The 288,358-nt window shown below is 42.7% G+C and overlaps 1 protein-coding gene, 2 non-coding genes and 2 pseudogenes across 3 annotated transcripts; 4 read left to right on the top strand and 1 right to left on the bottom strand.

The window, feature by feature from the left end:
- The first annotated feature begins 23,320 nt into the window (after nt 1–23,320).
- LOC118574740 lies at nt 23,321–24,026 on the top strand (annotated as a pseudogene).
- Nucleotides 24,027–28,886: 4,860 nt separating this feature from the next.
- On the bottom strand, nt 28,887–30,376 carry LOC118574739 (annotated as a pseudogene).
- Nucleotides 30,377–116,203: 85,827 nt separating this feature from the next.
- Slc16a2 (solute carrier family 16 member 2) lies at nt 116,204–238,291 on the top strand. The gene is made up of 6 exons (XM_036175301.1): nt 116,204–116,829; nt 221,727–221,871; nt 225,544–225,994; nt 227,338–227,481; nt 233,814–234,042; nt 235,706–238,291. The coding sequence occupies exons 1-6, from the start codon at nt 116,388–116,390 to the stop codon at nt 235,924–235,926; spliced, it is 1,632 nt and encodes a 543-aa protein (XP_036031194.1). The 5' UTR covers nt 116,204–116,387; the 3' UTR covers nt 235,927–238,291.
- An 18,190-nt stretch (nt 238,292–256,481) lies between these two features.
- Trnak-cuu lies at nt 256,482–256,554 on the top strand. Its single transcript has one exon. It is a non-coding gene; the product is annotated as a tRNA-Lys (tRNA).
- A 5,648-nt stretch (nt 256,555–262,202) lies between these two features.
- Nucleotides 262,203–262,309, top strand: LOC118574958. The gene has a single exon (XR_004943821.1). It is a non-coding gene; the product is annotated as a U6 spliceosomal RNA (small nuclear RNA).
- The last annotated feature ends 26,049 nt before the right edge of the window (nt 262,310–288,358 follow it).

Raw genomic sequence — 288,358 nt, 5'->3', positions numbered from 1 at the left:
AAAAGTTGAGAGATTCTTCTGTTCCATATTAAAAGAGCCCTCTGGTGTTGGACAGAAAAAAACCAATATATATATTTTTATTTAAAACATGTTGATTATATGATAGGATGAAAGGTTAGATTACTGAACCTACTTTTAAAGAGCAACAACTTGTTTAAAAATGTTTTACATTGCTATGGATTTTAGTTTATTGATACAAAGTTAGAGTTGATTTTGTTATATATATACACACTCTTGTTTAAGGTATTATGTTTATGTAACTCATTTAAATTGTAATGGATAATTAAGAAATATAGATTAGTAATTAGTCTTCTATGATAATCAAACTTATAGTTATGTTAAGTTTTCTAGATATACATAGATATATTTCAGTTAGGTAGGTAATCTTCAAACACTTCAAAGACCTACAGAATATGGCATTTAAAATGTTTTAAGAACTAAAACTTTTCTGGACAATGAGATACATCTGCTCCTGACAGCACCAAATACGTCAAGGAAAATGATGGGCATTGAACACACTCTATATGGAATTTATCTTCTTCTTGGCAAAACTAGCCATTTGTGCAAGAAACTGTGCTTGCCTGGACTCCTTGACAAAATGTTGCATCAATTGGACATGCAGGACCCATAGGAAGGTGACCACTGAACTTTGCAAGATGGTCCTTCAGGTTCCTGCTTCGCAAAAGAAACTGCCAGACATTCTACAGGACACTGAGAAAAGTGACTAAGGGATTCTGAGCCTGTGGGCTGAAGACAGATGCCCCAACTTTACAGAGGAACTTTGGATGACTGTCCAGGCTGCCAGCTGTCTCTGTCTACTCTTGCAAGACTCCCGAAAGTTGCTTGCATCCTTCTCCCATTTCTCAGGTAATATTATATCCTTTTGAGGTCTTTGATATAGTTGAAGACCAGATAGTTATAATTTCCTTAGTTATGATAAAAGATAAGTTAGATATGAAACCTTAGATTCACAAATATAGGATAGGATATCTTCCTTAATTTTGCCAAATACAAGTAGACTAGATATTGTAACTGTAATTCTTGCTTGATAATTGTTTTATTATATGTAATTTTACTATGTGAAAGTTAAAGCCTTCCTTTTTGAAAAAAAAAAAGAAAAGCGGAAGTGCTGTGGATATTGCTCTGTATGCTGTGAATGTGTTGCTCTGATTGATTAATAAATAAAATGCTGATTGGCCAGTAGCCAGGCAGGAAGCCAGGCGGGACAAGCAGAAAAGAAAATTCTGGGAATAGGAAGGCTGAATCAGGAGACCCTGTCAGCTGCTGCAATGAGAAGCAAGATGTAAAGATACTGGTAAGCCATGAGCCACATGACAAAGTATAGATTTATAGAAATGGGTTAATTTAAGATGTAAGATCTAGCTAGCAAGAAGCCTGAGCCATTAGGCCATACAGTTTTAATTAATATAAACCTCTGTGTGTCTACTTGGGTCTGAGTGGCTGCGGGCCTTAGCAGGACTGGCAAAAACTCCAGCTACAGGGAATATTTTTATTGTAGATACAATGAAGTGTAAGGCATCTGGAAGAGTCCAAAGCAGAGAAAGAAAGCAGATTGAACAAGGCCAGCAAACTGGACATGGACAGGACTATTCATGAGAGAGGGGAGAATATCAGAGTATAGATAATAGAGACAACATAGTGAGAGAAGCGAGAGCAGACCAGAGAGATAAAAATAGCAAGGATAGCAGGGTTATAAGGAGAATGAGTACCTGGAGGGATGGCAGCCTGTGAGTTGGAGGGAATTTAGGATAGGGGAGGAGGTGAGAAGGGCTAGAATGCTACCATGGATTTTGAAATGTTTAATAGGTACTTGTGATACTGAAGGAGCCTGATGGACAGCGTGGGCTTTGATAAGCAGATAGCTGCCACAGGTAGCCATATGTCCCTTCTGCCAGAGGTAAGAGAAATTACTCCTTTTGGCAAATGGGAACTAGTTTCACAAGTTCCTGAGGAACTCTGGCTTTTATCAAACCATCAGAAATCCTCCTATTACCCATTTATGGATACTTGGACTGCCTTTTGGATTTTGGGGAATAGGAGTTTCTTTTGGACCTGACAATTAAATTTCAGGAGTTGTGTTGCAGGTATATCTACTGGGTTTGGAACCCCATGATCAGTTGTTTTTATATTTTGATGAGTTGTGGTTTTCTGCAATGGTCTTCATTTGCTCCAAAGAGGAGCTTTGCTGATGAGGAGTTAGAACTACACTTATCTGGGGATATAAAGATAATTATTTAGAATGTGGTTAGAAAGAATTGTGTTGGTCTAGTAATATGGCAGTAGTAGGTTCTCTTCTAACATCCATGACCACATTAGCCCTGGGCAGCTGGCTAGGCTTCCAGTACCAGATAAGATTTTCCTCCTGTTGAGTGGTTCTTGTGTACAATTAGACAACTGTTGAAGATGCCCATGTATGAGTGCCACTATTACACCCTTAGGGATACTTTGCCATGCTGATCATTGTTGTGGTTCATAGGCATCACAACTATGTAGGAACCTTGATTGCTTGCCCCACTTTGGAAGCTCTAATAATATCTTCTTGGGACCATGAAAGCTAGTCTTCAGGGAGGAGGCTTTCAGGTCAGATACAACTCAACTCTTCTGAGTCTTGCCTCTGAAATACCTACCTTCCTCAAAAGGGACTTATAATCAACCTCTGCGAGGCAAACAAGGGCAACTCATAGCTTCTTCTCCAGCACTATGTCTGCCTGTATGCTGCCATGTCCCACCATGATGATAATGGACTGAACCTCTGAACTATAAGCCAGTCCCAATTAAATGTTTTTCTTTATAAGAGTTGCTGTGGCCATGGTGTCTCTTCATAGCAATAGAAAGCTTAACTAAGACATGGCAGTAGCCTATATTATTTTGGGAGTCTCAGTGACTTCCTTAACCACAAATTGAAAAGGTTTCTCATTTTCTCATGCCTGCTTTTGTGTGTTTTGTTAGTCTATGGCTCTTAGAGGAAACATTGCTAGCCACGGTCGGAAATATGTATGATATGCAATTATATGTAATTTTAGGTAAATATATAATATGATTTTTATGGCTTTTTTCAGACATTAGCTGTTATTGTACTGCCTTCCCTATTTGTTCTGTTTTGATCTTCCTCCCTCTCTCAATTAATCACTTTACTGTTTTTCTTATTTTCCTCTTCAAATTAATTTACCCTGGTATTTCCCTCTCTATTCAAACTCCCTATGGTCCCTTTTTACTTTCTTGGCTTCTACAGTTACTACAGGTTGTATACTCACATCTGAAGGTTTGGAGTTGCAAACCACCAATGGGAGAGAACATAGGATGTTTGTCTTTCTGTGCCTGGGTTACCTCACTCTATATGATCTTTTCTAGTTCTACACCTTTGCCTACAAATTTCATGACTTACTTTTTTTTTACAGCTAAATAGTCTTTCATAGTGTATATATATGCACCATGTTTTCATTATCCATTATCAGTTGAGGGTTGTTTCCATTTCCTAGCTATTGCAACTAGCACAGAAATGAACATGGCTGAGCAAGTATCTGTGCAGTAAGATGTTGTAGGGAATCAGAGGAAGCTGTGAGTTGAGGGAAGTCTTGAGCAAACATGTATTTTGACATAGACACAGACTACTCATCTGTAGACCATATACAGAGATGAGCTAACCACTTACCCTTTGCTGTACCAAATAAACATGCTGAGGTTCTAGATTGTGGTGGTAGTGACAGCACCCCCTTGTAGGGGGTGAGGCAATTGTTTGATATCTAGGGTCACATGCCAGTGATGACATGACCTTTACTAATGCCACAGTAGTGGGGCAAATCATACATCACCCCTCTGAAGCTCTTTCATTGGCCAAAGTCTCTTGGTCTGTTGCTGGACACACATCTCTGGAGGGTATCCATATTGGTGTGGTGGTATTCTGGGGGAAAATGCAAACATACCCCTCACCCCCAGGTTATTAGGGGAGCACAGTGTTGCCATTGAAGGGTGATTGGATCACTCCAACATACCAAGGGCAATGGTGTCTCCTGAGGCATGTAAATAAGCATGTTGTCCACTTTGGACTTGTGTGACAGGGTTAACATAAGGTCCTTGGCCTGTAAGCACCTCAAGAGAAACAGCAATGTGCTGTGGATATCGCTCTGTATAAATAAAATTCTGATTGGCCAGTGGCCAGGCAGGAAGTATAGGTGGGACAAGAGAGAAGAGAATTCTGGGAAGTGAAAGACTGGATAGAGACACCGCCAGCTGCCGCCATGAGAAGCAACATGTAAAGACACTGGTAAGCCACAAGCCATGTGGCAAAGTATAGACTAACAGAAATGGGTTAATTTAAGATAGAAGTAGATAGCAAGAAGCCTGCCATGGCCATACAGTTTGTAAACAATGTAAGTCTCTGTGTGCTTACTTGGTTGGGTCTGAGCGTCTATGGGCCTGGCCAGTAAGAGAGATTTGTCCTGACTGGGCCAGGCAGGAAAACTCTAACTACAGCAATGTTATACTGTATATTAAAATGAGCCTGAGCCTTGGTCTGGTCATCATAGGCAGCTTGCCAGTTAAGGAAGACCATAGGCTCCAACACAGCCTTCATCAAATGGTACCAGTCATAAGCCTATAAATGCATTGCCTATTACTGTAGGACTTGCTCAAAATATGGCAAGTCAGGACCTGATTCATAAGCAGACTTACAGACCAAAGACAGATCTGCAAGAGTAAGTATCCATGGCTAGTTGGTCACATGAGGGCCCACATTAACTGGAAACACCATGGTGGGCATGTGTGGCACCATAGGTGGAATAGGCTGGGAGGTATGTGAAGCAGCTGGCTCAGCAGGCAGACATCCAGGCAAATCACTCCATGGATACTGCAGTGTGTGGGGGGGGGTAGCCACTGTAAGCATGGGGGGAGCAGAGAGAGGGACTGTGGTATAGGCTTGGGTGCTGCTGCAATCATTTCCTCTCTCTTTCCATTCCTTTTCTTTACGCCTATTTTCATCCTTCTCCTTGTCAGCAGAGGCAGAGAAACTATCAGTCATGGATGGAACAAAGGTGATAGATAAGATGGTGTTTCATTGTTCCTGGCTGTGCTTATTGTGGGCCTTAATGACCCTCTCAGTAGAGGATGACTTTAGGCCAGTGATTATAGCCAACAAAGTGGGCATAACAAACAATTGGAGGATTACTTTCAAGGCTACTTGCCTTTTTCTGGCCAGGAACAGAACTCTCATCCAAAGATCAGTTTCCCACATGTTCTCTGAAAAGATCTATGGAGCAAACACTCTTAACTACTGATCCATCTCTTCAGGCATCACAACCCATAAGCACATGCATACACACACACACACACATACACACACACATACACACACACACACACACACACACACACACACACACACATGCACACACAACTAAAAATAGTCAGACCATGGATCCATTTCCTGAGGGTCCAGCCCTTATATGGAAATGCTAGGTGAGCACAAAAAAAAGTATATGCCACCCTACCATACAGACAGACTCACAATCAAGACAAACAAAAAGAAATTGGGGGTCCCAGCACTTACCTGCTGAAGGGACAGAAAGCACACAATGTAGAGGGGCCTACTCACTGAAATACACCACTCAAGGGGGCTGCTCAACTGCTTTAATCAATGAGTAAAGGGAGAGAAACAGACCCTGTTCAAGTACCGAATGTCCCAGGGTTTGGCACCAGATGTGGCAAGGTCTTATGCTGTTGTTCCCTTTGAGAGGTGGGGGCAAGTAGGCACAGAGTCAACAACACAGACTCTGGGAGAATGTTGAAACAACAAGCTCAGTTTATTCAGGAAGAGCAAATCCTTATATATCCTCCACCTGACCCTGGGGGGGGGTGTCTGATGAATATGCATCTGCTGGTATGACATGGCTATCTCTCATTGGCCCAGGTTCTCCAGATCATGTCTCAGCTGCTGCTGCTAAGGCCCTTAGGTAGACCCAGGTTGGCTCTCAGAAAGTATCTTTTTACTGTTTGGGCTGGCTGGCCTTCAAAACTGTTAGGCATGAGTCATGCCATACTACACAACCCTTTTTTTATGGAAGAGGTCACAGGTACTTTGCAAAGGAGTTTCAATGTAGTCATGCCTTAAACTTTGTTGTGATTATTGTCATGAGGAAACTTTCCCCAATAATTGGCACCCAAATGTCTGGCATTTACATCCACATAAAACCTGAGAAAGCTTAGAAAAGGTTCTAAACACACAAAAATGGAGCCAAACATGGCTTCCTAGTCTTGTGTCTCTCATGCTGGCTGCAATACCAAGACACATCTCCTGGCAAATTCCTATAGGCTTGAGCTGCCAGCAGAGCCCTGCCAGTGTGCTGTGTGGAGAGTTTGGGGTTTTGCTTATACAGACAGAAAAGATTACAGATACACAGTAAAGACAGTTCCAAATGGAAAAAAAAACACTAAATGGGTTGCAATGTGTTTAAAAATGTACATAGGCTTGGGAGAGAGAAGAAAAAGGATATATACAGTCACAGATAAAAAAAAAGTTGAAAAAAAATAAAGTAAAACCCTTAAAAAGGAATAAAACAATAAAAATAAGCCATATAAAGATGGGAAATACATAGAGTCTGGATTCTATATGTTATTGTGTTGTCTTTAGAGTTTCTGATTGGTAATGAAGAAACAACAGCAGTTAAGACACATTGGATTATGAAAACTGCTAAATTAAAACAAACTACATATTTTAAAAATGTCTTGACTTCAAAATGGAAGTCAAAGATGTGGTATTTTGGAGAAGAGGTTGTGCTTTTATTTTCACAGGGAATGAGAGGCTATGAATTCATTCTGGGTTAAAGAAAATTAGGTTCGATGAGGGAAGACCCCCTGAAATCCTCTCAACAGAAAAAAAATAAACCTAAAAACAACTACAGGACAGTGACATGTATTTTACATGATCAAACATAAAACAAAACGTTATCTTTGACTTACGTACAAAGCAAAATCTATATTTGTATTAATACAGATATGTATGTTACCTTTAAAAGTTTATCTCTTTTCAGAGCAAAGGAACCAGACACCAATAAAAACAGATGTTCCAGGTGATCCAACATCCAAAATAGCTTCAAGGCTGCTGGCTGAGATGATCCAGCCTTACAGAATACTCCAGTTGGGACTTCATTATTATCCTGATTTTCTCAACATTCCCCCAGTGTAGATGTAACCGGCTTGTTAAATAAGAAACACAGAACCAATTGCAAAGTTAAAAACCACGAGGTCAGAGCAAGAGCGGAAAACCTTACCCTTCACTGCTTCTGCTGTCTTTCCTCTCCGAAAGAGACCTACTTCTGTGTGTCCTGTCTATTTATAGACTTTCTGTTCTGTTTTCTCATTGGTTGTAAACCCAGCCACATGACCTCCTCGTCACTGCCTGTTTGTACAGACCTCCAGGTCTTCTATGGTTGCTATTGAGATTAAAGGCGTGTGTTTGCCATGCTGGCTGTGTCCTTGAACACACAGAGATCTACCTAGCTCTGACTCCCAAGTGCTGGGATTAAAGGTGTGTACCACTACCACCCCAGCTTCTGCTCTGGCTTGCTCTGACCTCAAGGCAACTTTATTAACATACAAATAAAATCACATTTCAATACAAATAAAATATCACTGTACCCCAGAGATGACAACACCCCCAGACAACAGGAAGCAATCTAGAAAAAATAATGTTCACATTCCCAAGAGATGAGTTATGGATGTTTGTATCATTTAAGGGGGGGGGGGGTTGGTTACAAAGTGTTATAACAAAATAAATTAAGTTCAAAGATCTCTTTCTAAAAGAAAAAAGGAGAATATGATATAGAAATGATAGGGGAAAAGGGTAGATTATTGAATTTACTTTAATTCAAGAAACAACTATTAATCTCAAAATATCTTACATTGGTATGGACTTTGGTTTATGGATATAAATTTAAAGTTATTTTTGCTATACTATATGTATGTTTCTGCTCTTGTTTGGGGTATTGTGCTTAGGCAACTCATTTAAAAATATAATGTATAATTAAGAAATACAGATTAATAGTCATCTATAATAGTCAAATTTATAGTCATGTTAGGTACGTTTTCAAGGTCATACACAGATATATATTTAGATAGATATATTGTCTTCAAATACTTCAGCAACCTACAGAATATGGCATTTAATATGTTTAATAGCCTAAGGCTTTTCATGACAGTGAGACTCATCTGCTCCTCACAGCACCAATTTACTTCAAAAGAAGATGATGGGCATTGAAGAGCCTCTGTATGGAGCTTTCTTTATGTCAAAAGCTAGCTATTTAGGCAAAGAAATTTGCCTTCCCTCAATTGTTAACAGGATACTATCCACACTGGACCAGCAGAATGCAAAAAAAGTGACTGCCAAACTTTGCCAAGACAAGGAAGGACAGTCCTTCAAAATTCCCTGCTTCTCAGAAATATCTGTCAGATATACTAGCACTGTAGGCCGAAGATGAATGCCCCAATGTTACAGAAGAACTTTGGGTGACTGTCCAGGCAGCCAGATGTTCCTGTCATTAAGTAACATTATACCCTTCTGGGGTCTTTGTGGGATGTGGGGTGCCACAGAGGTTCCCTAGTAATACCTTATTCAAGGTCAGAAAGTCTGAGCTTGCTTTACCTAGTAGAGCTGCAATAATAGGATAATTTGGCCAAGGGCATGGTTACCAGGTGTTTTGAAGGGTCTACACTTGGCTGTACATTGTGCTTTAATCTTGAAAGGGGAGGTCTTTTGCCTTCCCCTTAGTAGTGTATAAAAAGCCCATTAGAATAAAAGTCTGGGTGACTGGGTATTGACCCAGGACCCTTCTGAAGCTTTCCTATGTCTCTGTCTTTCTTGTCTTTGTCTATATTTCTATCTAATACAAGAACCCTTTGGCAGGTCAGAGCTCTGACAGAGGGAGATAAAGACTAAATAATTAAACTTACAGTTTTCCTTAGTTATGCTAAAAAGTAAATTAGGTATAAAACTTTAGACTCACAAAGATAAGATAGATAACAGAGTATTTTTGTTATATATAGTTTTACTATGTTACAGTTAAAACCTTCCTTTTTAATTATACAAAAAAAGGGGAAATATTATGGAATAATCTTTTTGTACACTGTGAATATGTGTCTTTGCCAAGGCACCTTCTGACTGGTTTAATAAAAGAGCTGACTGGCCAGTAGGTGGGCAGGAGGTATAGGTGGAACAGCCAGACACACAGAATGCTGGGAAGAAGGTCAGAGTCTCAGGAATCACGAGCAGACAAAGAGAGAAGCAAGATGAACGTGCTATGTTGAAAAGAAGTACTGCCATGTGGCAGAGGGTAGATCAGAAATATGGTTCAGGGGCTGGAGAGATGGCTCAGAGGTTAAGAGCACTGGCTGCTCTCCCAGAGGACCCAGGTTCAATTCCCAGCACCCACGTGGCAGCTCACAACTGTTTCTAACTCCAGTTCCAGGGGATCTGACACCTTCACACCAATGTACATAAAATAAAGTTAAATGAATTATTTTTTAAAGACAAGACTAGCTTGGCAAGACAGGCTGAATGGAATCTGCCACTGCTTGCCCTCCCAAGCAATCCTACTAGAACTTAGAGCCCTCTCAATACAAGTGGCACTTGGCCCTTTCCACCATGTGTGGTTGGCCAAATGCAGAGATCAGTCACTGATGCAACACCTGAGTTCCAAGGAATAGCAAATGGGCCTCTGCCACCTGCAACATGAGCTAGAACAGAGAGTCCCCAGAGCTTAGGTTTTTTTTTTTTATGTTGGTTTGTTTTTTGTTTGTTTGTTTTCAATGGTCTCTTCATGGGGAAAATTAAAACACGCTCAACTTCCAGTACAGGAACAATTGCAACTAGGACATAAAGCACTTAAGTCGGTGCTGATTAAATTTACTGGGGTATTTGTCATACTGTCTGTTACACCCATGTTTATTGAATTCCACAAGGAAGGAGAGAGATAGCACTTATGGGTTCCCAAGTCTTTAATAAATCACTATATAAGCAGAGTTGCTGATCAATCAGAGCTGCAGGATGAACAGGGGCAGCCCCAAAGAGGGGCAGAAGCCAGGTTTATAAGCACAAAACCATAAACATACCTGTGCCAAGTTACATTTACACTTTTCACCAATCAGGAGTCAAAGACTAGGGTCTTTCCTTGTGTGCTCCATCACTGTCAACTGACAGTGTAAGCCTTTTAGTCCAACCAATCATATTGATTTGTTCTCTTTGTTGTTAGGAACAGCCATAATGTCTTAGAGAACTAAGGGGCATAATAGACTATTTCTATCATTTAAGGAGGAGGTTGTTCAGCTTTTGGAAGGTTCCAAGCGCCCCTAAAACCTGGGAACTTACTGAAAAAATGGAGTCTGAAGTGAGAATGGCAGTACTTAGGCTCCCTTCAAGTCTATGTAAGACAGTCTCATAGCCTGCTCAGCTAACCAATATTTAAATAAATGCTTAACTTTCAGGGTAAATAAATTAAAGGGAAAAAAATCAAAATTTTGAGTCATGTCAATTGGGTACATCTTTATCTATATACCTACTAAGAATTTGACTCTTTAAGTTGCTTTCTGGAGATTCTTGGCTAAATTCTGTAGAGGGTTATTAGGTTATTAAATGCTGCTGCTGCTAAAGCTCATAGAATTAATCCCTTACTTCTTTATCAATTACTTATCCTTTCTTCCTCTTCATCTCCTATTGGAATTATATATCAACAAGGTAATGGTACTATAGAAATTTATTCATGTCATAATTCTCCACAACAATCTATAACTCTTTATTTACAAGAAATTATAGACTTAATAATGACACGTCTTAAACAACTTGCTGATAAAGAGTCTACAGAAATTATTATACCATTAAATAAAATGCAGGTTGATGATTTGGTTCATACTGATAATAATTGGCAAGTTGCATTAGCATGTTACTAGGGATCTATAGATAATCACCATCCAAGATATTCCCCTTTAAGATTCTTTTTGAAGATACCCCATGGGTGTTACCTAAAATTACATCTAAATATCCTATAGATACTGTTTTTAATGCTTTTACAGATGGTACTTCAAAAGGACAAGGAGAATATGTTTCATATACTCTTATCTACTACAGCATACTGTATATATAACTTAGATTCAACTCTTGTTTAGAAAAACAGATAGATATATTACAACATACTGTATATGTAACTTAAATCCAATTCTTTTTTCCTTTTTAAAAAATATGTTTTATGTACATTGGTGTTTTGCCATAGGTGTCGCCATCAGGTCCCCTGGAACTGGAATTATAGACAGTTGTGAGCTGTCATGTGGGTGCTGGGAATCAAACCTGGGTCCTCTGGAAGAGCAATCAGTGCTCTTAACCGCTGAGCCATTTCTCCAGCCCATAATTAACTTTTTTGGGGGGGGGGGCTTCGAGGTAGGGTTTTTCAGTGTAGCTTTGTGCCTTTCCTGGAACTCTCTGTAGCCCAAGCTGACCTTGAACTCACAGAGATCTGCCTGGCTCTGCCTCCTGAGTGCTGGGATTAAAGGCGTGCGCCACCACTGCCTGGCCTAAATTCAACTCTTGTTTAAAAAATATACATTTTTTAAAAATAACAACCATGTGTCTTGCCTCCATCTTGGATGATGACTTCATCTGGATAAAAGCAACCATGTGGCTGGCAACTATCTTACTAATGTTAAAGCATACATGCCATGTATCTTCACCATCTTGATAAAGATGACCATGTGGTATAAATCAACTAACACAACACCTATAAAACTACTTAGTCCTACTGAGCCCTATGCTTATTATTGTATTTCCTTTTTAGATCCAAGAGGCAACAGCAGGTCTTCAAAATATTTTGGATTAGGATGGATTTTTGTATGATGATAAATTCCTAAGGTTACAAAGATATACTCAGGTTAACAAAAACTGAGTTAGAGATATATGTCTAACCACTTCTGCCCTTGCTAACTGTGTTAAACACCAGGTTTCTAGAAAATTTTAAATAAGAAACAACATACATTTGATAAATAAAATATGTTCGATAAATAAGCTCTATAAATCCCTAATGTCTATTCAGGCTAGCAGAAACTGACTTGAAGACATATGTCTAGTCCTTTTCTCTTTGTGACTGTATTTATGGTTTAAAGTTTTATTTTGATGCTTAGAGATATTCAGTTGAAATTTTTAAGGCTCAAACTAAACAGGGATAAAACTATAAAACCCCAGTCTTATAAAAGCTACTAACTTTGTTGCAAACTATTAAAGACAATTAAGACATGCAAGTTAATAGTCACCTTATAAAGGATATTACAAATCATATTCTTTAATGTGTTCAGAACTATACTTGTAGGCAGGCTAAGTAAGGCCTACTATAAATGCTGTCAAAGTTAAGCCTGAAACAAGTAACTAAAAACAAAGTTTATTTAAAATCAGATATACCTAATAGATGGTCCTCAAACTCCTCAGAGAGCTGCTGAATATGGCATTTAAAATGTTTAATGAGAAGGCTTCCGGTTATAAAAAGAAATGCAGAATCCTAGCAGCATTTCTCTGTCATTTTAATTGATACAGAGGCCATTTGGATTCTACTTCCTGCTCAAATTTATCCTTCTCAGACCTCTGGTAATTTTTTGTTTGTTTTGTTGTTTTGTTTTTGTTTTTTCGAGACAGGGTTTCTCTGTGTAGCTTTGCGCCTTTCCTGGAACTCGCTTGGTAGACCAGGCTGGCCTCAAACTCACAGAGATCCACCTGCCTCTGCCTCCCTAGTGCTGGGATTAAAGGCGTGCGCTGCCGCTGCCGCCGCTGCCAACCGGCGACCTCTGGTAATGTTGATGGCTAACTAAAGTTAGCTGCTATTTCAGTCTAACAACAGCAAGCACCCAGCTCCTCCCCCTCCAGCTGCAGCGGCCTGCTCAGTCCATTTCATATGTAAAAATCAGACTCACAGTTTACCTTGCTGGCAGACTTCATACTGAAAGAGATAAACTCACAAAGCAGGTTTCAATGTAATTTTAAAAATTCAATCCTATTGAAACATGACATGAACTTCAGACACCTCTGTCTATAGAGAACACAAACAGGAAGAGTCTGACTAAGAGGAAAGCCAAAAACAGCTCTGTTATGGGCAGGAGGATGCTGCAAAGAGTTGGTTCAATGATGGATGTTTTCTTTGCTGATGCATCCATCCAATGATATGCTTGCATTGCTACAAAATAAGAAATGTTATCTTATGCTTTACATCAAAAATGGATATTTTCTCATTTCAAGTACTGAGAGCCCAAACACCACCCAGAATACTTTGTATTTATGATTACTAAAACTTCATTTTTTTCCTTTCTTTTTTTTTTTTTTTTTTGGAGCTGAGGATCGAACCCGGAGCCTTGCGCTTGCCAGGTAAGTGCTTTACCACTGAGCTAAGTCCCCAACCCCCTAAAACTTCATTTTTAAAATTTGTATTTTTGTACAAACATAACAAAAATTTAAAAAATAACAGTAATGAGAAGGATTTTTAAAAAGTAGTAAATTGGAGTTTAAGAAAGTTTTAAAATTTTTTCTTCTAGATAATATAATCACCTAGGAATGCAACCATAATTATGTTTCTCAAATTCTCTTGGGGGCAAAAGGAATTTAACAAAAATGCAAACAGAGGAAATTAGATAATTTTCAAGTTTTCACCTAAAATTATTTTTGGTATAGTCTGAGAATCTGTTACATCAAACTGCCTATGAAATGTAATAAGAACCAGAACCTTCCAACAAGTTCTCCCTCCATGGAACTGCTCTGCTTTGATATTGCTCACATTGTTGTTTCATTTACAGTATCAGTAGAGTACACACTCATACTTGCATGGAAAAACCAAATTGTTTTCTCCTTCAGGATTTTCTGTGATTATTTCTCAGGTACTTCTGAATACCCTGTTATGGAATAAGAGAGTCTCAAGCTCAAAATTAAAATTGTCCTAAAATTTGAAGAGTCCCAAATCTTATAGCTTTAAGTTTAAATCTGCAAAAATTAATGATCATTGTTAATTAAATAGATTTTTAAAAATATTGACAGCAGCTTTATTTATAACAGTCAAAAGCTAGAATAACATCAGGGTACACCTTTAATCCTAGCACTCAGGAGGCAGAGGCAGGCAGTCTGAGTTTGAGGCTAGCCTGGTCTATATTGTGAGTTCTAGGACAGCCAGAGCTACATAGTGAGACCCTTCAATGGCTGTACCTTGTTTAAATCTTGTGTTCAGGCAAAATGAAAAGCATCTGGGTTTTTTCTTCTGTATATATGCAACTTCAAAAAAGATGTGTTCATTCAGAGAAGAGTTTTGGCCAGTTTACCTGCCCTGCAGGAGGCTACTCCAAGGCCCAAGGGAGGCCGGGACACTCGCAGAGGTGAAGTCTGGACGGCCTGCAGAGGGCTGCATGCACATGGGCCTGGCCTGTGGAGTGGTGCCTTCCAACTTGGCACAGCCAACCAAAATAATTAAATAGATTTTGTTTTGTTTGCTTTTTTCAGTTTTGTACCTTGGTCTGATAAATGATCAGATTCTGGCGAAGGGGAAGGTTAAAAGAGGCTCATGAAAGCCTATCCTCTATTAAAGGCATTATTTGACATAGTATTCCAAGCTTCTAGTGCATAATTAGAAATGAGTGAACATCAATTTGACATCTAAAATTATGGATGTCTGTAGCCGGATGCTTTTCTGTGTCCCAACCAGTCCCGCAGCCACCTATAAAATAATCACTCAGAGGCTTATATTAATTATAAATCTTTAGTCAATGGCTCAGGCTTATTACTAACTAGCTCTTACAACTTAAATTAACTCATTTTTATTGATCTTTGTATTCCATGTGACTGTGTCATTACCGGTCTGCTGGCATCTTGCTCCTTGGGTGATTCTGCCCTTCTCCTATATCTCTGCTTGGATTTCTTGACTTGCCATAGGCCAAAGCAGCTTTATTTATTAACCAATGGGAGCAACACATATTCACAGCATACAGAAAGACATCCCACATCATTTCCCCTTTCTGTCTAATCAAAAAGGAAGGTTTTAACTTTAACATAGTAAAATTATATATAACAGTTATCAAGCAAAAATTACAGTTACAATATTTAGTCTATTTGTATTTGGTAAAATTAAAGAAAATATTCTATCATCTATCTTATCATTGTGGGTCTGTCTAAAGTTTCATATTTAATTTATGTAAGTTATCTGTTATCATAACTAAGGGAAATTGCAACTATAACTAGTCTTCAACTCCATCAAAGACCCAGAAGGATGTAATATTTATTTGAGTAAACAAAAAGTGTATTGTTAACAACTTCCAAAATTCTAGAATTGACAGAGACAGCTGGCTGCCTGGACAGTCCCTCCAAGTTTTTCTGTAAAATTGGGGCATCCATCTTCAGCCTACAAAATCTGTCTGGCAGATTTCTCAGTGAAGCAGGAAATTTGAAGAACTCTCCTGCCTATTTTGGCAAAATTCCTCAGTCACTTTTTCCTGTGTCCTGTAGAATGTCTGCCAGACATTCTACATAAAGCAGGAACCCTGAAGGACTGTCCCACCTTCTTTTGGCAAGTTCAGCAGTCATTTTCTTGTGGATCCTACATGTCCAGTTTATACAGCATATTGTCAAGCAATCCAAGCAAGAGCAGTTTCTTGCCCAAATGGCTAGCCTTGCCACACTGAAAGCAAATTCCATAAAGAACTTCTTTGATGCCCATCCATCATCCTCTTGTAGTAATTGTTGCTGCCAGGAGCAGATATGTCTCACTGTCAAGAAAAGTCTTAAAAAGTTCTTAAAACATTTTAAATGCCATATTCTGTAGGTTTTTGAAGTGTTTGAAGATCACGTATCCATCTGAAATATATCTCTACATTTCTAGAAAACCTAACTGACATGACTATAAGTTTGACTATTATAGATGACTATTAATTTGTATTTCTTAACTATACATTTTTAAATGAGCTGCATAAACATAATACCTTAAACAAGAGTAGAGATATACATATAGTATAACAAAATTGACCTTAAATTTGTATCAATAAATCAAAACCCATACTAATGTAAAGTATTTTGAGATTAACAGTTGTTTTTTGGATGAAAGTAGATTCAATAATCTACCTATTTTTATTATCATAATAATCTACCCTTTCCCCCATCATTTATATATCATATTCGCCTTTCTTCTTTTTTTAAAAAAAGGATTTATTTATTTATTATGTATACAATGTTCTGCCTGCAACAGCAGAAGAGGGCACCAAATTTCATTATAGATGGTTGCAAGCCACCATGTGGTTGCTGGGAATTGAACTCAGGACCTCTGGAAGAGCAGCCAGTGCTCTTAACCTCTGAGCCATCTCTCCAGTCCCCACCTTTCTTCTTTAGAAAGAGATTGACTGTGACTATTAACCATTTATAACCAACCCCCTTTAAATGAAAATGAACATTCATAAACAATATTTTGGGGATTTGAGTGTAGTTTTCTACACTGCTTCCTGATGATTGGGGGAAGCTGGTACTCTTATGGGGATCCTAGGAAAATTTAGAATTATGGCTTTGCCATGCTAAGGATTGTTTTTGTTATGCCCAGATCATGGGGACCCCCAAAATACCACCATGAAGAACAAATCCCATATGTAAAATCAGAGTTTATTTTCAAGCTCTGGGCCTCGGTCTTTCTTTCAGTCCGACACAGTGGTGAGAGAGCAGAGAGCCCTGAGCTCAGGCAGGGTGGGATTTTTATCACAGCAGAGGTTGGTGGTGAGGGAATTTCCAGGGTTCAGGACCTTGATTGGGTGACCTTTGTCTAGGGGTATAGGAAATGTTTGGAATGTCAGGTATTTCCTCTTAGATGCAAGCTCCACTGGGTGGGGTCAGCTTATGGCTTTTCCTGGGTCAAGGTGTTACCTGCCAGAAGCTGTGTCTGGGCCTCAGATATTTCCCCTTAGATGCAGGTCCCACTGAGTGGGGTCAGCTTATGGCTTTTCCCGGGTCAAGGTGTTGCCTGCCAGAAGCTGTGTCTGGGCCTCTAAGCCTGTCGTGGCAGCTGTGTGGTCAAGCTGTTTTGGAGCCCCCTACATTTTTTATCCTTTAGGACCAATTGTCCAGATAAAAGATGAGACACAAACCAAACATTTAGTCACATCAGTGGGGGATATGTTTGTTGGACTAATCTAACTGATCAGTCCAAGTACAATAATATAGATTTCATATATTTAAGTACTCTTTAGAAAGTTCTGATAGTGGAAACTAGAGTTGTATGAAGATGAAAAAAGGAATACCGGATATATTGCTTACTAAAGTTGATATTATTGTACCTAGAATAGTGCTATCTGTTGGCAATGGTTTAGAAAATAACCTCTGACTTCATTTGGCACATGACAGTCAGCAAGAACAATCTTTTCTATCAGAGGAGACCTGTCTATTCTTGGGATCTTAAAAAGAAATCAATATGGCATATGGGTCACTCATATGCACTATGTACAAATAGCAGGGACAACATAGAATCTGCCTGAACCCATATTCATAGGGCTTTGCCTGATATTCCTGTCAATGGTATTTTCTATCACATTGTTTATGCTTTAAATGTACTCAAATCCCTTCTTTTTCTTTAAAGTTTTTATTTTATGTATATTAGTGTTTTACCTGCATGTGTATCTGTATGAGGGTGTCAGGTATCCTGGAACTGGAGTTACAGACAGCTTCAAGCTACCATGTAGCTGCTTGGAATTGAACCCAGGTCCTCTGGAAGAGCAGTCAGTGCTCTTAACTGCTGAGCCATTTCTCCAGCCCTAATATCCCTTATTGCAAAGCCATCTCTAATCATACCCTTCCCTCTGGTAAACAACTGCCTTTAGGATGGACCTTTTTTTGTGAAAATGTTACTTACACTGCCATTTCTGCAGATTATAAAGGTTTATGTGGCATAGGCTGAATTACACCTATTTTGCTCAGTAAATCTTTGCAATTGGTCAATAGAATTAAAAGAGCTCTCCATCAAAAATGTGGTGATTCTTTGCATCTACTGGATCTTATAATGGTTGCAGCCACAATGGCTTTTATGTTGCCTATTTCAGGAATGGTTACTGGAATATAAAGAGAGGTCTCAAAGATGGCCTGGATGGTTAGTAAAACACTACTATCACAGCAAAGATATTAGCAGAAATTAATCAAGAAATGGGCAAATTGAGGACCACAGTTTTACAAAATAGAGCTACTATAGATTGTTGCTCAAGCATAATCTTGGTTGTCGACAATTTCCTGGTATGTGTTGCTTCAGTGTGTCAGACTTTTCTCATGCATGATTTGCATAGAGAGACAGATAAAATCTCTCAAGTGGCCTTTGAGTGGCCATCATGGTTAATATGGCTTTCCCCTTTCCTTGGTCCTCTCTTAGCTATTCTTATAATTCTCTTTTGCTTGCCTATATTAATTAAACTAGCTATGGAGGCAATGCATTTCACCAGAGTCTCAAATGGGCAGATGTAGAAGGGCATGAAGTCCTTGTGTTACACTAGAGAAACCAGGAATTTTAAATGTGCAGGCTTTTCTCCTCAACAGTAGGGATTTACACATGTTTTCTACTCAGGAGGCCGAGAGTGGGTGTTCTTAATAGCCTGGTGATCTTTTCTTGTCTGCAGGACCAGGCTTCACCTAAATCTTCCAGACTATTATGTTTATTCCAGACTCCTGAGCATTGTTTATCAGTTGATAGAACCCATTTTTATGACAGAGGTTCCATGTAATTTATAAACAACTTTGCTATTATTCTTATCACAAACCCTTCCTCCCTATTCCCTTATCCTGAGCATTGTTTCCCAGTCAACAGAAACCTTTATTTTAGAAGATGTCACAGGTGCTTTGCAAAGGAGTTTCAACTTAGTCATACCTTAAACTCTGTTGTGACAACTGTCACGAGAAAACTTTTCCCCCCAAAGTTGTACTGTGCTTAAACATGCCAAAAATAAACTGCTTGGGGCCAGACTATAGAAATTTGAACCAGCACCAGAAAACTAAGTCATGCTGAATCAGATTTCCTTCTTGCCTCTCACAGGTCATTCCTCTGCTGGCAGCTGCATTTGCAGGAAACCCCCAAAAAAGGAGCTTTTGAAAAACCATGGAATTAAAGTAAAAAGCATTACAGCTAGGAAGCATGCCCTTGGTCTCCAGGGAGTGTGCACATGAGCAGCTCACGGGAGTGGAGCTCCGTGCCCTTTTGGGCCCTGCCTAGATATCCCAGCTATGTGGGAAAGCACAGGCTAGATTGTTTGCAGTTGCTTAAACTGCAAGTCTCAGAGACAGAGCCCAGTAACAGGGCTTATGGGAAAGGCTGCAGCAAAGCAAAGGCAGAAACAGTTGCACTTGCTCCTCTAGGAGTCTCCACAGCAGATGCCTGCAGCTGGTGGCTGGCCAGCAGGAGCATCTGGAGGCTGCTGATTGTCTCCTGGCTCTTAGAAGCAGCCAAAAGAAGCAAGTAGCCAGAAGGGAAAATATTGACAGCTTTGGGTGCTACCTGGCTTTTGAGCAATCTGACTTAAATAAACCAGCAACTTTACTGTTAAAACAAAACAGATCAAAGTTAAGCAAAAAACCAAACCTTGTCATTAACAGAAAATCCTTAACTAACATCCTTAACTGAACTTTGTCAGAGACTGAAAAAAAAATTTATACTCAGTGTTTGTGGCCTTACAAGGTATAGGAGACCTTACAGCTGACTCTGGGACCGGGAGGGTGTTTAGGAATCAACTGGATTTTTAAAATGCTAACAAAACTGATAAAGAGACACCTAGAAGTTCCTTTGAGTGGTTAAATTTACAAAATAATCCACATTCAAGATATTGCTCTCTCTGCAGCTCTTGAGGAAGTGATATGCAAAAAAAAAAAGAAAGAAAACAGGAAAATAAGAATGGTATCTGTTGTGCATGTATCTGCAGTATCAGGAAGGACAGGGCTCCTGCTTATACCTCTTGTGCATTGAAAAGCATTTGCATTCAGCACAAAGTTGCTCACAACACACTCATTCCTTACAACCCACAGGGACAAGATGTTATGGAGTTTGATTGCACTGAGAAAAGACCACAGACTCGATTCAAATTATAATCAAATGAATTTATTAATTCCTGCTAGCAGGCCAACAGTCTGAAAGCCAAATCAAAGGCATGTCATGCAGAAGCAGCTAGAGGAAGGGTTTTAAAGGTGGCCACAACAATGATCTCATTTGTGTGGAGTGTGTAGCTGAGTGGGAATCTGCTTTTACTCCCCTCAGCTGTGAGAAGCTGTCTCTGTCTCCCCCTATATCCAGTGATAAAGTTCTCTCAGTCTCTGGTACACAGTGATAAGCGTGTTTACAAAAGCTAGAGTAAGCGATTAACTATCTCATAGGAGTTTTGCAATTTGGGGGGGGAGGGGCAAAGAAACAGTTGCCAGGAGCTTATATTTTAGGAATTTAGAATGGGTGCTGTGGGGTGTGAGTGAAAATGGCCCCCATAGGCTCATAGGGAGTGGCATTATTTGAACGAATTAAGAGTTATGGCCTTATTGGAGTAGGACTGGTATGGCCTTGTTAGAGGAAGTATGCCACTGGGGATGGGCTCACTCTCTTCCTGCTGCCTGCAGATCCAGATGTAGAACTCTCAGCTCCTTCTCCAGCACCATGTCTGCCTGCATGCCACCATGCTTCCTACCATGATAACAATGAACTAAACCTCTAAACCTGAAAGTAAGCCCCAGTTAAATGCTCTCCTTTGTAAGAGTTGCCATGGTCATAGTGTCTCTACACAGCAATCAAAACCCTGACTGAAACAGATACCTAGCACAAAATGGAATTTTCCTTAGCCATCACATTCTCCACTGACTCTAGATCATATCAATCAAATCATTTATTCACGTTGAGGTACAAGTTGATATCAAGCCTGGTGGGCTAATATTTTAACAGAGTTGTTTTTTTACAAGATGGCATAACTATAGTTTAAATATTCCACTATATTCCCCAATGGCTCTAGGAGATTGGGTCAACTCTGAGGGATTTAATTTTAAGGCCCCTGATACCCATAGAGTTGGACCCTCATGAATGAACATTAAGATGCATAAAGAAGTGAGACAGAGAAAATAAACATCTATGTTACTCAGGTGAAGTAAGCTATTCAGTCAGACCCCGGTCTCCATCTTGAGTAGCCCTTTTTAAAAGCAAGTTTTGCAACTCTGGTTTTTAATAGGTGATGTGACACTGAAGGAGCCTGGAGGCCACCATAAGCTTTGATTTGCTAATAGACATCATAGATGGGCATTAGTCCCCTTTGCCAGAGAGAAGGGAAGCGGCTCCTGGTAGAAGGGAACTAGTTTCCTCTGGATTTAACATCAGCCTTGCCAGGCAGTGGTGGCGCACGCCTTTAATCCCAACACCTGGGAGGCAGAGGCAGGTGGATCTCTGTGAGTTCGAGGCCAGCCTGGTCTACAGAGTGAGTTCCAGGAGAGCTGCACAGGAAAAGCCTGTCTCAAAGAAAAACCCCTAGCCTTTTGTGGAGGATAAGAGGTGATATACTCTCTTTTGTAACTGCTTCTCAGCTGAAATTAGAATGCTGTTGTCAGGGCTCAGAAAGTCTGGGATGCTGATCAAAGGCCAGGATGGGGCAGAGTATAATCTTGTTCACTGCCCAAGTTTTGTTGAACCACTTGGGGCTGGAGCAGGCAGCTTCAGAGTAGCCTGGAATGTTGGCCCAAAGCACAGGCTCAAGTTGGTAGGAAATTCTGTCAGAAGCATCTGGTCTAAATTAGCTTTCAGTAAGTTCAGGGCTCATGGCCATTGTGGTGATTTGAATGGATGGCCCCCACAGGCCCATAGGGAGTAGCACTATTAGTAGGTGTGGCCTTGTTGGAGTAGGTGTGGTCATCTTGAAGGAAGTGTGTGCTGGGGATTGGGCTTTGAGGTTTCAGAAGCTCAAGCCAGGCTCACTGGCTCACTCTCTTCCCTTTGTCCACTGATCTGCAGAGCTCCCAACTACTTCTCCAGCACCATGTCTGCCTGTGTGCTACCATGTTTCTTGCCCTGATGATAATGGACTAAACCACTGAACTGTAAAATTAAATTTTTTTCTTTTGTAAGAGTTGCTATGGTCATGGTGCCTCTTTACAGCAATAAAAACTATAACTAAAACATGTTGGTACCAGAGACTGGGGTATTGTTGTGATAGGCCTGATCATGCTTTTCTTTGGAGTATTGTGGACTTTGGTACTTTGGATTAGTAAAGCAGTTGAATGCTTTAAGTGGGGATTAATGGGCCACACTAATAGGAGCATGGAAGACAGTGTTGCTGATGGTGATTTGAACTGTGGAGGCCTGACTCAAGAGGTTTCAGGGGAGAAAATATTAATTATGTGGTCTAGAGATCATTCTTGTGATGTTTTGGTAATGAACGTTTCTGCTTTCTTCCCTTTGCTAAAAGAAAATCTGCCTGAGGCTAAATTGAAGAGTTATGGATTAACAGCTTTGGCAGAGGACATTTGTAGCTGGAGAGTTTCTCTCAGGGTCCCACCAAGTCCCCGCAGTCCCACAGCCCACTTATAAAATAATCACTCAGGAGCGTGGCTGGCGTCCTCCGGTCCGACACGTGTGGTACACCATCTCCTCCAGGAACCTTTGCCTGCTGTAGCAAGTAGGCTCGCCTGCAGGTACCGGGGCCTCTGGTCGGCTGGGCCTCCCCTGCAGGCGGCATGATGGCGATGGCGATGGCGGAAGCGGCGGCAGGCGCCAGCAGAGAGGCCATGGCGAGCGCTGATAGCAGCGGAAGGTTCCTTCGGCCCGGCAGGCCGGAGTTTCTCCAACTACCGGCTGTTCGAGCCCCAGACCCTGGGCTTCAGCCCGAGCTGGTGGCTGATGAGCTTCTCTGGCATGAAGGGCTGAGGCTGCAAGGTCCCCCAGGAGACTCTGCTCAAACTCCTACCACCACACTATCGGGCATTATGAATTCATTTTGCTGACACACCACAGTGGCCACCCCACCGATGATAATCCAGGGGTTGACTACCGTCTGTCCACCAGTCACTTCAGTCCCTCCCTCCTCTGCAGCATCACGGAAGCCTTTGATCACATTCTCTCGTTCCTTTTCACTCATGCTCTGGCTGACACTGAGTAGCATCAACATGTTGTCGCACTTGGGGATGCCAATGGCGTAGAGGTCACTGAGCACATTGGCACAGGCTATGCACCCCATCATGTAGGGATCTTCCACCAGGGAGTAAAAGAAGTCGGTGGTCTGCACCAGCGACAGGCCGCCGTGCCTCAGGGGGATGACGCATGAGTCCATCCCAATGCTCAGCGAGGGGAGGGCTAAGCTGGAGCCCGTGCTGGTGTTGACCAAACCTTTGGGAACCCAGGTTGCCGCCAATGCCCACCAATGGCTGGATAACCCTGAGAAATGGAATAAAATCAAGATGGTGGTTTCCAGGGAGGAAGTAGAGTTGGCCTATCAGGAAGCTATGTTCAATGTGGCTACTCTAAACAGAACTGCTGCTGGGTTGATGCACACATTCAATGCCCACGCAGCCACAGATATCACAGGCTTTGACATTTTAGGACACTCTCAGAACCTCACAAAACAACAAAAAAATGAAGTGTCCTTTGTCATTCATAACCTGCCAATCATTGCCAAGATGGCCGCCATCAGCAAAACCAGTGGGTGCTTTGGCCTCCTTCAAGGAACATTAGCTGAAACCTCTGATTTGTCTGTCAAGAGAGCACGTGGCCCGCTTTTGTTCGGAAATCAAATCTTCCAAGTATGGAGAGGGTCACCAAGAGTGGATCATCGGAATTGTGGAGAAGGGGAACCGGACAGCCCGTATCATTGACAAGCCTCGCGTTATTGAAGTTTTACCTTAGGGAGCCACTCCTGCTGCTGCTGCTGCTGCTGCTGCTCCTGCTCCTGAAAATTCCAACGCCGCCGCTGAGCCTAGTTTATGAAATGGAATAGCAGAAGTTGTTGGGGACTCAGCCATTCCACACGCTCATGGACTGTTGCCCAGGATTGATTTTAAGACCTTTGCAAAGGCTCTGTGCATAGTGCCCCAGGTACCCTTGCTAGTTCCATCCAAAGCTGCCTGTGTGTACATCTAGGGCCATAAGTAACATTGGGGGAATGTGTGTTCATCTGTTGAGTGAGTGAGGAGCAGGAAGGCTTTTACCAAAGCAAGATGAGACTATTCCAGGTTGAGGGATTTTTTTCCTTTGCACTGAGTTGATTCTTTTCTGTACATGGAGTAATATTATTAAGATTACATACAGGCCAGGCTGTGGTGGCGCGCGCCTTTAATCCCAGCACTTGGAAGGCAGAGACAGGCGGATCTCTGTGAGTTCGAGGCCAGCCTGGTCTACAAAGCGAGTTCCAGGACAGGCTCCAAAGCTACAGAGAAACCCTGTCTCGAAAAACAAAAAACAAAACAAAACAAAAAAGATTACATACGGAAAAAGTAAACTGCAACATGAAAAGAAATTAGAGTTTGGACCAATATATTGATAAGTCTAAATTGTTAGAACTCTTACTGATTCATTGTCAAATTTGTTATTAATTTTTCTAAGAAACCACCTCTTTTCCTGTTGTGGACAAGAGTTGAGCAACTTGTCCAACTAGGAAAGGAAGACGCAGTCCCCTGCTTTGGTCTCTGTTAATGATGTCTCCTCCTCTAACTCCACTAAGGACTGGAAGAGACAGAGCAAGCCTCAGAGCCAGGTGCTGGTGGTCATTAATATACTAAATCGTATGCTGAGAATTCCTGGAGATTTAGTTAAAAAGAAAATTTCTTACATCTAAATAAATAAAAGGGACTTCATTGAAAAAAATCACTCAGAAGCTTATATTACTTATAAACTGTATGGCCATGGCAGGCTTCTTGCTATGTGTTCTTATATCTTAAATTAACCCATTTCTATAAATCTATACCTTGCCACGTGGCTCATGGCTTACCAGTATCTTACATCAAGCTTCTCCTCATGGCAACTGGCAGCATCTCCCTGCCTCAGCCTTCCAATTACCAGAATTCTCCTCCCTCTTTGTCTCACACTTCCTGCCTTGCTACTGGCCAATCAGCATTTTATTTATCAATCAATCATCCACAGCAGACATTTCCAAACAACTGTGTTGTGTGTGGCTATTAGTGGCCAGTATTATGCAGATCTATAATGAAAAAGAACAAGCAAGGAAAATACAAAATGTACAGTTGGAGGAGAAATGTTACACAGGAAGTGTAAACAGATTAAAGAAAAGCCTGATGTTAAGTGTAATAAAGGGAGTGGTGACCTCAGAGCAATACTCCCACCCAGTTAAGCTGCCAACTCATGAAAAGAAACATCTGGCAGATCTCTGAGTTCAAGGCCAGCCTGGCCTAAAGGTGGAGTTCCAGGACAGCTGCTTAGTTAGGGTTTTTATTCCTGTGAAGAGACATCATGACCATGAAACTTTTATAAGGAAAACATTTAATTGAGGGAGCTCAACTTACAGTTTCAGAGGTTAAGTCCATTATCATCATGGTGGGGAGCATGGTGGAATGCAGGCAGATGTGGTGCTAGAAGAATAGCTGAAAGTCCTACATTATGCAGGCAACAGGAAGTTGATTGAGACATTGGGCAGTAAGTGTCCTGAGCATAGGAAACCTCAAATACCACACTTCCTCCAACAAGACCATAGCCACTTCAACAAAGCTACACCTTCTAATAGTGCCACTCCCTCTGAGTTTATTGGGGCCAATTACATTCAAACCATCACATTCTACTCCTTGGCCCCCATAAGCTTGTAACAAGAAACCAGAACTACTAAAATGAAACCTTTACATTACTGGGACAGTCGATACTTGTTAGCTAGAGCTAAGAAATTGGCAGTGATTAAGAAGAGTCCAGCATTGTTGAGGTAAAATCTTTTGGGATGTGTTTTCTGAGAGCACAGAGAAGCTGTGTTCCAGAGGTGGCCACGGTTGTACTTTGTGCTGGCATCTAGACTTGGTAATGTGTAAGAGTCACCCATGTAGTACTGGTTTTGAAGGCATGAAAGGGGTCATGGAGATCAGCTGAGGCTTGGCACTGTCAAGGCCAGGAAATGCCATTGGTGAAGGTTCAGCCTTAGTAGCAGTTCAAAGGCCCAGGACTGGAGGGGTCATGCAAAGAAGTTGAGGTTTGGGACTATGAAGAGAGTCTGTAAGAGGCTATTGGTGAAAGTGCAGCCCAGTTGTAGCAAGGGACCTCAGCATTTTGGAGATGCCAATACCATAGGAAGATCACCAAGAACAGGAGCAACAATGGAGTGGAGACAGCTAAAGCCAGAGCCTAGAAGACAAGCTGTGTGTGCTGCAGAAAGCAGAGCTGGAGAAGTGACCTAAGCCCTTGGGGGGAGTCCAGAAAATTGTGAATGAATCCCAGATAGTTGGATATTGAGTTATTTGTACTGTTGGAGTTTGGTTTTACTTGGTTCAGATTGTGATGGTGCCCTGGTTCTTCCCTCTTAAAGAAGGCAATCCAGGCTTCAACTCCACAGCTTCACACAATGGCCTCTCTAGGTCTCCATTCAGGGACATCTCTGACACATGCCTGTCCTCAATGGCTTTCCTTGGTTGTAGAGGCAAATCCCATAGCCCCTTTCTTGTCAGTTTCATCATAAGTAAAAGGTACTATAATTTCTGCTGGGTCTGTTCTTGCTAATTGACAAAATCTCAATTTTCTTTTTAGAATCAACTCAGAGACCTTTTCCATGTAAGTTTTTAATTTTTTACTCTGTTTATGTTGTAAAAAGATCCATTCTATTCTGAGAAGTGGAAGGCTGAGGCAGAGAGACGCCGCCAGCTGCCTCCATGAGAAGATGTTAAGATACTGGTAAACCACAAGCCACGTGGCAACTTATAGATTAATAGAAATGGGTTAATTTAAGATATAAGAACAGCCAGCAAGAAGCCTGAGCCATTAGGCCAAACAATTTAAATTAAAAAAAAGATCCATTCTAAGATAATATCTTCCCCCTGCATTAATATTACTGTAGGAGAATGCTTAGAGGGCAAAATAACCACAATGCAATCAAGCTCTGGATCCAAATGATCCACATATGCATCCTGTAATTTCTTTCCCACAAAAGCCAATTCTCTCTCAGCTTCAGCTGACAATTCTTTTAGACTATTAAACTCCTTGTCACCTTTTGAGATTTTGAACAAATTACTCAGTTCGTCATTTTTTCTTGTCTTTTTTTTTTCAGAGCTGAGGACTGAACCCAGGGCCTTGTACTTGCTAGGCAAACGCTCTACCACTGAGCTAAAGCTCCAACCCCAAGTTCGTCATTTTTTACCCCAATAATGGGCCATAGATTGGAAATGTCTCCTAGCAATCTTTGAAAGTCATTAAGAGCCTGCAATCAATCTCTCCTAATTTGCACCTTTTAGGGTCTAATTTTTGTAGACTTATTTTATATCCTAAATAATTAATAGAATCTCCTCTTGGTATTTTTTCAGGAGCAATTTGTAATCCCAAAAAAGGCAAAAATTTCTTTACTTCTTCAAACATTCTTTCTGAAGTATCTACATTTGAATCAGCTAGTAAGATGTCATCCATTTAATGGTAAACTATAGATTGAGAAAATTATGTATCAGTTCTAATGGCTGTCATACAAAACATTGGCACAGGGTGGGCTATTTAACATTCCCTGTGGGAAATCTTCCATTGATATCTCTCTCTTTTTTTTGTCTCCTAATATCTTTATTCTTCCTCAGATAACTGAACAGTACAAAGTTGCCCTCTTTTACCTATTTTTCTTAAAAAATGATCTTTCTGCCGGGCAGTGGTGGCGCACGCCTGTAATCCCAGCACTCAGGAGGCAGAGGCAGGTGGATCTCTATGAGTTCGAGGCCAGCCTGGGCTACAAAGCGAGTTCCAGGACAGGCATCAAAACTACAGAGAAACCCTGTCTCAGAAAAAAACAAATCTTTCCACACATGGCTGCCCTTGGGGAGTTTCTTCCTGTTGGAAATTAAAGTTTCCCAAGATGCGTCCTTCCCATCCTTGGTTACACAATTCAGATAACTTGACAAGAAGAGAAGAATTCCACTGGGTTATTATCAACATGAACTTGACTATGTCTCCTATGAGGGAAAACACTGATTTTTTTTTCTTTTTAGAAACAGAAACCATCCACTTATCAATCCAAACTACGGACGGCATTGCATGACAACATTCATTGCATAAATTGAACACACAGAGTTACTACCTTGGGGTATAACAGATGGACACCTTACAACCTAGCTACAGGGTATACAAGTTCAACAACATGGGTATGGCAACTTCACTCTACACACACCCACCATTACTTCGGGAAAGTACTAGACACAGGTCCATGAGCTACCGGGAGTCTCAGCACAGTTAATCTAAGAGACAACAACACAGTCAAGAAAAAGGCAGCTGCGATATGTGTGGGCTAAAGCAGCCTACACTAAGTACCACAGGGGCTGGGGGACTCCGGGTCAGGGGGGATGGCCATCACGTCATCGCGCTGATCACAACCTAGGGAATGTCCATGCAATCCTAACAGTGGGTTGTTCTTGGGTGAGAAGGGCCAACAGTTATCACCTTGCTTCTTTGAGTATTTGACCAGAGAGGGATGGGGGTGGAATGGGGACAGTCAGGGAGTCTTGGGCTGCAGTTCCATCCATGTACATGGTGGTTTCTTCAGAAATCTGTGGCCCATCTGCATGAGTAGGAGGAACAGAGAAGTGACACCATCCCTCGGTGTCAGAATCATGCTGATTTCTCAAAATCAGGACTGTTAGTATTCTTGGAATCATTTTGGCAGCTGTTTCATGGAAATGTCCTCCAGGTAAGGACTTGGACCCTGGGCTTCTGGGAAAGCAGGAGCTACAACTCATCGGAGTGAATGACATGAAAGAGGGTGACATTATAGAGGGTCTGATGGCCGTTGTGCATATAGCACACGGTCCTGAGGGTTGTAGTCCATCATGGAGATGTGGGAATATTTGTTCTGGAAGGGGATGTCAATGTACTCGTAGGTCGAGGCATTGGTCTGGTAAGCACAGTGGAACTTGGTGTCCCCCAAGTAGCTGTTGGTGACATAGAGGGTCCCACAAATGATGAAGGCCTCATTGGCACTGCGCTTGGGGTAGCTGGTGTTCCATGTCTGCAGGATCAGCAGTAAGATAGGATCCAGCTTGCTGATGACAATGTTGCCAGCATTCTGGTTTGTGGCATAGATGGCCCAGAGCCCATTCTCGTCTTCTGTAAGATCGACGTCTGAGTGGCATCGTGGTACATCTTGTTGTAGCCAGCGTGGTCCAGGCTGCATATCTTCAGGATCATCTCTGTCTTTAGGTCAAACCTGATGATAGTATGAAATTTGTTAAAACAGATGGAGCCATTGTAGACCACTTGGCCTGTGCCTGACCAGGAGGAGTATGGGAGACAGTGCAAGGTAAAATTGTCCATGTTCATGAAGTCCACCATGGACTTGTACTCACGGACAAAGCAATTGCTGTGATAACCATCTATGTACCAAACCCTGTTATCACCTTCTGGGGCCAGTGGGTCTGTCATCCAGGACCTGAACCTTGAGCCAGAGGTCTTGACAGTCACCGGGTCACTTATGCCTGTCAGCTTCCCGCAGGCATGGAGCCTTTCTTAAAGATTGGACACTCTGCTCTGAAGTTCATCAGAGTCATAGGTGCCAATTTCCTCTTGCAGCTCGTTAAGCACTGACATCAGATTCTGGACCTCTTCCTTAAACTGCAATACCAATTTGGCATTGGCCTTGTACTCTTCCAACACAGGAATCAAAGGCCTAAGTTCATCCATTTTTGCTTTTATTGCTTTGAACTGCCTGGCCAGATGTTGCTTATGGCTCTCTTCCACCTGCTTGAACTTGGACTCCAGTCCTTTCATTTGATTCTCCATCTTCTTCACATACTGCAGGTCTCTCTGAGTCCACCTGTCCAAGACTTCTATGGATTGAGACATGTTTTGCACCTTCTCCAGTAGCTGCCTCAGCTGTTTTGTGTGGGCATCCCGTGAACACATGGTCTGTTGGGGGGTGACCACCATGTACATACACCTGCCCTCACTGTCCTGGGCAGAGCTGTACACTTGCCAGCTCTCCTCGGGGTTAGTGGGCAACAAGCCGCAGTTGCTTGTTGTGGTCCAGCGTCGTCGTCGTCCTCGTTGTCATCGTTGTCGTTGTCATCGTCGTCGTCCCTCCCCCTCCGCCCCGAGGGCAGGGCCTCCGACATCCAGTTGGTGATCATGGCCATGGTGCTTAGCATGACCTCAGTCTTCAACAGCGGCACCCACTTCGCGCCTTGAGTGGCCTCCTGCACCCGCTTCAGCGCTGGTTTCATTTGCCCCGGCAGCCTCAGGCGGTGGGCTCCACCATTCTGTGGGCCCTGGCTATCGCGGCGGCGTTAGGAGGTGATCGGTGGCTGGCCTATGCTGCCTGCCACATCCAGTGCACTCTGCTGCCACTGCCGAGAAGGGCCATTGCTATCTCTTAAAAGGCTGAGAATTATTATAAGTAGGAACCATGAAGGCAAATTTTTCTGTCTTTTTCTTGTAAAGGTATGGTGAAGAAACAGTCCTTTAAATCGACAACTATTAGAGGCTTTTAGGTAACAGAACAGAGAAGGCAAAGGAATTCCACACTGTAGAGAGCCCATTGGCTGAATCACTTTATTAACAGATCTTAGATTTGTTATCATTCTCCGTTTACCAGATTTCTTTTTAATAAGAAATACAGGAGAATTCCAAGGGCTGGTTGATTCTTTAATATGCTGAGCATTTAACTGCTCCTATACCAGCTGTTCTAAGGCCTGCAGTTTCTCTGATGTTAAAGGCCATTGCTCAACCCATACAACTTCGTTGGTCAACCATTTTAAAAGTGCCTTCGAAAGATCAGCAGCTATTGTGCCCTGTTCTTGTACAACCTAGATGGTAGGTGATTGTTTATAATATCTTCTAATATTTCTCTTAGAAACATGTGTTACTTTATGGTTTGTTCCTGAGAGTGAAGGAATGATAATCTGGGTATTCCATTGTTATAATAGATCATGGTCCCATAAATTCATAGCTATATTAGCCACATATGGCTTTAATTTTCCTCTCTGTCCTTCTGGCCCTATGCATTCGACCCATCTCATGATCTGTTTTACCTGAGATAAGGTTCCAATTCCTAACAGCTGAACATTTACCTCTTGAAGAGACCAATTTGGATGCCAAGATTCTGGTGCAATTATTGTTACATCCTTACCTGTGTCTACAAGACCTTCAAAGACAACATCATTTATTAGTATTTCTAATTTTAGTCATTGTTCATTTATAGAAGTTTGCCAAAGTATTCCCTTTATGGTGTCTCTTGAATTTTTTGTTTTCTCTTCTACAGCTGTTCTATCATCCAGAGCAGTATGGTTTCTTACAATAGACATTAGGTTCTTTAATTGCTCAGGGAAGGAGTTTAATCCATGATGACAGGAAATGACTGAACCAAATTTGACATGGGGGCCTGTGAGAGGACCCTCAAGGCATTTCCATATTGCAAAGGGTTACCTTGTCTATCCCTTGTTGATCTACATTCATTAGTCCAATGTCTGCCTTTGTCACACCTTCTGCATACTCCAGAAAGGAGGGGCATTCTGTTGGGATTATTCTTAGAAAAAAACAGTTTCTAGGAATGCCTTGTTTATAATACCTTTTTGAGTGAACTTGTTTACTGCAGTTGACACACCTGACACTTCGATTTTTCTTCAAACCAATGGAAATCACCTCTTCTATCCAAGCATTATCATGGCTATGAGGTTCAATATTGGCTGTATCTCAGATCCATTCCTCTAAGGATGATGATGAAAACGAAACAGCCCAAGAAAGGATACTATGTGCTTTAAACAGCTAAAATATAACTTTCTATTCAAGCTTATTGGATATAGTTTAAAATCTGTAAAGCAAAAATCCGCAAAGAAAACAAAAATAACCTGATGCCAACATTTCCTGAATTCCTGTAGATGTCTGGGTTTTTTTTCTAGTTTTCTGTTTAATGGCCTCTAGGTTGCAGCTATATTATTCTACAACATATATGATAGAGAACACTTATTATGATTTTCAGGTTGTCTGCCTCCATTTGCACACATACAAATTGGTTATAAAATAAATTCTTCTGTCTAAAATCTCTCAGTAATAATTCTAGATATTCTTGCTCAAGATAATCAGAGCTAGACTTGTTAAAGCTTAATATTCCTTCAAAAGAAGGAGATAGGCAGTGTCATCGGACCGTCACCTAAGCATCTAGTCACTCCTTCCAGCTGGTTATATGCAATTCAGCTCTAATTACATGAAGCCTCAAGGTTTTCTGGAGAAACTAGGGTATACAGGCTAAAAACTAAGAATGCAACAATGGAAAGGCTGTTATATAAAGGCTCCAGATATTGTCTAATATCCCCTTAGGGAAAAATTACAACAAATGGTAAATTTATTTGTTAGTATTATGTCTCATGTTATTTCAGCTTTTTAGAAAGGGATTTATATACAAATTAAGATGGCCTAATGTAATTAAAGATTAGCTCTTTGACTTCTCCCTCCTTGCTTGGTTCTTGTTTACAAAAATTGTTCCCTTGTGTAAGGTCATGGATATTCAAAACTCTTGCTAAAACATAAACTTTCTTTCTCTCAGACTATTGCAGTGGGGGGAGGGCAAGGGAAACTATAAAATTCAAAGCAAAAAAAAATTAGCTTAAAACTTGTAGCAAAAAGGTTAATAATTAAAATCTATATTAGGTAATTTTCATTTGCTATTGCATGCTAATATGTAACTTGAAATCATCCCTGGTTACTTCCTTTTTAAAGTAAGGAGACTATAACAGGTCCCCAAGATATTTTGGATTAGTATAGATTTTTATGTGATGATTTTTGTCCTGAAACTTTTAAATAAAAAACAGTATATGGATTTTTTGGGATGGTGTTTTTTGTTTGGTTTTGTTTTTGTTTTTTGAGACAGGGTTTCTCTGAGTAGCTTTGCACCTTTCCTGAAACTCACTCTGTAGACCAGGCTGGCCTTGAACTCACAGAAATCCCCCTGCCTCTGCCTCCTGAGTGCTGGAATTAAGAGCATGCACCACCACTGCCTGGCTAAAGTGGTGTATGTTTAATAAATAAAATATATTTGATAAATAAGGTTTATAAATTTCTAAAGTCTACTGAGATTAATAATAACTTAAAGATATATGTCTATCCTCTTTGTCTTTGCTAACTTCATTAAGCTTTAACTATTTGGATAAACTGAGTCATTTAAGAAACAATAATATTCTGTAATGGTGAACCATAAAAGAATAAAAAATTAGGGCTTTCAATCTTTCTATGGATTATATTTATGGTTTTATAAAAATTCCCAGTCTCTCCATGGGCTACATTTATGATTTAATATTTCATTTTGACACTAAGGGAGCTTCAATTCAAAAATTACAATTTTTAAGGCTAAAATGTAAGTGGGATAAAACTGTCAAGTCCTAATCTTATTAAAGCTGCTAGCTTCTTACAAACTATTAAGGATAATTAGGACATGCAAGTTAATGCTCAGTACTTTTATAAATCATCAAATTCTTTAATCTGCTCAAAACTATGCTTATAATCATGCTAAGTACAAATGTAATTCATTTTCAGAGACAAGCTTTATTTAGCCTTCTATATATGTTTTCAAGGGTAAGCCCCTAAAGCAAATATCTAAAAACAAGTAAAATTTGCTTAGTTCAGATATACTTAATAGATAATGATCCTCAAACTTGTCAGAGATCTTTGAATATATCATTCAAAATGTTTATTGGAAAAAGCTTACTATGACAGACAAACCCCTTCTTTTAGCAATGACCCAAGATCTCCAAAGAAGATGATGGGGCATGACACCTCCACCTAGATTATGGTAACTCTAACCACTGGACAAAACTTCCCCAAATGCCTCATCTGCTGCCAAACTGTGGACAAACAGGATCCTGTAGAATTGATTGCCCCACGTTACCTAGAGAAAGTAAGGTAAGTCCTCCAAGTTCCTCCTCCAAAGGAAAAGTCTCTCAGATCTTCTGGACCTGGAAGCTGAAGACTGATGCTTCCCTGGGACCTTTGCCCCAGTGAAGCCATCAACATCACAGGAACTTGATGGGGATGACCAATTAGGTAATGGGTAAGTCTCTTGTCATTTAACAGATACATAGGCCATTTGGATTATACTTCTTGTTATAATTTATCCTTTTCAGATCTCTGATGACATTGATGGCTAGACTAACCAACTTTGTCAGCTTGGAAGCAACAGGCAACCAGCTCCTTCCCCCAAGGATGCAACCAGTTTGTTAGTTCATTTCACATGTAAAAATCTTCCAGCATTCCAGACTGCTCCAAAGGTTCTTACACTAGCCTCAGATGGTTCAACAAAACCTGGACAGCAAATAAGATGTACCTGCCCCCTCCAGCATTCCAACTTCCCTGACCTGGCAAAACTGTCTTATTTCAGCTGAGAAGCAGTTTCAAAAGAGACTATGTCACCCTTTATCGTTAACACAAGGCTGAAATGTTAGGTTCAAAAAGAGCCAGTTCCTCTCTACCAAAGGAGCCACTTCCTTATCACTGTCAAAAGAAACAAATGGCTGTCTATGGTGCTTATTAGCCTACCAAAGTTGATGCTGGCTTCTAGGCTCCTTCAGTATTACAAATACTTGATAAAATCACAGGGTTACAAAAAAGGTTACTCAAGATGAGGGCTGGGATCTTATTGAATTCCTTAATTAAAATATGAACCTTTACCCTTACATAAACGTGAATCAGTGATTTGATTCATATGATCTAGAGCCAGTGGGGAATGTTATGGCTAAAGAAGCTCCATCTTTTCTTTCTTTGTTTTATTCATTTTTCTTTATTAAGAAAATTTCTACTCACTCCAATGCTATCCGCAGACCCTCCTCCTCCCTCCTCCCACCCCAGCCCTCTTTCCCAAGCCACCCCGCGTCTCCATATCCCCCAAATTGAGGTATCCCATGGGGAGTCAGCAGAGCCCAGCACACTGAGCCTAGGCAGGTCCAAGCTTCTTCCCACTGCCCCAAGACTGTGCAAGGTGTCACACCATAGGCACTGGATTCCAGAAGCCTGCCCACAGACCAGGGACAGATCCCGATCCCCCTGCCTGGGTGCCCCCCAAGAGTAATCTTATGTTAGGCATCCAGTTTGGTACCTACTAATCATTTGTCTCTGACTCCAATCCCTGGAAGATAGTTCCTAGTAACCCTTACGCAGTGACCCCTGCCCAAAAATGTACAGCCATGACTATCTACCTGTTATGATACTACTAACTGCTTTTTTTGCTTCTGTAACTTGCTTACGCAGATACCCAAAGATGGTTTTGAGTTGCCTTAATCACTTGGCAGAACAGAACAGTTTTTACTTGCTTGCATTGATATGGAAAGTTTTAGTGTGGTTTTCCCCCTTAAAAATCCTTCCTTATATCCCTCCTTCATGGCCATCTCAAATTTGGCTCAGAGATTGTTTGTTCTGCTAGCAGTTAATCAATAAATCTTTTAATTACAATTGGATTGAGTCTATGGTCTTTTCCCAGGGATAACAAACTCTATAATATTGGTAGCCAGATACTTTCCAAAAGCTGAATAATCTGTTTATTTTTGATGTTTTTTTCTTCTGATATTAGAAGGCCTCTTTGTTTATATATCTGTCCATGAACATGAGCCATTGCAGAGGCATACAGGCTATCTGTAAAAATGTTTACTTTCTTTCTGTCTTAGTTAAGGATTTGATTGCTGTGATAAAACACCATAACCAAAAGCACATTGGGGAGGAAAGGGTTTATTTGTCTTACTGCTGTGTTTTGAATAGGTATGCCCCCACCCATAGACTCATGTGCTTGAATGCTTGGCCCACAGGAAGTGGCACTATTAGGAGGTGTGGCCTTGTTGGAATAGGTGCAGCCTTGTTGGAGGAAATGTGTCATTGTGAGGGCGGGCTTTGAGGTCTCATATATGCTCAATCTATACTCAGTATAGTCTCTCCTTCTGCTGCCTGTGGATCAAGAAGCTCTCAGCTTCTTCTTCAGTACCATGTCTGCCGCATGATGTCATGTCCCACCATAGTGACAATAGACTAAACCTCTGAAACTGTAAGCCAGCCCCAATTAAATGTTTTCCTTCATAAGAGTTTCCATGGTCATGGTGTCTCTTCACAGCAATAGAAACCCTAACTAAGACATTTACACTTCCATATTGTTGTTCATCTTGAAGGAAGTCAGGACAGAAACTCAAACAGGACCAGAACCTGGAGGCAGGAGCTAATGCACAGGCCATGGAAGGGTGCTGCTTACTGCATTGTTTTCATGGCTTTGCTCAGTCTGCTTTCTTATAGAACCCAGGACCATCAGCCCATGGATGACACTAATTAAGAAAATACCTTACAGTGGGATCTTATGGAAGCATTTTCTCAATTAAGGTTCCTTCCTTTCAGATGACTCTAGCTTGTGTCAAGTTGACAAAAACTAGCTAGGGTACTTTCCTTTGGCCCATTTATTGCCTGAGTTAAGGCTATTATTTCTGATCTTCTGATCTCAGATATTCTCCTGGGTAGGCCTTGTGCCCAAATGACTTCTCATTGGCCTGTAACCACTGTTACCCTACATACTTGATTTCTTCTCTAATGAAATTGCTGCTTTTGGTGGAGAGCTTCATGTCTCTGTCAACAAAAGGAACATTCGTTAGGTCTGGTCAAGTACCTTGGATGATATCCAACATCTCTAGACAGTTGTGGACTGTGATGATATATTGTGTACCCTAATAAAATTTATCTGAAGATCAGAGAATCGAACAAGCCACTAGATTAAACATAGATGCCAGGCAGTGGTGGCACACACCTTTAATCCTACCACTCAGGAGGCAGAGATCTTTCTGGATCTCTGTGAGTTCAAAGCCACCTTAGACTCAGTCTAGGAGAGAAACAAAGCCAGGCAGTGGTGGCACACACCTTTAATCCCAATACTTGGGAGTCACACTCCTTTAATCTCAGCACTTGAGAGTTCATGCTTTTGCTTGGGAAGCACACATACCCTTAATCCCAGCACTAGAGAGGTTGAGACAGGAAGTGATACAGGCAAGGCAGAGAAAGGCATATAAGGCATGAAGAGGCAGGAACTAAAGGCTTTTATGGCCGAAGCCCTTTTGGCTGGGGCTCTTTCAGGCTGAGGAGTTGGTGAGGTAAGAGGTGGTGGCTGTGGCTTGCTCTGCTTCTCTGATCTTTCAGCTTTCACCCCAATATCTGGTTCCAGGTTTTTTACTAATAAGACCATTTAGCAATTTGTGTTACAGTGGACAGGTTCTTCAGGGTCTTCATATGGCAACAGAGGTGGTAGGGTTGATGGCCAAAGACGTATTGAAAGTCAGTCTGACTTTGTCTAGGAGAGCTTGATACTGAGCTAAAAGGGAATTTGACATCCACTGGTTAGTTGCATCCTTAAGAGGAATGTTTACTGCATGTGGGACTTTTATGGTCAGAGTTTGCCCCAATGTAAGCTTGTCTGCTTTCTTTACAAGGACTTAATAGCCACTATGGCCTACAAGCAGGATGGTCATCTAGAAGCCACTGAATCCAATCTTTTGGAGATATAGGCTACCATTGTTTTCCAAGGACCCAGGGTTTGAGTCAGGAATCCCTTGGCAGTGTCTTTTTTCATGGATATAAAGATGGCAGGGCTTAGTAATGTCAGGGAGAATTAAGCTTTTTAAAGCTTGTTCATGTTTCTCAGTTCATTCCATGGGGGTATTGCCTTCCACTAAATACAGAGGCCTAGTAATTTCAGCAAACCCAGATATCTGGATGTGACAATACCTAATCGTCCCCAAGAATTCTCTAACTTACTTCTTTGTGGTTGGGGTAGGGATTCTCATTATGGCTTCTTATACAGGTCTTTTACAATAGTATTTTTCTTTCCTTTAATTCATACCCCAAATAGGTGACCTGAGGTGTACAAATTTGGCCTTCCTTTTTGGAGCCCTGATAGCCTAATTGAGCCAGTGTCCTTAAGAGTCCTTGAACAGCCTCCAAACAGTTCTCCTTATCCTTGCCAGGCAGTAACAAATCATTCACAAAAAGTAAGGTAACTTTTGAGTACTCACTGTGGGAACTGTTTAAGTCTTGGTTAAGGACTTCATCAAAGTTGGTAGGGGAATTCTTGAACTCTTGAGGTAATCAAGTCCAGGTCAGTTGTCCCGGTATTCTCAGTTCAGGATTGTCCCATTCAAATGCAAAGATAAGCTGACTTAGTTTTGACAGAGGAATGGAGAAAAAGGCATCTTTTATATCCAGCACAGTATAGATGCTATTCTCAGGTGGCAGCATGCTGAACAGAGTTCAGAGATGGAAACAATTGGATGAATAATTTCTATTTTTCAACTCTCTTAAATCCTGTACAGGTTTATAGTCTCGGGTTCCTGGTTTTTGAACTGGTAATAAAAGAATATTCTGCCGGGCGGTGGTGTCAAACACCTTTAATCCCAGCACTCGGGAGGCAGAGGCAGGCAGATCTCTGTGAGTTCAAGGCCAGCCTGGTCTCCAAAGCGAGTTCCAGGAAAAGCGCAAAGCTACACAGAGAAACCCTGTCTCCAAAAACAAAAACAAAAACAAAAACAAAAACAAAAACAAAAACAAAATTCTAGGTTGACCTCCGTGGAGTGAGTATGTCTGTCTCAAGGAAACATCTGATGTGGATCCTATCCCTTCTTTGGCCTCTGAGATGATAGGGTACTATTTAATCTGTATGGGCATGCTCCCCGCCCAGGTCAGTTGTACTATGGCTGGAGGAACATGCTTGGCCAGGCCAGGAGTGTTATCTTCAGCCCAGACAGTAGGAATGTCTTTTATCAATTGTTCCTTTAGTTCACCTCTGGGTCTTAGGTAGGATCTAGGAGAAGAAGACATTCTTTGTTTAAGGGGCAGGTGAAGATCAGGACTGTGGCTAGGTTCCCTGTTGAAAGCTTGGGCATCTCCCCAAAACCTGAGAATGAGATAGTTGATTGCAGCTTATTCAGTAAGTCTCTCCCCAACAAGGGAAATGGACACTCAGGAATAACAAAGAATGAGTCATGGTAACAGTCTGTTTTATAATCCAATCTTTTTAACTTTTCCTGTTGCCCTTTGCATCTCATTTTTTAGCAAGTGTTCCCAGATATTTCTCTAACTCTGAAAATGAAGCTTCCATGTCTACCAAGAAAAGGTTACCATAGGTTCCTGGGGGCCTAATTTGAAAGAACCATGGCCCCTATTCTTCCAAAGTCAGAACTGGTTTGGGCTGAGGAACACCCACCTGTTTCCAATGGGGGTATTCATTTTCCCAGTGTCCCAATTCCTTGCAGTAAGCAAATTCATCTTTTTGAAGGGGCGTTCTCTCTTTGTTTTATGTGGCTTGCCCAGGACTGAAAGAGCCAGGAGTATGTAGTGCAGCCACCACGGCCCAATTTTCTTTCTTTATTAACAGATAGATCTTCTTTGCTGTCTCTACTGTCTGCTTGTTTTTCTTTTTTCTTTTTTCTTCTTTTTTCCTTTTTTCTTTTCTTTTTTTTTTTGTCCTGGCTCTCTTGGTAGTCCATAATTCTGAAAGCACATCTCTGTGCCTTGGAACTTCTTCAAGGATCTTGCCCCAAGGGAAACAGTGCTTCAGTCCCAGAGGTCCAGAGGAAAGGGTCCCCAAGGTGGGGTTGGGGGACTTATCTCACTGGGGCCTCCAGATGTTAATTCCATCAAACAAGAGTAAAGACCATTACCCAAATTAAAGCCAATTAAGCAAGCTTTATTGTTACTATACACAGGACTGCCTCTCTAAAGTGGGGTTTGAGAGAACAGTGTTGGCTTAACTTTTTAAGGCTCTTTTTATAGGAAAAAGGTGCAGACCGGGGATTTCCAGAGGAATTTGGTTAACATAAGGACTTGGCAAGTGATTTACAGAAGCAGAGAGAAGATAAGATTATTTGACAGAACATCTAGGCAGAACAACTCAAGATTCTTTGGCAGAAAATATTATTTTATCATGGTAGAGTTCAGGGTATAGTCAGGTTATGAGTCAAATCCCATAGGGTGTGGAACATGTCAAATTCCAGGAATAGGTTAGGGCCTGGTCAAACTTGAGTTTTACAGTCAATAGAAATGAACTTATTTTGACCTTGGAACAAGATGGCTTCTAATCTTAAGACGGAGTCAGGCTGGTTCATCAAGGGATCTTGGTGGGACCTCCAGAAATGTTACAGAGTTTGAATCTACTGGATAAAGACCACAGATTCTAGTCAAATTATAATTAAATAAATTTATTAACTACTGCTAACAGACCAACAGCCTTATAGAAGAGGCTAGAGCAGTGCTTCTCAATCTTCTTAATACTGTGACCTTTTAATATACTTCCTCAGGTTGTGGCAAAGCCCCCAATCAAAAAATTATTTTCATTGCTACTTCATAACTGTAATTTTGCTACTGTTATGAATTTTAATGTAAATATCTGTCTTTTCCAATGGTCTTAGGCTACCCCTGTGAAAGAGTTGAGAACTATTGACCTAGAAGAAGGGCTTTTAAAGGTAGATACCACAATTATCTCATTTGTATGGAATGTGTAGCTGAGTGAGAATCTGCTTTTACTCCCCTTGCTATAAGGAGCTCTCTCCCTGTATACAACAATTAAGGAGCTCTCTCCCTCTCTGGTACACAGTGACAAGTAGGTTTACAAAAACCAGAACAAGCACTCAATTATCTCATAGCAGTTTTGCAATTTTGGGGAGGGGAACAAGGAGTCAGAGTTGTCAGGCATCTATCTTTCAGGATTTTAGGATGGGTGCTTAGCACAAAATGGAATTTTCTTTAACTATAACAATGCTATTATAGAAAGATGTCTAAAAAATAATTAGAAAAGTTGAAGAATTCTCTACCCCTACTAATTTTCTAAACAAGGCCTTATTTACATTAAAATTTTAAATCTTGCAAGATGATCTCACTGCCAGAGAACAACACTGGTCACCAAAGGATGGGATTAAAACTCAAGATGCTATGGAAAGATGTGGAACAGCCACTTTGGGTGCAGTGAAGAGTGTGACTTCAGGTATAACGAGGCCTAAGATTATAAAATAACCCAGTGAATGTATTTCTGAGGTGTCTGACCATCATATCTGGTTGTCTTAGTTTGGGTTTTTATTGCTATAAAGAGAAATCATGAACACAGCAACTCTTATAAAGAAAACACTTAATTGGGGTGGTTTACTTACAGTTTCAGAGGTTCAGTACATTATCATCATGACAGGGATCACAGCTGCATGCAGGCAGACATGGTGATGGAGCTGAGCATGCTACATCTTGCAGGCAACAGGAAGTCAACTGTCCTTCACACTGAGGGAAACGAGCAAAAGATACCTCAAAGCCTGCCCCCACAGCCACAGTGACACACTTCCTCCAACAAGGCCACCTCCTAATAGTGTCACTCTCTTTGGGGGCCATTTTCTTTGAAACCACCACAGCAGTCATGAGAAATACTCAATTTATGTCCCCAGGTTACCACTTTTTAATCCAGTGGCTTGGTCACATTCTTCTATACCTGTTTATATTAATAAGTCCCTCCATTTGGGGAGTTAATCCTCTAACCACCCTGAGTCCCAGTAAGCTTCATTCAGCTATTCTGCCTGTCATTTATATAAGACTTAATACGTCACATGGATTACCAGCACATATGTGTGACAATAGGCCCTTAAAATGAGAGCTCATATAATTGGGAATCGACTGGGGTCTATCTCCTGGGAGCTTGCATTATAGAAATAATATGCCTTCCTAGTGAGAAATTCTGCTACACATAGAGATGAAGGAAGAACCCTTTAATAGCACTTTGTCAGCTCTTGGCTAATGTCCAAGGAAGAGCTTGCCACAACAGAAGATTTTATTAGCTTATATGCCCTTTAAGCTTATGTATTTTACATATGCTGTCATCTTTAGATATCTTTTTGGTCCTGGCCCCACATTACACTTCAAACAATTTAACAGAGACAGGAGACTGCAAGTCTGGATGCTTAGGCAGATAGAATTATGCAGCAAAGATACTACATATTTCCAGAATTATTTTAAGTAAGTACACTGGTGTTGTCATTTTTGGATAGTTGTTACCCAGGGTCATCTTGCTCACCTGGCAGAATTATGTTTTTCTGGATAAGAACATGATAAGCCAGTTGGTATTATCATCCTCAACAGGCTGTACCTATGTCAAAATACCCATTCACCCATGACTTCATTCACTCAGGGCTTCCTCTGTTCTCTACATCTCTCCTTTTTTACCCTTAGATGTTGAGGGTGGGTCTTTACCTAAACTACCCAGGAGTAGTTTGCTGCAATGTGTGACACCAGATTCTAAGAACAAAACTTTCCTTGAGGGTCTGAATGTTTATGAACACAAATGATCAGTTTGTGCAAAGACGACCAACTGTAGTTTCCTCTTTCTGGTTGTTATAGCCTGTGATCTTGCCTACAGAGGTCTCCTATGGATAACTCCTCCCCATGTGCTGTACCTAATAAACATGCTGAAGTTCCAGATTGCAGTGGTAGCTGTTAGAGAAGGCCACCTCATCCCAGTTTCACTGTGTACCTGTGTCTGCCCTTTCTTCATTCCCATGACACCCCTAGCCAGAGTTTTGGAATCCAGTACATGGCAGGATGTTGAATCCTTTAGGCATATGCTAAGGAGTAGTATAGCTGTATCATATAAAAGAATTATTTTTAGTTCTTTCAGAATTCTCTACTAATTTGATTGATCAGTTCCTTCTACAATCCTCCTCAAAACATGGTCAGATCTGTTATAGAAGTAGTCCATAATCTGGTGCCAATTTCTATCTTAATTAGGGTTTCTGTTGCTGTGACAAAACACCATGATCAAAAGCAACTTGAGGAAGAAAGGGTTTATTTCACTTACACTTCCACATCACAGTCCCTCACCAAAGGAAGCAAAAGCAAAAACTCAAAGTAGGAACCTGGAGACAAAAACTGATGCAGAGGCAATAGAGAAATTTGATTTACTGGAATGTCCAGCCTGCCTTCTTATAGCACCCAGTACTCCACTGCAGGGATAGCACTGCACAGAGTGATCTGGGTCCTCCCACATTAATTTTAAAAATGCATCACAGGCCTGTCCACAGGCTAAACTTATAGAGGACAGTTTTCAATTGAGGCTCCCTTGTAGGTAGAGGTTTTCTGTGTCCCAGCAGTCACTCCCAAATAACCACAAGAGACTTAATATAAATTATAAATGATCAGCCAATAGCTCAGGCTTATTACAAACTAGCTCTTACAACTTAAATTAACTCATTTCTAGTAATCTATGTATTGCCACATGGCTTGTGGCTTTACTTGTCCTCCAGCATATTTTGCTTCCTCTATGTCTGTTGGTGGCTCCACTGACTCCACCTTTATTTCTCCCAGCATTCTCAGTTTGGCTGTCCCACCTATACTTCCTGCCTGGCTACCAGTCAGTCAGTTCTTTATTAACCAATGGGATTAATATATATTCACAGTGTACAGAAAGATTATTCCATAGCATTTCCCCCTTTTTGTCTAATTAAAAGGAAGGTTTTAACCTTAACATAGTAAAACTATATGTAACAAAACAGTTATTAAGTAAGAATTATAGCTACAATATCCAGTCCATTTGTATTTAACAAATTTAGAGAAAATATTATTTGTTCTATCTTTCTGAGTCCAAAGTTTTGTACCTAATGTATTTTTTATCATAACTAAGGAAAACTATAACTATGTAGTTTTCAACTCCATCAAAGACCCCAGAAGGACATAATATTACCTGAATAAACAGAAAGTACAGTGTAAGCCACTTTCAAAACTATGGAAATGACAGAAACAGTTGGCCATCTGGACAGTCACCCAAGGTTCCTCTATAACATTGGGTGTATCCTTCTTCAGCTTATAGGCCTGGAATATTTGACAGACTGTTTTTGTGAAGCAAGGAATTTTGAAAGACTGTCCTATCTTGTCTTGGCTAAGTTTGGCAGTTGCTTTCTTTGTGTCCTGCTGGTCCAGTTTGGACAATATGCTGTCAGCAAGTAAGGCAAGGGCAGTTTCTTTCCCCACATGTCTAGCTTTTGGCATAAAGAAAACATAAAGAAAAATTTCATATGGAGTTTCTTCAATGCATATCATCTTCTCTGAGGTAAATTGGTGCTGTCAGGAGCATACATGTCTCATTGTCATAAAAAAAGAATCTTATGTTATTAAAACATCTTAAATGCCATATTCTGTAGATCTCTGAAGTGTCTGAAGATGACTTGTATATCTAAGATATATCTCTGATCTTGAAAACATGCCTAACATAACTACAAGTTTGATTGTAATGACTAACTACTAACTTTCATTTCTTTATATCCTAATTAGTTTATAATAGTAACTTTCAGGGACTAGTATTACATTGTTAAATGAACTGTATAGGTACAATAACTTGAACAAGATTAGAAATATATGTATAGTATTTTTTAACAAAATCAACTTCAAATTTGCATCAATATACATAATTGATATACAATATACAAAAATCCAATCCAATGTAAAATATTTAAAACAAGCAGTTGCCTTTTAAAAGTAGATTCAATGTTCTACCTTTTTATCTTATATCTATAACCTCCCCCTTTTTCTTTTCAGAGTAGATTCAATAATCTACTCTTTTATCCCATTATTTTTATCTCTTTTTTTTCAGAGTAGATTCAATAATCTACCTCTTATCTATAGCCTCTTTTTTCTGTTTCTTTTTTTTTTTTAAAAAAAATAAGAACCCTGAATCACCAAACACCCTAAGCAAAGACAATTACCCATAACCCATTGAACGACCAAAAAAAAAAAAACCCACCCCATCTCTTGAGAATGTGGGCATTGTGTTCTTAAAATTGCTTTTGGCTGATTGGGGGTGATGGCATCTTTAGGGGATCCTGAAAAGAAAATTTTGTGTTTAATTGTCAAGTCCTGGGAGAGGTAGCTGTATCATTTGTTGTTCAGTCTCTGCATAATGGTAAAGGCTTGTCTCAAGTCCTTGTTCGAGTAGTCTGTGAGGCTGGGTCATCTCAGCTAGCCATCTCCAAATTGTCCTGAGCAGTTTGTAGTCCAAAGCTGATCTTCGGGTGGTATTTGTCAGCTTAGTGGTATTATCATTGTCCTGATGGAATCATCATTGTGGGGCCCCATCATCTTTTTGGAGACTTCAAAGATCACATTGAGTCAGATTATTCCTTTTCTTGATATTTTTTTCCAGGGATTTCTCCCTTCTTCTTTGGATGCTTATTCATCCAAAGGTCTTTAAATTCTTCAAGATAGTTATTTTTATTTTCCTGAAAAGGCAAAAACAAAACTCTTCCCTAATTCTAACTTTGGGGAGTTTCTAAATCTAGTCTTTATCAATTTTGATTTATAGTTTCTCCTGATTTCTTTATTCTCTCTTCTACAGCTGTTCTATCATCCCAAGCAGTGGTTTTTTGTTTTGTTTTGTTTTGTTTTGTTTTACAATAGGCATTAGATTCTTTCATTGCTCTGGGACAGGGTTTCTTCCATGATGGCAGGAAAGGACTGATGGAATTTGCCATGGGGTTCTGTGAGAGGCCCCTTAAGGAGTTTCCTGATGGCAAAGGCAAAGGATTAACTTGTCTGTCACTTGTAGATTGACATTTGTTAGAACAATGTTTGCCTTTATCATATCTTCTGCATAGTCCAGAAGGGAGGGCCATTCTGTTGGGATTATTCCTTGAAAAAAAATTCTTTCTAGGAATGCCCTGTTTACAATCCCTTTATAGGTGACCTTGTTTACCACAACTGAAACACCTGACATTACAATTTTTCTTCAAACCTCTGGAAGTCACCTCTCCTATCTAAGCATCATCATGGTCATGAGATTTGATATTAATTGTATCTTGGATTTATTCCTCCAAGGGTGCTGATCTTGCCCTTAATGGCCTAGTTACCATTTTGCATTGTGCATTAGCATTTTCAAAAGCCAGAGATTCAATTATTATCTGTCTAGATTCTAAATTTGGTATCATTCTATTTACTGCTGAAGACAGCCTTTGTAAGAAATCAGTGAAAGTTTCCTTTGGGCCATGTATAACTTTTGTAAATGACTCAATTTTCTTTTCTCCTTCTTCAATTCTCTTCCAAGCATTCAAGGATGCCATTTGTCATAGAATTAGGGTGTGGTCATCATATAAAGATTGTCTTTGTATATCAGCATACTCACCTTCTCCAAGAAGTTGATCTTGGGAAATTTCCATACCTCCAGCCCTACATTATCGTTCAATTGTCTTAGCCTCGTCTTTCCACCAGATCCTCCATTGTAACTGTTGAACAGCTTCTAGGACAGCTGTAACCAAATCTTTACAGTCTTGAGGGATAATTTTATTGCAAGTTGACCATGAGTTTAACATCTGCTTTATAAAGAGATAATGCATGTCATGTGAGACTATAGCTTCCTTGAATCTCCTCAAATCTAACATTTTCACAAGAGTCCAATCAGCTCATACATAGCCTTGAGCATTTGGCAGTTCCTGTATGGTTACTGGATAGATTAAGGTTGGCTGTTTGAAAGCCTTAGGCTGTTTCTCTTTAATTGTACAATGCAATGCTTAGATTGGTTCACCTTTAAATTCCTTTGTCTGGGTCTGAATTTCTCTATGATCTGTTTTAACAGGTTTTTCTAAAACTTTTATCTTGGCACTCATATTAACCAACTTTTTCAAAGATAAAACAAAAAATATTTATAGCTGACATTATATCTATCCCATCAACATTAATTATCCTTTCATTTAATTGTTCCATTTCCAGATGGTCAATTGTATTATCAAACAGAGACCAAATTCCCTCTATTGTAAAAATGTTTCCCATTTTTTAATGTTGGGAAAAATTCTCTTTTAACTAATTTCTCCCTTTATAATATTTTAATTGACCCACCAAATATGCTGACAGTGAAAATTCAGATGTGAGGCTGACTGCTTCTCTGTAGAACAGATGCTATTAACTCTGTGTTCTTGGCTGTATCCAGAAGTCTTCCCGTGATGGAAGGGGCAAAAGCACAGAAGAGATGAACGCACTTTCTGCCTCAAGCATCATTTTTTGTTGTTTTGTTTGTTTGCTTGCTTACTTGTTTTTTGTTTTGTTTTGTTTTGTTTTTTCTAGATAGGGTTTCTTTGTGTAGTCCTGGATGCCCTGGAACTCACTCTGTAGCCCAGGCTGGCCTCGAACTCACAGAGATCCACTTGGCTCTACCTCCCAAGTGCTGGGATTAAAGGTGTGTGCCACCACTACCTGGATCTCTTCTTTTTAAGAGATAGGACTCCACTATGTAACTCAGGCTGGACTTGAACTTGTGATCTTCCTGCCTCAACCTCATGAGTGCCTGGATTATATGAAGAACCACACCTGGGTTCTTCAGCCTTTTGGTGAGGACACTAATCCATTGATAAAAGCTAACTCTTTGAAAATATGCTATTTCTTCCCATACACATTCTTTCTAATATTCTATTTTTTGTTTATATATTTCTGTTATTCAAACAAATAGTTTAAATTTATACTCTTATTTACACAAATATTATAATGGTTACAGAGGTCCCTAAGCAAATTTTGTCTTTTATGAAATCACCAACTCAAGGAAGGTCTTGGTAGATGTATTAAAAAGAACATGGTTATTTAATGAAAGGGTATTAAATTATTGTTCAGGAAACACCTCAGGTTTCTGAGATGATTACTCAAGGAAACTACATTGAATTTTAAATTATAACTTTGAATTATGACCTTCATAGCGAGTTCAAGGCCAGCCTCGGCTACATGAGACCTTGTCTCAAGTTTTTGAAGCAGAAAAATTCCTTTTACTTCAGTGCTAAAACTATTATCATGCTTGAAGAGAGGGGAAACAGGCCCAGAACTCTGCCATCCACGGACTTCAGGAATTCCAGTGAGTCTTAAAGTAATTTTGATTTATAGAGAGCAATTCTAAAATTACTGAGCCTGAAAGTCCCACACTACTTGAACACTTTGAGTCTTTGGTCAGACCCAAACTGTTTTGATCAAGTGCTGCAAAGAACTAAATTCGATTGGAAAAGAGTTAATGAAGGGAATCTTGTTTGAAGCTTTTCTCCTTTGTCAGCATAATGTTTGGGTGCTTCTAAAGTTCATAGGTTACAGCTATTTACGGGACCACAGAACTGGGCCAATCATGATACAAGTCTGCAACCCCACTACTTGGCAGACCTCAGAGGATCACAAGTTTGAGTCCATGTGGGATACAGAGGAGAGCCAGCTGAAGTGAAAGGAGCTTTGCATGGAACTTGACTTGCCCTGACACATGGCTCTCCCTTCTCCCCAGACCCAGGTAGAAAGATGAGTTCTAACCTTGGAAGGACTGCTTGGCAGCATGAACTATTTATCTAAAAAAAAAAAAAAAGCTTAGTTTAGGATTATTGGAATCTGGGGATTTATAAACTAATAAGAAACATGTTGGTGAGGTGTTGCTAGCCAGCATCAAGTCATCTAAAGACAGAAGAAATCTGTAAGCTGGAGTCAGGGAGATGAGGAAGCAGTGATAGCCCAGGAATTGAGAGGCATTTGTAGGACAAATCCAGCCTGTTGTTTTGAGACAGTTTCCCACTACGTTGTCTCCACTGGCCTTGAACTCTAGCTCCTCTTGCCTCCATTTCTCAAATGCTGTGAGGGCTACAGAGTATGCAGCACACCAGGCTAAGGGGGGTGGGATTGGAATGGTATTCCCTTTTCTGTTCTCTACTGCTACCTGGGGATCTCCTCTACCCTTATGCGGCTAATAATTACTATGCTGTCTCACTGTCTCTGGAGCATAGTGCTAGAAGTGCGGAAGACAGGAAACCCTCTCCACCAATTCTTTCCCATGAACTTAGTCCCCAGAAGCTGCACCAAGATGCAGCCCACCCTCAAATAACTAGGCCAGAGGATGCTTTGACAATCTAGTCGAGGCCCTGGAAATTAGCCTCCGTGGTGGTGCTGGGATGCCACACCAGTCTAGGACCCTCTCTGGGGCACAGAGCAGGCAGGGAAGAAGCAGATGCTGACCCCAGGAACAGCAGGCAGGCTTTCTGGGAATTTAGGGATAGGAGGTTTGCTTCTGTTCTCTGAGGAGGAGTGGAAGGGCCTTGGGGAGGGGCTTAAGGACCTGACATCCACCACTCCCCTGAGCCTCCATTTTCCCACCTGTAAATTGTGCCTGGGGGCACCTGCCTCTCTAGGGTAGATGGGAGGCTCCAGCAAGATACTGGAGCATTCCTGAGCTGTGAATTGCCACTTCAAAAGCAAGGAGCCCTCCTTTGCATGAAAGGGGATCTCTATGCCCACAGAGTGGAGGCTTTGGTGGGAACTCTGGTTGAGGGGTGTCAAATGAGCACACAGCTGGCCTGAAGACAGGAGTGCCTACAAGGCTTGGCCAGCAGGACTGCTCTCCCCTGGGGGAAGAGAGTGTCAATGGATACGCAGTCAGTAGGGGTGGCTCAGGAGGTGACTAGGTGAGGGCTCATTTATGCCCAGGAAACAGGTTGGCGGCATATGTGGTGAGGATCATTCTGCCAGGTGCCTGCTTGTTCACGAGTCACATGTGCTCCAGTATACTGGAGCCTCCCCCTCCCCTAAGGCAAGGAGCAGAGTAAGGATGGCTTGTTTTGAGGACAACGTGGTGAGGGTTTGAAAGAGGGCTCTCTAGCCTGGCAAACCCTGCTTGCTCCCATGTGTGACTTCTGGGTATACAGGAGGATCTGATCTGAGACCTGTGTGGCAACTGTCCTCTGTCCGGCTTGCTGGACTGTTGGCAGGACCTGAGGCTGCTGCTGCTCCTGCCCCTTTCTGTGGATGAGACCTATGAGGCTGCGTGGCCGGACATCCAATCTGAGCTGCTGGCAAGCTGTTGTCAGCCAGGTAGGGCCCCAACGTTCTGGGGTGTGTGCATTGTTTTGTTGTTGTTCTTGTGCTGGAGGCTTGAACCCAGAGTCTAGTGCATAGGAAGTCATGCTGCAGCACTGAGGTCTATGGAGGCCCCGATAGGACAATTGAGGCTGCAGTGGGGAGGCTGAAGGCCAGGTCTTCCAGTCTTAGGCAGAAGGAGGTCCCTAGGCTGACCTGGGTGGAGAAGGTAGGTGGGACTACCTGAATTGGAAGGGAGGGGAAGCGCAGAAGAGGATGGCTGTCCTTAGACTCCATCCAAAAGGTCCTTCAGTGCTCAGAGACCCCTTAATGCCAGGCCCTTTGCTGGTAGTGTTCATAAGTCACCTCTGGGACCTTGGATACCACGCTTTTGCACGGAGGGAGGAGAGGGCCACTTGGAAGGGCGTTTCCGCAGACCTAACCAGGATCAAATCAAGGATTGGAGATATAGGGTGTGTGATATGGTGGTCATCACAGCCACTGGTGGCGGTGGCAGGGGCTGTGGCCGGCAGGGTGGAGGAGGTGGGGCATGTTGGAAGTACTGAGCTGGGACTAGTGGCAGCTACAGTGTGTCCATCGGGCTGGGGCACAGTTGGCCGGGTGCGAGGCTGCTCCCAGGTCTCTCTTCCACAGGAGGAGCAGGAGCAGATGCTGCTCCCTGGAGCAGCTCCAGGGTTGGCATCCCCCCAGGATTGAAGAAAGGATACAGGCCCGCCAAGCAGCCTGAGTACCTGTCCCCGTCCCCGACGAGGCGAATGACCAGGACGCAGACCAAGCGGAGTCCCCAGCGCTGCCTGCACCCCCAGGCGGTCCCAGGGTGCGGAGCTCAGGGGCGATGTCACCGAGCAATGTGCAGCCCCGGGTCTGTGCGTCTGGCCACTGCAGGGACATACAGGGTGGGTGTGATGGGAAAGGAAAGCAGGGAAGGGTCGCCCCGCGGGTCCACAGTCTCTGATCTGGGGCAGCAGTTGGGCAGCCGGGAGGCTGCGGCCTCAGGGCGCACGCGACAGATGCTGTGGGTGGGCAGCGGGGAGGGCGCCTGGCGGCCAGCTTCCGAATCGACCCCACCCCTCCCCCGCTGTTTGTGGTTCCAACACTTGTAGGATACAGCAATGGGTTAATTTTATCCCACTGGGGCTCAGCAGGAAACCGATGCTGAGGAGAGAGTAGTTATCCAGGACAATCAACCCGGGAGGCCTAAGGCAGGGAGCAGAGGAGGGAGGGCGTGGAGCGCCTCAGCCAGGGTGGGGGAATGGTGGTCCCTGTTCTGTCCTGGAGAGGACCTAATTTGGGGGCCAAGATCGGTATGCAGCAGGCCATTTGGGCCGGAGACCCTGAGGAGTTTTCTTGGAAATAGGTTCATTAGAGGGCTGATGTATGAAAGTCTGCTTTAAGTGGTGTATCTGGAACTGTATATAGGGTGGGGTAGCACACCTGAATCTATCAAAACATCCAGAGGTGGGAACTGTGTTGATTAGAGAGTGCAAAGGTGAAAAAAGGCAAAGCTGAGTCCAGATTGATCACCACAAAATAATAGAAGCAAAGTGCAGAGTGGTCTCTGAGGGAACGACCCTGTGGACGGAGAGACTTGGCATAGGAGGTAAACACTGCAGAGTGTTCAGATCCTCTTAACCCTAATGGAACAATCCTTAATGTAGTCAGGTGGCGATTAACGGAAGCTCTGATTCTTTTCCCTTTGGAATGAGAAAGGTCTTTATTGTTTCCTCTAATCTAAAAGTGATACAGTTTATAAAATATTGTTAAACGTGCATAGAAATATGTGAAAATGTGTGGATACTTGTGTCTCCTCCTCTTTAAGGAAAAAAAAAAAAGCCCCACCTTTTATTACCCATGCCTATGGGTAATACACATCTGTACTTCCAGCACCTCAGCAGTTGTTGCAGTTGAATTGAGTCCAGTTTGGGCTACAGAGTTCCAAGCCAGAAAGGATGTGCATGCTAAAACCCCGTCAATAAAAACGTATGTATAGCCGGGCGGTGGTGGCGCACGCCTTTAATCCCAGCACTCGGGAGGTACATTGTCGTATGTTTTGTTTGGTGAAGTATATTTTACATAGAGTAAAATGAACAAATCATGAATATCTACCTCAATGATATTCTTTCTCAGCGTCAAACCACTTCTATAACCAGTAACCACATTTAGGTTGATTCCTAGATTTGTGTATACTATGAATAAAGGTACCATGAACATTCTTATACCTAATTACAGTTCTCAACAACAGACACCTAAGAATTTATCTGTTTCATAGCATGATTTTAGTTTCAGCTTTTGGTAGCTATTACCAATTTTCCAAACTAGTTGTACCAGATTACAGTCTTAGAGGAAATGGGAGAGTTTTCCACTTATTCAAGGTCCTTGACAGTACTTGGTAGGTTGGAGTAAAAAAAAAAAAAAAATCATTCTGGTGGAGGTACATTGGTATCTCCTTTTGGTTTTAATTCATAGTTCCCTAATGATTAAAAAATCCCCCATGGTATGCCTGACGTTTTCGGAGGAGGGGATGACGGGTAGGCTGGGAGAGAGAGAGGGAGGAGGGATGAAAGGGGGGATCTGTGGTTGGTATGCAAAATGAATAAAAAAATTCTTAATAAAAAAGGAAAAAATAAAATCAAGAATCTATGCCTTTATTGGCAATTTAGATATAATTTACTGTGTGTTGTATTTTCAATTATTCATTTTTGTTAGGTTGCTCATCTACTTCATTCATATAGCCTTGGAATCACTATGTATGCATTCTAAGTGCTCTCAGTTATGGCTGTTATGAATATATTCTAACCAGTGATTGTCATATGTGTGTCTTTTTTCCAGTAGGGTTTTGCTATGTATCCCAAGCTGGCCTAGAACTTGGGTTCCTTTTGTCTCCACCTTCTAAGTGCTGAGATTGTGGGTCTGCAACCCCTTTGCATAGTCTCAGTTACTCCTTTAGAATAAATAGACGTTTGTGATTTTAATGTACTCCCATGTATCAATATTTCCTTTTATCAAATCAGACTTATGTGAGAGTTATTCCTTATCTCATCTGTATTCAAAACTGTCAACCCTTTTATCTTTACCATTTAGACACTAATAGTCTATGTTGATTCAGCTTGCATTCATTTACTTGGAAATGCAATTGAATGTTTTCTTAAAATTTTATTTTTTTCATTAATAATTTTTAGAGGGGAGCAAGGAGGGGTATATCAGAGGGCTTGAAGGAAGGAAAGAGAAGGGGATGTGAAAAAAATCATATTTTATAATCTCAAAAAATAAAAGAATTAAATTTTCAAAAGCTGCTTGGATTCCTCGAAGAAATGGTGGGTTCTAGCTCTGGTCAAGCAGCATACTGAGTTGACATGGACTGCCTTATAGTGAAACCCCCAAAGTAACTCCATTTTTTCCAAGTTTCAGCTCCCTCACTCCACTGCTTTTTCTCATTGTTCCCCAACACCCTGCATCCAAACCCTGGCTAAGAACATCTTTCTGAGCAGACGTTCTCATTCAGGCACCTGCACTTTGGGGAGCTCTATTGTTTTGCAACATAAAACAAATTGTTTTAACCAACCGATTTGAAACTTTTAGTCCCCTGCTTGCTCTGGTATGATGTACTTGTGTTTTATTTTTGTTTGTTTGTTTGCTTGCTTGCTTGCTTTAGAAACCCTTCCCTGACCAGCTTCAGTAGACAGTTCTTTGTGGGAAGAGACTGGTCTCCAGTTTAAATAAGGACTCTTATTTGGCTTTATACATGTGGTGGTCTGTAACGTTCTCATACAGACTAAAACAATAGTGTCATAATAGAAAATTAATCATTTAAGCTTGAGATTGATTTCTATATGCTCTGCAGCCAAAGTAGATGGAGTCTTACCGTGATATATGGTGGCTAACCAAGGACAATGGTTATACTTTTTGTTGTTTTTGAGACCTCTGGGACCTCCTGGCAAATATTTATAGATATCCCATTACTAGCACTGAGATTTTTGTTTATTAAATGATACGTTCTGACAGCAGCATTGTCCATGCTTACAGGATAACTCCTTTTGAATTAAAAAAAAATCTATATTGAAATTAGCTTACTGACTAGGAGTTTCCATAAGGCTTTTTCATGCATCCTTAGTTTAGGCCAGCTAAATTCACTACTTCCTCCCCCTCCCTCTTCCAGAACTCAGCATCCAGCTCTGCTTAATCCTTTACCCCTATTATTGACCCCTCTTATTTTCTATCTCATGTATTTGGCTGTCTTTTCCAATTACACTTTTAACTGGGTTGTAAGATAATAAGCTTCCATGTGGACTTTCATAACCTGTCTCTTGGGTTAGCCCTACCTTTCAACTCCTCATGTCCCCATATCCAACAACCATGTTGCATGAGCCTTTCAACCCCAGTATTCAACATCTCCACTTTCATCTTACTGATAATCTGCTATCTTCTCTTGCTTAAAGTATGTGTCCCCCCAAAAACCTCCCTTCAAGTTTTCTGGCTTTCACTTATGATTCAAGTTAAACATGAAACATGTAAGATTTAAAGCTAGGGTCCACATATAAGAGAGAACATTTGTTTGTCTTTCTGGAACTAAGCTGCCTCACCCAGTGTAGTTTCTAGTTCCATTCATTTTATTGCAAATTTCTTGATTTAAATTTTTCTTCACTGTGGAGGAATATTTCATTGTGTATTGGTACCAAACTTTTCCTTTTTTTGTTTCTGGTTGACGGACATCTTTTGTTGTTGTTGTTGTTGTTGTTGTTGTTGATGATGATGATGGTTGATTCCATTTTCTATCCCTTCTAAGGAGAGCAACAGTGAACATGGATATGATGTACTTCTGTAGTAGGAAGTAAACTTAGTTGTGTATATGCCCAGGAGTCCTATAACTGAGTCATATGGCAGTTTTTTCTAGTTCTTTGAGAAACCTTCAGAATGATTTCCAAAATTGTTTCACTAGTTTACATTCCCATCAAAGAGTTCCTCTTTTCCACATTCACACCACATTTCCTGTGGGAAGCAGGTGAAATCCTGAGTAAATGGGTGTTATTGAGATGAGCATGGCACCCCAAAGCCTCATACCCATAGAAATGGAAAGTCTTCCCTGGGTCAGCTCAGAGGAACAGGAAAGCCTTTCCTTGGCTGTAGTATGGACGTCAACAAATAGTTAACTGTTAGATAAAGCCACTATATACAGGAACTAGTAATGGCAGTTTTCTCCTCTAGTCTGAATACAACCTAAGACTGCTTCTTTATAGAGACCTCTTACTGAGATTAACTAACCCACCTTCCCTTCCTTTGTGCTGTACAAAATAAATGAATTGAATTTCTAGGCTGCTTGTGGTGTATCTCCATCAGAGAGCATGGCCCACCTGATCCTAGCTTGTCTGTCTTCATTCCCCTGCTCCCAAGTCAGGTCAATCCCCGAAGCTCTGCATGTTGTGACAGTTTGTTGTCATTTATACTCTTGATGATGGACATTCTGACTGACATAAGACAGAGATTTAAATTAATTTTAATTTACATTTCTCTGACAGCTAAAATGTTAAGAATTTTTATAGTGTTTGTCAGCCATTTGTATTTCTTCTTTTAAGAGTTTTCTGTTCAATTCCATAGTCTATTTTTAATTTGATTGTTTGTTTTCTTAATGTTTATGTTCATTAGTTCTTTGTATAGTCTAGACACCAATCCTCTGTCAGATGAATATACCAGTGCCATTTATCATTCTTTCTGTTTATCATCTTTTCAGCTATGAGTATGTATTACTCTCACTGGTTAATAAATAGCTGACTGGCCAATATCTAGGCAAGAAAAGGTTAGGCAGGACTTGTGGACAAAAAGAGAGCATGGGGAAGAAAGAGAGAAGAGTCACCAAGAGACATGGAAAGAAGCAAGATGAATATGTTGTGCTGAAAAAAGGTACCACCATGTGGTAGAGCATAGGTAAGAAATGTGGGTTAATTCAAGTTGTAAGAGCTAGTTAGTAACAAACCTAAGCTATTGGCCAAGAATTTATAATTAAGTCTCTGTGTATTTATTGGGGGAACCTGTGGTCCTGATGAAAAACTCCACCCACATAAATTGCTGTTTCAATCTCATAGTCCAATAATTAATTATTTCATCTTGGTTTAATTTTGGCATGGCATATACAACTACAAATACATCCATTTCTCCTACATTTTCCACTTTAGCAGAGTGTAGGCTTCTAACACATGTCCTCGTTTTTGAGATTGTTTTCATGTATCTTTTTTAACTCTAGTTTTATGAACTTCACTTTTCTCTTTCCCTATTTTGCTTAATTTGACTAAGGGTCTGTTTGTTTTGTTTATTTTCTCAAAGACTCAACTCTTCTTATCAATTCTTTGTGGTTTTCATTTTTATTTCATTAATTTTTTATTGTTTTTACTATTTCTTCCCACAAAAATTTTCAGGGATTTTGTTTGTTCTTGTTTTCCCGTCTCTAGGCCTTAAGGTGCATCACTGATTTACTTATTTGCAATCTTTCAAAAATTTTGATGTAAGTACTTAGTGCTATAATAAGATATTAACCTTTTTCCTGCATAGATGTGAATTGGTTATTTGATCCATATGATCTAGAGCCAGTGTGGAATATGATGACTAAAGAAACTACATTTTATGCTAGGCATCCATCTTAGTACCCTCCATCCATTGTCTGTGAAGATAAATTCCTAGTAACCCTGACTCAGTGACCTCCAACCCAGAACATGAACATCCATGACCATCTACTTGTTATGATATGACTAACTGAATTTTGGCTTTTGTAATTTGCTTATGCAGTCAGAGACTATTTTGAGGTCTCCTTGACTACCTAATCTTGTCAAATCAGAGCAGTTCTTGGCTTTCTTGTGCAGATACTCAAGGTCTTCTTGTGGTTTTCACATTTGGAAAAACCTTCCTTCACCCCACTTCACATGGCAGTCTCAAGTTTGGCTCAGAGACTTCTTGTTGTTCTGATGGTAGTAATCAATAAGTCCTTTAATTATAACTGAATTGAGTCTGTAGTCTTTCCTTTGTGTTCTTGAACTCCATTACATCCTGACCCCTACTCTTCCTTTTTTGACATCATCCACTGGAGACACTGTGGATGCCTCCTTACAACCTGGGTGGAATCAGCTTCTGGGCTTCTTATTTATCCTTTGCTGGCAGAAATGATACAGGATTATAGGTATTTTGTGTGGCTGTTTGGCTGGAATAAAGCAGTAATTTAATAAAAATTTCCTCTCTCATTTTCTCCTTTATTGTCTTTGGTAGAGTGGGTAGACTTTTTTTGGACATTTGCTGCTTCTTATAGTGTTGGGGTTGGAACCCAAGTCTTCAAGTATGCTAGGCCATAGTGCTTACCAACAGGTTACACCCCTACCTAGCCTTAGTTGTTTTTTGTCTACCATCTCATTTTTAATGTTGACTTTTCAGCCCCAAGTCTAGGATGTACAAGGCAAAAGGGCAAACTGAAGAAGTTATCACTGTGCTTATCCTTAGTTTCTAATTTTAGTCTCTGTTTGTGATCTTTTCTTTATCTTTCAGAGGCTTCTTACATTTATTATATGTCTGAAGCTTTTTAAATTTATTATTATTATTACTACTTTATTATTATGTGTGTGAGAGAGATGTGTACATGAGACCTGTCATGTCACACATGTGGAAGACAGAGCAACTTTTGGGAGTTGGTTCTTTCCTGTGGCCATGGGTTTCAGAGATGGAAATCCTGACATCAGGCTTGCATGGTAAGGGCCACTGAGACATCTTGACCATCCCAAGACATTTTTGTTGTTGTTTTTATGAGTCAGAGTCTCACCATGTAGCTCAGGCTGTCCTGGAACTAACTATATACTTAAGGTTGTCATTAACTTTATGGCCTTCTTTCTTCAGTCTCCTGAGTTCTAGAATTATACTGCAGAGGGCATGAAGTCATTCTGCAAACAGTTAAGTACTAGGAAAGCCAGAAATGTTAAACACACAGGGTTGTCTCCTGAGCACATGGAGGAAATATTTGCTACCCAGGAAGCTGGGAAGAGGTGTTGGAGAAGCAGGAAAGAAGGAGAAACAACGAGCTGGGAATGGATATAGTTAATAGCCTGGTGACCTGTGGTATGTGTAGGGCCAGGCAACACCCAAATCCCCCAGTCTATTATGTATATTCCTGACTCTTCTTCCCTATCCCTTTGTCTTGAGCATTGTTCTTCAGTCAATAGAACCCATCCTAGGGGAGATATTATATGGACTTAATTGGATTTCCTTTTTGCCTCACTCAGATCACTACTCTGCCAAGCAGAGCCCCCCACATTATAGGTGTGTGCCAACCAGCTGGCTTGCCCAAGATTTTTAACTGTGCTTAGAGGAATCGGTGGGATGTGTGTGTGATTTACTTCATTTTCTTGGACATATTTTAAAACATTTTTAGCCTGGTGTGGACTTAGGAGGTGGAGGCAATAGGATCAGTAGTTCAAGGCCAGACTTGGCTACATAGCAAATTCAATACTATGTAGCCTAGGTTGTCTGAGATCTTGTCTCACAAAAATAAAACAAAAACAAAACCCAACATTTTACACACAGAGACCAGTGTAAAGGCTACTAATTATCCAGCACCCATCATGTTACTATTCTGATCCTACTTCCTGTTTCCCTTATTGGGCTGTGTAAAGTGAAAAATCAAGTTCCTTCACCCACACATCATTTTTTAAAAAACAACAACAACAAAACCTTCTTTATTGACTCTCTGGAGTTTCACTTCATGCACCCCAATTCTTTTCACTTCCTGGTCCCCCCATAACCTTTTCTCACCCCTGCCACACCCCCCATAAGGAAACAAAAGCAAAAGCAAAAACAACAACAAGCAACAAAAACACAAACCACAACAGAAAAATCTCTGTTGTTTCTCCTTCTTTCCTGCTTCTCCAATACCTCTTCATTTGTCCTGGTGGCACTGGAGGCTTCAGTTTGCCATACAGTACACCTCTTTGTCCCATCAGTTTTAATGGCAAATGTTTATTGCTATGAGTCACTGATCTGGTTCGAGGCCTCTGGTTTCTGGTTCACCATCATCACAGGCTCCTCACTGGAACTCCTCTGGGATATCCTGTGGCTGCCACAAGTCTTAGAGATCTTGCTAGTATCATTCCTCAGGACCAGTCCCTTCACCAGCTCCAGCAGATCCTAGATGGGGTAGATGCTAGGGTGAGTCAACCCAATGCATGGCTATGGGCCTGGATGATAGCCAAGCTGGTCAGTCCAGTCCCCTGGGGTTACCCACATCAGGGGTGGAGTCAGCTCCCCTATATGCATGCCCTTAGGGTCGGTTCACCCTGACCTGTGTTGAGGGGTAGGGGCCATCTCTCCAGCATGCAGGGGCCAGCTCTCTTGCTGTAGTTAGTGTCCATCGAGAGGCAAGGGCAGCTTTCCCAGGGCTAGCAGAGGGCATGGCCAGCTCAGCATGGTTCCTAAGGCCTCCTGAGGTTGACACAGACCACAGACATCCACACATACCCCAGCTGTAATTAGACCATGAACCCAGATATGGTCCTCCACAGCAACTAGGGCCCCGTAGACATCCTGGCTTTGGGTAGTGGGACTGGCCACTCAGGTGGGAATGGTTACAGCCCTAACCTTGGGCCTCTATGTGACCTTTGGTGGCAATGCAGGACTTCAGCTTCAGCACAGACCCCAACCACAATAGAACCATGGACCCTGACATGGTCCTCAACAGTGGCTGGGTTTGGATGTCACCACTGCCCCAGCAGCAGTATGGCCCTGAGACATCAACATGGCCCTCAATCTCAGGTGCATCAGACCCTGGCTGCAGTAGGGCCACAGACCCTGACATGGCCCTCACCATGACATTGAGTTGCAGTGCAGGCCACTCAGATCTGGATACATCCTAGCCCTCAGACACCAACCTGGACTCAGGTGACTGACTTGACCCTGAGCATCCTCATGGCACTCGGTGACAACAGGAGCCACATTCGTCAATCTGGGCTCTGGCTGCTATAGAACCATGGATGCAGACATGGCCCTCGGCAGCAACCTGGGCCCAGATGACACCATGGCCCAGATCCCGGGCCTCTGTGTTGGCCCTAGTGGCAACATGGGCCACAGACTTCAACACAGAACCCAGCTACAGCTGGGCCATGGACCCAGACATGACTTCAGACAGCAGCTCAGCCTGCTCAACATCCTAGCTCCAAGTGGTAGCCCCGGCAACTCAGATCAGGATGGCTCTGGCAGCAGTATGGCTCCTGGAAATCAACAAGGGCACAGGCTACAGCCCATACCCCAGAATGCATGTGGCCTTTGGTGGCATCATGGGACATGGGCATCAACATAGACCTCGGCTATGGTAGGACCACAGACCCAGACATGGTTCTCAGCAGCAGCCTAGGCCTGGTTGTCACCGTGCTCTCAGGTGGCACCAAAGGCCAACCCAACTGGTACTGCCACAGTGGCAGCATAGATCATGGACCCAAACACGGACCCAGAGGGTGGACCTGTCCACTGGAAACAGCATAGCACTCGACAGCAACAGGAGCCATGAACAGACCCTGGCTACTGTAGGACCAGGGGCCCCGATATGGCCCTTGGTGCAGTCCAGCCAGTAAACCCTGGCACCGGGTGACAAGCAGATGCAGCCCTCAGTTTACTCCTCACCGCCATCACCATGGATCCTGGTGGCAAGCAGGCCTCCATTTCTGCCCACTCCTCCCCATCTTCATTTCTTCCTTTCTGCATCTTTCCAAAGCACCTGAACCATTCCATTTATCTCTTCCATTTCTCCACCACATATTTCCTTATTGAAGTAAGGCCCACATGCCTGGCACTGCAAGGTGCTGGATGGGCCCCTGATGGCTGTCTTCCTGCCAGCCAGGGCCTGGAGGAGCCCATCACCCATAGATATTTTAGTATGTATCTCAAGACAAGACTTAAAAATATAGAGAACCATAATGTAATCATCGTAGCAAACAAAATTTAACAATAAGTTATTCATCAAGATTTTACTAAAACCTTTTTCTGAGTATGCCAGGCAGCCTTGGGTCCTGATTATTGCTAAGAAGCCTGCTAGATACAGCACCATCAGGAAATTACTGTGTTGATGGATGAAGTGCAAAAATAAAGGACATTTCATCATAGCAACACGGTAACCATGGTGTTCTGGCAATCAGACTAGATGATCACTTGGATGCTTTGGCTCAAAATTCTCTTTCTATATACTGTTTCTTGGTATTTTTCCTCCTAAACTGTGAACAGGTGGTTTGAGCAGACACAGTGGGCTGTTGAATTCAGATTAGCTTTTATTTTGTAGAAGTAATTAAGATTTTGGGCATTGAAGCTATGCTTGCTGGCTGAAATTTTACTTTGCACCATGTAATTTTGTATGTTAGCTTCTCTGTGTCACAGTTTATTCTTTTGTGAAACTCCAAAAACTTCTCAACTGTTTGAAAGGCTTGTGGCAAAGACCAAAGGAAAGCTTAGAAAAATACCCCAAACAGAAGAAGTGTTTAATAAATGATAGCTTATTCGTGTTTTGACTCTAGCTCCCATAATAATTGTTTATTATGATCATTAAAAGCTGCCTTTTTTTAATTAATGTTTTCTTCCCCACCACCCACCTATTTTCTTTCTTTTGCTTTTGAGACAGGGTTTTACTCTAGCCCAGGCTACCCTCAAGCTACTGGTAATCATTGGCTCTCAGCTTCCCTGGTGCTAAGTGTGTGCTACCGTGCCAGGCTTCAATTAACAACTTTTATGGCTTAGTCTAATTGTTAACATGCCTTGAGATTCTCAACACTTTCCTCCATAGTGGTGAATTAATAGATCCATAGAAGTTGGAAGAAAGAAGGTGCAAAGGCTGGAATTCATTTTCCTCTAAGACAGATGGATCACATTAAGCTATGGGGCTGAGCTCAGACAACACTAGACTGTTGGAAGCTTTCCTTTCTTCCTTCTTTCAGGAAAGACATTCTTGTGGATTTTTCGTGTACTGGAGATTAAACTCAGGACTCACACGTTCTAGGCAACCATTCTTCCATGGAGCTGTATCGCCCAGCCTTTAAACATTTCTATTTTGTTTTAGGGTCTTGTTAAATTTCCTATTCTAGCCTTGAACTCACTTGCTTTGTTGCCCAGGCAGGACTCACTTGCCTCAGCCTCCAAAGTATCTGGGAGCACCATCATATCTTGCATAGGAGAGACATCATTTTCAGCTTACCTATAATTCTTTTTGTTTTTTAGTTTCAAGAGACTAATTAAATCAGGCTTACATGGTCTATAGAAGAGACAAGATGTTTACTTTTTTTTAGTTCTTGTAATAAAATTATCTTAGCTTGTCTGACTGTAACCCTTAGACCTGGCAGATAACAAACAAAGGGTTCTCTGGTTCCATCCAATTAATCTGTATTAGAAACATAATGTTGTGACAGTCACAGAAGAACACTTATTTCATCCTAACAAGAATGTCACCATGAAACCCTGAAGGGGCAAAGTTATTGGTGCCTGCTCTCTCTCTCTCTCTCTCTCTCTCTCTCTCTCTCTCTCTCTCTCTCTCTCTGTGTGTGTGTGTGTGTGTGTGTGTGTGTGTGTGTGAGTCTGTGATAAGATACACAGCAGGAGAGAAGCCTTTCTGTGTAAGCAAAGTTCATTCTCTAAGGAGCCCACCCTAACCTGTAGTATGAACACTCATCTACATGCAACATATTCCAAACATCACGGCTCAGTAGCTTTTTGCCAAATCCTAGAAAGATTCCAATCTCTCACATCAAATATTCTCCAAAGGATTAAAAGAAATCATCTCTATGCTCACAATAAATTTTCCACTATAGATATGATGTCTGCTTCCACTTGTTTCTCCTATATTGAAATCCATGTGTCTAAAACCACACAGTGCAAAGCTATTTGGAGCTGTCTCACTTGCCACAATAGCCTTTCATGAGACTGTCACTGCCCATGCAAAAATGGTGCCTTTTATGCTATCAACCCTAGCCTCTGTGTGTGTGTGTGTGTGTGTGTGTGTGTGTGTGTGTGTCTGTCTGTCTGTCTGTGTGTCTGTGTGTCTGTGTGTCTGTGTGTGTTTGATGGAGGTAAGGTTGAAGGCTAGGTGGTAAAATTCAAACAATGAAAGAGAGACTTTCTTTTGTCTCCAAATAATGTTTCATCTTGCAAGAACTCTTGTGCTCATGGCCTCACAGAATCCTTGTTGAATAATCCCTATAGCATTTCCCTCTAAACCTCTCACTCTTTAATGAATCCAAAGCCAGTTGGTAAGGTGGAGGAGGGGAGACAACACCATCCTGTTACCTTCCTATTGTCTTCAGAGATCTTCTTCCTCCTTTTAACCCTGTCTCCAATAAATCCTCCTCTCTCCATCTAATGAAGAAACAGAAGCTCTTGGACATATGGCTGTTGACTAAAGGGGAGAGATGCAGTATTTGTTCTAGCAGCAGCAGCCAGCCAGCCAAAAAGTGCCAGGTGGTACACAGAACACCACAAGACTAGCTTAATAAATGTAACAGATGGGGAACAGTCAGTTACTTAGAGTCAATAAGAAGGGAAGACTAGTCTTAGTCCTGAGTGGTCAGAGAAGGGATTCTGAACAAAATGACACTTGAGCTTTGGTGTGAAGTACAGGCAAGATTTAAACCACAAGGCATAAACTCCAGTACCTCAAGAAGTCCGGCGGATCCTCCAAATAAAAATCTCAGCCAACCGTGAGACACTGACCATGGTGAGAACACAAAAAATTGGCAAGTACATGTTCTTTAAAAATTGAACATGTGATGAAAATTTAATATCACCAATATCACGGCAAATTGGTATCACAAACTTCTTGATGCATATTCACTACATTCACTGAGAAAGATGAAGTACCATTTATGTAAAATGTTTCCAAAATTTTTAAACCTGAATTCAATTACGAGGAAGTAGAGAGGTAAATCCAAATTAGGTAACTGGAAACAAATCAGGCTGTGTTGTTCAAAAATGCCATTGTTAACACTGTCAAATTTTGCCAAGAGCAAATCAGCATTACAGAAAATGCTAAGCAAAGCTTATCAGGTGGAGGGAAACAATAGCACATGGAAACTCAAGTCCTCAAAAAGTCACCAAACACATTAAAACAACCATTTTGTTTATCTTCTTAATGTCTCTCTATATAATCTTTCCCAATGTGATACATATATACTTACTTAAAAATTGGGCACTGTCAAATGCATCATATCCATTTTGTATTATATGTAGATTTAATATATATACAACTATATAATAAAGTATTGTGAATTATGGACCTATACAGATGCAAGGTTTCTTCCTTTATAAACGGTTAAGTGGGTATTTATTATTTGAGAATCTTATACATATGTATATAATGTATTTGGATTAGATCCACCTAATACTCTCTTCTCTCCAACTCCTCCCAAACTTCCCCCACTTTCCCCTCCCAAATTCATGTGCTCTTTTTTAAATCCACCTAGTCCACTTAGTGCTGCCAGTATGAACATGGGTTGTTGTAGAGTATTATTTTAACTAGGCAAAGATGTGTTACATTTGTTTGTGCTGTTGAGTATTACTTAACTATGTGAAGGTGTGTTACATTTGTTTCTGCTGCCTTTGTTAATGATGTAAAGATGGATTACATTTGTTTATGCTGCATTTGTTTAATTATGTACAGATGCGTTGTTTCACCCTGCCTGCCCTAGGCACTTTGTTGGTCTAATAAAAAGCTGAACAGCCAATAGGTAGGCAGAAGAGGGATAGGCAGGGCTGGTGGGCAGAGAGAATAAGTAGAAGAGAGAGAAGGAGAAGAGAATGAGGGAGAAAGAAAGGGAGATGCCTGGGGCCAGAAGCCAGGCAGCCACCAGCCAGCCACCAGCCAGCCAGCCATGAGAAGCAGTAAAAGTAGGACATAAGAAAGAAAGAGAGAGAGAGAGAGAGAGAGAGAGAGAGAGAGAGAGAGAGAGGAAGGAAGGAAGGCAGGCAGACAAGAAGGCCCTGAGACAAAATGTAGATGAAGAGAAACAGGTTAAGGTATAAGAGCTAGCAAGAAATGAGCTAAACTAAGGCCAAGCATTCAAAACTATTAAGTCTCCATGTCATGATTTGGGAGCTGATTGGTGACCTAAAAGAAAGCCTGGTACAATGGGTAGCTTCTCAGGGGCTGCATCCCTGAAGAAAACTCATTCTTGCTTCCCCAGCAGTCATTGGCATTAGCACCTCAGCTAGAGGTGGGACCTGTGACTCTTCTCCCCTGTCCATGCTGGTATTTTGTCTGCTTGACCTTGTGCAGGTTTCATGTGTGCAGTCATAGCCTCTGTGAGTTCATGTGTGCAGCAGCTCTGTGTACAGAAAACACTGTTCTGAGTCTTTGTATTAATTGCAAAAAGAAGCTTTTCTGATGGGGGTTGAAAGCTGCACTAACCTAAGGGTATGAAAATAAGTATTTAAGGGCAGTTTTATACCATGTCCATTTAGCAGAATAATAATAGTTAGTAGGTTCTTCATTAGGGTCTATGACCCCTTGGTCCAGTAAACAGTGCCAGGAATGAGTTCTATCATTTGGGTAGATCTTAAATCTAACCAGAAAGTGGCTGGATACTCCCAAAACATTCATGCCACTATTGCATCAATGGATGTATCTTGCTAGGCAGTCATTACTATACTTGATAGGGCTCATAGATGGGTAAGACTGTTGATTGCTTTTCTTCCTAAGTAGTAAACAGAGCACCTTCCAGGACTGTAGCACAAATTTCTAAAGGTCTTTTAATAAAAACCCAGAACCAGATATTGGGGGAAATGCTGAAAGATCAGAGAGACAAAGGAACAAGCCACTGTCATGTCTTACCTCTAGGACTCCTTGGCCTGAAAGGGCCTTAGCTGATAGGCCTCTAGCTGAATGAGCTTCCTCAGCTGAAAAGCCTTTAGTTCCCATCTCCTCACGCCTTATATACTTTTCTCCACCCAGCCATTAAAGGCGTGTGTACTTCCCAAGTACTGGAATTAAAGGTGTGTGCTACCAGTGTCTGGCTCTGTTTTTCTCCTAGACTGAGTCAATCTCATGTAGTCCAGGGTGACTTTGCACTCACAGGGATCCACATGGACCTCTGTGTCCCTAGTGCTTGGATTAAAGGTGTGTGCAATCACTGCCTGGCTTCTATGTTTAATCTAGTGGCTTGTTCTGTCCCCTGATCTTGAGGCAAATATTAGGGTACACAATGTATCACCACACAGGACTGTGAACGATAGCTGGTAGAATGAAGCCTCTAGGTCAGTATCAGATTGATTTCCCTCTGCTCTGTGACTCAAGTATATGGCATCCTCATCAATATGGTCTGACCATCAAGTTAGACTGTAGTCAAGAGCAATAGTAATGGCCAGTATTATTTTGTGGGGCCTATGGGATCCCAGTGACCAATTCAAAGGGAAGTAACCAACCTGGTCCTGAGCTTTTTGTTTGATTTTGTTTGATGGCATCTTGGAGAGGCATTATCCCTCCATATAGGTATGGGAAACTCCATTTAAACTGTATGTGGAAGTTTCTGTAATAGTAGATTTTTTGGTACCTACTTATTTTTGGTCAAGGATATCTTTCAACTTCTGATTCTCCTACCTCCACCTCCTGGGTTCTAGGATCACAGGCACTCACCACTATGCTTCAGAGTCATGGGACTGGCAAAGTGTTCCTCAGTTCAGGCTCAGGAGAATGGCAAGGCCCTCTCTTGGTCCAAGTACAGATGTTACTAACATGTGTAGAAAGTATCCACCACAGCTTCTTCTCATGTATGACTGCAACCTGAGGCTTCTTTCTCCCTTACCAAGATTAACTAGCCCACCTCCATGTTCAGCTGCACATAATAAACATGCCTTCTTATTCAGCTTTATAATAAACACAGTGAGTTTCTGGGCTGCTGGTGGTTTCCATTGAAGCACATGGCCCACATGATCCCAGCTTTTCTACCATGTATATGTTATTTCTTCATTCCCTGATGCCCCAGTCAGGACAATCCCAAAGCCATTGAAAGTCTCATCAAGAGGCACCAGAACAGGGACCCTGACTATAGGAAACTCCCATTGATCAGGCAAAGGAATGCTCCCACAAGAAGCATGAAAATAAAGGTAAAAGGAAGTGCCTTTCTATATATAAGGTATAAAACATAGGATAAGCAAAAAACTAGAGATAGGCAGTTGTATATGTACTTGAAGGTAATTTTAAAGAGGCGTGAAGTAAGGTAAAAACTCAATAGCTTTGTCAGTTTTTATACTATGTTTAGGAGATATACTCATGGTTTCCAGAATAAAGGAGAGTATATTTGAGAAAAAAACAGAAAATTAAGTTATAGATACCCGGCCAAATGATCTCAATGTATTCCTATTTTTACTTTTGGTTTATGGATTCTTATACATAATCCCATAGACCCACAGCCATTTCTTCACAAAAGAGTAGGCTCTGTCAAGTGGAGTCTTACCTTGTAGGTCTTGCCCCTAAGGTTGTGAAAGACCATTCCCTTGTCTTTCAAGGGTGTTTGTTTGTGTGTTCGTTGCTGGTAAATAAAAGCTTTTATTAGGGTTGAGGAAACACACATACAGCAGGCATATAAAGACCTTCCACAAAACGGAGGAGACACCTGGAAATCCAAAGCCCAGCCTCTCCTTGAAGGCTGGATTTTCTTTAAGTCTTAGAAAGATCTTCCTCCCCTAATTTCGGATTGATCAAAATGAAGAAAGACAGGATAGCTAATTGGACCACCACTTATATAAATATGTCCTGATATCTAAAAGGCAGGGGGATTGGGATCTGTCGCTGGTCTATGGACAGGCTTCTGGGAATCCAGTGCCTATGGTGTGACACCTTGCACAGCCTTGGTGAAGTGGGAAGGGGCTTGGACCTGCCTAGGCTCAGTGTGCTGGGCTCGGCTCACTCCCCATGGGAGACCTCGATTTGGGGGATGGGGTTGTGGGGTGGCTTGGGAAAGAGGGCTAGGAGGTGGAAGGAGGGAGGAGGGGGCAATCTGTGGATGGTATGTGGAGTGAGTAGAAAATTTCTTAATAAAGAAAAATGAAAAATAAATAAATAAATATTTCCTGATCTGACCTTGAACTTGTGAAGCCATTCCATTAGTAGGTGGCTCTATGGTTGGTATAAAAAGCCTATAATGCCTTTGTTTTAAGCTGCCAGGCCTTTGTCTCAGGTCAGGAGAGTGAGGAAGAAGCCAGCCATCTTGGAAGTTCACTATATTTATTACCTCGCTATGGCTGCTCACTCTACCTGCCTGCCTCTCAGGGAATCTGTCTAACTCCTAGTCCTTCATTTCCACCTCTCAAAGGTAACTGCTCCTATAGATTTAGGGGGTGCAGACCACTCTCTCTACTTCCATGCTGGCAAAAGGGGCAATGTAGAAGAGACAGCCGAACACCTCAGAGAAGGGTCTAGGTGTTGATAAAGCCTAGCAGATGTCAAGGATCAAGAACATAAGACAGCCCTGTGATGATAGCACACATCCTTGGAGTATGCTATGTGAGTGAAATCGAATCTGTGGCATACAAACAGTGAGGCTATGGATCCTACTATAATAATATAATGAAAACAGTTGAGGCAGTTTTGCCCATATTGAATGAAGAGAACAGGCAAAAAATCCAAAGAACCTTCAGCTGGTGTGGTGGTTTGAAAGCAGAATGGCCGTTGTAGGCTCATAGATTTGGATGCTTGGTTACCAGAGAGTGGCACCATTAGGAGGCCTTGTTAGAGTAGATATGGCCTTGTGGAGGAACTGTGTCACGAGGCAGGATGGGCTTTGAGATTTCAGAAGTTCAAGGCAGCCCCAGTGTCTCTCCCTTCCTGCTGCCTGAGGATACAGATGTAGAACTCCCCAGCATCAGGTCTGCCCATGTACTGCCATGCTTTCCACCATGACAATAATGGACTAAACCTGTGAACTGTAAACCAGCCCCATTTAAATGCTTTCTTTTATAAGAGTTGCCACAGTCATGGTGTCTCTTCACAGCAATAGAACATCAAGTAACACAGAAGCTGGTACCAGGGACTGGAATATTGCTGTAATAGGCCTGACCATGCTTTTGTTTGGAAGAATGTGGACTTTGGGACTTTGGATTATAAAAGTAGTTGGACACTTTACGTGGGGCTTAATGGGCTATCACAGGAACATGGAAGAGAGTGGTGTTAAGGGCAATTTGAACTGTGGGGGTCTAGCTTAAGAAATTTCATAGGCAAAGAATATTAGTGTGTGGCCTAGAGACCATTCTTGTGATATTTTGGCAAAGAATGTGGCTGCTTTTTCCCCCTTGTCCAAAAAGTCTGCCTGAGGATAAAGTGAAGGAAGGGTTTTAGAGTAACAGCACTGGCAAAAGAGATTTCAAAACCAGTCTTGTATTGACAGTGTCTTGAAGTTATTAGTGGCCAGCCTTATGAAGTGCTATAATGAAAAGGAGCAAGACGATGCCCTTGGAGGCAACCTGGATGATGATCCCCTGGCAGCAACATGGCCCTTGGACATCAGCATGGCTTTCTGTAGTAACATGGGCCACATCAACACAGACCCCAGCCACAGTAGGACTGTGTTCACAGACATGAAGCTTGGCAGAAGCCCAAACCTGGACATCCATGGCCTCTAGTGGCAGCGTAGGCCACTCTCATGAATATGGCCCCTGGTGGCAGTATTGTCCATGGACATCAATATGGATTCAGGCTGCAGCACAAGCCACCAACATGCCAATGGCCTAAGGTGATATAATGGGCCATGGACATCAACACAGACTCCTGCTGCAGCACAGCCTCAGCTCCAGACATTGCCTTTGGTGGCAGCTCAGACCTACACATAACCATGGGCCCAGGTGGCAGCTCAGGCCACTCACATCAGCCTGAAACCACTCCGCTTCTCTATCTCTCCCAGCTCTCCACCACATACTTGCTCATCACAGGCGGCCTGGCTGTCATCCCTTCTTTCCTTTGTGATTCACTGAATTTTCTTTATAAGTTACAGACTTTGTTTCCTTTTGTGTGTTCCTATGGGTATTTTCTTTGTGGTTACCATTAATATTACATAACATATTTTAAAGCTATATCATTTTGTTTTAAGTTTATAATATTTAACATTTAATATTAATCAGCTTCTCCCATTTTTTCATTGTGATATCAAGGATTACATTTTTATGTATTGTAAACCCATCAGCATAAATTTGCATCTTGACATTTAAATTCTATGCACCAAAATTATGATCATAGATATGTCAGAACATAGTCCAAAAATGTAGTTGTGTGAAGAGATTTCTGAGTGCTTGTGAGAAAGCTCCAAGAAACCAAGACAAGAGTCTTGTGGCCTCAGTTTCTTCAAAAAGATGGAATTGTTCTTGGAATGCGCTTCCCTGCCCCTCCTATGTGTAGCACACAGGAGTGAGTTTACTCCAGATTATTCATTACGACTGGCTATTGTTATTTGTTTGTATGACTCGATGGAAAACATGTTTTTGCCACATGTGGCTTACCTTTGGGATTATACACTTTACTCACATGACCCCTCTTAACCCTCAGAGTACAAATTGTCTGATGCTCTGGATAAAGTTGACTATTGCATGAAACTTTAGTTCACCTCATTTATCGGCTCCACTCTCCCAGGTCCCATCACCTCTAACACAGAAAACATAGGTGTTGACATATTTGTCCATGTATTTGACTTTACCAAGGAGCTTTACATTTTTATATACTTTAATGGCTGCTGCCTAGTGTGTGGGTTTTCAATGGTACTGGGGTGTAGTAGTTTCAGTGCCTGTCTCATCTTCCTTTACTGTGTGTCTGTGTCCTTGAAGAGCACCAGTCATTTTAGATAGTTCCCTCCCCTGTGATGTCGTCAGAACTTAATTACCTCGTACATACTGTTTTCAGATACAGTCACATATTGAGATGCTGAGAGATAGTACTTCTATTGTTCTTTTAAAAATATTCTTTGAGAATTTCATGCAGTATATTTTTCAGTTCTTTTAAAATTCTATGTACTAATCCTCTGTTAGGTGTATAATTGATAAAGATTTTTTTCCTCAATCTGGAGGTTACTTCTTTTCTCACATGATGTTGTCTTTTGCTGCACAGAAGCTTTTTAGTTTCATGAAGTCCCATTTATTAATTGATATATTAATCCCCATGCTATCAGGGTACTGTTCAGAAAGCCAACATCATTATAAATGGAGAGAAATTCAAAGTACTTCCACTAAAATCAGACTGTCCACTCTCTGATACCTATTCAATATAGTACTTGAAGTCCTAGAACAATAAGGCAATCAAGAGAGATCAAGGGTATAGAAATAAGAAAGAAGGAAGTGAAAGAATTCTTACTTGCAATCAAAATTACTTTATGCATAAGATACCCTAAAGTCCCACAGAAACTTCCACAACTCATAAATACTTCAGCAAAGTCACTGGATGCAAAATTAACACACACACACACACACACACACACACACACACACACACACACACAGAGAGAGAGAGAGAGAGAGAGAGAGAGAGAGAGAGAGAGAGAGAGTCAGTAACCTTCCTATATACAAATGACAAATGGACAGAGAAAGAAATCAGGGAAACAATACTCTTCACAAAAGCCTCAAAAAATATCTTGGGATAATTCTAACCCAGCAAATAGAAGAGTTGTATAAAAAAAAATATAAGATATTAAAGAAATAAATGGAGTAAGACACCAGAAGATGGAATGACCACTGATGCTCATGGATTAGTAGAAAAAATAATATGAAACTGGCCATCCTACTAAAAGCAATATACAACTTCAAGGCAATTTCCATAAAAATTCCAACACAATTATTCCCAGAAATTGAAGAACATTTTTCAGCTTCATATAGAAATACATACAGGGAGACAGATAGACAGACAGACAGACAATACATAAAACAATAATGAATAATGAAAGAACTACTGCAGGTATCACTATCCAGATCTCAAATTGAAGACCCAGTCATAAATCCACACACATATGAACACCTGGTTTTTGATAAAGAGCCCAGAAATACACACTGGAAAAAAAGATGGAATCTTCAACAAATGGTGCTGGTCAAACTAGATGACTTCATGTAGAAGAAGGCAAATAAATAGATCCATACCTACCACCCTGCACAAAACTCAACTCCAAATGGATCAAAGACCTCAACATAAAATGGATGCTTTCAGAGCACTGCTTTAACTACTGATGTAGTTGGATTGGCATCTATGGTATTTGCTTCTCTTTTCTATTTCTTATCCTTGTTCTTTGTTTCTGGTTTTTCTTTCACTATATTTCTGACTTAATTCAATTCATCATCTCCCCACCCCCATTCTCTCTCTCTCTCTCTCTCTCTCTCTCTCTCTCTCTCTCTCTCTCTCTCTGCACATGCACATGCCACAGTACACATGTGGAAGTATAAGAGGAAAACTTTTGTCCAGGATTCAGTTATCTCCTTCCATCATGAATTCCTGTGACTATCGTTAAGTGGGTAAATGCTTTACCGGATAAGCCATTCTGACAGCCATTAGTCAATATTTTATGATTCTGTTTATATTCCTTTCTTAGCATATCCTTCCATCCCCCTCTCCATTTTAATGGTTTCTCTAGGGGTAGCTATCAGTGATGTGCAAAGATGTACTAAGGACTGTAATAGAAAAAGTAGTCATCCCAAAAAGAAGTCTAATTCAAGCAAAAAGATGGAAATTTTTTAAAGCTAGAAAAAATGCTGTAATAAAAATGAATAATGGCAGAGTGTACATGAATGAGAAGAGTTAGTAAGCCTGAAAATGTATCACCAGAAGTTTCTCAAGCTAAATGGGAAGAGAAATTTAATGAAAAAAAATCGTAGAATGGATTACCCATGAACTGTGGGACACCTGTATACATACATATTCATAATGAGAACCCTAGAAGAAGGCAAAGGGAAATGACAAGATAAATAATAATGACTGGAAAACTCCACTAAATATGCACCATCAAACCATAGACCCAAGAAGCTCAGAGAATACCAATTCAGACAAGTGGTCCCCAAACACCTATCCCTATACACTCATAAGTTAGTGCCATTCTCAACCTTAGCCAGAGACACTTCTTTCTGCAATTCACAGCAGTTAATGCAGCCACTCATAAGTGATCAGAGTGCTGAGAATAAGTGACTGTTGAGTGCCCAGCTTTAAATGGGACAGCCATATCAAATCTCCATGCAAAGCTCAGGAAACATCACAGAAGATGGGGAGGAAAGATGTAAAGGCCAGAGGATGGGAGAAGTGCTGTGAAATACTGCCTTCTAGACATGACATGGCCATTGTCCTCATTAACTCACTGCAGCTGTGGATACCCACACAAGACCTGCACATGATCCAGCCAACAAGATCAGTCAGTATCCCATCAGGCATCAGTAATTGGACTCCATGGGTTTCAAAAAATAAAGAAGACATGAAGGTGATAGGGGATTGTGTTGAGGTCTGTTGAGGGTAGGTGGGAGGGCTGGTTAGGATCAAGATAAATTTGTATGTAAGTATGTATAAAATTGTCAAAGAATAAATAAATAAACCTAGTATGCATAGATAAAGAAAATATCTGGAAAAAAGTAAAAAAAAGAAAAGAAAAACCTGAGTCTATAACTACAGAAGAGCAAAGATAATAACTGTATCAGACTTTTCTTCAGAAACTATACAAACGAGAAGAGTGGAGTTAAATATTTAGTGTGACTGTAAGAAAAAATTCAGAGCCTAAAATTCTATATGTAGTGAAATCATCCCTCAAAAGTGAAAAAATAGAGAAATAAAAAATTTTCTGACGAACAAAGTTTTGGGAATTTTGTTTCAAATAGATCTTATTGAGAAAGAGAATAATATGAGTTAGAAGCCTGGATCTATTTTTTAAAAAGGAATAGCATTAGACAGGGAATGAATAGAGTAAAAGAAAAAGCTTTCCTTTTGCTAAATGAATGTCACATAAAAGAGGGTTTAAGATAATAACAAAGATGTCAGTGCTCATATCTTTTGCATAAGAAAGATGAGTGACAATGATATAGAAGAAACTGGAAGTGATAAAATTGGTGTTAGAAAGAACTTACTAATAGATTTGCTAGGAGACATTAAGTCACACAAGTAGACTTTAGCTAAAGGAACACTGCCTCCAAAACACCGCAGAGATAAGCAGCCTGCTAAGGAGCCCTGGTAGACAAAAGGGAAATGGAGGCCAAGATGCTGTGGTGGTTTGACCGAAAATGGCCCCCAAAGGGGGTGGCACTAGTACAACATGTGGCTTTTTGGAGAAATTGTGTCTCTCTAGGGGCGGGATTTGAGGTCTCCTTTGCTCAAGCTACTCTCAGTGTCTCAGTCCACTTTCGGTTGCCTTCTGATCAAGATGTAGCCAGCACCACGTCTGCCTGCATGCTGTCATACTCCCCGCCATGATAATAATGGATTAAACCTCTGAAACCGTAAGCAAGGCACCGCAATGAAATGTTTTCCTTTATAAGAGTTGCAGTGTTCATGGTGTCTCTTCACAGCAATAGAAACCCTAACTAAGACAAAAGTAAATGTTTATTCACCAGGGTTGAACAGCCTCTAGGTTCCATTCCCCTGACAAAGGAGACAGCCCTAACTTGCAACCAGCCATTAGGCCCTGACTCCCAGCCCCAAGGACATAACTCTAATGGGCAGCTTGGGGTGGCAGCATAGGATCACACTCATCCTTTAAGTTCTGGTTTGCCTGTAAGTCCCCTGTGTTCTTATCAAGAACAGTTTAATTCTGCCATGTGGGTAGGATGAACCTGGGTAACAACTATTTGAAAAAACAATACTGGTGTGCTTAAAGAGAATTCTGGCAACTTCTAATTTCTTTGCCATGTAAATCTATCTGCCTAAGTAGCCAGACTGGTGATCTCCTGTCTCTTTAAATTGTTTGATGTGTAAACTGAAGCTGGGACCTAAAAAAGATTTAAGGATGACAGTATATATAAAATGCAGAAGCCTAACGTATAGATAAGCTTGTGAAATCTTGTGTACAGGAATTGGCTCCTATTTGGGTCTTAACCCTGGTTGGCCAGGATCTTAAGTAAAGAGCTTTTCCTTTATCTCCAAGCATGTGGAGTGATTTCTCACTGAGAAGGTATGCTACTTCTATAACAATGGCAGTGATTAAAGGAAAGAATCATTCAGAAATCATTTTAATGAAGTACTTAACACGTGTCACAAAGTAGCATGGTATCATTCAAATGTGGATTTGAATTTTTAGAAGAAAAGCAAGAGGGAGGAGAGCATCTTTACTAACCTTCACGTAGGCACTTTGTGTCGTGGTAATTGATTCATAACTACCTTAGCTTTCACATCCTACCTGTGTGGAGCCTCCAGGCTAACCAGAGGTAGAAGCTGAGACCCTTCTAAGAATGTGTCCTACACTATGAATGCATGTAACTGTATTGCTTCCCAGATTCCGTAAGAGATTTTCACAATAATTTCTAAACGCATCTCCGGTCCTAACCTCTTTTATGGGCATCCATGTCTGTCTATTTCTTTATCTTCATTGCTGTCCTTTCTAACATCATGCTCAAGGCAGCAGCAGCCTTTAAACACTGTTAAGAACAGCCTCCCCCAAGGCCTATAAATATCTGAGTCACACAAAACAAAAGAAAGCCTTTGTGCCAGTTCTGGAGGGAGCCTGCAGGCAGGTTGAGGCCCATACCACAATTTTTTGACAGTAAGGTCTGAATTACTCAAGCACAAGCAACTTACACAGGGCTGATTTAGGGCACCATGGCATGATGAACAGGCGATTGAAACATCACAACCCTGGCTTAGCAGAAAGCAGTGTCTATTTTCTCCATCATCTTTCCCTCATTGCAAGCTTTTTAGCACAGTCCATAGTTCTTCAAATGCTGATTCTAACCATTTTTCTAGCTGCTTTTGGGAGGAAATGCAGATCTACTTCATTATTTTCAGTGACTAATGTATCCTAATTTTAAAAACATTATACTCACCCAAACAATTATATGAAGCCTGAAGGCTGAGATGGCTTCAGAATTTATAGCGAAACTGGTTGAAAAAGACTAGGGAACTCCTTTTCAAGCTGCATTTGCAAACACATTATATAACTTTGAAAAAAAATACCAACTTAATACTGTGGATGTGTGAGAAGGGATGGAAGTTGTGAGAGGAGGTGGTAAAACCTTTCCAGGTTCCTCTCAGTTCGTTATTTAGAACACTGTGTCTAAGGCTATAATTTGGTATGGGAAGATGATCTTCATGGGCAACCATTAGTCCCCTCTCCTTTCTTTTTGTCAGAGATAATTTAGGCCAGGGACTTGCACATGCTAGCCAAGAGCTCTACCTTTGAATTATGTCCTCGGTCCCCCAAAGTTCCCGTCTAAAGAGGACTTGCAAATCAAAACAGAAAAAAAAATACTGGTCTGAATTTTGGGTGAGGCCCAGGTTACTGAACCTTTTTTCTCATTCTGCTTTTGGAGAAAGAAAGTACGTTAGTGTAAGGACCAGATTAAAAACTGTTCTTAGCTTAAGACTGTGGAACCTGCATGGGGCTGGACTAGACCATACGTATATGGGAGACAGTTGTGTAGCTGGGTCTGTTAGAGGGGCTCCTGGCAGTGGGATCAGGATCTATCCCTGCTGCATGAACTGGCTTTCTGGAGCCCATTACCTATGGTGGGACGCCTTGCTCAGCCTTGATGCAGGGGGAGGTGCTTGGTCCTGCCTCAACTGAATGTACTAGGCTTTGCTGACTTCCCAAGGGAGCCCTTACCTTTTTGGAGGAGGGAATGGGGATGGGTCAGATGGGGGAGGTTTGGGGTGGGGAGCAGGAGATCTGTGGTTGGTATGTAAAATGAATAAAATTTCTTTAAATAAAACTGTTCTTAGGCAAGACAGTTAAGGCAAGATAATGGCTCATGCCTTTTATCCCAGAACTTGGGAGGTAGAGGCAGGCAGGTTTCTGAGTTCAAGGACAACCTGGTCTACATAAGGAGTTCCAGGATAGCAAGGGCTATATAGAAAGATCCTTGTCCCTCTGGCCTCCCCTTCTCCCAGCCTCCAACACCAGCAACCATTTCCTTTAAACACATCACCCAAGCAGGCCAGTAAAACAGGCAACACACAGCCAACACAGTTTCTGAAAATCCAGAGAGGAAACAGAAACAAAGGAATAAAACACCCACCCAACAAAGACAAGCCCAGAAGTCAGCACATAGACCTATTATCATCCCCAACCCAGATGCCTAGATGCCAGTCTAAGAAGACAATCAATAACAGCCAGGGCAATATGTCTGCACCAGAGCCCAGCTATCCTACCACAGCAGGTCCTAAATATTCCAACATAGATGAAGCACAAGGAAAAGACCTTAAAACCAACTATATGAAGACGATAGAGGTCCTTAAAGAGGAAATTGATAAATCCCTTAAAGAAAGCCAAACAAACAGTTGGAGGAAATAAATAAATCCCTTAAAGAAGGCCAAAAGAAAACAAACAGTTAAAGGAAATGAATAAGACTGTTCAAGATCTGGAAGTAGAAATAGAAGCAAGAAAGAAACCACAAACAGAGGGGGGATTCTGGGAATGAAAACTTTAGAAATTCAAACAGGAACCAAGCTTCACCAACAGAATACAAGAGGAGGAAGAGAGAATCTCGGGTATCAGAGATAATGATAGAAGGAATAGGTGCATCAGTCAAAGAAAACGTCAAATCTAAAAAAATTCCTGGCACAAGCATCCAGGAAATCTAGAATGCTATGAAAAGACCAAACCTAAAAATAGTAAGAGCAGAGGAAGGAGAAGAGTTCCAGCTTGAAGCCCAGAAAATATTTTCAACAAAATCATAGAAGGAAATTTTCCTAACCTAAAGAAGGAAATACCTATAAAGGTATGAGAAGCATACAGAACACCAAATAAATTGAACCAGAAAACAAAGTCCTCTTGCCACATAATAATCAAACACTAAACATACAGAACAAAGGAAGAATATTAAAAGCTGCAAGGGGAAAAAACAAATAAAATATAAAGGCAGACCTATTAGAATAGCATCTGACTTCTGAATGGTGACTCTAAAAGCCAAAAAGTCCTGGACAGATTGCTTCAGACTGTAAGACACCAAAGACACCAGCCCACATTACTATACCCAGCAAAACTTTCAATAACCATAGATAGAGAAATAAAATATTCCATGTTAAAGTCAAACGTAAACAATATCTATAACCCCTACAGAATGTGCTAGAAGGAAAATTCTAACCCAAGCAGGTTAACTACACCCATGTAAACACAGGAAATAATCTCACCCAAGCAACACTAAAAGAAGGGAAACACACCACACACACACACACACACACACACACACACACACACACACACACACAAAGAAACAAGCTAATATCTAACAAAATAGACTTCAAACCAAAATTAGTCCAACAAGGTGAGGAAGGATACTACATACACATCAAAGGAAAAATCCACCAAGATGACATTTCAATTCTTGACATCTATGCCCGAAACATAAGGACACCCACTTTTGTATTAAGAAAGAAAGAAAGAAAGAAAGGAAGGAAGGAAGGAAGGAAGGAAGGAAGGAAGGAAGGAAGGAAGGAAGGAAGGAAAGAACACTACTACAGCTTTAATCATGTATTGACCATGTGTTGGAGTGAAAGACTCCAATACCCCACTCTCACCAAAGAACAGGTCATCCAGATGAAAACTAAACAGAGAAATGTTGTAGCTAAATGACACTATAAACCAAATAAACCTAACAGGTATCTACAGAACATTCTACCCAAACACAAAATAATATACCTTCTTCTCAGAACCTCACAGAACATTCTCTAAAATTGACCACATACTCAGACACAAAATAAGTCTCAACAGACACAAGAAAATTGAAATAACTCCCTGAAGCCTATCAGACCACCATGGCTTACAGAGGGATATCAACAACAGAAAGCCTACAAATTCATGGAAACTGAATAACTCTCTACTGAATGACTACTGGCACAAGGCAGAAATAAAGAAACGTAAGACTTCCTAGAATTCAATGAAAATGAATGCACAACATACTCAAACTTACAGGACACAATGAAAGCTGTGCTGAGAGGAAAGGTCACAGCACTAAGTGCCTTCATGAACAATTTGGAGAGATTGCATACTAGCAACTTAACAGCACACTTGAAAGCTCTAGAACAAAAAGAAGCAAACACATCAATAGGAGTAGATGGCAGGAAATAATCAAACTCAGGGCTGAAATCAATAAGATAGAAACAAAGATAACAATACAAAGAAACAAAGACTCGGTTCTTTGAGAAAATCAACAAGATAGACAAACTCTTGGCCAAATTAACCTAAAGGCAGAGAAATAATATCCAAATTAGCAAAATCAGAAATGAAAAGGAGGACATAACAACAGACACCAAGGAAATCCAGAGAACCATAAAGACATACTTTAAAAGCCTGTACTCCACCAAATTGGAAAATATAAAAGAAATGTACAATTTTTTAGTAACTTACCAAAGTTAAGTCAAGATCAGATAAGCAATTTAAATAGAGCTATAACCCCTAAGGAAATAGAAGCAATCATTAAGTCTCCCCCTCTCACTCCAAAATTAACCCCAGGGCCAGACATTTTCAGCACAAAATTTTACCAGACTTTCAAAGTTTACCAACACTTCTCAAATTATTCCAAAAAATAGAAGCAGAAGGAACATTGCCAACTTCATTTTAGGAGGCCACAATTACCCTGATACCCAAACCACAAAAAGACACATCAAAGGAAGAGGATTCGGATCAGTTTCCCTTATGAACATATATGCAAAATCCTCAATAAAATACTCACAAACTCAGGCAGGAGAGATGGCTTAGTGGTTAAGAGCACTGACTGTTCAATTCCCAGAACCCACATGGCAGCTCACAACTGTCCGTAACTCCAGTTCCAAGGGACCCGACACCCATGGCACAGCACCAATGCACATAAAAAATAAAAAAAAAATACTCACAAACTGAATCCAAGAACACATCAAAATATCATTCACAATGATTAAGCAGGCTTCATCCCAGAGATGCAGGGATGGTTCAACACATGAAAATAAGTAAATGTAATTCACCATATAAATAAACTGAAAGAAAAAAAAAACATGATCATCTCATTAGATGCCTTAAAACCTTTGGAAAAAAATCCAATATCATTTCATGATAAAAGTCCTGGAGAGATTTGGGATATAAGGGACATACCTAGACATAATAAAGGCAATTTGCAACAAGCCTATAACCAATATCAAATTAGAGAGAAACTCAAAGCAATTCCACTAAAATCAGTAACAAGACAAAGTTGTCCACTCTCTCCATATTTATTCAATATAATAAATAATAAATAATACAATAAAACTCTAAGTTTTAGCTAGAGCAATAAGACAACCAACAAAGATGAAGAGGATACAAAGTGGAAGAAGTCAATGCATTTTTTTTTGCAAGTGATATGATAGTATACATAAGTGATCCTAAAAATCCCACCGTGAAACTCCTACAGTTGACAAACACTTTCAGTGAAGTGGCTCAAAAAATCAGTAGCCCTTCTATGTACAAATGACGGGCAGACTGAGAAAGAAACAAGGGAAACAATAGCCACAAATAATACAAAATATTTTGGGGTAACTCTAACCAAGCAAGTTAAAGACTTGTGTGATAAAAACTTCAAGTCTTTGAAGAAAGACACTGAGGAAGATATCAGAAGATGAGAAGATTTCCTATGCTCATGGATCCATAGGATTAACATAGTAAAAAAAAAAAAATGGCCATCCTACCAAAGGCAATCTACAGATTCTACACAATCCCCATCAAAATTCAAACACAATTCTTCACAGAACTTGAAAGAACATTACTCAATTTTGTGTGGAAAAACAAAAAGAAACCCAGGATAGCTAAAACAATCCTGAAAAATAAAAGCACTGCTGAAGGTATCACTCCTGATTTCAGTTTGTACTGGAGAGATATGGTAATAAAAAACAGCATAATAGTGCCATAAAAACAGACACACTGATAAATGGGATTGAACTGAAGACCTAGACATAAGTCCACACATATATGGACAACTGATTTTTTTTAAAATAAAGAAGCCATAAATATGCACTGGGAAAAAAGCATCTTAAACAAATGATTCTGGTCAAACTGGATATCTGCATGTAGAAGAATGCAAATAGATCCATATATATCACCCTGCACAAAACTCAAGTCCAAGTGGATCAAAGACCTCAACATAAATCCAGATACACTGAACCTGATAGAAGAGAAAGTGGGGAATAGCTTTGAACACATTGGCACAGGAGACAACTCCCTGAAGAGAACACCAATCAGATGAGTACTAATATCAAAAATTAATAAATGGGACCTCATGAAACTGAAAAGCTTCTGTTAAGGCAAAGGATACTGTCAACCAGATATATCAGCAGTCTACAGAATGTGAAGTTTTTCTTACCAACTCCGCATCCAACAGAGGTGTAATATCCAAAATACATAAAGAACTCAAGTTATAAAAAACAAACAAACAATTCCATTAAATATGAGGCACAGATTTAAACAGAAAATTCTCAATAGAGGACTTTCAAATGGCTGATAAATAACTAAAGAAATATTCAACATCTTTAGCCTTCAGGGTGATGCAAATTAAAACTACTCTGAGAATCCATCTTATACCTGTCAGAATGGCTAAGATCAAAAACACCGATGACAGATTATGTTGGAGAGCATGTGGAGTAAGGGGAACACTCTTCCACTGCTGGTGGGAGTGTAAAATTGTACAGCTACTTTGAAAATCAATATGGTGTTTCTTAGAAAATTGGGAACCAATCTACATCAAGACCCAGCTACACCACTCTTGGGCATATACCCAAAGGATGCTCAGTCGTATCACAAGAACACTTGCTCTCCTATGTTCATAGCAGCTTTATTCATAATAGCCAGAACCTGGAAACAACCTAGATGCCCCTCGACTGAAGAATGGATAAAGAAAACTTGGTACATATACACAATGGAGTACTACTCAGCAGTAAAAAACAATGATATCATGAAATTTTCAGGCCAATGGATGGAACTAGAAAAGATCATCCTGAGTGAGGTAACCCAGACCCAGACCGACAAATATGGTATGTACTCACTTATAAGTGGATATCAGCTGTTAAGTAAATGATAACCATTCTTTAATCCACAGACCCAGAGAGGTTAGGTAAAGAGGAGGGTTTTAGGGAGACACATGGATCTCCCTGGGAAGGTGAAGCAGAATAGATTTTGTGGGGATGGGAACAAGAGGGTCAGGTAGAGGGAGATAGTGTAGGGAGAGACAGTTGGAATTGGGGGGGCACTTGTGTACTATGAAACAGTGCAATGGAAACTTCTTGGAATCTATGAAGGTGACCCTAGATGCAAAGTCTAAACTGTCCATCTCTTGTAGCCAGGCAAGGGTTCCAGTGGTTGGACTGGGTTGCATTTAGTTGAGTTGTTGGTTGAGGAGATCACGCGGAGATCTCTAATCAACCCAGGCTGATGCTAAGACAGAGGGTTATTCTCTGAAAACTGACGGTAGGGCCCCATTGCCGAGAACAACAACCACACAGATCTTTGAATGTAGATAGGCCAAACTGCTGCCTGTGTGAAGCTTTCACCCCTATGTTCTAGCCTCATTGGCCCAGGAAGGTACTCTGCAGGCTATGGAAATGGAAACTTGGACACCAACTCAGCTACAAAACCCTCTGCCTACAATCTGTCCTGCCTGCAAGATGTGCTGGGGCAATGGTGATGCAGAACTTGTGATAGTGGCCAACCAATACCTGGTTTAACTTGAGGCCCACTCCATAAGAGGGAGTCCGTGCCTGACACTGCCTGGATTGGCAGGAACTGGAGACTGGATGGCCCAGAGACCCAGGATGGAACCAAGCAGGACTGCCAAAAACAAAAACAAAACAAAAAAAAATCAATGAAATGATTCCTAATGATATTCTGCTATACTCATTGATCAGTGCCTTGTCCAGTCACCATCAGAGAGGTTTCCTTCAGCAGCAGATGGGAGTAGATTCAGAGACCCACAGTCAGACATTATGTAGAGAGAGAGTCTAAATGGGAGGTCTCTATCAGGTCCCTCCCCTCGGAGATCAGGGAACCCTACAGAAGAGGGGGAGGAAAGACTGTAGGAGTCAGAGGGGGTGTAGGCCGCCAGGAGAACACGGCCCACTGAATCAGTTAAGCAGGGCTCATATGGGCTCACAGACTGAAGTGGCAAGCAGCAGGCTTGCATGGGCCGGCACCAGGTCCTCTGTGTATATATTATGTCTGTTAGCTTAGAGTGTTTATGGAACGCCTAACAGTGGGAGTGGGGTTGTCTATGACTCTTTTGTCTGCTCTTGGGACTTCTTTAGTCCTACCTGGATTGTCTTGTCTGCCTTCAATATGAGGGCTTTTGGCTTGTCTTATTGTGTCTTGTTTTGTTGTGTTTAGTTGTCTCTTAGAGGCCTGCTCATTTCTGACAGGAAATAGGGGGAGTGGGTCTGGGGGAGAGGGGAGGTTGGGGGAGCTGGAAGGAGTGGAGGAAGGGGAAATTGTGGTCAGGATGTATTATATGAAGAATAGAATCTATTTTCAATTTAAAAAACAATGACAAAAACAAAAACAAATAAAAACCTGTTCTTGGGTTCATTTACTTCTTTTCCCCTCATGCCTCAACCTTCTCCCAATCCATACTCTCTGAGCCTTGTTGAGAAACAGCATGCTTTGAAACTAGACACCCTGCGTGGATGCCAACCTATGACAAAAAGAACGTTCTATCCAAGCCCATTAATGCCCATGACCACCAGGTGGCAGCTGGACTCTGGAGCCTATTACCCCAGGCACATCTCTAAGACTAATTTTGAGTGGAAGTTTCTTAATTCCTCTGTGTGATGTTGTCTTGGAGCTTGGAGTGGGCTACAGAAGAAGAGGCAGTTTTTCAAACTGACTAACTTAAACAGAATCATGGAGTTGCCTCTCAGGCCAAAGGGACACCCAATAGCTACAGCGTTTGTTTTCTAGGGAAGAGGAGGGTCAGGGCCATACTATCACTTTGTAGCCTAGATTAGACTTAAGCTAGTGAGTCTCTTTTCTCAGTCTTCTGAGTGCTAGGGGTACAGATATAATTACCACAGCTGAGATCTACTAGTTTTGATATAGAAGCTTAACTATCACCCCTAGGGGACCTTGGAAATTATCTGGGGGGGGGGGTTGAGGGTTTTTTTTAATGTTGTATAGGAAGGGGTATTTAAGCCATAGATTGTTTTCTTCATATTAAAAGTACAACCCTAGGTCATGCACCAGTCTAGTATGGTAATTTCCCCAGAACTTCATCTAGCTGAACCATGTTCACACTTCCAGGCAGCCCATATTGTGTCCAAGAACTGTTAAGTACTCTTGACTGTTGAGTGCTCTCTCCAGCCCCAACCTGTGTCTTTTGATTAAAAAGTTAAGGCCATTAATATTTAAGGTTATTTTTGAAAGGAGGGTACTGATTGCTATCTTGTTTGTTTTACTGCTTTTGTACTTAGTCACAGTTTGTGTTTTAGGAACAATAGTTTTATCTGTTTTCTTTCTGTTGCCTCTTCATTCTTCTTCAGTCTGAAGTGTTGGTTCTAGTATTCTCTGTAAGGCTGGTTTGACGGACATGAATTCTTTTAGACTATTTGTATCATGGAAAGTTTTTCTTTCTCCTTCAACTAAGGCAGGTAGTTTTGTGGGATACAGTAGTCTGGGGTTGGGATCTGTGCTCTTTTAGAAGTTGGAGTACATGTTCCATGTTCTTCAAGCTTTAAGTTCCCATGGAAAAGTCAGCTGCTATTTGGATGAGTTTTCCTTTGTGTATGACTTGTGTTTTTTCTTTTGCAGCTTTTGATACCCTATCCTTGTTCTGTATATTCAGTATTTTAAATATAGTACACCATGGGAACTTTAATTTCAGGTCCTGTATAATTGGTGTCCTGTATCCTTCTTGTATCTGTCTTGTATCATATCTTGGGTATTGTCTTAGTTGGAGTTTCCATTGCTGTGATGAAAACACCATGGCCAAAAGCAACTTGGGAAGGGAAGGGTTTATTTGGCCTACACTTTCACATCAAAAGAAGTCAGGACAGGAACTCAAACAGGGCGGGAACTTCAGGAGCTGATGCAGAGACCATAGAGAGGTGCTGCTTACTGACTTGCTTCCCATGGCTTGCTCATCCTGCTTTCTTATAGCACACAGGACTACCAGCCCAGGTATGACACCATCCACAGTGGGTTGGATCCTTCTCCATCAATCCCTAAGAAATTAAGAAAATACTCTACAGTCTTGCCTATAGCCTGATCTTATGGAGGCATCTTCTTAATTGAGGTTCCCTCCCCTCAGAAGATTTAGTTTGTGTCAAGTTGACATAAAACTATCCAGCACAGGGACGTCTGTCCTTAATTTGGAGAAGTTTTCTTCTATGATCCTATTGAAAGTATGGTCTGTGCCATTGACCTGGGATTCTTCTTCTATGCCTATAATTTTTGGATTTGAAATTTTTATGCTGTCTCAAACTTCTTACAAATTCTTTTCATATGCTTTACATTTTTTCATAATCTTTGAATAATTCAAGTCCTCTGCTTTATCTTCAAGTCCTGATATTCTGCCTTCTACCTGATCCATTTTATTTTTTTATTTTTTGGGGGTGGTGTTTTCAAGACAGGGTTTCTCTGTGTAGCTTTGCACCTTTCCTGGAACTCACTTGGTAGCCCAGCCTGGCCTCGAACTCACAGAGATCTGCCTGGCTCTGCCTCCCAAGTGCTGGGATTAAAGGCGTGTGCCACCACCACCCAGCTACTTGGTCCATTTTAATTATAAGGATTTCCCATAACTTTTTAAATTGGATTAGTATTGAGTTATTGAGTATTACATTTGTTTTACTTTGAGTTTTTGTTTTTTGTTTTTTTGTTTTTTAAAGTGTGGTAGTTTGAATGAGAACAGCCCTCATAGGATCAAATGTTTGAATGCTTGGTTCTCAGTAGGATGATTTAAGAAGGATTAGAAGCTATGACCTTAAAGGAGGAGGGAGATCTGTCCCTGGTGACCAGCTTTGAGGTTTCAAAAGACTCATGCCATTCCCAGTGTCCTTTTAACCCCCCCCCCCATGTGTGTGTGTGTGTGTGTGTGTGTGTGTGTGTGTGTGTGCCATTCTGCTTGTGGATCCAGATGTGAGCTCTCAGCTGTTCCTGCTGCTATGCTCCCATCATGGACTCTAACCCTCTGAAACCATAAGCCCAATTAAACAATTTCTTTTATATGTTGCCTTGATCAGTGTTTCCTCATAGTAATACAAAGGTAACTAATACACTCATTATATCTACAATTGTTGAATTCAGTTTTCAAATCTTGAATTATCTTTGTCATTTCATTAAGCCATATATTTGTGTTTTCTTAGATATCACTCAGCAGTTTATTCCTACCTTCTTCAAGTTCATCGAGATTTTCTTTATATGACTTGAATTCTTTGATGAAGTTTATGATTGTTCTTTTAAATTCTGTGTCCTGGGGTTCATCTAGGTAATTATCATTGGAGAATATTTATGCAGGACTTATGGGCTTAGGGGAAGACATATTGTCTTGGCCTTTCATGTTGCTAGTTTTTGTGATATGACTTGGCCATGTGATCTTCTTTCATTGGTTCTGTGTCTTATATAAGTCTACCCTGATTGTATTGAGTGTAAAGTTTGATTCTGTTTTCACTGTTGCATTAGTCAATTTCAGATCAGTCTTGAAGAGTTGGCAGGTCGGTCCTTCATTTACTCAGTGTTGTTTTTTTGTTTTTGTTTTTGTTTTTGTTTATTATTGGCAGGTTGGGGATGAAAAGTGGAAAGCAAGAAAGGGTGTTAATATGACTCCAGGATGGATAGCATGGGCTGGTGCCCATGCTGTACTGAGCTAGGCCTGGGATATGAAGACAGGCTAACATAGATCCATGTCACTCACCCAGGTTGTGCTAGTGTGCAGGCTGAGTGACTTGAGAAGAACAATCTGGAAGTGTGATGTGATAGGGGTGGGCAAAGATCTGGATCACTTATCTGATAAGCAGCATAACCCCAGCAAGGTCTGTGAGTGTGGTAATTGTACATATGAACAAAGATCTGAGGAACTCACGAAGCTAGATTTGTGCATAGCCTGTTTGACCCCTGCTAGGCCTGGGAGTGTGGAGATGGCATAACTGGGTGAGGTTCTGGTTAACTTATCATGCTGGGCCAGTGCAAAGGCTGCATTAACCCAGGTAGGTATGGGAATATGGGGATGGCCAGGGCTAGTACAGCTCTGGGGAACTCACCAGGTTTGCTTACTGTGCAAGCTGCATGATCTGACTGAGCTATGTTGATGAACATGGTTACAGTGTGGCCAAGTGAGGTTCTGGAGAACTCACCCAGGTTAGGTTCCAAGCATCTACATGGTGGTTCACAATTGCAAGTAACACCTGTTCAAGGATGTCCAATGCCCTCTCTGACCTATCTGAACTCCTGCACACATGCATATACTGAGGCACACAAATATACACAAAAATAATTACAATAGAGGCTAGAGAGTTGGGTAAATGGTTAAGAGCTCTGGCTACTCCTCCAGAGGGCCCAGATTCAGTGCTTAACATCCACATGGCTGTTCAAAATTGTTTGAACTCTGGTTTTAGGGGAACCAACACCCTTTTTGGGTCCCTGAGAGTACCAGATGTGCCTATAGTACAGAGACATAAATGCAGGCAAAATACTCATACACATAAAATAAAAATAATACAATAAATACTTTTAAAGGTGCAAGTTAGTTGAATGGATTAAGAAACATCTTTTTGTTTTTTTAGACGAAACTCATCTAACCTTCAAGGATAGGCACCACTGTAGAGTTAAAAAGCTAGAAAAATGGATTCCAAGCAAATGAAATCAGGAAACAAGCAGGTGCTGTTTTTCTAATACCTGACAAAAATAGAAGGGATAAAGAAAAAACTTCATTCTGATCAAGGGAATAATTAACAAAGAAGACATTACAATTCTAAACATATATGTACTAAACTCTGGTGTACCCCAATTCATATAAAGCATACTACTGAACTTAAAGGCACATATTAATCACAACTAAGTAACAGTGGGTGATTTCTCCTACTTTCTTCAATAAAAGTAATTTAGATTTAAAAAAAACAACAAAGAAACAATTAAGGCAAGTGACATCATAAAACAAATGAACCTAATAGATATCTACAGAATATTCCACCTAAACCTCAAGAAACATGCATTTGGGGTTGGGGATTTAGCTCAGTGGTAGAGTACTTGCCTAGCAAGTGCAAGGCCCTGGGTTCAATCCTCAGCTCCACATACAAAAAAGAAAGAAAGAAAGAAAGAAAGAAAGAAAGAAAGAAAGAAAGAAAGAAAGAAAGAAAGAAAGAAAGAAACATTCATTCTACTCAGCAGCCCATGGATGCTTCTATAAAATAGACCACATACTGGGATACCAAAAAATCCCAACAAAAAATGGAAATAAATAACTCCATGCATCCTATCTGATTACAATGCAATTATCTTAGTTATTGATCTATTGCTGTGAGGAGACACCATGATCAAGGCAACTCATAAAGTAAAGCATTTAATTGAGGGCTTGCTTGCAGTTTTAGAGGGTCAGTCCATGATCTTCATGGCAGGGAGCAGATTGGCATGGAGCTGAAGCTGGAGTGGTAGCTGATAGCTTTACATCCTGATTGATAGGCATCAAGCAGAGACACTGAGCTTGGTGTGGGCTTTTGAAACATCAAAGCCCACCCACAGTGACACACCTCCTCTAACAAGGGCATACCTACTCCAACAAGGCCATAGCTCCTAATCTTGCTAATCCTTCTCAAACATTTCCAGTCCCTGAGGACTAAGTGTTCAAATATATAACCCTATAGAGGCCATTCTCTTTCTAACACCACTGCAGTAATGCTTAAAATAAACAGCAAATGAATCTCTCATAGAGGTTAAACAACACACTACTGGATGATCAATAAATCAAAGAAGAAATCAAGAAAGAAAATTTAAAATCTCTGTAACTAAATGAAAATGAAAACACAATACAACAAAACATGCAGGGCACATTAAAGACAGTCCTATGAGGGAAATTTATAGCTCTAGGTGCCTAGGTTAAAAACCAGAAGGCACCCAAATAATTGACTTGGTAATGCAAGAATTTGGAAAAATAAGAAAAATAAAACAAACCAAATCTACTAGAAGACAAGAAAGAAAAATCAGAGCACTGAAACTGAAATGAAGGAAATAGTACAAATAATCAACAGATCTAAGAGCTGGTTCTTTGAGAAAATAAACAAGATAAGACCCTTAGTCCAACTAAGTATAATGAACTAAAGAGATGATTCAAATGAATAGAATTAGAAATGAACAGCGAAGTCAGGCCTGATGTCCAGGGAAGCAGAGGCGTGCAGATCTCTTAGCCTGTTCTACAGAGTGAGTTCCAGGACACCCAGAACTATACAGAGTAAGCCTGCCTCAACAACAACAACAAAAAGACATGAACAGAGAATCATTACAACAGACAGAAAAGAAATCCAGACTAATGTAAGGGGATTAAAACAATAATAAAAAGCCTCCTACTAGTCCTTGTCACCCCACCCCCTCAAAATGGCAGGTCCAGATGGATTCTTAAATTATTTTTATTAATTAAAATTTTCACTTATTTTACATTCCAACCACAGTTAATCCTCCCTCCTCTCCTCCTACTCCCTCCCCCTGGCTCCCCTCTGCCCCTCTCCACTCCTCCTCTGTTTCTGTTCAGAAAGGGGCAGGCCTTCCATGGGAATCAACAAAGCATGGCATATCAAGTTGAGGTAGGACTAAGATCCTCCCTTTGTTTTAAGGCTGGGCAAGGTGACCCAGTATGAGGAAAAGGTTCCCAAAAGGCAACTCAAGCATTGGGGACAGGCCTGCTCCCACTCCTAGGAGTCCCACAAGAAGACCGAGCTACACAACTGTCACACACATGCAGAAGGCCTAGGTCAGTCCTGTGCAGGTTCCACAGCTGTTGGTCCAGAGTCTCTGAGCTTCTATGAGCCCAGGTTAGTTTCTGCAGGTTTCCTTGTAATGACCTTGGACCCCTTGGCTGGAACAACCCTTCCTCTACCTCTTCAACAAGATTTCTGGAGCTTGGCTCAGTGCTTGGCTGTGGATCTCTGTATTTGTTTCCATCACTTACTGGATGAAAATTTTCTGATGACAATTAGGGTAGTCACCAATCCAATCACAGGGGAAGACCAGTTCAGGCACCATCTCCACTACTGATAGGAGTCTTAGCTGGGGTCATCCTTGTGGATTCCTGGGAGTTTCCCTGGCACCAGCTTTCTCCTTAACCCCAAAATGGCCCCTCTATCAAGACATATTGTTCATTGCTCTCCCTCTCCATTCTGCCCCCAATCCTCCCAACCCAATCTTTCATGTTTCCATCCTCAACCTCCCACCCCCACCCCTAGTTTACCCAGGAGATCTATTCTGTTTCCCCTTCCCAGGGAAATCCATGTGTCCCTCTATGGGCCTTCCTTGTTACTTAGCCTCTATGGGGCTGTGGATTGAAGCATGGTTATCCTTTACTTTACAGCTAATATCCACTTATGAGTGCATACATACCATGTTTGTCTTTCTGGGTCTGGGTTACCTCACTCAGGATGATTTTTTTTCTAGTTCTATTCATTTGCCTTCAAGTTTCATGGTATCATTGTTATTTATAGGTGATTAATACTCCACTGGGTAAATGTACCACATTTTCTTTATCCATTCTTCAGTTGAGGGGCATCTAGGTTGTTTCAAGGTACTGGCTATTACATAGTTGAGCAAGTGTCCTTGTGGTATTATTGAGTATCCTTTGGGCATATGCCCAAGATTGGTATGGCTGGGACTTGAGGTAGATTGATTCCCAGTTTTCTGAGAAACTACCATATTCATTTCCAAAGTGACTGTACAAGTTCCATTTGCTCTACATTCTCTTGAACATAAACTGTCATCAGTTTGGGTTTTTTTTTTTAATCTTAACTATTCTGTCAAGTGTAAGATGACATCCCAGAGTCATTTTGATTTTCATCTCCCTGGTGGCTAAGGATGTTGTGCAATTCTTTAAGTGTATCTTGGCCATTTGAGATTCTTCTGTTGAGAATTCTCTGTTTAGATCAGTATCCCATTTTTTATTGGATTATTTAGAATTTTGATGTCTAGTTTCTTAAGTTCTTTATATATCTTGGAGATTAGCCCTTTGTCAGAAAAAGGTTGCTGGAGATCTTTTCCCATTCTGTAGGCTGCCATTTTGTCTTATTGACAGTGTCCTTTGCTTTACAGAAGCTTTTCAGTTTCACGAGGTCCCATTTATTAATTGTCAGTCTTAGTGCCTGTGCAATTGGTGTTCTGTTTAGGAAGTTGTCTTCTCTGCCAATTAGTTCAAGACTATTCCCTCACCCTAATTTGGTGAGTTTTCCCTTTTGTCAGATTGAATCACCACATCAATTGATGAACTATCACCTTTCCTTATCAAGAGGTCTTTCCTGTTTGAATCAAATCTTTATGAATCTTGATGGTATCCATAGCTTTTCTTCTCCTGTGGAAACAAAAGCAAAACTTTTTCCTCGTTGTAACACATATTCTGGTTTCCATTCTGAAGTCAGCACATCTTTAAAGTATACTGGCTGATTTAATTCAGTAGTTCTTTCTATTATCCAGTGTCTCTGTGCAGCTGTTGTTCCATTTGCATTAGCATTTAGAAAATTTGAAGTCAGTAAAGCATTATGCAATCTGTCCCTTTCCATTTATTAAGTATTTCTTTTAAAGTGCAATTAGATCTTTCTATAACTGATTTCCTGTAGGGTTGTGTGATATACCTGTAATACACTTTATGTTTTAATATATATGAAAAAACTGTTTCATTTTACTAGATGGCCCATGATGGCCATGACTTCTAATAGATGTATAACTACAGAATCAGCCTTTTTAGAGCTCAAAGCAGTTGCCCACTGACATCCTGAATGTGTATCTATGGTAGAGTGTACATATTTTAACTTTCCTAACTCTGAAAAATGGAACACATCCACTTGCCAATTTCATTTCTTTGAGTACCCTTTGGGTTAATACCTGCAGGTAGTGGAGTTTGGTTATACAAAGAACAAGTAGGACATTTCTTTATAATTGCCTTGGCTTGTTGCCAAATGATAGAAAATTCCTTTTTCAAACCCTTGTTATTAACATGGTGTTTCTAATGAAATTCTGAGGCCTCCAGAACATTTCCTACTAATAACTGATCACTTTCATCATTACCTTGTGCTAGAGGGTCTGGCAGACTCATATGGGATCTGATATCTGCCATATATGGGATGACTTCTATTCCTGACTATTTCCTGTAATTGTATAAATAACGAAGTTAATTCTGAATCATCAGTAATAAGTTCAGCAGTTTAAATATATAAAACAACTCTTTCTGCATATTGGAAGACAGTTACTATATTAAGAGGTTCTGAAAAATCTAATAATGACATGAAAATATCATATAATTTTGAGTTTTGAACAGAATCATAAGGGCTTCAAGCCACTTTGCTTAAATTTCATGATTTATAACTTGCCTTTCCTGGTTTATTTGCATCAGCATAGAATGTAGGGGCTACAGATATTGGTGTTCCCTGTATAATGTGAGGAAGGACCCAATTGATACTTTTTATAAATTGAAGTCTCTTGCTTTGGGGATATTTGTTGTTAACCTCTCACAAAAAATACTGCAAGCTCTTTACCAAAGTTCATTTTCTGCCCATAAAGAGGAAATTTCAGCATTTAATAAAAGGTACTACAATTTCTGCTGGGCCCATTCCTGCCAATTGGCAAAGTAATAATTTTCCTTTAAGAGTCAGCTCAGAAACCTTTTAGGTCTTTAATTTTTTACTCTGTTTGTGTGGTAAAAAAAAAAAAAATATCCATTCTAACATATTATCTTCTCTTTGCATTAAAATCCCAGTAGGAGAATGCATAGAAGTTAAAATAACCAGAATGCAGTCAAGATCTGGATCCAAATGATTCACATGTGTATCCTGTAATTTCTTTTCTACCAAAGCCAATTCTCTCTCAGCTTCAGCTGATACTTTTCTTGGACTATTTTCGTCCTTGTCACCTTGTAAGGTTTGAAACAAATTATTCAGTTCTTAAGTTGTTAATCCAATTGTGGGCCATAGCCAATTAATGTCTCCCAGCAATTTTTGAAAAGTGTTCATAATTGATCTCTCCTGATTTGTACCTTTTGGGGTTGAATTTTTTGTAAACCTATTTTATATTCTAGGTAATTAATATAATCTCCTCTTTGTATTTTTTTTTCAGGAACAATTTGTAATCCCCATCAAGGCATAATTTTCTTTATTCTTCAAACATTGTCTCTAAAGTATCTACATTTGAATCAGCTAGTAAGCTATCATCCATATAATTGTAAATTATAGATTGAAGAAACTGTACATGAATCATTTCCAAGAGCTGTTGTACAAAATATTGGCACAGGGCAGGGCTGTTTAACATCCTTTGTTGGAGAACCTTCTTCCATTGATATCTCTTAACAGACTGAGAATTATAAGTAGACACTGTGAAGGCATTTTTTTTCTCTATCCTTTTCTTGTAAAGGTACAGTAAAGAATTAATCTTTTAAGTCAATAACTATAATAGGCCATCCTTTAGGTAATAGAGAAGTCAGGGTAATTCCAGGCTGTAGAGAACCCATCAGCTGAGTTACTTTATTTATGGCTCTCAAATCTGTCAACATTCTCCATTTTCCAAACTTCTTATTTAATACCAAATACACAAGAATTCCAAGGACTTGTCGATTCTTTAATATGTTGAGCATTTAGCTGCTCCTGTACCAGCTATTCTAAGGTCTGTAACTTTTCTGATGTCAAAGGCCATTGTTCCACCCAGACAGGTTTGTCAATTAATCATTTTAAAGGTAGGGCTGTTGGTAACTTTGAAAGATCAAGAGCTCTTGTGCCCTGTTTTTGTACAACCTGAATGGTCAGTGAATGTTCTTTATAAGACCTTTTAATATTTTTCCTAGAAACATATGTTAGTTTATGGTTTGTTTCTGAGATTGGATGAATGCTAATCTGGGTATTCCATTGCCATAACAAATCATATCCCCATAAATTCATTGCCATATTAGCCACATATGACTTTAATTTTCCTCTCTGTTGCTTTGGCCTTATACATTCAACTCATCTTATGCTCAGTTTCGCTTGAGATAATGTTCCAATCCCTATAATCTGAACATTTACCTCCTGAAGAGGCCAATTTGGATGCCAAGATTCTGGTGCAACTATGGTTACATCTGCCTCTGTGTCTATAAAACCTTCAATTACAATGTCATTTATTCATATTTTCAGCTTTGGTCTTTGATCATTTATAGGAGCTTGCCAAAATATTTACTTTATTGTTTCTCCTGAAATTTTTGTTTTATCTTCTAAAGCTGTTCTATCATCCAAAACAGTATGGGGTTTTACAATAGCCATTAGGTTCTTTAACTACTCTGGGGAGGAGTTTTCCCCAGAGTGACAGAGAATGACTGAACCAAATTTGAGATAGGAGCCTGTGAGAGGCCCCCAAAGCATTTCCCAATGGTAAAGGGTTGCCTTGCCTGTCTCTTGTTGATCTGCATTCATTGGTCCAATGTCGGCTTTTGCCACATCTTCTGCATAGTCCCAAAGTTGGGGCCTTCTGTTTAAATTATCACTAGAAGAAACATTGTTTCAAGAAATGCCCTGCCTAGAATTTCTTTTTAGATTACCTTGTTTACCACAATTAAAACATTTTGATTTTTCCTTAAGCCTTTGGAAATCACCCCTCCTATCCAAGCATCATTATGGTTATGAGGCTAAATATTGACTATGTGCTGGATCTGTTCCTCTATGGGTGCTGATCTTATCTTTAAATGTCTAATTACCCTTTTGCATTGTGAATTAATGCAGTACTATTTGCTCTGCCCATGACCTTGGGCTATAGGGCCCAAAGGAGGCAGTGATTCCTGCCATTGTATATGACCACTTATAAGGAAAGGGAGAGGGGTCATGTGTTCTTTTAATTAGCATTTTCAAAAGCCAAAGATTTAACTAATATTCATCTAACTTCTGGATCTGATACTCTATTTATAGCTGAAGTCAATCTTCACAAAAATTCAGTGAAGGCTTCTTTTGGGTCTTATATAACTTTAGTAAATGGCTCAGTCTTCTTTCCTGATTCTTGAATCTTGTCCCAAGCATTTAAGGCTGCTGTACAGCATAGGAACAAAATGTGATCATCAAATGTAGCTTGAGTATCCACCTAAACATAATGCTCTCACCAAGGATTTTATCTTGGGAAATCTTATAACCTCTAGCCATACCTTGCTGTTCAAGGGCCTTAGTTTCTTTCAACCAACTGTTCCATTCTAACTGAAGCCCATATTCCAATATAGCTGTAACTAAATCTTTGCAGTCTTTTGGAGTAATTTTGTTCCAATTAGACCATGTATTCAATATCTGCCTCATATAAGCTGAATGCATATCATCGGAAACTATTGATCCCTTAAATCTCTTTAAATCTAACATTTCTATAGGATGACATTTAACTTCTGTATAGCCTTGGGAATACCTATTATCTAGTTGTCTTTATTGAATGATAACTGGATAAATCAAGGTTGGCTTTATAATATTAACCTTGGGCCGCTTATTTCTAACTCCATAAGGTAACAGTGAGGTTGGTTCTCCTCTGAATTCTTCTGTCTGTGTCTGAACACTTTTATTATCTGTCTTAATAAATTTTTCTAAGGCTTCTAATTTATCAATAGTGGCCTTTTATAAGACTTAAATATTTTAAACAGCAAACATTACTAAGGCTTGCATATTATCAGTCACCTTTTTATCTCTTCATCATAAATATTTCTAAAGCTTTTATCTTGTCAGTCAAGATTGTACTATTCTCCTTAGTAACCATTTGTGAGTGCTCTTAACCTCTGAGCCATCTCTCCAGCCCCCTTAGTAACCATTTGTAAGGCTTGCATATTATCAATAGTAGCCCTTTCTGAGGCTTGTAACTTTTGAATATTAAAATTTTCTAAGGTTTGAACAGTCACCTTCTTGTTTTCTTCATCAGAGCCCGGCACACTGAGCAGAATCAGGCCCAAGCTGCACCTCCCTGCTGCACCAAGGCTGAGCAATGTGATGCACCCGCAGGCAATGGGCTCCCAAAAGCCTGCCCATGCACAAGGGACAGATCCCAATCCCCCTGTCCTGGTGTTCCCCAAACAGTTTGGGCTAAACAACTGTCTCTCATATCCAGAGGGCCTATTCCAGTCCCATGGGGGTTCCACAGGCACTAGTTAATAGTTCATGGGCTTCCACCAGTGTGGCTGGTCATCTCCGTATGTTCATGATCTCGACATCCCCACCTACAGAATCCCTCCCATCAACTGGATTCCCAGAGCTTAGCCTGGGGCCCAGCTGTGGATCCCTGCATCCACCTCCATTAGTAACTGGACAAAGGCTCTATGATGACAGTTAGGGTATTCACTAGACCGGTCACCAGAGAAGACCAGTCCAGGCACCTCCTCAATCACTGCCAGCAGTCCAAGGTGGGGTCATCCCTGTGGATTCCTGAGAGCTTCCCCAGCACCCTGCCTCTTCCCACTCCCTTGAAGTCTTCATCTACCATGGTATCTCCTTCCCTGCTCTCCCACTCTGTCCTGCTCCAGCTCGACCCTCCCATTTCCCTATGTTCTCATCCCCCATTCCTTGCCCTTTGCCACCCCCCCCCCCCAGCCTGCTCATGCAGATCCCATCCACTTCCATTTTGCTGGGCTATCCATGTGTCTTTCTCAGGGTCCCTCCCTGTTAGCTAGCCTCTCCACAGCTGTGGGTTTCAGTCTGGCCATCACTTGCCCTACATCTAGTATCCACTTATGAGTGAGTACATACCATGTTTGTCCTTCTTTGTCTGGGTTACCTCACTCAGGATGATATTTTCTAGTTCCATCCATTTGCCTGCAAATTTCATGATATCATTGTTTTTTACTGCTGAGTAGTACTCCAATGTGTATATGTACCATATTTTCTTTATCCATTCTTCAGTTGAAGGGCATCTAGGTTGTTTCCAGGTTCTGGCTATTACAAATAATTCTGATATGAACATAATTGAACAAGTGTCCTTGTGGTAAGATTGAGCATTCCTTGGGTATATGCCCAAGAGTGGTATAGCTGGGTCTTGAGGAAAATTGATTCCCAAGTTTTGAGAAACCACCATACTGATTCTAAGTTTCACTTGGAAACTTTTAAATGGTAAACTAGGATATTAAACAAACAAACAAACAAATAAATAAATAAATAAATAAATAAATAAATAAATAAATAAAAATAGGAGGTAAAAGAATAAGGGGAAAGGACAATCTTAAAACCTTTCCCAAGTCAATGATTAGGAATATCACAATGCAGGGAATTAGGACCCTGCTCACTACTACTATGGATGGGATACTAGAAAAACTGAGGAGATAAACAACTTAGCTGGGATTGACATAATTTCAGTCATAATTATTATCAGTCTGGCAATTCTTATTTTATCTTTAAAGAGTAGTTTGATAACTGTGCCAAATATGACAGATTGTCTGAAAAGATACAGGCCTTAGAAAAGGCTACCATGATGGTATGCAAGCCTTGCAAATTGTCACTAAGGAAAATAACATAGATTTGACTGACAAGATGAAGGCTTTAGAAATACTTACTGATGAAGAGAACAAGAAGGTGACTGATAATATGCAAACCTTAGAAAATTTTACTATTCAAAAGTAACAAGCCTCAGAATGGGCTACTATTGATAACATGAAAGCCTTACAAATGGTTACTAAGTGGATAGTACACATGGATAGCCCAGTGAAGTGGAACTGGATGGGATCTGCATAAGCAGGCTGGGGGTGGGGGATGAGGGGTGGTGGAGGGCAAGGAATGGGGGATGAGAACATAGGGAAGTAGGAGGGTCAAGCTGGAGCAGGACAGTATAGTGGTAAGTCACTTGGAAAGTTTGTTTTCATTTTTTTTATTAAGAAATTTTCTACTTACTCTACATACCACCTACAGATCCCACCTCCTCCCTCCTCCCACCTCCCAGCCCTCCCTCCCAAGCCACCTCCCATCCCCACATTCTCCAAATCAAGATTTTCAGGGGGTCTTCCTCAATCAAATCTGGTCCATATCAACCTGGAATGGATCCATAGCCTCCCACATTCTGTAAAAATAAAAGCATAACTTATTCCCCAAAGCAACACACCTCTTGATTTCCATTTTAAAGTCAAGATATTTTTTAAATATATAGGTTGGCTTAATCCAGCAGCTTTCATAATCTAATGTCTCTTAGCAGCTATTGCTCATTCATCTGCAGTCAAAAAATTTAAAGACAACACAATAACATACAGGATCCAGACTCTCTGTCTATTGCCCATCTTTACGTGGCTTATTATATTATTATTATTTATATCTTTTTAAGGACTTTATTTTATTATTTTTAAACTATTTTTTCTATGACTACCTATACCCTTTTTCTTTTATCTCCCAAGCTTATGCATATTTTTAAACACAATGTAACCTGTTTAGAGATTTTTTTCCATCTGAATCTATCTTTACTGTGTATCAGTAATCCTTTCTGTCTGCATGAGCGAAACTTAAACCTGCCATGAGGCTCAGTTCATGGTGTGCTGGTAGATCTCTCTCTGGCAGCTCAGCCTGCAGGCAGCAGCCAGGACGTCTGTCAGTACCACAGCCCAAGTGAGAGATTATGGGGCTAAGAAACTGTATTTGGCTCTGTTTTTCTATGTTTGGAATATTTTCTTAAAGTTTTTTAGGTTTCATGTGAATATATGTGGCCTCACCCCCTGTTGGAATGCCATTTGTAGGCATACTTTTCTGTCCCACCAGCCAATTCTCAAACACACAGAGACTTATCATTAATTATAAATGATTGGCCAATAGCTTAGGCTTGTTTTTTGCTAGATCTTATAACTTAGATCAGCCCATATTTCTTATCTATGCTCTACCACATGGGTGGTATCTTTTTTTCAGCAAGGCATGTTCATCTCCTGCTTTCTCTATGTCTCCTGCTGACTTCATCCTTCTTCTTCCCAGGGTCCTCCTAGTCTGACTCTCCAGGTAAATCTCTTACTGCCTAGCTATAGGCCAGTCAGCTCTTTATTAATCAATAAGAGTAATACATATTTACAGTATACAAAAATTGTTCCACAACACCACGGATTTAATGCCCTAGGTTTATTTTTCTAATTAATATTAACATGGATCTGCAGCTATTAAAATTGAAGATTTGCTTATGCAATGCCTAAAATTGTCTCATGCCCTTTTATTAAAGAAATTATACTTCATAGAACCAAATAACTTGGAAGTATTTCTACTTACACATGCTACTGTAAAGTGGAGATATTAAGAAAACCAAAAGAGGAAAAGGACTCACTAAGGCCACTCAACAGTGGCAGCACTGGGACATAAACCCATGTTAACTGACTCTGAGACCTTTAGTTCTTCCAGAATCTCCTACAGGAAGGAAAGAAAAAGGGAGTGGGAGGTGGGAGAATGGAACTTTTTACTGAGCTGGGATTGACACTGAAGCTGTATCTCAGAAAGACCAGGGCCTATTGGGTGGAATGATTTCCCATGTCTCTTTGGGCTAAAATATTTGTAATGCTCAGTCTTTCAAAGCCCAAACCCATTTGCTCATACACTCAACATGAACTTAGAGAGTGCTCAGAGACACAGAAAGGAGCTCATGTCCAGTGGGACAAATAGGTCAATATATAGTTGATTAGAGTGCTTCTAGAACACAGAAGAAGGCTTGTTTGGGGTGGGGATGTAGAGGATAATATGCATAAACCCTGCTCTATACAAGTTCATCAAAATTCATCAAATTCATTGTTCTCTTCTTCTCCCAATCATGGTGTATGATGTTACATACTCTTCAAAGTCTAGGGTTGGCAACTTACTGCCAGTCAGAGGCCATGAAGATGGCCAAGGACTCTACTTAAAAAAATAATCATTGGTAAACTGGGTGGTGGTGGTACATGCCTTTAATGCCAGCACTCAGGAGGCAGGCAGATCTCTGAGTTCGAGGCCAGCCTTGTCTACAGAGTGAGCTCTAGGACAGCCAGGGCTACACAGTGAAACCCTGTCTCAAAAAAAAAGGACAAAAAAAAGTCACTGACAATTCTGATTGTAACTAATGTATATTCTTTTTCTCAGTCCTTCCTCTCATATGCAAACACTGTACCTATTATACAAAGGAGAAAGGTTGAAGATTTAGCTCAGCTGGTAGAGGGCTTTCCTAGTGAGCATGAAGCTCTTATCTCAATCACCAGAACATTATAAACCAGGAATGGTGGTATGTGTCAATGGACTGTAATCCCAGCACTTGGGAGGTAAGGGAAAGCTGGGCTACATGAGACCCTGTCTCCAAAAAAATTAAGGAAGGAAGGAAGGAAGGAAGGAAGAAAAGAATCAAGGAAGGATTGATTAGATCAGAAGAGACTTAATCCCAACAGTATTGGGTTGTGGGCTGCAATTCCTTCCAACCTCCTCTCCGCTGAATTTATTCTGGAAACATTTTGAAAAGGAAGTGTTGGACATAGGTCTTATAACCACTGATTGTCATTCCATTTGACTTTTCCTACTTAGGTGAGAAGTTGGTGACCTGCTTGCATTTCCTTCTCACTTGTGATGCTTACTCAGAAATTTTGGCCATGGGGATCATGTTGCTGTTAGTAAGACCCTGGAAGCCCTTTTTATTACAATCCCTGAATGTAACCATCAACCAAACAAAAAATCTATAAGCCTTTGAAAGTATAAAGATTAGAATAGAAAGATGCTCTAAAATATTGCTTCTTTTCCAAGTATTCCTTGGATTGGACTTCTCCAGTCAGAAAAGTGTTTACCCAAAGACAATTCTATTGACTTAGGTATAAGGTTTGCCCTCCATCTGCCCAAACTGAAACTCCTGAGTCAATGCCCATGGGAAAAGACCAACAAGCCATAAAACCAGACCCACCTTCAACTCTCCACATAGTTCTGTTTGTTTTTAATCTTCTCCCTTGTTTATTAAAACTCCATATCCATTCTCAGGGTTTTCAAGTACACCTTGGCCTCACCAATGCAACAAATTTATTTATAGTAGAAAAAGTTCTGGAAGGAGGCAAGAAAATCAAGGTTTACAACTTGACTTCTCCCATGGTCCATGCTAAAGCCTAGTAGATGTCCATGATCTGTGCTCCCACAGGAGGCCATGTTGCTGGTTTGTTGACGTTCATGATCTGTCCTGCCACCAAGGGCCTTGATGGTGTCTGTGATCCATGCTACAGCTAAGGTCCATGTTAATGTCCATGGTCTGTACCATACTGTCGTGGGAGGCCATGTGGAAGTCCATGATCTGTGCTGCAACTGACTGTAAAGGGCAAGGAAGCTTCTTCTGCAGTCGTAGTGATGACTATAGGCTCACAGTTGAGCATGAGAAATACAGAAGACTTCTGTGACAACATCCCCCAAACCCCCCCCCAAAAGAAACAATCTACACAGAAAGCCATTGAAGAGAGCTCTTAAAAATTATGACTGGGAGCTGGGCAGTGGTGGTGCACACCTTTAATTTCAGCACTTGGGTGGCAGAGTCAGGTGGATCTCTGTGAGTTCGAGGCCAGCCTGATCTACAGAGTGAGTTCCAGGACAGTTGGGTCTATACAGAGAAAACTTGTCTCAGAAAAACAGAACAACAAAAATGTGATAGGGATCCTAAGGTGTAGCTCTTCACAGTTGATGGCTTCTGGTGGGGTTGGGGGTCAGAAAGGACGCAGTTTTCTTTAAGAGGATGGCCACTGGGAGTTTGAGCATGTTCCAATGAGTATAAGGGCAACACAAATTGAACTTGATATGTTTTCTTCTTCTCTTTTTGAGGGGAGTTTACAAGGGTGGGGGTGGACATGGGACAACTGGGAAGTGAGTGTGGTCAGAATGCATTATGTGAAATCCCAAAATCAATACAAATATGTGTGGAAAAAAAGACTAAAAACCAATTAAAAACACATATATGTAGTACCTTCATTTCTCTGAAGGAAAGAGGCATGTTTAAGTAGTTTTCAAAATAATTTATTTCTCTAGCATAAAGGATGGAGACTGTGTGCATGGGACTGACCTAGGCACTCTGCATATATGTTACAATTGTGCAGCTTGGTTCTCTTGTGGGACTCCTGACTGTGGAACAGTGAGTGTCTCCAGCTCTTTTACAGGATTCTATGGGATCCTACTCATTGTGCCTACTAGGTCACCTTGCCGAGCCTTAAAACACAGGGAGGTGCTTAGTCTTACTGCAACTTGATATGCCATGTTTTGTTGATATCCATGGGAGACCTGCCCATTCCTGAACAGAAACGGAGGAGGAGTGGACTGAGGGATGGGAACAGAGTGGGGGGAGGGATGGGGGACTGGGAGGAGAGGAGGGAAAGAAGATTGTGGCCAGGATTAAAATAAATTATTAATTAATTAATTAATTAATTAATTAATTAATTAAAGAAGGATGGAGGCTGTGTACTGTTTTTCCCCATGCTTAGTAATTTGCATGTAGAACTAATTTATGAATAAAAGTACAAGACATTTACAAAACCTTGGCTCCTCCACTTACTAATTGAGCAACTTGGGGAAAATAATTTTACTTTTTTGGGGACTCAGTTGCCCCTCTGAAGAATAAGATGATAATTCCTGGCCTGATAATCTTAGAAAACTGATGCAGAAATCAAAGGAGATACCTACCATGAAGCTATTTTGTGAAGAGCCTCTCATAATGCACATGTGAAAAATGAGTGCTGCCCCTCATTGGATGCTGATGTTCTGAAAGCACACCACTTAAAAGAAGACCACACATTCAAGAATATTTGGGCATCACAAACTGGCTTTGATGGGGAAAGGATGGGGGAGGACACAAAGTTGAATAGGAAGGGAAGGGTTTGAATCCAGGAAGAGTTGGGGAAGGGATGGTGAATATGATCAAAACATGTATGAAATTCTAAAAGAACTAATACAAAGAAGATGAAGAAGAAAAGGAAGAGGGGGAAGAGGAAGAAGAAGAAAAAGAGGAGGAAGAGAAGAAGACAAAGTCAAAGGAGAGGAAGAGGAAGGAGAAGGAGGAGGAGGAGCCATACTAACATCTTGTTTTAAATGCTGGGAAAGAATAAATCAAAGGGTTAGGTGTAGTTGGAATCTTAAAAGTTCTTATTAATAAAATCAAACCTGAGGCCAGTTATTGGGGTGAGTGCTGGAAGATCAGAGAAGCAGAACAAACCACAGTTTCCTCACCTCGCCAGTTCCTCAGTTGATCCTCTTTCCTCAGACTACAAACTTCTGAGTCCTCATCCAAATGAATCTCAGCTGAACTGTGCTGCTCCAAAGCCTAAAAGCTTAACCAGCCAAATGCTTAACTAGCTCTGGTTCCTGGTTTCATGCCTTATATATCTTTCTGTTCTCTGCCATTACTCCCTGGGATTAAAGACTCTCTTTCTGGGATTAAAGGTGTGAGTCACCATGCCTGGCTGTTTCCAATGTGGCCTTGAACTCACAGAGATCCGCCTGGCTCTGCCGCCCGAATGCTGGGATTAAAGGCATGTGCTACCACTGCCTATCCTCATGTTTAATATTGTGGACATCCTGTTCTCTGACCCCAGATAAGTTTATTTCAGGGAACACATAATATTTTGGGGAACACAATACCACCACAGTTAGGTCACATTAGTAATCTTCTAATTAATTTGACAAACAATTATTATTTACTATGTAGCAGGCACTCTTCTAGATACTAGGGGTGTAAATCTCTGCCCAAATAGAGCTGACATTCTAAAATCATGACAAGGACCTATGAGAAGTTATTCCTGTCTTTCCAGACTACCAAACTGAACCTTATTTTTAGTTCTGAGCCTCAAGTCTCTAGGCCTGTACTGACTGATTTCTTCTTTCCCACCTAAAAATCTGTTTTAGTATTAGATCATTTGTGGAGCCTCTGTGGAGATTAAAAAAATAATAATTTGTGGATATACTCAGGCACAGGCATTTAATTCAACAAATGTTTATTGAGTGTCTACAACCTACATGCTGTCACTCTGTAAGTGTGAGGATAGTGAATGAAAGAGGTATACAAAATTAAACAATGTGGGGTTTCAGTGTTCCAAAGGTTTCTAACGTAGTAAGGCAGATTTAGTACAAAGATATATCCCTTTATGACACAAAGCTGGAGTTACTGTAACAAATAGTGTAACCCAATAATAAGTGGAAGGTGATGCCCAGTACAGGAGAGTACATGTAACTGCATGCAAAGTGCAATGAGAGCTCTGGAGAAGCATTTCTATGGCTTAGCGTGGGAAGAAAGCTTCACTTCTGAGGTAATGTTTGAGCGAGACCTTGAAGAGATATGATATTTTTATGACGTAAAAGGATGATGAATCATCTGTCAGAATGGTCACAAGTAAGAGATAATAATTCTGAAAGGGTAATGAAGTGTTTGGTAAACCTTTTAATCAGGGAAATGAAATAGAAAGACCATGTCATTTGCTACATGAATTAGAAAAAGTAATCAATCTTTTAATCAGGGAAATGAAATAGAAAGACAACGTCACTGGCTACGTGTCTTAGTTTCTCTTCTTGTTGTTGTGATTAGACCTGAGAGAAGCAACTCAAGAAGGGTTTATTGCCCACTCATAGTTTGGAGGTGTAGTCAGGGAAGTCGTGTGGCAGGCATGTGAGGAAGCTAGTCATATCGTATCTTCAGTAAGGAAGCGGAAAGAGATGAACAGTACGGCTTGATTCACTCTCTCCTCTTATTCAGTCTGGGACTCCAACCTGTGGGGTGATACCTCTAACACCAGGGTGACTTACCCCTCTTCCAGTAAACCTTCCTAGAAACACCTGCATAGACAGACCCAGAGGTGTTCCCATGGTGATCTATCCAGTCACGCTGACAATGAAAATTAACTGCCACAACTCCACCCGTGTCAACTTGACATGCAAGTATATGACTTTAAATTGTATAATTCCACCTTTGACCCATGGAATCTCATTTTCACTTTATAATGCAAAATACGTTTAGTCCATCTCCCATAGTCTTTAACAGTCCCATGTCTCTTTTAAGACTTGGGGCAATCTTCTGACTGTGAGCTCCTGTGAAATAAAAATGTTACATGTTTCCAATATACAATGATACTGAATTAATACTACCATTGCAAAAAAGGAAATGGAAGGGTGGCAAGGAAAGACCATATTACTGTATGACCCAAAACCAGCAGGGCAAATAACAACTTCTGCTGCTCCGTGTCTGCCATTTGGGAATCATGATGAAATTATCTGGGCTCTAATGGCTTTCAGTAGCACCACCCTCCCAACTTGGTCACTTACAGCATGTGTAGCCTCTCTCTTGGGTCAGCTATACCCCATGCTTACAGCTTTCCTCAGCAGACATTCCACAGTTCCGGCATTTTCAACATTTTAGAGTCTTACAAAACTTAGACTTCATTTCCCAAACTTCATGCAATACTTTTTCAGAGCCTCCTTACAAGGAGGCTACAAGATGCCTGGCTTCCGTGTCATTCAGGACCTTGACACAGGCCTCCATGATCTCCTGGCTCCTGAGTCTTTCAGGCCTGTAAACATGTAACATAGACCCCTTGGACTACAGCTTCAGTGTTCTCTGTGTACTGATCCTGGGGAGTACTTCTCAAGGCAGTTAGTTTTGAGCAGAGAACTCTTTCTGTTCTTTTCTCGGTTTAGCCTTTCTTCTTTCCAATGAATTTTCAATGTTATAAGTTGAAACCTTTCATGGCTGTGGTCTCACCCTCAGGGCATATTTCCTATATGCAAAGATGTTTGTGTGTCTATTATGCTTTAGAAAAACTGAAAAGTTTAAAGCAAAACAAAGCGAATAAAGAATAAATAAACAACAAATTATTTGTCATAATAATTTGACAAAAATGACAAAAGAACAAGCCATGAAAGATGGCAAACACCTGTAGCTTCAGCATTTATGTAGTTGAGTTTGAGGCCAACTTGAGTTACATAGCAGAGATAGGGTTTTGAAACTCAAAATGAATTAGAAAGTGGTTGGTATTGCTGTAACATTCATTCTACTATTTCACCAGTGGGAATATCTTGCCAGGCCAGTGTTAATTGTAGATCACAGAGGTCACAGCTCAGTGGAAATAATGATTCCTTTTCTCATGCTGAGGTATGCAGAGCACCTCCAGCACTGTAAAAACTAGACAGTAAGTACAAAGCTTCCAGGTGAATGCCAGCTTGATTTATCCATGTTGTAAAACTCAAGTATGTGATGTTTTCAACAATAGACTCTTACCGTCAAGTTCTGGAGGGTAACCAAGAGTATTAGCAATAACTTCTAATGCTTGAGAGAACTACTGTGCCCCATTGGCCAACAACTCAAAAAGAAGTAATCTACTCCTGGTACTTTTTCGTTTTGTTTTGTTTTGTTTTTTGAGACAGGGTTTCTCTGTGTAGCTTTGCACCTTTCCTCTTTCCTGGAACTTGCTTTGGAGACCAGGCTGGCCTTGAACTCACAGAGATCTGCCTGCCTCTGCCTCCCAAGTGCTGGAATTAAAGGAGTGCGCCACCACCTCCCAGATCCTGGTACATTTTTATTTGCTAGAATATTTCCTCCCTCATTAGAGTAACTCCATTACAACTATTTTTATATATGCATGTGTTTATATTTTAAGAAGATTCTACAAGTAGTTTTCCATATGGCATATTTAATAGGCCTTTAATGTTAGCTAATCCTCCCTATATTTCCTCTTCTAATTACTCTTCCATTCCCCCACCCCAAATAATTATTCCTATTTCATTAATCTACTTTTTTGATTTTTATCACTGTATTCTATGTCCTATCCCTGAAAAGATCCCTTCATTCCCCACAACCCTTACTAGTTACCTAATATCTATGGATATTCCAAATGAAATACACATATCTGAATATTGAAAGCTAATATCCACATAGGAGAAGAAATGTGTGTTGTTTGTTTTCTGGAACTAGGTTGCCTCACTCATGATGATAGTTTCCAGTTTCATACAATTACCTGTAAATTTCATAATTTTATTTTTCTTAATTGCTGAATAGAATTTTGTTGTGTGATTTGTACAACATTTTCATTGTCCATTAATCATTTGGTGGACATATAGACTGTTTATATTTCCTGACTAATATTAGGAAATCAGCAATAAACATGGTAGAACAGGTGGAATCCATACTTGACACTGTTAATGGGGCCAATAACCTGTGGTTAGACATGTCATAGGCCCTAGGGGAGAACCTAATATTGTTATTCTACCAAATGTATATAGTATTAAAATGACTCCTGATGACTTATTCCTATACCCATAGATTGAGACACAAACTGGCTTAATGGATAAAGAAACAAAACCATCTACTGTCATCTACAAGAAACTCATCTCAGCTTTAAAGACAGGCACTACCCTTGAGTGAAAGGATGGATAAAATGTTCTAATCAAATGGGACCAGGAAGCAAGCAGGTGCTGCTATCCTAATATCTGACAGTAGATGGCAAGAAATAATAAGAACCAGGGCAGAAATTAATGAAATAGAAACAGTACAAAGAATCAATGAGTCCAAGAGCTGGTTCTTTGAGAAGACAAAATTGATAGAGCCTTGGTTCAACTAACCAGCAGAAAGTAGAGAGGGCCCAAATTAACAGGGAACCATTACAATTAATGAATTTTTAAACTCACCCAAACTACAAAATTTAAACGAAGAAGAGATCAACAACTTAAACAGATCCATAACAAATGAAGAGACTGAAACAATAATAAAAAGCCTTCCAACTAAAAAGAGCCCAAGCTCTTGAGAGATTCACAGTAGAATTCTACATGACTTTCAAAGAAGATCTCCAGCCAATTTTTCTTAAATTATACAAACAAACAAAACGAAAGGAACACTCCCAAACTCCTTCTATGAAGCCAGAATCACTCTAATAGCAAAACCAGGTAGACATACAACAAGAAAGAAAGAAAGAAAGAAAGAAAGAAAGAAAGAAAGAAAGAAAGAAAGAAAGAAAGAATATCCCTGATTGACTAGAGATTCAAACTAATAGGAGGTAGTATGGTATAGAGGCATGTCCTTGGCTAAGAACTAAGAGACAAAGAACCAAACTAGGTCCCATTCACAGTATGACCTTGGGCAAGTGGATTAACATCACAGGAAGTTTCAACAAAATACTCCCTTTGACTCCTCCTCCATCCAGAAAGAGGCGCCAGGAAAAGTGCATTTCATCGGGCACAGAGGCAACTCTGTAAATATGTACTGAAGGAGAAAAATAAACCACCTCTTCTATGTCCTTCTGCTCTAACTGACTCACTTACCTCTGCCCCTTGGACCCTTGCCCCTGCTCCATTTGAATGATTTTTTTACCGGTCCTTTTAACTAGCTTCCCTTATGTGCGGGGTCAGCAAGTTGCACTTCAAACTTGGCCCCTGTGCCAGAGCATACTGGTCACTCTTCCAACTTGGCTCCTGATACCTGATTCTGGCCCAAATCCCGACACTCTTATTTGTCTATCTTGTGGTATGTAGGATCTTCCTTGGGTGGGGGACTTTGAGGTTCTTATGGTCCTGGGACTGTGGCTATCTTGGAGTCTGGAAACTCAAGATGATACAGGCACTATTTGAGAACACAGGAAATATAAACTCTACCGCAGCCCTGTCTCTGCTACCCTGAGCCTCACCCAACACTAACTACTCCTAGATCTCCCTTGTTGCCCTCCTGAACATTTTTAGCAGGTAGTATTTTCCCTAGTTAGTGCTAGAAGAATTCACTTTCTAGATATGTATGAGTCACTTTTCATCTAGACTGAGAATGCTTAATCCCTAAAAGGCCAAATTTAAGAGAAACAGGTAAAGGGATATTATAAGGGGAAACATTTCCTAAATTGACCAAAACAAAATAAAAACCTATCAAATACAATGCCCCCAAAGCCTCAGCTGAAAGAAGTGCTAGCAGACACTGAGGAGACTTCCTTTCCTCCTGACTCTGACCCTGAACTTGCTTCACAAGGTTTGCTATTGTTCATTATTGTTGTAAAACAATGGCACTAGCTCAGATGTTTATGTGTTACATCATGTTACTTTCTATACCTATTTGCAGTAATTAGAACGGAAATGGGGTAATTTAGACATCACTTAAGTAAGTCTTTTACTCTTTTCAGGCTTCAGTTTTCTTGGAGCTAGGTGTGAGGTTAAGTGGTTATAATCCCAACACTTGGGAGCCTAAGACGCATCATGAGTTCAAAGCCAGCCTGGGCCACACAGCAAGTTCCAGGCCAGCCTGGGCTACAGATTGAAACTCCAATAGATGTTCCCACATCTCTGAAGAAAACTAATTCTCCCTCTACCAGGAATAATCATTTTCCAGCAGCTCTTCTGATAGGGGTGCAACTTCATGAGTCCCTCCCCCATCCATGTTGATATTTTGGCTGGCATGATATTGTGCCAGTCTTGCGCATGCAGTCCCAGTTACTGTGAGTTCATATGTGCAACTATACTGTCATGTCTGGCAAACACTGGTTTACTGCTGATATCTGCTTCCTCTGAGTCTTATACTCTGTACATTCTCTCTTTCATGATGATCCCTGAGCTGCGGGTTGGAGGATGATATAGATATCTCATTTAGAGCCAAGCAATTTGTAGCCTCTTACTGTCTGCATATTATGCAGTTGTGGGTCACTGTATAATATGAGTCACCATCTACTGAAAAAAGAAGTTTCTCTGATAAAGGTTGAGAGATGCACTAATCTATGAGTATAAAAATAAGAATTTAGGGGACAGTTTATTAAGATGTCCATGCAGCAGAGCTGACATAGTAATAGAATTTTACTAGGTTCTCCCTTAGGGCCTAGAACCTAGCCAGTCATGAGTTTGGGGGCTCAATTAAGAGTCGCAGATATGTGTTCCATCTTGTGAATCAGGTCTTAAATCCAATCAGAATGTGGATGGTTACTCCCATAACATTCATGCCATTATTGCATCAATAGGTATGCAAGGCCAGCCATTATTGAAGATCACAGGGTTCGTAGCTGGATAAGGCTGTGTTGACTTTTCCTCCAGTAGCCTGCACAGCATCTTCTGCTACTATGAAAACTAACTAGTCAGGAGGCTTCTCAATCAGTACCAGCTTGATTTTTCTATGTCTTATGACTAAGGTACGTGGTGTCTTAAGCAATAGGGTCTTGTCATAAAGTTATGGAGGATAACCAAAAGTAATGGCAATATCCTGTAGTATTTGTGGGTATCTATAGGGCCCCATTGATCAACAACTCAAAAAGAGGTAACATGTGCCTGGTACTGGGATTTTTATTTGCTAGCTTATAGTGTCTGGAGGAGGCATTCATAATTGGTGGGAGTGCCAACTGATGCAGCCCATTGTGAAAGTCAGTATAGAAATTTCTCAAAAAGCTATAAATAAAACTACCATATGACCCAGCTATATCACTCTTTGATCTAAAACCAAAGAACTCTATATTCTGCTACAGAGATACTTACTCATCCATGTTCATTGCTGCTCTGTTTACAACAGCCAGGAAGTGTAAACAATCTAGGTATCCATCAATGGATGAATAGCTAATGAAAATGTGCTTTATATACACAATGGAATATTATTCCACTCTAAATAAAAATGGAATAATGAAATTCACATGAAAATTGATGGAGATAGAAATAAGTCTAAGTGAGGTAACCCAGACCCAGAAAGATAAACACCACATGTTCTCTCTCACATGTGGATGCTAGTTTTTAATCTCTAGATATGTGTTTAAATTGAAGTACCTATAGAGGGCAGGAAACTAGAAAGGAGCTACAGGGATGTTCAATGAAAGGGGATAGAATGAAGGTACTATGAAGGGGGAAAGGGAAGTAACAGAACTGAAAGAGCTAGATGGGGGTGGGGGTGGAAGGAGAAGGTAGAGGAGGGAATATGGTAACGGATAACCAGCACTAAAGACTTGAAAACACCAAATGGAAACCTGCTACTGCAGAAGCTTCCTGAAATATACACATATATGAGGTTTAAATGGAGCTGACAAATATTTCTTGAATGAATGAAAAATATAAATTAACAAAATGTCAAAGAAGCCCATAATTTTACTTCTCCCACAAATGTGATCAAGAAACTAATCTATTTCACTCTTTCCCTTCAGGCTTTGCTCTTGCTAATCAAGATGGGGTTAAGTACTTCCTATCTTTTTCTTTTCATAATGCTCCTGCTGCTTCTATCATCTTTTCCCCTCCATAGCTGCTCTAATAATAGACTCACTATTGAGCAAACTGCTTCTCCTTGGCATTCAGGAAGCAGGCTCCATGCAGATGGTCAATTGATTCGTTTTTAATGCACCTATTATTATGAATTGCCTTCTGGCTCAAACTGAAACCAAACTATGCCCAGTATCTTTTCTCTTCCATGTTCCCACTTTAGCCATCAGAAGGTGTCAACACTCAAATTCATTTCCCAGTAATATGGCTTCCCATCAATACCCTTCTTGATTATGGACAATGAAATCAAAGTCTTCTCTGCCTTTGGATGGTTTATTGTTGCTGTTACTGACACTACTAAAGAACCCAGGCTCCTTTTTACAATTGATCCTACTTGACTATTAGAGCCAAGGTAGTGCAGCGTCATCAGAACTCTTAGAACTCTTAAGTTATACTCACAGAGATGAATAAGGAAGAGTGAAGGAGGGAAAGACTATGCACTTGCCTTCTTGAGAATATGCCCAATGTACCATACATTCTCAAGTATTTAGTAAGATGACTTGGACACAGGGCACAGGGATGATATGAATGGCCCACTGAGTTCCATTTTAGCCAGAAAACTCTATTGAAGAATAAGAAAAACTTAAGGCAAGGAGGTGTCTTTGACCTAAAGTATAAAGCTTAAGCAACAGAAGGGTCTCTCAGGGTCCGTTTAGTCCAGGGAATCCTAAACATCCACCTGCATGCACATGACAGTCTGACATTCTGTGCCTATGGTACATGAGAAAAAGATGTTGCCAGCTGACTTCTTTTAAGACTTTCCTCATTAAAGACTATGTTCTTTGTACATTTCTATATTCTGATGTTAAAATATCATTTCATTAATGCCATGCTAGTGATGATACGTGTTTCCACATGACTTTGAAAGCTGGCATTATGCATATTTCTTATTTGTTTGTTTTTTTTATTATTTTCTCATTTGTTTTCTAATAAGAAACTGGGAGGGAGTTGGGGGGATCTGAGAGGAGTTGGGGGAGGAGGATCTGTTCAGCATATATTGTATGAAAAAATCCAAATAAAAATGAATATTTTTTTAAGTTGGCATTATGTTGGGGGCCTTAGACATTGGAGAGAAACTTTACTAGTCTTTAAGATTCAAATTTTGGGAAACCATTGTTTTAGTTCTGTGGTTTCTATACTTGTCAGTGCATCAGTATTACTAGAAGCCTTGATAAAACCATGTGTTTGTAAGCACCCCTTCTAGATACTATGTTCAGAAGTTATTGACTGCAGGGGACCCAGAAATCAATATTTTACAAAACCTCTAAGTGATTCTAATGTAGCTCTGAGTTAGGAAAACACCACTCTGTTTTTGCCTCTCTTAAAGGAATGAAAGGCGTAACTATTTGGAATGATTCCACTGTGGGTTTGAGTCTGTTAAGAACAGAAGGGAAACATGTTGTCTCACTTGGAATAACACTGAAACCTTTCACTTAGGCTTCTCCATGGCCCATAGTTAGGCGAGTCAAATAAAGAGCTACAGGAGCTGTTGGCTACTTACTTGTGAGCTTGGGCAAAGCTGGTGATTCTACAAACAGTAAATATTCTTTAAAGATCTGTTACTCCTGACATTTGCTGATTTAAAGATTTATAGGAAAAATCACATGCATTTGATGCCTGTTTTCTATACCTTTAATAAATCCAAGCCACTTTCTACAATACCACCACAGTTTTCTCTCCAAACTGCAACTATGATGTTATCCTTTGACTCAAAAATCTTCATTGGCATTCTTGGGTTAGCTTTCTATTATCTATGATGAAATATTCAAGGATCATAAACTCTTAAAGAAGGAAGGGTTGTTTCAGGCCAGAGTTTCAGAGATTTTAGTTCATGGTCATGTGATCCCACTGCCTTGGGTTTGTGTCATTATAGTAGATCCTGGAGTAAGCACATGGCAGAAAAGATGCTTACTTCATAGCAACCAGAAAGCAGAAAGACAAGGAGGAGCCACAGTCCCAATATCCACCTCAAGGGTGACTTAACTTTCTATCATGAGGCATCGCCCATTAAGGTTCCACTACCTCCCAATACTGCCTGCTACAAGCTGGCAACCAGGCCTCTTAGAGGACATTTATTGAAATCATAGCACTTACATATCCCAAGTAAAGTCTATAATTCTCTGCATGACATTTACTAATTCTGTGGAGTGGATAGAACTTTATACTGAAGATAAAGAAACAAATTGCTTAAGATTGCACAGGCTGGAATAGAATAACCATCATTATTAGAAACCAGGTCTCCACATATCAGTGTTCTGGAAATTAAAAAAATACCTGTACCGTCTAAAGAGGGGAGGACTGCCGTGCACCTCATGTATTGCTAGAATGATGGGTTACATAACCCTGTCTCCTGGGTGGGGCACATACTTTGAAATTCACACAAATGGGCAAAGATACCTGTTCTACCTCTTACTGGCTTTGTAAACTTAACTGACTTAACCTCTTGGGTCTTGTTTCCTCATTGCTGTGAATATTATATGAGATCATGTATGTAAAGGGCCTAGCATGGTTCTAGGCTTACAGGAGATTCTCAGTGAGTGCCACCACCTCCTCCACCTACTACATCCCATTCTAGTGATCTATACAACTAATTAAAACTAAAAAGGACATAGAATTTAGAGACCGGGAATCAAGATGAGGTGCAGAACTCTATGTTTTACTCAGTTCTGGCATTGGAAATAACTCTTTTCAGGGTCTCAGTCAGGTTCTTTCTAAGTGGATACCAAGTCTAGATATTCTGAATGGTAAGCCATCCCTGGCTGTAAAGCAAACCTTAAGACACAGTACTCAGGATGTCTATGATTTCTCATTGCTCATGGCTGAAGCATTGTGAAGTTTTATTAAAATGCAAGTGTTCCCTGGGAGAAGCATCATCCATATTAATTTTTTGGCCTGATTAACCTTCACTTTCCCCTTTCTATGAGTAGAGTCTTTCTGTGTCTCTGTACCCTGGGGTCAGGGCATCTCTGAAGCAGGAAACCACCTCCATGCCACTTCTTAAAAATCCCACTCAATATTCAAGGCCCATGTTGTACATAACCTTCCCCCAGAACCCTGCTATAGCTTGGCTAAGTTACAGCCAACAACAAGTTCTAGATCCTTGTGTGGGATCCTCTGGCTTTTCTGAGTGAAGACTTGTTATGAATTCTACCTTGTATTTGCTTTGCCCCATGACCTTAGGGCAATAAATCACTGATCCTAGTTTTGCTTCAGTTTGGAGGCCACAAGAAGCAGATGATAATATTTGCTACCCATCAAGAGGGGACCTGCTTTACTCGTTTGAATAATGCCTATTCTGCGGACTGGCATGACCCTGTGATCTGTGAATGTGCCTGATTCTTTTCATGGAACCACAAGCCACAGGACATCCCTATCCTGCCACCCTATTGCGCCTGTTCTCAGGTGCTTAGAGACCGTGTTCACTGGCATCAGATGAAGCCCAGGAGCCCTGAGCTGCACTTCCACCTGTCAGGTAGTTTTTCACCTAACAGAAAGGTTAATCAAATGCGAGGTAAAGGAGGATCAGTGTTCACCTCTTGCAAGTGCAAATGCAGACCCTCAGGGAAGGCAGAGTTACTTGGAATAACCAGATGAGTGAGAATTGAGCTGGGCACCACTGCTCACCACCAGCAAGACAGAGTCCCCATTCCCCTTTTCAGGATCCAGGCACTCCCTTGAGAACAAACCCTTCCTTTCCGCGGTAGGGCTAAGGTCTGAGTCTTGAACATTCAGTGGGACTCCAAGATTTGTGCCTGAAGGGTGGGTGGAAGAGGGAGGTGAGTGGTGGGAAGACATCCGTTTGCATTGGGGGGGGGGGGCTCTTCAAAGTACAAAGCACTCGAAAAGCAGAGGTCCAGGCCCGAGGGACCAGCTTGACCAGGATGTCAAGAACCGGAAAGCCCTTGAACCAAACTAGCAGCTCGATGTGGACCCCATTTCTTGCTCCTGAGTCTGAAACAGAGAGCCCAGAGGAACCTGAACTGAGCTCTGTGTCCTGCAGGGGGCCTGCGCCCAGCCCCCTCTGGTGCCACTGTACCTCCCTTCTTTCATGGCCGGGTCCCTGGCCCAGAGTATGCCCTGGCTGAGCCTAGACCCGGCCCTCTGTGGCTCCTCAGGGCTCCAGGTTGGCGCAAACAAAGCCCTGATTGACTGCCCGGAGGGGCGGGCCTCACTGCGGGGCCGCCTCCTCCCCTCAGTCCCGCCAGGGATTTGCCGGGAAGCGCGGGGGTAGGGGGAGACTCTGAGGGGCTCTCAGGTCAGTGGGGGGTCTGAGTTCCAGGCTTGAGATGATTGTGTCCACCCTCTGTCCGAAGCCCAGGCTGTACCCTCTAGGTCACCCGTCTCGAGTCCAAGTGGGAACACAAGGACTCCCGAGGACAGGGTGGGGTCTGTCACGGACTAGCTCTTGTCTTGGGGTTCCCAGGACCAGCGTAGTTGCAGGTTGCTTATAAGCAAGGAGGAAGTGAACTCGAGGAAGAAGCAGGGTCTTCCTTGTAGGCTGGGGGGTTGATCAGTGTGGGTTCTGGGACCTGTGGGGAGAAGAGGGTAGGGTAACAGGATAGTTTCTGCTCTTTTTGCTAATTTAACTCTTCTTCTAGGCATCTGAACAAGAACAGGATTCAGTCATTTGGAAGGGGAGTTTGGGGGTGACAGCAGCGCCAAGAGTAGGTAGGCGAGTAAAAAGAGGAGGAAGGGCCGGGGAGAAGAGCGAGGTTGTAGCGGCTGCCTGTTGAGGAAGAGGTGGGAGGGAGGAGGAGGGGGAGGAGAGAGAGATGACGTGGGGCGAGGAGGAGGGGGGTTGGACGGGGGAGGAGAAGGAGAGGGCTCGAGGGACCGTCTGTCGCGGGACGGGCTGGCCAGCTTGGGCGCTGGGAGGAGGAGAAGGAGGCAGCGGCGGTGGCAGTGCTCGGAGCGGCAGCAGCAGCAGTAGCAGCAGAAACAAGTACCCGCCAGACAACAGCTCCTCCGGCTCCAGCAAGCCACAGTCAGTCCCCCTGGCCGCGATGGCGCTGCCAAGCCCGGCGAGCGAGGAAGCTGAGGGGCCCTGTCAGGAGGCAAACCAGGAATATCAGGAGCCAGTGTGTAGTCCGGTGCCCGAGCCGGAGCCCGAGCCGGAGCCCGAGCCGGAGCCCGAGCCGGTGCCAGTGCCCCCGCCCGAGCCTCAGCCTGAGCCTGAGCCTCAGCCCCTACCCGACCCTGCACCCCTGCCGGAGCTGGGGTTTGAGGCTGAGCCAGTGCAAGAACCCGAGCCCACGCCCACAGTGGAGACCCGAGGCACCGCGCGTGGCTTCCAGCCTCCCGAAGGTGGCTTCGGCTGGATAGTGGTGTTTGCAGCCACCTGGTGCAACGGCTCCATCTTCGGCATCCATAACTCTGTTGGGATCCTCTACTCCATGCTACTAGAGGAGGAAAAAGAGAAAAATCGCCAGGTGGAGTTCCAAGCAGGTGAGTGGGACCCACGTGCCCCACCTGGTATTGTGGGCAAGGATGTCTGCCCCCACCGTCACCCCCATAGCTCTTGGTCTAAGGTGCCCTTTCAAAGTGCCTTTCTCACTCCTTAACCATGTCCTGCTAGGGCATAGGTTGCAGGGCTCTGGGCAGCCTGGGCAGTGGAGACCTAGGCTCAAACAGTCAGTCCCAAGGGTGAGAACTGGGGGCATTCGTTGGTTACAGGCAAAACAATGAACTTTTTGCCCGGAGACAAAACCAGACTCACCTTTTAGATTGTTTCAACTACTTTGCCCATGTGTGCTGGGGAAAATATTTGCAGGATCTGGGGGCAGGGGAGGGGAGCGATGTCGCGAAGACAGGAGAGAGTAGGATTGAAGGGTTCCAAGAGAAACACAGAACAACGGATCTCCGCAGCAGCCCCTGTTTCTTCCGGGGATCAGAGCGGTTTTCTGTCAAAAACCACTACAGGAATCCTGACGACTCTTCGCTCAGAGTCAAACACATGGTAGGCGTGTGTGTCTGCAAGAGAGACAAGGGAGGAGTGCGGGGTGGGGAGGGGGGGGGGCGTGTGCGCGCGTCTCTGCCTGCTGTGGGTACGGCCCAGCCAGGCGGTGCGGTCGCCTGCTGATCCTGGGGAGCAAGTGGCTCGCTGTACACTGGAAGCCGATCCCCAAAGGAGGCAGAGAGGCGGCAAAAAGAGTGGGTCCTGCGGCTCACTCCGCACCTCAGCTGCGCAGTCTCTGGCGCCCTGCACCTCTGTTATCCGATGGGGGCCTCTTGCCGTCCGAAGTTAGAATGTTGGCCCCCGTCACTCCAACTTTGGCTTGGAAATGACTTGGTTATCCCTAAGGTTGGGCAGTGTTAGAGGCATTAGCCCTCGCCTTACAGGCACGTGGCTGTGGGGCCCTATGTGTGCAGACTCCCTAGCACGGAGACCCTCCAGCGACCTGGGGAAACAGACTCATTCGCTCTGCAAACGAAGCCCCTCAGCAGTTCTGATGAGAGGTTTCTGGAGCTGGCTGGGGGCTTGCCATACCCTTTCATGAAAATCTGTCCCTCTCTTTGGGCTGTCAGGACAGCGAGAAGTGTGCATACCACCCTCTCAAGTTCCCTACTTGGAAAAAGTGAAAAAAAACACAGTGTTCTGGAGCTGCGAGGGTCCTCTCTTGCCAACCTCCAAAAGAGGGGACTTTGGGATTGGCAAGTGAAATAGAAACCTTGAATTCTGGGATGCCCACTTGTGGGTTACTTTTAGACCTGCCCCCCCCCCGCAGCCTTCAGCTGAGGACGTGTGTTGTTTGCAGCTTTGCTGGACTGTCTGGCCGAAGGGGTTTTGGTCTAGACTCTTGTGCCTCAGACCTTGTGACCCACTGGCACAGCTGCAGTGTACAGGCCCCACTTGAGGAGATCTTGAGTGTACCCAGCAGCTGTAAATGGCAGTCTCACAACAACCTAGATCATTCGATACTGGAGTGGAGGGGTCCCTGAACTCCGTGGGACAACTCCCGGGTGGAAGGCTGCATCTACAGTCCCTGGGACCACTTTTTTCCTGCGTTGGTGCAGATCAGGGACTCTTGGGAAAGCTGCCAAGCTAGGCCCTCAGGCTGTTGCCTAGGATACTGGGGGAGTGGGCACCTGCTGAGAGTTGCCTTGTGGTTGAAGACAGGCTAGTGGCCTTCAGGGTGAGTGGCAAAGTTCAGGGGGAAACTTAAAGGGAAGCAGTGGAGGCTGAGCTGAAGTTAGGCCAGGCATTTATGTGATGTGATCAGGCCTAGAGCTGGGGCCTTAGGCGCATGCAATAAAACTTGGAAAACCCACTATTTTACCAGGAAGAGGTTCTCTGCTGGGGAACAGACTTCAAAGTAGGTGATCATAGGAGACTCAGGGGGAGGGCTGGCAGGGACTTTCCGGTCAATACCTCACAGTGCAGCTGGAGGGGGTGGTGGTGCTGTGGTCTTCCCAGAGGTGTGGCTAGTGTGTATGCTAACAGACTAGGTCCTCTGGAGAGCTGGGTTATTGGCTTAAACTATAGAAGGTATAGGTCAGAAAGAGACAGAAAGGAATTTGATATGTCCCAGGGGTCTGAGAAGACTTTGGCGTGGGTCCTTGCTGTAGTATATCGTGATTTCACTGAAGTTATTTTTGATACTGAGATCTCAGGAATGCCTTGGGTTTTATTTTGGAAGTCAGTAACACCCTATTACATTCTGTATTTTGCAAAAACATTTCATCCTCAGCAGTGCCTTTCTTTTCTTTTCTTTTTCTTTTTTTTTTTTTTTTTTTTTTTTTTTTTTTTTTTTTTTGGATTTTCGAGACAGGGTTTCTCTGTGTAGCTTTGCGCCTTTTCCTGGAACTCACTTGGTAGTCCAGGCTGGCCTCGAACTCACCAGAGATCCGCCTGGCTCTGCCTCCCGAGTGCTGGGATTAAAGACTCGCACCACCACCGGCAACAGTACCTTTCTTGAGACCCTCAGCTTTCTAACACTGTTAATTGACTTGTCTTTTGGGACAGAGCCTTGCCATGCAGCCCTGGGTGGCCTAGAATTTTGCTGGGTAGACTATAGCAGCCTTACACTTGTGAGAGTCCTGCCTCAAATTCCCAAGGCTAGGATTATAGGCATGTAGTACTATGCCTGGCCCAAGCCACTATTAAAATCTTGAGATTCCAAATGTCTTTGCCTGCATAACTTTTCCCAGTCTGTTCAAAATTCCATGGCCACCTATGTCACAGACCCAGAGTATCAAACAGATGGGGAAAGCTTAGTATTTTACAACTGTCTTTATCAGCAAGTCTTTGCCCAATAACCAGTGGGGAGGGGGGGGCTCTTAAGGAAGTTGTTGCATTGTCCAGTTCTGTTAACGTGGTGACTTACTATTTGGAGGTACTCTGCAACCCAAACTGGTTTTGGTTAGGACTGGCACTGACATACCATGAAGCTGTGCTGAATGGCTTAATGGGTCCAAAGTTCTGCAGTGCTGAAAGTTCCAGAGAAAGGCAATTTTGATGTCCGAGAGACAATTCCAAACAGGGGCTTTCTGGCACAGGCCAAGGAACAGGTGGAATCCAGGCTGTCCTAGAGCAGGTAATATACAGTCTTGGTGGATTCTGTGGGTTTGAGGTTCTGGTGTGCCGCCAGCTCTATTATTTTGTTTCCTTTCTTCAGTTCATTTAAGGGAAGCCAATTCTCCCTAGGACCTAGGGAGGACTGGCGGGCAAAAGGTTCCTGGGAGCAAACAAATAACCAAGGTCTGGTTTGGGGGTGGGGGTAAAAGGGGAAAATATCAAGAGAGAAAGGAACACAGGCTTTTGTAGAAATAATGGAAACTAGGCATTTCTCTGGCCCAGAAAACGCACCAGACAGGACAGGAGGCATCCAGATAGTTTTGTGGGATATATAGAGCAAGCATGGTTTCCTGAGACATCATCTGAGTCTTATGATGGGAAAAAAGAAAAAGAGAGCATTGGTAGCTAGCCCCAGCTCACTCTTGAAATCCTAAGTAGAGGCAAGGTTGGGGTTTAAGCTCAACAGATAAGGCAGAATTAGCCAGAGGTGCTAACATTGGATCCAAACCAAAGTCTATGCTAAAGTGCTTCAGAGTAGCCCTTGCTCTTTCAGTCTTGACTTCCAGTCTACCACTGAGCCGTACATGATGAGAAGCACTTTTACTGGGGAGTTTATAAGCATAGTCTTTGGAAATTTCTGAGTAGGAAGGACTAGGGCTCTCACTAGTAAAGAAAGTGGGCAATGGTAAGGAAGGTTCACCACTGGTACAAGATGGTTTGGGTTGATGGGCCACCCTGGTGGAGATAGAACTTTCTAGGCATGAGAAAGACTAGTCTACTATGGAAACTAGGCATTTCTCCTGCCCAGAAAATGCATCAGATAGAACAGATTCCAAATCCCCCGAATGAGTGGGGGCAGAGGCAGAGCAGGCTGTGGTTCTCTCCTCATTGTAGGATTTTTAACCACTGGCTTCACTGTCTCACTGGGTTTCCTGATTCATTGGTAACCTTGAGATTAAGGTATCTTTTGAGTAAATCTGTCAATCCCGCTGGTTTTGGCTGAAGACTTTTGCCTACTGTCCAGCAGATCAAGATCATGTTAGCTCAGCAATGGCCGTGGTGCTTCAGGCCATCGGCCATTGGAGAGGCACCTTTCAATCATTCCTCTTCCTCCTCTCCAACCAAAGTGGGTCCCAATCTGTGACCTTGATTCATGCTGTGAAGAATGAGGATGAGAGGCTGGGGCATGGGAAAGCTAAACAAGAAAATGCTTGGTGGAGCTGATAGCCGGCTGAGTCTGGAGCCTAGGATCACTGTCCAGTGGCCTCAAGTGATCATCCTGAATGACTTCTCCTTCTCCACAACTCCTCCTTCTAGTGGTGTTGGGAAGTGCAACTCATTCTCAATCTAAAAAGAGCAAGAGTTCAGACCAAATCTGAACCCCTCAAAGCTGATGGTCTCAGTGCTATCAGTGAGACAATAACTGGGAGGGTACAGTTTGTGCCCCCAACTTGCTCTGTAACTCAGTTGCCTATAATATGAGAAAAGTCAACTCTGGGAACTTTCTAACCCCAACATTATAGCCCTCTCAAACTGTGGGATAGCTTGTTCTTTACTATTCACCTACTATAAGTTCGGACACATTCAGGCAAACAAAAATTTGTTAAGCTTCCTGAAGGGGCAGTTAAGTAGGAAAGCAAAGAAAACCACATAGACATCATTCTCCTATTTTATCTGTTTTTTAAAACTGTTGGGCTATTTGGGAACCAGTAAAAAAGACTCATTCCTTTTTTTGTTCAGTATGCAAGAGCTACTCTGAGCATACACATATTTTTCCCACAATGTCCTGCTCAGCAGAGAATTGAGTTTCCAAAAGAACTCTCTCAACTTGGCCTGCTGTTAGCAGGGTAGGTCTGTATGATGCTCTTTCCAAGTACGTGACTCTGTTCCTCAAAAGCATTGAATTGTAAAACACTCCCTCGGGCCTCAGCTTGGACCCCTCTTTTTTAAAAAAAATTTAGATTTATTTTTATTATTTTAAGTGTATGAGTGTTTTGCCTGCGTGTATGTCTGTGCATCACATGTGTGTCTGGTGCCCTGGTGCCCAAGGAGGTATTCGGCCTCCATGTGGGTGCTGGAAATAGAACCTGGGTCCTCTGCAACAACAAGAAGTGCTCTTAACCACTGAGGCAACTCTCCAGCCCCAGATCCTTCTCTTAAAATTGAATTTCCTACAGCTTGCTCTCATTTCTCAGAAATGTGTGGTCAGTGCGACCTTGGTTTGCTGTTACCTCAGGCTAGAAGTAGTAAACAAGATCTCTGAATGGGACACAGAGCTTTCCATTAGGGGGCTTCAGACAGGGCACCTTTGCAGCTGGCTCGAGGATCCCGTAGCAGAGAGTGCCTGCTGCTTGTGATCTTGGAGAAGGTTGTGGTGCATGCATGCCATCCCTGATCAGCTGTAGCTTTGCTCTGGGTTTGGCTGAGAGTGTGCCTAACGAGGCAGCCACCGTGGAGTGCTCTTCCTTTTTCACAGGATTTTTATTTTCTTGACATTTGGCAATATCTCCGTGAAGAATAAGCAAGTAGCCAGACTACTAAACATTTGTAGAAGCATGTGAGGGATGCTACCTCAACCTTTTGAGAAGACCGGTTTCTGAGAACGGTACCCTGCTCCTCCCGTCAACGTCTTTGGGGTTTGCTTTGTTTTGGTGTGCGTTAAAAGGAAAGAACTGCTTGGTTTTTGTTTGTCACTACATAGAACAGGCTGCCCTCCAACTTGCAGTGATCCTCCTGTCTCTATCTCCTGAGTACTCAGATTACAAGCATGCACAACCGCACGGGGCAGCAAGGCCTTGTTCTTAAAACATGAATGTGTGTGCTCATGTATACCCTCAGCCATGCATTGTGAATGTTCCATCTGAAAGAAGCCTTTCCTCATCTTTCACTAGTTGTGACAGAGATACAAAGTATCCAGCCTGGAAAAGATGCTAGGTAAAGAGGGTGGGGAACATGGCCAGCCTGGCCCTTATTTCTTGGCCCAGACCCATTTGTTACTCCCCAGTTGTAAGGAAACATTTATTCCAAGTTCCACTTGGAATTTGCATTTCCCCTTATTCTGCATGCTACCTAGTATTCACATGTTGCAGAGAAAGGGAGTTTTGGCCATTCCAGACATCTCTGGTTTGGGGGTGATGAAAGACCTAAGGGACATGTAGCCATCTGCCCTGAAGGTGGGTGCATTAGCTGCTTATTTGAAATCACTTAACAACTACTTGTGGGTGGAGAATTTAGCCCATTTGAATTGCCTTGAAAGCATGTAGCCTTTTCATCTTAGCAATCTTGTCTTCTTCTATTCTCCACTTTTCGCGTTTCTGGGGTTGACAAGGGCAGAAGGTGTGAGATTGGCTGTCCCAACCACAGCCGCTCGGCTCCTCTCGCTTGTCATCATGTACTTTCATCACATTTACTAGATAGGCCGTCTTCCTCCCTCCCCACAGTCTCTTCTCTTGTTCTCCACTGCTCAGTTAGAAGAGCAGTTGGAATTTAGGGTGCTACACAAGTTCAGCGCCATTTGGGGGTCTCCAAACCACGATAAATATCCTACAGAGACCCCTATTTCTTTTTCTTTTCTCCCCTCTTGGATTTCCACTCTGAGTGAAGGGGGACATTCTACAGAGCAGTCAAGGGTATAGAAACCATCACCTCTAGAGTTTTGGTCATTTCCATACCTTCTCTCTTCACAGCCCTAGGCACCCAGCCCAGGAGATAATACTATAGTTGAGTCTAAGTAAAATTCAAGAAATCTTTCCACTTTTTCTTTAAATCCTCAACATCATTGCTCTCCATCTCCTAGGACTCCAGAACTCCAGCTTGGGTTTAGCTTCAGGGTGCTGGTCCATATTATGTCTCTCTTTTTGCCAGCAAAGGATGGACGTTGTAGAGAGATCAGAGAAGGAAGAAAAGAGATACTCGAACTCCCAGGAATAGAAAGAACAAAATCACTTTAGGGAGGACAGAAAGAGAAGAGGATATTTCCTGAGTTTGTTGCTTACCTGTTTGGACGAGGTTGGACAGAAACAGTTTGGAAAGGAGATGTTGCTGAATAAGCAGTCCCCATATAGGCTGTTGCCTACCTTATCCTGTGGATCTACCCACCTACCATTTTGCCTCAGCTGTAATGGTATATATGTGCACCCATATGTTCAGACCTGTTCGTATGTGTGTACAGCTGGGTGGATAATGTCTATCTGGGTCAACTAGCAGTGTTCCTTTGAACATGGTGTCTATGAGATGGAGGTCATGGGTTCAGCCACTTCTTCAAATTACTGAATTCACAAACAAAAGAATTCTTCTGTTGATGGTCCATGTCCTTCATACAGGTATGAAAGAACTGGGTAGAAGACTGGAGGTGACTTCCTGCCAGCCCTCTCTGCTACTGGGGTTGGGGAAATAGGAAGCATCTAGCCTGGGGTCGTTGCCTCTGCTGCATTCCCCAATGGGATTCCTTTTAGCTCCATACTTCTGCTGAGCACCCTAATAATGGTAGTAGCAGAGCAGTGATAATTAGCAACATTTATTTAACGGCAGTTAGTTCTAAGTAAAGTACCATCCTGAACACTTTAATGGACCAATTCATTTTAATTCTCAACATTTTAATCATGTAAGTACCACCACTTCCTCCATTTTGTATCATGTTCAAGTTCATGTGACAAAAGCCAGGATTTGTATCTCAACAGTCTAAGTCCAGAACCCCTGCTTTTTGACCCTGACTAAACACACAGCTGTGGGGAAGCTACCACAGGACACTGCTGTGGAGTTTCCTCATTCCTGCAGCTTCTGGGCATCTGCTATGACTAAGGAAGATAGAGCTTAGTAAACAAAGGATGGACAATCTTGTGATACAGGATATTATCTTCTCAACACTCACCTCACTCTACCCAGAGTCTATGTGCAAAGAATTATAATTCTTGAGTTAAAAAAGTGTCAGAAAAACTGTCACTTCTTTTTTCTTTAGTCTTGAACTAATCACATAGCCTTTCTAGGCTTCAGCAGTTCCACGTACAAAGTCCTCAAAGCTGTCCTCAGAAAGTAGTATTTAATTTGCTAGTTCTGTCAGGGTGGGGATGCGACTGTGTGTTTGTAAAAGGTCTTTGTAAATTGTGGTCACTATTGTTATGATGATCCTTGTCTAGGCCCTAGAAACGAGTCATTATGCTATTGTCTAAATGTTTCTCTAAATAGCTCCTCCTGCCCTCTCACCCCCACTCCATCTCTTCCCGATCTTCCCTCCAGATTCTTCTGCAATTTGATCTGACATTCTAAAGCTAAGGACTGGACCGGTTGTGTTTTCTTTGCTCCTCATCTCTAGGAGCCGAAGGAGAGGTGGAGGCAGATCCCAGGTCATATACATTCAAGGAAACAAGGCATGTGGAAATATTTACAACTGTTGGCCTGAGCTCGCAAACCTCACTCTGAGTTTCTCAGTCGGAATTGCTAGGGGTGGGGGGCGGATGGTGGGTGGAGTTAAGGTGTCACTTCCTCCCGAGGGTCTCTCACAGAGCCTTGTTCTCTTGCAGGTAGTAAGGAAGAAGGAAAGGGATATTTAGGGTCAGAAGGTCTGGACCAGGGGACTTTAAGTTTAGAAGGAGTCTTGCTTCTTTGTAATCAGCTTTGGAGTGGGCCAGCTTCCTTATGTTTTAAACAGGATAGCCCCAAGTGAACAGAGGCCACAGGACTGTGGCCTTCACAAAGAAGGACTACAGTAGTAGTTTTGAGCTTACACTTAGGAAGCCTACAATAAGGCCGGTTAGTTGTCTAAGCAAATGGCTTTTGTTTTATTGTTTTGTTTTAAGACAGGGCCTACTCTGTAGCCCAGGTTGTCCTCTAATTCATGGTGATCCTCCTGCCTCAGACTTCAAATGCTGGGATTATAAGCATGTGCCACCATTTTCTTTCATTGATTGTAACAAAATGTAATCCACACACCCTTCTTTAAGACAAGAATTTTAAATACACCACAAGTCAACATTTTGATTTTTCAGCTATTCAAATGCCTGAAAAGAAGGCCTAAAGTTATAGGTCAATGGCAGATCATTTGCCTAGTGTAACAAAGGTCCTGGGGTCTGTCCCCAATCTGCCCCCAACCAAGAGATGGGGGAAAGTATGGAGAGACGGAGAGAGTGTGAGAAAGAAAGAGAGATTCCATCTTACAAGTCTATAATTGAACTAGGTATGGGAAGATGTGTCCTTAACCAACCCATTTGTGGTGGAGGTTGGCTTGTATAGAGGGTGAGGAGTGAGTGAAAGGAGTGAGTCGTTGACATGCTCCACATGTCTCAATTCAATCACTGGCGTTATGCTTCCTTACTTAGCCTCAACTTTTCTAAAGTTGATCCTCAAATGCTACTTTGTGGAACTAGATGGAGATATAATTCAAAAGGTACAGGGATGGAAAGTTCTCTCTCTCTCTCTCTCTCTCTCTCTCTCTCTCTCTATCTCTCTCTCTATCTCTCTCTATCTCTATCTCTATCTCTATCTCCATCCTGTCTCCCCACTACCCTGTTTCTCTCCCCAAGGCTACCAGTGTTTTCTAGGGTTTCCTTCCAGAAATATTCTGTATCTGCACTAGCATTTGAACACATAGCCTACTTTTGAAGTGCAAATGATGTACCATAATCCACAATATCTTCTAACCTGCCTTCAAGCTTCAAGGTGTACCATTAAGTCCATAAAGCAGGCCCTCATTCTTTGCTGCAGCTATAGCCTATTCTATTCAATGGGTATATCATAATTTATTTAACCAACGTCTTACTGATGGACACTCAGCTGTCTCCAGTTTTTAACTATGGTCTTTAGAATCAAGTAGCACTAGATCCAGAGGCTTTACCGTGTGGTTCCTGGACAAAGTTTCCACCTTCTTAGATAACTTTAGTTTTCTAATACATAAAATAACATCCTCACTGATGCAGAGGTTAAATGAGACAATACACGTTCAGCATCTAACATATAGCTTGGTACCTACTAACTATCCAGTAAGTAAGGCTTCTTGCCTGGCTCACAAGGCCTCCCCATGGTTCCCCTTCAATTGCACGAATGTGTGCTTAATTCAAGTGGATAGGTCTTTACTGTGTGCTAGGCTGACCTCCAGATGAGCCAGAGAAGTGTCCCTTAAGAAGTTTACAACTTCTTTGAGAAGATATAGCATTCAAAATAACTATGTTTATTGCTAAGTGGGAAAAATATGAGTGTATTGAACTGAATGTTGTTATCATTTTCTTGTGGTGATGTGGGCAAAGAGAGAAGGATGTGGAATGAGGGGAAACTAGCTGGTAGGGTTGGAACTTGACATATGGTTTAGCTACTTGGGGACTGGGCAAAGGTAACAGTATAGGAGTTGAGAATTAGACAATTTATGGCCAGTCATGGTGCTGCAGGCCTATAATCCTAGTACTTGGAAGCTGAGGAGGATCAGTTCAAAGACAGATGGGGCTGCATAGCACTACTTTGTCTCAAACAAAATTAAACTAAAAACAAGAGCAAAAAATTAGACAATTTGGTTGTGTCTCAGATTCTGGGTTTGTTTTGTTTTGTTTTGTTTTGTTTTGTTTTGTTTTGTTTTGTTTATGTGGGGGTTTTTTGCCCTCTGAGAGTCCAGTGAGTCACTGTTCCCCATTAGGCCAGACCCAGCAGGTAGGGTGGGGTGGGGTGTAAGGGTAGGAGAAGAAAAACTACTGAGGACATTTGGAGAGAAGGGCACAGGGTTGGGGGATGTCTGGGCATTGAGCCACAAAATGAGATGTCTGAAAATGGCTTGTGGCACAGCAGCCTGGGCCACACCACCTGCTTTTCTATGTCAGCAGCCCAGACATTTTTCCTAAGCATTCTGAGGCCAAGAAGAGCATAGTAGCAGAAGCTCTCAGACTCTCAGCCTAGGTCCCAAATGGTCTCCAGATCCTGTGAGTCCCAAGAGAAAGGAGCTTGCTTAGTTGCAACAGTCATCTCTTACTGGGCACATTGTAGTTAACATCTCAGTTTTTTAAATCCTTGGAACAGACAGTTAAATGAAAACATTTAAGCTCATCATGTACCAGTGTCTTTGGTCACATCAAGTGCTGGTAAATGAAAAATTAATATGATTCATATCTATAAGGGGAACGTTCACTGTATGGAAGAGCTGTGTAGAATTCCTGGTCCCCTCTTATAGGGGGAAAAATAGACAGCAGACCAAGGGCAAATGAATGACCTACAATCATGTTTTCAGTATTTAACAGAGTTGGGAGTGGACAGTGATTCTAACCCAGGTCTTCTAATTCCATGTTTCATGGGAGTAGAAATGCAGGATTTTTCTGAAAGCTGAAACAGAAATTTTGCTAAACTTGGTAGCAGTATGAAGTTTAAGTGTATGGGTAAGAGACTGGAGAGTTGACTCAGTGGTTATGAGCACTTGTTCTTTTGAAGGATCCCAGTTCGATTCCCGGCACCCACATGGAAGCTCACCACTTCCTCAGACACCAGGCATGCATATGCATACATGCAGGCAAAGCACTCATATAAATAAAATAAATTAAAAATATAAACAAACAAATCAATCTTTTTTAAGTGTATGGGTAAGAAGCAATATATGTAGTATGGCAAAATAAGCAAACAGGAGTCATGTAATTAAGGACATAGAAACAAGAGCTATGGAAGGAAAGAGTCAGGCATAACTAAGACTTTGTGGCTGGGATCCAGAAAAATACTGTCATCAGTGAGCAGAGAGGGGAAATGGAAGGGAGGGGAGAGGAGAGGAGAGGAGAGGAGAGGAGAGGAGAGGAGAGGAGAGGAGGGGAGAGGAGAGAAGAGGAGTTCTGTTAGTGAATGCTTTGTGACCTTGCTGAGCTGCTTTTCCTTTCCAGACTTCAAATTTCTCTCCTTATGAAATGAGATATTTGGACCAATGAACAGTTTCACAAGGAGACCTTGGGCATGATGATGATGGGGAATGGTGAAGAGGTGAACAAGAGAACTTTGATGAAAATGGAAACATAGTCTCACAGATTTGAGTAAAGACAACTTTCTGAGATAGTAACTATCCCATAGTCTCAATCCTATATCCATCAAGTGGGTAAAGAGGGATAGTGAGATGGTTTAGCATGAAAGGACACTTGCCACCTAGCCCAGCAATCTTCAGTTCCACATTCAGGACCTACCTGGTGGAAGGAGAGAACTGGTTTCCTGTGAGTTATACTTTGATTTCTACACATACCATAGCATTAGGGCAAACATGCGCATACACACACACACACACACACACACACACATACACACACACACACGTACACACACACATATGTGCAAATAAATAAATAAATGTAATAATAATAATAATTTTTAAAGAGACACGAGAGGAGACTGTACATGTGTATGCATGTGTGTATACTTGTGCAAGTGAGAAAATACCTCAATGCACAAATGGCATTAGCTAGAACCAGTTATGACATACTGAATTAGCATCACAGGAAATCTTTCATGAATAACCTCTGCTCTAAGACCACTTTCCAGGGACTAGAGGAATGGCTCAGTGGTTGAAAGCACTTGTTACTCTTACAGAGGACCCAAATTCAGTTCCCAGCACCCACAAGGTAGCTCATAACCATGTGTAACTCTGGTTCTAGGGCAGTACCCTCTTCTGCCCCCTAAGGGCAGTTATAATGCAGAGACATGTGCAGGCAAAACACTTATACACATAAAAACAAAATCAATAAATCTAAAAAACCAAAAAACATTGATTTCCAGATATCAGAATGGTCTTATTATTTAAAAGAAATTTGTGTTTTGTTGGGGGGGGGATGCCCTTTCATAGAGGCAGCTTGAATCAGCATTGATGTGCAGCCAAACTGTTTGGATAAACCCTGGCTTCACTATTCACTAGCTGTTTGTAATTGCATATGGTATTTAACATTTCTGTACTGCAATTTCAGCATCTGACATATTGCAGGATCTACATACATGTTTGCTGTTCTTGTCATCTAATAGTCTATTATTTGTGAATCTACATAGTATGGCCTGAAAGAGAAAATGTGTTCTAGGTTAGCCCAATTATAATCAAGGACTTGGGGTTGGATGCATTGTTAAGATACCACCTGGGCTGCTCTCATGTTGCCCAAGTCCAGGACTAGATTAGGACCCTCAGAGTCCCTAAGATCCATTTTTAGACTGTTAAATGCTGGGGAGGGGGCAGAGTAGATCTATACTTTTCTTATTTAGACCGCTAAATGCTGGAAGTGTAATTGGTAAATGTATACTTCTCTTATTTGGATATGGCCGACTCATTGATACCTAAGGTTATGCTCAGTTCACATGTAACATCATCCCACACCAGTTATGCTAGCCTACACACTCCTCTCTAAGTTCTGGAAAGAATAAATGATCGTGAGTGGCCTACACAGCTACACAAAGCAGTTCTCCACCCAGGCAGTTCCATCCACAGCAGGGGGCTCTGTATCCTGTTCCACAGGCTTATCCTGCCAAGCCTCATGAATTCTTTGCTGGTCAGGACTTCCCATATAGTACTTGGAAGGATGATTATCTTCTGGGAGTAGGGGAGAACATATACCTGGAAGTCTCAATAAAAACCTGGCAGGAACCTCTAAATATTACCAAATTAAAATCCTGGTGTAGAGTTGGGATGAGAGAGAAGAATGGTGAGGATCCTCTGCCTCCAGATGACTGGTAGACCAAGCCTCTCACAGCTCTGACTGTTGCAGTGACTATTCAAGACAGTGATCTTAGAAACCTTGATGTCATTATCAGCCTCTATGTTGCTCTGTACATCCTCAGGTTCTAACCACCCAAGTGGTGAATAATAAGATAATTGCATGCTTCAAGAACCAAAATGGTTGGGCTTTGGGGGCTTTTTGTTGTTATTTGATTTGTTTTGTTTTGTGCTTTGACCTACAGTTGGCCTATGGGAAGAATAGCTCAAACTAAAACTAGAATTTCCATAGTCCTGCTAACTAAACAGACATGGTATCATAGGTAAAGAGGTGCAGAGACCTTCATTTGCTGCCTTGCCTGGTGATGGCACCACTCACATTCAGGCCTGTGCTATCTGCCCTTTTCATAAAATGTCTCAAACATGGAAGGCTCAGTGGAACCGGTCAGACTGGATGTTGTGAGCCTACGCCTTGTAGAAAGGGAAAGATAGATACACACACAGCAACAGGAGAGAATAAGGAGGAAACAATTCTATTGTTCCAGCCTCTAACCTGAAAGAAAGCACCCATGGCTTCCAGGGTTTCACCAATGAGCACTGCTGAAGAATGTTGTGGCTCACCTATGTCCCATGCATGGACTTGGCTGGTACCTCAGACAGGAATAGAGACCTCAAGGCTAGATTCCAGTCCATGGCTCAACAGAGGCTAGCCCTGGCCTTTAGGCCCTCTTCTATTTCATGGACTTAGTCTGAACATTGTAATAAAAGATGCCTTGGGATGGGAGCTTGCAGTAAAGATCCCAGAGTTTAACTATCCTTTGTCTCACTTCTCTACATTCTATGTGGCCCAAGATTTGACATCAGGTAGACAGTGTTGGAGCCCTGGCTTTACTGTTTACCAGATCCACAGTCTTGGCCAAGTCTGAGCCTCACTTTCCTTCTCTGTAGAAAAAGAGAGCAATAGAAGTTGTAATCCCTGCCTCTCAGCTGTGTGATAAAGTTCAAATGATAGAAAAAAATGTGATAGCCCTTTGGAAAGTTCTTCGAACCTTCCACATGAATGATTGTCATGGTCATATTAGGGAGTTAATCTGCAGGTTTACATATGTGCTCATGCAGGCACAGGTGGACTGAGACATTACCCACAATGCACGCATGTATAAGCAGCCTTATATGTATGTGTAAACTTATACATACATATCTGATTTGAAGCTGGACCTCATGACATTGACTATAGTCAAAAGTGCATAGTCCCCCCACAAGAAGTGTGCACATATGTACAGCCTCATAGCTGGGAAATGAGAAGATCACAGCATTCCACTTCTCTCTAGAAAAGTCTTCTAGGAGGCCAAAAGAGACACTCTTTCTAAACTCCCCCACTTCATCCTGACAGTGTCTCTTTTGCCCTTGCTGGGGTTTCTTCCTGGCCTCCATCTTGTTTTCATGTTAGCGCAGCTGCTGCTAAAATTCAGACCACAGTGTGTGGAATCCACACGGCTGGAGAGGATGGCTCCTGCCCAGCTGCTCTGGGAATAGCAGCTCCTCGCACAATGTATGTATAGCCATGTTTGCAAAGAGCTGACAACATTCTCAGAGTTTTTTCAAAACACAGTTAAGCCAGCCACAGGAATAGTCACTGGCCCAAAGGCCCTGAAACTAAAAAGAAATTTTAGGCAAATAATCCTAATGAAAATTAGTCACCGAACCTAAAGGAAATTGAATCTCACCCCCTCCTTTTTCTCTCTTGCCCATCGTCCCTCCTGTGACCCCCTTTGGTCACTTCTTATTCCAAAGATCTCCGAGAATAAGGTATGGGGACATGGTACCATAGAGCAGATTTGCTGCAGATTTGCTTCAGAGAGAACCTGAAGCAAATCATCAGACCATGAAGCTTTAAGAGGAAGGGGGAAAGGAAGGGGAAGTGAGAGTGTTGAGGATTGGGAGCAGAAAGCACATTACTGGAGAATTAGTAATGATCAGGCCAAAAGGGAGAAGCCTAGTACTCACTTTGAGGCCAACTTAAATGTCGGTGGTTGGATACCTTTCAAGTCAAATGATAGAGTATCCCATCCTTTCCTCAATCTGTGAGATGTAGACTCACAAATTGTTTTGCTTATTTACTTGCTTGAAACACTAAAGCGAATCTCTAGTGTGGCATTGAAGAGGTAAACTTGATTAGAAAATAAGGTAGTCTTTCATGAAAGGAACTGGCCTGAGGCTATAGTTATAGGGGTATAGGTAGGGTTACCATATCACTTATTATCAAAACTGGGGTGCTCTTGAGGATGGAAAGGAACACTGTTAATATTTCTATGGAATGATAGAAATAAAATAGGGTCATCACAGGCAGCCCAAAATGTGTGTTCATTCTAGAATTAGGATGTGCTTGTTACAGTTTTCTGAGAAAGAGAACACCACAAGAGCTCCTCATAAGATGTCTTGAGAAATGTGTGTGTTTGTGTGCATGTCTGTATGTGTGTGTGTGTGTGTGTGTGTGTGTGTGTGTGTGTGTGTGTCTGTGTCTGTGTGTGTGTCTGTGTCTGTGTCTGTGTGAATATAGTAAGAGTGGATGAGTATGTGTGCATATGTGCACATGTAAGACAGGTAGTCCTTCACTGAATTGCAAACTCAGTTTCAAGACAACAGCCTCATTTTACATGTGGGGAAACCAAAGCATGGGAAACAAGATTTATACACTTCCACCACTTGCTTGGCAGTGGTAAAGGGTTGACTAGCAACAGTCACAGTAATCCTGATTAGGTGTCAGATGCCAATCCATATGCATTGAAGTGAAAGCCTAGCTATTCCTTAAAGGTTTTTGCAAACAATGGGTACTTGGCAAGTGCAAAAAGAAGCTTCTTAAGTCACTTTGAAGCGCTTGAAAAGGCTAGGCTTGGGTGCCAGGGGAATATTTAACTGATGGCTGGTTCCCTTGGCCCTGTTTCTCTGAAGGCCACTGTTAAGCAATGGATGCTTTGAATACCATTTGATGTCATCCTTCTCATCCCTCTGCAGTTGTCATTTGCCTTAGAAACAAACCTTGGTCTCCAGGAGAGATCCACTGAAAGTCTTCACAGGATTCAGGCTAGATATAGGCTGGGCATTTTTTCCAGCCTGGCATAGGAGACAGGCCAGCCTCTCTCCCCTAGACCCTGACCTTACTCATGGACTCTCCCCCTGGGCTCCAAGGCAAGAGACATGTTATAGATGTTCCAGCGGAATTAGGGATGGGGCTAAGAACGTGTGCCCCAGGAGATGGGTAGGCAGCTGCCTCAGTAGCCCTAGATTGTCTGATCTGTAGCTGAGGAATTGGCCTTGCAAGTGAGGATGGCCCCATAATAATGAAGCCAAAACAACACACCGTGGATCACTTCTCATCTGAACAAACTGAGCCTGCTTCAGTTGTCAGTCTGCTGCACAAAGGATGAAGCAAGACTATGGGGTGCCATAGCAAAGGTCTGGGGAAGCTGTTCAAGTTTTATATCCTAGAAGTACTCCAGTTCACAGTCAGCCAGTATCCACTGGGCATTTACTGTGTACCTAACACTAAGCTCGATGTTTACATATATGAACTATATCATTGAGGCCTTACAATAACCCTGTAAAGACACTCCAAGAAATAATTACCAGTAATTTGGTCAAAGTAAAATGGCTGCAACTTTCTTGACTAAAAGAAATTATTGATAGCCTACTGCATGCCAGGCCTTATGCTAAAATTTTTTTCCATGGATTATCTCACTTAATCCTCAAAATAACTCCGTGGGGGGGATGCTTCTCACTCCAATATTTTCCACATAAGTGTACTGAGGAGCAGAAATATTAGATCATTTATCCAAGGTCCAATGCTAGCACTTACAGTAAAGCCAGGATTCAAATACAGTCCTGTTGACTCTTAAGCCTAGAGTCGCCTCTTCCTGCTCCTCTGTGGATACCAGTATATGCTTCTAGATCGTGTTCTCTCTCTCCCCTCTCTCCCTCCCTCTCTCCCCCACCTCTCCATCTCTCTCCAGTACTGAGTATTAAAACCTGGGGGTTTGAGCATGCTGGGCACATGCTCTACCACTTAGCCACAGCCCCCAGCTTTCAAATAACTCATAAAGCCTTTTGCAGCTCTGGCATTGTAGAGGTCAGCGCTATAGTCCTTCACTATTAACTCTAGCAGCCTCGAGTCACCTGACTGTGTTCTCCTGTCATTCTTCTCTGCCCTGTTGGGTCTCCCCATGTGTCATGCCTCTATACCAGCAGACTGGGTGATTGTCTCCTAATCAGCTTAGTCTGAGTTGCTCTGGGGCTCTAACTCATCTTCCTCACTTGTTCATGTCCCAGGAGATTCCCTGGGACAAGCTGACTAGCTAGACTAGCCAGAATTGGTGAGTTCCAGGTCTGGCAAGAGTCCCTGACTCAATAAATAAGAAAACATCTGGCTCTACCTACCTCAGGCCTCCATACGCATGTATCCATATGTGCATGTACATCCAGATAGACATGCAGAAAACGTGAGTTCTGCCATTGTTCTGCATGTTTTACCCCTCTCCCCTGTGTGCTTTGCTACCCGCAACATCATTAGTAGAAATCAGTGGTTTTCACGGATTTTGTGGGGAGTGGGCACACATGTGCAGATTAGAGGACAACTTTCAGGGTCTTTTCCTTCCACCATGTGGGTCCTGGAGATCAAACTCAGGTCACCAGGCTTGGCAGAAAGTGCCTTTACTCATTGAGGCCTCTCCCAGACCCAGAACACCAGCCTGCATTTAAAAGTGGGAAAGAGGTCTGATGAAAATAAAATGCGTGCTAAACCATTTCCATTTGTGTTACGTGTTGTGAGCATCAGGTGCGAGAATGGCTTAGAAATGTTGGTGAGCCCTGATGTTCTCCTCTCGCAGGAGGAGCTGCTGTTGTGAATATGTTCTGCTCCCTGCCTGCTCTTCTATACACACAAAAATTCAAATTTGCCTAGCCTAGCTAATGTCCTGTCCCCCTGCCCTGTTTGCTCTGTGGACTAGGTAACCATCTGCTTCTGCAATCTCTGTAACAGAGTCACAAGAGCCTTTTTTCCCTTCCCAGAAGCAATTTTGCCAGATTTTTATGTACAGAGAGACTTTTTTGTTTCACCTGTAAGAGTGGGGCCATGGAAATCAGTAGGACAGACATATTTAGAAAATAGGGCTTGTCTTATGATGTTGTTATAAACCCATTATTGTGGGTAAGGAAACTGACCTCAGAGAAGTGACATAGATAATAAATGGTGACTTCTAAGTTGTGTGTGTTTGTGTGAATGCCTATCTGAATGCCTATGAGGGGTGAACAATCTGGATTTGCTTTTCAGGTAACCATCAGTCTCCAGGAATAAAACTAGGCAGGAGGTCTAATGAAAGTTAAGCATTCAACCAAAAAGATACTGACTATACACTGCATTTCTTCATGTGAGTCTGTGTATGTGTGTGTGCACGCACTGATTTGTGTACAGGTACATGTATGTATACACATACATGTGAGGGCTAGAGGCCAACCTAAGATGTCATTCCTCAGGAGCTGTCCACTTTGTTCTTTGGCACAGGGTCTGTCACTGGGGACTGGGGCTCACTGCTTTGGCTAGGTCTGCTGGTGTGAGAACTCCAGGGATCTATCTGGCTTCACCTTCTCACTGCTGGGATTACAAGTGTGCACCACCACACTTGATTTTTTCATGTAGGTTCTGGGGATTCATACTGACTAGGTCCTCACTTCATCAACTGAGTTATTACCCAAGTGTGTGTTAACCTTTCTGTCTCCTTTGTTTGCTGAGTTTCTTCAAGAGGATTCATTTCATTTTGCTAAACACAGCATATTTTGCTGGGTGTTGTGATGAAAAGGGGTCAAGATGAGATCCAGAATTAAGTTATGCACCTGTTTGAACAGAGAGAGCAAACATCAGACTTAAATCAAGTAAGACCATCGTGATAGCAAGAACTAACAGTTGACACAAAGCTTCATAAAGGAGAATTGGGAGGAGTCTAGCACCTAGCACAATGCACTATAAATTGCAAGTACTTGGTAAGTGTGTGTTGAAATGAAGTGAGGGGCAAAGATGGGACAGTGTGGAATGTTGCTTGAAGAAAGGGTATCCCAGTGGTCCCTGTCTTTCATTCCAGGCATATTAATCAAAGCCAGATCCACGCTGTCTTCTCGGGCCTTATTGGCAAGGCTGCTTTAAAGGTACAATATGTTTGGATTTGTTTTCCAAATCATTGTTCTTAGCAACCAAGGTCAGAGTTTTTGGCTTTTGCTTTGACGACTGATCATATCCCTAAGAAATCCCACAGGAAGCCTCAAGCTTTACTTTGCTCCTGGACACCTGGCAAATGACAGTCCTATTTCCTTGCCCTGTCTATGAATTCTTATTGGAATTGTGGAGGCCAAGCATTCTTTCTTCCTCTCTTTCCCTTGGGGACAAACAGGTTTCTGAGCTCCAGGGAAGAGCTACACTCTCGCTCATCCTCTGACCAAGTCTACAGTTCCCAACGCACTGTCTGCCTCCTCTGTTTTCCAGGTGCAGCTGGACAGGACAGAGTTCCCACACATCTGTCCTGTCCTTCCGTTGGCAGCTTGGCCTCCCCACATCCGGTTTCCAGATCCCACCTAAATCAGTTCTCTTCAGGAAAAAAGCAAGCAAGCAAGACAAGTTCCTCTCTCGCCAGCCCAATAACATTCTGAGTAAGACAGGCAGATAGCATCCTGAGTTCTAGTGGATTCTGCCACATAAGTGTCTAGGGAATGATGACTGAAGCTTTCTTACTTCATACACAGAAACCCCACTTGATGAAGTCAACTTATAGCATATATAAATATAAATATATATATATATATATATATATATATATATATATATATATATATATGTATATATACATACACACACATATATATATTATGTTTGAGGAAAGAACTTTTGAACTTGGAATTCTAAGACATTAAGACTAATCCAGTTCTCCCTCAGCCTCTGGGCCCAACCTCCTGCTTCCAGTCATGCCCAAAAGAAGAACTCAGTCGATTTTCTTGCTGTCGGAAGTGCAGATTTTGGCCTAAGGCCCAGGTGAGGATGAGGATGACAGGATGACAGAGTTACCCAACAAAGAATGCATTCCTCCCCACCCGGTCCTGCCCTAACATGTCACCGAATGCCTCTCCCTGTGCCACCCCTCAATAAGCTTTTGTCCTTCCCTTCCTACATGAGGCTGTTATTGCCTGTTTCAATAAACGGTTATCCAGTATGCAAGAGACTTAGTTGTATCCTTTGGGCCTGACCACATACATGCTCCTTTTCAGTCTGTGTGAGTTTTTAGAGGGGCCTGCTAGCTTCTTGTATGAAATACTCAGATCTGAGTCCTGTGGAGGTAGTTACATAAAAAAAAATAAATTAATTAAAAAGTTGGAGCCAGGAGTAGTGGCGCATGCCTTTAATCCCAGCACTCAGCAGAGGCAGGCAGATCTCTGTGAGTTCAAGGCCAGCCTGGGCTACAGAGCTAGTTCCTAGCTAGGACAGACCCTGATACAAAAGAAAAGAAAGAAAGAGAAAAAAGGAGATGTGACATGGATTACCATGGCTAAGTATATATTCCAAATTTGCCTCATATTCATAGAAAGTCCCCACTGGCAACCTCAGCTAACTAGTAGAATCACCTAGGAACTGTGTTAAAAATATGGTTTTGCTAGGCACCGGTGGCGCATGCCTTTAATCCCAGCACTCAGGAGGCAGAGGCAGGCAGATCTCTGTGAGTTCGAGGCCAGCCTGGTCTACAGAGCTAGATTCAGGACAGGCACCAAAACTACACAGGGAAACCCTGTCTCAAAAAACCAAAAAAATAAAAAAATATATAGTTTCTCTGTGGTGAAAGATGAACTCACTAAATCAGAATTGCTGAAGGACAGCCTTCAACTCAATATTTGAATTAATTTCATTTGACACTGGACCTGGTGCCAGAGATCTGTAACCTCAGCTATCTGGGAGGCTGAGGCAGAAAGGTCACAAATTCAAGGGCTTGCCTGAACAACTTAGACCCTGTATCAAATATTTTAAAGTGCAAAACTTGCTGAGGATGTGACTCAAAGCATGGTACTTGCTTAGCATGTGCAAAATTTTGGGTTCAATCCCAAATACAACACACACACACAAACACACACACAAACACACACACACACACACACACACACACACACACACTCCACTGGGCAATTCTGATAATATGGATCCATTTGTCAAGTTGAGTGTATTGATTGTGTCCTAGTTGAGGAAAGTGAGGCTCAGAGAGACAGTGCCCTGTAACAAAGTGGCTAGACAGGAAAATAAGAGCAGGACACATGTGCTTGGATTCCCATCGGCCCCTCTGTACATAGAATACTCATATTACATTTCCTCATCTTCCCTGATCAATTACTTGCCTTCCCCTGCTTTCATAACTGAGTGTTGTGACGGTGAATCTACATCAGATCATATCTTTGGACTCCAAGTCTTTGAGTTTGATCCCTGGAGCCAGACTCTTGCTGGGCAGATGGACGTACCTGACCATTTGCCTCAGTTTTTCCAGAGACAAAGGGTTTGGGCAGGAGAGATATGGTAGCCCCCCCCCCTTTTTTTTTCCAAAGCAAAGCAGACTGCAATGTTTCAAGTGTGTGGACTGGTAGAGATCTGCCAGTCCGAGCGAGGTGACCGCTCAGGCTGCTTTTGTGCTGAGAAAACTGGAGTGTCTAGTGGCAGCAGGTTACCCAAAGCTCAGGCTGACACTGAGTGTCTGTTTGTTTATCTCGGGGAAGTTTGGCCTCGTTCCCACTATTTTATCGCCGGCAGCCTCCTTAAGTACAAGGATAATGACATGTTTGAAAAATGCCTCAAACGTCAATTAGCCGGTATTGAGACAACCCCTGGGAGTTGTTTCTTCATGTCCTTTTTAGCTATGCTTATCACTCTCCATACTATGCTTAATCCCAGATCCTTGGCCTGCTTTCTCATCCCTTAGGGACGAGGGAGGAAGTAGAATGGAAAGATGGCTAGTGTGAAGCAAGGTATAATGGACTTGTTGGTAATTTTCATTTGTGTACATTGAGATGAGCTTGGTGCCAAACAAAAGAGGGCACTGTGGACAAAGCACTGATAGTCATTAGACCTGGGTTCTAGCCTTGCCAGTGTCACGTTCACTTGCTATGTGATTATAGACTAAGCCCTTACTCCTCTATGCTTCAGTTTCCCACCTACACAACAAGCAGGTTAGCCTGAGAGCCTTTCAGGTCTGACCAAATGATGGGAATTCAGTTACTCAAGTTGTCAGATCAGGGGTGGGCACCCAATGAGTGATGCCCCTTCCTTACACTCATGGTTCTCTATTCATCTCATTATGAATCCATTCTTAGAGAAAGTCCTCCAAAGGCTCGAGATATAACCTCCAAAGCCATTAGCTGTGTTCTTGCCCCATCACGTTGGCTTTAGTGGCCACATCTCAGCTCCGGCTGGCTCCACCGCACTCTGAATACTTCAAATACAGCTAACAGCTGCTTTTCTTAGCACACTTGTGTTTCCAGGGACATTGGTAGCTCTGCTTCTCATGACCTCCTCCGTGGTTCTCTCTTGCTCTGCTCTGCAACATCCATTGGGTTTTTCACAGCATTGACTTCTTCAGCCACACACCCCTCTAACTAGGTCACCTGCTGGCACCGGCTCAGTGCCAGAAGCCTGTGGTTTCTCTGACTGGAAAGGTCTTGATTCATCCTGTTGTGGGGAACTCTTTAGTTTGGCAGCTGTTTTGCGCTAAGGATTTCTTCTTTGTCTAACCCTTCTCCTGCCCACAACCATCCCCCTTCCTTCCAACCCACTCCTCCAAGCCTCGCCCCTCAGCCCTCAGGGATAAAGAGATGATCTTTGCCTTACAACAGGCCACTATAGACTGCCAGGAAGATCAATGGTGTCATCAAAATCTAGCTCAGGGAACTTTTAGCATCTCCCAAAACCACAACTAATGAGTACATGATGGAAGCAAAACTCATGCACTTGCTATGCCAGCAAGCATTAAGACAAGACCTCTAATCACCTCCATCCAACCAACTTGCTCTCCTTAAGCCACTGCTATTGAAAAGGTGTGTACTTCCCCGTTACAAGCCCCAAGCCTAGCACTGAGCCTAGCTAGGATAGGACATAAGTGATACTCAGTAAATATTTGTTAAATGAATAATAACAGAATGAATGAAGACTTAACAGGTCCAAAGGCCAATGGAAACAGTACTAGCCAATCTAAGAGGCCTGAGTCTGCCACTAACACATTCCGCAACTTAGAATATTTTCCTTTTTGTCTCTTCTCTGGGCCTGAGTCTCTACATGCTGAACTGAATGGTCCCTTATGGAACTGCCATCTTTGTAGTTCATGAGTCTGATCTGTACTCCTGTGTCAAATACCACTCTACCCCTATACCCAGGGGGGCGGGGAAACAGAAACCTTTATCTTGTTATCAGATAATATTGGGCTCATGCTGATGGGATAAATGGACATGACTCTTAATTTGGGACCGAACTTAATTTCAGAGAAGCCAATGCCTCCAACCATGCTGGTGGGGTGGCTGATAGGGTTTCATGTTCATGACTTAAAGACAAAAATATCCAGGCTCCCATCTTGTCCCCTTTATTTTGATGCCCCATAAAAAGTATGTTGATCTGAGTGTATAGGAGCACACCTGTAATGTCAGAACTGCAGAGATTGATCCAAGAGGATTGTGACTTTGAAGCCAGCCTAGGCTACATACTGAAACCCTCTCTCAAGAAGTGTTCACTGAGCTCTGGTAGTGGTTGGAGTGGGTAGGCTTCTGGAGATCTGAGAATTCCCTGGTCATGACAAAAACAAAATCCTTTTCCCCTAATGTAAGCACATAAATCTTTATTTTAAAGTCTCATCCATAAAAATATTAACTCACACAGGCCAGCCTGCCTAGGATGAAAAAGAGAACTACGTAGAAAAGCAGAGATGATAGATTCTCTCTTACTTGGCCATTCCTTTTTTTGTCCCTCTGGATTGAGTTTCTGTGGGCTCTGTGGTTAAGGCACATGAACTTTGAAGGCTTAAAAAAATCCTAAGAGAACTTCCAGTCCTGAAAATTTATGATCCTCTAATTCCAAATATGTAACAAATAGGAAGATTTGTTCTGTGTATGTTCTTGCAGTGTTCTGAGTCAGGCTGCAGCTGGGCTTTGGGCAATAACTACATGGATGTGTTCTGAGTTTCTAGGGGAGACAGAGGCCGCTTTGTAAGGAAAGGCAGAACATATTTATCTATCTGACAAAAAGAAAAGTATGTGGCCTAAAATGTATAATCAATCATTTGGAAGTGGATCGCCCACACCTCTTTCCCTCACACAGCCAGGCTCCATGTTCCAACTTCAGCTTCTAATGGTCTTTCTCTGAATCTGAAATTACTCAGGCCTACAATGTGCTTTTCCAGTGACTCCTCGGGGGTTACTTTCAGTGTTTGATTTGAAGCAAGGAACAAATATCTGAAAAGTAGCTAGATCTTGCTATGCCTGCCTATAAAGTGACATGGGATGTTGACAGTTAGTTAGTTATAGTTAGGGAAAAACTTTGTATCCTCAGGGCCTGTAGCACAAGAATGGATCATAAAGGAAGCTTGTGGAAATGTATGAAGTAGAATTGTTTCTACAGATGTGCCTATTTGCATTGAAATTTCGTCCCCTCAAGGGTCCTTCCCACATGTTTTGGGGAAAATGTCTCATAGAAGGATGTTGACCGTAAATGTGCCACACTGATCAAGTCCCTTTGGCATACTTAAGCTTTCCTGGTGTTATAAATAGGAGCGAATGAGCCTGGATTCAAATGTGTTATGCTGTCACAAAGTAAAGAAATGTGTTGCTGTTAGGAAAGGGCTTGGAGGCTCTCACGGTTGGGAAAGGGGCCAAAGGAGGCCCTTTATTTCAAGAAGGGGAAAGCTCAGTGCCCCTATCTACTGTCAAAACACTACTGGAGCTAAGTGACTAGCATCAGGTTCTTGCTTGACCCCCTTAGATCATGGTGTAATGACCAGAATAGAGCTGGCAAGCCCCCTGGGCATGCTCCGAACTAGCCACGCATTGAGGTGGAGCCAACCAGTTCTCAACACTTCTACAACTATCAGTGTGCTTTTTCCCCAGAGCATCACCTCTCCACTGGCTGGAAGAACAGTAGATCTTCCTTCTTATCCTATGGGAAGTAGTCTTGTGAACTCCCAGTCTAGCCAAATAAGAAGGGATTGCCCACAATTTTGAATTTGTGAATGGGCGAAAGCCATGTTGGGAGTTCAAAGGTTATTTAGTACAATGGTTTTCCAAAATGTTCATTATAGGAGCCAAACATGGTGAAAAACACCTTATAATCCCATCTCTTAAGAAGCTGAGGTAGTTGAATCTCAAGTTTGAGGCCAGCCTGAGCTATGTAATGAGATCTGCCTCAAAAAATTTTTCAATACATTATAACCCATTAGTAGGCCCATTAGTAGTAATTTAGAAGGCCACAATTTCTATGTAACAAAAATAAAATACATTATTAGAAAATGGCAACTTGGGCCTGGAGAGATGGCTCAGAGGTTAAGAGCACCGACTGCTCTTCCAGAGGTCCTGAGTTCAATTCCCAGCACCCACATGGTGGCTCACAACCATCTGTAATGAGATCTGGCAACCTTTTCTGTATACATAATGAATAAATAAATCTATTAAAAAATGTCAATTTGTCCAAGAAAATAGGGATAATTATTATTTTATAAAATTTAAAGTATCTATAAGTACCACATATAATTTTAAATTTATGTAGCAGTTATAGACATGTAAATTTTTTATCATGACACATACATATCATCTACATAAAGTATATATATGATAAATACTGTATGTATAAATATACATAGATATACAAATAAACACAGATTTTCCTTCACAAATGGTCACATGATATAGTTTCAAGTGTCTTTAGCCTACGATTCTTTCTCCTCTAGACATACTCACGTTCATATTGGATATAAAATGTGGAATCCCAGAACCTAGAAGCCTTGTGCATTGGGCAGATTAGAGCAAAGGAGAACACAGCCATCTTCTTTATTCTGACAAATATATTTTGAACATTTCAATTCTAGATTTCCAATAAGGTAACATTGTAGGTAGAATTTTCTTTCCCACCAGCCAGCCCCCAAAATAACCACACAGAGACTTATTATTAATTATAAATGCTTGGCCAATGGTTTAGGCTTGTTGCTAACTAGCTCTTGCAACTTAAATTAACAAATATTTCTTATCTACATCCTACCATGCGGCTCAGTATTTTCCTTCAACACAGCATGTTCATCTTGCTTCTCCCTGCGTCTCTTCATGACTCCACTCTCCTTCATCCCAGCGCTCTTTCTCTGTCCAAAAGTCCACTTAACCTCTTCCTGTCTAGCTCTTGGCCATTTAGCACTTTATAAAACCAATGAGAACAATACATCTTCACCATGTATATAAAGATTATTCCACAACATAACATAACACAAATTGATATCCATTGAACTTAAAATTGTCCCAGATTCCTGGCTATCTCTCATACATGGCTATGCTAGTCTCTAACTACCTTATCCTACCACTGTGTAGGTTGCTGCCTTCCTCTTCCTTCCCCTTCTCCTCCTCTCCTCTTTCTCCTCCTTCATCTTTGCTAAGAGTACAACTCAGAACTTAGTGCACACTAGGCAAATGCTCTACCACTGAGCTTCACTACCAGATCTTTGCAGATTGTTTTTAATTTCACTGCAGAAACTATCTTTTATCTCTATTACACTTTCCCTTGCACTAAACTCACTTTTTAAAATCCACTTGCATATCACATCCATTCCATCTTCATCCATATTTAAATCTAGTTTCCTTAGCTCACAGAAAGTTGTACCTAAACTTCACATAGCTCTTCTCAGTAGGACATATTAATTTCTCCAGACCACTCATCTATCATTCCTCTATCTTACTACCATGATGGCACCACTCCAGCCAAGCCCATGTCAGCACCATTTTCCTCCCTAGATTCCTAGATATAAGTCTACTCTAGGCTTTCAACTATGTTAAGTCTCACCTTTCCCACTTTAATACATCTTTTTTTAAAATAATTTATTTAACTTCATTTTATGTCATTGGTGTGAAGGTGCCAGATCTCCTGGAACTAGAGTTACAGACAGCTGTGAGCTGCCATGTGGGTGCTGGAATTGAACATGGGTCCACTGGAAAAACAGCCAGTGCTCCTAACCCCTGAGCCATCTCTCCAGCCCCCTTAATACATCTTTTATGGTGCCTCTTCCATGATATTTTATTTGACAATTCTAGATCATCTTGATCTATCCTCTGAACTGGTAAATGTCTATTAAATTTCTTTCATATTGTATCAGACTTTATTTTATGTAAGAATATACATATGGCTCCAGTCAGAATGGCAGTCATTCAGAAAACTCAAATAATGATAAATTCTGGTATTACTGTAGCCAAAAAGTGTAACCTTATAAACTGTTGATGGGAATGTAAATTAGTCTAGCCACCATGAAAATCATTATAGAAGTCTCTCAAAAAACTAAGAATGGATCTACCATATGAACCAGCTATACCACTCCTGGGTATTTACCAAAAGGACTCAAGTCAACATACCACAAAGACCCTTACACAACAATATAACAGTATTATTCACAGTAGATAAATTACAAAACCAACCTAGGTGTCCAACATCAGAAAAACTGATGAAGAAAATATGGTATATATACACAATGGAATTTTTTAATCCATAAAGAATGAAGTTATATGAGTCTTAGGAAAATTGAAGCAATTGGAGATAATCATATTTAGTGATTTTTAATTACATATGTCTTGTAAAGACAAATAGTATGTTTTCTTTCATTTATGGATCCTGTATTTTATACAGATAAATAAAATCATGTGTATATGACATGAAAATAAAAGTGAAACTGTCTAAGGGAGCAAAGAAGACTAATAGGAGAGGGTAGGATAAGAAAAGGGAGGTAAGAGGATGTGTGTATGGAGGTCTATATGCTCCAAGTACATATATACTTGTATAGAAATGTCTTTATGAAGCCCAGTATCATGTATAATGAACACACACTGCACACATACACACACATATATATTTATATAAATGTCTTACTACATATGTTGTATGTGATTAAGTCATACAAGTAAACACTCCAAAGTCTGAGTTCAAATCACAATCCACAGTTCTCTAACTTTGTAAATTGTATGTCCTTGGAGGAAATTACTCAGTCTAATCAAGATCAAGATAATAATAGTATTACTGTATAGGGTTGCTGGTGGTTTCCTTGAATCAATAGGTATGAAGTATTTAAAGTGCCTTGCACACATAAATATTTGATAAGTATTAACTGTCATCATGATTATATGCTTTATATGCTATATATTTTAACATGATTTTTGTCGTTTTATCTGTGAGAAGGTTAAAAGGGGGGATTTCTCTTCTTTTCTTTATTTTTCAAGACAGAATCTTGCCCAGGCTCTGAAACTCACTCTGTAGCCTAAGCTGTCCTTGAATTTATGATCCTCCTGCTCCAGCCTCCCACGCAGATGGAATTACAGGCCTGGATTGGGCCTAGCTCCAGAGAAGGAATTGTCATCCTTATCTTAAAGATGAGTAGTTAAAGCTTTAGGGGTTAGATGCCTTGTCTAAAGTCATACAAGTAAGATTTTTTACTTATTACAGAACTGACTGTAATGTGGAGTAGAAAATTCTAGTACTCCTGGTGCGCTCTTCTTGCTGGGGAGAATAGGGAAGGTTTGCTGATGGTAATGAGGAAGCAGTGAGAAAGGCAAAGTATCTGACTGGCTGTGATAAGGGTCAGTCCAGCCATCCCAGTCAAGGGTGCCAGGTGGGTTAGTGAACAACACAAAGTGTACCTCCTCCTGCATTTTCCTTCTAGAGTCATAAGCAAGAGGAGAAGGAACCTGAAGAGGAAAATACCAGGATATGGGAGCCATGTGAGGAGTGGCCAAGAGTAGTTCTGGGACACGTGCAGGAGTGTGCTATATGGGAAAAGGAGGAAAGCCTACAGTAGCAAACCTATTCACAAAACCACAAGATCAGGGGCCAGACATGGTGGTATGTACAGGGAAGCAGAGGTAGGTGGATCTCTGTGAGTATAAGACCAGCTTGGTCTAGATAGTGAGTCCCAGGACAGTCAGAGATACCCTGCCTGAAAAGAAAGAAAGAAAGAAAGAAAGAAAGAAAGAAAGAAAGAAAGAAAGAAAAGAAAGAAAGAAAGAAAGAAAGGAAGGAAGGAAGAAGGAAGGAAGGAAGGAAGGAAGGAAGGAAGGAAGGAAGGAAAGAAAGAAAGAAAGAAAGAAAGAAAGAAAGAAAGAAAGAAAGAAAGAAAGAAAAAGAGAGGGGGGAGGGAGGCAGGGAGGGAGAGAGATTCAGGACTAGGGCAAGAGAGATGATTCAACATTTAAGAGCACTTGATGCTCTTGCAGAGAACCCAAGTTCCTTCCCATCACCCACATGGTGGCTCACAACCATCTGTAACTTCAGTTCTAGGGGATCCAGTAAACTGTTCTAACATCCAAGAGCACCAGGCACAGAAATGGTACACAGATACAAAAGCAAACAAACACTCATACACACATTTTTTTTTAATTTCACAACTGTTTGGGTATTGCATTGAACTCTTGATTTATTAGCCCTGGAAACTTCATCTGACCAGGTGGCCTCTTTGCTCAGTCCAGTGGTAGGCTGTAGGGCACCAAGTGTTTTCCAAGAAGCTTCCAGTTTAAGTAAGTGACTATACTTGGTCGTGTGTGAATTGTGGTAACTGGATGGTGAAGTTGTTTTTAAGAGGGGAAGTGGGTAACAAAACTGCCATGGAGCACAAGGACACTGACTGGGGAAGACAGTGCAGAGAAGGGAGGTGAAGAGTTGATTAGAAGTGAGAAAAGATACTCTGCTCCCTTCCCAACTGAGCGGCAAGCCAGCCTTAGAGTCTAACATGTGGGCCAAGATTCTTGGCCAGGCCTAAGCTTAGGTAAACAGTGAATTGGAATATAAGCCTTCATCTTCCCACGGAGAGATAAAAGGAAGAAAGGAAAAGAGAGAACAGCTGAGGTGCCTTCAGCTCCTTCAAATGCTGCTCTCGATACTCTTCAGATGTCCTTATATGGGACAGGAAAGCTGTATTTCAAATTAAGATCGTTATCAATGCTGCTGCTGCTGCTGCTCCTCCTAAATGCTCCCAGCAGTGCTACCAATGCTACCAGCATTATAAAGAGCCTGCACTTGAGCACTGACCTTTCCTGCTCACATCACAACTGAGGAGGACCTGAAAACTATTTCAGAACCTTCCATCCTGATATCTGGTAGGCAATTCCCTGGACCAGTCCTTCCCAATGGAGGTGGGAGTTCATTTGCACCTCTCTGTAGGTCAAGCCTTGCTTGTGCAGCAGGAACAAAGGCATTCATTGATCCTTCTCCTACACTCCAGCTACTCTTCTAGAGGACCCAGGTTCGATTCTCAGCACCCACATGGCAGCTTACAACTATCTGTAAACTCCAGTTCCAGGGGCTAGTGTTGAGTACTTAAAACTGTCAGTCGACCCCCCACTCCCAATTACTTGCCATTCCCAGACATAGACACTTCTTACTAAGCACCAGGCTGTTGCAGGGAACCAGTGAAAAGGAGAGAAAAGAGAGACCTTGAGCCTTTGGATCCCCCTCCAGTCTAGCTCACACAGACACACACACAGGCCAAATACCAATGTACATAATAAATAAATAAATAAATAAATAAATAAATAAATGAATGAATGAATGAATGAATGAATGTTGAAAAAGAACATTTAACAAAAAAGAAGAACCTTCCTAGGCCGTTGAGTCTGATACTTCATTGTACTGGTGGCAGCATGGTGACACAGAGAGAGGCATGGGGCCTGACAAGGATCACACAGTAGAGCAATGGCAGAAATGTCCCAGATCCATTTCACCTAGTTTAGAGGCCAGTGTGCATTCCCCACCCTTTTACCTCCAAAACCGTCCAGTCACTTGACCTGTCCCCGAAGCTGGCGTCAAATTGAGCCTGCAGGACTCCTCCAGAGCAGCAGTCCTCCACCTTAGCAGCCCACCAGAGTTCCCTAGGGAGCATTAAAAGGACTGGCATCCTGGCCCTGTCTCACCAAGTGAATCATCATCTCCAAAGGAGGGACTCTAGTTTTTAAAAGCTCCCTAGGTGATTCTAATATACAGTCAAGATTGAGAATCATTGCTCTGGGAAAGCAAGCCCAACTCTAAGGGAACTTGAAGGCCAGACTCCCAGGCTTTACAGACATGACTCCTTTTGATCCAGAACATCCTCAGTGAGTCCCCAAACTCTGACATGTGGAAGGCCTAAGTGTTAGGGTCACATTCATCTTCTTGTTACTGCTTTCCCATCACCCCATCTAAGAAATAGTTTTCTTTCAGCCTCCTTATTCTTTTTAACATCATAAAGGCTTCTTAAGAGACTGCCTGCCTCTGGTGGGAAGCCCATAAATAATTTGACCCAATTTCTGGCTTTTCTCAGAGGTTCACTCACAAGGCATATCTCTCTAGCTCCCTTTAAGGGGCTAGTGTGGAGTACTTAAAACTGTCAGCCGACCCCCACTCCCAGTTACTTGCCATTCCCAGACAGACACTTCTTACTAAGCACCAGGCTGTTGCGGGGAACCAGTTAAAAGCAGAGAGAAGAGAGACCTTGAGCCTTTGGATCCCCCAAGTCTACTCAGCTCTCTACCTCATTATCAGGTTGGCTTCAGGCTACAGTAATGTATAATGATTTGCCTAGGGATGGGAAAGGAGAGATGTGTGTCTTTTCCCACTTGTACACAAAAGAAAATGGCTTTTCTTTTTTTAGAATTATTAGGCTAGGGATATAGCTAAGTGATAGGGTGCTTGCCTAGTATGTGTGAACCCCTAGGTTCAATCTCCAAAAGTAATTTTAGAAGAAAGGAAAGAAAAAAAGATATATTCTCCTAGTAAACCTAACCACTAGTGATAATCAGTAAACAAACAAACAAACAAACCTCGCAATGCTCACTCCCAGAAGAAGAGCTACAAGCAATTAAGGACTGCTGAGGGAGAATCAATCTTAGCCAGGAAGGAGCCCCCTAACTGGCTATTCAATAATAAGTGGCCAACCTTAAAAACATATACATGCAAACAACAGTAAACAGTAACCTGTAGCAATATATTTATTGATTATATATCATATACATGTAACAATAGTTAATGAAAAGGAGCTCATGAATTCAAGAGTGGGAAGAGAAGGGAGGGGGACCTGGGAAAGGCTAGAGAGAGAAGATAGAGGGGGAGATGATATAATATTTTAAATAAAAATAAAAATTTAAAGTCTTTTTCAACATACAACATAAACTTGCCCTTGAATAATAAGGCAGGTAGGTAACACAAAATGAACTCCATGGGTTGGTCAGTTGGTTTCTCTTCTCTACACTTTTTCTTCCATTTTGTTTTGTTTGGACATCTTTTGACTTATTGGCCTTTTGCATGTTTGTTTGATTTTCATTTTGGTGAGCATTTTCTGTTTTTGTATCTGGATTTTTTTTTTCAGAGAAAGGGTACATAAAGGTAGGTGGGGAGAAAGGTGGGGAGGATCTGGGAGGAGTTGTGGGAGGGGAAATAGGCTCACAATATATTGTAGGAAAAAATAAAGTTAAAAGCAATAAAACAAGCCAGGCGGTGGTGGTGCACACCTTTAATCCCAGCATTCGGGAGGCAGAGCCAGGCGGATCTCTGTGAGTTCAAGGCCAGCCTGGTCTACAGAGTGAGTTCCAGGAAAGGTGCAAAGCTGCACAGAGAAACCCTGTCTCGAAAAACCAAAACCAAAACAAACAAACAAACAAAAAAAAAAAAAAAAAAAAAAAAAGAAACTGGGAGGGGTTATTAATAATGTTTGGCAGCTTAGAGTCACTTTGCTTTTTTTAAGTCTTTTATTCTCCTCAGTTTTATTGAGGGTTAATAGACAAATAAAAACTGTAAATATGTGGGTTTTACAATGTGATGACACAAAGTATGTATACATTGTGAAATGATTACCACAATCAACATAATTAACACATCCATTACCTCATATAGTTACTCTTGTTTGTGGTAAGATCAGTTAAGATTTATGTTCTTAGCAAATTTCAAGTATGTATTACAGTGTTATTAACTCCATTCACCATGTATACGTTAAGTCTCTAGAACTTACTCACCTTAAAACAAGTTTTTACTCTTCGGCCAACATCTTTCCATTTCTCCTACCTCTCAGTCTCTAGAAACCACTATTCTACTCTTTGCTTCAACGTTTCTAGATTTCACAGACATGTGAGATCATATAATTTATCTCTTTGTGCCTGGCTTATTTCAGTTAGCAGAATGTACTCCAGTGTTATTCATGATCTTGCCAATAGCAATATTTTCTTCATTTTTAAGGTTAAATAGCATTCCACTGTGTAAAAAGACCATACATGCATTCTCTATCCTTTTATTACTGACAGACACTTAGGTAGATTTCATATCTTGGCTATTATGAAAAATGCTGCAGGGAGCGTTGGAGTGTAGATACCTCTTTGCACATATTGATTTCTATTCCTTTGGATATATGCTCAAAAGTAAGACTGCTGGATTGTATGACAATTCTATTTGTAATTTTTGAAATAACCTTCATACTGATTTTCATGATGGTTACAGTCATTTACATTCGCATCAGCAATGTACAAGGGTTCCCTTTTTCCACACCTTCACTAGGACTTGGTTTCTTTGTTTTTTTGTTTTGTTTTTTTGTTGTTGTTGTTTCTTTTTTGGTGTGGTGGGGTTTTTGTTGTTTTTTGTTTTGTTTTGTTTTTGTTGGTGGTGGTGGTTTTTTGTTTTGTTTTGTTTTGTTTTGTTTTGTTCTGTTTTGTTTTGTTTTGTTTTGAGCTGAGGACCGAACCCAGGGCCTTACCCTTGCTAGGCAAGCGCTCTACCACTGAGCTAAATCCCCAACCCGGTTTCTTTGTTTTTGAAAAGACCATCCTAACCAAGTTAGATTCATTGTGATTTGTTTTTTATTGATCTCCTCTGTTTGGTTTATGATGTTGAGCATCTTTCCCTAAACCTGTTGCCTATTTGTATATCTTCTTTGAAAATAGTTCTCTTCAGTGCCATTGCCAGTTTTTAAATTTGATTATTTGTATTTTGTTACTGGATTATATGCGATCAGTTGCAATAGGCACACATGCTTGGCTTAGCTTTTGTACTTTTTTGCCAAGACCAATGTTAAGGCTCTTTTCCCCCATACTTTCTCTTAGAATCTCCAGCTGTCAGAGTTGATGCTTTAGTCTACTTCAAGTTGCTGTTGTATGTGGTGTGAGCTGATGATCAACGTTGCTTTTGTTTTTGTCTTTTGAGACTGAATACATGGTGGACGAGTACTCTGCCACTGAGCTACCCCTCCAGCCCTAATTGCATTTGCTTGCTGGTTCATTTCCAGCTTTCCTAGTAGCATTTGTCAAAGAGACTTTTCATTTCCTAATTATGTATTCTCGTTACTATTGTCAAAGTAGTTGACCATATGTGTGTGCATGGATTTGTAGGTTCTCTACTCTGGTCCATTGATCTGTACCTCTACTTTTAGGATATCACTTTACTATTTTGGTTACTATAGACTTATACTATGATTTGGAGACAGAAAGTGTGATGCCTCCAAGTTCGTTCTTTCTCAAAATCGCTGTGGCTATTCAGAATCTTTAGTGACCTATTTTCTGGGACAAATATTATTGGAATTTTCAAGACAAATTTGTTGAATCTGTACTTGACTTTGGGTAGTGTGAACATTTTGACACTATTAAATACTTTTGATTTGTGTCTTTGATTTCTTTCATCAATGTCATAACTATATATTGATCTCTCACATTCATGACCAAATTTATGTCTAGTAATTTTATGTTTTCATGTTATTGTTATTTATTCATTTAGTGTTTGTTCATGATATGTGTGTGGGCATGCATGCTCTGATGCATGTATGAATATTAGAAAACAAATTTATGGAGCCGATTCTCTCCTTCTACCTATGAGTGGATTCTGGAGACCAAACTGAGGTCATGAGACTTTCACGGAAAGCTCCTTTGTTCACTAAGCTATCTCATTGACCCAGTATCTTTTTTATTTTAAGTAGTATTTCTAATCTCATCTCTTCACCAGATTCCTACTCCTTCTTCTACCCCCTTCACCTAGAAATATACTTGTTGAATCTGGACTAATACCCTGTTGGCATTTAAAACATCAAATCAAACCTAGAGTAATAATGAAACCTCTTTGGACAAGTACTATAGGCAAATAGTTTACTATATTCAGTGGTGGTTGTTGCTGTGGAGAAAGTTTGACTGCCTCACCATGCCCCTTCCAGGAGCCCATCATGGGGCAGTTCTCTAGGCCTCCATTGTGCCTTCCACTTGTAACTCTCCCCTGCCTCCTCTCAGGGGAAAGGAGTGACTAAAGTAGGACCCCCCAATCTTGTGGGCTGGAGCTGAGTCACATCATGGCAAGTCAGGGAGCAGGTGATGATGGCCTCTTGTGAAAGACCTTGCAGAGAAGCTCCAATCCTGCTCAGTCTCTGAGCGTTTGAATAAGGAAGCATTCACGTGGGTGAAGTCCACGCTTCCCTCACTGAATTTCTGGTTCACTGTGAAATCTGCTCTTCTGTCCCTTAAAGTTGAGTCACTGTGGACAAGAGGCTTGCATGTAGTCTCAGTTTTCTCAGTCCAATAAGCAGGTACACTAATAGGTCTACTACTTCTCCCTACAATTGTCTAGATTAGAGCAGGTAAAATACAGACAAGAGGATGTCTCCAAACTGTTAGGGTCTTTCTCCATCCGGGTCCCAACAGTAGTAGCCATTGTTGTAACTCCCACTCCACCTCCCCAATCCATGGTTAGGCCCATGTTTTTCAGGCCTTGGTGGTTAAGTCTATGGGGAAGGACAGTTACAGAGTCTGGATACTAAGAAGGACCATGGGTGTGAGGTCCTATGATGAGGACCCTGTAAGGAAAGAGACAATGCACAACATGACCAACATGACCAACTTAGGCCTTGGATAGAGGCTTTCTGTACCCTCCCCTGAATCATTCTCCTCGAACAACTTGGGTCCCAGTCAGGCCCGTGGGTGCAGAAACATGGAAAACCATTGCTGGATAGAAGAAAGGACATAGTATACACTAAAAGCAGGGCTCTGTAGCTCCTACAGGAATATGCTTTGTAGAATTCCAGCTACAGACAAAAGAACTGGCCGAAGGGTTTGGCCCCAACACTGAAATGTAGCCCAGCATTTGTGCTGAGGTCACAGTTGCTACATGGCAGAGTCATTAATATCGGTCTATTCCTAGGAGACACAGAACTCCTCTGACTGCTGGCTGACCTTGGCTTCATGAAACCTTGGTGGCCCTGCCAAATCTTCCTTGGAGTACAAGGGAGGCCTAAATTCTTCCACCAAGATTTTCCCTCCCCCCACCCCTCTCTCGAGCTTTCACTTACATTCATCAGGCTTACATTGCAGCCCCTTGTCTCTCCCAACATTCCTCTCTATCTGATCTCATCTCTCTTAATAAATTCTCATTTCAAAATCCATTGTACTGTATGCTTCTCTCAAGTCCAAGACTAATATAAACTCTGATCAAGTTGAAGTTAAGAATATTGGCTAGAATCTGGGCCTGAATTTAGGGTTTTGTGTAATGGGAAGCCTTGGGCCAACTTGAGAAAGCAGTAAGTTTCTAAACATTGGACAAGTAGCCCTAAGGTTTAGAGAATGTGAATGATCGAATGTATTGCTCTACTTTACTCCAAATCACTATCTCAGACAAATGAGTTGTATGATATGTGTTCAATATTTTTTGACAAATTATCTATTTATTTTACGTGTATGTATATTCTGTACATACTGTGTGTGGCTGGTGCCTTCAGAGGCCAGACGAGCATGTCAGATCTCCCTGGGACTGGAGTTACAGGATGGTTGTGAGCCAATTTTACCTGGAAGAGCATCCAGTTCTCTTAACCACTGAGATGTTTCTCCAGCCCCCATTTTTTTTAAATGCCTCAACTTACTGTCTTATGGGTCTTTTTGTGAAAGAAGTTTTTTAATTTCATTTTCTTATATACAGTAAAAGCTTTATTATAAATAAATGACTTCCCATACAAAGTTCTAGTGGCAATTGCACTTAGAACTGCTCATTTAAAACATTTAAATGTGACAGTATAGGCCAGGCGGTTGTGGCAGCACTTTAATCCCAGCACTTGGGAGGCAGAGCCAGGCAGATCTCTGTGAATTTGAGGCCAGTGAAAAACCAAAAAAAAAAAAAAAAAAAGTGACAGTATAGATGTGCAGTATCCAAAACCTCCAGAAGGTATTTAACCAGGTAGCAGATGTCACAGCTCATCTTGGAATAGACAGAACAACAGTGTTACTGTAACTGAATCCCAGGCAAGTGCTCGGTGGCTGCTCCTGTATCTCCAGGAGCAAAGGACATCTTGACACAGGCATTACTGAGGCAGCAGTTGATAGATAGTCCTCATTCTAACTGCTAAACTCGGGTCTACATTGTTTGCTTTGTGAGGAAACTGGTGGCTACTGCCTTCCTTCTGTTGAGAGCTGTCACTCAAGGTATTCACATTATATCCATTCGTTTCCAGAGAGATGAGAATTTCATCCTCTCCACAAAGCAAGCCACCTGGAACTTATGGATGCTATCCAAAGTTGTTCTCGAGTTAAGCTCAGATAATAGGAAAACATCATTTTCTAGGAACATAAATCTGTCGATCCCACAGGAAACAAGAGGATAAGAAAACCTGTAGTTGAAGGTCAGCATCCTGGTTACAAACTGTTATTTCCCAGGTGTACTTCACCAATTCTAATTTCTGTGTTGTTACAAAAGATCTTTGCATTCTCTCTATTAGCCAGCCATCAAAACACACTGATGTCACTGCTGGCTCAAGTCCAGAATTCCAAAACAATAGAAGAACAAGGGGAAACCTGTCTAATAGCACCGTTAATTTCATTATGCCAAACTCCAAGACGCAGCAGCCATGGGGAACAGGAAATGGCCCTCTTTCTTTGTTTCTTTTTTTGAGGCAGGGTCTTCCTATGTAGCTCAGGCTGACCTAGAACTCACAATCCTACTATCACAGCTTCCTGGGTGCTGAGATTACAGGCAGACACCACCACACCTGGCAAAAAAAAAAAAAAAAAAAAGCAAACTTTCTTTAATTGCTTTATCATATTGCCTGAGAAATACTCATTTTCTCTTGTTTTCCACTTTGGATCAAAACATCGAGAAATCAAACTCCTGTTTTGCCACTAACAAAGCCTATCACCTTGGACAAATAAATACCTTTAAGATCTATGACTTTCCCTGTCTGGATTGCAGGGTTGTTAGTGTTTTTCTCTACAACTTCTTTGTGTTACCTCAGTTATGGTCTTTCAAACTTGTGGACTTAAGGGTTCCTAAAGAACAGTGGTGTATTGGGAAGAGAGGGAGGGGAAGGGGAGAAAAGGGAGGGAAGGGGAGGGGAGAGAAGGGGAGGGGAGGGGAGGGGAGGGGAGGGGAGAGGAGAGGAGAGGAGAGGAGAGGAGAGGAGAGGAGAGGAGAGGAGAGGAGAGGAGAGGAGAGGAGAGGGCTCTCAAAAGTCAGACACCTGTCTGGGTGTCTGGGTATCCTGCCTCCAGCTTCACCAGGCAGTTCCCTTACATACAGTGCTAGGCAACACACATGGTGACCTACTTTTGCAAGAAAGCTCTTTCTGGAGTTATGGGTCTTTACCTTGCTGCTCTGCCCATGACAGCTCTGGGATTAGATAGCAGATACAGATATAGGGAACAGATGATCTGTGGCTCTAACGTGATGAGCCAAGTCAAAGAGCTTGTAAGGTTGAAAGACATACTGGATTTTAGCTTTGTATTTCTAGAAACCTCCCCCAGAGATTTGAAACTTAATCTGTTACAAGTCCTCCTAGGAGGGATTCAGGCTTAATTCCATCTTGGGGGAGATCAGGATGCTTTATTCCAATCCCCACCTCCTCTAAATCTAACTCTGTCCCCTTCTGAGGCCTTCACTCTTTCCTATTTGATCTTATGAAGGAGTAGGTAACTCCTCCTGAGCCTGTGAGCCTCACTCCCCCTGACCACCACCAAATTTCCATTCTGCCTCTTTTAAGGACCTCTCCTCGGGTTCTGAGATAACCTTCTGAGTTTGAGCAAAAACCTTTCAGGCATCCAAGAGTGAATAGGCATCATTGTTAGTTGAGCTTTCTAGTTCCCAGGCTCCTTTGGGGCTTTGGGTTTCTCTTCACAGAGGTGGGTCTGAGGTTTCTGTTTCATGTTTTCACCTTCCAAATGCTAACATTTCATCCAGGGCTTTTCATTCCGGTTTGGTACACTTACTCTAGCATCTTACAATTCTTGCTGAAACTTCTGCAGATCTCTGCACAATGAGGGAGTCTCAGAGGCCTAGAAGACCACAACCAAAGAGAAACAGGATTGAGCAGGGGCAGAAAAGTAGTTATGCTTAGAATCACTGTGTGGTGGAGATCCCTTAGTGATTCAAAACACCCATGAAGAAACTAAAGCGAACCTCCCACCAAAAGAAAAGCCCATAAGGAATACCACCTACAGGCTCAACAAGGGGACCTGACCGAGCATATCCAAAATATATGGGCCGATTTCTTCTTCTGTCCTGTAAGGCAGCAAGTGACGATGTAGCAGGACAGACAGACCAGAACTGGTGCCAGCAGGTAGCCTGAAGAGTTCCCTTCTCCTTTAAAGACCTCTGTTTGGGTAAAGTGGGATCCTTGGCTTTACCACGTGGAAAAAAAAAAAAAAAAACGTTTCAGGACAATCCAGTCTGAAGCAGTTAGAGTGTATTAAAAGACAAAATGAGAGAAACTCAGACAAGGAATAAGATATACCCAAATGTGGGTGTAGGCTTCTCACAGAGAATCATGATGGTCTTCATAGTAGCCATATATATTGATTTTTTAAAATGGCTTCTGAAACTACATCTCAAAAGGTTGCTAAGGTCCCCTTTCGTTTTTAGCAAATGAAATCAGATATTAGTCCTGAAGTGCACTGGATAGATAGCATCACAGCTGATAAGGTAAAGCCCTAAGTCACAAGGGCTGTGAGGAAAGTTAAAATGGTTTTACACCTTAAATGTCTTTACCTTGTACGCAAAGGTTTAGTCTTCTTTGTAAAATTCCAGAAAATATCTGGGAAAAGAGTAAAGCCATATTTGAAGATCAAATTAGCTTAGGCTTTGTAGTGACATGCATGACAAATGTCTCCCATATTTTTGAGCATTTGAGTACTCGGTTTCCAGTTGGCGGTGCCATTTGGGTAGGTTTAGGAGGTGCGGTCTTGCTGGAAGAGGTGTGTGACTGGGGGAGGGGAAGGCTTTGAGGTTTCAAAGACTCCGCAATTCACAGTTTGCATTCTCTCTGCTTTCTGCCTGTGATTCAAGATGTGTACTCTCAGCTTCCTGCTCTAGCTGCTAATCTTGCTGCCACACTCCCCACCCTGACAATTCTTACCCCTCTGGACCCAAATAAACCCCTTCTATAAGTTGCCTTGGTCTTGGTGCTTTATCACAGCAATAGAAAAAATAATAACTAAAACAAGCCTAAAGCGTGGTCACTCCATTGCCATTTTAACATAAAATATCTCTTTATCAAGAAAAATTAATTTTATGTTAGTTGTACTGAAATTCTTCATGTGCGTGCATGCATAGAGTTGTGCACATTTGTTTAGAGGGCAGAAGTTGACCTCGCTGTGTCTTCCTCTATAGTTTTCCACCTTATTTTTTGAGACAGAGTCGTTCACTGGCCTGAAACATGCCAGTTTAGCTAGACTGGCCAGTGATTTCCCCAGTATCTCTCTGTCTCCATCTCTCCAACACTGAGATTATAGGTGTGCTACTACATGTCTGACATGGATGCTGAAGATCTAACTTATGTCTTTATACTTACAGAGCAAGCATTTTGCCTGCTTAGCCATCTCCCAGCCCACCCCACTAAAAATTCTTGATTCTTAAGTGGCAAGGAGATTCTTTTCCCCTCTCTCTGTTCCATTAGTTTCTATTCTTCCTCAAAACGAGATGTAGGTCCCTTCATTTCCTTGTGGCACAATTTCCCCATATATAAAATGAGAGTTAGACTCTATCATGTCTTAAGATAGAAGCAAGATAGTTGCTAGTCCGGGAAAGAAGAGATCTGAATAACTTGAAATTGTTCAGAATTCACTAAGGACTAATGCAGATGGGTGGGGAAAATGCAAATGAGCAAAGTCAGCAAAGGTTTCAGTAGACTGACAACTCTCTCCCTCACACCAGAGTCTTCTTATTTCCCTACGATTTTTACTGAGGACTTCAGAGTGCAATTGGAAAGGAAAGGAGGTTCTACAGATTTGAAAATGTTTACCTTTCTGGCTTCCAGCTGCAAGTGAGTCTGAAAAGATATGCATTTCACTTTTCTAGCTTTGGTAATAGTGTCAGAGGTATAGAAGAGAATTGGAAATGCCTATCAAGTTACTTCAACATCACTTACTAGAATATTTTTGCTCTAAGTCTAATTTTTACAGTTTAAGGTCTAATTGATGTACAATAAACCACATATCTTTCTGTAATTTGGTAAGTTTCGAAGAATATATTCAGCCACTAATGCAATGCAATAATAACCCCCAAAAGTTTGGTCACGGTCTTTTGCAGTCAGTCCTCCCTTGACTGCCACCCCCAGCCTGAAGCAACCACTCATCTGCGTCTGTCGCTGGAGATTAGCTGGCTTTTTAAGAATCTTATGTAAGTGGAATAATATGGTATGTACTCTCTTATCTGGAGATTCACTTGACATAATTACTTTGAGATTCAGAATAATGTTGTAGCAACATTCTGTTTAGTTTTCTTGTTGGTTTGCTTTGAGTTTTAGAGAGAAGGTCTTGCTATGTAGCCCAGGTTGGCCTAGAACATACAATCCTTCTGCCTCAGGTTCTCAACTGCTGGCATTACAGGTGTGTGCCGTTATCCCAGCTCTCAGTTTATTACGGAGTAACAGCCCCATTGTGTGGCTATCTCACAGTTCGCTTTGTGTGTTTACCTGTCCGTATGTATTTGTGCTGTTTCCAGTTTAGGCCCAGTAAGAACCAGGCTGCCTGGTACATCTACTTGCAGGTCCCTTACCAGTACTTCTCTATTTTCAAAATGTTTTTTTTTAGCAGAAACTGACTTGGCGAAATGTTGCCTTGCTGTTTCTCTTTTGTACTGAAGACTATTTGGGGCAGTTTTTGTTGTTGTTGATATTGTATTTCCTTTGATGTCATTATGCATTGTTGCACCTCCCTGAACATTGTGAATGGGTTTTTGAAAACCCATGAAGAAAGACGTTCAGTTGGAAATGGAAGATTTAAGACTATGTTTAAAGATTTGTCCAGGATAAAAATGACAAACAAACAAACAAACAAACAAACAAAAAACAAAAACAAAAACAAAACTCTTGTAAACATTTTATATTTCTTAAAACAAACCAGTAAATATAATACCAAATACAGAAGCTGTTAATTTCTTTCTCTTTAAGAACATTTTAAAATTATATTCATTTACAGAAAACTCTGTGCATAGATTTAATAGAGGTTGGTGGTAAGTCGTCCTTTGCCTTTTCCATCTCGGCAATGAAAGCCACAGATTTAGGACCCAGGACTCTGCCTCCCCAGTGGCAGCGGATCTCATCATGTCTGTCATTATAATTGGCCTTCATAGCTTCCACCAGCTTAGCCAGAGCACCTTTGTCTTCCAAGTTAACCTGTGCGAAGGCTACAGTGGTGCCTGTCTTCCTGTGGACCAGCCACCCCAGCCTGACCTTCCCCTTGATGATGCCATCACCAGCTCAATGGGGTCTACATTGTGTGCGGTAATCACCAACAAACCTTCATGTTCTCCACGAAGGTAGTGGCAATATTGACTCCTGTTCAAGGGAGAGGCATCTCTTCCCCTTTGCCAAAGCTTTCTTTTGAGCACAAACCCACAGCCTCTGCTTCTCCTCCTGCTTTGTCTCTGGCCTAGCTTAAGGAACTAGGCTTGCTGATTGACCGTCAAGGGCCTAGGTGAACTGGTTAACCACAGGAGGCAATTTTAGCCATTTGTAGAGGAAGGTCCTTTGCTGCTGCAGCCAGATGTAAGGCAAGCACGTGACAAAGCAGGTGAGGTCTCTTTTGGCCTAGGTGTCTTGTCCAGTACCAAATTCTTAGGCCTTTTCTCAAACAGGATTCACCACCTCTTTTGGCCTCTGACTGCTGCTTTTTCCTTCAGCATCTGCTTCAGTGGAGGAGGGCAATAGTGACTTCCTTTTAAGCTCATTCGACTTTGATAAGGGAATGGGGACTTCACCTAACTGGGAGTAGACAAGTGACACTCTTCAGGCATGTGGCAGTATGGAGATCTGGCCCATGGCCAACAACAACTTCTCTTTTAGGAAAGTGGTTCAGAGAAATCGTGGGGTATAAAACTTGTTAACAGGATATGTGCTCTATCTCATGTCTTCCTTCCGGGCTTCCCTGCGGAAATGCTCATACTTTCATTCCACTCTCATTTCCCTCATAAAAGTTAAAATGGCGACAGGGAAGATTTGGAGATCAAGGTTGACTCTTTAGACTGTGAGGAGAATGTGTCTCAAGATTTTGCCTCAGTATGGAAAGGGGCAGACTGGAAGGCCAGCAAAAATCTTTGTCTTACACTCTGGAGTCCCTGCATAAGTATTTGAGAGATAATTACTGTAGAGAAAGGCAAGAGTAGATACCATTAAGAAACAGTGGCCTGCAAACTGCCGTACCACCACCACGGGTTCTGGGCCCTTGCCCCACCTTACAGACATTTGACCTGGGCCTCAAGGCTGGTCTGAATTTTTTTTACTATTCTAGGCTGCCAGGGAAGCTGGAGGTGGAGCTTGGGCTGTTTGGTAGGTCCTAGATAGCATTTATAGACCAGGCCAGCCTCCTGTGGAAGGCAGGAAGAGCTAGATGAGCAGAGGGAGGCCTAGTGAGAAGCACACTGTGGTTTTCTTCCCCAGCCAACCCTCGCATTAGGGAGATCATTCCTTAGATCTGGGGTGTATTGTTCTCCACTTGCTGCAAGTTTCTAGCAATGGGCAAAGTAGCCAAGTGGTCAATGAAGGAGCAAGATAAAGGTGGGGAGGGGACAGAAGGCGGAGGTGGTGGAGGATATGGGGACCAGGAGCCCCCGGAGCTGCTCAGGCTACTAACTGATCTGCTTACAATCATCAGAACTTCCCCTCTCGGGGCCCTCCCAGCCCCCAGGGATTGAGAACTGCTTTGCTCTCCTGGATCAGGAAGAACAAGACTTCCTTATCTGGTGGGAGAGGGCTGGTGAATACTACCTCCAAGTAGAGGGGAGAAGGGAAAGCAAGGAGCCAAGAGAACCATAGACCCAGCGGGCAGCACCATTCCTGGGGAAAGCCTAGGAAGAAGGGGGCAGACTCTATCCAAGGACCCCAGGGTTCCAGGAGCCCGGATGGGCGGTGGATCCTGAGTCCATACCCCCCCACCAACGCTTCAAAGCCCCGGGGCTTGTGGCTGGTGTGAAGTTTTTGCTTTCATTGTCTGTATGAGATTTTTCTAGACCTGCCTACAGAGCAATGAAAGCCAAGCAGCTGCTCACGTTACAACTCGACTCGACTCAGTTACACTCTCTCATGGATCTAGTCTTAAATCTTCATTAAGTTTTCATTTATTGATTTGTGTGTTGTATGTGCGTGGATACACAAGGGCTACAGCATGCCCGTGGAGGTCAGAGGGCAGCTTGGCAGGAGTGGATTCCTTCCTTCCGCCATGTGGGTCCTGGGAATTAAACTCGGGTGGTCAGGATTGGTAACAAGTGCCTCCGTCTGCAGAGTGAGCTCACTGCCCCCACCCCGCCCCCGCCAGGTTTTGTTTTGCCTACTTGTTTATGTATGCATTTAGTTTACAAAGGGTTTCAAGTAGCCAAAGTTGGCCTTGAATTCCTTGACTTTCCCATCGCTCCTGAGCGTTGCAACTGCAGGCATAGCCCACCACACCTGCTTTTCCTGGGTGTAGTTTATTTGATGTCTCCAGCTGTTCTCAGGGCTCTCATTCTGCATGGCTCTCCTCACCACAGAGCAGCTACTCTCTTGTGCCTGACAAAAGTAGAGTTGTTGTATCTCAAGAGACTCTACAAAGCTCCACTGCTGTAACCAGTGCTCTGAGGTTCCAGTTCAGAGACATTAGAGGCACGGTAAAACACTTACCTAGCCAAAGAGAGTTCTGGTTCATGTTAGGGCAGGCGGTTATTCTAATGTGAGAGTTCTCATGGATTTAGCACGGTCCAGAAGCCCAGCCGTTTTTACAGTAGTACGTTTTAGTCAAGGGCTATTATTTGAATATGGTTTATCCCTTTCCAAATTTGCGTTGAAATTTGATTCCTGTGGTGCTGAACATTGTCAATTTGACAGACTCTAGACTCACCTAGGAGACTAGTCCCTGGGTATGCCTGTCAGGGATTATCTAGATTAGGTAGGTTAATTGGGGTAGAGAGTTCCACTTTAACTGTAGACAGCACAATTGCATGGACTGGAGTCCTGGGCTGAAGAAAAAGGAGAAAGGAAGGTGAGCACTAACTAGCCTTCATCTACTTTTGCCTTCTGACTGTAGATGCAATGTGACCAGCCACCTCAGGCTCCTGCCACCATGACTTCACCATCATGGTGGACAATACACTGCAACTGTGAACCAAAGCAAACTTTCTCCCTTCAATTGCTTTTGTCTGGGTTTTTCATTACATCAGTAAGACAAGCAAGTACTACAATTCCCAATGTAGTGGCATGGAGAGGTGATAGGGGAGATCAATGATGCACTTGCCGAGCTGTGTTGATTCTCATGGACTAGATTGGCTACCATAACAGTAGTTGGTATGAAAAGCGCCTGTTCTATGTGTTTGAGCTCTTCCACACATGCTCATTTGCGCTTCCACCTTTCTGCCATGACACAAAACAGTATGAAATCCTCACCAAATGTTAGTGCCATTTTTTATGGACTTCCTAGCCTCCAGAACTATGAGCACAGATAAATTTCTTCCCTTCATAAACTAGTCTTTCGGACATCCTGTTATACCAACAGAAAACAGAGCTACCTGGGCTCTGCTTTGTTAGCCCATTCTGGCAACCTACATCATGTTATGGCCGTGGAACTAGGCAATCAGACACTTTCCTGACAAAACTGATACTTCATCATCCATTTTGACAACTGCACCTACTTTGTTGTAGGAGAATGGGAAGTGCTAGGGGAGAGTGGGATAGAGGGGAAAGCATCTGGCTGATGGGACAAGTGATCTGAGTTCCAGCTTGGAAGGGACCACTCAGTAGTCACTCTATGGCTTTGGACAAGCTACTTCTTGAGTCTTTGTTTCTTTGTGGGTAAAATACAAACAATTCTCGAAATTTTCACTCCAGTATTTTCTCTCCTAGGTCACATATATTTTCACAAGTTTCCATACTAATAACTACACTGAGGAAGGTTGATTCATATCCTAGCTAACCAAAGATAATGACTGCCAATCAGAATGCCTGGTTAGAAAAAGATGGTGACTGCTATAGTCAGGAAGATGCTGCAATGTAGCGAGCCTGTGCTGCCTGTCCTTAACCTGGCCCCTCAGTTCCTGTGGCTCTCTTTTAGGCCTTCTTCTCTGTGTTATTTCTGCAGTAATAAGGACTTATTGACGCATGGACAGGAATCCAGAAGCCCTTTAAAGGCAAGCAAGAGGGACCAAGGTAGCAATGCTCTCTGTGGTTGAGCCCAGCTCCAACACCTTTTGGTCTTCTTGTTAGTGTTCAGTGGCTTGTTCAGGTTGTTGATAAAGGACATGCTTCCTATAGGTTCCTAACTTACCCAAAACAATATGCTCTCTTGAGCAATATTCTCTTCTGAGATTTAGAGACAGAAAACAAAGGAAAAAATGAGGCACATTTTGGATTTGACAGTGGAAACTCTGAATGAGGTGCCAGTTTAAACAGTAAGCATGTTTGACTTGAGAACAGTGCTCACTCTTCCAGGCTGAACTAGGATGCCATATACCCAGACAGCTCCCAGTCAGAGAGGCTAAAGACTTCTAAGAGTGTGCCTTCTCGCCCATCTTCCTGATTTTTTCCATCCTTCTGCCTCCCACTATCCACTTAGGCTCAGCTGCATCTAGAGAAAGCTGAGCTGGAAGGTGCCAACAGGACTTAGAAGTAATCTTTTCAGAATACCTCATGATACAGATAGAGAAACCAAGACCCAGAAAACTAAGGAATTTGACCTTGGCCATATAGAAGATTAGTGGTAAGGTTCACCACTAGACTAGAAATGGAAGAGGAGCTTCTAAAACAAGCAAGAAGGGTTGTGTAGTTCAGGAGTACGGTGTTTTCCTGCCGTGTGTGAAGCCTGGCTTTCATCTCCAGTGCTGTGATCAATACGTAGATAGACAAACAAATACAACATTATGGCCTTGGTTAACCACAACCTGGAATTTGCTGCACCATCTAAAATAGTTTTGAATGCTCCCCACACTGACATTCAAAGTTTCTCTCAGAAACAGAAATGCTACCTCTGAGTAACTGTTTTGCAGCTTGAAGTCTGTTTGTATTAAATTTTCCAAAAATAAAGCCCCACACTGGGTAAGGACCTGTGGGAAAAAGGCTCAGGGCAAGCCCTAAGGGAGGTAGCTCAGAGGTGACAATTAAGAAGGCCCCCAACCACAGGTTTGGGAAACTACACAGTTTATAAAACAGGCCAGTTTACACAAATTATTCTTGATCCTTTCCCAGTGTTCTACATATCTTGTCATCCATACTCCACAGCATGGAAATCTGACTTTGTGGCTTCCCATCCCAGGAACCACTCACAAATCTCCATAGACATGGTAAGATTAGACCTAAGCTCCAAGCACACCACTCCCGTTCCCAGGTGACCTTCCGGCTTCACTTTTTCTACCCAGCCCTACCAAAAGCACTCACAAGTACTGTATTTACTCCCATTACATGATTCACATCCCATGCTTCCAAGCCATTGTTAGTGCTGTGTGATCAGCTCGAAATGCCTTTCCACGTTGATGGTAATTATGATGAACACTTTAAGAAATTATTAAAAAACCGTTTTCTGTAACAGTCAAACCAGCAGCAGTGCCTGTGGATTTCAGTTTCTCTACATCTTCACCAATACTTGTTCCTGTTTTCTTTAGTTGCGATCCTAGTGAATGTGAAGTGTTATCTCATCTGGTTTTTTTTGTTTTTGTTTTTTGGTTTTTTTTCAATTTGCAAGTTCTTAATGACTTGGCCATCCATGTATTTTCTTTGGAGAAATGTCTGTCTGTTCCGAGTATTTGGGTAGTATTGGTGCTGGTTCTTCTTTGAAGTCCTGTGGAATTCTGCACTAAGTCCCTCTGGTTTTGTTTTGGCTTTTTTCTTCACTGGGAGACATTTTGTTACTGTTTCCATTTCATTGCTGGTTATGGGTGTGTTTAAATTATTTATTTCTTCTTGTTTGAATATTGGTATATCTTATGAATCTAGAAATGCATTCCTTTCTTTTAGATATTCCAATTTAGTAGAAAAAAGATTTTAAAAATATGTCCTCATGGTTTTCTGAATTTCACTGGTATCTGTTATAATGTTTCCCTTTTTTCTCTAATTTTATTCATTTGGGTTGGCTGTCTTTTTCTTCGTGATTAGCTTGGCTAAGAACTTGTCATCTTTTTGTTTCATTGCCTCTTGTATTGTTTTCATTTTTTTTTCTGTTTCACTAATTTCTGTCCTGGTTTTGATGATTTTGTTCCCATCTACTTACTGCTTTGGGGGTTGTTTTGCAACTATTAAGTATTCATTTTGATGTAGGCTATAAACTTTCCCCTTAGAACTGCCTTCACTGTGCCCCTTAAATTTTGATATATTGTTTGTTCATTCAGTTCTAGGATTTTTTAAAATTTTCTTCTTGATTTCTTCAGTAATCCGATCATCACTTGACAGTGTGTTGTTTAGTCTCCAGGCATTTGCATACTTTCTGGAGTTTCTGTTGCTATTGATATTTTAGCTTTATTCCATTGTGGTCAGATACAATGGAGGGAGTTAGTTTAATTTTCCTGCATTTGTTGAGAGTTGCCTTGTGGGCAGTCAATTTTGGAGAAAGATCATGGGCTACTGAGAAGAATGTGCATTCTTTAATGTTTGAGTGAAATGTTCTGTAGATATCTGTTAGGTCCATTTGACTTGTTTCATTTTATTGTATACTTACCTTCTTTATTGAAAATAGATTCTTCTTTCTTACAATGCATCCTGACCACAGCTTCCCCTCCCTCCACTCCTTTCAGCTCCCCTTCCCCACCTCCCCTCTCCCCCAGACCCACTCTTCCTTCATAAGAGAGCAGGCCTCCAAGAGACAACAGCCAAGCACGACAAAACAAAATACAAGAAGACGAGGCGGCAGCTCTCACAGCGAGACTGGATGAGGCAACCCAAAAGGAGGGAAAGACTCCCAAGAGCAGGCAAATGAGTCAAAGACACGACATCTTCCAAGGTCAGGAGTCCCACAAAAACATCAAACTAACATCAATCACAACATCGACTCAGAGGACCTGGTGCACACCCATGCAGGCCCATGCTTGCTAGTTGTGAGGGCTCATGCCTCAATTTGCTGAGAGAGGCAGAAATGGGAGGATCATGAGTTTGAGGCCAGCCTGGGATACAAATAGGTATATTTATGACATCTTTTATCTCTAATATTTGTCTGCTGACTTTTTGTCTGAATGACCTGACTATCGGCCAAAGTAGAGTATTGCAGTTACCCACAACCACTGTTTGGGGGGTTAATCTGTGATTTTAGATCTGATAGTGTTTCTTTGATGAAATTGGCTGCTCTTATGTCTGGTGGGTAAATGTTGAGAACTTTAATGAGTATGTCTTGTCCCTCGCTACCTCTTCTAATTAGTTTTGGTTCAAAATCTATTTTGTCAGGTATTAAAAGAGCTACACCTGCTTGATTCTTGGTTCCATTTGTTTGGAATAGCTTTTCCATCCTTTTACTTTAAGGTGATATCTGTACATGATGGTAATGTGTGTTTTCCGGAGGCAGCAAAAATATAGATTCTGTTTCCTAATTGAAACGGTCTATATCCTTTTATTGGGAAATTGAGACCATTAATATGGAGTTATTATTGAACAATGTTTATGCATTCATGTTATTCTGTTGTTGTACTGTTGTTTCCTTAGACTTCTTTTGCTTAACTGTTCTGGGATTATTTATTCCTTATGTTTCCTTGGGTGTGGCTAATCTTCCATTCAGACTGAAGTATTCCTTCTAGTATGCTCCGTAGAGCTGGACTGATAGGCAGATAAGGATTAGATATTGTTTTCTTCTATGGGACTGGTAATACCATTTTATTTTTAGTCTCCTACTGTCCACACTAGTAGTCACTATGCAAGTATCAGCATACCCCTCACTGGTCTTCTCCACTGCCTTCTAGTGTGGGTCTCAGCACCTGATTGCCCTACCTTGAATTAGCTCCAGTCAACTGCCCAGACTGACCTCGAACTTACAGTAGCACTCCTGTCTCCACCTCCCAATTTCAGCCATATGGATGTGCGTTACCACATCTGGGTCCACAGTTTCTAGTTTATCACTATTGTGGATTTGGGGCAGACGTTGAATGATCTCCATTCTTTTGAATCTGTTAAGGCATATTTTATGTCCCAGAACGTGGTTGGTTTTGATTAATGTTTCATGTGAGCCTGGAAAACAGCAATATCCTGTTGCTGTTGCTGTTGCTGTTGCTGCTGATTCTTTCGCTGATATCAGAACCAGCACTTCCAGGCTCCACCTGTAGACTATGGACCAGTGACTCTCCAGGAAACTTCCAGGTTGTTTTGTTTTGTTTTGTTTTGTTTTGTTTTGTTTTGTTTTGTTTTGTTTTCACCAAATTGGGACAGCTCAGGCACCCAGCTTGTGGACTAAGCAACTAACGGGTTGTTGGCTTCTCTGGTGTTAAACAGTCACTGTGGGACTCCTTCAACTTGCTGAGGCAGCCTGCCTCCAGGACCAAGCAACTACCAGGTCCTCAGCTTCTCGGGTGTGATGCAGCTGTTGTTACTATATTAACTTATGTTAATAGAACACACGCGCGAGCACGGAGCACACGCCACACACAAATTATATTCATTGTGTCAGCTCTGTTTCTTTAGAGAATCCAACTGATACAGATAGAAACTCAATGTAATTTTATTTTCTATGTTTACTGTCAGTTTGTATTTCATCTCTTGCAAACTGTCTGCTCATTTCATTAGCTTATTCATTGGTCGGGTTATTTGATTTGTGTGTGTGTGTGTGTGTGTGTGTGTGTGTGTGTGTGAGTGTGTGTGTGTGTGTGTGTGTGTGTGTGTGTGTGTGATGTTCTAAATATTAACTCTTTGTCAGCTACATAGTTTTTCTCGTTCTACAGACTATCTCCACTCTATTAACTGTTTCTGTTGCCATGTATAAGCTTTTTAATTTCATAGTGTCTCATTTATTTACTGTTGGCACTTCTTCTGAGAGACTAGAATATTAGTTTAAAAGTCCTTGCCTATGCCTATATCTTGAAGTGTTTTCCCCTAACACTTTCAGTTTTAATATTTACCTTAAGGCCTTTGATCCACTTGGATGTGTTTTTGTGTAGTGGAAGGTAAAAGAACGACTTTCATTCTTCCACATGTAAACAGCCAGTTTTCCCAGGACCCATTTCATTAAGAGGTTGTCCCTTGTCCAATGTATACTTTTGGCTGTGGCTGTGTAGACATATATCTGGGTCTTCTGTTCTATTATATTGACCTACATGTCTATTTCATGCTGACATCTGTGCTGGATTTTGTTACTATGGCTCTGTAGTGTAACTTGAAATCAGATATGGTCATGCCTCGGGTAATATACTTTCTGCTCAGGAGGAGTTCCTTGGCTGGCCAAGGTCTCTTGTATTTCCAGATGAATTTTGTTTCTTTTTCCTATTTATGTGTAGAATATTATTGGAATTTTGTGAGTATTATTTTTGGGCAGTGTAACCACTTTCACAATGCTCATTCTTCTAATCTGCAAGTGTTGGGAATTTTTCCATTTTCTCCTGTCTTCATTGTCTTACGATTTTCACTGTACAAGTCTTTCACTTCCTTGGTTAGGTTTATTTCAAAGTTGGTTTTTTTTTTTTTTTTTTGAGGCTATTGTGAATGGAATTGTTTCCCTGGTTGCTCTCTCAGCATGTTATTGCTGTTTAAGGAAACTACTAAATTTGTATGTTTATTTTGTATCCTGCCACTTTGCTGATAATGATTTTCAGATCTAAGAATTTTCTAGTGGAGTCATTAGGCTCTTTTATATAGAGAACCATATCATCTGAAAATAAGATTTTTACTACTTTTTAACTTTTTTTCTAATATAAATACTATGTTTACATAATTTCATCTCTTTCAATGCCCCCAACTCCCTCTCAAATTCATGAACTCTTCTTTATTGTTGTTACACAGACAGACAGACAAGCAGACAGGAAGACATACAGAAAGACAGTTTTGTGCCAGTATCTGGCTGTTTTTGTTACAAAGTCTCTGTAATATAACTTGAAATCAGGTACGGTGATACATCTGTCATTATACTTTCTACTGGGGTACATATATACACAAGCGGCTGTGTTCATTTAATGTTGCTCATATGCACATGTGACCATTTGGGATTGGACAACCTATAAGGTTCTATTCTATGCAAATTGTCAAAGAGAGAAAAATCAATCAATCAATAGTCCTAATCAGCTGTAAAGTCTACTAACCACAACAATGACCAGCCTTGTAAGATGATATCCCAAGGGTGCAACTGTGGCATTTTTATCTTGGGCGTAACCAACAGCTGTCTAATAGGACTTAAGGCATACTTAATAGGAAGTAATTCATGCCTGGTACAGTAAACCAGCCACTACCCATGGCTGATGTGGTTAATGGACCTTAAGGGAAGACCTACTACTACCACTTTCCTAAATCAGTACAATTTCTAAGTATTCTAACTTATCCTTATACCCTTATACCCATTCTTACCCTTATCAAAGAAGTTTCTTTTTGAAGTAGATGGAGACTAATGCAGAAACCCACAACTGGCCAAAATTCAGGAAACAGCTGACTGTGGGATGCCCAGATACAATTGATGTATCTATAAAACAACCCCTATACATAAGGCTCAGGGAATATTATAGATTGCAAGATCCAGATGATTAAGATATCTGCTGAGAGATAGTGTCTTCTATGTATGACCGGGAAACTGTACCCATGAAATCCCAACAATATAATCACCAAAACAAGGCCTGCACAATGACAATGCCAGTTGACTTCCCAACATAGATGGAAAAAAATCTCATAAGGCTCCATGCCTAGATAAAGAACCATTTTGAGTTCTTCCTTTCCTTTTCTTGTGCTATTGCTTAAGCTAAGCCTCAAGCACATATTGAATAAGAGTAGAGAAAGTGGACATCCTTGTCTAGTTCCTGGTTTTATTGGAAATGCTTTGAGCTTTTACTTATTTAGCACACTGTTAGCTGCACATTTGCTATACATAGCCTTTATTATATATCAAGACCTGTTACTTCTATTCCGAGTCTTCTTGAGGACTTTTATCATGCAGGCATGTTGGCTTTGTCAAAAAGCCATTTCTGCATCTATTGAGATGATTAATTACAATTTCAGTCCTTGAGTTCATTTATGTGATATGTTACATTTATTGACTTGTGTATGTCGAACCATCTCTGTATCTCTGGAATGAAGATAACTTAGGCATGATGAATGATCTTTTGTCTGTGTTCTTGAATTTGGTTTGCATTTATTAAGAATTTACATCTATGTCCATCAGAGAGATTGGTCTATAATCTTCCTTTTTATTGGGTCTTTATCTGGTTTTGACATCAGGTTAAGAGTTGCTTTGTAAAAATATTTTGACAGCATTCATTCCCTTCTATTTTATAGAATAGCTTGAAGAATATTGAAGTTTCTGCTTCTGCTGCTGCTTCTCTTTTCTTCTGTTTCTCCTCCTCCTGCTCCTCCTACTACTACTACTCTTTCTCCTTCTGCTTTTTCGAGACAAGATCCCACTATGTAGCCTTGACTGTCATGGAACTCATTTTGCAGATCAGGCTGGCCTTGAACTCACAGAGATCTACCTGTCTCTGCCTTCTGAGTGCTGGGATTAAAGGTGTGTGCCACTACTTGGCCTGGTATTAGTTCTTTCAAGGGTCTGGTGGAACTTAGCAGGGACTGGACTTTTTTTTAGTTGGCAGATTCTTTTACTATTACTTCATTCTCAATGTTTGTTATAAAGTCTGTTTTAAGTATTTATCTCATCTTTGTTCAATTTTGATAGGTCATATGCAGCTACAAATCCATTCCCTTTAGATTTCTTAATTTAGTGCAATGTAAATCTTAAATGTATTTACTAATGTCTTTCTGTGTTTCATTTGAATATATTGCAGTTGCTCCTTTTTCATCGGTAATTATATTTATTTGGGTCACCCTTTCTTTTTTAATATTCTTTATTCTTTGGTAGTTCCTATGTTTATATAATGTATTTTGATTACATTTGCTCCCCATTCCCTTCCCTTATTCTCCCTCCCACATCCTCTGGAGCCCTTCTTCTCAACACATCTCCCTCCTACTTTCATGTCTTTTTAAAAATTCATTTAATCTATCTAGGAGTTTAAAGACAGGAGGTCACCCATTCAGGTTTATGATCTCCTCAGCCATGGGCTTTTAACCAGGCTTACAGTACCAGGAATGAGCTTCCTTCAGTAGAGTGGGCCTCAAATTCAATAAGAAAGTGGTTGGAGGGGGCAGCAAGGTGGCTTAGCAAGTGAAGATGCTTACTGTACAAGCCTGATAACTAAGTTCAATTCATAGAGTCCACATAAAAAGACAGATACCATGTCACACATCTGTAATCCTATCATACCTTTGTCGAGATGGAAGACAGAGAGATAAGAGAAGAGAACTCCCTGGAACCTCAAGGACTAACTAACCTGGAGTATACAGCATGAAAAAAACACAGGAAGAGAGACCTTGCCTCGAAAACAAGGTGGAAGGAGAGACCCACCCTCAAAAGTTGTCTCCTAACCTCCACATGAGCAACATGGCCCACGTGTGATCACACATACACATCATACACAAGCACATACACATGATGATGATGATGATGATGATGATGATGATGATGATATAAAATAAAGTGGCTGGTAACCTCACATCATGCCGGTATTGTACGAATGAGTACATCTCGCCTGGTGGGTTGGTGTTATAGTACACAAGACCCACCACTTGGTAAGACTATTGGTAAGTTTTCTTCTCCAGTGGCCTGCATAGAACCTTCTGGTAATACATAAAAGCTAGCCAGCAAGGAGAGTTTCCTGACCAGTTCTATTTTTATTTCTCTGTCTCTTTCTTTTTGGTTAGTTTGACTAAGGATTTGTCAACAATCCTTGTTCTGTTGATTCTAGACAAATACTCTGCTGTCAACTGAGCCACATCTCCAGCTCTGTATCCTGCTTTAATCCAACCTGATAGTATGTGTCTTTTGATTGGGGCATTGACACCATTAATATTCAAGATTACCATTAAGATGTATGTACTAATTATTGTCATTTTGTTGATTTTTCAGTGACTGATGTTTTCCTGTTTCTCTTTTTTAAAACTGCTGTCCTAGCATGATTTATTCTTTCCTGTAGCCTCATGGATGTGTTTATCTTTCTCTTTAATCTAAACTCCTTCAGTTATCTTTTGTAGAACTAGTTTAGTGGTCATGAATTCCTTAAGCCTGTTTGTATTATGAGTGGTTGTTTCTCCTCCAAGTAGGACAGATAGTTTTGCTAGGCATAGTAGTCTGGATTGATAGTTGCCTTTGGGAAATTAAAACACACCACTCTAAACATCCCTTCATTTTAAAGTCCCCTGTTGAAAATTCTGTTATTCTGATGGGCTGCCTTTATATGTGACTTTGTATTTCTCTCCTGTTTCAACATGCTTTTGTTGTTGTTGTTCTATATATTTAGGGTTTTGATTACAGTATGACATGGGGAGTTTCCTTTCTGATCTTATCTGTTTGGTGTTCTAAATTTCTCCTGTCTGTGGACAGGCTTTTCTTTCCCTAGACTTTGGAAATTTTCTGCTATGATTTCATTGAAAATGCTTTCTATGTTATTGTCTTGAAATTCTTCTATGTTCATAATGTGTAGGGGGTTTTATAATGTCTGGATAGATCTTGAATGTTCTATTTGTGTTTTCTTAGTAATTTCTCTTTTTAATTGTCTGAATATTTTAATCTCTCTACCTTGTCTTCTCTCTGATAGTCTGTCTTTTCCTTAATATGCTCTATTGGTGTGGCTTTCCATGGAACTTTTCATTCAATTTGTTGAATTTTTATTCCCAATATTTCAGCTAGTTTTATCATCAGTATTTCTATTTATTATTGAATTTCTCTTTCATATCCTGTTCATTCATCTGTATTTTTCCATATGAAATCATCCAGGAGTTTGTACCCTCTTTGACTTCTTTAAGCATATTTACAATGAGGCTCTTGAATTCTTTATCTGAGATTTAATCTAATTTGTTCTTATGGAAGCCATTACTATGGGATTAGTACTTTTAGGAGGAGTCATGCTGCCCTGGGTTTTGGTGCTTGTTTTTCTTGTTTCTTGTTGTTTTGTGCTGGGACTTGCACAACTGGGGTTAGATAAGTGGTTAGACTTTTTTTTAACACCTTTTTTTTTTTTTTTTTTTTTTTGGTTTTTCATGACAAGGTTTCTCTGTGTAGATTTGCGCCTTTTTCCTGGAACTCACTCTGTAGCCCAGGCTGGCCTCGAACTCACAGAGATCCGCCTGCCTCTGCCTCCCGAGTGCTGGGATTAAAGGCGTGCACCACCACTGCCCGGCTTAACACCTTATTATTTCAGTAGAAATGTCTGCAATTTGGGGGAGAGTTGGACGTAGTAAGTTTGAAATTCCATTTTCCTCTGGAAAATTAATGTTTGATTGAGGTAGCAGCCTCAGTCCCCAGCACACCACTGGTAATAAAATATTGGGCTTGTCTGCTGCAGCCAGCATGGCTTTGGGGTTGACCTGACTGGAGAAACAGGGAATGAAGAAACAACAGACACACGTGCAGAAAAGCTGGGTTGGGGTGGGCGTGCACTCTGATGGAGATGCACCAGCAGCCTAAAAACTCAATGCATGTATTACATACGGCTGAAGAAGCAGACTAGCTATCTCAGTAGGGAGTCTGGGTAAGAGCAGTTTCAGGTTTCAGTAATCCAAGAGGAGGAAGCTGTGGTTGATACATTCTGTACACACTGTCAGCATCTGTACTATTCGCATGAGTCTGAGGCACTGGAGTTCTTGACATGGCCATGTCATGAATGCTCATTCATACAGGAGTACATTATCTCTCCACATCTGACTTATTTTCTTATGTGATCCTAATGCAGCTTGACTTCTAGTCCTGCACAGTTGTGTGTAGTCTCTGCAGTCCAAGTGAGATGAGAAAGAATACCAAGCATGTGGTGGTATTGTGTTCCCCAAAATATTGTGCACCCTAATAAATTTATCTGGGGTCAGAGAACAGACAGCCACTAGATACAGAGCCAAAAATGGTGGCTAAAAAATGGGTAGAGCAAGCCATAGCAGAAGTTGGGTGGTGGTGGTGCACGCCTCTTATCCCAGCATTTGGGAGGCAGAACTAGACGGATCTCTGTGTGTTCAAGGCCACAGCCAGGATGGAGACACACGCCTTTAATCCAGAAAGCGAGCCTTTAATCCCAGGGAGTGATGGCAGAGAACAGAAAGATACATAAATCGTGAAAACCAGGCACCAGAGTTAGTTAAACATTTGGCTGGTCAAGCTTTTCGGCTTTGGAGCAACACAGTTCAGCTGAGATTCATGTGGACGAGGACTCAGAAGCTTGCAGTCTGAGGAAACAGGACCAGCTGAGGAATTGGTAAGGTGAGGAAGCTGTGACTTGTTCTGCTTCTCTGATCTTCCTGCATTCACCCCAATACCTGGCCCGGGTTTGATTTTATTAATAAGACCATTTAAAATTCCTGCTACACAAGCACCATAGCCTCTGACCTGAGTTAGTAGGTCATTCTGCTCAAAAACTGGAAAAACTCAAAAATCAGTAAGGTCCTCCCCCAGCCCCCAACTGTGTGCCTTTCCCAGGACTGTGTGTAATGGACTGGTTGCTAGGGGTGGATAGTCTGTGTTTTAGGGAACTCTTAAACTGCAAGTCCTGCATTGGTAAAACTAATGCATCACCATACACATTTGCCTCAGAATCTGTATCAGATCTAGAATCCTCAGAGTCCTACTCAGGTTAACAGACTTTGTGAGGGAAACTGGGCTCACAAAAGGATGTAGAAAGGCCTGGATGCCACTCAGATGAAATTATACTCTTAGGTGCTAGTCTCTCCTATCCTTCAGGCAGGGACTTTCACTGAGCCCTGTGACCTGGTTCTGAAACAAATGAAGTATAATTTTATTTATGAATAAGACATGGATTGAGGCAATCTCAGATCAGCGACCACGAACCAAAAGTAAAAATAGGCATCTTTTCTAGGCCTTCTGCCATGTACTGGTCTCTCACACTTTCTCCAACCTTATCCCGAGTATTTAGATTTACCGTCCTCTCTTTAGAAAACCATGGACAAGTCTCTTGTATGAAGAAGTCTAGGAACTTAATAAGTGGTATATGTTTAACCTTGTTGCCCTGAATTTTAAGTATAGCCTTTGGAGTCCATGTATACAAATCTTCTTCTCTAGACTCTATTTACCCCATGTTTGATACTCAATAAATAAAAATGCAATCCCCATTACTTTTATTTCTGTGCTTCTTGCAGGAGCATTCACTTGCCTAACCAATGTGATTTCCTGTAGTCGGGTTTCTTATTCAGGTACCACTTGCCCTAACTTGCACAGCTTTGGGACTGACCTGACTGGAGCAACAGGGAATGAAGAAACAACAGGCATATGTACAGAAAAGCTGAGGTTGGGCCAGATGTGGTGGCGGCCAGATGTGGTGGCGCTCGCCTTTAATTTCAGCACTCGGGAGGCAGAGGCAGATGGATCTTTGTGAGTTCAAGGCCATTCTGATCTACAAAGCGAGTTCCAGGACAGCCAGAGATGCTACACAGAGAAAGTCTGTCTTGAAAAAACAAAACAAAAAACAAAAAAAAGAAGAAAAAGAAAAAGAAAAGCTGAAGTCAGGTGAGACATGAGCTCTGATGGAAACGCACCAGCTGCCTGGAAGCTCTCCTGCTCTTGAAAATATTCGTTACCGAAAGTATTGTGTAGATTTTCTGAGGCTCTCTGACTTAAGCCATGGCTCCCCCTGTTTGTTGTTGAGGAGCTCACTAAACTGAGTCAATTCCGCCAGGATGAACTCTGAACCTTCTTTCTGGCTTTATAAAGTTGTCTATTTTACTTTACTATAACTAGAGATATCCATATGTTGTCTACACTGTCTGACAGCTATTCGCAACTTTTCCCTGTCCACTCCCTGGAAATTCTAGAAGACTTTACCTGTGTGCTGTCCACCATTTTAGATCACCTTAGTGTTTCTTGCTTACCTCATATATTCCAATGCTTTGCTGTAAAGCAGAAACTCAGTAAGAATGCCTGTTTTCTTGGAGTATTGATCCCTTTAACATTATATGGTGCCCTTCATTGTGTCTGATAAATTTTCCTGCTCTGAAGATGACTCTCCCTAAAATTTTTAAATTTTTAGTTAAAAAATAGTCATCGTACTTATTTATGTGATACACTGTGACATTCCCATATGTGTATACATTATGTAATGATCAGACCCGAGTAATTAGCCTGTTTTCTCAAGTGTGTATTATTTCCTGGTGCTAGCACCATTCAAAATCCTCCACTATTTTGAAAGTCATTTAACAGTTACCCATCATTATCCTATCACGTACATTTAGAAGTTATTCTTTATCTGCAACTGCACTCCTGTATCCATCCACTAAGTAGCCTTGTTTCCACCCTTCTCAAGTGCTGATACCTTTTACTCTATTACCTACATCTTTGAGATCAACGTTTTAGCTCCCAAATGTAGTGTTTGTCTTCTCTTTCTTAACAAATTTCATTGAACGTAACGCCCTCCCACTCACCTATGTTGCTGAAAATGCCAGAACTTTGTTCTTTGTATAACTAAAGAATCTATTACAAATATATGTGTGTCTGTTCTAGTTCACTTCTCTATTGCTGTTATAAGCACAGATCAAAAGCAACTTGGAGAGAAAAGGGTTTATTTCACTTTACAGCTCATAGTCCGTCATGAAAGGAAGTCAGGGCAGGACCTCCAGCAAGGGCACAGATAGAAACCGTGGAGGGATGCTGTTTACTGTCTTGCTCTCCATGCTTGGCTCAGCCTGCTTTCTCATAACCACCCAGATTCCTCTCCCTCTATAGACTTAAAGATTTGCCTTTTGCTTTGCAGTTCTGAGTATTGAAGCCCAAGACTCACACAGGGTAGGCACGTGCTCACTGAGATACACCCCTAAGCATTTTGTAAAAATGTATTTTGTTTGAGACAAACTATCGTGCCCAGGACGGTCTCCAGTTTATACTCCTCCTGCAATTTCAGGTTTACACCACTAAACACAACTCACACTTGAAGTCCTAGATTGAGATAATTTTTCCTTTCCTTGAAAAACTTCAATTGCCTGGCATTTTGTACTGGCAACAAATTTCTGTTTGTTTTTGGTCTAAGAAAATCTCTCTCCTTTTCTTGTTTGTAAAGAATTGTATCATGGGGATAAAAAGTTCTAGACTGGCAAGGTTTTTCTTTTGATACCTTAAATAGTCTCCCCTACTCTCTTCTTGCTTTCATGGTTTCTGGAGAAAAAGTAGGCGTAATTCTTACCTCTGCTCTTTCACAGGTGATGTGGTTTCCTGCTTTGTCTTAAACATTTCCCCCTATTTTTGATTTGTCTCCAGTTTGAATGTGATATGCGTAAATGTAATTTTGTGCATTGAAGCTGCTTGACTCTTTTCCTGGTTCTATAGGTATCATTGTTTCCGATCTTTTCTGTTCCTTTCCCTTTTCCTCCTTCTGTTTCTATCACTCATTATACTTTCAGTGGCTGCCTCACAGTTCCGCCCATTCCTCTCCAAATGAGCACACAGAATGTTAGATAGCGTTATGATATTTCAGACAAAGCGTGTTTTCATATGTTGTCTTCACCCCTTCACCTCCCACACTCCTGTGTCCCCACTTGAATCCCTTTTATTGAAACAAGGTGTTGTGATGTAGACCACAACCTTCAGAGTGCTGGTATGAAAATCGTGTGACCACAGTTGGCCCACATCCCCTTTCATAGCCTCCTCCAACAGTCTCTTTTCCTCTTTCTTGCTACATGTGTCCTTCTGCCCTCCCCCTTCCCTTCCTCAGCACCTAATTTTATACTCCCATGGTCCATCAACAGATGAATAGATCAAGAAAACGTTTTGCATAGGCATAATGGAATTTGATACAGCTGTGTATAAAAAATAAATTATAAATTGGCAGGTAAATCAGAGAATCTGGAAAGTATAATATTATGTGAGGTGATCCATACTCAGAAAGACAAAACTGCACGTTCTCTCTCCCATGTGAATTCTAGTCTGTAATATATATGTGTGGATGCGTACATACATGTGGATAAAATCTGCTTCATTTTCCAGTTTTATTGTTTTCCTTTGCTTTTCCATTTTGGAAGTTTCTATTAGCTTTTCCTCAAGCTCAGTCATTTTTTTCTTTGGCCGTATCTAGTTTGCTTAGGAGGCCATCAAAGGCATTCTTCATTTCTATTACAAAGTGGTGTCATTTTTGCTTCGGTTGTAGAGTTGGAGCTCAAATCCAGTGCTGGACAAGTGCGAGAGAGAGAAAGAGAGAGAGAGAGAGAGAGAGAGAGAGAGAGAGAGAGAGAGAGAGAGAGAATGATGCCTAATAAATGTAGATTAAAAAATTAAAGTAGTTCCTCTTAGGGCGGGCTGACGAGATGGGTCAGTCAGTAAAGCGCCTGACTTCAGGTCCCCAGCATCCTCATAAAAGCCTGGCATGATCATGGTGTGCCTATAACTGAGGGGAGAGGATGCAATGGAGACAAGTAGATCCCTACAGCTTCCTAGCTAGCCTAACCAAATAGTAAGCTTTAGATCCCGTGAGACTCTTTGTCTCCAAAGAAAAACAAAACAAACAAACAAAAACCAAAGTAGAAAATGATAGAGGAAGGCACACGCAGTGGGGTTGCTACTTGCTGTTAGGTTGTTATATTGAAAGTAGAGGAGGGAGACATACTTTGACTTCTGGCCTCAACACACACACACACACACACACACACACACACACACACACACACACACACAGAGTTTCTTTGGAGAGTCTTTCCTAAAGAAGCATATATCCATTCTCTCATCTGTCTTTCTCCTTGAATGCACTTTTTCTCTCTTAACCCTCATGTCTAAGCTTATATTAAAACAGCTTTATCAGACCCCAATTCTGCTTCAAAATCTTAGCTGGGGTTGGTAGCACACACCTACTATTGAAGCAGATGGTTTGCTGCAAGTTCAAAGCCAGCCCAGGCAAAGTTCACAGCAAGATCCTGTATGTACAAAGAAATCAGGAGAGAGTGGTGATTAGTTGATTGTGTCTCTTAACTGTAGGCAGGCTTCGTTAAGAACAAAATTCTCCAGTCTAGTTTACTTCATTATGGTTAGCACTACTTTCTTCTGATGGAAATACGGGGCTATTTTGTCTCCAGTCTTCACTGTGAGAACCTGAGATCTCAAGAGGTGTAGCTCACAAAAACGTGAGGGTGCTTCTATGATTAGCAGCCCCTCAGAGATTTTAATTCTCTGATTGCGTGCCATGAACTTCCAGAGATTTGTCAGTTAGTTTGGGTTTTCCTCCTCTGGTGGATGCTCCTATGTGTTAGCTTGTCTGTTTCTGTAATTGGGTTACCACTGGGCTCATTTCTCTGTTTGGTTGCTGGTTCTAAGAACAGTTAGTTGTTGATGGTTGAATTTTGTTTACATTTTTGTTGGTTGTTAGAACAGATTGATGACTTCCAACCTCCATACCATCCGTTTGCTTCTTTGGTTTGTTTTTGTTTTGTCTTGTTTTTAACAGTACTGGAGATTTATTCAAGGGTCTTGTGCATGCTAGGCAAGCAATCTGCCACTGGGCTACATCTATTTCTTTTTCTTTTTCTTTCCTTTTGTGCTGCCATTTGTCTCTTTTATTATTGAATTGTAAGAGGTTTTTTATTGTTTCAGTGTGGTGTTTTTTTTTTTTTTTCAATAAATAGTCTTGCTGTGAAATTCAGACTGGCCTCCAGCTCACTATTTTTCTGCTTTTTTGGCATCTTTAATGCTGAGATTCCAGGCATACACCACCACACCCAGCTTGTTCTGTATGTATTCTCTACATTTAACTCTTAGTAATAAATGCTTCGCAAATATTCTGTCCTGTTTTGCCAGTTGTTCTTTCCCTTTCTGATAATTTTTATTTTACTTTGCAGTGTGTGAGTGTGTGTGTGTGTGTGTGTGTGTGTGTGTGTGTGTGTGTGTGTGTGTACACATCCATTCCGGCGCCAAAGAGGCTAGAAGAAAGCATCAGATCCCCTGGAGCTGGATTCCAGGCATTTTTAAACTGCCTGATGTAGGTACTGGAAACCAAACTTTGGTCCTCTGCAAGAGCAGCATGCATTTTTAACTGGCTGGCAACTTTTAAAGCACAAAATATACAAGTTGTTTTATTGTGATAAGATATGCATAGCATAACATTTATAATTTCAGCCAATTTTTAACATTTAATTTCCATGTGTGTGCACATGCCCATGCATGTAACATGTGTGTAGAGGTCAGAGAACAATTTAGAGGAGTTGGTTCTCTTTTTCCATCATATAGGTCCAAGCAATTGAGTTCAGGTCTTCAGGCTTGGTGGCTACCTTGTCCTGCATCCTAACTAGGGGTAGTTCAGGGAATGAAGAAAGAACATGGACACATAGATGCAGAAAGGCTGGGACTGCGGGTCTAGGCTGTCAGATGGAGAATCCGAAGCACCCCAGAAACTCAGTGTGTTTGGTATATGCAGTAGAACACAAAGGCAAGACTATTGCATACAATGAACAAGGAGGTGGGGTTCATAGTACACAGCTGAACCAAGGAGGCAGCTTTAGCTAATCTCAGTAGGTGCAGTCTTGTACAGGGGTAGTGTTCGGACCGTAAACACCAAGGGGGAAAAGCTACGGTGGACATTTTCTACACACACTATCAGCATTCAAGCTTGCACCTGAGGAAGGCTTTGCCATCCCTCTGACCTTCACCCAGGGAAATCTTTGTCACTTTCATAAAACTGAGGCATTGGGGTGCTTGATTTCACTGGCTCCCTAAGGTGACAAACACCTTTACCCACTGATTCATCTTGCTAATCCTGTTTTCATCATTTCAAGTGGACATTTCAGTGGCATTCAATTCATTTGCATTATTGTGCAACCATCACCCTTAATCTATCTGCAGAGCTTTTTCATCTTCCCTAACTCAAACTGGGTACCCATTAAATAATAGCTGTCTACTTTCTCTTCCTCTCAACTCACAACTGCCAACATTTTTAATGGACTGTTAATTGTATCTCATTGCTCCATATATACATTTTTATGCAAGTACCATGCTGTCTTGGTGACTGTAACTTGGTGGCAGATTTGAAGCCAGGAACTGTGAATCCTACATTGTTTTTCTTTTTTAAAAAATAGTTTGTCTATTCTAGTTCTCTTACATTTCCATATAAATTTTGGAACAATTTCTGAAAAAAAATTCAGCTAAGATTTTGATAAAAATACTGATGAGGCTGTAGTAAGTTGAGAACATACCACCTTACCAATAGTGAGTCTTCCTATCCATAATGTAAGGATGTTCCTATTTTACTAGGTTTTTTAATTTCTTTCAACAATATATTGTAGTTTTTAGAGTATCAGAGTTGTTTATTTGTTTCTTTATTTTTGATGACCCGGAAATCACGTAAGTGAATTGTAATTTTTTTTGTACATTATGATACTATTAGAATGGAATTATTTCCTTAATTTTATTTAAAAATTTTTATTGATAGTATATATAGTAGTATAATTGATCTTTATATATTGATATTATGTTACCTTTCTGAACTAATTGATTAGTTCTTACAGTTTTTTGCAGAGTCCTTAGGATTTTCCACATACGAGACTACTCATCTGCAAACAGAGGTAGTTTTATTTATTCCTTTTCAGTCTGGATGCCTGCTATTGGTCTGGCTTGAACTTCAGATATTATGTTGAATAGATATGATGATAGCAGATATCGTCATTTTTCTCATGTTAGAAAGAAAGCAATCAATCACTCACCAATAATTATGATCTTAGCCTTGAGATTTTAATTCTTATTTATTTTTATTTATCATTAATGTGTGGGTTTAGGCAAGGGCCTGCCATGGCACACAGGTTAGAGGACAACTTTCTGGAGTTGATTGCAAAAAATTGTTTGAGGCAGGATCTTGGTTATTGTTTCTGCCAAGCTACATACTCTAGGCTAGTTGGCCCATATGCTTGCAAGCAATACTCCTGTTTCCACCTTCCATCTTTCCAGAGGTGTGCTAGGTGTATAGATGCAAACCACTGCATCCAGCTTTTGCACATGTGCTCTGGGCATAGAACTCAGGTAGTCAGCTTACATGGCAAGTACTTTCACCCGCGAAGTCATCTAGGTTTGTGTATGTGCCTTTTTATCATAATGATGACATTGTCTTCTATTCCTAGTTTATTGTGGTTTTTACAGCAAGCAATGTTTTTGCTCATTTTTGTACCTCTTATTGCTATACTACATTATAATAGTTTATTATCAGACATTGTCAGTGTTGTGTCCCTAGAAAAGATCCACATGGACATGTGTATAATCTTTTTACCTATGTAACCAGATTCAATTTGTCAGGGTTTGTTGAGTTGTGCATCTATACCCAGAAGAAATATGTCTGTGTTTTTCTTTCTTGTTATATCTTAGGTAGATTTGAGATCTGGAAATGTTTGTGAAAATTGGTATTAATCATTCTTTTAATATTCTGTAAAAGTCACCAGTGAGATGAGGTTTAGCAGTGTGAGCACTGGAGTATTTAATTAATATTATTACATCTCTTATTATAGTTCTATTCAGATTCTCTGTGTCTTGCATGGATTTGGTTGTTTGTGGCTTTCTAAAAAACGTTTCCATTTCATCTAAGTAATCTAATTTAATGGCATACAATTGTTCATAACTTTCCTTTATGTTCCTTTTGTTTCTGTCAGGCCAACACTTGTGTCCTTTCTTTGTTCTTAATGTTATTAAATTTGTGTCTTCTCTCTTATTTCTAGTTAAGTTTGCCCATTTTGTATGTAGAATTTTTCAAAGAATTAATTTGTGGTTTCATTGATTTTTCTCCATTGTTTTTATTCTCTTATTTACTTCTGATTCTACTCTTTTGTGTTGACTGCTTGCTCTGGTTTACTCTGCTCTTTTTGTATTTTTCTAGGTTTCTTTAGGTAGAAATTTATAATGTTGATTTAATGTTGAAAATTTTTTATGACAGCATCTCACTACGTACCTGGGCCACCCTGGAACTCACAGTGTGGCCAGACTGGCCTCAAGATCATGATCCTCCTGTCTCAGCCTCCAAAGTACTGGAATTATAGGCATGGACCCCTATACCCAACTTAAAATTTTATTCATCTAAAATTCCCAGACCAAGGAATTCATTTTTTAAAGTATGTGATTCATTGTTTTTAATATATTTCTAATGTGATAGAATCATTACCACTACGTACTTCCCCAGGCCATAGCGACTGGTAATCTAGGTTGTGTCTATGTATTTGCTTATTTGAAGCATTCCATAAAAAAGATTTGGCATTGACAGTTTTCTTTGCATATGCCTTTGGCCTCTGTTATTTATTAATCATGATGAATCATTTTCTCTTGCTTCTTTTCAGATCTCTCTCTCTCTCTCTCTCTCTCTCTCTCTCTCTCTCTCTCTCTCTCTCTCTGGCTCTCTCATCACTTTGTGGTGTATCTGGGATGCCCCGTCTTGTGTTCACTCAACTTGTTATTTGTACCGCTTCTTAGCTATGTAGATTAATGCCTGTCTTTGAAAGTTGGGTCCTCTTTACTATTTGAAAATATTTCCTTCTATCACTGTCCCTCTTCTTTCCGGAGTTCCATTGGATGTACATGTGTGTGTTTATAGTGCCCCACATTTCTTGAGCTCTATCCATTTTTCTATCGGACAGTTTGCTGAGCTTTGTTCTCTGCTACCTCAAATGCACTGCTGAGCCCCTTGACCAAATTTTCTCTTTCAGTTATTGTGTTCTTCAGTATAGAACTTCCTGTTGGTTGTTTTTGGACCTTGTACTTCTTTACTGATGATCTATTGGCTTACGTTATCATCACACATTCTGTGGCTATTTAGGCACAGTTCTTAAAGTTCTTCAGCTCTTAAAACCATTTATAGCAGCTGCTTTGTCTTCTGTGTGCACCATCTACCCCCTCGGGACACTATTGCTTTGCTTTTTTCCTGTTTATCTGTCAATTTCCTGTTTCTTCGCATGTCCCATAAATGTTTTGAAAATTGGATATTTCAAATATCATACTGTAGCAACTACTGATATTATTACTGCCTTTGCTACATGAGAACAGAAAAGTCTGCTTCCCTCCATCGTACAGCCTTTATGCTGCCCTTCAGAGATCCCAGTCTCAGCCATGAATGCAGCTTCTGCCACCTCGATCACTGCGGTTTTAGCAGGGTCCTCCCTCTTTCCCTGAGATTCCTTTTTAACTTTTGGATAATCTTTCTCTAGTGATGGCATACCCACCTATTAGCCTGCACTAATTGCTTCATAATTCCACTATTGCATTTTTAACAATGCCCTAGAGTATAAATTATTCTACAATCTCATCCAATTAAAGTTGGGGCCATTACAAGGGCAGGGTTTCAACTGTCTCTGAGGCTTATTTAGACTGTAAGAAGATTTTTCTTAGCTTTTGCTCTGGTTTTTTCTATTAAGCTTATATCTTGTCTAAGAGTTCTGAAATTGCTGCTGGAGTCCTCTTAATTATTCAACAATGAGGGCTTCCTCGTTCTAACAAATCCCTTAGGCAACAACTTCATTACTCTTTTCTTTTAGATAAAAGCTAAGGCTCCCTGATCTTTTTTTCCCTACCAGTGGCACTGGAGCCTTGAAGATGTTAGACAAATGTTGTACCACCATAGCCCAGGAACTGTCTATTATTAAAGCTTGTATCTCCTCCTGGGCAGAACCTCTGCTCTGGCACAATAGATCTATCTGGTCACTACCCTTGTTCTGTGAGCAGGCGGCTACACAAGAATGCTAGCCATCATTTTCCTCCACGTTTCTCTCTTAGCATGGGACCCTCTCCCCATGAGTGAACTGGAGTAGAGATGATCTGAACACATATTACTGGCCTGTCATTTTTGAGGTAGAGAGCCCCACCCTTAGTAACGGAAGTTTAGAGGGAAAAGGGCCCCCTAGACCTCATGTCTCACCCCTGGAAGTAGCATAAAGCTTCAGAGATTTAAAAAAGCTTAAGGGGAAGAGAAATTCTAGCAGCCTATTCTTTCTGGGTCAAACTGTTGCCCTGAAACAAGAGCTACAAAAAGAGGAAACACCATGTACTGACCATACCCAACTCCAGAATCAAACTTCCATGGGTACTGAGCTGGGGGTTAGGAATGTGTCTTAGAGTGTTGATTGTTTTGATTAAAACCATGACTAATAGCAAATTGGGAAGGAAAGGGATTATTTTAGCTTACAGTTCCACATCACAGTCATCACTGAAGGAAGTCAGAGCAAAAACTCAAGGTGGGAATCTGGAGGCAGGAACTGATGCAGATACCATGGAGGAGTGCTGCTTACTGGCTTGCTCAGCCTGCCTTCATAGGGCACCCAGGACCACCAGCCCAAGGGCAGCGCCACCAACAGTGAGCTACACTCTCCCACATCAATCATCAATCAAGACAATGTATCACAGGCCAATCTAGTGGGGGCATTTTCTCATTGATGTTTCCTCTTTTAAAATCACTCTAATTAGTGTTAAGTTGGATGGGAACAGATGAGGGCACAAGTACCATAGACTATTATAAATATTATCAACATTTACTACAGTTTTGCTATAGGCAATTAAGAAAATTTCCAGAGATCTTAGGTGAAATATTTTTTCTTGAGACAGGGTCTCAAACTGACTATGTAGCTAAAGATGCCCTTGAAGGAGTATTTCTGATACTCCTTCTCGACCTCTCAAATGCTGGAATTACAAACATGCTCTACCATGCCTGCCCAGTTTATGCAGTAAGGGAATCAAACCCAGGGCCTTGTACATGCTATAAAAAGTATTCTACTAACTGAGCTACATCTCCAGCCTCCTTAAGTAGTTGATTTTTAGATTAAACTTCAGCAGACCGACTTGCTTCTTGAGGATTATCAATCTTTTCACATGTCTAATTCTTTTTTCTCCTTTTTTTTATTTATTATATTTGTGTTTTAATTTTACACATCAGCCATGGGTTCCGCTGTCCTCCCCCATCCCGCCCCTGCCCCCACCTTCCCCCAGCCCCTCCCCTCCATTCCCATCTCCTCCAGGGCCAAGACTCCCCTGGGGATTCAGCTCAACCTGGTAGATTCAGTACAGGCAGGTCCAGTCCCCTCCTTCCAGGCTGAGCAACGTGTCCCTGTGTAAGCCCAAGGTTCCAAACAGCCAGCTCATGCACTAAGGACAGATCCTGGTCCCACAGACTGGGTGTCTCCCAAACAGTTCTAGTTATTCAATTGTCTCACTCATCCAGAGGGCCTGATCCAGTTGGGGGCTCCACAGCTTTTGGTTTATAATTCCACATGTGTAATTCTTGAACAGAGACCCTATATGTCTAGGAAGCTCATGCGCATACATGTTTTTCGTCTACATTCCACACCTCTGGTCTAGGCCAAGAGGTCCTCACCTAAGCAGGACAACAGGACAAGCCTAGAAATTGAGAAACAAATTAGATGCTGGAGACTGCCAAGCGAGCTACCCAAGTGGCTCATCCTTCAAGAAGACTTAAGACAAAATGAGAAGTGGAAGAATAAAATAGAACAATTGAGGCCACATCCTCATAGTCTTTAACCCTAGTCTGTCCCCTAAAAAGTGACTAAGGGTGGAGGGTGGACATCACAGAAGAGAGGGCTACAGGCCTCTACAGAGAGGTGGGTTGGAGTTCCCTTAACCCTCACAGGAAGGAGCCACAGGAACAATGACAGGGTCCAGAGAACAAAGTGCTTCCTATGTGGAAGCTTCACAAAGGCGTGCTTAATGGGAAAAGAGTATCCTGTCCTCGATGAGATTTGTTTTCTTTCATTTTTAGCTTTTTTTATTTTATGTGTTTTGCCTGATAATATATAATTGCACCACGTGCAAGCCTGGTGCCCAGAGAGGTCAGAAGAGGGTTCAGGATGCCCTAGAATTGGAGATAAAAATAGTTGTAACCTACAACATAGATTGTGGAAATGAAACCCAGATTCTCTGCAAGAACAAGTGCTCTGAATTACCAGCCCATCTCTCCAGCCCCCTTCACAGGGGTTATTATCTACAGGAAGGACAGGTGGCTATATGCCCTAGCATTCCTACCATTTGCCTGGACTTTAATTCCAGAACTCTTGAGAACATGTAGACCCTTAATAGCTTCAATCTCTTCTTTGGAAGAAAACCTATGTCCAGTCCAAGCTGGACCACTCAGATCATGAAGACCTGAGGGACTGGCCACCTTCCCTAGAGGTTCACAATGGAGCAGCAGTAGCATTCATTAGTGCTCTAATCAGAGCCTTAATTGCCAGAGTCTTTCTAGGCCTCTGTACTGGTGCTTACTTGGTGCACAGTCATCCTCCTCATCTTTCAGCAATGCTTCCAGTCAGCAAAGATCTTTCCCCAGGCATCTGCATTCCATCTTCTCTCCCTCCCCCTTTCAGTGAGCTCAGGAAATTGATTTTAATCCACTAGCCTCCCGTTGCTTAGCAACAGAAGCGCCTGCTCCTAGCAACCAGGAGCCACAAGGATGCTACAGAAAGAGGGGGCTGTCTGGTCGGGAGCTCTTGCTCACTCAGCTATCAGTTGCTCCTACCCCAAGCTTTTGTTTGCAAGCCTTCCTCTCTCAGATGCTGAATCTTGACAGGCTGATTGCTGGGACAGCTGAGTGACCTCACTCACTAGCAGAGTGCCATCCTGGAGGCCCTTTGAATCAAAGTGCCCAAGACAGTGGGAGGCAAATCATGATGACAACAGGGTGGATCTAGCTGTGAAAAACCTTCACTGAGAGGGACAGAAGTCTCTGGCTGTGTGTTGGTTCTTCCACTGTGACATTACAGGTCAGGGTAAGCCCCTGTAACTCTGGGTGATGGCAATTCCTGCCTGGAGTGTGTGAGTACATGATAGACACAGCCCACTGGAGCTGAAGTGAAACAGGAACTGCACAAGAAAAATCACTACTAGACATCAGCGAGCTGATTTCCTAGAGTGCCCTAGGCTCACACAGCTAGATCTGGATCAGTGCAACAACACAGGGCCCCTGAGATGTTAGTCTCCTTGAGACTGCTAGGCCATCCGGCAGCACAGAAGGCTTCGGCCTTCTTGCCTAAGCAATGGCAAGAAAAAGTTGTCCACCCCTGAAGGAGCCTCCTGCCTGCTGAGAAGGTCTTGGCACAGGGTGGTCACCTGGGGAGAATTACTACGTGGTGACCAGATTTCCCAGAATTTTAGAAATAGTTAAGAGTTCAGAAGCACCAGGAGAGACCTTTCCAGAATTTGACTCTGTGTAGTGCTAAGGGACTTTTTCCCAGAGTTCCCACATTTTCACAGAAACAGCCCTTGAAGGCATCCTCAGGAGCAGAGAGGGCTCTGGCAGTAAGAACAGAAAAGGAGGCACAGGAAACTAACACCAGGGACTGACAGCCACCTCTTCCCCCAGGTTCAGCTCAGGCTCCTTCCTGCCTCTTGGCAGATTTCTTGCTTCTCTCCCTCCCTTTCTCCTGAGGTAAGGGCTTTGGCCTCTGTCTTCCACTGCCCAGCACGAAAACCTGCCTCCACAGGCTGAGAGGAGCAGCATGCATGCCCCCAGAATGAGAGGGCTGAAGTGAGGGGCACCCTAGCTGTCTCCTGGCACAACCTGCCACCTGCAAAGCCACAGTGCTGCTAGAGCACACAGACACATAGAAGGTTCTTGTCACCTCTGTGGAGGTTCTTCGCCATGCCTTCCCAAGGGGGTCAAGTAAGCATTGGATCCCTAGGATTTCAGGATGCAGTCCAGAACTCTTGTCACTCAGCCTTGATGTCATTATAGGGCCTAAGATGAGTGTTATCCTACAACATCACCAAGTACTGAATGTCAAGTGTCTGACATCCCATCAATGTCAGAAAATGCACTGTTGTGGTTTTTCCAGTGGGCAGCCCTAGAAGATTCTGTCTCCTCCCCCAAGTAACACCAAATAAGGTTGCACAGTCAGGCAGTGGTGGCACACGCCTTTAATCCCAGCACTGAAGAGGCAGAGGCAGGTGGATCTGGTTCAAGGCCTTCCTGGTCTATGTAGTGAGTTCCAGGACAGCCAGGGCTGAATAATAGAGTGACCATCTCTTAAAAAAAAAAAAAAGAAAAAGAAAAAGAAATGCCTGTCTCTTGTCCTCTGAGAGAGTCCTAGAACAGGACAGTGACCTGTGGAGAATTTCCACAGTGCACACATTTTCCACGTATTCCTCCAGAATAGACTGAGTGAGTGACAGGAACCACTGATCCACAGGACCTCTGAGACCTGTGAGAGCTGTGCCTTTTCAAAGATCAGCATAGTCCCCCTTCCTCTGGCCTCATGCCTGGCCCACCTCTCTCCTCCTAGGTGTTTGTCCTTGGGTACATGTGCCTCACTCTCCCATGAAGCTTGAAGACTACAGGGACCTTGACTCTTGGGTGTCTGTGCCCCCCAGTCCAGTGAGAACCCAGAGACATTGGGAAGATGTTTCCCAAATGGGGCCAACTGCCTGTTTGCCTGAGTGAAGGGCCTCCTTGGGAGAGAGGTGGGCTGCAATTACAAGCCTGTCTCTGGGGAGAAAACCCAGTCTGTATGCAAGACCAGCCATCGGACACTCTGGAGTGATTGACAATGGTCCCTCTTGTCCCCAGAACACACCAGAGACTGCATGGAACAGCCTGGACCTAGGTATCTTGAAGAAAACACCATTCATTGGCTTCCTCTGAGGGCCACAGGAAGTCAATATCCATTCAGGAAGACACTGTAGAGTCAACTGTCTGTCCTGGGGGTGAGAGGCTTCCTCAGCTTGCAGGACAGGAGCCTGCTCTGGCTGAAGAGGCCCAGCAACAGGTCTCTGCTCTAACAGTATGCTGCTTTGGAACCTTGGATGGGCCCCTTCCTTTCCCAGGGTCTGTTTCCTTATCTTTACGTTGAAGACGCCAGAGAATCACTAAGGCCCTCATGGGAGGGAGCTTTGAGGTCTCTACAATCTCAGCCAAAGAGCCATACACACTCCCTGGTGCATAAATGGTGCCTGGGTTTAATAACCTTCCTGTCAGGGAGGGTCTTCCTGCCTGCTTCCTACTATCTCTGAGCCTTGTTTCCTCTGGCCAAGTCGTGTGTCTAGATAAGGATATTGATTGTCTCCTTAATGCCTGCATCGGTGACAGGCATTTTCCCCAGCACAACATCGCCTTGCTTTTGAGCCCCATGCTTCAGGAGAAGCAGCCTCCAGGAAGCATGTAGATGAGTCATCATGGGGCAGGCTGGCTACTTGTCATTCAACCAGAAGGTGAAGGCAGGGAGATACAGAGTTCACAGTCATCCTCAAACACATAACAAGTATGTGGCAGCCTAGGATAAATGAGAAGCTGTCTCAAAATCAACAAAAGAATTAGTGAAACCCACCTCAGGAATCTCCAGAGGGGAGAATGGAGTCATGGAGTCACACACACACACACATACACACACACACACACACACACACACACACACACACACACACACACAGCAGGAGGTCATAAACATATCAGATACTGATACCAGGAGCCTGAGCACACATGCACACACGCACACACAACAGGAGAAGATGTCATAAACATATCAGATACTGATAGCAGGAGCCTGAACTGGAACTGACTCTGCAGTTTCATTTATTCAGCAGGGACTGAGTTGCTGGGAAGGGCACAGTGGGCAAGAGGTGGGCCTTCTCAAAGCGTACAGGCCACCTAGGGAAGAGCATGCAAAACCAGTTGCCCCTCACACCCTTCCCAGGCTGAAGGAAGGCACCAGGCAGTGGGAACCCAGAAGAGCCCATCTCAGGGCTCTGGGATATTCCTCTGCTCTGGACCAGCAGGATGTGTCCATCTCTCTTGTCAGGACATTAGCCTTGGGGAACAGTTGGTCTTCCCCCATTCAGGTCAGACAAGAGAAGCCAAGGATGTGGGTGATCTTCCAAGATGAACTGGGTTGCTTCTGGGTCTTGGGGACAAGGCAAATATACCCAAGGTTGGGCCAGTGCTTTTCCAAATAGTAGGTTTGGGCCCTCTAAGGTCACTCTTGAGGCCTCTGTGGTTTTTGCAAGCAGAAGTAACACCCTCTCTTCTTTCCTCCCCTCTCCTCCCCTCCCCTTCCCCTCTCTTCCTGGTGCTGGATACACTCTAGTGCCTTCTACATGCTGATCTCGTGCCCCACCAGGGATGCGGATGATTAGTTTGTTTAGTTTGTGTGAAGCTTCAGCTAGGTACTCAGCTGCCATACTTTTCTTTAGTGTCTCCACACCCACTTCTCACCGGAGAGGTCAGGGTAGCACACCGAACAGTTTGATTGGCCTTCAACTATGCCCTGTTGGTGATACCATTTTCCTGGGCTTGGCAGGCAATACAGAGAGCAAGCAGGCCAGGGTGAGGGGACAGAGGGATTTTTTTTTCCTAGGACTCATAGTGAAGAGTGCTTTTTGTGGTAGCTGCGGATAATAGGACAAGCCAGTGGAGTGGAGTACTTGTGGGTGGGGCAGCTTTAGCCCTTGACCAAGTAGGTGCACGGGCAAGACTCAGTGCTACCATCTCGGATGAGCCTCACCTCTGCCCCGAAGCAGCTCAGCTTCAATCTCCAGGAGACCCAAGATTCTAAAATGGACTCCTCCTAACTAGAAGGTAGGGCTGGGAGTACTGACAGTCACTTCTCATCCTGAAGTGTCATCGTCCCCCATCTCACTCATTCCCTTCTACAGCCTGATGCTACTGGCTGCAAAATGTCCTCCAGAATAGAGCCATGTTCTTTTCTTCTGAACCTCAGACTCAAATGCCTAGTTCATCTCTGTGCACCGTATTTTTTTCTGAAAGAGGTTTTCTTGCTAGAGCCCAACCCTTCTGAAGAACATGCATTCCAACAAACAGCTTCTGTCTTTCTTCACCCTGGTGCTTGTTCAACCCCTCCATTACCACCACCCTGACCCCTGGGGAAAGCAACCATATAGAAGAAGGCGACAGCCTGCAGTGGGAACCAGGAAGGCTGGCCTTTTCTAATATTTGCTGCTCTACTAAAACCTACCAGATGGGCATTCTTTGGGAGAACTAGACCATCCCACAGGCCCACTGCATGGAAGAGTTGTGGAAGGCTTCCAAGTAGCTGAGGCTCAGACCTTGGTGACTCTCTTCAAAGTGGTCCCCATAATCTTGTCTCCCTTTCAAAGGATAAAGTGGTTCCAGGAAACATTTGGAAATTTGTATCCATGCACTATCTGGAATGGAGGTGCAGGCTTAAAACTTTGTTGTCTTTCTCAACTCTCTTTCTGACATCTTCAGCCAGAGTCCTGTGCCATTCTAACATCATTAGGCTTTGTGCAGAGCAGAGAAAATACATTACTCTGGCACCAATAAATTGATGGCTTTGGGTGATGTGCTTTGTAGATGGATTTTCTTTGGGCCAGCACAAATAATGACACAGAGACTTATTATTAATTGTGAAAGTTTGGCCTTAGCTTAGACTTGTTCCTAACTAGTTCTTTTTATTCCCTAACTAGCTCTTATAACTTAAATTAATGCATATGTTTTAATCTACATCCTTTTATGTGGCTCAGGTACCTTTATTCTGTCTGCCCATCCTACTTCCTCCACATCTGGTTGGCACCTCCGCCTATCATCTTCCCAGTGCTCTCTCTGACCAGAAGTCCTGCCTATACCTCCTGCCTAGCTATTGGTCTTTCAGCTTTTTATTACATCAATCACAGCAATGCAATACATCTTCACAGTGTACAAATATCCTACAATATTTTCCCCTTTTGTCTAAATAAAAAGGAAGGGTTTTAATTCCAACATAATAAAACTATATACAATAAGAACAATTATGTAGGTGAGGGGGAATGGGACAAGGGGAGGGAGGGGAACAGGGGTTGGTCTGTAAAAGGAAAGAAATTTTTTAAGTAAAAAATTTATTTTAAAAAAAAGAACAACTATCAAGTAAGAAAAACATTCACAATGTCCAGTCCAATATTATTTGCAAATTCAGAGAAAATACTCTATTATCTCTCCTGTCTTGGTGAGTTCAAAGTTTTGTACCTAATTTACTTTCTATCAAAACTACATAAAACTATAACTATAAATAATTAATCTTCAACCCCATCAGAGACCTGAAGGATCTTTGAGTAAACAGGAAGTACAGAGCAAGCAACCTCCAAAACTGAGAAAGGACAGAGACATCTGGCTGCCTGGGAAGTCACCCCCAGGTTCCTCTGCAATGTTGGGGCATTTGTGTTGAATCCCCCTTGTAAGGCAGCAAGAGAATAGAAATTTAACCTGAGTGTGGTATTTAGAAGAGAGGTCTTTAGTAGGGATTGGGATTAGATAAAGTCATCAGGACAGAGTCCTCGCAACTGAATCCCTGTATCTCTATAAAAAGAGATAGATCAGAGGAGACAAGCACACACATTCTTTATCTCTTGCCATATGATACCCTGTATCACCTCAGGACTATGCTAACTAGAAGGCCATCACCAAAAGCCAGAACAATGAGGTTGTCCTTGGATTTCAAACTGCCATAAACCTTTTCCTTAAAGCTTACCTAGTCTATGGCATTGTGTTATTAACAACTGAGAGTGGATGGAGTCAACCACAGTCATCGTTATTAGCATTCTTCTTGGCTTGGACCTTGTATAGGATCTCTATGATCTAAAGATCTAAATACTGGGGGCTAGAAATATGACTCAGAAGTTAAGATCACTGGATGCTCTTCCAGCAAACCCAGGTTTTGTTCCCAGCACCCACATGGCAGCCCACAACTGTTTGTGACTCCAGTTCCAGGGAGCCCAATTATGTCTTCTGGCCTCTGTGGGTACCAGGCACATAAGTAATGAACAAATATACATAAAAACAAAACATCTGTACACATAAAATAAAATTAAGCCAAAATAAAATTAAATAAAGATCTAAATCTTGGAACCTGGCATGGTTAAGCACACATTTAATCCCAATACTCAGAAGACAGAGACAGGTGGACTTCTATGAGTTTGAAGCCAGCTCGGTCTACATAGTAAGTTCCAAGACAGCCAGGACTACACAGAAAGACTTTGTCTCAAAAAACACTAAATCTTTTTCCTAATGTTGTCATTCACAACTGTATACACTCATAATCCCAGAATTTGAGAGGCTGATACAGGAGGATTTATAAGTCACCTTGGGCTACATAGGAAGAACTAGTTTGAAAAAAAAATCAAAAAGAAATTTGTGGTATTTTAAGATATATACCCTTAACAATTTATGTTCTAATACACCTCAAAAACAATGTAATACATGTGAATTATTACAGGACTAATAAGGCCTGTACTGGAACACTTCCAACTGAGAGCTTCAGCCAAATGCTCTTTGTGACGTCTTCTTTCTGCTACCCCCAGTCCTCACAAGGGACCCTGATAATGAGCAACACTGGTTGTTCCAACGCAGTGTTTCCCAAACCAGGTGATACAGATGAGGTAGCTAAGCATTATCCACAGTCTGACATTTGAGATCACTGACAAAGCTTCTTTCAAATGTACATCAGCTTTATGCTTGCACTGGCCAAACCCTTGTCTTGCATCACTCCCTAGCCACAGCGGCCCTGAGCATCAGGCAGCCCTGAACCTCAGGCCCAAAGCCTGCCAGGTTCTTCCTCAGGCTTCAAGGCTGTGGGCTAGGACAGGAATGGGTTTACAGCTCTGTCTACCTCCCCGTTCCCAGAACCCCACAGAGCCTCTACAGAAACACACTTCTAGCCTTCCAACTCCTGATTTTATCTTCCCTCACTTTACCGAAGGGATATACTTTTTCAAGCATCTTACCCTTGTGGGCCCATGACCTTCTCTTTAGTCACCTCACTTCTGTGTCACTTCCCTTTACCTCTGCCAGGAGGACTCCATAGCTCCAATTTAAAAGAAACTGGGAGCAAACTGGGATTCTTTTGTCTGATTTCTTTGGACCCATGTTGCTTTCACTACTGCTCTGAGGGCACATGCTTAGATACACAAGTGAAACAAGCCCAGACTTGAAAGTTAAGAACTTTGAGGAATTTCTCTGATCCTGGTACAGCAGGGATCTTGCAGTAAGCTGCTTGCCTTCTTTCCACCTTGGCTTGCCTTGTACAGAGTGGGTCTCATAATCATCAAACATTAACTCTGACTTTGATGGAATAAGGCTTCCTTACATGTTTATACGCTCTGGCTTTCTAAGGTCATGGTGACCACAGGTGTGTGGAACATAGTTCCCATGGATGGGAAGGCACACAATTGATGATCTAGTTGAGAATAAGGGAGATGAACATGAGACAGGGTCGGAAGATGCAAAGGTAGGCACACTGGTACTGGAAAAGCCACTCAACCTATTTGGCTCAATTTCTTCCTTTGCATAATCCAAAGTACTTTTGCAGAGTACACACAGCATAATTACTGAGAGCATGGACTTTAATGTCAATGTGAGACAGACTGGAAGCCCAGCTCTACCACTCATAGCCATGTGCAGTATAATATTTTAGTCAGCTTTCTGTTACTATTTAAAAAAAAAATACCTGATACAGACTTCTAAGGAGAAAGGGTTAATTTGGCTCATAGATTTGGAGCTTCCTGACCACATGCATTGACCTCATTGATTTTACAATGTGGAGGTAGTTCATTTCATAGTGGGTAATGAGTAACACAGCAAAACTACCCATTTTATGACCAGGAGTGAAAGAGAGAGTTGGGGAGGAAGAGGGGATAGGATTCCATTGTCCCCTTCCAGAATATACACCCAATGACCGGAAGTCCTATCGGGCTGTATCTCTTAAGGGTTCTGCCACTTCCCAGTAGCTCTGCTCTGCAGATCATGCCTCTAACATATGAACCTTTGGGGATTCCAAGGTGGCACACATCTGTAATCACAAAACATCTTAATCGTAGCACTAGGAATACTGAGGTTCAAAAATTGCCAGTTCAAGGCTAGCATGGGCTGCACAGTGAGTTCTAAGCCATCCTAGGCTACACATACCAAGATCCTGACTCAAAAACAAATTACTCTCCCCTCCACAATCCTTAGGAGTGGAGCACTTGTGGAGCATGCACTAGGCCTGAGTTTCATTGCCCAGCACTACCAAAAATCTATCCAAATTATAGCATCTACTGATCAAACTTCCGTCTATTTAGGGGTGTATGAACCACTCGTCATCTACCTTATGAAGCTGCTGTAAGAACTAGGTAAGACAGCATAACTAACATGGGAGGAATTGGACAGGGTGCCTGTCCTATAGCAAGTACTGCTCCAAAGAAAGGAACAGCGTGCAGGAGATCGCCTGCTGATACATCTTACATCTTACGTGTGTGCTATGAGACAACCTACTGAAATAAGTGCTAGAAAATGATTTCAGAAGACAAAAGAACTGTTCAAAGGTGAGATGGAATTGACATTAAAAAACGAAGATGTCAGGCCCTTCCCCACTGACAACAGGTGTGTTTTGAGTCTCTGAACTCTGGCATCAGTGGCTACCGCCTTCCTCTCCTGTTGCTCATCCATCCTTGTGATCACTTGCTCCTCTCAGTGGACTAAACTAGAGGAGGGGATTCGAACTTTCACCCCATCCCTCTGCCAACCCTAGCCCTACTGCCAAAACACTTCTCAGACAAGTAGCCAGTGCTCAGCCTGGGCTGCAGTTTCACTTTTGTTGGCCCTAGGAACCCAGGCTCCTAGTTGCTGATGCTCAGAATTCCCACTGACACACTTCAGATTTGTGAGTGTACTGAAACCTAAGTCATTGCTCTGAGCAATCATTAATCCTATTTCATAAGAGCTGCTCAACAAACCTTGGATAGCTAATGGAGGGCTGTCACAGGGGGAGGGGATGGTTTTTCCTTCATTTACTGCCTCAGGTGAGTAATTGTCATCTGTTTTCCCCAAGACAGTTTTTAATTTCTAATTGCTGGAGGTCTCTTATATGGCTTAATCGTTAATGAGGCCTGGTTTCCAGATGCGGAAATTGATACACAGACATATGAAGTAAATTGCTCAAGGTCAAATGGTAAGTAAATGGGTCCTGTTCTTAAACCCATGTCTGTGAGTGTCCCTCAGTGGCAGAGTGTGTGCTTTGTGTAGGCAAGGCCCTGGGTTCCGTCTCTAGCATTCAAACACAACAAAATGACAAATTAAAGCCAAACCCATGTCTGTCTGACTCCAAAGCTTGCACCCTTATCATTACAGAAACACAGAAAGGCAAATCCAACCCCAAACCCTCCAGTATTGGCACAAGTCCAGGATGGCAGATGTTGGGTAACAGGTTGCTAACTACTGCAATGTCCTCTGGCCTGGGGGAAATTTTGATTACCTACCTCTGCTTATTCCCTCGATCTCTTCATTTCCCTCAGAAAACACTCAACTTGCCTCTGGGGATGTGGCTCAGTTGATAGAGTGTATGTCTAGCATTCACAAAGCTGTGGGTTCAATCTTTGGTGCCATTTACACCAGGCACCATACTGTGCCTGCCTTTAATCCCAGCATTTGGGAGGCAAAAGCAGGGGGATCAGAAGTTCAAGGTCATCTTTCGCTATATAATGAATTTGAGGCTAACCTGGTCTGTACAAGACGCTGTAAGTGTTAAAGAAAACACTTATCAGAAAGGGGCAGTGTCCTTTGAACTCAGCCCATATTCTTTCCAACTCCCCTGTCTTCTTTCCCTAGCTCCATCCCTCTGCTCTAACAAGGAATCCAAGAGTGTTAGAGATTGTCTGCAGACTCCTGATCAGAGGCAAGAATACGGCCTAAGTGATTTCTTAGGATTTCCTCTGGGCTTTGATGCTTCATGAAATCGTAACAGCAGGCCGTAACTGTGCAGTCAACGTGAATTCTTGGCTCAGTTCTAAAGATCAAAGTCATATCGATCCTGGCAGCCAGTCTTCCTAGACAGATTGCCTTGTCATCTGCCCCAGGCGTACCATTCCAGGTTTCCTTCCTAACACTAAACTACAAGTGTAGAGAAAGCTGATTCTGGAAGCAGAGAGATCACCCCACCCATGGGGGTTATGTGCTAGAATCAGCTAAGCAAAGCTGGCTGCTTCTGCAGCTTAGAAGTGTGCCCGAAGGTTAGGGCAGGGCCCAATCCACTTACTGTCTAGGGGTAGATGGGCTTGTCATCTTGACATTTATTTCTCATTTGTAGTTCTACAGAGGCATTGGTGCATCCTGACAGCAGCGTCATACAACAGCTGCAGAACACATGACAGAAAAGCTTAAAGAAGGAAAGGATTTATGTTGGCTCATGGGTCCAGAAGGCTCAGTCCATTGTGGCAGGAAAGGCATGGTGGAACTGTTCAGTTCACACTGCAGTAGGCCAGGAGACAAAGCAGTAAGACAGAGAGAGGCCAGGGATACTACGCCCTCAAAGACCTGCCCCCAATGGCCTACTTCCTCCAGCTGGGGACCAAGTATTCAAATCATGAGCTTATGAGAGAGCATGATAAATTCAAACCATAATATGGAACTTAGAAAGTGGGCCACCTGACCTACAATGCTCCATTTCCGGTGGTTGGAAAGTGTGTGGAGGAGAAACATGTTTCCAAGGAGGCTGTGGAGATTGCCTAACCCGGCAGGAAGCATCTAGTCTAGGCACCATTACCCAACCCAGTCCAACAGCACACTCATATTCCTCTTGGACCAACGGCTTGGCTTTCCTTTCCTGGCAACACAAAACTCTACTCAGGATAAGTCCTCCAAGCCATCCCTTAGAGGTTATAAGGCAGGGATGCTAATGTGGAAAAAGCCAGACAGGGAAGGGGAAGGAAGGACAGGGTTGCTGGGGGAGGAGGGGTGCATACCTTTGACGGCAGCACTTGGGAGGCAGAGGCAGGTGGATCTCTGTGAGTTCCAGGCCAGCCTGGTCTACAGCGTGAGTTCCAGGACAGCCAGGGCTGTTACACGGAGAAACCCTGTCTTGAAAAACCAAAAGAGAAAGGAAAAAGGGGGGCAGGGTGCAAGTACTGGGGCCTCGTTCCTATTTTGAATGAAGTCTGTGGGCCTTGTGTCATCATCTGTAAACAGTGGGAGATAGTGGGAGATAACCTTTGATTAAGGCCTCTACCTGCCTAGTGATACGGAACAGAGAGCTTGGAAGTGGGGCAATGGGGGCCTTGACACACATCTAGGCTGGAAAGCACTGTCCTGGAGTCCAAGAGTACTAAGGCCGTGGAGTCATCACCCAATTGAGCACTGGAAGAACGCCCCAAGAGGCAAGCAAGCTCGCAGGAAAAGCAATTTAGGATTTACTTAATGTCTTAGGAAAAAAGAAGTCATAATGAATGGTCAAGTGGGTGGAAAGAGAAAAGCAGGTCTGGAGCAGAGGTAGGGACATACCAGTGACTTCCCACAAGTACCAGGTGGGAGAGACTCAGAAGACAAGATCAGAGGAGAGCGGGCTTAGCAGAAGCCCATCAGACGCTGTGGTGTAGGGAAGGCAGCATCGGACTGGGCATCTGAAAGTGGAGTTTTTAGTCCTGGCTCAGCAAAGGACTCGCTGTGTGTCTTGAATAGTTTGTGCCCTCTCTAACCCTCAATTTCCTTGTTTGTAATTTTGTGGTTTTCTTCAACCCTTTATTGAGGAAATATTAACATACAACAAACCACACATTTTTCAAGTGTACACTTTGATGGGTTTTGACATCTGTACAAACCAGAAAACTACCACCATAATCAAAGCATAGCTTTCACCCCACAAATTTTCCTCTTTTTTCAATAAATTGTTTTTACCCAACTCTCTGCTCCTCCTTCCCCCATTGGAGATCATAGTCTTTCAGTGTTTATGTATTTGTTTGCTCGTTTGTTGATTTGTGTGTGAGGGCCTCTGTGTGCCGTGCAATATGAGTAGAAGTCAGAGGACTTTCTGGAGTTGGTTTGCCTACCACCTTGTGAGGGAGGGCCTCTCTTGTTTGTGCTGCTGTGTATTCCAGGAGCCCTCAAGGTAGTTTTCCTGTCTCTGCCTCCCAACTCACTGTAGGGGTGCTGGGACTACTTAGTGCTAAGGCTGCACATGTGTAAATCTGGCATTGGCTCCTCTCAGAGCCATGCCTCCAATCCCAACCACTGATGTGCGTTTTATCACTTGACAATTCGGTATTTCCTAGAGGTTTCATAGCTGGAATCACATACTACAATATGCAGCAATTGGCTTCTATCACTGAATATGGTTTTGATATTCATCTGTGTCCAACATGCTTTAATAGTTCCCCCTTCCTGCTTCCTTGCCTCCCTCCTTGCCTCCATTTCTCCCTCCCTTCCCTCCTCCCATCCTGCCTTCCTTCCTTTCATCTGTCCTTCCTTCCAGCTTCCTTGTAAAGAAGTGGTATTGAATTTTGTTATTATGGAAAGGTCTCTAAACCGTGCATAAAATTTCAAAGCTTCATAAGTAGCATATGCTGCCTTTAACAAAATGATACAGATACGCGTATAAAAATAGAAAAGAATGCATATCAAGTTACACTATTTTCTACCAAGTAACTGGAATCATAGATCTGTTTTCTTTGCTTCTGTTTCCTAATTTTTGAATTGTGAAAAATACATAGTAGGAAAATGTCATATCTTAAAAACAGTTTTACTGAAGCATAATTGACATAGAGAGCCATATTTAAAGTACGCAAGATATTAAGGTTTTACACATACATACATGTGAAGCCATCACTATAATCAAGATGGCACACATATACATCACCCCCAAAAGACCTCTTCCCAGCCACTGTGCTTCTTTGTGTCACCATAGTTTGTGTTTTCTAGGAGAAGTAAAATTAAACAGTAGATTTTTTATTTTGCCTTCTTTGCCCATCATCATCATTTTGACATTGTTCCAAGATGGTGCGTCTATCACCGATTCCCTCTTTTTTTTCTGAGTAGTATTTCTTGGCATGGATATACCACAGTTCATCTATCCATTTACATATCGATGTATATTTGAGGTTGTTTTTTTTTACTATTACAAATGTAATGATGATGAACGTCCATGTACAAAGTCCCCTTCCTCTCCCTCCTGTCTCCTCCCTCTTCTCTCCTCTCTTCTCTCCATTTTTTGGAACAGACTGTCATTCTGTAGTGCAGGCTTAAATGCATAGCGGTTCTCCTGCTCCAGCATGTGACATGCTGGGGTTCCAGTGCAAGCTCCCACAGCCAGCTTCATGTACAAAGCTTGATGTGCATTTTTACGTCTTTGAGGTTGCTGTGGCTGCATTTAACTATTTGAGGAACTACCCCGTTTTACATTCTCAACAGCCATGCAAACTGAGAGTTCTAGAACTTCCAAATCCTCGGCAACATTGACCATGGTCAGTTTGGAAAATGTGAGATGTCCTCATCAGTGCGTTGTAGCCTCTCAGTGGATTTTAGCTTGGATTTCTCCAGTGATCAATGATACCAAACATCTTTTCTTATCTTCTAGCATGTATACATCTTCTTTGGTGAAATATGTCTTTGTATCTTTTGAACAATTTAAAAATTTTAGAATTGTTTCATTTTATGTAAATAAGTGCTTTGCATATGTATATATATGTGTGTGTATATATGTATGTGTGTGTGTGTGTGTGTGTGTATATATATATATATATATATATATATATATATATATATATATGCATCGCATATGTACCTGGTGCCTTCAGAAGTTAAAAATAATAAAGATCACAAGAAGAAGTTGGGTCCCCCAGAACTGGCATTATGGATGGCTGTAAGCCACCATGTGACTGCTGAGAACTGAACCCAGGTCCACTCCAAGAGCAACAGGTGCTCTTAACCATTAACCCATTGCACCAGCCCCTTTGGACATTTTTAAAAATTGAGACAAGTTTTCACTTTGTAGCTCAGATGAGTCTAGAACTCACTATGTACCCTAAGTTGGCCTCAGACTTGTGGTAATCCTTCTGCCTCAGCCTCCTAGGTGCTAAAATTATCTTTTGTTCTCTTGTTCATTTGTGTTTTGTTTTTTGTTTTTCATTTTTCGAGACAGGGCTTCTCCATGTAGTTTTGTGTCTTTTTCCTGGAACTCACTTGGTAGCCCAGGCTGGCCTCGAACTCACAGAGATCCGCCTGGCTCTGCCTCCCGAGTGCTGGGATTAAAGGCGTGCGCCACCACCGCCCAGCCTCTTGTTCATTTTTAATTGGACTGTTTTCCAAGTTTTTACTGCATTTTATTTATTTGTTTTAAGTGGGAATATGTAAGTGAGTGCATGTCCACAACACAACAGCGCCTGAGTGGAAGTCAGAAGACAATTTGCATGAGTTAGTACTACATACACACACACACACACACACACACACACACACACACACACACAAACACACACACACAGTATAAGTCCTTTATCAGAAGCATGAGTGGTAAATATTTTCTCCCACTGTTCGACTTTGTTTTAATTCTCTAAAGGTGTCTGTAAAGAGTGAACTGTTACATTTTGATGAAGTGAATTCCATGTTTTATGTTCTTTGTGTCCTTTTTAAGAAATCTGCACAGCTCAGCAGTTAAGAGCACTGACCACTTTTCCAAAGGACCTGGGTTTGACTCTCAGCACCCACATGGCAGCTCACAACCATCTGTAACTCCACTTCTAGGGCATCAGATGCCCTCTTCTGACCTCTCCAGGCACCAGGCATTCACATGGTGCACAGACATACATGCAAGCAAAACACTCATACACATTAAATAAAACAAATTTAGAGAAAGGAAATATTGGCCTGAGCTAAGATCACCATGACTTTCTCCTGTATTTTGTAATTTTAGTTCTTTTTTTAATTTTATAATTAATTTAATTTTACATATCAGCCACGGATTCCTCTGTACTCCCGCCTCCCCTCCATTCCCATCTCCTCCAGGGCAAGGACTCCCCTGGGGATTCATTTAAACCTGGTGGATTCAGTACAGGCAGGTCCAGTCCCCTCCTTCCAGGCTGAGCAAAGTGTCCCTGTGTAAGCCCCAGGTTCCAGACAGCCAGCTCATGCACTAAGGACAGGTCCAGGTCCCACTGCCTGGGGGCCTCCCAAACAGTTCAAGTTAATAGACTATCTCACTTATCCAGAGGGCTTGATCCAGTTCCATGGGGGTTCCTCAGCTATTGGTTCACAGTTCATGTGTTTCCACGGCCAGGCCCCAGGTGGAGTCCAATCAGTGAGAGAGAGGAGGGATTGTATGAGCGAGAGATGATGAGACCATGATTGGAAAAAGCACAGGGACAAATAATTTTAGTTCTTATATTTACATCTATGAACCATCCTGAGTCATTTAATATCTTGTATAAGGTAATTTTTTTTACTTGTATTGATTTTTTTGTGGATTTCACATCTCTCATTCCAATCCTACTTATCTCCTTGTCTCCTCAAATCTACCCTCTGCCCTTACAACGCCCCTCCCCTGATTAAAACCAAATTTAAAAGAAAAAACAAAAACAAAGAAACAGAGGGAGGGGGGGATCTTGTTGTGGAAGCTGCAGTGTGGCCCATTGAGTCACACAGTTTACCCTTTAATCCATTCATATTACTTGTGTGTGTTCATTACCATGAGTCATTGGTCTGGTTCGAGTTGCGGCCTCCTCTGGCTTCTGATACACCACCAACAATGGGCTCTCACTGGGGCTCCTCTTGGATATCCTGTTGTTGTCCTGTGTCATGGAGATCCTGCTGTTTTGGATCTGTAGGTTCATCCTTTTCTCATGCTCCAACAGTTCATCGATTCAGTGGATATTGGGATGGGCCATCTCTTAGCCCCGGTTCTGGGCCTGGCTAGTAGCTGGATTGGTCAGCCTGTTAGCTTTCCCTCATCATCACTACCTGAGTGAGCTCTCCAGCACTGCTTTGGCTAGCTCACCCAATGCAGCCTACAGGAAGGAGAGGGGCCAGTTCTGTTCTCAGGCCCTCAGATCCGGGCCCTTCTCACTCATGTTGCCAGGGCCAGCTGTACTGTTTTGCCCAGGCAAGGTGGAGGGCTCTCTTTGCAGATTGCTGTAGAGGGTATGGGGGCAAGGGGTCAGCTCCTCGTATCCTCAAGGCTGGCTCACCTGCATCCTTGACAATAGGGTCAGCTCCAGTATGCTTCCCAGGTGGGATGTGAGGGCCTGCTCTCCTGTGTGCTGCAGCTGGTGCAGGGCAGGGCTAGTTCTCTCACTCTTATGACCCTGGGGCCAGCTCTCTCACCTGCCACAGGTAGCAAGGGAGGGGGCATCTTTCCTTCACCCATGCCACCATATGGCCTGAGGGGTGTAGGTCATCTCTGGTGCTCTCATGCCCTCAGGGCTTGCTCACCTACATCCCCCCCCAACAACAGGATCAGCGCTAGTGTGCTGCCCAGATGAGTAGCAGAGGTTGCTTTCTCATGAGCTACCGCTAGTGAGGGTCAGGGCTAGCTTGTCCAGACTTGTGACCCCAGGGCCAGCTCTCTCACCTGCCACAAGTGGTAATAGGAAAAGGGGGAAGGGCACTTTCCCTCATCCATACCTTCACAGGGCAGATAAGGGGGTGCAGGGTCAGCTTTCCTGCTCTCATGCCCTCAGGGTCAGCTCACATGCATCCCTGTGTGCTTCCCAGGTAAGGTGCTCACCTATGGTGAGGGGTGGGGCCATCTTTCGGAAGTGCAGTAGCAAGCTCTCCCGGGGAGGGCCAGCTTGCCTGCTGTAATATCCCCGTGAAGGGCAGGGCCAGCCATCCCAGGGCCAGTGAGGGGAGGGGCCGACTCAGCACAACATGGTTCCAATGTGCCCCATGCTAACACAGGCCTCTGACAACACCACACACCCCAGCTGCAGCAGGACCACAGACCTAGACATGGCCCTCAGCAGCAGCTCAGGCCAGGATGCCACCACGTCGGACTAGGACACCACCACAGCCCAGTGGCAGAACAGGCCGCTCAGATCAACATGGCCCCCAACAGTAGCATGGTCCCCAGGCACCAACTTGGTCCCAGGTGGCTGGCCAGATCCCAGGCATCTGTAGAACCCTCAATGGCAACCAAAGCCATGGACACCATCCCAGACCCTGGTCTCTGCAAGGCCAGGGACCTAGACATGGCCCTAGGCAGTAGCCAGTGCCCAGATGTCTCCATGGCTCCTGGTTTCAGCATTTGCCACCCAGATCAGCATCACCCCCAGGTGCAGCATGGTTCTTGGACACTCACATGGTCCAAGGTGGCCAACCAGATCCCAGTTGTCCACATGGCCCTCGGTAACAACAGGAGCCCCAGACATCAACTCAGACTCTGGCTGCTATAGGGCCATGAACCCAGACATGGTCCTAGGCAGCAGCCCAGGCCTGAAAAACACCATGGCCCCTGGTGATAACACAAGTCACTCAAATCAGGATGTCACTGGTGGCAGCATGGCCCTAGGACATCATCATGTCCACAGCTTGTGGCCTACACCCTGGGTATTTTTGTGGCCTTTGGTGGCAACATGAGCCACAGACATCCAGACCCTGGCTATAGTAGGACCACGAACCTAGACATGGTCCTAGGCATCAGCCCAAGCCCAGATGTCACCATGGCCCCAGGTGGCAATGTAAGCCACTTTGGCTGGCCTGGCCCCCATAGTATCATGGCCCTCAGACACCAACATGGCCCCAGGTGGCAGCCCAGACACCCCACCCCCAACATTGACATGGTTTTTGATGGTCTCAGGAGCCAGATATCAACACAGACCTTGGCTGCAGCAGGACCTCAGACCCAGACATGGCCCTCACCCAGGCCTTGGTCTGGACAATATAATGTAAATATTTAACTTCATTCTTTTCAGTGTAGACATCCAGCTGATTCTCCATAAATTATTGCAGAACAAAAACTACTCTTTCTCTGCTATATGTCATGACATTCTGTCAGAAATGTCAATCAACAATACATATTAATTCTATTCTATATGTCTACTTTTATACCAATAATATATTTTCTTTATTGTAACTTTATAACATGTCTTGTAATCACATAATTTAAGTCTTCCAACAGCATCAAAATTATTTTCTCAGGTAGGTGTGGTGGTATGTGCTAATAATCCCAGCACTTAGGAGACTAAAGCAGGAAGATCAAGAGTTAAAGTCCAGGTTAGACTATTTAGTAATACCCTGTTTTTCAAAAAAAACTCTCATTTTTTTTTAATGTCATCGTCATGTACATATAAATTGGAGAGTCCGCTTTCCAAATTCTTTTTTTTTAACTTTTTTAAAGTCAATGTTTAATTTTTTTATTTTTTATTAAGAAATTTTCTACTCACTCTACATACCACCCACAGATCCCACCTCCTCCCTCCTCCCACCCTCCAGCCCTCTCTCCCAAGCCACCCCACATTCCCACATCCCTCAAATCAAGGTCTCCCATAGGGAGTCAGCAGAGCCCGGCACACTGAGCCTAGGCAGGTGCAAGCCCCTCCCCACTGCACCAAGGCTGCCCACTTTGCAAATTCTAAAACATAAACATCAACTTTGCTGAAATTTTATTTATGTTCACATTGTATCATCAAGACTGTCTAAAGAGATTTGACATTTTAACAATATTGAATATTCAGGTCCATAAGCAAAGTGTATGTCTCTAGTTATTTACATCTTCTTTACTGTCTCTCATCAACATCTTGTTATTTTTTTTCAGTGCAGTGATCTTGTATATCTATTATCAAATTTGTTCATATTTCAGCTTATTTTGAGACAGGGTGTTCTATGTATTGAACTTGGAATCTTCCTACTTCACTATGCAGAGTCCAGGGAGAACAGATGCGCATTACACTCAGAAGTAGTGCACATTTTTGTGGTTCTGGAGGCTGAGCCTAGTGCCTTAGTAGTGCTAAGCAAGGGTTCTGCCACTGAGAAAGTCCCCAGCTCAACATTTCATTTTTGTGACATTTTAAAAGGCATTTTCATTTCAACTTTTTAAGTATTCACTGCTGGTATATACAAGGTAATTCGGTTTTGCATGCTGACTTGGTATGGGGTCTTGTGTGAGTCCCTTGTTAGCTGTAACAGCTTTTGGGTAGAGTTCTGATCTGTGCATTTTCCATCCCTTCATCTCTACACTAGCAAGAACCACTAGCGGATTGTTAGCAGTAGTAGGAAAAACGGGTACCTTGTTTTGTTTCCAGTCTATTGTGTAAGTTTTCAGTCTTCCATTATAAAGCGTGATATTAGCTGTGGGTTTTTCATAATCCTTTCTATTTCCAGGTTGCTGAGAGTTCTTTTGATCCTGATCAGTTATTGAATTTTGTCACATTTTTTTCATCCATTGACATGATTACGATTTTCATTTTTAGTCTAAGTCTATACTTCATTGGTTAATTCTTAGATGTTGAAATAGCTGTATTTCTGGAATAAATTCTCCCTGGTCATGATTTTTTATCCTTCTTATATGTCATTGATTCCATTAGCTAAAATGTTAAGTGTTTTAACTATTAGATTTTGGGGAGTTATTTTCTTGAAGGGGAATTCAGACAATACCTCATTCTGTAGCCCAGGCTGGCCGTGAACTCATAATTACCCTCCTGTCTCAATCTTCTAAGTGGAAGGATTGCAGGAATGAGCCACCATGGCCAGATAAACTATTTTTTTATTAAGAAATTTTTTATTCATTTTACATACCAATCGAAGATTCCTCTCTTCCCTCCTCTCGCCCTTCCAGCCTCCCCATCCCAACCCACTCGGCCCCATTCCCTCCTACAAGAAGGTAAGGCCTCCCATGGGGAGCTACATTTAGTACAGGTAGGCCTAAGCCCTCCCCCTGCCTCAAAGCTCTGCAAGTTGCCCCATCATAGGTAGTGGACTCCAAAAAGCCAGCCCATGCACCAGGGATGGATCAGACAAGCTATTTTTATGAAGGACATTTGTTTGTACTTTACTTGTGATGTACTTACTGGATTTTCATTAGGTTGTCTGGACTCGTCCGTCAGTCAGCCCCTCTATGATTCTTAAGGGTTTTTTTCAACTTTAACATTCTACAGTTCTAATAAGACCCCTTCTGCTTTGGATATGTCTCTCCTAATGTTTGCTTATTGCTTGTCTGCCTGCCTGTGTACTTACTCTTTCTCATACCCTCTATCAGAGGAATGTCTGATAGCTGGAGTCCATGGAAGCCAGCTTCCTCCAAGGAAAACTGTGCAAACTGCTTCAATTTACAGTTCTCCCAAAGAAGGTCAATCAGGGGCAAATAATCACTGGAGTAGCACCTCAGCTGCTAGCATAGATAACAGGCCATTGTATGAAGCCTTGGGTGCAAAAGCAGTCTCCACAGGCTGTTAAGTATATCCCAGTTACCTCTAAGGACTGAGACTTGTCTGCATTTCAGACTTGGCATGAATAGGCCAAAATGTGAGTCTCTCTGGGTCTCAGTCTGTAAAATTAGGAAGTAGACTCCTTACATCTTTACAATCTTTACTCTAAAACTGGAAGTAGATTGCAGCTAGGGGAGAGAAAGGCTAGGTGACCAGATAAGGGGGTATCAGATTAAAAAGATTTTCGGTGATATTGTTGGCTTGAAAGGCTTTGAGACTATAAAGTTTGTGGCCCATTCAAGTTAGCTGTGTTGAGACAAAGTGTAGAAGGATAAAAATTCATTTGTTTAAATGTTCAATGTTCAGGAAAAGGTATTTTCCAGTATATTAGGCCACATCAGAAAGAACTCAATGCATTCTGAAAACAAAACAAACAAAATCACAAACGCAGAAACCACTAGGAGGATCGACTTAAAAGATCAAATATGAAAGTATTTGGGGACTTTTTAAATACAGGCTCACTGCAAATCTGGAGCTAAGTTCTAGACACATTGAATGATGGTGATGCAATGGACTTAGAGAAACAGAGCTGGAGAAAGAGCTTTTCTGTACAGTGTCAGAAAATACAAGGGGGCCGAGAATAGAGTTCCGTAATAGGGTGCTGGTGGAGCGAGCACACAGCCCTACGTTCTAGCACAAGTGCTGCCAAAAGAAACAAGGATAAGAAACAAGAGAAGGACCGGAAGGGAAGGGAGGGAAGGAGGAGGAGGAGGAAGGGGAGGGAAGGGGAAAGGAGGGGAGGGAAATGAAAAAGATTTGGAGCCATCTTCCCTGAGCAAGCAATTTTCATCTATTCACTGGGCAAATGGTTACATAGCTCTTTACATTGGACCCTGCACAAGGCTGGAGAAATAATGTGGAGCTCCAAGGGAGGTCACTATCCTGGTGGGACACCAGGAACTTGGTCCGTAAGAAACTCAGAGTTGCATTTCTCCCCTCGGGAGCTCCAGTCGACCCCAGAAGCGCCTTCACTGACTTCTTCCAAATGTGCCTCACCAATGCTTTCAGTTCTCTGACTAACAACTGCTGCAGCCAGATGTGCCAGCATGCTCCAGTCTCAGCCCTGACTCACTGCTGTCCAGACTCTCCACCTGCCCCACGTACACCATTCCAACCACCCTCATGTGTTCTAGCTAGATTTAGAATCTTTGCAAAGTACTGGGAACTGTGGATAGGTGGAGAGATAAGACAGAAACGGCAACATATAAATAATAACATAAACTCTAATCCGTGGTGGCATTCTCTCCATTTAGCATTGAATCTAACTAAGCCTTAGGAAGTCTTTAACCCTATTTGTTATGCTTTCATTATACTGTGAACCTTGTCGGAAAGCACAGGGCTCTTGAATAGATCCACCTTTACCTCCATGTCAACTCCCTTTACCTTTTCCTTCCATCTCCCACTTGCCCTTCTTCGGCCCTTCTTAAGGCCTGATTAGTTTCTCACAGTTACAGGAATTTGTAAAAGTCTACAGTTTTCCAGAGTTTGGCTCTTGAAGTAGCCCTTGCTCTATTTTAACTCTGAGAGCGGACGTGTTTGAAGAGCTTAAGTTTTGTCAAGCAAAGTGAAGAATATGGTCCCACACTTGAGTTCTTTTCTGAGAACTGGACTTCAAAGGCATTCGCTTGAGAGCCTGGGGAAGGATCCAGAATTGGGCACTTAAGTGAGGGGGAAAAATGGAGGATAAAGAATTTTGAGGACCAGTTGGTCCAGAATACAACTCAAAAGGCCAAGGTTCTGACTTTGTGCTGCCCAGGCCCAACAGAAGCCCAAGGGAGCTGGGCAGAGAAAAGGAAAGGGCTGGTTCCTGAATACAGACATTGTGCTCCCCTTCAAGTATGAGTTTTGCAGGGGGCTCTCACTAACAGGGTGGCAGGGTTCTGGTTGAAAAGAAGTTTGGAACTTCTGGGTGGAAGGAGTGGATGGTAGGTTTAAATATAGTTCCTCTTCAAACACCGAGGCCCTGTTGGACAGAACATCTATTTCAGTAATTAGGCACTTGCTTAGCAATGCAGCTGTGGGTTGAAAATAATGCTTTCTGCCTCATGGAAAGTTATGGGTTCCACCCCTAATTTCTCCAAGTCTCTTTTGAAAGATGGCACATTTGTTTTCCCCTTCCCAATTCTCCCACAAGCTCAACTGCTTTGTCAAAATTTCTTTGTCTTCCCCATATAAAAGCAGAGGTAATTATGGGGAACAATAGCTGGAAACTCTCTAGCTTTGACTGTCAGAGTTCTAGAAAATGTTTGCTACCCCTTGCATTTAAAACATAAAGGAAACTGAGTGCAATAACAGCAAAGGACAAACAATACCCATTTACTCTCAATAGGGTCATAACTGTCATCATCATCATCATCATCATGACTCTTGCTGAGAACTTGCCTACTAAGGGTCCTTAAGTCTTTAGTCATACCATGCTGTTCTTCAGCTATTGATCTAGCAGGCCATATTTCTCACCTCTCACTTAACAAATTTTCTTTCACTTGGAATATCTGGCTTCTTTGAAAATCTTTAAATAGAAAATTGACCTGGGTGCCGTGGCACATATCGTTAATTTCAGCACTTGGGAGGTAGAGGCAGAAGGATCGGGAGTTAAAGCTGAGCCTTAGCTACACAGCAAGTTCAAGGCCAGTGAGGACTACATGAGAGCCTGACTCAAGGAACAAGGAAGGAAACTTTATTCTGGCCATGCATATGCATTTTATAGACTTTATTGCCTAATTTATTTTTAATTTTATTGTTATTTATTTTTTATATTTTTAATTAAAATATAATTATATTACTTCCCTCTTTCCTTTCTTCTATTGAGCCCTTCCCATGTGCCCTCCCTACAACCCCTTTCATGTCTTCCCATACATATGTACACACACACACACACACACACACACACACAGAGATATAGATATATAGATAGACATAGATAGATAGATAGATAGATAGATAGATAGATAGATAGATAGATAAAGAGACAGAGAAATATATAAATGCAGCCTACTTGAGTTTGTTTTTGTTGTTTGTATGTATGTGGATTAAGGGTTGATCACTTTGCCTTTCCCAGGGATGAGCCCCCTGATTGATTTTCCAATATTTCTCAGGGTTTTTTTTTTAACATATTACTGGATGGAGATATAGTTTAGGGGTGGGACACTTACCCCACTCATTCTTTATATATTAAAAAAAAAAAGCCTAACCAAGAGCCTAGCTTTTTGTACTCTCGGCTGTAACATAGTGTCTCTAAAAGGCTTTCCTTCCATGGTAAGGTGGGGGTCAGAGAAAACTGAGTAGTGAGCTAGGAATTTCCTGATCTTTCAGCAGTAAGAAGACCTATTCTTCCCCTACAGTGTTAGAGAAGATCGTGTAGAAAGCGTGGACTTTCACCTTTGCCAAACTGTAACCTCTGATCACACATCCCCGGGTTTCTGGCAAAGTACCAAGGTGGTAGCAATGAAGGTCAAGCAAGCCATTAGGACTTTCACCATGACTTAGTGTAATGTCAATTGAAGTCACACCAGCAATAACAAGGTGTCTAACAATGGCAGCTGAGAAGAGAACATGGACTTCTGCCCCATTTGGGGTAGTATTTGACTGGTGAGTTGTCAAAGGAGGCCTGCTGAAAACAGATGATCTCAATAATATCCCAAGACTCCTCATATCCAAAATTGTCTAGGATAAATCAGAACATCATTTGCCACACCAAAGACAGAAATATTTTGCCTTTAGTGGAAAACAACAGTTAACTGACAATAGCAAGATGACACATAAGTGGGGCTTATCTGGCAAGGACGTTAAAGCACCCATTAGGAAAAATATTTAACGGGGTTGGGGATTTAGCTCAGTGGTAGAGTGCTTGCCTAGCAAGCACAAGGCCCTGGGTTCGGTCCTCAGCTCCGGAGGAAAAAAAAAGACAAAAAAAAAAAAAAAAAAAAAGAATAAAAGAAAAAGTGCTTAACAAGCCAACAATAACTCTTGAAAGAAATAATAAATTCCAGGCTGGAGAGGTGGTTCAGCAGTTGAGAGCACTAATTAATCTTCCAGAGGACCCGGGTTCAATTCCCAGCACCCACATGGCAGCTCAAAACTGTCTATAACTCCAAGATCCAACACCTTCACACAGACATACATTCAGGCAAAACACCAGTGAAAGTAGAATTTTTTAAAAGAAATAATAAATACAAAATATCAACAAATAAATTGAAACTTTAAACACAAAACAATGGAAATTTCTAGAGCTGAAAAGTATGATGGCCAAAATCAAATAAGTATTACTGGATGGGCTCCATAGCAGAATAAAGAGGGCAGAAGGAGTCAGTGAACTTGAAGAGAGAACGATAAAAATTATCCATCATAATCAACAGAAAGAAATGGATTAGGGAAAACAAAACAAAACAAAAAACAAAAAAACAGAGCCCTAGGAGCCTATGGGACTATGACAAAAGATACTTCATTTTTGTCATCAGATAATTCCCAAGAGAGGGGGGGAAGTGGGGCTGAGAAAAAAAACACTCAAAAATGGCTTAAATTTTCCCAAAATGTGGCAAAAAGACATAACATAGGTTGTTATGAGTGCTGCCTGAGTCAGACATAGCTGGGCCATCAGAAACTCGAATCAGTCAGACAAGGGACTACTCCCTAGAGAAGTGCACAAAGAAAGACAAAGAAAAGCCTCAAAGTGGGGGAAGCATCAGTGTAAAGCATGGGAGAAGTGGTATCTAGAGACAAGTAGCTAGATGTTAACACTCTGAAATTTCATGTTAGCAATTTCAAGGAGATTTTAAGGAACTCCAGAAGTAGGGTGAAAGCATTGTAGCTTCATCATTTTAGACCAGGTTCAAGCCATATGCCTTTGGTTTCCTGAAGAATGGGCAGTAAGTCTGGCTGCTTGAAAGGAAATGGAAGGTTTGAGGAATGGATCTATGACCAAAGGACCCACGTGCATTCTCATTTTCTCTTTGGGTTTGTGGCGTCTTGTAGGTGATTCCTTAGACCCTGTGGTTTCCTCACAGGAAGGCAAGTTCTGCGAAATTGGATCCCTGAGGAATCCAGCTTGTAGACAGACATTGCCCCCTTGGACTATGAGGGGGCTGGCAACCAATTACATTACCCTTTGCAAGTTTACCAACTAATTAACATAGCTGCCTTAAGGGGAAGGAGAAAATTGCTCAACGGGGGGGGGGGGGTGGGGGGGGGGGGGGGGGGGGGGGGGGGGGGGGGGGAATCTTGTTGCTGAAATTCACCCTGCCAGGAAGGATTGTGCCTAGATTTTGTGGCCCGACTCCTTCCAGACCTCAGCGGTGGTACCCTTGGCTATGGCCTGGTAGTGAATGCCCTTTTGGATGGGGGTTCCTTGGCTGGAGCATGCAGAGCACTGCCTTGGTGGGCTGGGCAGCTGATGGTAGCTTCTTGTGGTGGCCCAGTTCTTAAAAGCAGCCCCGAGAGAGGCTCATTGCAGGGGGAAGATCTTACCGATTTTCACATTTTTTTCCAGTTTTTTAGCTCAAATAACCCCAGACCAGAGGCCACAGGTTTTGTTTTTCTCTCCTCAGTAGGTGTGTGTCAAACATTGCAGTGAACCACTACTGAACTAACTGAAGTTCCATCATGATCATCTAAGAAACAGGAAAGCGGGAGGTATGAGAAGCAGAGGAATCACTGAGTGTGTTGTTGAGTTGGGCACAGCCAAGACAAGGACCAAGGCCTATTTCCCATGAGGATAGTAATGTTTTTATCTCCTGTGAGTGAGGCTCAGAGACATGACAAAGCCTTCCATGGGTCTGAATATGAATGTGGACAGTGCGTTTACAAACGACTGCCCAGTGTTCAAAACCTGGCAACTGCAGCTCCCTCCTAGTCAGAACACAGTCCGAGAATGGAGTCGTGTGAGGGGTATGCTGAGTGCTTGTGAGAAAACGCCAAAAGACAAGAGTCTTGTGACCTGTTTCTTCAAAACACAGACTTGTTCTTGGAATGTGTCTTCCTGCTCCTCCAGGGTATATTGGATAGGAGTGAGTTGACTTCAGCTGTCATTATTCATAGGCCTCTATGGAAAAACATGTTTCTGCCACATGTCCTTGTGATCGAACACCTTAAGAATCTCGTGTGACTCTTCTTAACCCTCAGAGTACAAATTGCCTGATGCTCTGAATAAAATTAGCTATTGCGTGAGACTTTAGTCCAGCTCATTTCTGCATCTCCCAGCTCCCGGGTTCAAACCACCAACTACAGTGGTAAACACCTCCTCCCAGGTGTTTACAATGGGAGACTGCTCACCTATAGAGACATCCTGAGAGACTCACTAGCTCCTCCCCTCTGTGCTACCTGTAATCAATCTGCTGAGGTCCTGGATTCCTGTGGTAGTTGGTGTATCTCCATCAGAGTGCACGGAGCCCACCTGGCCCCAGCTTTTCTATCTGCATGTCTATCTTTTCATTTCCTCAGCACCCCTAGAAACGTCAAGTCCCAGCTGTGCAGTTAGGTCACAATGGTATTTGTTTTTCTTTATCTGGATTATTTCACTTAGCACAAACATTTTCATCCTTTTTTAAGACCAAATAAAATTCCATTGTGTATATGTATCACTTATGTTATCCATTCATCTGTTGATGGACATGTATGCTGGTTCCATTTCCTAGGTATTGTAACTATTAGAACAATAAACATGGAATGTGGGAGTCTTTCTATGGTATGTTGACTTAGAGTCATTTGGGCACGTGCCAGGAACAGTATACCTGAGTCATATGGTAGATCAATATTTAGGTTTTGGAAAATAATCATAGGAATTTCCATGATATCTAGACCAGTTTACACTCCCACCAGCAGTGTATAGGAGTCCCTTTCCCCCGTATCTTCTCCAGCATTTGTTTGTTCTCATGATCATAGCCATTCGGGTTAGGGTGAAATGAAATCTCAAAGTGAATTGAATTTCTATTCCCTTTATGGATAAGGATGATGAGCACTTATTCAAGTTTGTTTTCGTTGCCGTTGCTATTGTTGGTGAGAGGTTCTTATGTATCTCAGGTTCCCTCTAACTCACTATGTAGCTGAGAATGATTTGGAACTCCTAATCCTCATGCCTCCACCTCCCAAGTGCAGGGATTACAGGCCTGTGTCACTGTGTCTTATTCTCAGGTATTGATTAGCTGTTTGTATTTCTTCTTTTGAGAACTATTCAGTTCATTGGTCCATTTATAGATTGGATGATTGGGGTTGGTGTTTAACTTTTGTGGTTCTTTACATGTTTTAGATAATAATCCTCTGTTTATAATAAATTATAAATTTATATTTGTGCTTGTATATATTTTGTCCTGCTCTGTGGCTGTATCTTCACTCTAGAGATCGTTTCCTTTGTTCAACAGAAACTTTAAAGGCCCATTTCAAAAGCCCACATACTACATTTATATAGCTTTTTTAGTATTTTGTTTTTTATGACAGGGTCTCATGAATCCCAGGCAGAACTTGGACTCAATATGTAACTTAGGCTGGCCTTGAACTCCTGATCCTCCTACCTCAGAATCTCAAGTACTAGGATGACAAGTGTGTGTCACCATGCTCAGTTTATATAACTTTCATAAAATAAAAATATTATGAAGATACAAAACAAGTTAGTGGGTGTCGCTAGGAGTCAGGGATAATGGCAGTAACAGCTGGCATTTGAAAAACGGATGGGAAAAAGGAGATCTTTGTGATATTGAAATAGTTGTACATCTTGATTTGTGATAGGAATCTTTACATAATAGAAGGACATAAAACTATAAGCATGTATCTATCATACCACTGTCAATTTCCTCATTTTAATATTGTACTTAAGTTACATAAAGGAAAATTTGGGTGAATAATTCATGGAACCCTCAGAGCTGCTTGACTGTTTTCTGTAAATCAATTGTTATTTCAGTCTTTTTAAGGTTTTTGAAAACTAGATTAATTTTAAAAGCTATGTCAAATAAAGTGTGAACTTTCTTGAAATACACAGAAGCTATCTTATGAGCCTAGTTAGCAGTTTTCACTGTACTGCAGATATTCAGAAGAGCTCAGTTGTAGAGCCTATAAAATGACTTACTGACTTTTTATAATAGCTTTTTCTGTTTTCACAACACAACTGAGGTATTTTAAATCGGGCTAGAATAAAATATATACATACCCCAAATAAAACCTCAAAGTGGTATACCCTGCTTTCCTGCCCTGCCACTTTTATTACCAGGAACTGAATCTAGGGCCTCATGCATGCTAACTAAATGCTCTTTCCACTGAGCCTCTGCTCCCTTTAAAAACAAAGCAAGATTTAGAGATATATTTTACATGTGTTAATTTTCACACTTTGGTGTGTTTGATTTTTATGTGCTCACATATGCCAACCCACACCATACACTTTCACTGAACCATTGTTGCTAAGATTCCTTCCCAGGGTGAGACATAAGCAATGTCTACCCTTCTGCTAAGTTCCTAATGACAAACCAAGACATAATCCTACCAAAGTTCACTCTGGGGAACCAATGGGTTTATTGGGCTTACGGAGTTTAAGTTGGGGGTTACTAACAAGGGTGTGGGCATGCCTTCCCCCAACAGGAAAAGCCTTACCCAGCAGGAATGAGAGCTTTTCTACAGCCACATAGATGGAGCCACCATTTGGACCTCTCCACATATATTTTTTCCTCTTCCAGGCCATGGTAGCAGGAAGCAGAATAGTGGGGATCTCATGGCCCCCTCTGTCTTCTCTGCCCCTCTCTGCTGGGGTGTAAACCATCAACAAGCACAGCTGAAAGGATCTTTCACAAGGGACTGCAGTTGAATGCCCCAAGATGGTGGTTGCTTCACTCATAGCACATTCACTCACAAGGAATATACACTCTCAAAAAAGTACCACCACAGGCACTCCAAAATGTCCCCTCATGTCCCTCTCTAATAAATCTCACCATCATCTCCTTTATTTTTCTGTCTCCATAATTTTGCCTTTTCTAGAATTTTCTGAAAAGGGTCATTTGAGTTTGTCTTCTTTCACTCAGCATAACATCTTTGAGAATTATCCAAGTTGCTGTGTATATCACTAGTTTATACTGTTTGTGGGTGTGCTGTATTTTGCTGTATTGATATTTATCCACTTGTTTATTCATTTACCAGTGTATTTGAACCATCGCTAGGTTTCAGCAATTATGAAAAGAAGCTTCTATAATTATTGAGAACTCGGGCTGTTGGATTGTTTGGGGTTTTGCTTCCCCCACCTTGGTAGTGCTTGGCATCAAACTCGGGACATAGTACATGCTAGGCAACGACTACTGACTCTGAGTTGCACCCTCATCCCTAGGTATAGGATTTTGTATGAACATAAATGTTAAGATTTCAGTGGGATATGTTAAGTGTATGGCTGACTTCACAAGAAATTGTCAAGCTATTTTCCAAAGTGAGTATACAATTTTACATTCCTACCATCAGAGTATGAGATCTCCAGCTCCTGCGCATCCTCCCAGTACTATGTATTGCCATTTAGGTAGTCTTCTTAGTAGATGTGTAAGGGATGTCTCATTGTGATGTTTCCTGTGTATTTGTTTGGTTGGTTTTGGTGTTCTGAGACAAGGTCTTACCATGTGTCCCAGACTGGCTTTGAATTCTTAATCTTTCTACCTCAGCCTTCCAAGTTCTAGGATTACAGGTATGTGCCAGCTAATTCCTGGCTCTCATTGTAGCTTTAATATGCACCTATCAAATGATTAAAGACATTTATCAACTTCCATGTGCTTAACTGATATTCACTTTTTGTGTATGTGTATGATGCATGTTCAAGTCTTTTCTCTGTTTTAAATTGAAGTATTTGCGTTCTTGTTGAGTTGTGATGATCAACTCAGACTGTGCTGGAGATATTTTTTGCCAGATATATATGTCGCCAATATTTTTCCCAGTGCATTTTGTACCTTCTCATTTTCGTAACTTTTAATATTTACTTTGGATATGTGTGATGTATGTATACTTATTTGTGGGGGGGGGGGTCATGTGGAGGCTCACCTTCCACCTTGTTTGAGGCAGGGTCTCTCTTATTTTTTGTGGCTAGGCTGCATACTCCAGGCTAGCTGGCTCATGAGCTTTAAGGGGTTCTCCTGTTCCCACCTCCCATCTCACTGTAGGAGTGCTAGAATTACAGGAGCACACACGATGTCCACTTTTTAACGTGGGTTCTGGGAATCCAAATCATCGGGCTTGTGAAGCAAATGTTTTTCCTGGCTGAGCCATCTCTCTGGACCTCACAACTAGTTTTTTGTTTTTTATGTTTTTTTCTTAAAGCACGGAAGTTTTAAGCTGAATGTGGTGATACAAATCTGTAATCTCACATTGCTAAATTTCCTTCCCTGGAAGAGAAGTAAACACCATCTATCCCTTTTCCTAAGGTCCCACTGACAAACTGAGTGCAGCAAAGTTCATCCCGGGGAACAAATAAGTTTATTAGGCTTACTTCAGAGCAGTGGCTGAGGGATTAGGCAGGAGCATAGGCGACCTTGAAGTAGCCACACTGTAAGGCTGTACCCAGCAGTGAAGTTAGCTTCCTAGTGGCTGTGTAGGTAAAAACCCCTCCTTTCATCCTTCCTCACCTATGTCCTCTAGCCCCTCCCCCAAGACCAAGGGCAATCTGGGCAGAATAGTATGCAACTGCTTCGGAAAGCTGTCTACTTTCAGGCCAGCCTGGGTTACATCAGTCCTTGGTTGGCTGGATGTTTTAAGCAGAAATTTATGTTTTGCTAAAGTCTAGTGCATCGGCGTTTCACTTACAAGCCATATTGCATATGAATATTCTATGAGATCTTTGCTTAAACAAAAATTAAAATGATTTTCTCCTATATTTTGTCCTGGAAGTTTTAGACTTTTACATTTAAGTCACTGGTCAGAACTCCATTGATTTTTATTTACAGTATAGCTCATCACATTTCCAAAACTCTCTTCTGTATGATTACATCTTATCATTATTTTATTTGAAGACACTTTGAGGGCTGAGCTGGGGCTGAGTGGTGTAACACTTCCCTAGCATGTGTGAATCCTTGTGTTCTGTCCCCAGCACTGCCAAGGGAAAAGGGGGGCACTTTGAAGAAAGTATAAGAATTTTAATCCCCACTCCACAAGTGGGAAATTTGATTAGGAAAGCATTGTGTGATTTCCCAATGTCCCACATATCATAGTGGATGAAACTGAAATGAATGTCCAGATCCCCTGCTGTCCTGAGCCAGGAGTTTTGAAGCTAGGCAGCTAGAACTCAGAAAAGCAGCCTAGCAAAGTGAAGACAGTTCCTGAGAACAGATTAGTAGGCACTACAGTACGTGACACAGGCAGGCACAGGCAATGGAGCGGCCCTTCCCTCTGGCCCACTCTGGTTGTTCACTTGGAAGGAGAAAGAAGCTGGCCCAGTGCCTTTGCTCAGGTGACACTCACTGAATGCTTTTTGATGATGATGATGATGATGATGAAGTCTTGGAATGAGTTCAGAGAAGGAATCTGAAAATAATTACAGAGTTACAAAAGTAAATTAAAGCTGAAAAGAAAAGTTTAAAGGAACTCAGATTATTTAACCTAGAAGAGAGAGGCTCAAGATGAAACCCGATAACAGCTTTTAAACAAACAAAGAACTTGGGCTCTCCTTCTGAGGGCTGAGCAAGGGGAAATGGGCTGGAAGAATGTGAGTAAAAGGGCAATGTTCCTCCTCGCTGCCGAGGACTCTTACGGTATGACGTCTCTAGAAATAAGATAAACTCATTGTAAGTTTGGAGGCCAGAGATTTGCCATACATGGGCTTTGGTGATGGATTTCAGCATGTGGGTTCTATGGCTGTCTTGCATAGAGTCCCTGAAAATCTTCAGATCGAACCTGAATCTGTTCTATAGTCTAGTACAATTCCAGGGGGCGTTTTTTGGCTGTGATCTTTCCTGATCCTTCATCTTCACATTTAGATTTTTCTTCCAAGGCCTGAAACAAGCCTGGCCCAATTCTAAAGCTTACCCTACCCCTCCTCACCCCTGAATCCAAGCATCTCAATTCCTAAAACTACATCTCTGGCCTAGCATCCCTGCCTTCTGTTACAGAATTGGCTAGTCCAAATCCAGCACCCACATTTCGGTCCTGTTTCATACCTCACCCCTGTGTATGTACCACTCTGGGTATCAGTGTCCCCTTGGAAAGGCCAGAGAAGAACTGAGGTGGTGGTGGCAGCATTAGACATGACAGTAACCTCCAGCGTCTCTGTGCTCCTTTTCTCTGCAGCATGGGTCGCAGCCCTCGCCATGGGCATGATCTTCTTCTGTTCTCCCATTGTGAGTATATTCACTGACCGCTTGGGCTGCCGGATCACAGCCACCACTGGGGCTGCTGTTGCTTTCATTGGCCTGCACACCAGCTCCTTCACCAGGTAAGGCCTGGCGTGGCTGACTACTTTTCCAAGGGTGAGGATTGGCTTCTTCCTTGGGGCTTTAGCTAGGAATGCGATTCTCACTGCAGAATTCCCTGTGGCTCTGGCCATGTAGAGCCCTCAAAGATCTTGCTCCCAGGACTCAGGATCCAGTGCAACTTACCTTATGTGGAATCTGAAAGATACATTTGCAAGGAATATCCACTCCCCAAAAGACCCAAAGTTCCAAAATATTGTGAGGAGCCTAAGCCTGGGAGTTCATAGAACAGGTTCAAGTCCTGCTTTGATCACGGAATAGCTATGGAGTAATTGATGAGCATCCTCCTCTTGTCTGAGCCTCACTTTCTATATCTTTAAGAGATCACGTGCTTTCTTCAGATCTCTCCAAGCTCCCCTCTAATGTGGCACACATCGCACAACTTGCCTTTCCTCCCCAGAAGTTAGCAACTTAAGTGAGCTAATGTGGATGACCTAGCATTCCCAAATGAATCTTCAGCTGAAAAACAGAGAATCTGAGCTTACAGCTAGTTAGCATGTCTGGCCTTTTTCTGGGTGGCTCTGGCTCTGGAAAGATGGGTGGATGAGACAGAGAGGGATTGTCATGTCTTGGGCATGAGAAGGATGTTTAGCAATATTGCCTACTGAAGTACAGATCCAAACCCCAGCAACCCAGCTGAAACTTAGATCCTAGATTTGTTTGTCCCACTCGTAAAACTTGGTAGTGGTAGGTGAGAAGGCTACACATATACTTCTGCCTTCTTTCCTGCCAGCCCTGCACAAGCGTGTGTACAGAGAAGGGGAGAATAAAGACCCTCTCCTATAGCAAGAGAAATGTGAGATTCCTAAACAAATCTGTGGACTTACTGCCATACACTTTGCAAGCTGTGGTACCTCCTACTTCCAGTCTGCCTGGGTTGATGTAGAATGATGGCCTGGAGACATGAACATGGCCACAGTGACATGGAATGGATGGAGACTGAGCTAACTTGAAAGAGACTTGCTTTCTGAATATGACTCCCCAGAGAAAGCCATGGCTCTCTGGGCTTAAATTTCCACACACAGTGGAGAATGAGACTCATGCTCTGTCTCAGCTAGATCCGATGGGAGCGAGCCAACTGTCTTAATGACTTGAGCATTTCCGGCTGCCCAGACTACCCTCCAGCAGAGCTTAGATTTGGCGTGCAGTGGTGTGTTGGTTCCAACCCATCCAACTGGGACAAGGGAGAAGGTGAACCAAATCCTGCCTGGAACCTTCTCAGCTCTCCCAAGGCAGAAGCTCTAAACTTTCTGAGGACCCTTCTGGTGGTCAGCCTCATTTGCCCCACCCCCAGCAAGCTGGTACCAGATTCTTGTGGGGATGGACTAGGCCTCTGAAGTATCTTTTCTCTCAGTGCTGCATAGCAGAGGCTTGTTTCTTGAGGCAGAGCACAGCAATGTGTAAACAAATTAGCAACATAAGGATCTCATTTCCCTGGCAGCCCACGTGGGCTGCGGCACAGGAGGGAAACGCACTCACATGTGGTGGTGTTTTCTCCTGGCACTCTTATCTCAGCCCACTGGAGGAGGCATTTTTCTCTCTAGCCCACGGCCCCCTATCCTGTTTGATCCTTCTGTAAGAACATTTTCCGAGCCAAGAAACTCTCTGGATGGCGTCGTGTCCAGGGAGAACATGATTCTGCTTGTGGCTAAGACTTCAAATCATTCTTCCTACTGTCTCACATCCGAGCTCTGAGTCCTTTGGGATGATTGGAACAGAGCCGAGCACAGGCAGCTCTGATGAGCTTTGAGCAAGCCCAACTCAAGGGAGGGTCTCCCATCCTGGAGCCTAGTTAGAAACATTCACCACACAGCACCCTGAACTAAATCCCATGTTTTCCCCCAAGATCCCTTTCCTCAAGACTAGCTCCTCTCCTTTGGATAAGGGCTCAGCCCAGTCAATCCCACGGGATACCTAGAATCTAATGAGAGAAGACCCCCAAGGAGTCTGACAGAAGAGAAGCAGTCAGCTTATCTACAAGTTCAAAGTAGCGACAACCCCTGTTAACTAAATTAAGCCCCCTGCTCACAGCCAGCAACTATGAGGAGATGGGAGCAACAGTGATAATAGTTTTCTTGGAATCAAGAGGCCACTGGCAGTGCAGCACAAGTCCAGCTCGTCAGCATAAAAGCTGGGTCTGTGTCGGAAAAACAAGAAGAGCATTGGTTAATTTAATGGCCAGATAAGGACTATTGCAAAATATATGGAAGGATCCAAAAGAAAACAACTATTCACTAGGTTGTGCCAGTATTGTGTGAGGGTAGATGGCTAGCCAAACTGACCTGCCCATGGCCTTTCCCCTTCTAACACTTTGCCCTCTGTTACAGACGCATGTGGCAGAGCAGGGCCTATGAGCAACGGCCTGTCCTTCTCTGCCAGGCCCGTAACTTGAGGCTTAATTTCTCTATCAATCAAGCAGGCTACTTACTCTAAGGGAACTAATCCATATTATACACAGCAACAGAGACAGAATTCTGGAAATTAAAGGGACTTCTTAACTCAAACTCCCGATATACATCACCTGGAGCTTGAGATAAAAAGTCTTGAGCTATTGGGACCTTGGGCAAGGATGCAGAGAAAGGAGGTTCTCCTGAGATAATTAGCCAGGCCCCGAGAGTAATGACACCCCAAAGAACCCTAAGGAACAGCTCAACCTTCCAAGACCAGAATCTTGGCTCTTTGGAGGCCTTTGTTGTTACTTGGAATAAAACTTTGGTCCCCCAGTCTACTCATGGTGTCGAGGTAGGAAGTAAAGTAAAGCTGGTTTCCTTAAGGCATAGGCTGACTCCTTTTAGCCCCTCACCTAACCTCTGCAAAGCCCATTTATGGTTTTTTTCTTTCTTTTCCTATTTTTCTAATCCTATATTTCATGGGATGCTATAATCACACAGATCTGGATTAAAGTCCAACATCTGGGTTTTTGTTTGTCTTAGCCTCCTGAGTGCTGGGATTACAGGTGTGTGCCACCACCTGTGTCCCAAGGCCAAACTTTGTGCTAAGTGCCTGGACAAGGCAAACTTTATTCTTGATCGAGGGTGCATTCGGAAAAGCTGACACACATTAAAAGAACATGCACTTGGTTTTTGGTCTAACTTGGGTGGTAACTATGTCTTTTCTCCATTGGCTGGAGTCTGACCTCACAGTCTTACTCAATTGGCTAGTCTTTTAAAACTTAAGGCTGCTGGTGCAAACCTTTAATCCTAGCAGTTGAGAGGCAGAGGCAGGCAAATCTGAGTTCGAGGCCAGCCTGGTCTACAAAGTGAGTTCCAGGACAGCCAGGCCTACACAGAGAAACTCTGCCTTTAAAAAAAAAGAAAAAGGAGGAGGAGGAAGAGGAGGAGGAGGAGGAGGAGGAGGAGGAGGAGGAGGAGGAGGAGGAGGAGGAAAGAAAGAAAGTAGAAAGAATTGAAGGCCAAGCATTTTTTATCTAGAGTTACTTTAGGTAGATTACTTCTCAGGGCCTCTGCATCTCCATCTGCAAAGTGGGGTTCAGCGGTTCCCTATCTGCTGTGCAGATTGGTGGCAAGTAGGACTATGGAGAAAGGTGGAGGGATGGAGGTTTCCAAGGGCAAACGAGGGAGGCAGCTAAATTGCCATCAGGCTGCTGAAGCTAGCTCTTGGTGTTTCTCCCACAGCTCCCTAAGCCTGCGCTACTTCACCTATGGGATTCTCTTTGGTTGTGGCTGCTCCTTCGCCTTTCAGCCATCACTCGTCATCCTGGGCCACTACTTTCAACGTCGCCTAGGTCTAGCCAATGGTGTGGTGTCTGCAGGAAGTAGCATCTTCTCCATGTCATTCCCCTTACTTATAAAAATGCTGGGGGATAAAATCAAGCTGGCCCAAACCTTCCAGGTGCTGAGTACCTTCATGTTTATCCTTACGCTGCTCTCGCTCACCTACCGACCACTCCTGCCCAGCTCCCAGGACACCCCAAGCAAGAGAGGCGCCCACACGCTGCGACAGCGCTTTGTGGCTCAGTTCAGGAAGTACTTCAACATGCGCGTGTTCCGCCAGCGCACCTACCGCATCTGGGCCTTTGGGATCGCTGCTGCCGCCCTTGGTTACTTCGTCCCCTATGTCCACCTGGTGAGGAAGAAGCTGACCTCGACCTACCCGGAGTCCAGGGGGTGGGTGGGGTGGACACTGAAAGGGCAGAGCTTTAAGGAAAGGAAGAAAGGAAAAAAAAAAAAAAACAGAGCCAAGCATGGTAGCTCAGGGCTGTAGTCTCAGCAATTGGGAGACTGAGATAGGGGGATAGCTGTGAATTTGATGCCAGCCTAGGCTACACAGCAATACTCTGTCTCAAAACAAATAAACAAAAGAAGGAACAAAGACTAGCGAAACAAACCAGTGGTTGGCGATTGGCAGAGAAGTAAAGAGTACGGGTTCAAAGAGAGCCTCGGTGGGAAGTGTTCCTTAGGGCAAGGCCCATGAGCCATGGCTTCTCCCATGATAAAAGTTCAGCTAGAAAGCAGGCCTGCTACCCAGGAGGCTGACAAGAGGATTGCTAGTTCCAGGCCTGTCTGAACTGCAGTGTGAATTCAGTCCAGTCTGGGGAACTATCAAGAGTGTGTCTCAAAATTTAAAAAAAAAAATGAAAACTAAAAAGAGGGCTAGAGAAGTAAACCAGTATGCATGGGGCCCTAGGCTTAATCCCTAGTACTGAAAACCAAATGTTTAATTGGACAGATGGCTTTGGGGGAATCAGCATCATTGGAAGAATGGCTGGTCTCTGTGGTCAAAGGATTTTGTTCAGGAAAGAGCATGTATAGGAACTCTCTAGATTCATATGGAGCAATCTCGTCACGATAGTGATAAATCCTGCAGTTTCAAAAGCCCATTCAGCTCTGTTTAACCAGCACCCACCAAACTTCCTTGGCCACAGAGCTGTTGGTTGTAGAGCAGCTGTTGGTCTGCAGACTGTGAGGTTTTGTGTGAATGTGCACGTGCACTAGGGATGGAACGCAGGGCCTTGTCCCTACCGAGCATGTCATCTACCACTGCGCTACATCCCCAGCCTGTAGACCTTGTGTTTCCTAAAGCATACTTTGAAAGAGTTGCCTGAAAGTTGGTGGACCCTTATATCCTAGTGGCCTGTCAATTTGAAGTCATTGCATAGGGATGTCATAGAACACCTAGATTTTCTAAGTAGTTTGTCCTGTAGTTAGGCTTGGAAGTGCCTATCCCTGATGACTGTTTCTCAAGAGCCCAAATTCCAGAGAGTCTAGGGTAAGTAGCCTTTGTGATTTCTAGAAGCAACCAAGGGGCTTTTCCTGGAGCTAGGGGACACAGGAAGGTGCTACACTAATCAGAAGTTCTTGTTCTGGTCCAGGGGAATAAGTGGTAGGAAACTCTGGATATTCCTGCATTTAACCAGTCAGTTCCTCTTTCTCCTCCTGTTCTGGGGGTCCTGGTGTTATGCTTTTCAGACGAAATATGTGGAAGATGAGTTCAAGGAAATCAAGGAGACCTGGGTGCTCTTGGTGTGTATTGGGGCTACCTCTGGCCTTGGACGTCTTGTGTCAGGCCACATCAGTGACTCCATTCCTGGACTTAAGAAGATATACTTGCAGGTGAGTGTCCACTTGTCCACAGCCTAGCATAGATTATCCCTGGGCTCTGGGATAAGATGTAGGGTGGGCCACTACAGTTCTCTGGGCCCCGGCTTTACGCATAATAGATACTTAAATTCTCTGAGCCTCAGTTTCCCCTGCTTTTAAAGACAATCATCCTTATTCTCCTTTCTTCACTAAAATAGAGTAGAGAGTCAGTGAGAGCCACGTATATGGAATCTTGCAGAACATATAACAGGTAGTTGTGTGTTAATAATAGCCCAAGAAATTAAAATGGAAAACTCGGGCCACAAGTTAGATGTGTCCCCAACTAAGGATTTGTTTGCTTCCCTATACTATCTTGCAATCTGAACCACTCTATAGCTTAGTGCCTCTCTCCTCTAGGCCAGGCCCAGGCCTATCACCTCTCGAATTTCCAGAGCTACTTTGTTAGCATCAGGCACTGGCTCTGAAATGCCATCCATGGCAGAGACAGGCAGATCTCTGTGAGTTCAAGGCCACTTTTATCTACTTAGCAAGTCCCAGGACAACCAGAGCTATGTCGAGATAGCCTTTCTCAAACAAACAAACAAACCTGAAATTTCATCCTACCAATGAACACCAAAATTCTGCCAGAAAAAAAAAAAATCTTACTCCTCCTCTCTAGCCCTCACTGACTTCATTTGTGCAGTGAGAATAATTCTCCCCTTTCCTAACTTATCATAAAAGTGAGCATCAAAACAAATAGAGGGCTGATGCAGTTTAGTCCTTCTGACCACGATACAGATGTCCTCATACTGTGGGCTGTGACTACCCAGGTATTCCAGTGATCCCTTTGTGTGGCCTGGGTTCTGCCTGGTTTGAATACAGGCAGTTTTTGTCTACCTAGCAGCAGTAGTACCTTCCTGGCCTGGCTCATGGTTCTGATCCTGCAACCAGGCTTGCCAGGAAATGCCCTGTGGAAAAGCAAAGGCAGCCACAGAACACAAGCAGTCACAAATTACCCACCAGAAAGAGGTTGAGTTTAGGCTCACTTCTCTCCTGGGAAAGCCCTGAAGGTACTTCTGAGAGGCCCTGGCCATTTGTAGAGGAGAGTGGTCTTTGGCACTACCAAATGAGTTCCTAAAGCCGTCAGGTGGCATGGATAAGGATAGGATTAATTTTTCTGTGGAATTCAATTCTGCTGGCTGCAAGAGCTGGTGACAGTGTCCCCTGAGGTATGGGTTCCCTTGTGGTCCACCCAGGCCAACCTAGCATCATACTGAAGAAGAAACTGAGAGACCGGCTTCTTGTACAGAAGTGGCTGAACAAGCTCCTGTGCAGCATGCTTCTCATATCCTATTGTCCTAGTTTGCTCTCTACTGATAAGATAAACACCATACATGACCAAACATCATACATGACAAACACTATACATGACCAAACACCATACAAAAACCAAACACGATACATCACCAAACACTATACATGACAAACACCATACAAAACCAAACACTATAGATCACCAAACACTATACATGACCAAACACCATACAAAACCAAACACTATACATGACCAAACACCATACAAAACTGAACACTATACATCACCAAACACTATACATGACCAAACACCATACATGACCAAACACCATACAAAAACTGAACACGATACATCGCCAAACACTATACATGACAAACACCACACAAAACCAAACACTATACATGACCAAACACCACACAAAACCAAACACTATACATGACCAAACACCATACATGACCAAACACCACACATAACCAACCACCACACATGACCAAATACCATACAAGACCAAACACCATACATAACCAAACACCACACATGACCAAACACCATACATAACCAAACACTATACATGACCAAACACCACACATGACCAAACACCATACAAAACCAAACACTATACATAACCAAACACTGTACATAACCAAAAGCAACTTGGTGAGGAAAGAGTTTATTTTATTTTACAGCTTATAGTCTATCATGATCAGAAGTGAGGGCCGGAACTTGGAGGCAGGAACTGAAGCAGAGGCCATGGAGGAGTGCTGCTTACTGGCTTGTTCAGCCTGCTTTCTTATAGAGCCCACAACCATCTGCCCAGGGATGAGACCACACACAGTGGGCTGGACCCTTCTACATCAACCATCAATCAATAAAAGGTCCCATATGCATCAGGACAGTAGTGGCTCGCACCTTTAATCCCAGCAGAGGCAGGTGGATCTCTAAGTTTGAAGCCAGCCTGGTCTACAAAGTGACAGCCAGGGCTGTTTTACAGAGAAACCCTGTCTTAAATTCCCCTTTCCCGCAAAAAATGTCCCATGGGCTTGCCTAAAAGCCAATCTGATGGAAGCATTTTCTTATTTGAGGTTCCCTCTTCTTTAGATAACCCTAACTTGTGTTGAGTTGAAAAAAAATCCAACTAACACACCTATCTTTCTCTAAATGATGGACAGCAGGCCCAAGCCTCAGAGATAAGTGAACTTCCTAAGGTCAAACCAAGGGCTTGTAACTGGGATAAACAAATTGTGAAATGTTTGATTCCTGTGCAAATATCTGAATGGCTTTTTGTGCAGGAGTATATGTGCTCTCCCAGCCTCTTTCACGTGTCCCCCACCATAGGTCTTCCCTGCCAGTATTAGCAGCTTCAAGATGCTAGAGAGTTCAGAAAATGAGAACAAGCTGGCGCTGAGCCAGAAGTTTCTTTTGCGTTGAGGCAGCAGCCCCTGCCTGGTGCTGTAGCTTGCATGCTTCTCTCACTACAGTTCCCAGCAGCGAAGCAGGGCCTAGGCTGGTTTTGCTTTCTTTTGCGCTGTCTAGAGCTCCAAAGGTAAAGGAGACGCAGCTAGTTAGAGGCTGAGCTAAGTAGAACCCAGGACTTCTGCTGATTTCCCCCATTTTCTTCCTCGTAGTAAACCAATTTCACCACTTAGAATGATAGAAAATAACATTAGAACATAGCTGAGACATCTTCATCACCTTATAGCCTAACTCCCTCATTTTATGAATTTTGAGGGTTTGGGGCTGGGATGGGTGTGCTTCAGACAGTAAATTGCTTTCCTTGTAAGTATAGGGATCTGTGTTTGACCATCAGAACCCATGTTTTTTATTAATATATTTATTTATTAAAATTGTTTCCATTTTACATACCAACCCCAGTTCCCCCTCCCTCCCCTTCTCCCACCTCCTCACCTCCCTCCCACACTACCCCCATCCACTGCTCAGAGTGGGTAAGGCCTCCCATGGTAGTCAACAAAGTCTGGCATACCAAGTTGAAGGAGAGCCTAGCCCCTCCCCATTGTATCAAGGCTGAGCAAGGTATCCCACCACAGGGAGTGGGCTCCAAAAAGTCAGCTCATGCACCTGGGATAAGTCCTGGTCCTGCTGCCAGGGACCCCACAAACAGATCAAACCACACAACTGTCACCCACATTCAGCGGGCCTAGTTCAGTCCCATGCAGGTTCCTGAGCTGTCTGTCAGAGTCAGTGAGCTCCAACTAGCACGGGTCAGCTGTCTCTGTGGGTTTCCCCATCGTGATCTTGATCTTCTCCTCCTCCCTCCTCCTCCTCCTCCTCCTCCTCCTCCTCCTCCTCCTCCTCCTCCTTCTTTTTTAATGCCGTATGCCGTTTACTGAAGGAGGGAAGAGGTCTTAAATACAGGCTTACAGCACAATGGGAGAACCCCAGAGGGCAGAAGCAGAACCCATGTTTTTAAAAGCTTGGCAGGAAGAAAAAGAGGGGAAAGCAAGATGGCTCAATGGGCAAAGGTGTTTGCCACGAGTTCAATCCTCAGAGCCAACATAAAGGCAGAAGGAGAGAGCCAACTCTACAAAGTTGACCTCTGACCTCCACATGCACACAATCACACACACACACACACACACACACACACACACACACACACACACACACGGTGATGCTCACTTTTAATCCCAGCACTGGGGAGGGAGAGACAGGAGGGTCTCTAAAGCTTGATAGCCAGCCAACCAAGCCTAATTGGTGAGCCTCGGGCCAGCGGAGAACTCTTTCTTGAAAGAAGTAGACAGCCTTCCTGAGGCTGACATCTGGAGTTGTCCTCTGACCTCCACATGTATGTCTACATGTGCACATGCATTTGAAACCACAAATACACACACACACACACACACACACACACACACACACACACACACACACACATTTTCAAAAAGAAAATTGAGTATTTTAGGACCAAAGCACAAGACAATGGATGAGCTTCTTTCTTTTCAGTTTTTTGGGGGGTTTTGGTTTTTGGAGACAGGGTTTCTCTGTGTAACAGCTCTGGCTGTCCTGGAACTCACTTTGTAGACCAGGCTGGCCTTGAACTCACAGAGATCTGCCTGCCTCTGCCTCCCGAGTGCTGGGATTAAAGGTGTGTGCCACTGGCTTCTTTTCAGTTTTTCAAGATGCTCCGTCCTGGGAACTGGTGGCCTCCTTTGCTCTCAGTGTCAGCTGCAGAAGTTAGGCATGGGTAAGGAAAGGAGGGCACATAGCTTCAGATTCTCAAAAGCCATTCCATAGACCCTGCAGTACCCTACAGTTAGTAAAGCCAACCAACATGCCAGGCATGTAGCCCCTGCAGAGTCTGTTAGAAAGGAAATAGAAAAGGCCTGCCAAATGACCTCATTTGAGACCATTTTTGAAGGCTGTACTCCAGTTTGAAGAGGGAATATAAATTTCCAAGCCTTAACAAGACCTCATGGAGGATGATAAGAGAGAGCTAGATACAACAGTTAGCAATTTCAGCTAAATAAGATCAGTTAATGGGGTCCTTTGTGGTATATAATGATACGAATTCTTAACTGCCACGATCGCCTTGATTGATAAGTGGATCTGATTTTAGCCCATGGTTGCATGTGAACCTCTTACAGGAAAAACTGGGGCAGCTCGGTTCTTATTACTAGCTTCTCCAAACAAAGACATTCTAAGATGGCATTATCTTCTCCAGAAACCAGTTCCTAACCTAACTAAACCACTGTCAGCAACAACACAGACAATCTGTAGGGCATGAAACAGATTTGACTTGTGTTTCTTCTATGTGTTTCTGGATATGTTTTCCTACCTATTGGTCAATTATGGGCTTTTGGAAAAATTTGTGGGCATTAGTAAAGAGATCAGGTCTTAGATCTGGCCCTGAGATGACCTGGGTTGACCAGCTGCAGTGAGCTGGGAATGGGGTCTCCTCTCTATGCTCACAGTTCAAGACTTCAGTCTGGCTCACAGACACTGACTGCAAACGGCTTTCATTAAAAACCAGAGAGAAGCCGGGCGGTGGTGGCGCACGCCTTTAATCCCAGCACTTGGGAGGCAGAGACAGGCGGATCTCTGTGAGTTCGAGGCCAGCCTGGTCTACAAAGCGAGTTCCAGGAAAGGTGCAAAGCTACACAGAGAAACCCTATCTCCAAAAACCAAAGGGGGAAAAAAAGATTGGTACTTTTAGCCGGGCAGTGGTGGTGGTGGCTGCTACCAAGTGAGTTCCAGGAAAGGCGCAAAGCTACACAGAGAAACCCTGTCTCGAAAACAAAAACAAAACAAAACAAAACAAAAGAAAAAGAGAGAGGGGGGGTTTGGTTTTCAGAAGAAAGACAGGTTCTTCAGTTTGGAGTCATTTTTCTCAGCCCAAAGAAATCACAGTGACTAGTCAGTGCTCCTGGGCTGCTTTGGAGCGCTGCAGAGAACTTAATATTAGCTTAGCTCCTTTGCATAGCCTCTCTGTTGCCTTCTCGGAGTATCTTGCCAAGTTCAAAGGTTCTCAGAGCCACCAATGCCTGAAATATCTGAGAGAGATGATGTGGGACATACCCTAAAACATAAGAAAACCCGAGACACCTTCCCAGTGGTCTCTCTCAGGCCCGGGTATTTTCTAAATTCTACCCCAACCAAGATGGACATTGGCTCCTTCTCCATTTTAATAAGCTGCACTTTGCATCAAAACCCCCATCTAATCATCATGCAAGCCTTCCTTGCCTTCTCCCTTCCTCCTCCCATGCCTCACTTGATCTGAGAACATGAACAAAGCTTAATCCCAGACCCCGTCTCGGGATCAGAAAGCAGGAATTCCTCCCTTTGCTCAGCATCCATTGCAAAGACCAACTTCTTTGGCTATAGGCAAAGCGATGTTCTTCCTCTCTGACAAATTTTTTATTATTATTATTTCAGCTACATAGGTGCCCTCTTAAAGGGTTTAGACAGGACTTGAGTACATAGTAAATATACTCCAACTGCTCGCTCTGCTGACACCCCACACAGTCCCATTTTACAGATGATAGAAAGGAAGATCTGAGAAAAGAAATGTGATTTCAGGCTCTTGTTTCTCTAGGTCCTCTCATTCCTGCTCCTGGGCCTGATGTCCATGATGATCCCCCTGTGCCAGGACTTCTGGGGCCTTATTGTTGTCTGCCTCTTCCTGGGACTGTGTGATGGCTTCTTCATCACCATCATGGCTCCCATTGCATTTGAGCTGGTAGGACCCATGCAGGCTTCACAGGCCATTGGCTACCTCCTGGGCATGATGGCCCTGCCGATGATTGCTGGGCCTCCCATTGCAGGTAAGGCTGATCTCTGAGGAAGGTGTGAGTCCTGTTTTCCTTGGGAGGCCCCTAGCTCTTTGGAGTACCTCTGCTTGAGACCTCTTTCCCCTTGATTTTCTGTATAAACATCCTTGTTAGAATGCATGGATCTCCTAACAGAAGAGATTAAACAGTCCATGGGCCTAGCATTTCATTGTAGACAGTGTGCCTCCTTCTAGGGAGTAGAAAGAAAAGTAAAGGTAGCCTTCCTGATCACTGTGCAGCCTAGGCTGACCTGGTAGGCTAAGCTGGCCTCAAATCCTTCATCTTCCTGATTCAGCCACCCAAGTGCTGATACCTTTTTAGGTATGCACACCACACTGACTTTGGCCCAAGTTTCTCTTTACTCTCTCCACAGTGAAGTGATTAATTTCAAGGTAGTTGAGTAAAGGACGTGGGAAAAGAGCAAGTTGGCTTTACTGGGTTGACTAAAACTATAGATATCCTCCACTTCCTGCTCTTCCTCTCCTGGTTTGGGAACTGAACCCATAGTAGAGATTGAATTAAGGGGATACTCCAGGGCTGGCAAAATGCTGCTGTGACATCTCAGCATCCAAATTGCTCCCTCCCAGAAGAGCATAGTGAGCACATGAAACCAGAGAACCAGTGAAGACAGAACTTCATCTCCTTTCCAGGGATTTACTGCAAACACCAGCTCATTTGTTCACTTCTTCTAGGTGTGTTAAGTGAGCTAATTAAAAAACAAAAAAACAAAAAACAACAAAAAAACACTCCTTGAACACCAATTACCTGCAAGGCATTGTGAGAGAGAGCACTGTGGAACTGTGGACAGTGGCGACTTTTTCACTCTAGGCTCTGTGCAGTGGGAACACTACTAGGAAAGGAGCCTCTACCCACCCAAAGAGTGCCAGAGAATTCACAGTTCTGTAAACAAAAGGACAAGCATCTTCTTGCCTCTCTTAGGTAGTATTTCTGGACTCATCTTCACAACGAGGTGCCTCCTATTAGCTTCTGAGGTCAGCTTCGCAAATCAAACACAGCCATGGTACTGGTAGCTGGAAGAACCCAAGGGACTCATGCATAGATGAACTGAAAGGAGAGAGGCACATTCAGCTCAGCTTCCTCCAAGGGCAACTGGAACTTCAGAGAAAAGGCCTAGAGGAGGTCTGCAAAGTGCTTGCCATACAAACCTCCTGGTCTCAGTTTTACCTCTGGAATGTAGAGTTACCCTCCAATTTGTGCATGATCACCATGCAATGCATGTGCCCCCCACACACATAGTGATAATAAATTAATGTGAAATAAAACAGGAATTCAGCTGAATTGCTCCACAAGAACAATATGAGGGTGGGAGGGAGGGGGCTGGGGACTTCCACCATGAACCGTTCTCTTGAGCCTTTTGAACTCAGTTCCTTTGTAACTCCAGCCCTAGGAGTGACTGAAAGGTGGCTGGTAGCTTAGTGAAAGACAAACAGAAACTTTCAAAGAAGCTTCATTAGTGTCTTTGCTAATGATATTCACCTCAGAGGCGTTTAGCCTTGAAGTTGAAGGAGCTCCTGAATTAGGGCAGCACAGGCCAACACTCTTGATTGGCACTGGACTGACCCCCAGAAGAGAAGAGAGAGCATCTCCAGGTTGCAAGGAAAAGCTAAACTGAACTCATGTCTCTTGACCCTTTCAGGCCTTCTTCGAAACTGCTTTGGTGACTACCACGTGGCCTTCTACTTTGCCGGTGTACCGCCCATCATTGGGGCTGTAATCCTCTTCTTTGTCCCTCTGATGCATCAAAAGATGTTCAAGAAAGAGCAGAGAGATTCCAGCAAGGATAAGATGTTGTCCCATGATCCGGACCCCAATGGAGAGCTGCTGCCAGGCTCCCCAGCCCCTGAAGAGCCAATTTAAGGCCTCTGTCTTGCCATTGTGTGCCCCACCCCTCCCCACCCCTCCATCCCACCCTGCTCAGCATTTACATTTTTGCCACCAGCACACTTGTTCCCAAACCTGTGCACACAGCATTTCAGCCACCTGACCATCTCCTCTGAGCCAACGCTCTCAGTGTTCCAAACTCGTTAACCAAATTCTCCCCCCATGAATGCCTTGAAACTTGCCAGGTCCTCTTCCAGGATCTGGGAAAATGTGGGATCACCCCCTGGCCTTTGGATCCTCTCCATATATTTTCTAGCCCCCTGGGGAGAGGAGGAGAATGGGACCTCTGGCCCCAGCTTGTTAGTTACCCACTACAATCAACTGCCAAAGGTGCTACTGTGTCCCCAGAACCCAGTGGGAAAGACCCAAGCCTCTGCTGAGGAATCTGTTGCCATCCATCCCTGGGAGCCATTTGGGAGTTGTGGGCAGGAAGGCTAAAAGAGACAAGGACCTATCTTGTTTTGCATTGACACTCCTAAGGACTCTGCGGCACCCCGTGATATGGTTGTTAACCAACTCTTTCCCTCTCCCTTCCTTTTATTTTCTCTCTACTGCCTCCTCTCTATCTTCTTCCCCTCTATTTCTTCTTACTATCATAGACACATAGGTGCTTGAAGAAAGGAGGGACCCAGAGCTTGGGCCAATCGGCTTCATTTTGGCCCAGACCATTCGGAACACTATCACTAATCCTGCTCATCTCAGGTGGAGCTACATCTCACTTTGGGGCTCAAACTGATATATAATTATAGACTGGAAGAGCAGGCTGTCACATAGGGAAGGGATCTTAAACTCCGCAGAGTTCCATGTATCACTGATTTTGACAGATTAATCAAGAGGCCTTCCCAGTTTCCCATCCTTGTAGCCACCTGTCAAATGTGAAGAAACTCCTTTCATCTCATCAAACACAGGAGGAATGATAACAGTTCACGGGCATGATGGGGGGGGCGGGTTGCCAACTCCTCCATCTCTCACTTTTCATAGCAGTCAATATTTCCACCTGGGCCAGGCCAGGAAATGAACTGACTTAGAAAAACAAACAAACAAACAAACAAACAACAAAGAAAAACCTCATTATGTACCTGTATCCCGAAAAGACCTAGGCAGCAACTGCACATAGGGTTGGACAATTTCTTTTAGGAAGGGGAAGTCACCCTAGCCTTTACCACCCAGTCTGTCCGCCATTCTGGGCATCCTGGGCCACTCTACTGTGTGGGCATTACAGGTGCCAGAACAAGGAAGTTCTGGACCACCATCATCCCTTTGAAGTTGGTGTCAGATACTTCCCTACACCCAGGCTCTGAACAACAGTCTTACTAAAGAGCATTCCAAGTGCCCCTGGCCAGAGGCAAAGGGCACTGCCAGTCTGGTCCAGTTGCACAGCTCACCTCATTAGGAACTCAGCCTCTCTCCTCCCTGTCTGTGTGTGTGTGTGTGTCTCTTCTCTAAGCCTTTGTTTATTGTGTTCCTATACCCAACCTTTCATCATCTTTTGCCAGGCATCCCTGGCTGTTACTTGGACCCAACAATAACTTGCCACCCCAAGCCAGGGTCATCCCAAGGCCAGGAGGATGAGGTTGCTCTGAGGGGCTCCAAAGAATACAATGGTCCCCACACATGAGTTTTTCCGTTACTAACAGGCAGCTGGGGCATAGTTGGCCTCTGATGTTTCATTCAAGGCCAAAATCCTGAGCCCCCCTCCGCTGGTCCCAGTCCAGCTCTTATCAACTCCCCAAAGGAAAACCCATTGGTTCTTGGCTCTGAGGACAGGAAGGGGTGGAGTTACTGTCCTGTCAACTCAAGCATCTGTGCAACAGGAGAAACTGGGCCCCAGGAACCCTGTGACCCGCAGGAGAGGCCATTGAAAACATTGGAGCTGCAAAGCCTCTGCTTCCATTCCTCCTTGCCCTACCCCGTCCAAGCCACTTGGAGTGAGGGGCTAGGGAGGTGGGGTGAGCGTGCAGTGCCTCCTTTGTTACCCATGGCTGGATAGCTCTTAAGAATCAGGCTGCCGCTCACTTCTCTCCAGATGAAGGAAAGACATTCACAGGTCCCAGATCGGCCCATTCAGGTGTCACCTCACATTGGCAGGGTGTCAATTTATTTTCTCACGCATGTGTGTGTGTGTGTGTGTGTGTGTGTGTGTGTGTGCACATGTGGGCTTGTGTGCTTTCCGAGAGACTGTTGTTTGGCCCAGGCATCACAGTATTAATATTTAGAGTAGGAAGTAGCCTCTTAGGCACCACAGTTAAAACGAAAAGAACGAACAAAATTTCAGAGCTTGAGACCTGGGACATTTAAATCCTCAAGGGGTTTGGAACAAAATAAACAGATCTAAACGTTTGGTTTGAGTATGTATGTTGTCTACAAGGGTGTCACAGTTTTAACCTGGTTGACAGCAGAAAATTTGGCTTCACAACTTAAGTTTCATTCCAAACAGTATTTTTGTCTGGTTCTCTGCGCTCCCGGAAGGCTGACAGCGGAAGAGAAGAACGGGGGAAAACTGCTTCAGACTGACATGTTTTATGGTACTCTTGAATGGGAGACGTGGTTACTTCACAAAACGAGAACGTAATTACTGGCTGAGCCAGAATGGAGGCCCCATCAAGGCTAGGCCACCACCTTGATAGAAAAGTGTCACACAGCAAATCTGCAAATACAGTGAACCCCCATCTGTCTTCCTTTATTTTATTGCTGGGGTAGTTACAGAGGTTGGTAGAGCTCAGTTACACAACCCCACAGCCACAGAGTCTGGAATGGAAGGTGATACATGAGAGAGACAAGATTGTCAAAGCTAGGAGCAAACTTAGTTTTCCTTTTATCTTGATTTTAAGTGGGGAAAGGGAGGCCTAGAGCTAGGAAAGGGGTTCTTCTTACAGATTCACAGTTCATCGGGGACAGAGCAAAGCTCTGTGCAGCAAGCTCATTTCCAAAGGAGTATCAACAGGACGAGGTCAGAGCAAAAGTCAAAGGTGAGCGAAATCTCGCTCTCGGCATACCCCATCTCTTCAGCATTAGCCTTGCTCCCAACCAACGCGTAGCCCTGGTATTCTGTCTCCCTTCCAGCCACCTTGGAAGCCTGAGTCAATCAAATGTCCTTCCACTCCCAACAACGCAAGAGGTACTACTAATAATAATGCAGCTCCCTCTGTCCCTGTACTGGACAGAGCAGGGACAAAGAAGGAGCTGGTTTCCTTTGAGAGAGGATGCTTTACCACCCAGCTCTTGGCTATTGTTTCTCCTTGCTCAGTGCAGACACCCTTGGGCTGCTGGCCTCCTCCCACTAAGGCTAATTACTCTGTCCTGATGCCAGGCCCCAGGCTCTCTCACCCAAGATCTTCTGCCCCCTCAGTGCCTCCTCCAGACCCCCCAGGGCTCAGTCTGTGTTTGATCGCTAAGGATCATTAGATTTCAAAGCTGTAGAATCCTATAATTTTTTATGAGCATGTGCTCTCCCCCAGGGCCTTTTCATGTCTGAAAAGGCAGCCAGCAGCTCCTACCACTTCTCCACAGAAACAGAGCAGGCCAGCTGACAGGGATTACAAATGCCCAGTTTCTGACAGCTGGTACCAGGAGAGGGTGGGCGCTACTTAGAACAAGAAGCTTGAAGCAAGTGGTGAAATTCTAATAAGCTGAACCGTAGCAAGACCCCAGAAAAACAAAAGGGAAGGGGCTGGATACCTACCCCTTCCCCCAAGGACTGAGGAGGCTGCGCTTCAAAGGCCTTTAGATGCTTGCCTTTCAGCTCTCTCTAGTGGTCACCAGGCACACAGCTTCATGTCTGGTTTTTCTGGTCATATCAGTATCAGCAATGTTTCCTAGGGACCTGCTGTGTGTCTGGCACGCTGCAGAGCCCAAGAACGGTATGAAAGGAACAGAATTATACACAATGATTAAGACACAAGAAGGAATTTGTACTATCTTCTTTGCAAGATATCTTTTCCTCCTCTGGGCCAAAGTGACCTGTTGCATACCAATCTTGGCGCCAAAATTAGGTCCTCTTGGGGACAGGACAGGGACCACCACGCCCCGACCCGGACCAAGACGCCCCACGCCCTCCCCCTCTGCTCCCCGCTTCAGGCTTCCCGGGCTGATTGCCCGGAAGAACTACCCGCGCCTCAGCGTCGGTTTCCTGCTGAGCCCGAGTCGGATAAAATTAGCCGGTTGCTCTCATCCTAGAAGTGTCTGAGCCACGTACAGCGGGGGAGGGGTGGGGTCGATTCGGAAGCTGGCCGCCAGGCGCCCTCCCCGCTGCCCACCCACAGCATCTGTCGCGTGCGCCCTGAGGCCGCAGCCTCCCCACTGCCCAACTGCTGCCCCAGATCAGAGACTGTAGACCCGCGGGGCGACCCTCCCCTGCTTTCCTTTCCCATCACACCCACCCCGTGTGTCCCTGCAGTGGCCGGACGCACAGACCCGGGGCTGCACATTGCTCGGTGACATCGCCCCTGAGCTCCGCACCCTGGGACCGCCTGGGGGTGCAGGCAGCGCTGGGGACTCCGCCTGGTCTGCGTCCTGGTCACTCGCCTCGTCGGGGACGGGGACAGGTACTCAGGCTGCTTGGCGGGCCTGTATCCTTTCTTCAATCCTGGGGGGATGCCAACCCTGGAGCTGCTCCAGGGAGCAGCATCTGCTCCTGCTCCTCCTGTGGAAGAGAGACCTGGGAGCAGCCTCGCACCCGGCCAACTGTGCCCCAGCCCGATGGACACACTGCAGCTGCCACTAGTCCCAGCTCAGTACTTCCAACATGCCCCACCTCCTCCACCCTGCCGGCCACAGCCCCTGCCACCGCCACCAGTGGCTGTGATGACCACGGTGCCCCACACCCTATGTCTCGAGCCCTCTTCCTGATCCTGGTTGGGCCTTCAGAGACCATCTTCCAAAGGGTCCGTTCCTCCCTCCATGCGAGAGCATGATCCCAAAAGTCCCAGGGGTGACATATGGACACTGCCAGCAAAGGGTCTGAATGAGTCCAGGCTGAAAGCACAAAGGGCATTAAGGGGTCTGTGCACTGAAGGGCCTCCTGCCAGAGACAGCAACGTCCTCCGTCCTCTGTCCTCCCTGTGCTCCTCACTTTACCTCCAATCCAGTCAGCCCCACCCGCCTTCTCCACTCAGGTCAGCCCAGCAGCCTGCTTCTGCCTGAGACTAGAAGACCTGACCTTCAGCCTCCCCACTGCAGCCCCCTCAACAGTCCCAGAGAGGCCTACAGAGATCTCAGTGCTATGGCATGACTTCCCATGCACCAGACCCTGGGTTCAAGCCTCCAACACATCACACACACACACACACACACACACACACACACACACCAGTGCATACCCCAAAATTCTGGGAGCCTACCTCACTTGTGTGATTGTGCCCACAGCTCAGGCTAGGTCCCCAGCACACAGATCCTCCCTAGATCCCACTCAGAACAGCTGCCCTGAGGTCCCTTGAAGGAGCAAATGGGATTTGCCTGGTTGGGGAACCCTCTTCCAAAAGTGTTACTGAGCCTTGGCAATGGTGGGAAGTCCCATGTTGCCCCGAAGACAGGCTTTCCTCCCTCTTCTCACCACACACTCCCCAACTAAATCACCACTGACCTGCTCCCTTCAGCCTCTTGCCTAGCAGAGGAGGCCCTTCAGACACCCTAACTGTCCCCATTCTTGCCAACACTATCTCTCCCAGGGTGTGGGCTTTCCCAGGTGTCCAGCTTTGCAGGTTGCTTCTGTCTTGGGCTTGGACAAAGCCAAGATTGCCTCCCAGATTGTTCAGCCAGCTGCCTTCTGGTTTGTCAGTGCTCAGGCATGTGCTCCTTTGTTCCTCAGTGACTGAACACAGGGACCCCTCCACCCTGTGTAGACATGGAGGCTCCCTTCCATGACAACCAAGGCTCCTTCACCTGTAGACAAGCATTCACAGCTCACACTGCCCTCCCATATCACACTGGATCCTCCCTCTACCCTGGGAGGCAGCAACTCTTGGGTCCAATTTACAGGTGGGAAAACTGAGGCCCAGAAAGCTGGGGAATGCCAGGTCCTGGACCTCTTCTCTGAGGTCCTTCTACCCTACCTCACAGAACAGAAGCAAATCCCCTGACTTCCCAGGAAGTCTACCTTCCGCTTCTGAATTCAGCACCTGCTTCTCCCCTGCCTGCTCTGTGCCCCCAAAGAAGGCCCTGAACCAGTTCAGTAGCCCAGCCAAACTATGGAAGCATGGAGAGTGACATGAGATGGGCTAGATGCCATGTCCTGCATGGCTTAGTCCTGGGCACCTGGACAGATATACATACAGAAAAACTGGAATGCGGTGGGCTGTGTGTTCACTCTGATGGAGGGCACCTATGAAACTACTGGGAAATTCAGTCAATGTATTATGCAGAGCACAAGGAGGTTAGTACAGACAGCACAGCCTGTGGTCTGTGAAGTGCTCTGCAGTTAGGGTGTCCATGCGAGATTTGGCTTCCAAATATGCTTGTTCGGACTGGAGAGACCACTCAGCGGTTAAGAGCACTGGCTGCTCTCTTCCTGAGGACCTGGGTTCAACTCCCAGAACCCCCATGGCAGCTCACAACTGTCTGTAACTCCAGTTCTAGGGGATCTGACACCTTCACACCAATGCACATAAAAATAAAGTTAGATATGTTATTTTTAAATATATATATATATATTCTTGTTTTACCCACATAAGCATTCACTATAGTACCATGCTAATATAAAACCTAGACAAACATCTCACCAAGCAAGGAACATTCAGTTGATCAGAAGATGCTGCCGCAGGGTTCCAGTGTGGAGTCTTCCAGTGAGGATGCTTCTGAAGCATCGCAGGCTCAACCCACAACTGCAATCAAGTCCTTCAGTTGCGGCAAGCCAGAGGGATGGCACTGGTGGAGGTCCAGAGGATCCTTGAAAGTGCCAACCAGCAGTAGTGATGACAGGCAGGTGTGTGGGACCTCAGCAATGGTGCCAGAAGTTCAACAGTCACTGAAGCCAGAGGTACTAAGTCCAGTCTCAAGGTCCTCTTGCTGATGGGTATCAATGCAGAGGCTAGAGAAGCCATGTCTCAGGAACACTGCAGTGCTATCCTAAGGGCAGTTCCAAAGATCCAATTTTTGGATCGTTTCACTGGCCAGCAGCTTTGCTCTGTTGGGGCTCACAGCTTAGGGCTGGTTCACTAACATATTAATAATGCATTTCCTTTTACCATTTATTGTATAATAAAACTCAAGGGAAAATATAAGGATAAACCTGAGACAAGTCACAACGACTGCGACATACACTGTCACCATCCACTTCACAGCTTTAAAGGGGCTCGAGCAACCTTCTGCCCTGCCTCCTCTTTACCCAAGGCCTCTCTTTTTTGAGTTTGCTGGGGAACTCTCTGATCCATTACGACCAGGCAAATGTGAACCCTGCCTCTTGAATCAAAGCCTGACTTCACTGAACATCAGACCACAACACAGACAAAATTCTTGCAACATATTAATGCCACCCTGGGTTAGTTCATTAGCACAACCAATGCCTGTCTTGTATTTGGTTGTATCTGAGCTAGCTGCCTTATGGCCAGTCCATAACACATCAGATATTGCCTTGATGGAGAGGGACTAATTTCTATCTGAGCTTCCTGGTGGCAAGCTCCAGTGTTAGAGGCAGCACATTATTATTCACTTATGTTCCCACCAGTTGCCTAATCTACATGGGAGGTCTCTGTAGAGGAGCAGTCACAGGCTATAAATATCTGGGAGAAGGAGGCTGTGGTCCATATTTTCTGTACATTGGTTATATTAATCAGGGTTCTCTAGAGGAACAGAAATGATAGAATTAATATATGTGAGATTAATTTGAGTGGCTTTACAGTCTGTGGTCCAGCTAATCCAATAATGGCTATCTTCCCAATGGAAAAGCTAATAATCTGATAGTTGTTCAGTCCATGAGGCTAGGTGTCTCAGTTGGTCTTCAGTATACATTAGAATCCTGAAGAAAAGGGTTCTACTTCCAGGAAAGTAGTGCCTCAGCAACAGGATAAATGAACTTGCCAGTGAGAGTGAGGGCAAGCAGGCAAATGGAAAACCTTCCTTCTTCCATGTCCTTTTATATAGACTGCCACCAGAAGGTACACCCCAGATTTAGGGTGAGTCTTCCCTACCTCAAATGAGGCAATCAAGAAAAATCTCTTGGAGCTGGAAAGATGGCTCAGAGGTTAAGAGCACTGGCTGCTCTTCCAAAGGTCCTGAGTTCAAATCCCAGCAACCACATGGTGGCTCCCAACCATCTGTAATTAGATCTGGTGCCCTCTTCCGGCCTGCAGTCATACATACTGTATACATAATAAATAAATACATCTTTTTAAAAAAGAGTGTTGGAGAGAAGGCTAAGCAGTTAAGAGCACTGGCTGCTCTTCCAGAGGTCCTAAGTTCAATTCCCAGCAACCACATGGTGGCTCCCAACCATCTGTAATGAGATCTGGTGCCCTCTTCTGGCATGCAGCCAGAACACTGTATACATAATAAATAAGTCTTTTTAAAAATAAAATAAATTTAAAAAAGAAAAGAAAAGAAAAATCTCTTACAGATGTACACAGCAGCTTGGGTTTTAGTTTGTTCCATATGTAGTCAAGTTGATTAACCAAGATTAGTCATCACCCTGGTCTTAGCTAAAGCTAAATGAAGTCAGAGCCCACAAAAGCCTGGTCAAGAATTTATTAAGATATGCAATGGGAATAACACACTCACAAATACAGAACACAGTAGATGTCGCTGATGACCCAACTGTCATTGTCCTGCCCAAGGGTCATGAGAACCAATCACAAACCATGCTTCTCCATCATTTGTTCCTGCTCCAATCACCCTAGAGAGAGAGCACAACCCCTCTTCATGAGTTCTTATCCAGTCACATATGCAGACAAGACCATGACCTAGGGCTTGTCACCCCAATGCCATTGGTTGAACAGATCGAATTCCCACAACAGCTAAAGGTTAATCATTTCTCAACATTTGTACTTGAGCCAGAGGAAGCTTTGTCATTCCCCTAAGTCTAACCTGGAGAAGCCCTTATTGTTTTCATGGGTCTGAGGGATTGGGGTCCTTAACTTGGCTGTGTCCATGTCAATAATACACATTCACTCTGGACTTCATTCACTGCCCACAACTATATAGTCTTTGTGGACCCCACCACACCCCTGCATGAGCGTCCCCTATGGAAGACATAGCTGAGCAACTAAAGATCTTGAGCTGCCTTTCATGTGATGTCTTTATCACTTTCTGTCCTTGTCAGTGTTCTATTGCTGTGAAGAGACACCATGACCATGACAACTTTAACAACGGAAAGCATTTAATTGGAGCTGGCTTACAGTTTAAGCTATTGTCATCATGGTGAGAAGCATGGCCTATGGAGGCCATTCTTATTCAAATCATCACATTCCACTCCCTGGACCCTAGACTCAAGCCATATCATAATGCAAATATACATAAAGTCCAACTTTAAAGTCCCCATAGTCTTTCTATCTCAAGACTACTTCAAAGCCCAAAGCTTCTTCTGAGACTTAAAGAATTCTCTTAACTGTAAACTCCTGTAAAATCAAAATCAAAATCAAAAAGCAGATCACATACCTCCAACACACAATGCCACAGAATGCACATTAACATTCCAAAAGGGAGGAAAGGCAATACCGTAAGGAAATACTGGACACTCCAAAACCAGCATCTTGTGCTTTACTGCCTTAGTCCTTCTCTCATTACTACCAGATCATTATCACTGAGAATTCATTTCCAGAACTTCCCTTGACTTGTTTACTACCATGAGGTCTTTTTTTTTCTAGGCTTGTTATTGGAGCAAAGAGAAGAAGCTCATGTGCTGATTTGAATGAGGAATTGCCCCATAGGCGCATATATTTGAATGCTTGGTTATCAGAGAGAGGCACTATTTGAGAAGGATTAGAAGGATTAGGAGGTGTGGCCTTGTTGGAGGAAGTGTATCATTGGGGGTGGGCCTTGAGGTTTCAGAAGCCCATGTCAGGTCCAGTGTCTCTCTCTCTCTACTTACTGATCAACTTGTAGCTCGCAGGTACTGCTTCTGTGCCTGCCTGCATGCTGGCAGGCTCCCTGCTGTGATGATAACGGACTAAGCCTTGAAAACTATAAGCAAGCTTTTCTCTTTTATAATTTATTTTTATGTTATGCCTATTGGTGTCTATTTGCCTACATGTATGTCTGTGTGAGGGTGTTGGGTCCCCTGGAACTGGAGTTACAGACAGGTATGTGCTGCCATGTGGGTACTGGGAATTGAACCTGGGTCCTCTGGAAGAGCAGTCAGTGCTCTTAACCACTGAGCCATCTCTCTAAACCCTATATGCTTTTCTTTATGAGTTGTCTTGGTCATGGTGTCTTTTCATAGAAATAGAACACCAAGTAAGACAGTTTGTTTTCTTTTTCTTTGCTTTGTTTTTGCTTTTGCTTTTGCTTTTGTTTTTCGAGACAAGCATTCTCTGTGTAGCCCTGGCTGTTTTGGAACTTCCTTTGTAGACTAGGCTGGCCTCGAACCCAGAGATCTGCCTGCCTCTGCCTCCCCAGTGCTGGGATCAAAGGCATTTGCCACTATACATGGCTTAAAAAGCTCATTTTTAAAAGGATTATTATTACGTATTTTCCACCTGGTAACATGCATTCCTCAAGTCTTCCATCCTCCCACGTCTTTCTTATTGTTAGAACCTATACAGTTTGTCCTCTTTCTCATCCAAACTCAGATGCACTCAGAAGAGTAGCCAAACTCCACAAGACATATGTGGGAGTTTCTAGTAGGGGGCCTATCTACACAAAAAATATCACACTCTCTACCTACCCGTAGAAATTTTTGGGTTTATATCATTTCTCTGTCATTTGTTCACAGATTTATGAGACCATAAAAATGGGAGAAAAAAGTATAAAGTGTCCAACACTTAGACTCCAAGTAAGTGCATAAGAAATGCCCCAGCCAAGCAGTGATAGCACACGCCTTTAATCCTCGCACTCGGGAGGCAGAGGCAGGCAGATCTCTGTGAGTTCGAGGCCAGCCTGCTCTACAGAGCGAGTTCCAGGACAGATGCCAAAGCTAAACAGAGAAACCCTGTCTCGGAAAAACTTTTTTAAAAAAAGCCTCCCGGGGGATGGGAGAAAGCGATGGAGAATGAGAACATGAGAGAACAGGATGGTGGACTTGGGGGAGGGACAGAGAGGGAGGGCAAAAGATACCTTGATAGAGGGAGACATTATGGGGTTAGGGAGAAACCTGGTGCTAAGGAAATTCCCAGGAACCCACAAGGATGACCCCAGCTAAGACTACTAGCAATAGTAGATAGGTTTTCTGAACTGACCTTCCCCAGTAATCAGATTGGTGAATACCCTAACTGTCACTATAGAGCCTTCATCCAGTAACTGATGGAAGCAGATGCAGAGATGCACAGCCAAGCATTGCCAGATTTCCGAGAGTCCAGTCGAAGAGAGGGAAGAGGGATTATATGAGCAAGGTGGGTTAAGATCATGACGGGGAAATTTACAGAGACAACAGAACTAAGCTTGGAGCTCATGGACACTGGTAGAGCCTGCATAGGACCAAGCTAGGCTCTCTGCATGTGCGAGACCATTGTGGAGCTGGGTCTGTTTGAAGGGACTCCTGGCAGTGGGACCAGGATCTATCCCTGGTGCATGAACTGGCTTTTTGGAGCCCATCACCTATGGTGGGACGCCTTGCTTGGCCTTGACGTAGGGGGGAGGGGCTTGGTCCTGTCTCAACTTGATATGCCAGACTTTGTTGGCTCCCCATGGGAGGCCTTACCCTCTCTGAGGAGTGGATGGGGGGTGGAAGTGAGGAGGAAGTGGGAGGAGGGGAGAGAGGAGGAATTGTGGTTAGTATTTAAAATGAAAGACAAAAAAAAAAAAAAAAAAAAAAAACTTTTAAATAAAAAAAAAAAAAATGCCCCTGAAAGGGAACTCCAATCCTTCTACTCTTAAGGTACGATGGATACCTTGTAGGCTCCATTCCTGTTTCTTTTCCAGGCTTGGATTGACCCCCTATGTTCATTTTCTTTCTTTATTGGCACAGTGCCTTAACCATTTTCCTTCCTCCCACCTGTGTTAGGCTCTTGTGGACCTCAGAATTTCCCTTTGCAGATACATTAGTTAAGGTATAAGTGACTTACACCCTATCCTAATGGCCCTGCTCATAGCTGCGGCCAACTTCATAGCTACACTTTCTTTAATATGGCTCTGTCTGTCCTCCCTCTCCCTGTCACAGATGGATTTTTGAGATGGAATGAGACAGATCTCTTTCCCAAGGCTTAAGCTGGTCAGTGCAGAACTGGTTTTTGCTGTGGAAGAATCTTTGTACACTGTAAATATGTTATTACTCTCGTTGGTTAATAAAAGAGCTGACTGGTCAATAGCTGGACAGGTAGAAGTTAGGCAGGACTTGCAGACAAAAAGAGAGCACGGGGAAGAAGAAGGAGGAATCTTAAGAGTTTCAAGGAGACATGGAGAAAAGCAAGACGAACGTGCCACATGGCAGAATGTAGGTAAGAAATATGAGTTAGAGGCTGGAGAGATGGCTCAGTGGTTAAGAGCACTGACAGCTCTCCCAGAAGTCCTGAATTCAATTCCCAGCATCCACAAGCTGGCTCACAACTACCTGGTGCCCTCTTCTGGCCTGCATGGACACATGCAGGCAGAACACTGTATACATAATATAAATAAATAAATCTTTTTGTTTGTTTGTTTTTGTTTTTTTTTGAGACAGGGTTTCTCTGTGTAGCTTTGCACCTTTCCTGGAACTTACTTTGGAGACCAGGCTGACCTCGAACTCACAGAGATCCACCTGCCTCTGCCTCCCGAGTGCTTGAATTAAAGGTATGCACCACCACCGCCCAGCTAAATAAGTAAATCTTACAAAATAAATATTGTAGGGCCCCGGCCCCTCCGTTTTGGGCAGCTGTTGCCTTGCTTGCTGACCTTGACCAAATGGCCTCCCTATGCTGATTCCCTGCCAGTTTCCTTCCTCCAGAACACTCACCCAAGGTTCCTTGTTTATGTATCCTGCATATTGGGTGTTAACAGCTTAGATACAAGAATATAGAACACCTGTAGCAAACTTCTGCCCTCCAGGGTTCTTCCATTGTGCTGTAAGCCTGTATTTAAGGTTTCCTCCCTCCTTCAATAAGCGGCATTCTGCTGCGGCGAATGACCCACAGTCTCTTGTCTCTGTTTTTTGATCCACAGCCCCTCGCTCAGACATGGTGAATGGGTGGTGGTAGCGCGGGCACTACCGCAACAAAATATGGGTTAATTTGACATGTAAGAGCTAGTTAGTAACAAGCCTAGGCTATCAGTCAATTATTTATAATTAATCTTAAGTTTCTGTGTGGCTATTTGGGAGTGGATGGTGGAACAGAGCTGATGATGGTCCCAACGAATTGTTAGTTCTTTAAACATTTGTTAGAATTCAGAAGTGAAGCCGTGTTATCTTTCCTAAGCTTTTCTTTGTTGAAAGATTTTTAATGCAAATTTAGTTTATTTATCATTGTTCTTTTTAAGTTTTTCCCCATCATTTCCAAAATTCAAGGAAATTTCTGTCATTATGTTATTTCCTAGAACAGAACTGAAAATTCTCCATCAGTTTACAGTCAGTTTATAGTTCCTTCTTTTGTCCATGATTGTAGTTAATGTTTTTCTGAATGTGCTTAATACTTGTGGGCATATGTTCATGTCTGTGCATTGAAAGATTAGATTCTATTAAGAAATTCCATTATTTGGGGTCTGGCTTTGTTTATTAGTGTCCTTCCAATAGATTCTAAGCAAGCCTTATGATGCTCTTTAAGCCTGTGGTTATTATCACCCTTCCTTCACTAGATGGCAACCTAAGCCAAGGTTTACTGTGAGTCAGCATCCAGGGCAGACCCAGAAGTTTGGGCAGATGTGTCCAGGGCTATGCCTCACTTTGCTGAGTCAGAATCCAACCCCAAGGCAATTTACCTTTTGCACCTATTTACCTCTCCTTCCTCAGAGAGGACAATAACTCTCTTTATACTGTACTACCTGGTGATGGAGAGGAAATAAAGAAGTCCCAAAAAGACTGTAGTGGGTCATATTAAAAGCTGATAGCCACTAAGACTAGCAGGAAGACAAGACCCCATGCCTCCTGCTAAGTTTTTTGTGGCCTAAGGATTGGCCAGTAATGATATGGAGCAAGTCCATGATCACACCAGGGCTAAGAACCGTTTCCTGACAACAGGGTGGGGTCCAGAGCTTACATCCACAGGCACCAACATAGAATCCTGTGGGCCATTCTCTGTCATTCAAAGTTCTGTACTTATCCCCCCATCTCTTGATAACCAGCAGAGAGTCTGTCTCCATGCTACACTGCCTAAGGATAGGGGAAGGATAGTTTCTTTCTGATTTGGGACAGAAACCGGTAAGTCCAGCGGTGAGCATGGTTCCTCCAAAGCTGGTGGTAAACGTAGTTCCGCCATGTTGGAAAGCTGAGGTGGGCAGAGCCAGCAGCAACAGCTGCCATTTCAGTCTTAGTAATGCTGAAGTTTAAAGCAAGAGGTTCACAATAAGGCAGATTCAGATGAAATAGTTTACAATGTGTGTAAATGTGTATGTAGGCTTGGAAGAGAGACAAAAAGGAATATATGTAGTTATATAGTTTTAAAAGATAAAGTCTTTAGAGAGACAGTAAAAGTAGTATAAAAAGTAAGCCACGTTAAGATGGATATTACACAGAGAATCTGGATTGTGTTGTCTTTGGGATTTTTAACTGCAGAAAGACTTTTGTTTGTAAAGGCTGCTCAGGTAAACCAACATGTATATTTTAAAGGTACCTTGACTTCAAAATTTGGATCTAAGGGTATGTTGCTTTGGAAAGGAGGCTCTGCTTTTGTTTTCACAGAAAACCAGAGGCTATGGATTTGTTCCAGATTAAGATACATCAGGTTTGACCAGCCAAGACCCCCTGAAAGGTCTCTGATGATACCATGGCCCAGATGATCCAACATCCAGAACGGTTTCAAGGCAACTAACTGGCTCAGATAATAACATTTCTTAGCTGTCAGACTGACAATAAAGTGGATCTCACCTGAAACTTACATCTACTAAGATCAGTGCAGCCCTGAGACATACACCAGGGCCATGCTTCAACCAGTCCACCCTGTTGGGGTTTTAGGATCTGCTGGAAGTGTTGAGGCAGAGACCATATCAATGGCCACAACTCTGGAGTCAGGGGCCATGAGATTCTGCCCTGTACCGGACTCTACCGATGTGAGCCCACATATTGCCCTCTACCTCCCCAAGTAGGTGGTTCTCCATTCTGAACTGCTTGTAGTTGGGGAAGGGATGCCATGGTTGATGCAACTGGTTTTTTTTCTACTTTCTTTTTATTTTATTCCTACTTTATTCGATTTTTTCTTATAATTTTATTAAACCCAATATTATTATCTCTCATTTGCCTTAAGTGCTGTTATGTTTTAAAAATTGTTTAAGGGTTTGGGATTTAGCTCAATGGTAGAGCACTTGCCTAGCAAGCTCAAGGCCCTGGGTTCGATCCTCAGCTCAAAAACAAACAAACAAAATAAAAGTTGTTTAAATTGATGTTTTCATGAGGAGCCTATCACTAGAAGATTTTATTCCAACATCTTTCTGTGTCCTACAGCAAAAATAAGATGATTTTCAGCCTGAGCCATACTTGCCACAGTCCAAGAAAACACAAAAGTAGGGAGAGTCCTTCCCAGAAATCAGGAGACTTTTAAGATCAGAAAAGTATCATGCAGGCAGTAGCGCCCAATAACCTTCCAGTAGCTTCCTTCTATGAGGGAATGTTAACAGTCAGCAAGCTCAATAAACCTGATGGTCATGGACTTCTGCAAGCAAGTGCAGATGATCTGATGAAGATAGCCACTCTCTTTTGCTCAGAGGACCACATTTTATAACAGCAATTTAGACAGAACCTTGTATCAACATAAAATTTAAAATGAGCTGGTAATGTAGGCCATCATTAATGGCCTTGCCATCACTACATGTATGAAGCCCTGGGTTCCAAACTCCACAACAACAAAAACAAACAAAAAATTGTTCATGAGAACTAGTGGCTCACTTGGTCAGTAAGACCAAGTGGGGAGTGCAACCCCAAAAGTCAGACAGTCATAGCAAAGGTCCTCCTGTCTCCAAGCACGTCCCCTGAGGCTCCTAGACATGGAAAATGAAGTCCAAAGAGAGATAGACTCACGTCTACTGTGGGACAGACTAGATCCATAGGCCTCCACTAAATGGAAAAGGACTTGAGTAAAATAAGACAAAGTGCTTTTTCAGGGTAATTGACAGGCAGGCTGCTTTAGAAGGAAGTAAACAACCTTCCTGTCACTGCTGAGGCAATCCAGGCCAAAAAAATTATAGATGAGTTCTAAAACACTCTGACCTTGTCTTTGGCTCACAATCCCTGACCAATTCTATGTGGAATGGCTAGGTGATTCAGAAAGACCTGAGGGACTGACTGACCTCCTTCCCTAGAGGTTCACAATGGAGCAGCAGTAGCATTCATTAGTGCTCTAATCAGAGCCTTAATTGCCAGAGTCTTTCTAGGCCTCTGTACTGGGTGCCAGCATGGTGCACAGTCACCCTCCTGCATCTTCCAGCAAGGCTTCCAGGCAGCAAAAATCTTCCCCAAGACATTTACATTCCACCTTCTCTCCCTCCCCCTCCCAATGATCTCAGGAAATTGATTTTAATCTTCTAAGCTCCTGTTGCTTAGCAGCAGAAGCCTGCTCCTAGCAACCAGGAACCACAAAAGATACAGCCAAAAGTGGCTGCTGTTTGGGCCCTGCTCTTGCTCAACCACTGACTGTCACATCCTTGGTGCTTCTTCTCTTACATGGTGAGTATTAAGAGGCTGATTGCGCTGGGCGGTGGTGGCGCACACCTTTAATCTCAGCACTCGGGAGGCAGAGCCAGGCGGATCTCTGTGAGTTCAAGGGCAGCCTGAGCTACAGAGTGAGATCCAGGAAGGCACCAAAACTATACAGAGAGAAACCCTGTCTCTAAATAAATAAATAAATAAATAATTTTTTTTTTAAGAAAAAAGAGGCTGATTGCTCAGGCAGCTGAATGACCTTACCCAATACCAACCTGCCAGCCCAGAGCCCTCTTTGAATCAAATTTTCCAAGACAACACAATACAACTGGTGATGGCAACAGTGTGGCTGTTGTTGGTTTTAGCAGAGCTCTTACCTTGCAAGGAAAAGTCACAGAACACAACAAAACCCACTAACAAGAGTTTTATTAGGGGGCTGGAGAGATGGCTCAGAGGTTAAGAGCACTGGCTGCTCTTCCAGAGGTCCTGAGTTCAATTCCCAGTAACTACATGGTGGCTCACAACCATCTGTAATGATATCTGGCACCCTCTTCTGGTGTGCAGGCATTCATACAGGCAAAATATTGTATACAAAATAAATAAATCTTTAAAAAAAAAAAAAAGAAGAAGAGTTTTATTAAGACAAGGAGAAAGGAATAGATGTGTTCCGGCCTGCTGAAAGGACACGTGAAAAGGAAAGGGAGGGGATATGGGATCCACCCTTTAAGGACCACCCCACGCATGTGCAGAGGGGCCCACGTGGCTACTCCACACATGCACAGAGGTCATGTAGTCATGCCACGCACGATTTACATGACCACACAGCACATGGGTTATGTAGGATGGATGACCTGGAAATGACTAGGCAGAAATAACTAAGTGTCCCACCGGGGCATGTGCAACCATGTGGCTGTGGTTGGAATTCCTATCATCCTGGACTCTTTGTTTTTATAATAGATGGCGGATGAGTAGGTGTGGGGCATCATTTCTTCCAAAAACTGCTTCCAGCTGACTTGGTGGGTGTCAGTTGGCTCTTGGAGGGATAGGGAAGGGGACTTCTGAGGTAGATGGGGGTCCTGGGATGGTGAGCTATCATCTGCCACCCTGGAGTTGTCCATCTTTCCTGGCTTGAAACTCTTTGGCTGCTTTTGTCTGACAGGATACTGGTGAGACAGAGAAAAGCTTAGGAAAAAGAATCATTATTTTAATTTTTAGGGGGGGTGTTCCCCAGGGTGCGAGAGGGTGTCCTAAGACCAGGAAGGTTTGAGTTTGGCACTTATCTCGAAGTAGATCCGACCTGTGTAGATGGATTTAAGATGGTTTCTGGGGGCTGGAGAGATGGCTCAGAGGTTAAGAACACTGGCTTTTCTTCCAGAGGTACTGAGTTCAATTCCCAGCACCCACATGGTGACTCACAACCATCTGTAATGAGATCTGGTGCCCTCTTCTAGAATGCAGGGATACATGCAGATAGAACACTGTATACATAATAAATTTAAAAAAAAAAAAAAAAGATGGTTTCTGGAGCTTAGGAAAAGTTTTAAGCATATTAAGAAGCAGCCATGAGAAAATTAAAGACTTGGGCTGGTGACCATTGCGGTGTTTAGTACTCTGCTTAATTTTTACCTGAGATAAGCTTTATTGGAGACAGATTATTTTAAGGCACCTGTTTCCTTTATTAGTTTAGCATCCAGGAGACACAGGTGATCAGTTGTTGAGAGCATTTAACAGTAGTAGATGCTTATATTAAAGTCTAGTTTTTTTTGCAGAACCCAGACCCTTTTTGGTCTGGAGGTATAAATACCTTTTAACTGTGACTGTTCCTTTACCACCTAGGTATATATTTGATAGTCCTTGGGCTCCGGCTCTATGGTGATCCTGTAACAATTAGCTGAGTAGTTAATTAGAAGAGGGAAGCAGGAAGAGAAAATCTTGTGGGGTGAGATATTCTTCTGGAATTGGGGACAAGGCTGTGAATCCTGAGGTCCTCTGGAACTTGAGAGAGAGCCAGGCCCTGTCTGTGTGCACGAGGTTGAGAAGCACTGCTGACAGGTCTGGAGTGAGGCCTATGGAGGGAGCAATGAAATGAAAGCTCCTATCTTAGCTGGAAAATCTCTTCCCATTAAGTAACCCTGAAAGTACAATTAAGTCTGGGGAGGGGGGCAAGGCTGTCCCCCTACCCCAAAAATAGGGAAATGAGAGGGATAGGTGGGACCCCAAAACTACCTCAGGACTAAGTAAGTGGCTCAGTGTCCAACAGGAAGGAAACAGATCACCACTGCTGCATCCTGGGTTCCCTGCCAGCCTGTGGCCAAGCCTAGGAGGTCTGCTGGAGGTCTTAGTTTGATGTCCTCACGTCGCTGGGTGCCTGGGGGGCAGTCAGCTGACCAGTTATCTCTCTAGGTGGCACTTTGAACAAGGCTCAATTGATGGCCAGGCAGGGGACATCTAAGGCATTTCTCAAAGGAAGAATGGAACTACGAGGAGGAACATCCATGTCCTATGACTGCAGCCAAAAGAAAAAACAATTAAAAATTAAAATAACACACAGGATCCCAGGCTCCTATCCCGGGTGTCCCCAGGATAGGTAGTCTGTGGATCGACATAAATTATCAGCACAAATTACTGGAACTACCATGACAGAAGGGGTAAGAGCTGGACTACATACTGGAGGACTCCCCAGGAGTCCAAACAGCATTCAGTACTTCATCAAGAGAGAATGTGTCGTGGTACGCAGCCAAGGACCCCCTGGGGGTCCGCCATGAGGAATATATATCAGGCTACAGTCTCCGGAAATGGCGAGGAATCAGAAAGAGAAAACTCACCAATCTGGTTGTGTAGAGTGGTCCCAGTGGCTGGGCAAATGAAAAAAAGGTGGAGCAGGCAGTCACAGGTCCAATAAACTGAGGTACAGGACTCCAGATGCAGAACCCCGGATGCAGAGCACTGGAAGAGCCTGTCTTGTCATGGTGCCAATGTTAAAAATGATAAGCAGTGCTGGATAACATGGGGAAAGGTCATGAGGCACAAGCCACGACAAAACCCAGGATAGAGCTTCATTAGGAGGAAGGGGGTGGACAAAAGAACCAGGCCTAGGGAGAAGCACATGCAGAGAGAGAGAGAGAGAACAGAGAAGAGATAGTGTGGGAAGAGAGAACAGAGAAGGGAGGAGGGGGTTCTGTATCCAGCTTTTTGAGGAGCAGGTGGGCTTGTGGAGCTACGTCACACATGCACTGATTGCGTGGCCACGCATGTAATCAATCACCAGCGCACACTGATGACTTAAGACACAAGACCCCTTGCTTAGATCCAGAACTGGGCATGTGCGGTCATGTAGCTGCAGTGGGGGCAGAATCCTAACAGCTGTAGTTATAAATCACTTTAACTGAAATGTACAGAAGTTGCTAATTGTGTGTTGTAGGGCTCTTGGCTGACTGGATGGGAGTGGACTCTTGTTACCCTGGGTGACAGCAACTCCCACCTGGGGTAGGTGGGTACAGGATAATCCCAGATCATTGACGTTGGAGGGGACTAGGGAACACACAAGATAAATCACTCCTAAAGATATGCAAGTGTATTGGTGAAATTATTAAGGCCACTCCATGTAGTTAAAAGGGAGGTTTATTTTGTAGGGTAACTTCCAAATGAAGGGGTAGGTTGCAGGGTCTGGCAAAGGTATAGCACAGCCCGGCTAGCTCAGTCGGTAGAGCATGAGACTCTTAATCTCAGGGTCGTGGGTTCGAGCCCCACGTTGGGCGCCAGATATTGGTGAAATTATTAAGGCCACTCCACGTAGTTAAAAAGGAGGTTTATTTTGTAGGGTAACTTACAAATGAAGGGGTAGGTTGCAGGGTCTGGCAAAGGTATAGCACAGTCCGGCGGTGTTCTCTGGAGAACTCTGCTCGGTCTGCCTCCTGCGTCCAGCGTCCTCGAACCAAGAGAGCGACCTCCCCTTGATCCTCGGTCTTCCGCTCCCTCCTCTGCCCCGCCTTGTGGGCGTGATCATTACTGAAACCTCAATGGGGGTTGGAACTTCCAGGCCAATGCTGGGATGGCTATCCACTACACAACTGAGATTCTGGAATATTTTAGGCGTACATACCTAAGCCTGAAGGAATGCAACATAGAATCAACCAACATTATCAGCTTCCCTGTTAGGCCAACAGGCAATGCCTCTCCCTGGTGTGACAGCAAGACAAGGTTGCCCAGCCTTGACGAAGGCCTTTCCTTCAGCCTTCTGAGACAGTTCCAGGACAACAAGATGGTCTCCTGGGGAGAATTACTACATGGTAACCAGATTTCCCAGAATTTTAGAAATAGTTAAGAGTTCAGAAGCACCAGGAGAGACCTTTCCAGAATTTGACTCTGTGTAGTGCTAAGGGACATTTTCCCAGAGTTCCCGAATTTTCACAGAAACAGCCCTTGAAGGCATCCTCAGGAGCAGAGAGGGCCCTGGCAGTAAGAACAGAAAAGGAGGCACAGGAAACTAACACCAGGGACTGACAGCCACCTCTTCCCCCAGGTTCAGCTCAGGCTCCTTCCTGCCTCTTGGCAGATTTCTTGCTTCTCTCCCTCCCTTTCTCCTGAGGTAAGGGCTTTGGCCTCTGTCTTCCACTGCCCAGCACGAAAACCTGCCTCCACAGGCTGAGAGGAGCATCATGCATGCCCCCAGAATGAGAGGGCTGAAGTGAGGGGCACCCTAGCTGTCTCCTGGCACAACCTGCCGCCTGCAAAGCCACAGTGCTGCTAGAGCACCCAGACACATAGAAGGCTCTTGTCACCTCTGTGGAGGTTCTTCGCCATGCCTTCCCAAGGGGGTCAGGTAAGCATTGGATCCCTAGGATTTCAGGATGCAGTCCAGAACTCTTGTCACTCAGCCTTGATGTCATTATAGGGCCTAAGATGAGTGTTATCCTACAACATCACCAAGTACTGAATGTCAAGTGTCTGACATCCCATCAATGTCAGAAAATGCACTGTTGTGGTTTTTCCAGTGGGCAGCCCTAGAAGATTCTGTCTCCTCCCCCAAGTAACACCAAATAAGGTTGCACAGCCAGGCAGTGGTGGCACACGTCTTTAATCCCAGCACTGAAGAGGCAGAGGCAGGTGGATCTCTGTGAGTTCGAGGCCATCCTGGTCTATGTAGTGAGTTCCAGGACAGCCAGGGCTGTATAATAGAGTGACCATCTCTTAAAAAAAAAGAAAAAGAAATGCCTGTCTCTTGTCCTCTGAGAGAGTCCTAGAACAGGACAGTGACCTGTGGAGAATTTCCACAGTGCACACATTTTTCACGTATTCCTCCAGAATAGACTGAGTGAGTGACAGGAACCACTGATCCACAGGATCTCTGAGACCTGTGAGAGCTGTGCCTTTTCAAAGATCAGCACAGTCCCCCTTCCTCTGGCCTCATGCCTGGCCCACCTCTCTCCTCCTAGGTGTTTGTCCTTGGGTACATGTGCCTCACTCTCCCATGAAGCTTGAAGACTACAGGGACCTTGACTCTTGGGTGTCTGTGCCCCCCAGTCCAGTGAGAACCCAGAGACATTGGGAAGATGTTTCCCAAATGGGGCCAACTGCCTGTTTGCCTGAGTGAAGGGCCTCCTTGGGAGAGAGGTAGGCTACAATTACAAGCCTGTCTCTGGGGAGAAAACCCAGTCTGTATGCAAGACCAGCCATCAGACACTCTGGAGTGATCGACAATGGTCCCTCTTGTCCCCAGAACATGTCAGAGAGTATATGGAACAGCCTGGACCTAGGTATCTTGAAGAAAATACCATTCATTGGCTTCCTCTGAGGGCCACAGGAAGTCAATCTCCATTCAGGAAGACACTGTAGAGTCAACTCTCTGTCCTGGGGGTGAGGGGCTTTCTCAGCTTGCAGGACAAAAGCCTGCTCTGGCTGAAGAGGCCCAGCAACAGGTCCTGGTCTCTGCTCTAACAGTATGCTGCTTTGGAACCTTGGATGGGCCACTTCCTCTCCCAGGGTCTGTTTCCTTATCTTTACGGTGAAGACGCCAGAGAATCACCAAGGCCCTCATGGGAGGGAGCTTTGAGGTCTCTACAATCTCAGCCAAAGAGCCATACACACTCCCTGGTACATAAATGGTGCCTGGGTTTTAATAACCTTCCTGTCAGGGAGGGTCTTCCTGCCTGCTTCCTACTGTCTCTGAGCCTTGTTTCCTCTGGCCAAGTCGTGTGTCTAGATAAGGATATTGATTGTCTCCTAAATGCCTGCATCGGTGACAGGCATTTTCCCCAGCACAACAGCACCTTGCTTTTGAGCCCCATGCTTCAGGAGAAGCAGCCTCCAGGAAGCATGTAGATGAGTCATCATGGGGCAGGCTGGCTACTTGTCATTCAACCAGAAGGTGAAGGCAGGGAGATACAGAGTTCACAGTCATCCTCAAACACATAAGTTTGTGACAGCCCAGGATTTATGAGAAGCTGTCTCAAAATCAATAAAAGAATTAGTGAAACCCACCTCAGGAATCTCCAGAGGGGAGAAAGGACGGACACACACACACACACACACACACACACACGCACGCACGCACGCACGCACGCACGCACAACAGGAGAAGAGGTCATAAACATATCAGATACTGACACCAGGAGCCTGAGCACACATGCACACACGCACACACAGCAGGAGAAGAGGTCATAAACATATCAGATACTGACACCAGGAGCCTGAGCACACATGCACACACGCACACACAGCAGAAGAGGTCATAAACATATCAGATACTGACACCAGGAGCCTGAGCACGCACGCACACATGCACACACGCACGCACAACAGGAAAAGAGGTCATAAACATATCAGATACTGATAGCAGGAGCCTGAACTGGAACTGTAGCCTGACTCAGCAGTTTCATTTATTCAGCAGGGACTGAGTTGCTGGGAAGTGCACAGTGGGCAAGAGGTGGGCCTTCTCAGAGCTTACAGGCCACCTAGGGAAGAGTATGTAAAGCCAGTTGCCCCCCCCCCGCCCCCTCCCAGACTGAAGGAAGGCACCAGGCAGTGGGAACCCAGAAGAGCCCATCTCAGGGCTCTGGGACATTCCTCTGCTGTGGACCAGCAGGATGTGTCCATCTCTCTTGTCAGGAAATTAGCCTTGGGGAGCAGTTGGTCTCCCCACATTCAGGTCAGACAAGAGAAGCCAAAGATGTGGGTGATCTTCCGAGATTGTCACATCTGTGAGAACTGTGTTGCTTCTGGGTCTTGGGGACAAGGCAAATATACTCATGTTTGGGCCAGCGCTTTTCTAAGTAGTAGGTTTGGGCCCTCTACGGTCACTCTTGAGGCCTCTGTGGTTTTTGCAAGCAGAGTAACACCGTTTCTTCTTTCCTCCCCTCCCTTCCTCTCCCTTATCCTTCTCTGGGTGCACTCTATGGCCTTCTGAATGCTAGACAAGTGTTCTACCACTAACAGTACTTTCATCCCCAGGAGCAAGTGAACTCATTCAGTTCTCTCTGTGTGAGTCTCTGTTGTCTGTCTGTCTACCTGCCTGTCTCTATCTATCTATCCATCTTTCTGCCTATAGTGGAGTGAAATGTGGCCTTAGAGGCATGTAGCCATGGCAGAAGTTGGCACTGGAGAGATGGGTCAGAAGTCAAGAGTACTGGCTACTAGGCCAGGCGGCAGTGGCACACGCCTTTAATCCCAGCACTCGGGAGGCAGAGCTAGGCAGATCTCTGTGAGTTTGAGACCAGCCTGGTCTACAGAGCGAATTCCAGGACAGGCTCCAAAACTATACAGAAAAACCCTGTCTTGAAAAACAAAACTAAACAAAACAAAAGAGTACTGGCTGCACTTCTGTAAGATCCAGGTTCTATTCCCAATACCCAGAAAGTATACAACTATCTGTAATTACAGATCCAGGAGAACCAAAACATTCTTCTGGCCTCAATAGGTACCAAGCACTCATGTGGTGCATAGACATCTATGAAGACAAAATACTCACACACATTTAAAAAAAAACTATAATAGGTTAATCAATTAAAGATGTGACAGGAGTTCAATGGTTCTGAAAAGGGTCTAATCTCATCTGTCTGAAGTTGAGGCTCAAGTGTTTTCTTCCTCAAACCTGTGTGATTATTGCCCTTTACAACTAACATGCAGGTGGCCAGGGGCTGGAGAGAAGGCTCAGCAGTTATAAAGCACTGGCTGCTTTTCTAGAGGATCCAAGTTCAAGTCCTCGTACCCACATGGGGGCTTATAGCTACTTCTAACTCCAGTTCAAGAGGGCCCTAAGCCCTCTTCTGGCCTCCCTCAAAGCCTTCTTCTGGTCTCTCTAGGCACAGAAATACAGGCATGGCATCTGTTTTACACCTCCCCAGGCTCTCTCCTGAGTGTAGTATGCAATGCTTGTCCTGTGGATTCTGTTTTACCGAGCTCTGTGACACACACCCTGCTCTTGGTAACGTCTTATTTTATCAAACAATTTAGGTAGATTCTCTCTACCCTTGATGTCTTAGCAGTTTTCCATCCAGCACCCCCACACCATGCCCCCAACACACACACACACACACACACACACACACACACACACACACACACACACACTATGAACTTAAAACTAAACAATAAGCGGATGAAAGCTAATTATCACCATCTATTGTTGCCATGGAGAAATGATTTCTCAAATGCCCTCTGCTTATGCCACAAGCTTCAATACTTTGAAAATAATCCCAAAACATGAATGAAACAAAACAAAGAGAAAAGAATTTTTAACTGAAACTGTGTCACGCATTATAGAAAAGTTATATTTTTAGATAAAGTATTACTATGTTACCTAGATTGTCACAGAACTCAAAAATTTCCAGCCTCAATTTCCCAAAGTGCTGAATTATAGGCATATACCACACCAGCGAAATTAACTGCCAAAACGCAATTATATCTGAGCTATATACACAAATCTGTCATTGTGGAAATAGTGTTTTTCAAATATTAGAAAACAGAGAAGGACACATCATGGCACTTCAATTAAAGTCATAGGGAAAAAGACGGAAACCAGTATGGAGAGGTGCAAGCAGGGGAATCAGGAATTCAAGGTCATCTTTGGCAATGTAACAAGTTCCAGGCCAGATTATATTACACAATATTCTGTCCAAAAAGAAAATGAGGAGGAGGAAAGAGGGAGGGAGTTAGAGGAGGCTTGGAGATGGCTTGGCTGCTAAAGGATGGTCATCATGGACCCATACACACATGCAGGCAAAATATTTATACTTATTAAAAAATCTGGGGCTGGAGAGATGGCTCAGAGGTTAAGAGCACCAACTACTCTTCCAGAGGTCCTGAGTTCAATTCCCAGCACCCACATGGTGACTCACAACCATCTGTTATAAGATCTGGTGCCCTCTTCTGTGTACATAATACATAAATAAATCTTTAAAAAAATCTTGTGCTCACTTTGAAAGCACATAGACTAAAACTGGAACAATACAGAGAAGATGAGCATAGCCCCTGCGCAAGGATGACACGCAAATTCGTGAAGCATTCCATATTTAAAAAAAAAAATCTGAAAAACAATTTAAATAACAACAGCAAAAAGATATAATAATGGAACACATCTGTAATCCCAGCACCCCTATATCAAGTTGGAAGGCAGTGTCAGAAAAATTACCCAGAAGCTCAGGGGCCAGTCAGTCTGGAGTACTCTGTGTAAGACAGAACAAAAGAGAACTGACTTCTGAAGACTGTCTTCTGACTCCATGTGGGCCGCCATGGTACATAAAATGGACACACAGGCACACATGCATAAAGGCTGGCAATACTCTATCTAGTTATTGCCAAGCTTACTGTTCCTTTTGCAGTGTACTCTAAAAATCTGTTAAAATAAAAGTACAAACAAACCTGGAAGAAAGAAACTCAAAATTTTTAGTCTGCAGGAAACTTCAAAATTTTAGATCCCCATCAAATTATAACAAAAGCCAAACCTAGCTTACTCTGTCTACCTAACACAAGTCAGTTGCTTAGTATTTTTGTTTTGTTTTGTTTTTCAAGACAAAGTTTCTCTGTGTAATCACCTGTCTGACCTGTTACTTGCTCTGTAGACCAGGCTGGCCTCAAACTCACAGAGATGCGCCTGTCTCTGCCTCCTGTGTGCTGGGATTGAAGGCGTGCGCCACCACGCCCGGCCACTACAGAATTCAATATGATCTTGGCTGCAAAAGTACAACTGATATGATCTTGGCTACACTTACACAGTGGTTAGGAACAACTGGTATACCTTTGTTTCTGGCAATCAACCTGACATCTTGCCATGATTAGTAGTGAAGGAACAAATATGCAGCGGCATTTGTCAAAGCATGGTAAGGAATACTTTTAGATTTAGGGAATGCTAAAATGTAGTCGTGAAAGGTTGAGGGTCGACTGTGAATGAAGCATGGACAAACTGGAATTCACAGACAAAAATAATCGAGTGTCAATGGATAGAAAATCACTAAATGGAATTTATCAGGGCTAAGGAGGTTCTGATTAAACTAAGGAGAGTCTTGTTGAGTCCGGCACACTGAGTCTCTAAAGGAATGTGCTCAGGTAGCAATTGTGTTGGGGGTGGGTAGCTTTGCTAAACCGATTTAGCAGATTGTACAAGGAAGTAAACAGGTTTAGGAGAAGGTTCAGGAGCTTGACTAAAGATTAGCCAAGCAGAGACTCTTGGCCAGACCTAAATGGTCCAGTTTTAGCAAGAATCCTGCTATGTCAGTTTAGGAAGAATTTTCCAGCTTTGGTAACAGATCACTTGATAGCTAATCTAATCCCTCCTCTCCTACCCCTTGATATCTGGTCATTAACTCAGGCTTGTTCTAAGCAAGAATTATATCTGGCTGAGGAGTGGTGGCACAAGCCTTTAATGCCAACACACTCAGGAGACAGAAGCAAGCAGATCTCTGAGTTCGAGGTCAGCCTGGTGCACAAAGCAAGTTCCAGGACAGTCAGGGTTACACAGAAAAACCTTGTCTTGAAAATCCACCAGAAGAAGGAAGGAAGGAAGGGAGGGAGGGAGGAAGGAAGAAAGGAAGGAAGGAAGGAGAAAAGAAAGGAGGAAAAAAGAAAGAAACCTAGCCAGTCAGTTTAGCAAGAAACACACACACACACACACACACACACACACACACACATTTGGTGTGCTTTCTAACTAATTTTCCATCCATCCATTCAATATTACCACCATCTCACCTCCCAAACCCTCCTCTCCCACATACAGCTTCTTAATTGTAAATTCCTAGGTGTCTTTCCCATATTTGCTGTTGAGCCCAGTTCCATACTGAGGTTTCTTGTTCCACTGCAAATTTCTCAACAAAATTTCTCTTTATTACTCCAATGTCTGGCTTTGTTTTTCTTTGACAAAATCCAGACCCTTCTTTATTATTACTGAAAATCAGGACCCACAGAAAACTAATTCCAAGAAAACAAGGCAATGTTGCATGGTGTGGCAGGTTAAACCCAGGGCCTTGTGGGATCTACATAACTGAACTATGCTTCAGCCCCAAGGGAATTCTTAGTGAATTTTAAAGACAAGCATGAACATTTCAAGAATGTTAGAAGATCATGGCAGACAATCAGAGTGTGAGTCAGTTTGTATTTGGCCTTGTAACCAGAGTAGACTTTGATTTTTATTCACCATAAAATGGGCAGCCATTACAGAATTTCTAGAAATGAGTAAAAATATTTGACCATGTCATTAACTGGATTACTCTGCCAATGATGCCATCCAGGAATGAACTGGTTATAGACAAAGGCTGAAGTTAATGAGGCCACTCAGAACATGTAGCCATAAGACTCTTGTTGAGGACTTCCTGCCATGTCAGGCACCACCCAGCCTGACAACCTAACTTCATTCCATATCAGGAAGAGAGAAGTCACTCCCAAAAGTTGTCTTCTGATGTCCACACAGGCACCATGGTACACCACACACACACACACACACACACACACACACACACACACACACACACATATACACAGAGAGAGACAGAGAGACTTATTTTGTTTGTTTTTTGAGACATGGTTTCACTGTATAGCTCTGGCTATGCTGGAATTTGCTCTGTAGCCCAGGCTGGCCTGGAACTCACAGATTCAACCTGCCTCTGCCTCCCAAGTGCTGGGATTAAAGGTGTGCACCACCACTGCCTGGCTGCATTTTATATTTCTGTACATATAAAACCATATGATTTCTTACTTATATGGTTACATATTTTTATATTCAGTCCTTTAAAACACATGTTTTTATAGGGCTAGAGATGGAGCTCAGTTGGTAGAGTGTTTGCCTAGCATGTGTGGTACTCTGGTTTGATCCTCAGCATTGTAAAACCTGGGCATAGTGGCACACACCTGTAATACCAGCACTTGTTAGGTAATGGCAGAGGATCATCCTTGGCTTCATAGTAAGTTCTGTGCCAGCCTGGGACACATGGGACTCTAATTTCAAAAAAAGTTTTATAAAAAGAAATGAAGTAATTACTTAAAGGGTAACAGAGCTGAGGAGTTAGCTCGGCAAGTAAAAGCACCAACTCTCAAAAGTTGTCCTCTTGCTGGGCGGTGGTGGCGCACACCTTTAATCCCATTACTAGGGAGGTAGGGGCAGGAGGATCTCTGTGAGTTCGAGGCCAGCCTGGTCTACCGAGCGAGTTTTAGGACAGCCAAGGCTACACAGAGAAACTCTGCTCAAAAAAAAAAAAAGTTGTCTTCTGACCTCCACTATAGCACCATAGCACACAGACACGTGAACACACCACACACACACACACACACACACACACACACACACACACACACACACACATAAATAACAAGGGCAAAATACTGTCCTAGGAGGTCAGGCATATGACACACAGCTGTGATCAGGGGATTGAGATGGGGATCAGCACAAGTTCAAAGCCAACCAAGGCTACAAAGCAAGACTGTGTCTCAAAAACAAGTAAGTCAGTGGTAGAGAATTTGCCTAGTATATGTTAGGCCCTGAGTTTAACCCCTAGCATCACAAAAACTAATAATAACACCAAAAAATAGTGTCATTGGGAGTTAATGGTGGGCAGTTAATTATCTGGGCAGTTAATTGTGGGTTTTGTTTATTCTTTACATTTTTTCCTATTATTTCAAAATTAAATATACAGTTTCAAACTCATGATTTATTTCTAAAAATTGCAACTAAATTTTTAAATTTTTTGTTTTTTGTTTTTCAAGACAGGGTTTCTCTGTAGCTTTGGAGCCTGTCCTGGACTAGCTCTGTAGACCAGGCTGGCCTCGAACTCACAGAGATCCACCTGGCTCTGCCTCCCGAGTGCTGGGATTACAGGCGTGCGCCACCACCGCTGGCCTAAATTTTTAAATATTTTATTAGCACATATCAATTATACATAATTCAATCAAAATCATATTCACCCGACTAGTTACACTCTCTTGTCCCCTCGAGCTAATCCCCATCCTCTTCCTGACCACCAACCCTAATCTGCCTTTATGTCTTGATGTGCGTGTATGAGACAAATATAATTTCTGCAGAGCAGTATGACCCAAATGTTTCTTCAAGCTTGAGACAGTCAAAGGCATCCCAAGAAGAAAGAGACTGCTGGGCGACATTCACTGAATTGTTAGAGACACTTAAAGGCAATTACAATACAGGGAGGGAAAAAAATGTTAGCACAGAACTGGCCTCCATCTCACAAATAACAAGGACAAGGGGGATTCTAGCCAGCGAGCCAGGAAGGCTCCAGCAGGAAGAGAATGACTAAGACGAAAAACCTCTGGGGTAAAAGGAATTCTGACTCCAGCCACAGCACTTTTCCTGAAGGCAGCCAGAGTGATCAGATAAACAGGCTAGGGAATCCTGCTGAACTGACCCAGCAGGCAGCTTGCTATGACTATCCTAAGAGACTAAAGGTGAAGTTTAATTCAAAAGAGAAATCGACAGAAGCAGTCTAAGTAGAGACTTTGTCAACTGGGTCTTCGATGTTTTTTTTCTTGTTTTCCTTAATTTAAGAAACAAAAATTTACTAAGATCCCAAAGCTTTCCGCTGTTCTCATTCTCTACCTAGGAAGTAAAGAAAGGCAGTTTGCAGATTAGCAGCTGTTCCCCAAACCTGGAGGCCTCTACCCTAGCAGGTGGTTTCTTGGCACTTTTGTGATGCGGAAATGGAGAAAGAACTGAAGAAGGCCCTGTGTCACAGGTGTGAAAATAAATAACATGCTAATCAAGAAAGAGAAGCTAAGCCAATCTCCATAAAAAACCATGGAAAGGAGAGGTGGGGGTGTAACTCAGTGGTCAAGCATTTGCCTGGCATCTGTGAAGCCCTGGTTTCCATCCTAGTATCAAAGAAAACAATTAAATGAAGAGTAAATTTATAAGTAAGTAAGATCATTTATTAGTAATAAATAAAATAAATAGTCAAAAGCGCATCAGAGAGAGAGAAAGGCAGAGACCTAAGCAGTAGTAGGGCTGGGATTTCTGGAAGACTGCATGCTTGTAGAAAGTGTGCTATGCTCCTGCAGCTCGAAGGTTCCCCAAGGAATGTGTGCCAGTAGCTTTCTGTTCTTTACCTTTCCAGAGAGACTGAAAATGAGAATTTATGAGAAATTTTCCACTTTGTAAATGTTGACATCTAATTCACAAATATTGTTAAGCAATGCAGAGATCAAACAAAACACATTTGTGAGCCTGATTTTATATTGGCCATTTTCTATCTTCTGATATAGAAATGTTGATAAAGCCAAATAAGATTGCCCCTCCCCTGAGATAAGGAAGGATGGTCTAAAATGAAGAAACAGAGAGGACTTAAAGTATTTGATGTGTCCTTAATAAAGGACCCAGCTTCCAAGATTCCCCATAACTCTAGGCCCAACCCTTGAGGAATGAAACTCCCCGTGGTTTGGAAAGATTAATGCAGAATCCTGAGCTGGTTATCTAACTCACTCGGTGGTAAAGCCCTGCTAAGTGTAACTTGAAGAAGGAAAAGAAAGGGAGAGAGAGAGAGAGAGAGAGAGAGAGAGAGAGAAGGAAGGAAGGAAGGAAGGAAGGAAGGCAAAGATATCATTATTGGAGAAAATAAACGCAAAGGTATCAGTATCTGGGAGAGACACAGAGAAAAATAAGCATATTTAAAGAATTTTTCAATGAGTGACTATAAAGCTACCAGAAGTACAGGAGAAGTGTAAGATAAGGAACCATAAACAATAAGGTTGAGGTGACGATGGTGGCACATGCCTTCAGTTCCAGCACTCAGGAGGCATCAGCAGGCAGATCTCTGAGTTTGAGGCTAGCATAATCTACAGCGTGAGTTCCAGGACAGCCATGGCTACACAGAGAAACATTGCCTCACACCCCCCAGAATGGGCACCATGCAAAATAAACCCACATAAATAAGTATATATAATTTAGTTTCATTTATTTGTTTATTGTTTGTTTTTGGTTTTGTTTGAGACACCACCTGGCCTTTTGAACATTTTAAAAATACAACGTGCAATAATTGGACCCCATGTGTCCAGGATTCATAATGGGTAGCTTTTGAAGACTGTTACTGGTTATATCTTATGAAGTCACAACCAATTCTTTTTAAATCTAGACATGTCAGAGATATGAACCAAGAAATGTTCATCTGGGCCTGAGGAGATGGATCAGTGGATAAAGAGATTGTGGAATGAGTCAAGCTGGATAGCTAGAATAGCCAGAATCAGCAGAAAAAAAATAGAGAGACATCAAGGAAGACACTCGATTTCAGCTTTGAATGTGTGTGTGTGTGTGTGTGTGTGTGTGTGTGTGTGTGTGTGTGTGTACAGTAAGTATGAGGAAATGAGGTCCATCACCAAGATTTAAACAAAAAGGGAGGCAGGAGGTGGTGGTTCACACCTTTAATCCCAGCACTCAGGAGTTAGAGGCAGGCAGATCTCCGTGAGTTCCAGGCCAGCCTGGTCTACATACTGAGTTCCAGCATAGCCAGGGACACTACACAAAGAAACCCTGTCTCAAAAAAACAAAAACAAAAACAAAATCAACAACAACAAAAAGGAATCCTTTTCAGTAGGGACATGTAGATGAGACCACTGAATTCTCTCCTTTTATCACTGGTGCTAAGATCTTCTTTAAAAATATTTTTGGGCTGGAGAGATGGCTCAGAGGTTAAGAGCACCAGCTGCTCTTCCAGAGGTCCTGAGTTCAATTCCCAGCACCCACATGGTGGCTCATAACCATCTGTAATGAGATCTGGCGCCCTCTCCTGTATACATAATAAATCAATAAATCTTTAAAAAAATATTTTCATTGTAAGTGTAGGAGTGCTTTGCCTACAAGTATGTGTGTACACCACATGTGAGACTGGTACCTGAGGCCTGAAAGGAGTATCAGAACCTCTGGGACTGGAGTTACAGACAGTTATGTGCCACCATGGGTATGCTGAGAGTTGAATCTGGGTCCTCTGCAAGAGCCGCAAGCGCTCTTAACCACTGGGTCATCTCTGCAGAATGTTTCCGGCTGCAGATGTGGTTCAGTGCCAGAGTGCTTGCCAGATGGCACAGGCCCTGATCCCCAGATTGCCCCTACCTCTCTCACCCCCAAAGAAGACAGAGCAAGAAAGAATATTTCAAGTGAAAAGTTGGGCCCATGGTTGCCAAATAGTTTGTGGCTAAGATTAACTGTAAATAAACAAACAAAAATGTCCAAGCGAATTGTACATACAGGGCTGTGCTTTTTAATTTTCTCTGTAGGAAATCAAACCCAGGGCCTTGCTAGGCATGTGTGTGACTCACACTATGCTGGCTAGTTTCAATCCACTTGACACAAGCTAGAGTTAGCAGAAAGGAGGGAGCCTCTATAAGATCAGGCTGTAGTCAGGCCTGTAAGGCATTTTCTTAATCAGTGATTGAAGGAGGAAGGCCCAGCCCATTGTGGGTAGTTTCATCCCTGGACTAAAGGTCCTGGGTTCCTAAAGAAAGCAGGCTAAGCCGGGCGGTGGTGGTGCACGCCTGTAATCCCAGCACTCGGGAGGCAGAGGCAGGAGGATCTCTGTGAGTTCGAGGCCAGCCTGGTCTACAGAGCTAGTCCAGGACAGGCTCCAAAACTACACAGAGAAACCCTGTCTCGAAAAACAAAAACAAAAACAAAGCAAAAAAGAAAGAAAGAAAGCAGGCTAAGCAGGCCAGTGTACACAACACCCTTCCATAGCCTCTGCCTCGAGGTTCCTGCCCTGTTTGAGTTTCTGTCCCGACATCCTTCAGTGATGGACTATAATGTAGAAGTATAAACCAAATAATCCCTTTCCTCCCTAATTGGCTTTTCTGCTTGTTAGTTTGTTTGTTTTGTTTTTGTTTTTTGTTTTTTGAGACAGAGTGTCTATATATAACCACCCTGGCTGTCCTGGAGCTTGTTCTGTAGACCAGACTGGCCTCAAACTCAGAGAGATCCACCTGCCTCTACCTCCTGAGCGCTGGGATTAAAGGTGTGTGTGACCACCACCTGCCCAATTTGCTTTTAGTCATAGTGTTTCATCATAGCAATAGTAACCCTAACAAAGATATACCCTTAGCCCAAATTGATTTATAAATTCAAAATTCATTAGGAGGTTGTAGCCGTAAGTTTACTCAGGTCCCACCTGACTCCACCAGTCCCACGTTCCTCTGGTCCACCCAGCCCGAGATGTCCCTCAGCCGCTTATAAATTAATCATTCAGAGGCTTAATATTAATTATCAAAGCAATGAATCCTTAGACACAAATTTAAAGTCAAGATACCATATATATTGATTTAACTCAGCAGCTTTTCCAATCTTTCTGCAGTTAAAAATCCCAAAGACAACACAATCCAGACTCTCTGTGTAATATCCATCTTTATGTGGCTTGTTTTTATATTACTTTTACTGTCTCTTTAAAGACTTTATTTTTTTTAAAAAAAAAAACTATCTATTTATTTATATAACTGTTAAATCCTTAAACTGCTTGGGTAGGGCAAAAAGCGGCAGCCTTGGCTGCTGCTGACTCCACCTGACTTGGTTTTCCAACATGGCACAGCTACCGAGTCATGTTTACCTCCCCAATTCTGGGAAGTAGTATTAAATAGTATGACTGTGTTTTTAAGTCCATGGCTGTGCTTCCAAGCCCACTGGGAGAAGCGTATATGTATCGCAGCCCGGCTCGTCAGAGACCACGGGAGTCTGCCATGTTGGTGCTGAAGCCCACTGCAAGCCAGTGGACGTGTCTCTGTACCGCAGTCCTGCATGAGACTTGAAGTAGAAAGATGTTTTTAGCTCAATCTTAGAATCTCTTTTAAAGTCTCTCAAGGTTTAGGTGGAAACTCTTGCTCCATGTTGGGCAGCCAAATGTAGCTGTAAATTTTCTCAGGTCCCACCCGGCACCCATGGTCCCTCATCTACTTATAAAATAATCATTCAGAGGCTTAATATTATTATCAACTGTATGGGCCTTTTGCTAGCTAGCTCTTGCAGTTTAACTCAACCCATAACTGTTAATCTATGTATCGCCATGTGTTCCGTGGCTTCACCTGCGTCCCATTACATGTTGCTCCCAGGATGGCAGTTTAGCATCTCCCCGACTCCACCTTTCTCATTCCTGTCTCTCTCCTTGGATTTCTTGCCTGCCTCTAAACTGCCTTGCCACAGGCCAAAGAAGCTTATTTAGTAACCAATGGGAACCACATATACTCACAGTGTACAGAAAGACATCCCCCAGCAGGAGGTTTTCAAATCTTTACTCATGAGTCTGTGATGGGTCAGTGAAAGTAACTAGCCTGACAACCTGAAGTTCATCCCTAGCACCCACAGTGGGACGTGAGAATTGACACATACCCCTCAAGAAAAAAACTGTCCTGTGACATGTGTCTCACACACATATATAATCACACAATAATAAAGGACCATTTAACATTTTTTAAAGTTTATTTAGAGCTGGAGATGTAGCCCAGGCCGTAAAGTGTTTATCTGGTATGCAGGAAACCCTGGGTTCAGTCCCCAGGACTGCATAAAACAGAGCATGGTGGCACCTGCCTGTAATCCCAATATTTAGGAAATAGAGGCAGAAGGACCAGAAGTTCAAGGTCATCCTCAGCCACATATTAATTTCAAGGCCAGACTAGGATGCTCAAAAGAAAAAATATAGGGGTTGGGGATTTAGCTCAGTGGTAGAGCCCTTGCCTAGCAAGCAGAAGGCCCTGGGTTCAGTCCTCAGCTAAAAAAAGAAAAAGAAAAGAAGAAGAAGAAGAAGAAGAAGAAGAAGAAATATAGGGGCACTAGGAAGTATGGAAAAATAAGGCAGGTGGATTTCAATAAATTGAAGGCCTGCCTGGACTCAAGTGAGACCTTATACCACCAAAAGAACACAATTCAAAAAAAAATATTATTATTTGTCTGGAGTGTACCTCACTGTTAGAGCACTTGCCTTGCAGGTACAGAGCCCCGAAGTTCCACAACCAAAACTGTCAACAACAACAAAAATTCTTGTAATACTGCTGGATTATACAGTGTGTGAGTGGATTCAATTTCCCAATACTGGGGGGAAGGGAAGATAAGTCATTTACTTTGGCTAATATTCTTTATTTATTATCTATCTTTGTTTTTTTTTTTGTTTGTTTTTTGTTTTTTTGTTTTTTTTGTTTTTTTAGCTGAGCATCGAACCCAGGGCCTTGCGCTTGCTAGGCAAGTGCTCTACCACTGAGCTAAATCCTCAACCCTAGACAAAGACCTTTTTTTTAATTTGGTTTTTTGAGACAGGGTTTCTCTGTGTAGCTTTGCGCCTTTCCTGGAACTCGCTTTGGAGACCAGGCTGGCCTCGAACTCACAGAGATCTGCCTGCCTCTGCCTCCCGAGTGCTAAGATTAAAGGCGTGTGCCACCACCGCCTGGCTATCTTTGATTTTTCTTTTTCTTTATTTTATTCCTTTTTAATTTTTATGTGTGTTAGTGTTTTATCTATATGTATGTCTGTATGAGGATGTCAGATCCCCTGGACCTGGAACTGGAACTGGAGTTACACACAGTTGTGAGCTGCCATGTGGGTGCTGGGAATTGAACCAGGGTCCTCTGGAACAACAGCCAGTGTTCTTAACCTCTGAGCCTTCTCTTCAGCCCCTATCTTTGGTTTTTCAAGACAGGGTTCCCCTGTTAGCCCTGGCTATCCTGGAACCCACTCTGTAAACCAGAATCGCCTGCCTCTGTCTCCTGAGTGCTGGAATGAAAGGCCTGTGCCACCAGCATGCTTGGAACAATAATATTCATTTTAGAAAGTACAATAAATTTTAAAAAGAGGAGAAATTGACTAGCAAAATATGCTTCATTTGGTTTTTTTTAGACTTTGGAATTTTTGCCCATTTATTTTGTGTGCATGTGTGTTTGGGGGAGTTGGGAGCACATGTGCCGTGGCACTTATGTGCATGTGTGAATGCAGGAGTTGGGAGCACATGTGCCGTGGCACTTGTGTGCATGTGTGTATGGGGGAGTTGGGAGCACTTGGAGGACAACTATGAAGAGAGTTATTTCTTCCCTCCTACCACATGTATTCTCAAAATTGAACATAGTCAGGTTTAGCAGCGGATGTCTTTAACCACTGAGCCATGCCAGCCCTTCATTTCATATTTAGTAACATGGCTTTTCTTTCTTTCTCTTGCTCTCTTTTGTTTCATTTTGTTTGTTTGTCTGCTTGTCTGTTTTTCAAGACAAGGATTCCCTGTGTGTAGTCCTTACTGTCCTGGAACTTGTTCTGTAGCCCAGGCTGGCCTCAACTCAGAGAATCGCCTGCCTCTGCCTCCAGAGTGGTGGCATTAAAGGTATGCGCCACCACCAAACTTCCCACAACTCCTTTTCTTTGGTGTTTTTTGGAATAAAATGTGAAAACAGAACCGGAGTATGTTGTTAAGGAGTCACATTGTTGTAAAGTCTTCATACAAGAATAGGTTTCTATTTCTAGTTAAGAATAAACCTGCCAAGGCGGTGGTGGTGCACACCTTTATCCCAGCACTTGGGAGGCAGAAACAGGCAAATCTCTGTGAGTTTGAGACCAGCCTGGTCTAAGAGAAAATTCCAGGACAGCCAGGGCTACACAGAGAAACCTTATCTCAAAAAATGAAAAACCAAAACAAAAGAATGTTTCTGTTTCCTAAACCTAATGCACCCTGGAAAACATGTTTTTCAACTTACGCTGCATTTTTGACCCCATGATGTATGACCACACTTTGCTTTGCTGAACTTATGACCCCATGATATATGATTGCCCTTTGCCTTACAAAATATGTTTTCAAAATACCTTGATATATAACCTTGACCACCCATCCCATAATGTATGACCCCCTTCCTACATGATGTATATTCTGGCTTTTATCCTTACCTTTCATTGTATTGTTTTTCCTAACAACCAGTTAGCCTGGCCCTGTAAACACACTTGCAGCTGTTTTCTATTAACCATAAAAGGGACCTCAAAAAGCCAGTCAGGGGCTTGCTCTCTCAGATCCTTAGGGTGTGAAGGCCATCTTGCCAGGCCTGGGTGCACCTCCAAAATCAAGCTTGCTTTAGTCAGACAATCATGGCTTTGGTCTTTCACCTCAAATATTCAAGTTTAACAAAAACCCAGAATTCCTCACGTAGTACACAAGGGCTCTGCCACTGAGGTACATTATCCCTAGGCCTTGATCTGATCCGTTTCTTGGGGTTTCTGTGGTTGTTGTTGTTGTTAGCTATGGAGACTTCATAGGGAAGGTGAGTTTGAATTCAGAAAAGAAAGAAAATGGGGGCTTAATAACAATAAGCACCCAAAGAGGCCCTGAATTCCAGCCTCTAACAGGAAGCCAAGAGGTCCAGGAGACAACTGGAACCAGGCTACACAAATGCCCCATGCTTACTGAATTCAAAAGGAAGTTTCAAGCCAGGCATAGTGATCCACACCCTGAGGCCCAGCACTTGGGAAGCAGAGGCAAGGGTATCCCTGAGTTTGAGGCCAGCTTGGTCCATATAGTGAGTTCCAGGACAGCCAGAGCTATGTAGAGAGACTCTGTCACAAAAAAGAAAAGGAGGAAGAAAAAAAAGGAAGTTTCGCTGCAGCATTGACAGTCTTCTTGGGAGATGTGAAAGGAGTCTCCAAGAACCCATCAGTGGAAGGACCAGGTTTTGGTGGTCACCTAGGTGATCTGATCAAATCTCTATGAAAAAAAAACCCAAAAAACAAAAAACAAAGAAAAAAAAAAAACAGTCTGATGTGACTGACAACAATGTGTTTTATCTCACTTTTGTTTTTGTGTTTGTTTTGTTTTGTCTTTGGGCCAGGGTCTCACTCTGTAACCTAAGCTGGCCTCAGTTTTGTGGCAATCCCCCTGCCTCAGCCCTCATTCCTCAGTACTAGAATTACCCAGTAAGTAAGCGCTACCATGCCTGGCACATCCAACATATAGATGTGTCGTAATTTAAATAATTTCCTACTGACTGACAATAAACACTTCTCATTTATCACTGTAATGAGTAATACAGAAATGAGCATGATTTTAATTATGTTTTGAGTACATATACATAAATATTTCCATAGGATAAATTTCCGAGATATAATTGGTATTTCAAATGATAAGTACTTTTTAAAGACCTTTTATCTATAATGCCAATTTGCCTGCTAGAAATGTCATATGAATGTCTGCTCCCAGTGCTAATCTGTGGATGTTCACATTTATCTTTTCCCCAGACAACATTAAATGTATCACTCTTTTCTATCTTTGACAGCTTGAACCTTAAAAAAACAGTGTCTTAGGGCTATGGATACAATTCAGCGGTAGAGCACCTGCTTTGTATGTGCAAAGTCCTAGGTTTAATCCCCAGTAACAAAAAGAGTATGTGTGTGTGTGTGTGTGTGTTTTCCAAGACAGTAGATGGCAGATTGTGGTATCTCTACTTCCTTAGGCAATCTCCTGAGCCAGCTAAAAGCCACAGTGGCCCAGCAGTATCTGGAAGTAATTGCTGGGCAGGAAGATGGTTGTTGCACACTTGAGGGACATCAATATTTCTGGAAACTTCTACAGAAACAAGTTAAAGTGCCTGGTCTTTCTTCCAAAGCAGGTGAACACCAACTCTTAGCCACATCTTTTAACTCATTGTGCCACGCATGCTGCCAACACTAGTCAGCCAGGCTGCCCTGGACTGCCTCAAGGTGTTTGATGGAATCCTTTTATCCCATGACAAGAAAAACTGACCATGGTCTCTGCCACCCTTTGTAACAGGCCCCCAGATCTTAGCACAACTGACTCCCCATGATGGAAGTACCATTTCGGCAATAAAACTCAGCATATTGACAACACCACCTGCCAAAATAAAAACAAAGACCTAATCCATCAAAGTCCATAGTCCTGGGAAAGTCTCTAAATGTACTAACCTTGCCTTTTGGCTTCTGTAGTTCTCTTCTAACTAACTGTTCTTGTTAACTGAAGTATGTCAACCCAGAACATGTATTTTGTGCTTAAAAGCTCACCCTGAGAAAGGCTCAGGACTACAGTGGGATCCCGAATCCAGTGTAGTCTCTGGCCAGCTATTAAAAGCTTTCTGTTGCCTTCAATTCATCTTGGAACAACCTTCTCTGGTGGATACCCCGCAACACCTCAAGGTTGTGTGCTGAAGCCTACTATTCAGTTTGCTTGCCTAGACTGTCTGCTTCATGAGGTCAGCTGGACAAACCAGGTCGTGAGGGCCACACACCAGGTGGTGAGGGCCACCCTGGAGGAGAAGAGAAAAAGGTCGAGATCTACTACTGGAAGCAGCAGCTGGCAAGGCTACAGAAACATGCCGAAAAGAATGTGAGGAAGACACAACCACTCCTGACGGGAGCCCAATAAAGACTGTGTTTAAAGGAAGAAAGAAGGACTTTAAAACAAATGCAGGATGGCGGTGGGGTGCTTTTTCTCACTGTGCATTCCTGGCTAACTTGAACTCATGATATGGGCCAGGCTGGCTTCAAACTTATGATCCTTCTGCTGCAGTTCCCCTCCACCTGCTCACACAATCATGTGGAGTGCACACTCACACACACACACACACACACACACACACACACACAAAAAAAAAAAAAAAAAAAAAAAAAAAAAAACTGCTAAGATTACAGGCATGAGCCACCATGCCCAGCTAATGGATATCTTTTCAATGTTATATAGTTTCCTTTCTTTCTCTTCATTTTTTTTTTCAGTTTTTTTTTTTTAATCCTAGGCTGCCAAGGATGATTCATGCTTCGTCGGTTTTTCCAGCACCACAAGTCTCCCCTTAATTCAATTGGTACCCTTATCCTATAATGAATTGCTACATAAGTTGAGACAACTTGATGGCATGGGGCAGAACCTCAACTTATCCAAGAAGAATATGAATTAATAAAATAAGATTTAGCAAATGTATTTAATCAGGTAAAAACAGAATAAAGAACCTAGGGACTGCTGGAATTAAGAAGGACTATGCGACCCTACGAGGGCCTTATCTCTGCTTACCTCAGCTTTATCAACCTCACGTCCATCAAACAATGGCAAGAATTCCTTAGTCCTTTGTGGCTGACAGTTCCAAAGCTTTGTTGAGACAGATTACAAACCAAGGTTAGATAAAAACTTAGTGACCAGTTTAAGATGATATCCTTTGTCATTTTAAGCAATCCTCCTGTAGGGCCAGCCAAGCAGGGTGAGTCATGCTATTTTGAAGACTAAGATAGAACCTCAAATTTGAAGCCAGCATGGGCAATTTAGTGAGACTGCACCTGAAAAAAAATTTTTTTCCAAGTCAGGGTTTCTCTGTGAAATGGTCATGGCTGTCCTGGAACTCTCTCTGTAGACCAGGCTGGCCTCGAACTCACAAAAGATCCGCCTGCCTCTGCCTCCCAAGTGATGGGATTAAAGGCGTGCGCCACCACTGCTTGGCTGAAAATAAAAAAATTTAAAGGGGAATTGTGGATATAGCTCAGTGGTAAATCACCTTTTTAGCATGTAGGAGCCATGGGCTGGATATAAACCTCAGTACTCCCCAAATGAATCAACATTATTTATTAATTTGTGTATTTATTTTATTTATTCATTGTGCTCGAAATTGCACCCAGGTCTTGATTCTAAACATGCTCGCCCTGAGTTCTAGTTTTGTAACTACACTTCATTGATTGCCTGTTTGAGACAGGGTCCTGCTAGACAGCTCTAACCCTGACCTCTAACCCTGAAGCCCAGGTCCTGGAATTACAGGTGGGCTCCACTAGGCCCAGCTATATATTTCAGATTTACAAAACAATTGAGAATAGGAAGTTTTACCATCCACTTTTTCACTCTTTCTATCATTTATTTGTTTGGTTGGTTTTTTTGGGTTTTTTTTTTTGTTGTTGTTGTTGTTTTGTTTTGGGTTTTTTTTTGTTTTTGTTGTTGTTGTTTCAAGACAGGATTTCTCGGTGTTGCTTTGCCTGTCCTGGAACTCACTCTGTAGCCCAGCCTGGCCTCGAACTCATAGAGATCCGGCTGCCTCTGCCTCCTGAGTACTGGGATTACAGGCGTGCGCCACCACCGCCCAGTTTTTTCTATCATTATTAACTAGTTCTACTACTGCAGTACATTTGTTTCAACTAATGAACCAACAATCAGGTATTAAAGTTCACAGTTCATTTAGATTTCCTTAGTTTTTAACTACTGTCCTTTTTTTTTCCTTTTTGTTTGTTTGTTTGTTTGTTTGTTTGTTTGAGACAGAGTCTCCCTGTGTAGCCCTGGCTATTCTGGAACTCACTATGCAGGAAAAAACTAACCTCAAACTCAGAGATCCACCTGCATCTGCCTCCTGAAAGCTGGGATAAAGTCATGGGCCACCAGGCCCCTTTCTGTTCTAGGAACCTAAGTAATACATGGTTACATTTGTTTGTTTATATATCTTGGTTTTGTAGCTAGGTTCTCACTCTTGGCCTCGGGCAGGCATGGAACACCCAGTCTGGCCTCCAACTGTCAGCAATGCTCCTGTATTAGCCTCCCAAGTGCTGAGTTGATGGGCATGAACCACCATACCTGACTATGAGAATACATTCAGTTGTCATGTCTCCGTAGACTGCTCTTGGCTGTGACAGTTTGGAGGCTTCTCTTGTTCTGCATGGCCTTGACAGTTTGGAGGTGTTTTGGTCAGGTCATTTCTAGGACAGTGGTTCTCAACCTTCCTAATACTACAATCTTTTAACAGTTCCTCATGCTGTGGTGACCCTCAACTATAAAATTTCATTGTCACTTCATAACTGTAATTTTGCTACTGTTATGAATCATAAATATTTTTGGAGATAGAGCTTTGCCAAAGGGGTTGCAACCCATGTGTAGAAAACCACTGTTCTAGGGTATGCTGTTAGAATCAGTGCTTTTCTCAGGATTCAACTAGGATTTTAGGTTAAGTGGGGGAGATAACCAAGGAAAGGTGTTCTAATCGTCACATCATCTCATGAATACATACAATTGGCCTTCTGTAGTCTTGGTTTCTGCTTTGAGAGACTCAACCAAATTGAAAACATTTGACGAAAAATTACATCCAAGTTGGTCATGGACACTTTTAAAAATGTGTAACTGTCCCTAAAGAATATGGTAAAACAATCATTTGGGTAGAATTTACCAGTTATGAGAAGTAACGTAGAAATGATTTAAATATATGGAAGGAAGCTGGGCATGGTAGCGTATACCTGTGATCCCAGACATTAGAAGATGGAGACAGGCCAGGCTCAGCTATGTTTCCAGTTCCAGGCCATCTTGGGCTACATGAGACCCTCAACAAACAAAACAAAACAAAACAAAACAAAACAAAACAAAAAATACATATAAAAGACAGACAGTCTTTCTTCCTCAAACTCCTCAGACATAGTCAAATTCAACTGCAAATCTATATGGTAGAAACAGAAGGAGAGTGGTATTAGAGTGTGTGGCCTAACCTGTGTGAGGCCCTGGATTTCATCACCCACAGTACCAAACATAAGAGTGAGATTAGCCGGGCGGTGGTGGCACACGCCTGTAATCCCCGGATTATTCGGGAGGCAGAGGCAGGTGGATCTCTGTGAGTTCGAGGCCAGCCTGGTCTACAGAGTTAATCCAGGACAGGCTCCAAAGCTACAGAGAAACCCTGTCTCGGGGAAAAAAAAAAAAAAGGAGTGAGATAGAGGAAGAAAGATTGCTTTTGAGTTGCAGGCCAGCCTAGACTACATAGGAGTTGCAGGCCAGCCTAGACTACATAGGAGTTGCAGGCCAGCCTAGACTACATAGGAGTTGCAGGCCAGTAAGAGGTACACAGCAAAACCCTGGAGCAAAAACAAACAAACAAATAAATAAGTAAATAAATAAAACAAAACCAATTGATTTCATTTCACATTTTGGAAGGACATAAAACTTTGGCAAGTATTTTTAATTATCTAATCTCTTTTAAATACATCTCTTTGAATATAACTCCTTATAATAATAATTTGCGTTCAGTGAATCTAGCTACTTCTAATGGCTAGCCATTGGAAACCATTTCATGTTTATGAACCATGGAGTTACTTTCCACTCAACACAGGTCTTAATATGCCATGACTATCAAGCCAAAACAAAACAAAACAAAAAAAGAACAACAAAAAAAATCTCTGCCCCCTAGAGTTTTGGGAAAATCATGGAAAGGAATTAAGAAAAGAATATAAGAGGAGTGGAATTGAATTAGCTTGCCCTGGCTGCACTGGTGTTGGCACAGTCCTAGGATAAAGGCTTGGTATCAGAGTTCCCAACATGTCAGGTCAGGTATAAACACTTGTTCTAAAGAAAACAACCCAAAACAGTGGTGAAAAGGCAGGGCAGGATTTTAATTAAAATAGCCATTTTGGCAAGACAGAAATTAATCATTGGGTCTTTTGTGGTTTGGTCAAACTGTGGTCTGGTTGATCACTACATTCATTCTGGTTCTGCCAGGTGGCCTCTTATCACTTGTAGGACAATAAAGTTTCCGTGAAATGCTTGCTTCTGCTTAGGGGGTGATTTTATCATAGGGTTATCTGTGCTTTTCCTGGAATCCAAGGCAATTGCAGGTTTAGGACAATGACTGGACACTTTCAGGGCATGCCTTTTGGAGTACCTGGAACAACAGACTACAGTCAAAGCTGATAGTGTGCTATCTCAGCTATTACCTTTGTGCCTTCAGCCTTGAAGGGAGAGGAGTAGGTTAGGTATTTACCACTTCTTAAACAGGCTTTGAATGATTAACTGCTCATGTGCCTCATTAAGCAAAGGTCTGACACAAAAGAAAGCAGACAGATTTTAAAAAGGGGAGGGCAGAGATATCCAGGCGAGGAACGTAGTGCTTTTTAGCACAGGGTGTTTTTAATTATTCATTCTACTAGTCCTAAAGCTTATGAAGAAATGTTTAGAAAACTCATACATGCTGAGTGGCGCTCTCCTGGGTCTAGATGAGCTAGGATCACACTGACAGTATAAAACAGCCCCAGATTTGGAATCGGTGACCAGAAAACAAAGGAGGGGGAGGGTTTGGTTTTCTTAATTGGCATTTCTTGTCAAACATGATCAAAATATGGCCCTTTACAAGGCCCTCCAAAACCCAGGCCTGGCCTCAGCAGGGAATGTGGGGCATGGAGGGTCAAAGAGGCCCGGCCTCCATTCCACTCCACGTATAATCTTCAGTCACATCTAGGCAAAAGCGTCCATGTTCATTCAAAATGCTGGGCCAGGCTCCGAAGGGGAGCAGGCACACACCCACTTGCATATAATTACTACTATTTCAGATTTAGCTGTAGCTATTGCCTTCCTTAGCAACAAATATAAGCAATGTAAGGAGCAGAGTACTTTGGACCTTGTGATAGCGTAAACAGGGGTCTTAGGAGTTCTCTGTACAGACACCTCCTACTCCAAAAACCTTTGGAGCTCAGGCAACTCCAGTGTGGACCAGCACCCATCTGCATTCCAAGTCTGATTGATCAGTTGCCATCCCTCCCTGTTCCTGGCTTGGGGAAGAGTATGGGTGGAAGAGAGAGCCCGTCTGTGAACGAAGACTGGCAGGTCTTCTTCCCAAAGGGCTCAGAGATAGTCAAATTATAGTGCAAATTCGGGTGGGGAGAACAGATGAAGGAAACCCCCAAAGGAGCCAGGAGTGTAGTTCCACCTTACCTGTTTCCTCTGTTCTGTGGCTTCCTCCCAGCCTCAGCAAGGCTTGGTCTGAGTCCCTACTGTGTCCAAGAAGGTTTCAGTAGCTCCTAGGCCCAAGACAAGCAAGGGGAGTCAAAGAAGCCTACCTCCAGGCTTTTACAGACCAGAGTGAAAGCTGGAAATGCCCTGTGCTGCCTGTAGCCCACAGTCCACCAGCTTTGCCTCTCCCTGAACTTAGGCACCCAGGGACAGATAGGAGGGTCTGCTTATGCCCACACCACTACTTTCTTTCCCTGAACCACCAGATCTTTCTGGTGGGCAGGCGCATATTTGACACAGGAGGAAGTCTAGAGTGGGACAGGAGGCCCTTGCTTCCCCCCACATATACTAAGAGAGTAGCAGCAATAAAAATAAAGGGCTCAGGGGCTGGAGAAATGGCTCAGTGGTTAAGAGCACCTACTGCTCTTGCAGAGGTCCTGAGTTCAATTCCCAGCAACCACATGGAGGCTCCCAACCATCTGGAATGAGAACTGGCGCCCTCTTCTGGCCTTCATGTGTTCATGCAGGCAGAACACTACAAAATAGATAAATCTTAAAAAAAATAAAGTTTAAAAAAATTAAATAAATAAAATAAAATGAAGGGCTCCTTAGGAGTATATCTGATCTGTACCCCAGAATTCACATGTCAGATCCAACACTTAGCCCTATGCTTGGCCAATGTGCACACAGGTGTGTGTGTGTGTGGTGTGTGTGTGTGTGTGTGTGTGTGTGTGTGTTGTGTCTCCAATGCTGCTTTCCTGAACCTCCTTAAGCACACAAATTCAGTTTAGAATGGACACAGGAATTCCAGAGAGAGGAAGCAACTGAACAACAAGTCTTGGAATGGAGATGGGCCCCTGGTCCACAAGGGAATTGCCTGGGCTCTACAGCAGGGAGTCCATGGATAAAGGCTTAGGGAGGGATGCCCAGGCAATTGCCCTCATTACTTAGGAAACAACCCCCAGACTTCAAAGTGCGCTCTCCAGCCTCCTTGGTGAGCCTCTCCATCACCTGGATTATTGAGGCTCTGCTTCCCTACTGGAGTCCACACATGCAAACTGCCTGAGCTCCAGTCAGCAGCTGCATATCCTGTTTCTTCCCTGCATTGGGCTCAAGTTAATTCACTGCTTTGTTTTGTTGTTTGAGCAGGAGTTGGGGGGTGATCTCATGTAGCCTAATGCTGGATAGCAAACTGTCCTCCTGCTTCCATTTCTCAAGGAGTTGATGTCACCCAGGCACTTAACTCATTTTTGCTTTAGAAATTAATCCTGATGTCTTGTTTTACCCTTTCCCATTCTCATTCCTATAACCTTGCCCCCTTGCCACCCCCAGTTTTGGATGGATTCTAGAAGTACTGGTGGTCAAAACTGTTTTCATTTTTTAAATTGTTGTTTTAATTGTGTTTAACCTTTTAGGTCTACAGTAGTTTAGCACAATGATTTATAAATAAAAATGGAGGGTTCTTGAAACTCTGCATAAAAGGTTCAATAGTAGGGTGCTTCCTAGCTTGTGTGAGGCCCTGGGTTCCATACCCAACACCATCAAAAAGAGTGGCCTTCGAATTAATCACAAATACACTAGCACATTATGTCTTCAAAGACCAATCCCTAGCTTGTGCTTTCATCTATTACTGTCATGATAATATATAATGGTCTCCAGGCTAGACAGGAGCTAAACAGATAAAGTAAATGTATAAAGAAGATTGGGAGTGTGTGACCAGATAGTTCAGCAGGTAAAGGTGCTCGTCACCAAGACCTGAGTTCGATCCCCAGGACCCACATGGTAGGTAGAAGAACCAACACCTACAAGATTCTTCTGACCTCCACAGGAATATCGTGGCATTTTCTCAATAATTAACTAACTGAACAAACAGACAAACAAATAAATAAATAATCACCAATGGCTGTAGCATACTTAAACTCAAGGCAGCTGTGGTTGCCTGTACAAGACCAAGCCAACCAAAATTCCACCATGGGAAGAGGGGTTGTTGAGCACCCATCCATCGGGAGGTAGCTGTTGGCAATTGATTCGTTGATTAACTGTTGAGGGATGGAGAGTCATTTTCCTTTGGAGTTGTGACTGTTGGTGGGTTGCCCATGCCCCAGTGAATGGTCCCATACCCATTCATGTACGGTTGGCATTTATTGAACACAGGTGGTTATTCTAAAAATGAAAAGGAGACATAAGTTTGGAGGGAGATGGTTAGAGGGTCCTGGGGATGGTTATGAACAAAATACATGGTATCTCTGTATGAAAATTTAAAATAATAAAACATTGTTTAATAGATGTAAAAAATGTTTTAACTGTTGCCTGAGACTCTTGGAAGATTGCAGGGAGTTGTTGGTAAAGTACTCTGTGAATGTATCTATAAGAGTACAGTAAGTAATTCACATCTGCAGCTTCAAGCTTCTCCAGAGGAATGTGTGTTTGTAGTTCCTAATCTTTACCTTCTTCCTAGAGAGACTAAAAATCCGCATTTTATGAGAAATGTTCTATTTTTTTGTTTGTTTGTTTATGACAGGGTCTCATGTAGCCCAGACTCACCTGCAACTCACGATGTGGCCCAGGTTGGCTTAAAATTCCTAGTGCTTCTACCTCCAAAGCATAGAGATTACAGGCTTGCAGCACCATGCCTCCCTCCCCCAGTACTGGGGATTAAACCCAGAGCCTCAGGAATGCTAAGCAAGCTCACTACCCGCCACGGAGCTGCACCCTCAGCTCTCCACTTTGTAAATGCTGGCATCTAATTCACAAACACTGTAAAACAATGTGTAAGTGAAACAACTTGTTTGTGAAGCTGCTTCTCTGTCTTCTGGCATAGGAATACTGATGAGTCAAAATAAGGTGTACTTCCTCTGAGTAGAAAGAATTGCCTAAGTGAAGAAATAAAAAGGACTCAAATATTGAGTGTGCCTTAATAAAAGTCGAGATCTGTTTTCCCTGTTCAACTCTGAGACTCTTGAACATATGAGAAATGAAATTCCAGATGGTTTGGAGGGATGTCAATGCAGAATCCAGGCCTGGGCACATAGCTCAGTAGTAATGTCCTGTATGATGTCTAGGCACTGGGTTTGATTGCCAGTACTTGTGAGAGGGATGAGGGAAGCAGAACAGTTTTCCCTTTTGTTAGATACAGTCAAGCCAAGTGAGACATCTACAGGACTTTGTGTCATTGTGATGCAGAAGTGTCATGGATTTGGCAGATCTGACTGAGATTGTCTTAGTCAGGGGCAGGACTATGCCACTGTGCCTGAATATATCGTATTGAGACAACACAGAGTGACAAAAATCAATTCTAGAGGCCAAGAGGATCCCAGAAGTGGAACGATACTCAGTTAAGTGTCTGTCAGATGAGAATGATCACATGTATGTATTTGTGAGGTTCACAAAAGAAACAATTGTGGTTTCCACTGTAAAAAAATGAGTTGTGGGGTTGGGGATTTAGCTCAGTGGTAGAGCACTTGCCTAGCAAGCACAAGGCCCTGGGTTCGATCCTCAGCTAAAAAAACAAAACAAAAAAAAAAAAAAAAAAAAAAAAAAAAAAAAAACAGAAAGAAAGAAAGAAAGAAAGAAAGAAAGAAAGAAAGAAAGAAAGAAAAATGAGTTGTATTTCTTGAGCACGTGGGCTTAGGAAACACAAAACTGTAAAAGCTCACTACTCTTGTTATAAACCCAGTCATAGCCACGGTTTGACATAAAGTATTGCCTTTATTGTTTTCGGATCAATTCCCACTGCAACTTGCACTTTGTCTTGTGGCAGTTAACTGTCCATCCTGGTTTTTGTTGTTGTTGTTGTTGTTGTTATTGTTATTGCTGTTCTTTGCTTTGTAGTGCTGGGGATGGAATCCAGCACCTTACACAGGCTAGGCAAGAACTCCACCTACCACTGAGCTACACTCCCAGCCCCAAACTCCACATGTTCATGTCTATGAAAGTATGTTTTTCAGAAACTCGATTGTTTTGATTTCTGAAGTATATTTTTTGGAAGCACAGGGACAATTTTATTAGAGAGAAAACAAACAAACCACCAAAAACCTCATGGCAGGGAAGATGGTGCCTGGAGAATGGAGGAGGGAAGGGGAGTGAGTTGGGGAACCATGTTACTAAAGCTGTCTGTGGAGATCAAACAGGAGGATGGGGCATGACAAAACACTGTTAAGAAAAGCAGCCTGGCGGGGTCCAGCGACTCGGGACATGATCAGATAACCTTTCTCAGGTGAAGAGTATATTGTTCTGATTCCCTCCTATAACCAAGAAAGAGGTAGGAAAAGGTCTCAGCTGGGTGGTGGTGGCACACGCCTTTAATCTCAGCACTTGGGAGACAGAGGCAGGCGGATCTCTGTGAGTTCAAGGCCAGCCTGGGCTACAGAGCGAGATCCAAGACAGGCACTAAAACTACACAGAGAAACCCTGTCTCCAAAAACCAAAAGAAAGAAAGAAAGAAAGAGAGAGAGAGAGAGAGGGAGGGAGGGAGGGAGGGAGGGAGGGAGGGAGGGAGGGAGGGAAGGAAGAAAGAAAGAAAGAAAGAAAGAAAGAAAGAAAGAAAGAAAGAAAGAAAGAAAGAAAAAGAAAGAAGAAAGAAGAAAAGAAAGTCAGGCTTTAAAAAGAGGGACAAGTAAAGGAAAAGTGACCCTACCTAGCACCAGTTCATTAGACTGCCTTCTGAAGAGCATTTTTGATTGACATTACAGAAGCTTCAAACTACACTTAATTTTAATGGTTATGTTTTCTTTTATATGTAAAGATATGTGAATCCAAACTGTACTATCAATTTCTGCAAGTCCATAATATGCTGTTAAAGGTTTTTGAGAAGGGGCTAAAGAGACGACTTGGCAGTTAAGACTACTTGATCCTCTTGTAGAAGGAGTTCCTATCACCCATGTGGGGCACTTCAAAGCAGCCTGTAATGGCATTTCCATGGGCGCTAAAGGCACCTGCACTCACGTGCACCATATCCAGATGCATAATTCAATTTTTAAGAAATATAAAAAAATAGAGCTGGAGAGATGGCTGAGTGGATAAGAGCACTCACTGCTCTTCTAGAGGATTCAGGTTCAATTCTCAGCATCCACATGGCAGCTAACAATCTGTAACTCTAGCCCTAGGGTATTAGAAGTGCTCTTTTGGCCAGGCGGTAGTGGCGCACGCCTGTAATCCCAGCACTCGGGAGGCAGAGGCAGGTGGATCTCTGTGAGTTCGAGGCCAGCCTGGTTTACAGAGATAGTCCAGGACAGGCTCCAAAGCTACAGAGAAACCCTGTTTTGAGAAAAAAAAAGAAGTGCTCTTCTGGCTTCCATGGACACTTCATGCATGTGGTGCAGATATACACGCAGGTAAAAACAGCCTATATCTATATATAAAATCAATAAATAGATTTAAATCATATAAAATAAATAAAACATTTTGATGCTCCTTTCTCAAAATGTTTTTTACTTATTTATTTATTATGTACACAGAAGACGGCGCCAGATCTCATTGCAGATGGTTGTAAGCCACCATGTGGGTGCTGGGAATTGAACTCAGGACCTTTGTACCTCTGGAAGAGCAGTCAGTGCTCTTAACCTCTGAGCCATCTCTCCAGCCCTCAAAATGACTCTTACATATTATATATATTTTCTGGTTTATAATTGTGTATACACTGTTTGAAAGCTTGTAAGAGGAGACTTTTTTGCAATTTCTAGTTCTTGCTGGCCTTGGTGGTATGTACCTTCAAACCCAGCACTTAGGAGACAGAGGCAGGAGGATCACTTACTTTAAGGACAGCCTGGTCTACGTGGTGAGTTCCAGGACAGGCAGGGTCACATAAAAACACCCTATCTCAGGCCTGGAGAGATAGCTCAGAGGTTAAGAGCACCGACTGCCCTTCCAGAAGTCCTGTGTTCAATTCCCAGCACCCACGTGGTGGCTCATAACCATCTGTAATGAGATCTGGCTCCCTCCTCTGTGTACATAATAAATAAATAAATCTTTTTTAAAAAAGACCCTGTCTCAAAAAAACCAAAAAGAAAAAATAAAATTTTTAGTTCCTATTATTAGTATTATTTTATTTCCTATTATTTGCATTGACTGTGTGTGTGTGTGTGTGTGTGTGTGTGTGTGTGTGTGTGTGACTGTGTGTATACGTCTGTGTGCCTTGTGTGTGTAAGAAGACAACTTTGTGGAATTGGCTCTTTACTTTCTTCTTTATGTAGGTTTCAGGAACCATGCTCAGGTGGTCAAGCTTGCACCATCAGGGGACAAGCACCTTTACCTACTGAGCCACTTCGCTGGCCCAAGATGTCTTCGAATATTTTTTAAAACCTAACAAGACCAGAGCTGGGTGCAGTCACTCACACCTGTAATTTCAGCACTTGGGAAGGTTAAGTAAGGTAGAAGGAGACATGTAGGTTTGGGGACCAAACCTGGGGTACAAAGTGAGCTCTTGATTAAAAACACCAAAAAGTCCCTTTAGAATAAAACC

Source organism: Onychomys torridus, chromosome X, assembly GCF_903995425.1.
Source record: "Onychomys torridus chromosome X, mOncTor1.1, whole genome shotgun sequence".
Taxonomy (NCBI): domain Eukaryota; kingdom Metazoa; phylum Chordata; class Mammalia; order Rodentia; family Cricetidae; genus Onychomys; species Onychomys torridus.
Note: the sequence above shows the minus strand (reverse complement) of the source record. Positions and strands in the feature narration are given on the sequence as shown.

What these genes read in the sequence shown, in the direction of transcription:
- Slc16a2 (XM_036175301.1), top strand. Translation starts at nt 116,388, where the DNA reads ATGGCGCTGCCAAGCCCGGCGAGCGAGGAAGCTGAGGGGCCCTGTCAG. An exon ending in TTAAGAAGATATACTTGCAG is followed by an intron (nt 227,482 to 233,813) that starts GTGAGTGTCCAC and finishes TTGTTTCTCTAG; the next exon opens with GTCCTCTCATTCCTGCTCCT. An exon ending in TGCTGGGCCTCCCATTGCAG is followed by an intron (nt 234,043 to 235,705) that starts GTAAGGCTGATC and finishes TGACCCTTTCAG; the next exon opens with GCCTTCTTCGAAACTGCTTT.